At 44.1% G+C, this 288,358-nt stretch overlaps 4 protein-coding genes across 6 annotated transcripts; 2 read left to right on the top strand and 2 right to left on the bottom strand.

Annotated features, from left to right (window-relative positions):
- Positions 1-43,829: 43,829 nt before the first annotated feature.
- On the top strand, positions 43,830-44,445 carry LOC125366288 (dihydrofolate reductase-like). The gene has a single exon (XM_048366876.1). The coding sequence runs from the start codon at positions 43,830-43,832 to the stop codon at positions 44,379-44,381; it is 552 nt and encodes a 183-aa protein (XP_048222833.1). The 3' UTR covers positions 44,382-44,445.
- Positions 44,446-46,693: 2,248 nt separating this feature from the next.
- LOC125366524 (ADP-ribosylation factor 2) lies at positions 46,694-81,942 on the bottom strand. Of its 3 annotated transcripts, XR_007213854.1 has the most exons (6): positions 80,336-81,783; positions 79,628-79,787; positions 74,669-74,779; positions 66,156-66,280; positions 62,889-64,069; positions 46,694-46,704 (listed from the first exon to the last, which is right to left on the bottom strand). XR_007213854.1 is itself a non-coding variant. In XM_048367291.1 (5 exons), the coding sequence occupies exons 2-5, from the start codon at positions 79,773-79,775 to the stop codon at positions 63,908-63,910; spliced, it is 546 nt and encodes a 181-aa protein (XP_048223248.1). In that variant the 5' UTR covers positions 79,776-79,787; positions 81,847-81,942; the 3' UTR covers positions 62,410-63,907. The 3 variants fall into 3 exon arrangements, 2 of the variants coding, with proteins under 2 accessions (XP_048223248.1, XP_048223247.1); XM_048367291.1 differs by lacking the exons at positions 46,694-46,704; positions 80,336-81,783 and adding an exon at positions 81,847-81,942 and having other exon boundaries at positions 62,410-64,069; XM_048367290.1 differs by lacking the exon at positions 46,694-46,704 and having other exon boundaries at positions 62,410-64,069.
- A 10,159-nt stretch (positions 81,943-92,101) lies between these two features.
- Nsf (N-ethylmaleimide sensitive factor, vesicle fusing ATPase) lies at positions 92,102-225,581 on the top strand. Its single transcript, XM_048367274.1, has 21 exons — positions 92,102-92,205; positions 107,416-107,501; positions 109,484-109,583; positions 112,772-112,811; positions 121,941-122,107; positions 126,239-126,346; positions 126,977-127,052; positions 129,322-129,477; positions 159,469-159,668; positions 163,820-163,985; positions 165,557-165,631; positions 165,827-166,014; positions 175,679-175,774; positions 178,407-178,563; positions 181,237-181,370; positions 195,647-195,713; positions 198,965-199,044; positions 217,991-218,125; positions 219,179-219,292; positions 223,524-223,579; positions 224,020-225,581. Exons 1-21 carry the CDS (start codon positions 92,194-92,196, stop codon positions 224,039-224,041), a joined length of 2,235 nt encoding a protein of 744 aa, XP_048223231.1. The 5' UTR covers positions 92,102-92,193; the 3' UTR covers positions 224,042-225,581.
- Positions 225,582-234,825: 9,244 nt separating this feature from the next.
- On the bottom strand, positions 234,826-274,577 carry Wnt3 (Wnt family member 3). Its single transcript, XM_048367285.1, has 4 exons — positions 274,403-274,577; positions 240,224-240,465; positions 236,711-236,976; positions 234,826-235,315 (listed from the first exon to the last, which is right to left on the bottom strand). Exons 1-4 carry the CDS (start codon positions 274,480-274,482, stop codon positions 234,836-234,838), a joined length of 1,068 nt encoding a protein of 355 aa, XP_048223242.1. The 5' UTR covers positions 274,483-274,577; the 3' UTR covers positions 234,826-234,835.
- Positions 274,578-288,358: the final 13,781 nt, after the last annotated feature.

Here is a 288,358-nt window from a genome sequence, read left to right as displayed (position 1 = left end):
GCTGGCCACAGGCCAGCCACACAGGCTGATGGATGGCAGCTCTCTGGGGGGCCCCTGCTTGAGCCAGATTCTTCTGATTGTGCCCAGAACACATCCTCTGCCAGGCTCAGTGGCTTTGGACTCAGAAACTCAGGAGAGCCATCCAAAACTATCCTGGTCTCGTCAGCCAACCTCTGGCTCACCTCAACAGATTGGCGTGCCTTCCGGCTCGTAAAACATTCATTTCCTCCAATTCAAATATTTTCACCCTTTAGAAGACTTGGTAATATTGGATTTGAAGAAGCATTAAAAAATATCACGCTCTGCTCCAGCTGGATCGGTAGTCCATAAATTATTGATTTCTGCTAGCACAGGAGAATTCTCTTCTCTCTTGGAAGAGAAGAAACAGCCTAGGCTGGGATGTCATGACATGAGGTGGTACCAAAAGAGCGTCTTTAGTCACTCTAGGCATGAGAGGAAGAAACACAGGCCCTTTTGTCCACTGGCAAATGGGGCTCTGTCTCCTGGTTTTTCTTTCCCTGGCTCGGGCCCCTGATGTGTTGAGGTAGGCATCCTTCTCTGCCTTCCAGCTGTGTGACCCTGGGCCTGCTGCTTGGCCTCGCTGAGTTGCAGTCTCTGTGCCTGTACAGACATCCATGCTGCCTGCACAGCTGGGGAAAACATGAATGCAAGGATCCCTGGAGAAGATGCTGTCCATCAGACCCTCACAAACCATCATTTTCTACAGTTCCACTGGACCAGTACACCTCCTATGACAGCTGTCATGAGCCAAGGGCAAGAAGAAGTCCCAGCCTGGGCCACCAAGGTGGCCTCTGTAATGCCCAGAGGACTGGCAAGGCAATCCTGCAGGCCCCCGCCACAGGAGGTGTCAATGGCCTTGCTTAAGGTGTCAACCGAGTGGCGTTGGAGCCATAGGCTGCCATGCTCTGGGCTGCGGTGGGAGCTGCCAGCTCAGGCTGCCTTCCCTTGCCAGTTCTCACCCCAGCCTGCCTGCCCCGGGGGATCTATTAGCACCTCAAGACATTGCCAGGCTTGGTAAATCAGGTTCCCTGTGTGGCAGTATTCACTGGAGGGTAAGGGACACAAAAAGCCAGCTCAGCGCCCCAGGGAGCCGGGCTGAGGAGGGCTCAGAGTAACAGGTGCCTGGGCCCAGTGAAGGAAGGGAGGTGGGCACTGGGCCCCTCTTGGTGGGGAGGGGGAGGCAGAGAGAGGGATCACAGCATTGTGCTGATCTAAGAGGGACATGGAGACTGGATGCCAGGCTTGCCCACTCTGCAGATGACACTTTGGGGGTCACACCCAGGAGCCCAGACTCGAGTCCTAAAGCAGAGGGACCCAGTAAGGCTGAAGTCCATCCAGGCTGTCGCCTAGTCGCTCCACAGAGCCAGCGCATGGAGTCTGCACATTTTGACTTTTGCTACATAGACTCCAAGTGGGCAGCACTCCCTTGGCAGCCAGAGTTCTGATGGGTGGGGGTAGGGATAGACCCTGCATGGTCCTAGAAGTGGCCTGAACCCGAGAAGGGACAAACATGTGCCTGTCACCCAGAGAAATAATAGACTATAGGTCCCTAAGGTGAGCCAACTGATACATCTGGATGAGGACTCAATCCCATAGCTGGTTAGAGGGTAGCCTAGGCAGGACCAAATCCCAATCCAGTTTTTGTTTTGTTTTTTTGCCAGTCCTGGGGCTTGAACTCAGGGCCTGAGCACTGTCCTTGGCTTTTTGCTCAAGGTTAGCACTCTACCACTTGAGCCACAGCGCCACTTTTGGCTTTTTCTATCTATGTGATGCTGAGGAATTGAACCCAGGATTCCATGTGTGGGAGGCAAGCACTCTACCGCTAAGCCACATTCCCAATCCCAATCCAGTTCTTTTTCTGCTTCTTCATTCTGCCTGCACCCACTTAGTCCCCATGGGTCTCCCTCTTCCCATCTGCAAACTGGGAGCAAATGAATCTCTCTCCCACCTCAAGTCCTCCCAGGGAACTCTCCAAGATCATATGCACAGTGCTCCAAAGAGCTAGGTTTCCATCCCTGCTAACATTGTGCTAATATGGTGTGCATAATTGTAGACTCGACAAGGCTCTTCACTGGAAAAGGCTAGCCAGAAAGGAGACTGCCTTACCAAGTCCGCTCAGGACAAAAGTGGCAAATTGGTAAGGTGGCACACACATAAAGCCACAACTTTAATCCCTTGTTAATGTGCTCTGTGTCTGAGCTTTATTCAGAGTTCTGCAAGCTTTCTGCAGAAATAAACCAAAAATCCACAGGGCAGAGGATTTACAAGATGACAGAGTATGTCACAAGAGTGTTAAAACCAGAGTGAGAGGACAAGAGGGACAGGGGCAGCTTATTTTCGCTGCTTGTATGTGGCTTCTACTGAGCCTGACCTTAACTATTGCCTAAAATCCTCTTGCTGGGTGTGATGGCTCCCACAGGAGAATTGTGGTTGGAGGCTAACCTTGACACACAGTCCACAAGAACAACCATCTCAACCAGTAGTTGGGCATATCATGTTGTTGGCCTGGTCATTCCAGCTACAGTGGGGAGCAAGAATAGGGGCATTATAGCCCAGGCTGTCAGGGCAAAAAGGGAGACACTGTCTCAAAAATAGTCACAGCAAAAAAGAAAGAAAGAAAGAGGAATGGTATGGAGGTAGAGTTCAAATGGTAAATGCTGGCCTCATAAACACAAAGCCCAGAATTTAAACCCTAGTAGTAAAATGAACAAACAATTAAGTAAATAAATGAACAGGCAGAAGGTGGATACAGCTAGGTTGGATCTCAAGCAGAGTGAGCAGATCTTATGCTCAGGAGAAGAGCTGGGGCTCTGCTGGTCCAGCGGCAGCCTCTGTACCAATCTCACAGCTTTGAGCCTTGCCTGCTCCCTTTGCCAATCAGCAACATAGCAGAGCTATGTAGCAGAGCTAGGTCTTGGCTCCTGCATGAGTGACAGGCCAGGACAACAAGCTGCTCCAGAGGAAGACTGCCTAGGGAGTGGGTCTGCACCAACCATGCAACCGCAGAAAGCACAAACGTGGAAGGATCCCATTGTTTCTGTAGGATTTTACTGCACAAAGGCAACTGTGACTTTCAAAGTAAGCTTTCCTGTTCTTACTGTTAATATTTAGGCTCACATTTTCATTTTGATTACTAATTAGATTCTAGCTTACGTTTATTTTTTGTTGTCATGGAGCTTGAACTCAGGGCCTGTGCGATGCCCCTGAGCTTTTTTGCTCAAGGCTTCCACTCTACCACGTCGAGCCACAGCACCGCTTCCATTTTTTCTGGTGGTTAATTAAAGACAGAAGTCTCACAGGCTTTCTTGCCTGAGTTGGCTTCAAACCTTGAAGCTCAGCCTCCTGAGTAGCTAGGATTATAGGCATGAGCCACCAGCGCCTGGCTAACTAAAGTTTATTTCATACTCAGCGGATGTAACATAGCATTTAACAATTTTCCATAAAATTGTATGATCCCCTCCAGATGGATTACTTGAATCTTGACGCTGGCCTATCATTACAGCATCTCCACTTTTCCTTTCTTCAGGTCTTTCCTCCACTCTCCTCTCTTCCTTTCCCCTGTCCTTCCTTTCCCTCCCCCATCTCATCTTCAAGAGGTTGTGCCTCCCTGCCTTGTTCCTCTGAGCCTTTGCTAGTGCTGTTCCCTTTCAACTGCTGGTCTCCTTTCTGCTACCTGGCCCAAGTTTCACTTCAGCCTGGGAAAACACCACCCTGTCTGTCTCTCCACCCTGCTGCTGCTGGTGAGGGGTTGGGCTGGGCCTTGAACTCAGCTCTGCTCAACCCCCGTTAGAGCCTTTGGCACTGTCCTCTGCAGTGGATAGCCCAGCTATAGTCTTTGTTGACTAACTCCACTAAGATGTATCAAGCACTTCCTTTGTGCCTAGCACTCCTCTAAGTACTGGGAAATCTGAAGTGAGTGGATAGAAGAGACAGGACTCCTACCCTGCATCCTACCCTACCTGGAGGAGAAAAACAACCAGAGGAAAAAAGGAAGGACACCATATTTTAGATGGGATTAGGAACATGGAAATGGGAAAAAAGAAGGAAAGGGGGATGGAGGGTTCTTCCCTGTGAACACAATTGCCAAACATGGGAACTACAAAGGAGGACAGTGGCTACCCAGATATATTCATGTGATGAGACTGGCATGTGCAAAGGCCCCGAGGAAGGTGATTGACAGGGCTGAGTGGCTTGTGGCTGCATCCCTCTGCTCTTCACTGTAGAGTTTGGCCTCCCAGGCCACTGTGCCTCCTGTTCTCATCAGGTGCTGGCCACAGAAAGAAGGCAGCAGCTATGGCCGCCTCTTCCTGGATTCCACAAAGACAGGCCACATAGAGCACAGCCAGTGATTAAGAACAGACATTTAAAAGCATGCTCCCATGGCAGGCTCTGCTCTCCAACTCAGACCGGGACACTAGCCATCAGCTCCACCCCTCTAATGACTCAGTAGTCCAGGAGGCCATTGGCTGAGGGTTCCCTGAGGCTTCTGTCCACCAACCTCAATGACCAAGAAGAGCCAAAGAAACCAAGACAAAACACACAGGGGGCACAAAGAATGCAGCTGGGACAAGATCAGAAGAGCATACCATACACACACAGAGGCCCAGAGGGACCTGACCTGAGACTGGAGCGACCATGGCACGTGCCATGGTGGCATCAGGGGGCAATGGTGTTGGCTCCCAGCGCCAAGTCTGTCCATTTCCCTTGGACTTGCAGGTGGAGAAGTGCAAACCCCTGTTCTTCGCCCACACGGTGCTCCCTTCCTGAGTCATTTTCTCCCCGTCATTGGCTCCCACTCACACTGACTCACTCATGCCACCAGGCCCAACCTGCTCCTCCACTCTTCCTGCAGATCCAAGGATGTCCCTGATGCTGGGGGACGGGGCTGGCATGGATGGGGGTGTCAATGGGGCAGCAAGCTGCAGCTGGAAAGGAAACAAGTGGGAGCCCCTGGAAGGGAAGACTTTACTCAGGGAAGACTTTACTCCACGCAACATGGTGAAAGGAAGCTGGAGGCCACAGGTGAGGAGCAGCCAGAGCCACAGGGCTGGCACTGTCCACTGCCCACTGCCCACGCCAACATGGCTGAGCCTCCCTCTGAAGAGTGCCCAGGCTCTCCTGGGCAACCTCCACCATCTTCTCTCCTGTCCCCTATCATGCCAGATGTGACAGAATTTTCACAGATGTAGCATCCACTGGGACAGCAAGAGAGAATAACAAAATTGATGGACTGAAGAGGGGGATATAAACTCCATTTCTCTTCCCAACCCAGCATTTCCCTAATATGTAAGTTCCATTTGTCTTTCTCTTTGCGGAAAGCAATTACCCAGACTGACAGCCAGTCCCGGGAGACTAGGCTTGAGTTGGAACTCATTACCAGTGACTACTAAACATTGAATACTCTTAACCAAATTAAAATTAATTCATACCAAATCAGAATGACTCCAATGAAACTCTATCCCCCCATTGTAGCCCCCATCTGTGTTCATACGCTCACACCAGCTTCCATTTACACTCTTAAGTTCTCCCCCAATTATAGGGGTTCCAGGTCCAGTCCATCCTATTCAGTCCCTCCTTGTGGCAAACAGCTCTCCTGCTCCTATGGCAAGTAGATAGACTTAGGCATTCAGGGTTACATCACCATTCACTCCACAGTACTGCTTCACCCAAATGCATCTCACACCCCTTCCATCTGGTCCCCTGGAGCCCACGGGGGCCTCAGCTACCCAGACACAGTCGAGTTTCCAATCACTTCTCTGCATTTACAGTATGTGATTCTCCTGTATCTCTGAACATCCCCATTCAATGCTTCTAAAAGCTGCTCCGAGACTCCCACGCTCTCTGTGCCAACCGCCTCCTTCCTGAAATTGCAGAGGTGACAGTTTGAAAGGGGGGAAATCTCTATCCCGTCTTCCCTCTAGTCTTCTCTCAAAGTAATGAGGCTTTGGGGCTGGCCATGCCCCTGCTCCCACCTCCCCGATCTCTTCTCTCCAAGATTCGTAGAAACTAAAGGAGGAGCTCATGAGTGAGCCGACTGTAGCTAAAGCCCATTGGGAAAGGATAAGGGCTCCTTTAGGGCCCATGTTATACAGCTCAGCTCTGCGGATAGGAAATCAAACAGAATGGAAAACGCTAGCCTCCAGATGGAGAAGAGGATGCCAGAGAACTCTCTGGGTATTTGCTAGTTCTCAGAGAGATGAGTCTGCAGACCGTAGGGTGGTGAGGTGAGTATTTGCAAGGTAAGTAAGGACCTAGTCAACATCTTCTGGCTCAACACTGCTTGAATTAACCCACAACAACCTCTTACGGTGTGAAGCCAGGCCTCACCCATGCTAGGCAAACACTCTACCACTTGAGCCATGCTGCTAGCCCTTTTGTTTTTATTTGTGTTCCTGAGATTGGATCTTGCTAACTTTGTCCAGGCTGGGCTTTCCATCTTCTTGCCTCTGCTTCCTGAGTAGCTGTGGTGACAAGTGAGCACCACTATGCCCAGCTCAGCTCTTGTTGTTTGTAAGAAGAGACTGAAGCTAACAGATGTACAACCTGCCCATCATCCTGCCAGGTGGTTGGGGAATCAGTCAGAGCACTGATCTGATGAATATTGCTTTTTCCATTGCCAAAGACTAAGCTGCAAGAGTTCTCTGTGAGTGAGTGGAGCCTCATAACGATACTGAGTCTGGATGAAATCCTTACCAGCCACTTCCTCCTGAGGCCCAATAAGGAAGGAGCAAGAGTCTCTCTAGTTGGGAAGACAACAGTGCAATCTCTCTCCTCATTCAAGTTCTCCAAATGCTAAGGCCAGAAGGCCTGAAGAGGAAACACCCTCCCACCTGCAGTGGGCATGGTGAAAACATGGCTTTACACATGTGCTAGGGCCTTGGGCTCCCACTTATACAGTTATTTGGGTGTGAGGACAAGCAAGGGTTGAGAGATTATGGTGGTCATTATGGTCAGAGAATGGGACAAAAACTCACCAGTGCTTTTTGTTTTAATGGTACTGGAGATTGAACTCAGCTTTGTACTTGCTAGGCTGGTGTTGCACTGCTGGGCCACACCCACAACCCTTGTTTTTTTTGAGACAGGGCATCACTCCCTGTTAGGCATGAACCTGTGCCATGGATCTACATATTTGAAGCTTCCAGTTGTTGCTAGAAGGACAAATGCCACCATTATGCCCAGCTTCCGTCCGTTGAGATGGATTCTCATTGGGCTTTTCTGCTCAGGCTGACCTTAAAGCCCAAGCCTCCCATTCTCAGACTCCCAAGTAGGTAGGATTACATGAGCACCTAGCTTTTCCAACGGGTTATTTTTTATTTTTAAAGACATAACTAAAAGCCAGTCTCATGCTCACATTTCAAACATAGCCTTAGCTCCTAAATTGAAACTACTTAGCAGCTGTGTTTAGATCAACTCATTTTATAGCTAAGACCTTTAGGCTTCAAATCCTGTAGGGAATAGGAGGAGAAGAAATTACATCTCATTGTAAACTCATTTTGTCTTCAAATGTGGCTTGCTTGCTCTGGGAACTTCTTTTTCAAGATGGCCTGAACTCTCCCCTATGCCTGTCTCTGAGATCCATCATTTGGACTGCTCAGGATAACTCCTGTGTGTTCTCATGTAGATAGCTTACCCAACTTGCCTGAAACACCCTTTCTGGCAGGAAGTGAGGGCGGTCCGAATGCTCAGCCAAGCGTTGGGTCTCCAGAAAGAGGCTCAGCCACTTGCTGCTGAGACTCCTTCAGCACCATGGACAGGACCTTTCCTCCTCTTCCTGCGTCTACCAAACCATTTCCTGTTTCCTGTCTTTTTTTTTTTTTTAGCTCAGGAATGAAGCTTCCAGCTGCTTCACTGAGGACTCTACTCCCTGCCCCTCTCCTGTGGAGACAGGAAAGCAAGCCAAAGGCCAACCAGATGGGTTTAGAGACACAGAACTCTGGAAAGGAAGGGACCGAGGGGTGCTTGTGCCTCCTGCTACGCTTTAGGATGAAGGTCCCTCTAAGCCTGTGGACCAGCCAGAACCACATCCCTAATTAATTAAGAAAGTGCTGCATGGGGCTCCGGTGGTCCATGCTTAAATCCTAGCTACTCAGAAAGCTGAGATGTGAGGATTGAGGCTCTTAAGCCAGCCTGGGCAGGAAAGACTGTGACTCTTATCTATGATAAACTACTCAGAAAGAGCCAGAAGTGGTGCTGTAGCTCAGGTGGTAAAGCACTAGCCTTGAGCATAAAGAGGCTTAGGAACAGCACCCAGGCCATGAGTTCAAGCCCCAGCACCAGCAAAAAAAAAAAAAAAAAAGGAAAAGAAAAGAAAAGGAAGTCCCCTTCTCAACACTACTGCATTTTGTCTATGGCCAGACAGCTCAAAGGCTGGCAGAGTGCTTGACCCTCTAGACAGAGTTAGGGCCAGGAGGGCTGATCTGACAAGGCCTCTGGCATAGCAAGGCACATGTGGACAAAATGAGCTGTCTGAGTTATAGAGGAGGAAGGAGTAGAAAGTTTCGAGTTGGAAGGGCAACATTAGTCACAGGGGTCAATGAAAGTATGCCAAGGCCTGGTCAGTGGGGGCAGAGCAAGAGGCCAACAGCAGAGGCCTCTGGGAACAATGCAGACAATCCAAACTGGGGCTCAGAACAAGGCTTCAAATACTAATATGGGATTGGGTCTTAGCCATGCTTGCTGTGGGCTATGGAATGGTGGCAGACTTTCATGGTGGCACAGTAGTAGGAGAGTACCAATGGGATACAAAGATAGCATTTTTCAATAAGCAATAATCTAGCACCCATGAAAGGTGATGCTAAACCAGAAAGCTGGAATTAGTAAACTTGGCTCTCCAGGATGGTTTCAAATCCTTGTCAGTTGCTTTGTCTCTCCCATGATGGCCGCTTCACACATTAAGATAAAGCAACATTCCACATCAGAGCACACAGCATTTCCATGAAACTCATAGCCTCTCCTCCCACTTCCACATTCTTCCTCATCCAGGAAGCCTTCCAGGGCCAGAGTCTCCATCGATGCCAAACACCTGTTGGCTGAATGGGTGGATACAGCTCATGGCCATTGGAATCTGGTGATCCTCATTTTTTTTTGTACAGCCTTAGGTCAGGTTGCCTGGGAAACAGTCTGAAATGGAGATGTGCATGTGGGAAATTTGTGGAAGATGCTTTTGGCACCAGCCCTTGAGGGCGGTGCCTGAGAAGGAGAGTGAAAGAAGTGGGATACGGCAGAGAAAGAACTTGAATGCAGAAAAGTTGTGGCTGCTCCTGCAGAGAGCTCTGGAGCTGCAAGGACCCTCCAACTGTCCTGCCTCAGATCCATAACTGGGTGCAGGCCATGCCTGGGGTGGTGGTGTGGCCTTGGGTAAGATGGCTCTCTTTAGCTAAGACAATTCCTAGGGAAGGACTCACCATTTGCCAGCAATCCCAGCAGTAGCCGGAGAAGTGAGGACCCTGGTCCTGAAATAGGAGACCAGGGGATGATGTCCAAGGACATCTGGGTGGAGGATACACATCGGAAAAAGGCCCACTGGGAGCTATCCAGGATAGTCCTGCTACAATTCACCCTCAGATCCATACACTACCACCACTGGGAATTGCTGGTTGAATTTAACCTGCTCCAAGGTAGAAGAGGTAGCTATTCCCAGGACTCAGATCCAACGAGTAGCCAGTGGGAATGGAAACCATTGTGGGTTCCTTTATTTCCTGAGGGAAGATCAGAAAGCACCATCCATGTCTCAACTGTCTTTTGTCCCTGTAACAAAGAGCCTGGCACACACCTGGTCCAAAGACACTGTGGACACATCGGAGTGAAGTGTGTGTGTGTGTGTGTGTGTGTGTGTGTGTGTGTGTATGTGTGTGTGTATAAATGCATGTGGAATTGAACTGGTGTTTTTAAATGTAGTTATCATGTATGGCTGTGGCCTTTGCATTATGTACACACGGCTTAACCTGATAAGCAGATCCCCTGATCCTTAATTAACCTTTTCATTTGAACCTCTTGACCAAGCAGCAAATGGGAGGCCAGTGAATTGGAAATGACAGCCTTGCCTCCCCTGTGTTCTGTCCAACCTGGCTAGCCACCTAGGCTGGTAATTACCTGGGTCAAGGCTTGGAACTTTCTACAGGCCAATGAGCTAATAATCTCCTACTAATAGCTACAATAGCCCAGAGCTGGTTCTCCCTCATCTCTTTCCTGATTACCTTCTGTGAAGCCAGGGGGCAGGTTGCAATAATATGGCTAATATTTCTTTCTCTGTCTCTGTCTCTCTCTCTCTCTCTCTGCACTTTTAATAAAAAAGGGAGGCCATGTGGACTGAGACCCAGAGAAGCAGCAACAAGGAGGGAAAGACATTTGCTACAGTAGCTTCTCTCCCCAACCCCCAGCCCTAAGAAAAGCCAGATGCTCCGATCACATCTTTGAGCAGAGCTAGGGAGCCACTGATATTTCTGGAACATGCCCCTCTGTAGATGTCAAAGTAATTTGGAGGCCTGGTTGTTGGTCCGTAGTCACATGGAGGAAGTGAGGGGGTGTCAGCTCTTTCTGTCCACCAGGGCTCTCTACACAACTGAGCAGCAAGGAAGAAAGAAAGAAAAAACAAACAGAAAAGAATAATGGAGCAGAGAGGGAGATGGAGAGGAGAACAGAAGAAGGGGATAACGGATTGGACATCAGCAATGTAAGGGGTGGGGGGTGGGCCACTTCCTCTACGATGGCTCACTGCTCCTGCCTATGGTGTCCTCCCTGTCCCATGCCCCTCAACATCGAATGGGAATGCTAGCCACCCACAGGATGCCCACTTTGGGCCCACTTCGGGCTAGGCCCACGCTCGCACTCCTGGGAGCCTTATGTAACCCCAAGAGGCAGACGCTGTCTTCAGGCCGGAGCCAAAGCACAGAGAGGTTGAGAAACTCACACAAGTTGGGTGCTGGTGACGCACACCTGTGATCCTAGCTACTTAGGAGGCTGAGATCTGAGGATTGCAGTTTGAAGCCTTCCCGAGAAAAGTCCATGAAATGCTTGTCTCCAATTAACCATCAAAACACTGGAGGTAGAGCTGTGACTCAAGTGGTAGGGTGCTAGCCTTGAGGAAGAAAGCTAAGGGTCAGCAACCAGGACCTTAGTTTAAGCCCTAGTGCTGGCACAAAGGGGGGGGGAGCGAGGGGAGGGAAGGGGTCACATGGCTTAATGAAGCCAGACTTTGAGTCAGGCATCACTCCAACATCAGAACCCAGCCCTAATCCATTCTGCCCAATTCCATCCCCTCCTGAGCTGTTTCTGGTCCTTTTTCTGCATGGGCTAAAAACAGCCAAAAGAGCACTGGATTCAAATTCTACTTCTGCCTCATCATAGCTATATGTATCACCCCAAGCAAGGTAACCTGCCTGTGCCTCAATCCTCTTGTCTGTGAAATGGGTGTGAGAATCTCTGGCTAACTTATTGGATGGAATAGGTGCAGAGATAGAGAATGGTAATGTTAGTGAAGGCCTGTGGCTAGTGCCAAAGCACTCTGTAAAACATCAGGTGGCACTGAACTCCCTCTCTCCTCCCTTGTTATGGTCCCTCCTTCTTCTCCTCCTCCCATTCTACTGACATCAAAGGAGTCACATTCCAATGGGCAGACACCCGCCCCTCTTTCCAATATACTGCACTCTGCATCGAGATCAGACTTTTCCCATATACCACGGAGACCCCATTACAATGCTCCCAGAATCCTTCTGTGACTCCTGTGCCCACAGGACAGGGCCGGTGCTGTTCAGCCCAGAGCTCAGGCAGCTCTATGCTGACTCCACCCATGTTTCTTGGTCTTGCTTCTCATCACCACTTTTTCCCCTTGAAATCTCAGATTGAGGCATTCATAGGTGAAAAAGTCCACAGGTTCTGAAGGGAGGCACCACCAGACTCCCCCGGTAAGACTTGGAGAGCCTGTCCTTGCTGGCTCTGCCTTCCTGCCCCATAGTACTTGGACTTACAGGCCAGAGAAGGCTACAAGGGGGGTGAAGGGGATGGGATGGGCTGGGGTAATCCCAGACTTGGTTTTCTTCACCCCCAAAATCAGAACAAAGGGTCCTATAGTTGGATGCCCCCATGAAGCTGGAATTAAAGAACGTAGGAGCATTTGACCTATTGGGAGAACACAGAGTTTGGGACCCACCTGACTCTAGAAAAAAAAAAAACAAAAAACCAAAGTTAGAGCAACTGTAGCAGCCTTGTCAGCAGCAACACAAAGAGAGAGAGCATCAAACAGGAACAACACACCAACAGAGCTAAAGGGCAAAGGTGCCAAGGTTCTCCTAGGACGGGTAGATGCAGGAGAAAGTGGGCAGGAATGAGCTGAGCTGAAGCCCCCCACCCCACCCCAAACATGGGATGTGGTGACCTGACAGGGGGAGGCTGTGGGGCCGACATGCTGGAGGAAAGGAGGGAGAGGGAAAGGAACTTCTAGGGGAGCCAATGTGTCAGGGATGGGGCATTGCCCACGTGGTGGGGTCCCCAACTAATGACTGTCTTTCTAGGAGCAAGTTCAATTCCCAAACCTCCTCTAGGGGGCGTGCTTCCTCCCTCCATTTGATTGCCTCCTGCTCTGCTCAGACCTTCTGCCTGAAGGGCTTCTCTGACCACTGCCACCACCACCGGGTAAAACACAACCCAGGCTGGCGGCCACTCCCTCCACAAGACCTTCCCTCCACCTGCCATCTGAGTACCCGTCCTTTGCACATTGGTACCCTCTAGTAGCCCTAAGTAATTGCCCATTCCATCATTCAACCTCTCTCCTTTGTAAAAGAGAACCTCACCGTCCCCAAGAATGAACACTGGATTTCCACACCTTCTTGTTGCCAAGGATGTCAAATTTGGTCTGGAGAGCAATCACTGAAGTCTGCTTCCGGTAAGACTGAAGTCAGCTTCCAGGAAATGTCCTTGAAAGACCCCTTACACATGTCCTTCAGCCTCCTTTTCCCTTCCTTTCTCCTTTCACATGTCTGGAAATGCATTTTGGATCATGGAATGACTATGAAGACAATATATTGAATTTTTGTGGGTGTGACTAGGGGGCTAGTACTAGGGCCTGAACTCAGGGCCTCATTCTCTCCCTTAGCTTTCTCCTTCAAGGCTGGCCCTCTGAACCACATCTCCCCCTAGCCAATGGAAGACTCTCATATTTGTCTGCCCAGGCTGACTTTGAACCTTGATCCTCAGATCTCAGCTTTCCGAGTAGCATGACCCACCAGCACCCAGAAGTATATTGGATTCTTGACATGGGAGGGTTATCACTATGAACACTGGAGCAACACCCTAAGAGTAGAGGAGACAGATTTATATCTTGGTTAGGCTACCAGCTTGGATTTCCTGTAGGAAGCCGCCAAACCCAATTGGAATTGACATAGTACCTAAATCACTCACAAGCGAACACAGCTGACACCACCTAGCACCATGAAGCCTACATGACAGCATGTCAGTCAACTTTCTCTTCCAACCTGTGACACGTCTGGCATCCCAGCTTTATAGAGAGTCTTTTTATTGTCAGCCAATGTTTCATGGCTGTGTACCCTGAACGCTAAATATAGCACTCATCATAGAGTGCTTTTTAAAAGCCTTCTTCTCCCAAGCTTCTTTCATCCCATGAAGAATGTTTCATTGACCCATTTGGCCACTGTGGTTCTGCAGGCACTTTGGGGACTGGAGGGGCCTGGCCACCCAGATCTCCCCATTCTGGGTTTCCTACCACTGGCCTCCCACATCATACCACAGCCACTAGAGCTGAGCTGCGTTTGTCAAAGTCCCTTCCTTTGCCTCTGGCATGGAGCTCTGCATCCAACAGATGTTGTATGAGTATGGAGCCTGAAGCTCAGTCACTCAAGCTAGCTGTCAAGAGACACCCAATCCAGCCAGGCACGGGTGGCTCACTCCTGTAATCCTAGCTACTTAGAAAGCTGAGGTATGAGGATCGTGGTTCAAAGCCAGCCCAAGCAGGAAAGTTGGTGTCATTCTGACCTCCAAGAAGCCAGGAGTGGAGATGTGGCTCAAGTGGTAGAGTGCCAGCCTTTAGTGGGAAAAAGCTAAGGGACAGCACCTGGGCCCTACATCCAAGCCCCAGTACCAACACACACACACACACACACACACACACACACACACACACACACACACACAATTCAAGGAGGTTGAACTAGGAGCCCTAGGTAAGTCTTGTAAGCTAAGAATGGTTTCTGCATTTTAAATGGTTCTGGAAGGAGAAGAGGAAGAGGAATAAGCAGGGGACATGATCAAAGGAACACAGCTGACAACGTTCCTTTGCAGGAAGTGTTTACTGCCCCTGGTCTAGCCATCCTCCCACGCTCCATTCCACATTCTACCCAGTCACAGAGACTTCACCAGCTGCCATCCCCAGAGAATGCAATTCCCCAGAGACCCTGGAGGTCTTGCCACAAAACTGGTGGGATCTGGGCAGGGGCCATAAGGCAAATGAGACCTGTGTATCATTGCACCCCTGCCAACTCCCTTGACTCAGAAAACTTTGATTCACTGGTCAAATACTCAAGCTCAACTTGATTAAAAATTCATTGACTTCTCTTTTCCTGTAATGAAGAATAAATAAGTGCACATCATCACTGACTGAGACTGTAAACCTAAGTGTGAATACCCCAGAGAGGCTGGAATGGTGACAGGAAAAGCTGCCATCATCTTCAAAGCCTTTTATTCCCACAATACTAGCTTCCTGGGTAGGATCACTGAGTCGAGTCTCACCTCTCACACACCTGCTCTGTCCTGCATAGTATTCCCTAGCTATTCACTCAGTGGCTGCACAAGGGGCTCAGACAAGGGGCTTTAAAGTTAGGTGGAGTTTCACTAGATGTCTGCCCTTGGCCTTGGAGGTGCTTCACCACCATCACCCCGCCTGAGTTTCCTTGTCTATAAAATGAAAATGGCAGCCCAGGCTTGGGGTGGGATATGCACAGCACGTGACACGGAACCTGTTCATTGACAGTGCTCTCTCATGGAAGGTGTGCATTTGGAATAATTGCACTGGCCAGCCCTCCTCCTTCTGGCTTGTGTTTTAATTTTGGGGGGGTGGGGTTGAGGTGGAAGTCTCCGAGCCAGGCATCAGCAAGCATTGGCAGCAGCCTGGCTGGGAGAGTAAGCCACAGCCAGGTGGGCAACTTCGGGTGGGTGAGCCACAGCCTCTGTGTCGTGTTCCTGCAACCCCTGTGAACCCAGAGATGTGCCAGGCACCATCAAAATCTGTCAGATGGAGTGCTGCCTGCTGTCAATAAGCAACAGAAAAATGGACTTGAAATTGAGAGAGGCCTGGTTGGGACCTGGGCTTCACTTCTGGCTATGTGGGTACTTGGGCAAGTTGTGTGATCTCTCAGAGCCTTAATTTCCTCATCTACGAAGTAGGAAAAGTCAGGCTGTAATGAGACTCTAATTCATACCCATTGGCTACCAGGACAGGGAGCATGCCAAGGACATGGAACAGAGAAACTTTGTGCCCTTCTGACCCAGATAAGACACTCCCTCATCTACACTCAAGACAACCGAAAGCATAGGTTCCCCCATAAAAACATGTGCCTAAGTGATCATAGCAGCATTATTCCGAATTGCTAAACGCGACAGGAAACCTAAATGTCTGCCAATGGATGACTGGATAAATGAAATGCTGTATATAGTTATACAATGAAATATTACTTGGGCATAGAGAGGATTAAAGTATCTGGATGAACCTTGAAAACATTATGCTCACACACAAAGACCATATAATGGAAAGAATTCATTTATATTAAATGTCTAGAATAAGCAAATTCATACATAGAGCTGATTAGGGGTTTCAGAGGCTGGGAAGGAAGGAGAATTGGAAATGATCAAAGTGTAACTTTTGGAGATGAAAATGATCAAAGTGTAACTTTTGGAGATGATGAAATATTCCGAAGTTTGTTAGTGGTGGTAGTTATATAGCTCTGTAAAACTATACGTCTTTAAATTGCACACTTCAAAAGGACAAATTGGGCTGGCCATACAGCTTTGTAGTAAAGTGCTTGCCTGGCTAGCAAGGATAAGGCCATAGGCTCTATTTCAATATGAGATTTTACAAAGGGGGTGGGTATGGTAAGAGGCAGAATTATATGGTATGTAAATTTTCTCAACAAAGCTATCATTTTAGAATAACAGACTAGCTAGAACCATAGGTATGTGTCCTCATACACACCTATTCTGTTATTCTAAAATGATAGCTTTGTTGAGAAAATTTACAGGTCTGGAGGCAGAGAGGAGAAGGCCACAAGTTTGATGTAAGCACAAGACTCCATCTCACAACAAAACTAAAAAGCCAAGAGGTGGGGAGCATGGATCAAGTGGTAGAGCACCTGCCTAGCAAGCATGAAGGCCTGAGTTCAAACCCTAGTACCACAAAAAAAATAAAATAAAGAGTAAACATGGGCTGGGAGAAAGGCCACCCTGTTTACGGCCCAGGGTGCTCATGAGACTCAAAGAGTAGTGACCCTGCTGTCACAAGCCAGGCAGGCATCATGGCCCTCGATGCCAACAGGACAATTTGCTGCTCTCCCCTCCTGCCTGGCTCCAGCCTCCCTGGGGGACAGAGCTCCTAAGGAGGGACATGGCCATCTGGCAATGACAAGGGGAGGTGGCTGGCCTCCAATATGTCCACCCCAGGCTGGGAGGTGAGAAATGTCTCCTTTCTGAGCCAAAGAGTAGGAGGGGCTGACTCTGTGGGCAAAGTGGCCTCCTTGGCCCAGATGCTGCCCCTGCAGTCAGCCAGAGAGTGGTCAGGAAGGGAGAAGAAAAGGACATGGGGAAACAGACCACATTATAAAGAAAGAGGATTTTAACTCTTTCAACCCCTCAGAAAGCATCAGTCCTTACCTTAATAATAGGACCTTCAGTGTGTACTTGGGTCTGCTTCAAGCACGGTGTATACACTGCCTTAATTATCTCCAGAATATTAGGAAGGAGGGTGGGGAATATGTGCCTGTCATCCTAGCTACAAGGAAAAGCTTAAAAATAGGCAGAGCTAAGTTTCAATGTGCACTGAGGCAGGAATTGAGAGCCTCCTTCAAAATCGAAAAGCCCAAAACAGGGCTAGGAGAGTGACACAGCAGGAGAGTGCCTGCCTAGCAAGTATAAGACCTTGAGTTCAAATCCCAGAACTACTAAAAAACAAATTCTGAAGTTAAAAGTAGTAATTCTGGTCATGGTTCTCTCAAAATAAATGATCTGACCTAAACATGGCAGTGTGTATCTTCAGTACACAGAAGGTGAAGATGAGCTGATCTTGAGCTTGAGGCCACACTGGGCTACGCGTTGAGTAGCATGGGCTACACTGAGAGACTATCTCTAACTCACCCAACCCTGGATGACTACTCTCTTCAAAGAGCACAGGCACCAGCTGAGCTGGCTCTTCGCTGGTCTCTGTGTGAGTCTCTGACTCTGGCCTGTCATTTCCATCTCCCTTCATATCCAGTGTCTGACCGAGTGTTGTATGTGCATACTTCTTTCTCCCCCACCCCCATGTTTTTGTCTTTCTGTGAATTCCAATCTGTCAACCCTGTGCTGTTTCTGTGCCATAATTTGTCCTTATTTTCTCTCCCTTGACCCTGCTGTCCCATCCCCCAACTCCTTAAGCCCCTCCCTCCTCCCCCTCCTCTTCCTCCTCCTCCTCCCTTCTTCAGTTTCTCTTCCATAACTGGCCCCAGCAAATAACCTGGCTGTTATTTACTGAGTGTCACCAGTTCCCCCAGCCTGATTTTCTAAAGCAAATGACTGAAACATTTTCTGTTTCTTACTCCCTGAATAAAGCTGCATTTTACTTTCATCTTCCTTCCTCCATTGATTTGGCTTTTCATTCTGTGGGTCATGCTGTTGACAGGAAAAAAAATACAGTCTCCATTCCTATTTTACGGTATTTGGAGGACTCGCTGGCCGGGTGTATGGGAAGGCTTTGGCAGACCCTGCCACCATCATCAGCACTCAGGGCCTTTCCTGGTGAATCGGGTTTCAGTGGGGCCCAAAGCACCTTTGGGTTTGCTGTAGGCAGCTCTGGAGGAGAACTGTCAATTTCTAGTCTATCCCTCGCCTTCTGTGCAGCCTGTAGTGACTGGAGAGGGATAGAAAATGATTGAAGACGAATCCCCAGGAGCAAATCGTTTACATCTTTACAGAAAGAGAGTGCGAGCAAAAGAGTGATTTTTTTCAACCCTGCAGGAACATTCAAGTAGATGCCAGAGCTCTGGAAAGCTTTGCACTTTTCGTCTTTTGTAGGCAGGAGGCTTTGTGGCCTGGTGAGCAGGTCCACTTTGCTGACCGCTTGATCAGGTTGATGTTCAATCTCCCCTTCCCCCTCTGTTCAGCCACTCCTGGCCCCTGTCAGGGGTCATTATCAAGAAAGTCATGGGACACAGAACATTGAGGCTCACGGGGCCCAAATTGCCTCATTTGATCTTGGAGAAGCTGAGTTTTTGGTTTTTCATTACTCTTGTGAAAAGTAATGCCGCCTGCCTGGGGGTCTCCAGGTCAGGAGCCCTAGACCACGCTCACCACCCCTACATCCCTGCAGACAGCTCAAGACAGCCCACACAGCCTACCCGACAGCATTAGTGAGTTCCTATCTCCTTCTCACTTCAAAGCACACATGACAGCCAATGTCGTCCCCCCCCCCCACCCTCAAAACCAGGAGGATCTCAAATGACCCTCTGGGGGAAAGAGAGGGTGCTGAAGTCAAAATACCTATCATTTGTGTTATTATTAATCTCATCCAATTCGATGTCACTTACTGAGCCACCAGTAGAAGCCAGGCCTTTGCTAGGACTTAGGGTACAGTGAAGAGATTTGAGTCTTAGAGAATAATATTGAGGTATGGGTAGAATGAAAGGGGCAGAAACCAGTCCTTGCTACTGGCCCAGCTTAGGGAGTGATCCAGGAAAGCTTCCTGGAAACGGCACAAAAACTGCCCTGACGTTCCACTGGCCCTTCTGGGGAACAATATCGAAAGAGGAGATTGATAGCACTTAGGATCCAGACTAAGCACTTAGTGTTGCCAGCTCAGCCTCAGGGTCACCCACCACTTCAGTGACCACGGGCGCCACCTGCTATGGGCTGCTAAGCCTTGACTCTGCTTCTGGGCTGACCCCCTCCAGGGCAAAGGGGGTCCTGCTACATTCATAGGAGAACCGAAGTGCTGTAAGTGAGCTCCATCTTCCATAAAAGAGGGAACGGAGGGGAACAAATCTCTGCCATCTTCCTCCAATAAAAACAGAGGCAGATGGTTAGGAGGGTTTCCATGGTTCATTAAATATGCTTTAGTTGCTAAGTTAATTATGGGATGAATCCTGTGGGGGAGCTCTGCTTTGCATGCAGCGGGTTGGGGTAACTGGTTGGGACCAGCCTGGGAGGCCAGGGGCCCCCTGCGCACCTCAAGATTCTCTGCCTCAGGACTCTAAGAGACCTCTCCTCTCTCGTCGCCACCAACAAGGCCCACCCCTGCTCTCAAAACAGCTGGCCAGATGTGAGGTGCACAGACAGATTCCATCATTTCTCTTCTCAGAATCTCTTCTGAGGAAATAGTGAGAAACTCAGATAACGATTTCCCAGACACGAATATTCACCATGGCATTGTTTAAAATGCTGGGGAAAAAATACCCCCAAACACACACAAAACCAGGAACCACTCAGATGCCTACAAATAAGAGATTCGGAACTGACTAAATCCTGGTACAGCCAGACAACGAAGTATTAGATGGACATTAAAATGGTGCTTTTGACAATGGAATAATGAGATGGGGATATGCTCTGGCTGTATAAAGCAAGGAAAGAAAGATGCACAATTGTAATTTTATAAATGGCTGTGCACAGAAAGAAGATGTCATATTAAATGCTAATAATATTTCTGGTAACTATGTACTCTTTGTATGTGTTCTTAATTCTTTGCACAGATCCTATATTACACTCATAATCAGCAAAATAGTATATTTTTTTAATGCCAGCATTCCTTATAATGGATTTCTAGTGGGTCTAGATAACTTTATTGTACCCTCTTTGAAGTAGATGAACCTTACAAAGTCTGGGATTCCAGGATTAACAAGGGAGATAATGCTTGATTTTCTAGAATGCTCCACTTACAGGGCTTCCAGAGGGAAGCATCGCACACGCTGACTGTCCATTGTCACCATGGACTCTGTCAGCTCTGACAACCATGCAGGAAGCAAGGAGTGAAAGGTTCCATGAGGTCCTAAAACTGCCTCTCCTCCTGGAGCCACAGCTCCATTTCAGACTTCTTTCTGGTTAATGGGAGATAAGAGACTTGGATTTGTCTGCCTGGGCTGGCTCCAAACAGCGATCCTCAGATCTCAGCCTCCTCAGTAGCTAGGATGACAGGCGGGCCACCGGTACCTGCCTAATCTGAGAACTAGGTGAGCCCTGAGGTTTAGGAGCCCTGGTGGCATAGAGAGACACAGCCATGACAATGTCAATGGCACACTCCAGAGCTGGCCAGTACCACAGCACTGACCTCTTCTGGCTCTCCTGTAGAGACAGCAGCAGTCAGGCTGACCTGGGGCAAAACATTGTTGATCCTGCCTGCCCACTGAGTGACAAGAGTAAGGGATGGAAATAAAGGAACATTCGTCAATATCCCTATGATCCACATGCCAGCTGAACAGCATAACACTCCCCATTCCTACTCACTTCAGCACACCTTTGTCTTCCAGGACCAGGAAGGGCAGGCAGGCAGGTGCCAGTGGCTCACCCCTGTAATACTAGCTGAGATCTGACTAGCATGGTTTGAAGCCAGCCTGGACAGGAAAGTGCATGTGGCTCTTATTTCCAATTAATCACCAAAAAGTAGAGTGGTAGAGCCATCAGCCTTGAGAAAAAAAATAAATAAAAGCTAAAAGAGAGCATAGAGCTATGAGTTCAAGCCCCAGTACTGCACACACCCACACACAAAAAAAGCAAAAAAGAGGGGAAAGAAGAAGTTCCATGCTTGTTTGTTTATAGAGATGGTCTCTCTGTCAGTGGGGCCTCTTGCTGCTTCTGGCTGAGGACAGGGCTACCCTGCCCACGGGTATGTAATTCTGGAAGGACAAGGCCTCTCTTGGGATGCTAGTATCAGACATATTTTGAGACACTCACATCCTCCCTGGCTCTAAGAAGGCTGAAGAATTCCAAATTCACATAAACCCTGGGTGTACAGAAAGTGGAGCCCTCCTGCTCTGGCTCACTAAATCTCAGTCACCAAGAAAGACAAGGAACTGGGGAGAGAGGGGGAGACATTAATGGGCTAACATCCTTAATGGAAGACATTCTCTGGGAGCACAAGAGGAGAAGGGTCTAGGCCACACGGAGAAGGCAGCTTTAAGTGTCTGTGGGTAACTTTTTTAGAAAAGCACCCTGTAGAACTCCCCAGAATTCCATTGAAGTCCCCTCCTTTTAAGCTGCAAGAAGAAACCGCAATTACTTAAAGTGCTTTCGAATCTTTCTCACCACAACCCCAGCATAACACAAGCTTGGCCCTAGATATCTCAACTTTTCAAACCATCCATTTTCTTGTAGAAGACCTTTTCTTAATTTGATAATGGCAAGAAAAACACCCCAAAACCATGACTCAGGTATTGATCAATTGCTTTATGTCCAGCTCTCTTCGAACAGGTCAGTTATTAGAGTGAAAATGGTTTCTACTTCATGGTAACAAAAATTGTTCTTTCAAGAAGCAGATAGATCATTGACACATCTCTAGAAATATATCCCAGACCCCGAATTTCATGGCTTTCAAACCATTGCCACTCTCATAGGTGGAGCATTGACATTCTTAAGTTGATTTTTCTTCATAAAACTTGGACTTTTTCCACTGGAAGAGTGAAGGAATGTTATAAGGTGACTCACACCTCTGGTCAGCCATCAGGCCCATTTTTTATTTTTTGTGCTAGTACTAGGACTTGAATGTGAGACCTGAGATTTGTCCCTTAGCTTTTTTTTTTTTTTTTTCAACAAGTCTGATGCTGCCTAATTGGGGAGAAGAGTCTCGTGGACTTGACTGCCTGGGATGGCTTTGAACCAAGATTCGCAGATCTAAGTTTCCTGAGTAGCTAAGATTACCAGTATCATGCCCCAGTTTTGAAGAGTGCCATTCCATTTAGCCTGGATCACATAGTAAGTTGGTGTAATTAAATATGCTGCTGTGTTTATGGATGGAAAACTAAAAATGAAGGAAAGTAGGAAAATAAAAGTGTAGGCACTAGTAACAAGAAACAAAGATTTTGCCATTGCCGGTGGCTCACCCCTACAATCCTGTATTAACATCCTTTGCTCCTTCAATGCCCTCCTTCCCCCCACCCACTCCCACTGATTCTCTCCTAGCAAATGAATTGGGACAGTTCTCAGAAGAAATACAAAGAGCTAATGAATACATGCAGAAATATGCAACATCCTTAGCCATAATAAAGCCAGGTTTATTGGGAGTACACATACAGGTGGACCTAGCTCATGCATTTGCACGAACTTCAACCCTTTTATGGGTCACACTCCCCCTTTGAGAAACTGTAGCTGCTTGTGGACCAAACTATATGCATGCTACAGAGCCATAGATTGCACGCACAGGCTGAGTGCCAGTAGCCACCCCTGCAGGTAAATCCATGCCCTTCCCAAGGTAAGAGTCCCTGCAGAGGTGAGGTTTGGGGAGGGGGGAGGTGAGCCATTAGCAAGAAAGGCTAGAAGGGCAGAGCACGATCACGTGATTTGTCCTCTGGTTGGAGGCCAGGTCCGGAAGGGGACAAAAGGCCTCTGCACCAGGCAGGACGGTGTCAGAGCAAGCTGTTCCCATTCACACTCGCAGCATCCCTGCAAGAGGCATGGAGTGACGACCTCATTCCTCCCCTGGCCATCCAGGAAAAGGAGGAGGGCAGTGCTTGTCCATCTGTCCAGCCTGAAGCCTCACAGTTTCCTCAGGCTCTGAAGACACCACACTCTGCATGCCTCTCCTTTTCTTCGGGTGTGGATGGTAGATGGGTGAAAGGGCTCCACCTGAGAAGCCTGGGGCCCCCTACTCTTACCCCTTGGAAGGAGGTGGCCCAGGGAAGAGGATGGGAGACCTTGCATGGCAGGGTGGGGAGCCAGAGCTCTCATCAAGAAGCTTAGGGAAGCCAGGCGCTGGTGGCTCACACCTGTAATCCTAACTACTCAAGAGGCTGAGATTTGAGGATCTTGGTTTGAGGCTAGCTCAGGCAGGAAGTCCATGAGCCTCTTATCTCCAACGAACCACCAGACAACCAGAAGTGGAACTGTGGCTCAAAGTGGTAGAGCACTAGCCTTGAGCAGAAAAGCTCAAGGACAGCACTCGGGCCCTGAGTTCAAGCCACACTGTTGACAAAAAAAAGAAGAAGCTTAGAGGTTCTTCTGGAAGAGGGAGCAGGCTGAGAGGGCAGCTGCAAAGAGCTCCTCTACTTGGTAGCAGGTCAAGGTCACTGTGAAGGAGACAGAGCTGGAGGATCCTAGCTTGCGATAGGAAAGCCCATGTAGCACAGGAGTGCTGCACTGAAGGCTGGAGTAGAGCAGGGGAGGCAGCGGATCTCTGAGCAGGCCTGGCCTGGCCTATTGGGGAAGTGTAGACGAGACTGTCAGTGTCAAGAGGGAAGCCTCAGCCAAAGGAACAGGGACTCTGTGCAGCTCCTTAGCAGCCAGTTTCCCAAAAGGACTGCAAAACCTTGTTCCCAGTCCTGTGTTTCTGAGCTACCTGTCTCCCAAGTGGTAGGGAGCTAGCCTTGAGCAAAAAGAGGCTCAGGGACAGTGCCCAAGCCCTGAGTTCAAGTCCCAGGACTGACAAAAAAAAAAAAAACTCAAGAGGAAGGATTTATTCTGACCCCCCGTTTTCCAGTTTTGAAGGTTTTGGCTTATGGTCACTTGGCCCCGTGGTCTCTAGGCCTGTAGTGTGGTAGTCAAACAGGGAAGATGGGATTGGCAGGACAAAACTGTTTACATCAGGGCACCTGGGAAGCGAAGAAAAGAAGGCCAGGAAAGGGCCATGACCAGGGGGCTCAAAGTTTATTTGGGCAATCAACTAACACCAGGACACTTGGCCAAAATAAGAACTGGTTAGAAAAACAATTGTTATGCATGCTCTATCACCTAAGCCATGCTGCCAGCCCCTAGTAAAACAATTCTTATAATACAAATGGCAGTGCTTAGCTGGGTGCTAGTGACTCATGCCTGTAATATTTTGCTACTCAGGACACTGAGATTTGAGGATTGTGGTTCAAAGCCAGCCTGGGCAGGAAAGTCTATGAGATTCTTTATCTCTAATTAACTACCAGGAAACCAGAAGTGGAGCTGTGGCTTAAAGGTTTGCTAGCCTTGAGCAAAAGCAGCCCAGGGACAGTCCCCAGACCCTGAGTTCAAGCCCAGGACTGGCAATAAATGAATGAATGAATGAATGAATGCCAAGCAACCACCTTGATGGAAAAGATTCTAACTCCTACAAGTTGAAATGGGGACCAATCTCTCTCAGCCAGTCTCTTCAGGATGGGGATTTTGCAGAGTACTCATTAAAGGGGAGGCTCCTGGTCCCAGTTCTAACCTACTGCTCCAGATTTTTCAGGGCAGTTAACAAGTACCCAAATGATCATTGAGACATCTGGGAAATATTAAGGCTAAAATGGTGGGGCAGGGAGGGAGACAAGACACACCAGGCTTCTGTTACTGAACTGAAAGATAAAAAGCACCAAGGTCATCTCAATTGCCTACAGGCACACCTGACACAGCTTTCCTGGAGCTCTTTTCGGCTCTTGACTATACCAGAGAAAGCAGAAAGATTTTAGCAGCTACAATGTAAGTCTAGGAAGCTCCCACAGGAAACTTTCACTGGGGTTATAGAACCAGCATACTCCCTCAGGGAAAGACTATCGTTCCGGACAGATGAAGCCGGCAGGCTGGTCTTTCCCTTGAGCAGTGAGATGTATCTGAGGAGCTGGTGTCGTGGGGCCCCTTGGGTCCCCCGGGGGCTGCCCACGCACTCAGCAGCTTCGGCAGGGGGTGAGCAAGCTCCCCCAGCACCAACCCAAGATGGCTCTGAACAGAAATAAAATCTGCCTTTTCACTCTGGAGGGAGGGCTCCCTGCTCCCCTGTGAGTCAGTCCTACATATGCAAACCTCAGAATATGCTAGGCAGACAGATGGAGGGGAAAAGGAAGAGACCCAAAAATCAAGTTGGGGGCAAATGGGCAATTCCAAAAGCTTTGTAGGCAGAAAGACTTGACTAACAAAAGGAAGCAAGACAACGGAAGGAAGAAGCTGGAATCCGACCCCCACCACCTCCCAGCACGGTGATCTTGAGCCAGTTGAATAGCCTCAGTCTCTTCATCTGTAAAATGGGGCATGGCCATTAAGGCTGTCATGAAGGCAGCTGTGCTGTGCCTAGTGGCCAGTAGCTCAACTCTGAAGCCAGACGTCCTGAATTGCATCAATTGAACCCTGGCTCTGCTACTTACTACCTGTGTGACCTAATACAGGTCACTTGACCTCTGAAAGCCTTGGTTTCTTCCTGTATGAAATGAGGATCCTAAAAGTCCTAGCCCAGAGCATTTCCTGCAAATTTCATATGTTGACATATACAAAGCATTTAGAAGGCTGCTAGCTGCCCAGCAAATGCTCAAAGACTGGGGCAACCCCGCTGTGGAAGGACCACTGGAGAGGACCTAGGGATGTCTCCTGTTACCCTACAGCATTCAGTGGCCTGTGGAAGGCTGCATACCTGCCAGAGTTCCTAGCAACCTGGGGGTGGAAGGAGCTGTAGAGAAAGTAGGAAGGACAGTCTTGTACCTTTCATGGTACAGGCCACCACACTGAGCACTTCCCCCAAGTCCTCCTCTGCTGTCACCTTTCTCCTCCATGTCCTGCTTCACGGCCATTCTATACCCTTTCACCTCCACAAGGTCATCCCCTCTCAGGCCTCACTCCTACCAGGATTGATTCATTAGGCAAACTTAAACTGAGCACCTTCTAAATGGTGAAGTCCTAGAGACTTCTTCAGGAAGGCTGGGGCTTGGGGAGGCAGAAGAAACAAAGAAGCTAAAAACACCTAAAGCCCAGGGAGCATAGTCTCCCCTCCTTAGAGAATCAGGTGTGATCTAACCAGAGTCAGTTTTGTTTTTTTTTTGGGGGGGGGGGTGCATCCCAGTGCTAGTGCTAGCTGTTGCTCAGAGTCAAGAAGCTTTGAAAGTGCCCAGGCCTAGGCTTAACCCCAATCCAAAGGAACACCTGGAATGTGGCCTCAAAGTTGAAAACTTTTCAAGCCCCCACCCACCTACTGCAACTTCCCAGTAACTCTCATTTGCAACCCCAGCTGAAAGACAGGATTGAGTTTCATATGCACAAGAATTAGGCTGGAAGAGCTTGTTGCAGCACAGATTACTGGGCCCAATCCTAATCTTCTAATTCATTAAGTCTGCATTTCTAACAAGTTTCCCATTGATGCTAGCACTACACTCTGAGAACCAGCACTGCGGTGGGGCAGGAGTCAAATCTTGCCTGTGACTATAAATAAAGTTTAATGGAAACTCAGCCATGTTCACTCTTTTACATGATGTCTAAATCTATCGTCAGGATGGAACAAGAATGGAGAAGACAGAGGCCATGTGACTTGCATAGCCTAAAATACTTACTGCCTGCCTCTTTATAGAAGCCTGCTGAGCCCAGTACTAGAGACCTGTGAAGGCTTTCTAAAGAAAAGCACCCTGGATCCTTGAACAACTGCACAGAGCAGAGCTATCCTACTGGTCTGGGATGTTAGATGAGGAAAGAAATAGCAGTTGTTTGAACCACTGTGCTTTGAGGACTCTGCTTCTGCTATATTCTAAATCCTGGCTCCAGTCCATCCTTGCTCTCCTCATGGCTCAACTCCCTCACCATTGTCCCTTTGGGTGTCCTTAGTTTTGTTGGAAATCTCGGGATGTCACGGTATCATATAAGGAACTTGGCAAGACAAAGATAGCTTTGTACAAGAGGGCATGCCACTGACAGAAAGCCAAGTAAGCAAGCACACTGGGCCAGCAGGCATCCAGCTTTTACCCCAAATACTAAACTGCCTTTCATTCCAATTGGTCAGCACTTAGATTCACAATTTTGTGTGATTGGCTAGTTTGAAAGGGGTTAAAAGTTTATCTGAGCGGTCAACCCAAACCGGAACACCTGGCCAAAACACAAAATTTGTCAGAAAAATAATGCTTACCTGGCTGGGAATGTGGCTTAATGGTAGAGTGCTGGCCTAGCATGCATGAAGCCCTGGGTTTGATTCCTCAGTTCAACATACACAGACAAAGCCCAAAGCGGCGCTACGGCTCAAGTGGTAGAGCACTAGCCTTGAACAAAAGAAGCTCAGGGATAGTGCCCAGGCCCTGAGTTCAAGCCCCAGGACCAGAAAAAAAAAATAAAGCTTTCTTAGATGGCACTATAACACTTGAGCCATGCCTCCAGCCCCTAGAAAAACAATTCCTATAACAGGCTGTGGCTTAACTAAAATAGCTTCTTGTAAGATGACGGCTACCCTTAAAATAACAGTGCTTTTAAATGCTTTTGTATAGTTAATGTACACTAACAGAAATGCAGAAGCAGAAATTACAGTCCACAAAGAAAAACAGGAAATAGACATTATTTTAGTAACTATTATTTAAACATTTTTTAAATGGCAGTGCTTATGTCAAGTAACCAGTTGGACAGAAAAGACTCTAATTCCTATAGTTTGAGGGGGAAATCATTTTTTGCCCCCCCCCCCCCGTTCCTGAGTTCCAAGTCTGCTCAGGTCACAATATGGCATGGCAAGGAAAGTTGTTTAAACACACACACACACACACACACACACACACACACACACACACACACACCCTCTAGATACTTGTTTTGCTCTTAAACCAAAATACCCTCCAGGGCCACCCCCATCCCTGCTGCAAATAGTTTTCTTTTATTTGGGGGCTGCCACCAGCTGTTCACTTGCACAAGTATCCTCCTCAACTCCAATGAGCCAATCTTGAAGCAGCTTTACAATCACAGTCTCTCTCCAGGTGGGGAACCCTCTGGAAGGGCTAGAGAGTGTGGAAAGCAGCTTAAGTGGCTGCCCACAGCTGGGGTGCTGCCCAAGAGCACTTCATACCAAGGTCAGTAATTATATGGTGTCTACTTGACTCCACTTAGTACCAGCTGTGGAGTGAGACTGCCTCTCCCTCACCCGTCTCCCCACATACACACACTGGTGGAGGACAGGGGGCTTGCTTTAAAAGCATACCTTGATCATCCACAGAATGTCAAATACTATGTGAAGAAGCTGAGAAGACAGGAGGGAAGAGCGGGGACACAGGAGAAACAGACCTTGAAATAGTATCATCAGTAGCACCTTGCAGGCCCCAGCCTGGGAAAAAGGCAATAAGCAGCTGAGTCCCAAGTCTCAGAAGGCCCAGAGACACAGCCACTGAGCCTTAGTTAAGTCAAATACTTAACAGTTGGCCCAGATACCTATCACACCTTGAACTTGGACTTCATGAAATGACAAAGAATGACTGTGTTAAAGGATTGAGCTCTCCATGCTCAGAATGAGTGCTTAAAACAAAATTAAGCTATGCAGAAAACATGATCATCATTGACCAATGCTTATATAGTAGCCACTGTGTGTTAGGCTCTCTTCCAAGAGCTATTTCAACATCACACATGCTGGGGGACATGGCTAGAGAATACCTACCTAGAAAGTGCAAAACCCCAAGTTCAAACCTTCATGATACCAAAAGAAAAAAAAAAAGAAAAGAAAAGCAATAAAGCTGCCAGGTGCCAATAGCTCATGCCTGTTATCCTAGCTACTTAAAAGGCTGAGGCCTGGCCAGGCACCAGTGACTCCTGCCTGTAATCCTAGCTACTCAGGAGGCTAAGATCTGAGGATCATGGTTCAAAGCCAGACTGAGCAGGAAAGTTCATGAGACTCTTATTTCCAATTGACCTCCAGAAAACTGAAAGTGGTAGAGTACTAGCCTTGAGCTGAAGAGCTTAACAACAGTGCCCAGGCCCAGAGTTTAAGCCCCATGACCAACCCCACCCCCCCAAAAAAGGCTGTGGCCTGGAGGAGCACAGTTCAAAGGCAGCCAGAGAAGAAAAGTCTTCAAGACTACATCTCCAAAATAACCAGAAAAAATTCAGGCTGGAGGCATGACCCAAAGGGTAGAACATCAGCTGAAGGAATACGAGGCCCTGAGCGCAAACCTCAACAGGGGCACACAGGTGCAATGATTATCTCATTAGTCCCTCACAGCCCTCATCTCCAAAAACCTGAATTTTTTTCCAACTTAGGTATAATAAATGCAGGTAGCAAGAAACCTGTAGTCAGGATTGGAAGAGGATACTCCAGATCTTCCCCTAATTAAACTAGAATTTAATGTTTATTTTGCAAGGCCTTAGTCCTCCTCCGGGCTCCAAGCTGTTTTCAGCTGACAGGAGACCTGATGTTTGGCATCATCCCTGCCTTTTGCTTCTCTTGGTGTATATCTTACTTTCTGACCATTGCTTAAAGTTCACCTGAGCATTGCATCTCTGGAGCCTCATCCCTGAGGAGACGGATGCTCTCTGACTTACTAGGGTCTGCTGAATGCCAGTCCAGCCATCACTGACTTACTGTGCCAGCTCTGCTCTCTGTTCTGGGTGTTCTAGGATTATGCCACCCACACCATGTCCAGAATCTGCCCTCCCTGCTGGCACACAGTAAGTTGTGGTGGGGGAATAACCCATTTCTTTGGGGAGCAGGAGAAACTTCCTGATTGAAACAGATCTTCTACTGGACAAAAATGCAAATGTCTCAACCTTTCCAAGTAGCCTCATTCATCATCCTCAGTATCAACCAACCAGGAGTATGTTCCTATTTGGCCTTCTTTCTGAGCCATGACTAAGAAAGGCTCCACACCTGGGGAGGAGGCTATCAGAAGGGCGGGGAGAGACTGGTGACTCAGAAGAACTTCTGCTGCCTTCAGAATCACAGGAGCAGCTGCCACCTGCAAGCTGTCAAAAGGGGCTGGCCAGGTGGGAAGGACTGATGGAGAGGAATTTAGATCCACCAACTCCCAGAAACTTCTCTTAGTCTGGCACCATGAAATACAGGGAAGGAAGAGGAGCTAGAACCGCCCCCCCCCAAACCAAAGCAGTAGCCACTAGCTCACCCACCAAAGGGGTCAGAATATGTTTGGCGATGTCTCTACAGTTATAGGACACCTACTCTGCCTGTATCTATTTTCCAACCTAGAACAGCCTGGCTGGGAGGCAGGAAATGCCTTTATGGGAAAAGTTGAAGACCCAGAGCAAGGCATCTGGAAGGACTGCAGGGAAGAAGAACTACAAAGGAAACGACCCACTTTAATTGTCAAGAGGAAGGAGAACATAATCAGGGCAGAGAAAAATCCATTTGTTTACTCACACGTTAATTCATTCATTCGAGAAGTGTTTCCTTGTTTTTCTGCTAAGGCTGGGCACTCCCACAGGCCCAAGGGACACAAAAAATGAATAAGTCATTTGATCAAGACTGGGGGGAAGGAGGGGCAGAGGAAAGCACCTAGGACAGAAAATAAGGAGGTGGTCAGTGTCAGGTGCCAACTGTGTCCTCTGAGTGTACGGCTCTGAAAGTGGGTACCCTAATAAATTTTGTACCCTATAAACCTTGTTTGCTTTACCCTTGGCTCTGGGGCTCATGGTTTGTGATGAGTAAAAGCTTAGAAGAGAAGAAGCCATGACCTCCTTAGTGTGGAATCCAAGGCTGTCCTCAGGCTTGGACCCCAATTACCATTTGAGAACCACCTCTTTACCCTTCCTCCCTCCATCCCTGCCTGGTCCAACTATGCATATTATTCTGAAGGTGGTACGCATTTTCACATGTCCATCTTCTCTCTGGATGCCAGCCCATCTCCCTCACCCACACCTCCCTGTTCTTTGTGCATCTTCTGCCAACACCATGCGAGCTGCACTGGAGCCTATGCCCTGTCCTGTAAGATAACAACATGCATTATTACATAGTCTGAAACCCGCCCCCCCCGCCCCAAAGAGCATAGCCTCTACGTACATGTGGCTGCTCTGGGGCAAAACTCCCATTGTCTGAGTTCCCTCTGACAACGACAGCCCCCAAAGCCCCCAAGAGCTGGGGCTCCTCCTCCCCAAGCCTCCGTGGGTACCACTGTCAGCACCAGCATCTTATGCTGCACCTGTGCCTCCTTCCTGTCCAGGCAGCCAGCTTCCCCCATTGCAGGGGTGTTTCTGGTCTTTCCTGGAGCTCTAGCATTTGTCACAGGCTATGGGAGAAAGTCAGAATGGTGGCTGAGTTAAGAGACTATGCCAGAGATCAGAGTTAGCCATAGAGGAGTCTACCTGGCTCAAAGCACATGGAAGGAGAAGTGACCAAGAAGTAGGATAAAGAGGATTTTAGGGGCTGGGGATATGGCCTAGTGGCAAGAGTGCTTGCCTTGTATACATGAGGCCCTGGGTTCGATTCCCAGCACCACATATATAGAAAACGGCCAGAAGCGGCGCTGTGGCTCAAGTGGCAGAGTGCTAGCCTTGAGCAAAAGGAAGCCAGGGACAGTGCTCAGGCCCTGAGTCCAAGGCCCAGGACTGGCAAAAAAAAAAAAAAAAAAAAGAGGATTTTAGGTCCTGTGTGAGTCAGCCAAAGAGGGAAGGGGAAAGGAAGCCAGGCCTTTATATGACTCCTCTGATTCACAGCTGAGCCAAGTGCCTCTGGGAGGCGGAAGTGGCAAGGGGGACCTGTCACTCTCATGAAGCCTGCTCCAGAGAGGCGCCCTGTGTGCTCAGATGAGAATCTCCTCACCACACGCCAACAAATGCCTGGTGGGGAAGAGGAACTGCAAAGAAATTACAACCCCTTGTTGTGAGTTCTCCCACAGAACTAAAAAGCAGTCCATCAATCCCACGCACTCTATATCCAGATGGGTCTGTAGCTTCTCCACACCAAGAGGGACTAAGAATGGAAGGGACACCAGTGGGGAGAGGGAGGAGCCTTGGTAGACGGAGTTTGCAGCTTGGAAGGAAAAGCACACAATGGCTTTTCATGTGCTCTCCCCATGATATCCCATCCCAAGGGGAGAGGAGGAAGGGCCTGTGCTCTTCTGCCCTCTTGATCTTGATGGGATCTGTCAGACCAGGGCAGGTTGGAGCACATCAGCACTAGCTGATTGCCAGCACTTCCACAGGCAGCTCCCCTTCCCCCAAGCCCAAGAAGCAGACGTTAATAGCATGGCTTGAGGAGCCTGGTGAAGCAAGCCCCAGGAATACACCACATGGTCATTAGCATGGCAGCTGAGTAGGCTATTGGTGCACCCCCAGCCAGCTGCAACCAGTCTCTCTCCAGGCTCATTGGCTTGCTGTCTCCACAGACTAAACAGGTTATCCAGGATTGTCAGGGACAACAGCCACCAAGGGTTCAGACACCACCGGCCCTGTTTGGCAGTGAGGGAGGGGGATGAGGCAAGCTCTGGGGAGGGGCTGGTGTCACCACTGCTCATAGGAGGATGTGGTAGTGATGGGCAGGGGAGTCCTCCAATCCTGGCCTGAGAACAGTCAGCTCTAATGCCCTGACAGGCTTGCGGGCACAGCAGCAAAGCTCTCAGGAAATTCTAGGAAATTCCTGGTTTCAAGGCCCAGCTTGGTCAACTTGGCTTCTCCTTTCTTGTTGCTTCTTGGCCTTCCTGTCTTGTCTCTCTTGCCTCCATGCTTATTAGAAGAGCCTCTCTTTTCCTTTGGACTGAGTGAATCTATGGTGTCATATTCAAGTGCTGGGCCTCTTGGAGGTAAAAGACCTGCCCTCCCACAAAGGCCATTTTCCCCAAGCTAGTGGGATGTATCGAGACCACAGTGCAACACAGCTCAGGACCTGGGGCAGAGCTGATGACATCTGCATGGATTACTCACAGCTGGATCTCATCACAGCCCAATTATTCATACCTCCAGACTTCCTTGGACTGCCCCTTGAGCCTGGATCTCCTCTACTTCCATTGGCTTCCTGCCTCTCACTATGCTAAATATACCACACAGAAGACTCTGGAAGGCACAGAAGTGGGTCTAATACCAAGATGAAATCAAAATACTGTACTTATAATAGCTAGTGTTCATTAGCACTGGTTCTGTGCCAGAAAAGATGCCAAGCATTTTACATGCCTAAGCTCTTCTAATCCTTACAACTCTCCTGCGGGGCATGTATTATCACCCCTTTCTACAGTCTCCTAAGGGCCCAGTATGCTTTCCCATGTCACAAAGGCTAAAGGGCGTGGAGGGTTATTTGTTGGGTTGTTGTTTTCTTTTACCTGCTCTCTCAGTGGGGTAGGACTCAGTTCAAACCTCTGTTCCCCAGGGCCCCTTTCTCCAGGTTCGCCATCACGTCTTCAACTTTTTTTTCAGCCACAGGGCTTGAACTCAAAGTGTGGGCACTGTCTCTGAGCTGGTTTTGCCCAAGCCTAGCATTCTACCACTTGGAGCCACAGTTCCGCTTCCAGTTTTCTGGTGGTTTAATTGGAGATAAAAGTCTCACAGATTTTCCTGCCCTGGGGAGTGGCTTTGAAACTGGATCCTCAGTTCTCAGCATCCTAAGTAAAATTACAGGTATGAGTCACCAGTGCCTGGCACCAACTTAGTTCTCAATTCTCAGTTTTAATCATGGAACTCCACCTGTCAGGGAGAGAGTAGCTTGAAGGAGAGGGCCATCTGAAGAGGCAGCTCAAGGCACACACAGGACTAGTGGGAGTGGAAACAGCAGATCTAATGTGTGTTGTCCTCTTGGATGAATCCCTACTTCAGTCTGACTGTATGAACTTGGATAACCTCTCTATTCTCCAGCCTCTGGCTCCCTGGACTAATAAATGATACAGAGGGCACAGAATGAAGGGAAGAAACGTGAGCAAATGCAGTCATAATATTCAATGCACATTATGTCCAAAAATTGAACTACATAACTTTAGGGTAGGGAGGAGGAAAAAAATGGGGAAGGACAAATGAAGGGGTGACATTCACCAAGAAGTGTTATAACCTGACTTATGGAAATGTAACTCTTTGTACAATTACTTAATAATAATAAAGGGGGAAATGATACAGAGGGGAACAGGTTCATGACAAGAAGAGGATGTGGGGTTGTACAGCCATTACTTCCACTTTTGCCTTCCATCTCTGCACTTTCACAGAGCTTCCAATGGCACAATGATGAGGCCGTACCGTGTTGAGGCAGTGCTAGGGAGGCTCAAGGCCTCTGTGGGGTGTAGGAGGGACCCTGAGGGGCCCAGGCTTGAGTCTGCATTGCCAATGGGAAACAAGTGACAGTTGCGAATCATGATGACTTTGCATTCTGGTTTTTGATGTGCAGAAGCTTTCTTTGCAGTAAGACTCAAGAAATAAGAATTTTTTTAATTCATCCAATAAGCAGACATGAAAAATGTTTTAAGATGTTCAGTCTCTGAGAAGTGAATCAACCTTTTGAACTCACATAGCCTAGGTATGTTGGTAAATAAACTAATGGCATAAAGATGATACATTGTATCTGTGATTCTCAACTCCAAACTGAACTCCATCCCATAACTACCCAGAGAACATGAATTAAAGTCCATGCTCAGGTCCTGCTCTATGATTAAGGATATCTGTACATTGGAAAACTTCCCAGATGACTTTCATATGTAGTCATGGTGGAAAAAAACAAAAACAAAAACTAGTTTCTGGTGCCACTCTCAAATCTTTACTTTGTTAGTTGTCTACATCCCACCTGGCCTGTTTTTGTAAATAAAGTTTTATTAGAACACAGTGAGGCCTGTGTTGTAATACACATACTGCCTTCAGGCCACCATGGCAGAGTGGTTATCATAGAGATCTTAGGTCCTGCAAATCTAAAATATTTACAATCAGCCCTTCTACAACTGTAATAGCAATGTTATGCTTTGCTCTCAGTAGGGACAAGAAGGAGCAAGAGGGCCAGGGTCTGCTTCCCATAAAAGCCAAGACATGATTGGTTCTATTAACAGCTGCTTTCTCAAAGTGCCTGGCACACAGCAGACTCACAAAGTATCTCATGGGTGGATGGATGGACGGACATAAGGATAGAAGGATGGATGGATAGATGGATGGCTAGGTTGATAAATTGGATAGTTGTATCTATGGATATATAGGCAGATACATGGATGGATGGATGGATGGATGGATGGATGGATGGATGGATGGACACATAGGTGAATACATGGGTAGACACATGGATAGATGGATACATGGATGATGGATTGGTAAATTGGATAGATGGATGGATGACACATTGGTGGATACATGTGTGGATGGATACATGGATAAACAAATGAATTCAGTGTAATCTTTCCTGGAACATAATACCTGTGCTATGTAGCAATAACAAGGGTAAAGCAACACTAGCTTGCCTTTATCTTTGTCCTTACCCAGTTCCTAACCCTAATTCATTTCACCTTCATGCTCCTCCCTTCCCTTGTCCTGCACGCCCCTGATTCCGCAGGTTCACAGCAAAGCAAAAGGCCCTCCTGGATGTTCATGCCTCTCATACAGTGTCTCTGAAAAGCCTCATTTTCCCCTCCTGCATGGAAACCTCCATCACCCTCATGAAAGCCTCCACCCGCAGATAGCGAATTGCTACCAACAGGTTTTCTTTTCCTCCCAGCACCCATCACAAAACCAGTAGTTATTTACAAAGGTGAAGTAAACCTGGTTAAAAAAAAAAGGTGTGTGTGTGTGTGTGTGTGTGTGTGTGTGTGTGTGTGTGTGTATGTGCTCGTGCACCAGAACTAGGGCTTGAGTTCAGGGCCTGGGTGCTGTCCCTGAGCTTTTTCACTCATGGCTAGCACTCTACCACTTGAACCACACCTCTACTTCTGGCTTTTTTTTTTTTTTTTTTTTTTGGCCAGTCCTGGGCCTTGGACTCAGGGCCTGAGCACTGTCCCTGGCTTCTTCCCGCTCAAGGCTAGCACTCTGCCACTTGAGCCACAGCGCCGCTTCTGGCCGTTTTCTGTATATGTGGTGCTGGGGAATCGAACCTAGGGCCTCGTGTATCCGAGGCAGGCACTCTTGCCACTAGGCTCTATCCCCAGCCCTACTTCTGGCTTTTTGGTGGTTCCTTGGAGATAAGGGCCTCAGGGACTTCCCTACCAGGCTGGCTTCAAACCACAATCCTCAGATCTCAGCTTCCTGAGTAATTGGGATTACAGGTATGAGTCACCAGCATCTAGTCAAATTGGTTTTTGAATGCCACTGCTGGTGAGGCTCTGGCTCACCACTACACAGTGATTCACCTCTCCTTAAGCTGGAATCATTTTTCTCTCTTTCTTGTATATTGAACTGTAATTCACATGCCATAAAATTCCTTCCTTCACTGCTGTCTTATTCAATGACCTTTACTCACCATGCATTACCCCTTTATGATGCAAGCTGACAGCACCTCCTACTGGCTGGCTGTGGAAATGTTGACTGTGGTATGCCACAAGGGGTTTGGTGGCTCTTTGTTACACAGCAACATTGTGCCAACAAATAATGATTTCGTTCATTCTTTAGCACAGACTGGTGAGGCTGGTAGAATGGGGTAGGGGGGATGGATCTAAATTTAGGAGATAAAACTTTCCTAGTATGATGGTGCCCCCTGTAATCCCAGCACTCAGGAAGCTGAGGTAGGAGGATCATGAGGTCTAGGCCAGCCTGGGCTACACAGTGAGACTCTATCTCAAAAAATAATAATAATAATAATATGGAAATGGAGGTGTGTCTCAAGTAGTAGAGCTCCAGTCTTGAGCAAAATCACCAAGTAAGAACACAAGGCCCTGAGTTCAAGCCCCAATTCTGACACACACAAAAATAAATTGATGATGATGATGACGACAATGATGATACAAGTAGATGGCTGGGGCTCAGTTCCCATCCTCCTTCTTCCCTTTGGATATTTCCAGTGTTTCTGCAGTGGCCACAGGACCACAGTTGATGGAATGACTGTTTATGGTACCACAATTTACAGCAAGTGAGTAAAGGAGCTCCCAACCCATAATCCATTTCAGTCCTATTAGCCCCAGTCAGAGCCTTGGAGCATAAAATGATTTAAAGTCCTACCTTGGCTGCATCATAAATCTAGAAGCCCATGTATCACATTTCCCAGAATAAGGAGGCGCTTTCCTGAGCTGATGAATGGAGTCCTAGCTACCCACTAAACCCCGCCTGCTCCTCTCAAGAGAAATGGACTTTGGCTCTTCTAATTCTGCATGTTTTCTCTATACTTACCATCTCTTGGCTGCCAGAGGAGCACCCCAGAGCTTCCTCTCTTCTGTGCTGATCTGGTAGGCCAGCATGTTTGGGTCATCCACCATGTTTGCTGGTTGTACTGGGCCAACTTCAGGCATAGGAAGAGATCTGAAATCCTCCTGGATGTCATTTCACCTCCATCTTGGCCCTCAGCAAGGCCTGGAGTCCACTGGACTTTCACAGGAGACTCTCATGGGGATGGCAGAGGCTTCTCCTAGTGCAAAATACACAGAAACACCCCCCTCCCCCAAGGCTCAGAGTGATCACGTTTCCTGCCCTGGCCTCTCTGCCTACTTGCTGGATATGCCTTTCTAGAAAGGCAATTTTACTGGAAAGGTAGTTAGGCTGTCCCACTTCTGACCTAGAAGAAGGATGAGCTTTTGATCATGGAGTTTCAGAAGTTCTAGGGAACACTTGAAGCTGAGGTCACAAGCAGGTTGGGACTGGAAAAGACATGGAAGGTCAAAGAGTGATAAAATACAAAAGATAAGCCAAGGGAACAAAGAGCTTCCAGCTCACCTAGGCTCATAATTCTCAAAATGTGTGCGTGGTGTGGTGGTGGTGGTAGTGGTGTGTGTGTGTGTGTGTGTGTTTCTGGGAATTAAATCAGGGTCTTGAACATGCTTGGCAAGTACTCTATCACTGAGCTACCTCTCTAGTCCCTCAAATTACTTTCTAGCAGATATTACCCTCCAAAGGACCTGCCTGCCTCACCATCAAAAATAAAGAGAGAGATCACTCTAAGTGAACAGGGGCCCTCACTATGATTCTGAGTTTTTAACTGAGTTTCTGATCAGGGAAGTGATTTGTTCAGCAAAACTATAGTTGAGATGCTGAAAACCTACAAAACCAGAGTCGGGGCATTAATTGGCATGTCTCTAAAACTAGAGGTGGGGAGTGGGGGGTGAAGCAAAATAGGGCTAGGGACAGAGTTACTAGATATAAAACAGAGTACCACCCTTGCTTGTGGCTGCTACTTTGAATGGAGATCAATAGAAGATTCTGGGGGCCCCAGTGAAAGGCTCACTGAGGGGAGGCCAGACCTTCAACAATCTTTCCTGGCTTTTCTCCACCTCGGGCCTTGGGAGATATTTTCAGGGCAATCCCTTACCACATTCAATTCCTGTCAGGCAGTTAACACTCTGAATAAAATATCAATTCCTCACCTAGAAAAGCTCCAAGCAGAAAGTCAATTGAAGCTGACCCAAGTCTAAACTGGGTCTTAATTCTTGTGACACTGCTGGCCCCAGCAAATGCCTGACTCATTTTCAGAAGCTGAACAAGTGCTGGATACTCATTTTCTGGCTGGGGGATTTCAGATGGCTAAGAGCTGGGGACTGAGGAAAGGAAAAATGCTTGCCTTCTCTTCCCCTGCCTTTCCCAGTCTAACTTCCTCTTAAGCTGCTGTACCATTATTGTTGTATGTAAATGTAGAAGGGAAAGAACAAATGGGACTTCCTAGGGCAAATGTCACAGGAGATGCCCCTGTCCCCTTTCTGCTAAACCAGGACCTCTGGAGGAGCCCAGCAATCCTTGATCTCAAGTTTGAGTGAAATACTCTTAGCACCAGAGAATGTGAATAGGGCCACTAGAGATCAGGTCCTAAGAGAATGGAGCCTGGGAACTAGGATTAGAATGAAAAAGGAATCCCACTCTGAAAAATAATAAATGTTGGTCAGGAGATAGACAAGTTGGAACTCATATGCATCTCTGGTAGGAATGTAAAATGGTACCACCTTTGTGGGAATGAGTTCCAATGGTTCTTCAAAAAGCTAACCATGGAATTCCTACTTGATCCAGCAATTCCACTCCTGGGTATATACCCAAAAGGAAATGACAGCAAGGAACTCAAACAAATGCTCATACACCAACATTCAATGCGGCATTACTTGCAATAGTCAAACCATGGAACCAATCCATGTTCAACCTGTGAATGGATAAACAAAATGTATGCATGCAATGGAATAGCGTTCTGCCACAAAAAAAAAAAAGAAGAAATCCTGACTCATGCTACAACATGGGTGAGACACTATGTTAAGTGAGATAAAACTTGGTACCAAAGACAAATATTGTGTGAATCTCCTTCTAGGAGGGGCAAATTCATTGGAAGAAACTAGAAGTTACAAGGGATAGTGGAGACATGGAAACCTTGCTTCAAGGTCCAAGTCTCTGTGGTAGAAACATTTTAGAGACAGTGATGCTGATTGTACAACCTGCACAATATACCGTTAACTTATACCCCCCCCAAAAAAATGGTTAAAATGCTTATGAAGTCTAGCACTTGGGAGGTGGAAGCAGAAAGATTAGCTTGGGATAGATCAAGACTTTATTTTAAAAAGTGAAAAGTTAAAATAGTAAACTTTGGATTATGTATGTTTTAACACACATGCACATCCTTTGCTTTGGACGGAAAAGTCAACTTCCAGGTGAGCTCAGCTCAGGGAGAAGGATCCTGACTCCTACCCTACACCCTCATTATCTTGTGAAGTGCCAAAGCTCAACCTGACAGGGGACAGGGTAGCAATAGGGCCAGTGGGCATGAAGTCTGGTGGGCTAGACAGAGATAGAGAAGGGGAAAGTGAGAGTTCAGTACAGTCACACAAAGTTAGAGCCTTTAGAGCCACCTTAGAGCTCATGGGCATGTGGTCAGGTGATCAGCAAAGGCTAACAGATCCAAAATGGACCTGGATTCAGAGGACTGTGGGGACCAGATAAGGGTCCCAGCTAAGTGAGCCTCAAAGCACACAGTAGCCTCTGTTCCCTGAGGCTGGCCACAGAAGATCACACACAAGATCATTATGCGGTCAATGTACAGCTCTAGGAATATAATTGATGACATTAAATTATACAGGGCTTACATCTTACAGGACCTGTCCAGTAATCTAGGCTAGACTTATTGAGCACCCACTTGGGTATTCAGAGCCCTTTTCTAGTCTACAAAAGCAACTCCCTCCTATGTATGAACTTTAGTTTTCTCTGCCAAGAAACATGAAGCTGTACTGGGGTGAGGGTGGGGGAGCCCAAGTCCCTTCTGGCTGTGACCTTCCTGGCATTTAAGAAGGAGCACAAGGAGAGAGGCCCGAGTGAGAATCAGAGAGGGAAGGAATTCACTGGAACTCAGGGCAACAGGTAGTCACATGGACAGTGGGTTGTATGAGGTCTCCTCCATTGGCATGACCTAACCAACCAGTGAGCCAATCTACAAACACTGTATGGGCTTTGGTATGCAATAAGGGAATATGGAGTATTACAAGTTTTTAAGCAATGACTGCTGCTGTGATTGGCAGCTCTGATTTATAAACACTCCACTTGCCTAATCATCTGTACCTACAATCCTTCAAATCGCAACAGCATCGAATCGAGCATTGCTGTGTCACAGAATGTGAGCAGTGCTGGAACAGTCTAGAGTCTTCTCCAGTAGAAGTACAGAAGTCTTGGCTGAGTCAGCACAAAACACCACTCCTGAGTCATCCCTCCACCTATGTTGCCCTTGATGCATGCCTTCAGTGCCCTTCTAGTTCTTTCCAAAAGCAACATCTCACTTTAAGGTTTACTCCCTAGGTGTAGTGGGTGATCAAAATTTCAGTTGACTCTCAACAACAGTGAATAGTTATTTAGTTGTTGTTGGTGGTGGTCATGGGGCTTGAGGTTGGCCTGGGCGCTGTCCCTGAGCTTGTCAGCTCAAGGCTAGCACTCTACCACTTGAGCCACAGCACCACTTCTGGTTTTTTTGGTGGTTCATTGGAGATAGGGTCTCACAGCCTTTCCTGCCTGGTCTGGCTTTGAACCACAATCCTCCTGAGAAGCTAGGATTACAGGCATGAGCCACTGGTGCATTGTGGCTTAGTGACTTGTATATATGGTTCTGGTAAATACTGAAGTCCGCAGAAGACACATGACTTGTTTTGCATTCTGGTTTTTTCAGCTTCAGGTCTAAGCTAGCCCTTCTCTCTTTGGGCTGCCCAGTCCTCCTTTATCTTGTGTGTTGTGATTTTGTTTTCTAGGCAACTGTCTGCTCCCCTAGCTGTGTAGACAGCCGCACAGGCAGGGAAGAACCATATCTGATCTTCCTCATGTCCCCCAGACCCTGCTCAGTACCAGGCCTCCCAGGGGTGCCTGCTCTATGATGACTCTCTTTCCAGAATTCTAACCCTGGATACCTAAAGGATTGCCATACATCTAAAATGTCATATAAATGTCTACAGGTTTTGAAGCCTGGGAATAAAACCCCTTGAAGACATTGAACCCCAAATTAGGAGGGAGTCCAGGATATTTAGGAAGCCACTAGTGCAAATAAAAAAAAAAGAGATTCTTTTTTCCCCTTTATTGTCTTATATTGGGGCTCCTGGGTGGAAGCAGGATCACCATGAACCCTGCAGGGGAGCCCATGTACCCCTTCCCAAACCTGTCTTGGGCCATCCTTGTGTCTCCCTGCCTCTTGCCCAGCCCCCTCTCTAGCTGAGCTAGCCTCTGCTCTCCAGATACCACCCTGCCAAGAGGCTTGTCTGGTAGGAATTGTTTTGCATCTGCTTCATTCGCCAACCTTTTTAAATGCATGTGCAGGTTTGTGTTTGGTACACTGTGTCTCTAATTCTATGTCTAAAATTCTGTGAGAATTTTCAGGCAGGTCACCTTAAGAGAATGGTTTTTATTTTTTATTTTTTTATTTCTTCCTTCCAGCCTTGTCAGGCTGTAGCTCAATGCAAATGGGAGAACAGAATCATAAAGCAAGCCTGGGACTTCCAAAGGCCCTGGCCTGGCTAATTATCTCCACTATGCCTAATGGGTTGAGAGCCATGCCACTGGACTGGAAGATAAACTGAGATGCCTATTGCCTCTCTACCCCCACAGTCCAGGCCAACCCAGACAACAAAATGGAAACAGCATTTTGTGGGGTCAACTCTTTCAGGCTTACAGATGAGAAAAAAAGAGGTTCTGGAAGAAGAATTCCTCAAGGTCACTCTGTCAGGGTCTGGTCACCTCTCTAAACAGATGAGGAAGACTTCAGAAATCATAGTAGATTTGTTTGTTTGTTGTTGCTGCTGGTGGTTAAAAATTCTAAGGGAAAGCAAAGTGCTGGTGGCTCACAGCTATAATCCTAGCAACTCAGGAGGCTGAGATCTGAGGATCACAGTACAAAGCCAGACCAGGTAAGACAGTCCATGAGACTCTTATCTCCAATTAGCCATCAAAAAGCCAGAAGTGGAGATGTGGCTCAAGTGGGAGAGTACCAGCTTTTGGGGGATGGGGGGAAGCTAAGGGACAGAACTCAGGCCTTAAGTTTAAGCCTCAGTACAGGCACAATTAATAGAGATAGATGATAGATAGATAGATAGATAGATAGATAGATAGATAGATAGATAGATAGATAGATAGATAGATAAAATAATAAATGTAAGAAAAAAAGAAACCACTTAGAGGTTGTCTTCAGTCTGGAGTTTTCCAGACATTTGTAGTCCAATCAGCTCAGAAAGGCCCAGACAGTGCTAGAGACAACTGTGGGGACAGGGCTGGCAGCTTGGCTCCAGACCAAGTGTCCAAATGTGGAGCTGCCAACTCTGTGTGATGACATTTGACTCCAGCCCCACGAGAGGGCCCTGTGTCTGACAGAGGGCCGCAGGAAGCAGCTGAGCCTTCTCTTCCAGCTCAGGCTGCAGAGGTCACTGTGCATCCTTTCAGACATTTCCTTTCAGAGGCAAGACAGAGCAGCATGAATGGCTCCTCCGCACCCAGGGGCCTGACACGGGCAGGGGACCACCTGCATCCTAACTCACCTGGGGCTCTGCTCTCCCAGCCAGCTTTCCGCGCCCGCCCCACCTCCCACCTTGATGCCACCTGCGTAGATCACAGAGCTCCCAGAGTTCTGAGTGGATCAGATGCAGAGACAGAAACTGAAAAGGGCTCAGACCAGTGCCTTGCAAATGGTAGGCATTTAGCAAGTATTTGCTGAGACAAAGATTTAGAAAACAAAATGCATTATCTCGAAGCTAGAGGAGCAAGAGTGTTGGAGGAAGATGCTTGGTAGGATACCTGCTCCCCACGATTCATGGGCCTGGCCAGAGGACAATTTATGGAGAGCTAGAAAGTTCATGCTTGAGGCCCTCTACTTGCAAAGGTCCCTTCCCCAAGCCCTGTACCCAATTTTGTATCTATAAATTTTGTGGTGTTCTTCTTAGAAAAAGTACTCAAATTTAAGTAAGCTTCGGGCTTCAAAAAACCTAAATCCATTTCTAGTCTCATTTTATAAACTCTGAGCCCTACAATGGAGGAAACAATCCTAGCATTAGGTGGACGAATGCAGCAATGGTACTCACTGGACACTAGGTTGAAAATGAACTATACAACATGGTGGTGGGAATGGGAGGGAAAAACTGGGAGCAAGCCATATATATACATATATATATATATATATATATATATCTTATGTAGCTGTAACCCCCTTTGCACATCACCTTTATAAAAACAATTTTTTTTAAATTTCAAAATGGAAGTTGGTCGCTGCTGCTGGCATGGGTCGCATCGCCGCCGTGTCCCAGAACATGGGCATCAGCAAAAATGGGGACCTCCCTTGGCCCCCGCTCAGGAATGAATACAAGTATTTCCAGAGAATGACCACAGCCTCTACAGTAGACGGTAAACAGAATCTGGTGATTCTGGGTAGGAAAACCTGGTTCTCCATTCCTGAGAAGAATCGGCCTTTAAAGGACAGAATTAATATAGTTCTTAGTAGAGAGCTCAAGGAACCTCCACAAGGAGCTCATTTTCTGGCCAAAAGTTTAGATGAAGCCTTAAAACTTATTGAGCAACCAGAATTAGACAATAAAGTAGACATGGTTTGGATAGTAGGAGGCAGTTCTGTTTATAAGGAAGCCATGAATCGGCCAGGCCATCTTAAACTATTTGTGACATGGATCATGCAGGAATTTGAAAGTGACACATTTTTTCCAGAAATTGATTTGGAAAAATACAAACTGCTTCCAGAGTACCCTGGCGTGCTCTCTGAGGTCCAGGAGGAAAAGGGCATTAAGTACAAATCTGAAGTATACGAAAAGAATGATTAATGTAAAGATGTTTTCTACTTTATTTCAAGTTATGCCCAAATCCCCCCCACCTTGAAATTAATGTATTTTTGCATTGGAGAAAGAGACTTACATTTCCATCTATAAAAAAAAAAAAGATTCAAAATGATGTCCTGTGCCAGGTGCCACAGGGTCACACCTGCAAGCCCAGCTACTCAGGAGGCTGAGATCTGAGGATGGCAGTTCAAAGCCAGCAAAGACAGGAAATTTTGTGAAACTCTTATCTCCAATTTAACCAGCAAAAAATCAGAAGCAGAGCTGTGGCTCAAATAGTTAGTAGAGGGCTAGCTTTGGACAGTGCCCAGGCCCTGAGTTCAAGCCCCATGACCAAAAAAAAAGAAAGAAAGAAAGAAAGAAAGAAAAGAAAATACAGTATACACACATACACACACACACACACACACACACACACACACACACACACACTCACTTTCATTTTCAAGGATATGGAAAGCCCTGGAGATCATCTTGTTAAGGGAAAAAGCGAGACCCAGAAAGACAAATGCCACATGATCTCTCTCCTGCGTGGAATCTAAAGAGTTAATTGCATGGAAATTAAGAGTGGAATGGTAATTGTCAGACTTAGGGGCAGAGGAGAGTGGGAGAATGGGGGGAGATTGATCAATAGGAACTAAGTTACAGAGGATAGGAGTAAGAAGTTCTGGGGTAACTGTAGATAATGATAATGTAGTACATATTTCAAAGAGCTGGAGAAAAGATTGTGAATGTTTCTACTAAAGAAATGTTTAGCCATGTTCTGGTGGCTTATGCCTGTAATCCTAGCTACTCAGGAAGCTGAGATCTGAGGATCGAGGTTCAAAGCCAGCCCAGGCATAAAAGTCCCTGTGAGACTCTTATCTCCAATTAACCACCAGAAGTGGCGCTGTGGCTCAAAGTGGTTGAGCACTAGCCTTAAGCAAAAAAAGCTCAAGGAGAGTGCCCAGGCCCTGAGTTAAAGCCCCACAACCAACCAACAAAAAAATGTTTGATCAGATTGATATGTTTAGCACATTATACAACATATGCATGTTTTGAAACCTCACAGAGTACTCCATAAATATGTATAAACTTTATGTGAGTGTATGTCAGTTTAAAAAGTATGTTTAAGGGCTAGGAATATGGCCTAGTGATAAAGTACTTGCCTTGTATACATGAAGCCCTGGGTTCATTTCCTCAGCACCACATATATACAAAAAGCCAGGAGTGGATCTGTGGCTCAAGTGGTAGAGTGTTAGCCTTGAGCACAAAGAAGCCAGGGACAGTGCTCAGGCCCTGAGTTCAAGCCCCAGGACTGGCAAAACAAAACAAAAAGTATGTTTAATTGAATTTTTTAAAATGTTTTAAACTCTTTAATTTCACCTCGCAAACTTGGCAAATTGAAGACATCAATTTATTGTTGCTTTTATTTTTTCTGAAACAGCACTAAAATTGGAGTTAAGAAATAGAAAAGGGATAAGCCCACAAGAACAAAAAGAACAAGAGAAAAAAAAAAGCCAGCAGAAGAGAAAAGCTGTCAACAGATTTGGGGAAGCTGGAAAGCAGGTGGAGGCGTCATGAGCACTGAGGCATGGGAAGACCATGTGCCCACACAGGGGGAGCTGGTGTGAGCGGAGCCAATGCAAGCTGAGGAATCTTGGCAGGGCCCAGCATTTCAGGGGCAGGGACTGCAAGCGAGGAGGACTTGTGGGATGGGAAAAACAGGCAATTCAGCTGAAAGTTAGCCTAAGGGTTGAGGGCATGCCTCAAGTGGTAGAGCACTTGTCCAGCAAGAGCCAGGTCCTAGGTTCAACTCCCAGTACAGGAAAGAAAGAGGGAAGGAGAAGGGAAGGAGGGAAGGGGGAAGGGAGGAAGGAAGAAAAAAAAAGAAGGGGTTAGGCTAACAAGGGGAATTAAATGAGGATGAATATGGCCAAAATAGACTGCATCTATGAAAACAAAACAATAAAATCTGTTGAAATTCTTTTGGGAAGAAGGAAATGAGAGCAATGAGGAGTGAGTTTAGTTGGAATAAACATGTATAGACATGTGTAAACATGTGTAGAAATGTTGCAATGAAATCCTGTTCTATAAAACTAATGTAAGCTAATAAAAAAGGAATAAGGTTGCATAGCACTAGCTTACACATGTAATCCTAGACACTCAAGAAGCTGAGATCCGAAGATTATAGTTCAAAGCCAACCTGGGCAGGAAAGTCCTTGAGACTTTTTTTTTTGCCAGTCCTGGGGCTTGGGACTCAAGGCCTGGGCACTGTCCCTGGCTTCTTTTTACTCAAGGTTAGCACTCTACCACTTGAGCCACAGTGCCCCTTCTGGATTTTTCTGTATGTGTAGTGCTGAGGAATCGAACCCAGGGCTTCATGTATGTGAGGCAAGCACTCCACCACCAGGCCATATTCCCAGAAAAAAAGCTGAGAGACAGTGTCCAAGCCCTGAGTTCAAGCCCAAGCTACACACACACACACACACACACACACACACACACACACACACACACACACACACACACTGCCTAAGAAGCAGCTGGATACCCCAAGTACACACTCTCAATTCAGTTTAGCCAACTGACCAGTTTTTAACCCACCAGAAGGGTTATTCTGTGAAGAAAGTGAGGGTCTAATATTCACATCAACAGGACAAGGAGAAGGGAGAGGTGTCACAGTGAAAATGGGGATTAACTGGAAGTCGGTGGGATGCTCATACCTCCAGCCTCTGCTACCATCCCTTTCTGAGAATGTCAACAATCAGAACTGCACCACCCATATAGGGTATTGCTGGAGGTTCTTTCTTGCCCACTCCCCACGGTAGGCCTTATACAAAGTGCTTTACATGTTTTAATTGACACATAATAATTGTACCTATTTATAGGGTATAATGTGATATTTTAATACATCCATGCAGTGTATAATGGTCAAATCATGGCAATTAGTATATCCATCACCTCAAATATTTATTATTCCTTTATGTAGGGAACTATTAAAACCCTTTCTTCTGGCTACTTTGTAACACACAATAAGTTACTGCTGACTCTGGTTACTGCATGTTGTTATTGTAGAACATCAAAATTTATTCCTTTTATCCTAGTTTTCTGCCCAATAGCCTCCGGAGATAATTAATGACCCCAGAATTACTACTCCTGACATCTGGGAATCTCCAAAGAAATGGACAGGATCACTGGTTCCTACAGAAAAGGCCACACATAGCATCCCACTGGCTTTTTAATGTTACTCTTAAATATTAATGGCATACAAAGGATAAGAAAGAACTTGAGGAATATTGTCATCATGAAAGACAAAAACTAAAACCAGCAGACTAACAAGCACAGAGAGGAACTTGGAAGGGAAAAAAATGTCACTGAGCTAGTCATTAATAGCTTCAGAAATAAGAGGATCAGAATAGAAGACTATATAAAAAGGAGCCATTTGAAGCTGGGTGCTGGTGGCTCCTGCCTGTAAGCCTAGCAACTCAGGAGTCTGAGATCTGAAGACCACTGTGCAAAACCTGGCAGGATGGGGCTGGGAATGTGGCTTAGCAGTACAGTGCTTGCCTAGCACGCACAAAGTCCTGGGTTCGATTCCTCAGCACCACATAAACAGAAAAAGCTAGAAGTGGAGCTGTGGCTCAAGAGGTAGAGTGCCATGCCTTGGACAAAAAGAAGCCAGAGACAGTGCTCAGGCCCTGAGTTCAAGCTCCAGGACTAGCAAAAAAAAAAAAAAAACAGGCAGAAAAGTCTATGAGATAATTTGGGCTGGGGATATGGCCTAGTGGCAAGAGTGTTTGCCTTGTATACATGAGGCCCTGGGTTCGATTCCCCAGCACCACATATACAGAAAACGGCCAGAAGTGGCGCTGTGGCTCAAGTGGCAGAGTGCTAGCCTTGAGCAAGAAGAAGCCAGGGACAGTGCTCAGGCCCTGAGTCCAAGGCCCAGGACTGGCCAAAAAAAAAAAAAAAAAAAAAAAGAAAGAAAGAAAGAAAAGAAAAAGAAAAGTCTATGAGATAATTAGCCACCAAAACAAACCCTGAAGTGGAGATATGGTTCAAGTGGTTGAGTTAACTAGCCTTGAGCGAAAAAGCGCAGTGACACAGCAAAACCCTGAGTTCAAGCCTTGTATTGGCCAGAAAAAAGAAAAGAATAATTTGAATCGGATTGTGGTGACAGCTATATACTCCATATATGTACTAAACATCAGTGAATTATATGCCTAAAATGGGTGGATTTGTGGTGATAGTGATATTCAAACCACAGTAAAGCCATTTTTTTCTAAATAAGAATAATAAGCCCTTGAGTACTGAAAGCATGATGGCATAAATAAAAAGTCAATGCAAGAGTTAGGAAAATATGTTCAAAAAAAACCTTCTAAAGTGAAAATAAAAAACATGAAAGAGAAAAAAAAATAGTGGGGGCGAGAGAAGAGGAAATCTACCTAGGAGACCTACCAAAAGAAACAGAGAGACTTGAAAGGCCTCCATTATCAAATAAACATTATATAAAAAAATGATTTCCCAGGGCTGAACAACTTGCATTTGCAGAACTTAAAAGCTCATTGAAGGTTTAGCTCAGTGGTAGAACACGTGCTTAACATGTCTGGAAGCCTGGGTTTAATCTCTATCAGCAAAAAGAAAACAGGGAAAAAGCAGCACATTTAAAAGTCTGTGGATACTCAACTGCACAACAAATGAAGACAGCTCTACACTAACTTCGTGGTGTTACACATGAAGATAAAAGCTCAAACAATCAGTGAGGGGAAGCAAAAGTCAGTACTGAGAAAGGCGTTAGTCTTCCCTGGCAAAGTCTCAAATCATGATTGATTGATTGATTGGCTGTTCTGAGGTTCGAACTCAGGACCTTGGGCTCCTTAGGCAGGTGCTCTACCACTTGAGCCACAGTAGAGTCCATCCTCCCTCCTCTTCCTTCTCATTTTAGAATTCAGAAAGCAGCACAGCAATGTGTTAAAAAAAAAATCACTCTTACCATACAAAACAACACATTAATATGAAACAGCAAGTCTTTAATAAGGTCAAAACGCATATGAGAGAGAGAGTCTGTGCACATACACGTGATCCATGCATGTATGAGTTTCTGGGTCCATTTCGTCTGGCGTTCTCAGTACCCCACACCATCCTCACCTCTGCACACTGCTCTGCTTCCTTCCTCACCCTTTCCATTCTCCCTCTTCCCTGCTGCTCCTTCCTTAACTGGCTACCCCATAAAATGGAAGGATTTGTTTTTCTAATTTATTTCCTTCATTTGGAAATCTTATGTTTTCTGCTCACCATTTTTAAAGCAAACAAGTGGAACACTTTCTGTTTCTGCCTAAGAAAATAAAAATAATAAATAAACTGCTTTAGGGTTTGTCCCCTTGTGGCCTCTCAGGCATCTCCCTGGGTTTCTGCCTGGGATGTTCAGAGTCACTTCTCCTCCAAGGGAAGCAGTTCAAGATCTGTAAGTTGCCTCATGTGGGAGGGAGGGGCTCAGTTATTTCCAAACTCACCGCATACATGGAGAAACAGTTCCAAACTGGACTCCTACAGAAAAAAAAGAGCTGAAATCTTTGACCCCCCCCAATAAGAAAACTCCTCTTTCTCTGAATCCTTCTATTTAGTTGAAGCACATGTGGGACATTGGCAGATGGAGAGGGCCTAAGATAGGGGAGAATAGGTTTGGCAAAGATACAGCATGAACAAGGGCACTGAGGTGTGTAAGACACTGAGGGCTGTGACATGATTAGAGATGTCCCCAGAGCATCCCAAGATCCAGTGGCATCTGTCACCCTAAGTATCTGGTCCTGAATCATCAGCAGGGCCATTAGCATGATGGAGTTCCCTATACAAAGAGCTTTGGGATATGACAACTATACCATCAGCCACCAGCCACATTCACAGCCAGCCACACTCTCATCTCTATTGCCCCAGGAAAGAAGATAGACTGAGGGCAATGGCAGCCCTATCTATTCTGTGAGGATGTGAACTGGCCCAGACTTCTCCAGACTGGCTCCATCATAGTGATGGTGAGGACCATGCAGGGTGCTGTAGCCAGGCATGCAAGGCTCTGATGGGCCCATGCCTGTATCTCCAGTACCCCTTTCCCTACCCCCAGAGCCTGGCATATGGCAAGTATGTACCTGCTGAAAGAAGACTGCTATGGAAGGAGGTGGAAAACAAGAGAGAAACAGACAAAGAGAGAGACTGATTTTGTTTAAGGGGAAAGGTACTAGGCTAGGTGATACAGGCCTATAATCCCAGCACTTAGGAGACAGAGGCAGGAGGATCCCGAGGTCAAGGCCAACCTGGGCTACAAATGGAGACAGACCCAAGAAAAGAAAGAAAAGAAAAGAAAGAAAGAGAGAAAGAGAGAGGGAGGGAGGGAAGGGAAGGACAGAGCTTAGCTATAGAGGATTGCCTAAAACAGGTAATTCCCAGCTCTGCAAGTTAATTGATTTAAAAGGAAAGAAAATGACATGCTGAGGCACCCAAGGCACCAGACACACAGAGATAACCTCAAGGTCTAGGCCCAGTGGACTCCCAGTTAATCACATGGTCACATGATCGCAACAGCACTAGATAGCACCTGTGGAGCTTGCTAAAGCTGAGCATAGAAGCCAGCTGGTGACCAGCACCCCTTTCGGGCAGGAGCCCTCCCAGAGATGCTCTGCAGTCCAGGACCCTCAGGCACAATGGGGCTAAGCTGCTGACCCACAGAACTGATGCATGCAGGATGGATCTCAGAGCCGCAATCTCTAACCGTCCCATATGACCTGCGGTTGTGGTAGAAGTCACTGTCTCAGGACACAGAGGAGACAGTGCCCTGGGGAGCAGTGACAGCCCCAGCTCCCTTGGGATCACTCAGGAGCCCTGCCATTTGCTGGCTGAAAAGAACTGATAGAGAGAGGTGGAGGTCCTCACTTCCCACCGTGGGCCAAGAGAGCCTGGCTTCCAAAACCTCTGACATCATCTATTTCCCATGCAGAAACAGCTGGCCAGATGGTCAGCTCCCTGCCCAGTATCCAGATCTCTGCCAGTGCAGCTACATACACACACACACACACACACACACACACACACACACACACACACACACACCCCTCAGCTAAAGGTGGCTTCCCAGATCAGCTTTGGAGGATCATCAAGAAATCAAGAAATGTCCCCTTCAGTAATCTATCATCTCCTTCCAACACATCCCTCCCTCACAGTCACCCCGATCTCCTTCCTCGTCTGACTCCTCCCACGCTATTTTATCTACTCCAGTTCAATAGTCGGGCCTTTGGCCTTGGCTTTCTGAGCCACACTTAGAACTAGGGCCTTCAACTTGGCACTGACTCAGATCCTGTGTCAGATGACTAGCTTTATTGTGGTTGGGAAACAAAGATCAAGGATGTTTCTAAGGGTGGAATAGGTGGTCTCCCTGATGAATGAGAGCCCTAAGGAGTCATCTAAATGCTAAGGTGGTCCCTGGGAATTAAAGAGACCACAAACAAACTATGTACTGCAGTGGTTCCCACCGGCCAGATGGAAACCACTTACTGGTTTAGTTTGGGAAGATAGGTCCAACCTTCTACAAGTGGGCATGGCTAGGCAGGAGGTTGCCTATGTAGCACCCATGGTTCCATCCAGTAGTGAGGGTAGAAAAGGAGAACTGGCTTAGAAGTAACTGGTCCTAGAAGAAACCAAACAGCTGGGGACTGAATGAGGGATACATCCAGGACTTACAGGTAGAGAAAACCCAGGCTGGACCTACTTAGATGGCCCACCCTTGGATCTAGTTACAGTTGCCCTGATTTACCACTGACAGCATTTACTGGGCCACAGCGCCACCTACAGGAAGGCCCTGCCTCAACTCAGGGTCAACTGGGCCCCATCCTAAGAGCCAGAGACCATCAGCTTCAGGTAAGAGGATGTACTCACTACCTTACACATGTAACTAAAACTCCTCTGTACATTACCTTGACAATTAAATTAAATTTAAAAAATTTTAAAATAAGATCATAGACAACAGGAACCAAGAGGCAGTCAGTCCTGTATAGCCGAGGACCATGATACAGGGACCAGCCCTTTGCTATCACCTCCTGACATGTTTTAGTCAGTTATTAACCATTCCCATTTTATAGATGCAGAAATTGGGCCTCAGAAAGCTAGTCACCCAACTAGCTGGCAGCAGAGCCCTGCAGGATGCCAGCTCGAGGTCCATTGCCAAAAATTTCTGTACTCTACAGCTGTCTCTCATGATGCAGGGGGGAAAAAAGGAAGTATGAAAGATGGAAGATGAAGCAAAAATCTGCTAATTGGAAGGATCCAAAAAGGAGAATTTGCCTCTGCCTGAGAAGCCCCACCCACTCCAGTCTGCCAGAGCAAACATCATAGAGCTGCCTCCTCAAGCCTGCCAGGCAATTAAAACACACTGAACATTGAGCCACTTAAAGATGACTGTCAAGGTAGGGTGGGGTGGATTTTTTAAATGTCTCAATAGCTGGCAACATAATTGCGGACATTATTTTTTTAATTCCTTCCAATGCCAGTTTCAGTAGCAAGCCCTTGTCAGACAGAACTCAGAGGCCAATACTATCTCCCTAATTTGAAGGAGACACTCAAGTTGTCTAAATTCACCAATGTTCCTGAAATTTGAAACCTATAATTTCCTGTTCTGTTACTTGGCCATCCTTATTCTGGAGCTCAGATATAAGTGTGGTCTCTGTAAACTGTCACAACACAATCAGGCTGATGTTGGTGGTTAATACTCAATTAGCCATATGTAAAATATCCACTCAGAAATGGTTCACGGTACCCAGTGCTAGCGGCTCACTCCTGTAATCCTGTCTACTAGAAGCTCGAGCTTTGAGGTCAGCCCAGGCACAAAAGTCCATAAGACTCCATCTCCAATCAACCAGCAAAAAAGCCAGTGCAGGTATCTCTGAGACAACATTTACCACCCAACACACACACACACACACACACACACACACACACACACACACACACATCTCCTACGTGTCTGTTCTGAGAATAGAAGCTGGCTGCTATAATACCCAAGCTAATTGCAATATTATCCTGATGGAAGCCTAATTGCAAGCCAACACTCTTCCTGTACACAGAGCCTGGAAAGGTAGATTCTCCTGTCTCCTGGCAACTTTATTATTTGATTATCTATACTGCAGCTTTTCTTTTTGCTGATTTATCAACTGTCCATATGTATAAATGCTTCGAATTAACCAACAGTATTTAGTAGTTGCCTACTGCATACACATCCCTAGGATGGTTGCCTCAAGTTGCCAAAAGAAATGCATACTCAACTGGATGGGGTGCGAACACCTATAATCCCAGAATCTGGCAGGCTGAGGCAGGGGAATTATGAGTTTGAGGTTATCTTAGGCTACATGACAAAACCCTGTCAAGGAAGGAAGGAAGGAAGGACGGACGGAGGGAGGGAGGGAGGGAGGGAGGGAGGGAGGGAGGGAGGGAGGGAGGGAGGGAGGGAAGAAGGCTTTGGAGCCTTGGTCTCCTCTGGGGCCTTCAGTCAGATATATGAACAGTCTTTGTGTACAAAACCTTACTTGGAAATTCACATATCTGATGGGAATGGAGAATTTCTAGTTCAAAAGAGAAAGAAACCCAGTACTATTGTTCTAGAACTCTGCTTGACATCTCTCAGCCACAGTTGCATAAAGAGAGTACTTTAATTTTGAAGCAGCACAGAGAATTTTACCCCCAAATGTGACAGTTTGCTGTGCTGATTATTTTAAATGAAAGGCCCATGGAGACTAGCAGGGCTGAGAGAGGTTTTTCCCACATGTTCCCTGTGTGCCTAAAGACCCACCAAAGAGAAAAACAACAGCCTCCAGCCCCTCCTTTAGGTCTCACAATGAGCTAAACTCATCGGGGGAAGGGTGACTGAGGATTGTCACCACACTTGGACAGACTCTGTCACCAGCCATTGTTCATCTACCAGGTCCCTTCATTCTTCCAAAGAAAATCATTTATGAACTTTGTCCAGCTTCTCAGCACATTCACTCTCCCTAAAAATCATTTACTACCCGGCAAAATGACCTGTATACACACACACACACACACACACACACACACACACACACACACACACACACACACACACACTGCCCTCTGAAGAAATGTAAACACCCAAACCACATCCAGTGATGGCTAATGATTCTCTCACCATCCCCTGTGCATGTTAATTTGTACATCTTTTCTCCCAACTCCTGTCAGCTCATTCCAGTGAGCTTGCCTCGGGCCAAGGTTCTCTTTACCCCTACAATTTCATTAATTAACTCACCAAATATTTGTTGAACAACTCACCCGTATTTGGCCCTGGGAGAGAATTTTGCAACAATAGTCTCTTATCTCAAAATTGACAGCACAGTAGGGAGGCTACATCCAATGTGTTTTATTTTTCTTTAAAAATATAAATCACAGAGTGGAACAGAGGTAAGACCAAGAATGATGAGGAAATTTGGCACTTGGGAAATCATCAGAAAGGCTCCTTTTGCTAAAAGTGGAGAATCTCATCAAGTCTTACCTGCCTGCCACCAGCTTTGGTCCTTGGCAGCGGAGCAAGGGCAGGACACAGCCACCCTGGACCCAGTGTCTGACCATTAAAGATGAAAAATGAACTCCCTGCCCTGTATCCAGTGCCCCAACACCTTCCCATCCTGTGCAGCTGTCCACGGTTATGCGTGGCTTCTCCCTTCCCTTACATAGCCGTCAGTTACACTGTGTCCAAGGCCTTACCTCATCCAGACAGCAAACCCCCATTTGAGTAGGTCTGTGAAGGTGAACTTTGGGTACCCAGTTGGTCCTGACCTCAGAGGTGGGTCCCACCTCCTAGAAGGAAATTTGAAGAGTTCCAGCTTCTAAAGAAACACAAGTGGCTGCCATACTAAGATCAGAATTTTTGTGTGTGTGCCAGTATCAGGGCTTGAACTCAAAGTCTCACACCTTGCTTAGCTTTTTTCACTCAAGACTAGCATGCTACCATTTGGGCCACACCTCCACTTCCAGCTTCTTGCTGGTTAATTGGAGGTAAGTATCGCATGGACTTTTCTGCCTGGGCTGACTTAATCTTCAGATCCCAGCCTGCTAGGGTTACAACTTCAAAGAATGGATAGTTTCACCAGTGTTTACTAATGAAAGGAATATGTCAAAGACATTGAACATAGTCCCTGAAACAGGAGAAGTATCCAATAAATATCAGGTGGTAGTAATACTATTATTATTGAATCCCAGAATGATGGAGCCTTATAATAAGATGCAAATATAACAAAAAGCAGTCTTTAAAGCTTATTTTTTTAGAGCAATAACAAGAGAGAAATTCATTGTTTAACATACAGGATGCAATGCTCATAAAAGAGTGGAAAAATTAATTTATCTTCTACAAGCTTCCATTTTCCTTATTAAAGAGAATAATGGGCAACTTGGAAAAGGGTAACAAACACAGTTGTTGGGAAATTGGACCTCAAAAGCTGACACAAGAAGTGAAAGGGAATATCCAAATCAAGAGACAAAGGATAAAAAGACAAATGACTCCAAAAGCAATACTTGCAAAACCATTTGGTGTAAACCAACTGAACAACTCATGGGGGGAGAGGAAAAGGGGGAGAGGGAGGGAGGAATGAGGGAGGAGGTAATAAACAGTACAAGAAATGTACCCAAGGCCTAATGTATGAAACTGTAACCTCTCTATACATCACTTTGACAATAAATGAGAAAAAAAAAAGCTGACACAATACTCAAGAGAGACTTTGGCTTTCCCTGAGTTCAAGCTTTGTTTTGTTGTTGTTTTGTGTTGTTTATGTCAGTACTGGGGCTTAAATTATGGGCCTCAGATTTTTCTACAGAGACTGATGCTCCAGGACTTAAGCCACTTCTGGGTTTGGGTGGGTGTGTGCGTGCATGTGTGTGTGTGTGTGCGTGCGTGTGTGTGTGTGTGTGTGTGATAACTGGAGTTAAAAACCCCCTGGATTGGGGGCTGGGAATATGGCCTAGTGGCAAGAGTGCTTGCTTCATATACATGAAGCCCTGGGTTCAATTCCCCAGCACCACATATATAGAAAATGGCCACAGGGGGCGCTGTGGCTCAAGTGGCAGAGTGCTAGCCTTGAGCAAGAAGAGGCCAGGGACAGTGCTCAGGCCCTGAGTCCAAGGCCCAGGACTGGCAAAAAAAAAAAAATCTCTTGGATTTGTCTGCATAGGCTGCTCCACAGCTCTTAGACCTCAGCCTCCTGAGTAGCTAAGATTATCAAGATTTTTTTTATTCAAACTAAATATAACTATTTTACAGATTATAGGATACTACTAAGAAAGGATACTGAGAAACCAAGAAGCTGAGAGGGAAAATGAGAGTGGGCAAATGATGCTTAGGCTTGAAAAAGACAGAGATGGATTCTGGGCAGTATAGATTGGTCATTCAGTGCTGGGAATCGACCACTAGAGCTATACTCCCTGGCCCCCAGGTATATCTTATGTTGCTCTATAATCAAACAGGTTTTAAGCCCTTATAAAAGATGGCAGGTGTTACTAATGGCCCATGTGGCTCACTGAAGGTAATTAGTAAAATTAACCTCATTTCCATTGTTGATAGGCCAGTGCAAGGAGGTGTTACTATGCATATTATATACATAATTTTAGCAAAGCAACTGGTGGAAGATTTTCAGGATTCCTAGTGGGCAGGATGAAGAAATAAGGGTGAGATTTAAAGAATAATTAGCCAAATTGTACACGGCTGAGAATCTGCATGCCAGCAATAGAGCAGTATTCACCACAAAGCATATTGTGGGTGCTGGGTAAATACTTGTTCCATTAATAAATCAAGCAGAAGGGAGGTTTCTGATGGAACGCCCTTGTCGCATTCAATATTATCATTCATTCAGATGGTGACTTATGGGGTCATAGTATCAAACCGGCTGAAAGCAGAAACTTGGAGGAAGATGTGATCCAATGAGAAAAATTTAAGATTCAAAATGAAGCCAAAAGGTTAGTAGGAAGATAGGCTGAGGCCTCAGTGAAACGAAGAGACAAACGCCAAGCTGTTTACTGGGCTTCTAGAAGCAAATGCACTGGTGGGAGAGGGAGGTCTGGCCTCATTTCATACAACAGAGATCCATAGGCCTGAAATGATCACAGGCTCCATGAGTTTCCTTAGTGGCTGAAACACGGAGGCAACTGTATGCCACACAGAAGGATAGAGGATGGAGAATGCAGGAAGGAGAGAAGAGTCCCCATTTGTACTGCCCTGGTCACTAAGAGCTGGTTTTGTTTGTATTTGTTTGGGAGTACTGGGGATTGGACCTAAGGCCTTGCGCATGGTAGGCAAGCACTATATCATCTGAAGAGACCATGTTTAGTGAATGGTATATGTTGGTACTTGTTTATATGAATGATCTCATACTTCCGGTACAGTTTGGGTTTGGGAGGGGGGCGTGTTTTTGAACAGGGAAGAAGGTGCCGGTACTGGGCCTTGAGGTCTTGCCTATTTTATTTGTTCAAGACTGGCACTTGAACCACACCTCTACTTCTGGCTTTTGCTGTTTAACAGGAGATAAGAGTCTTATACATATCAAAACAAATTCCAGAAATGGAAACATGGGGTTTTGTTGGTGGTGGTGCTGTTTTTGCTTTGGGGTATTACACTATGTGGAAAATGAACTATGCAACTTGTGGGCAAGGACAGGAGGAAAGTGAAGGAAGGGGTGACAATGTCAAAAAGAATTGTTCTTATTACTTGACTTATAAAATGGTAACCCATTCAATACTTTAATACTAATACTACTAATAAATAATAATAATAATAAAGCATATATATTTTTTAAGTTTTAGAGTTTGCGTGTCAGTCGTGAGGCTTGAACTCAGGTGCTGTCCCTGAGCTTTTGTGATCAAGGCTAGTGCTCTACCACTTTGAGCCACAGCTCCACTTTCAGTTTTCAGGTGGTTGATTGAGATAAGAGTCTCACAGACTTTCCTGCCTCAGCTGGCTTCAAACCATGATCCTCAGATCTCAGCCTCCTGAGTAGTTAGGATTACAAGGACAAGCCACCATTATGTTTTTAATAAGTAAAAAACAAACACAAACTAAAGGATTCTATTGCAAAGAGGAAAGATCTGTTTTGCATATAAGATTAATTTGGTAGAAATAGAATGTTCAAAACCAGAGGATTTAAGGACATTGTCATCTCAGAAGAGATAAACGGTGGTGGGGAAAGCTGGGCATTGGTGGTTCACACCTGTAATCCTTCCTACTCAGGAAGGAGAGATCTGAGGATGGCAGTTCAAAGCCAACCAGGGAAGGAAAGTCTATGAGACTCTTATCTCCAATTAACCACCAAAAAGTTGGAAGTGGAGCTGTGGCTCAACACACAAATGCTGATGGAAGGGGCTGCTGGGTTTAATAGAAAATCAAGTTCAATTCCAATTTGCTGAAACTACAGATGTGGCTAAGTTGGTCCCGAGCAGATTCATCCTAGGTCACCCCCATTTGTGAGCTCCTTTCTCTAGTGAATGGATTTCAATCACTAAAGCCTAGATGATGGCAGTTAAGGGGTAGAGGAATATGCAGTTTGGCAGGCTCCAGTTTAGGGCTGGTTTTGGCTTGAGAATGATGCTGGAAAAAAGTAATAGGAAGCACTTCAAAGAAAACAACTAAGTGTAACAGGCAATATGTGATTGGAACCTGGTTTGGGGAAGCATATATAAATATGTATATATATACATATACATATATATACACACACACATATATATATAAACAGCAAAGGCAATTGTGGAAATTTGAGTGTGGACTGGAAGTTAGATGACAGGAAATTATTGCCAATTTCCTTATTATGAAAATGATCTTGTTTTCTGAAGAAAAAAAAAATCTTCCCAGTTAGGAGGCCCATGATGACATCTCAAGTGAAGTCTGCACATTAATTTCACAATTACAAAAATGGAGATCTACTCAGCCAGTGTGGACAGATGTACTTTCTCAATACTACTTTCAGCATCTATTTGAAGTCTTTCTACTAATCATGCTGGTGAGAGGGAGGGATGGGAAGGAATAAGTTAGTAAGGACTTGCCTGGGTATCCAAGTGAGCTACATCAGCAGGTGTTAATGTTCCACGGGGCCTTAATCCCTCTTTTAGACACCAGCAATCCATGGCAGGAAAGCCCAGAAAGCAGAGAAAGCAGTGTGGTAACTTGCAGTCTAGATTGCTTTCCCATGCCTAGCCATCACCAACTCAGGCTGAACCTACCTGCTAGGGTTGGACAGGGAAAAAGTGAGGGCCAATAGAATCCTCAGAATAACTCTCATGAAGACATCGGGGCTCAGAGAAGTATGTGTTTTCAACCATGGACACACAGCTGGCCTGCAGACTTGAATCCAATGAATGGGTCCTAACTCTAGGATTTGAATTGTCCATTAACACAACCTGTTCCAGAACATTCATGGTCGTATCAGGGAAACCGTGACAGGTTCTCAGAGCCTATGTTGGCCAGCATCTTTTGAGGCCAGCATCTCTGGGGGCATCTCTGGGGATTACAGTCTTGGTGTTCAGCAGACTCAGCAGTGTGTGCTCATAAGGGCAGGTGCTGGTATCCTCTGCCTGTATTTGACCCTTACTCAGATGGCCTTCCGTGACTCACTCTAGCTTCCTGAAACTCAGGTTACCCCTTTATAATGGGACACAATTCCCGTATGCCTCACTGAGGAAGAAAATGTTTGCAGTGTGGAGCCGATACCCACTGCTGTTCCTGCTGCTGCCAACTTATCATTATGGGCACTCAAATGCCCACTGCTCCAGGCACAAAATCTCTTCCAGGCATACCCTGAGCTGTTCTCTTGTTTTCTGGGCCACTCTCTCCCTGGTGTCCATCTCTTACTACAGGAAGGAGATTGATTTCCCTATGTTGGAAGCCCCAAGCCAGGGATACATGCAGGGCAGCTAGGGTGGAGTAACAGCACCATCTAGTGGCAAGCAAGCTACACACTGCTAAAGCAGTTGGTCTAATGATATCTTTGTGTAAGTCACCTGGTCAAACTGTTTACCAGTGCTTGAGGGTGGCCACAGCATCTTCCTAGAGAGGAATTCCCATGCCAGACATTTGAGAAAAAAATCATAAAACAAGAGAGAAGTCCTCACTGTGTTGCTTTTCAGGACCACAGGGTGGTTAAAAACAAAAAGCAAATAAACAAGAAACCAAAACAAAACAAAACTTCCCAAGTTTACTAGTCCTGGGGCTTGAACTCAGGGCCTGAGCACTGTCCCTGGCTTTTTTTGCTCAAGGCTAGCATTCTGCCAACTTAAGCCACAGCGCCAGTTCTGGCCTTTTCTATATATGTGGTACTGAAGAATCGAACCCAGGGCTTCATGTATATGAGGCAAGCGCTCTTGCCACTAGGCCATATTCCCAGCAAAACTTCCAAACTTTAAAAAGCATTCCCATCAAATTCAGAGACAGTATACTGGTGGACTTCACAGGGGAACCTACTTACAACTACATGCTCTTCCTCTCCTGAGCAATACATAGGCGTTTCCTCTGCCCTGTTGGGGCATCTGGTGCAATAAACCAAACTGCATGCTCTGCAAAATACAGAACTAACTCAGAGCCCCACCTTCACCCCACCCCCATCCCTTATTCTAGCTATTCTCAAAGATCTGGGCCTCAGATAAACCTGGAGACTTGTTCTAGGCTGGGAAGTGGAGAGTCATAGGCTGAGCAGCTCGGCAGAATCTGGACAAAGCTGGGGGCTGGATCCCATGTACCTCTTACACTTGCTATCACTAAGGCTAGTAGTGCCACCCCTTTCCCTCTCCAGGGGACAAAGCTTATGGCCACCAACAGTGAAACAGTATTTCCTCAGGCAAAGCTCACTAGTCACAGGACTGATGCTATGGTCTAGCCTGCAGCACGTGAGCACTTTTTCTAAATCCCAGAGTGGAATTTTAATTTGGCACCTAATGCTTTCGCTCATTGGCTAGCACTCTACCAACTGAGCCATACCTCCAACCACTTATGAGGACTCATAAAGCACTTTGGCTCCTCTCCTGTGCAGAGCAGACAGTTCCACATAAAAAGAAGGCAAAGCAGTGATCACCAGAAGCTTAGGGGGAGTATGACTGAGAAAAGATGCCAAGGGATTTTTTGGTAGGAATGGAAATTGTCTGAAATCAGTGGTGGTGGTGGCATACTCATACTATACTAAAATCCATAGGATTAAAAAAAAAAAAAAAAAGGAAGCTAGATGCCAGGCTCATGTGCATAATCCCTAACTACTCAGGAGGCTGAGATCTGAGGATCATAGTTCAAAGCCAACTGGGGCTGCAAAGCCCATGAAACTTTTATCTCCAATTAACCACAGGGAAAAACAACAACAAACCAGAAGTGGAGCTATGGCTCAAGTGGTAGAGTGCTAACCCTGAGCAAAAAAAGCTAAAGGACAGTGCCCAGGCCCTGAGTTCAAGCTCCAGGACCAGAACAACAACAACAACAAAAGTAGCACCCAGCAATATGCTTTTTCCACAAGCATCCCAGCTGGCCTTACAGCACTTTGAATGATTAGAAAGGACAGAACTTTTAGTAGCACTGGGTGAACATACTTGTATTATAATGTTGGCTGGCTGACACTGGGACTCTGTGATACCCCCAGGAAAACAGCAATGCAACGTATGCAAAGGCACTTGGCATTTAACCCTAGCAACAGTATGAAGCAGGTTTTGGTATCCCTGATGACCAGCTAAGTACACTGAGGCTCAGGCAGAGAGTGGGCAATAGGGGGCTAAACATGCCTTTCAGGGATCCCTGTCCCTGAACTGTCCCTACTTCCACTCTTCCTGATTCCCCCACTCCAACGTCACAGAGAGAGATGGGAGTAAAATGCCAGTGAAGAGCATTGCTAGGTCCTAAGGGTGGGCCCAGCACATCCCTGGTGTCCCTGGGCTGAGCCTAAGGAGTATTCAAGAGCAAGTCCAAGTTAGAGAAGGAAGAGAAATGAAAGCAGTTCAAGACATTCAAAAGCACATGACTGTCTTCTCCTTCCAAAGCAATTCTTTATTGTGCAATCAGTCAGCAAGTGTTAATGAAGCCCAGTGCTACGCCAGGTGCACTGTACTAAGCATCAATACACGAGTGTAAGAGACAGATGATGGCAGCTGGAGACACACAGGCTAAACAGTTCTCAGGAAGTGCTCTGTGGGTAAAACTCAAACCTCTGCTTAGCTGCCAGGACTGCCATGAACATTCTTTCAAGTTAACATCTTCAAAGAAAAACATCACAGCCCTCATTTGTCATGGCCTGAGACTGTTTCCTAGGATTATCCACTGGAATTACTAAACAAGGTTTACTTTCACTGGAATTCACCTCATGTTCCCCTCTACTAGAGTTGGAATCAAGTTATTGTTTTTTAACAAAAGGAATTTTAAAAGGTTAAGCAGGAAGTGCTTAACAAGTGGCTAGTAGTTGTCTAGGCTGAGACACTAGCTCAGCTCCAGCACATGCTAGTAGTACTTACAGGACAATGTTCCTGCCTCTGAGGGAGGAGTTGGTACCACAGAGAGTGGTCTAGACAAGAGATGATTTTCATAGCAACATTTAGCACCAACGATACCAGGCAATATCAGGGGGTTACCAAGAACTTCAGCCCCCAAATTAACCAGTTGAATCTCTCAAACTCAGTTATGTGGTTCTGAGACCAGAAACTAGCCAAAAACATAAGGTAGACTTAAGACAGCTGTACACCACTACAACTCCACCCAGGAGCCAGGAGCTACAGCGAGCTTCCTGCTTCAACATTCAGCACAGAGGAGGGAAGTGGAGGCAGCAGTCTCAGGGGGCCTAAGGCCTGAGATGGTGATGTCAGAACACAAAAGCAACCTCACCTTGCTTCCTCTACCCAACCCCACTTCCACTGAATCTCCATGTGGCAAGTATGGGCAGGGCAGGAAAGGCCTAGTGTTACAGTCTTGATACTCTAGTGAAAAAGATCACAGATTTCTTTGACAAACGAAAGCATGTTAAGCCAGGAGGCCTGGACTGGAGCAGACCTTAGGGGAAAGGTTCCAGAGTGAACCTCTGCCACCTGGAGCGAGCAAGTACCTTTTCTCCTGGAGCCTGCTTTAAAGCGCTAAAAGGTGTGAGCAGCTGGCTTTGGCATAATAGGAAAGAACTGATGATCCATTGCTCTGTTTTTACAAATAGACACCAAAGTCTAATGGGATTCCAGGTATGCAAAGCACTAGGCTCAGGATCTCATGCTCCTGCTCTCTTCCTTTCAACCCTGAAGGCCCTCTGGTTGTCACACACCAGGGAGCCCTCTGCGAAAATGGTCATTGAAGCTACTGAAATGGAGGGTGGTGTTTAAAATGTAACACTGGTTGGCTGAAAATACTGGTTTTTCTTATAAAGTATGTATAAGGCACGGTGTGAGAAAGCTGCCCCCACGCCCAGCCCCACGGCTCTTCCCACGCACACACGCACACAGAAGAGGCCAGCTGGTTTTGCCACAATGCACAAGGAATGGATTGCTTCCCATCACTTCTGGTTTTTGAGCTGGTTGGAGAGCCAGTCCAGGCCTTCGTAAAGCCCATCTCCACTGGTGGCACAGGTGGCCTGAATGTACCAGTTTCTCTGGCGAAGGGAATGTAAGCCGAGCTTGTCCGTTATCTCTGCTGCGTTCATTGCATTGGGAAGATCCTTGAAAAAGAATGTGCACAGTCAGTTTATCATGCTGTGTCCACACAATGAAATAGGCTCTTCTTCCTAAACATGCCCTACCCCACAGCCTTCTCTTCACAGACTCCAAACCTTCAAACCATCCTTCACTTCCTCTCAAGTCCATAGCAGATCTGGAAGTTCCAGTGGCTCTAGTGCCAGAATACCTGCAGAATCTGACCACTTCCCACTGCCTCCACACCTACCACCACCCATCCAGCCCTAACAAGCTTTCTCACCTGGATTAACAAAAATAATTCCCAATTGGTCTCTGCTCTGGCTCCTGAAAGCTTGTTCTCAACCCAAGAGTCAGAGAAAATCAGATTAAATCATTCTCCTACCGAAAGTGGGCCACAGCTCCTTTCCCCAGGAAAAGCCTAAGCCCCTTTCAATGGCCTGCAAGGTCCTCCAGGCCCCAAGGCCCTGCTGCTTCTCCTCCTGCCCACTCCGCCTTTTTAATATAGGACCCATATGTGAACACTCTTATAAAGTTGTCTGATGTAACCCAAGTGCCTGGCACCCAGTGAGCTCAAACTAAATCTAAATACACGAGGACTGAAGAACAAGGCGATCTAGATGTACTGATATGGAAGGATGTCAAAGACAAGGCTAAGTAATAGAACAGGCTGCAAGACCAAATGTATAATAGGCTCAGTGACGAAGCACTTGCCTAGCAAATGCAATGTCCTGGGTTCGATGCCCAGTATCAAAAGGAAAAAACTAAAACAAAACAACAACAACAACAAAAAAGTGAATGTATAATTTGATCTCTGGAATTTAAATGTAAATACAGCCATAATTTTCTGTAGTTATCGAAAACAGAATCTCTTTCCTTAAAGAAATTTCAGTGTTTTGCTGGGCGCTGTTGGCTAGCTACTCAGGAAGCTAAGATCTGAAGATTGCAGTTCAAAGCCAGCTTGGGCAGGAAAGTCTGTGAGACTCTTATCTCCAATTAATTACCAGAAAACCATAAGTGGTACAGTGGCTCAAGTAGTAGAGCACTAGCCTTGAGCTGAAGAGTTCAGGGAGAGCACCCAGGCCTTGAGTTCAAGCCCCACAATGACCCTCCCCCCCAAAAAAAATTAGAAAAATAAAGAAATGTCAGTAGAATATTCCAATTGATATTCTAAATCATTTCTCAGATTTACACCTTGAACCTGTTCCATTTTTTTTTTTTTTTTGGCCAGTCGTGGGCCTTGGACTCAGGGCCTGAGCACTGTCCCTGGCTTCTTCCCGCTCAAGGCTAGCACTCTGCCACTTGAGCCACAGCGCCGCTTCTGGCCGTTTTCTGTATATGTGGTGCTGGGGAATCGAACCTAGGGCCTCGTGTATCCGAGGCAGGCACTCTTGCCACTAGGCTATATCCCCAGCCCCGAACCTGTTCCATTTTTACCATTAAAACCAAACTCATTCTTTTCTTTTTAAAAATCCATTATGCTTGCTGGTAAAACTGCCTGACATCCATCATGAATAACAGGTAACAGCTGTGTGCATCCTGGAAAATCATGGTTACCATGAGTGGGATGACACGAGAACACGCGTTTAATAAATTTGAAGTGACAAAACAGGCCACAACTGTGTCATAACAAAGTGATCTCAATTATGTAACAAATGCATTCTTGGAGAAGGAAGCACAACACCGCGGCGTCGGTCACCTCTGGCTGGCATGCTTCTACCTTCTCTTTTGAACTCAGTTCAGATAAGAACCTGAGGCTGGGCAACTCTGTCACTGCTTTACAACAGGCCCATTGCTCCCACTGAGACCGTCCCTAGAACTCAGGTATCATCTGAGCCACTTTACTCTGCAGTCCCCCTCACTCTCCACCTGATCCCATGACACCTCATTCGACCCCATGTAAGCGCCTCAAACACAGGACCTTCTGTCTGTCTCCCTCACTTCTGTGCACCTAACACCTGAATCAAAGTCTTGAACCTAGTGTCTACTCAGTATTTACTGAATGAATGACATCCTAAAAAAGGACATAGGATTGGGGGTTTGGGGGAAGACATCTAACTTAACTAATTATTGATCTAAGGGAGACACATATGTCTCAGCATTCAGACATACCTGTTTATTTACGAACACCAATAAAACTGCATCTCGGAGCTCATCTTCTGCCAACATTCTGGTTAGTTCTTCCCGGGCCTCATTGACCCGTTCTCTGTCATTACTGTCAACCACAAAAATCAGACCTGCAAAGAAACCCCCAGCATGTGAGTGACATCCACAGGGAAGCACAGCTGTTTATCTGCCCTGCGCATATGTGCGCAATCAATAGTCACGCCACATCACACCCTGACTTAGGAAACATGGTGTGTGCCACTCCATTCCTTTCCAGGCACAGCCCTTCACCAGCCTGACAACACTATATAGCGAGACCAGACTTCAGGCTCAAGTCTTAGTCACCTAATTTCCACAGCAGGGGAAAAAAAGGATTTCATTTCAGGACTGGTCCCCTAAAGCAAAGCTTGACACACAGGAAGGCCTGAGGCAGCTATTTTATCTGGGAAGGGAACCCTGGGAGGAGGATGGGAGGGAGACAGGGGAAGGAGTAAAGTGAGGAAAGAGGGACAGCCAACCATGAAAGTGAACATGGCCACTCCTGTATGAGCAGTGTTTGCAGTTGCTGGATATTCTAAGAAGCCATATGAAAAGCCTCAGAACTGTCTACCAGGTTCAAGAGGGGCAATGTTTAAGATTCCATTCTGATTTCCACGGGCTAAGAGGAATTCAACAGGCCTTAGGCCACCCATATATCCAGTCACATCTACAGGAATGTCTAGATTGCCATATGCATCTCTATAGTAAAGAAAATGGGGGCCCAGAGTGGTGGTATACATCTGTAATCCCAGCTAGTTGGGGCACAAGAGTGCTTGTGGCCATCCTGGGCAAAGTTAACAAAACCCTATTTCAAAAACAAAATGCAGGGCTGGGGATATGGCCTAGTGGCAAGAGTGCTTGCCTCCTATACATGAGGCCCTGGGTTCAATTCCCCAGCACCACATATACAGAAAATGGCCAGAAGTGGCGCTATGGCTCAAGTGGCAGAGTGCTAGCCTTGAGCAAAAAGAAGCCAGGGACAGTGCTCAGGCCCTGAGTCCAAGCCCCAGGACTGGCCAAAAAAAAAAAAAAAATGCAGGGCTAGGAGCCTGGTCCACATGAAGGAGTAGAGTTCTTCCCTGGCCTGCATGAGGCCCTGGGTTCAATCCATAGTACAGAAAAAGGGTGAGGGGAGGGGGAGTGATAAGAGAAAGAAAAAAGTAGAAAAGAGAAAACAATTATTTGTCCCCAGAATTTTCAGAGTGAGAGGAATGTCTCTGGGATCAGGGGGGGCCCCACACCTGGTGGTGGGTTTATGCTAACAGGGACACATGGTAGGCCCCTAGCTAGTCAGTGCTACCAAAATCGCCTTTGGAGGGGCAGGGGACTGGTGTTTGACTTGCATGACCAATGACTGAACCTATCTTGTGTCTGTAAACAAGCCCCCAATAAAAACCATGCACAGTAAACTTCAGGCACACTCCCCTGGCCAGCAGTACTGCAGCAACTCAATGTGCTAGAAAGGTAACAACAACCTGATTCCTCAGGTTGGTGTTCGGTACCCACCTAGGTCTATGTACCTCTCCTTTTTTTTTTTGGCTGGTCCTGGGGCTTAAACTCAGGGCCTGGGCACTGTCCCTGAGCTTCATTGGCTCAAAGCTAGCACTCTACCACTTGAGTCACAGTGCCACTTATTGGAGACAAGAGTCTCATGGACTTTTCCTGGTTTCAAACCGCGATCCTCAGATTTCAGTCTCCTGAGTAGCTAGGATTACAACAGGCGTAAGACACTAGCACCTGGTGCACACCTCTCCTTGTGACTGGTTCTTCTTGCCCTAATAAAACTCTTAAGTATAAGCATTTTCCTGAGCTCAATGCCATTCTAACAAAACCACCCCTCTGCCTGCAAAAATATGGAAGACCACCAAATCTACAGCCAGCTAGTCAGAAGGTGGCTTGGGGACCCTCAACTTGCTACAGTTGGTGACTGAACTGAGAGATTTGTGTAAGAATGTGTCTTCAGCCTGTGAGGTGTGACCCACCTCCAGACAGTGGGGTCAAAGTCTTTGTAGCTCACAGAGAGAATTCCCAGGGGGTGCGACAACTAGGAAGGCTGAAGAAGGTACCACCAGCATTGCACCTGAGTGAAGGGACCAAAACCTACACGAGCCATTGATACTTTGGTTGGAGGAAGAAGCAGGGCCAGAAGACCACCCCGAGCCCAGATTCAACACACTACCAGGAGAGCAGAATGGGAAGAACGCTTTGCAGTGGTCCACATGACAAGAACTATTATAACTTGCTGTTAAAACCCAACATCTCCAATTAACCACCAGAGAACCAGAATGATGCTGTAGCTCAAAGTGGTAGAGCACTAGCCTTGAGCCAAAAAAAGCTCAGGCCAGCACTCCGGCCCTGAGTTTAAGCCCCACAACCAGGGGGGGAAAAAAAAAGGAAAATCACATAAATGGTTCCAATTCAACCTGTGCAGATGAAACCTACAGTTTAATGTCTTGACAAAGGGCTAAAAGCAGCCACTAAGGGCTATCATACTCAATACACCCATGAAAAATACACATAAAAGACAGTCTGACCTTTGTGAAGCTGGCATCAAAAAGCCAGGATGATACCTTGACCAGCTCTGACAAGTCTACTTTTCAAGCATTTCCCTTTGCTATTTCATAACAAGCCCAAATTACCTACCCCAAAATCTTAGAATACAGACAGCCAGCTCCTAACCATTAAAGCAATAGCAACTGAAATTCAGTAAAATTAGACTTGTTTCAACAGAAGACTGAAGAAAAAAGGTACTTCAACTTGGAATCTGGACAGGGTAGAAAAAGAAATCCTGCTAGAGGATAACAAAGTCAAACTTTAAGTTGAAGCTAAGGCCTCCCAAGCACAGAACTAAGCATTTCACAAATGTTCTCTCATCTCAGCCTCCTGATGCAGGCAGAAAGCATTCATCTCCATTGTGAGATGAGGAAATGGAGACAGAAGCGATATGACCTAACTCCCCTGAGAGTTCACAGCAGAGCTCTGGTTCAGACCCACACAATCCAGTTTCACTATAGATGAGCAAGTGCAAGGGTTTGGCCAAGTCAGCAAGTACCACTTCAAATAAATAGACTTGCTAAGCATCAAAACCTAAAAACATGAAATTGAAAAACCTAGTCATCACCACAGAGGGCAATAGGCAATCAAGTGGTGTCTCTGAAAATCAACAATGACTGTGGTATAACAACCACAGTATAATGACTGCGGTACTTTTCCTGACTTCCCTATTACAAACTATCTCAGAGAAAGCAACTACTGGATGAAAAAAATCCTATAGCTAGTCAGTCCAGAAGGACTTACAAGATCTAGAGATGGGCTGGGAAGGTAGTTTAGTGGTAGAGTGCTTGCACAGCATGCATGAAGCCCTGGGTTCGATTCCTCAGTACCACATACACAGAAAAAGCCAGAAGTGGTTCTGTGGCTCAAGTAGTAGAGTGCTAGCCTTGAGCACAAGAAGCTCAGGGGCAATGCCCCAGGCCCTGAGGATAAGCCCTAGGACTGGCAAAAAAAAAAAAAAAAAAAAAAAAAAGAAAAGAAAAGAAAAAAAAACCCCACAACTACAGAAATCACTGTGGTAATCCCAAGGATGTAATAGATGTAGGTAACAGTCCTTTCATAGATACTAAAATCATGAGGTGAGAGTGATGGGGAACTTCACCTAGGGAGGCTGGGTTTATACCATCTGAAGCTAGTCAGTTCCACTAAAAATGTACCAATCTGGTCATTACCAGGGGTCAGGTAAGGGAAGATGGGGAGTCATTGTTTAGAGGGTACAGGATTTCAGTTTTACAAGACAAAAGAGTTACAAAGATAAGCCAAGAGCCAGAGGCTCACACTGGTAATCCCAGCTACTCAGGAGGCTGAGATCTAAGGATCACAATTTGAAGCTAGACCAGGCAAGAAAGTCCATGTGACTCTTACCTCCAATTGACCACCAGAAAACCAGAAGTGGCACTGTGCTCAGTGGTAGAACACTAGCTTTGAGTGAAAAAACTCAGAGATAAGTGTTCAGGCCCTCAGTTCCAGCCTTACGACCACTATCAACAAAAAAGTAATATTAAGATAGACTTTGGCAGCCATGATGTACCACGTTGTGAACACTTTAATACCACTACACATTTAGAAGTGGTTATGATGTAAACTATATGTTACTCAGTAATTCTACTCCTAGAATACACCCAACAGGGATGAAAACAAAGACTCAGATACTAAACATGAATATGCACAGCAACATTTCAGAAGCCAAAAGACTGAGTGCCCACCAACTGATAAACAAAATGGGGTGTCTCCAGACAATGGAGTATTACTCAAACAGCTATAAAAAGGATGAAGTTCTGATACATGGTACAACATGAATGAATCCTGTAAACATCACACTAAGTGAAAGGATTCAGAGGCCCCCTGCCAAGCACAGAAGGACAAATATAAAATGACTCTGCTTGTATGAAATATCCAGAAAAGGCCAATTTGTAGACAGAAAGTAGTAGAGTGGTTCCTAGGGGAAAGGGTGGGAGGTGTACAGCTACTGCTCAATGGGTGCAGAGTTCCCACTGAGGGTAATGACGAAGTGGCTAGTAGTGATGGTTGCAAAACACTGTGAATATATTGAACACCACTGAATTGTTGCTTTTTAAATTTTCTTGACATGTTTTCATTTTCATAGTTCTTTTTCAAACAAAGAGGTTTTAATGCAACATGTCAAATTAAAAGTACAATGCGGGGCTGGGGATATAGCCTAGTGGCAAGAGTGCCTGCCTCGGATACACGAGGCCCTAGGTTCGATTCCCCAGCACCACATATACAGAAAACGGCCAGAAGCGGCGCTGTGGCTCAAGTGGCAGAGTGCTAGCCTTGAGCGGGAAGAAGCCAGGGACAGTACTTAGGCCCTGAGTCCAAGGCCCAGGACTGGCCAAAAAAAACAAACAAACAAACAAACAAAAGTACAATGCATCTTGATCCATGTCACCCCTTCCATTATTTCGGTCCCATGTATCCCACCACCACCCATCCCCTTAAGTTACACATAGGTACACTGAATGCTATGGCTGTGTTCACTCACCCTTCCTCCCTCCATTTGTCTACACCCTCTCCCCTTGTGCCCCACCTCCCTCAAATAAAACATGTTTCCACTTCCTGCATTCATTTTGTCAAACAGTTTGTTGTTCAAAGGAGTTACACCATTGGAATTCACCCCTAACACCACTGAGTTGTACACTTAACAATGGACAGAATGGTAAATTTATATTGTGTGTACTTTAACACAATAAAACATTTTCAAGTAAAGAAAAACTAAGCTTGATAACCAAAGACTGTGTTAGGATATGCTATAACAGAATGAACACCTATGGAATATTTTTGCCCTCAAGTGAGCCTGAATCTAATCAAGCCTTTATATAACATATCAGCTCACAGGAAATGTACACATAAATAATTAAATGATATCACAACAAAATAATCAGTCAGATCCAGAATATGGAATAAACACCTAATAAAAAAAATCATGGCAGTAAAGAAGAGAGTGGGGAAAGGTGCCCACTGGTGGTTCATACCTCTAGCTACTCAGAAAGCTGAGATCTGAGGTTTGTGGTTTGAAGTCAAGCCAGGCAGAAAAGTCTGTGAGACCCTTATCTCCAAGTAACTACCTAAAAACTGGAAATGGAGCTGTGGCTCAAGTGGTACAGCAAGAGAGTGAGAGAAAGAGAGACAGAGAGAGAGAGAAACAAACAGACAGACAGACAGACTAGGGAACGGTTATAGAGACTAAAGTGCAGAATGGAATGCAATATGTGAGCTGTGATCCTGATGCAAACAAGTCAAACACAAAAAGACTATATTCCACACAAACAGGGGAATTTGAATAAGGATCGTGGATTAGCATAAAAGAATTATTGCTGGGCGCTGGTGGCTCACAGCTGTAATCATAGCTAGTCAAGAGGCTGAGATCTGAGAATAGAGGTTCAAACTCAACCCAGGCAGGTAAGTCCATGAGACTTTTTTTTTGATCGGTCATGGGGCTTGAAGTACTGGGCCTGGGCACTGTCTCTGAGCTCTTCAGCTCAAGGCTAGCTCTCTACCACTTCAGCCACAGCACCACTTCTGGTTTTCTGGTGGTTACTTGGAGATAAAAGTCTCACAGACTTTTCTGTCTGGGCTCGCTTTCAACCACGATCCTCAGATCTCAGCCTTCTGAGTAGCTAGGATTACAGGCATGAGGCAGGGCCTGCCCCCGCTCCATGAGACTAAGGATGCAGCTCATTGGTAGAATGCTTGTCTAATATGAGTGAGGTTCTGGGTTTAAACCCTGACACCACAAAAATAAATAAATGAAAACAACAATAAGGAACGACTTCATCAATTAGAAATGAACACTGAATGATGAATGGGCAAAAGATACCACATCTAAGCAGATAAAATGCTGGTAAATGTGGGTATATCATATCCTCTGTATTTGTCTTAAATTTCCATGAAGAAAAGCTTTTAAAACTACACTTTTTTAAAGATAGGCACTCTAATACCTATAGGTTGAGAAGATGACTATAAATAGAGTTAAATGCCTAAAGAGCTAAAACAATGACATAAGAAATAAAGGGATGCTTGCTTTGGGTATTTGGTCTGGGAAGACCAGCAGATGTGTAAGTCCTTACCATTAATACATGAAACAAAATGTACACAGGTCAGCTCTAATGAGTAATTTTAGATGATAATGTGAAGATTCTACACAGGCATCAAGGTGTGAACAGTTGATTATCTTAGTAGGCAACATTCAGAAAGGTATCATTTACCTCAAAGCCAACAAGAAGATTCAATTCATTAATGGGCGAATGCATTAAGACTCATCCTTTTAAGAAACTAATGAGCTGAACACTGAGTACTTGGGAGGCAGAAAAAAGATGCAGTTCAAGACTAACCAAGGCAAAAAAATTTTTTTAAAAGTTAGCAAAAAGCAAATCAAGCATAGTGAATGCCTATAACCCCAACTATATGGGAGGTACAGAGGATGAAAGTCCAACACTAGCCTTGACAAAATGCACATGGCCCTATCTGAAAACTAACTAAAAGAATAACAACAAAAAAAATAACAGAAGGGCTGGGTATATGGCCTAGTGGTAGAGTGCTTGCCTCATATACATGAAGCCATGTATGATTCCTCAGCACCATATTTATAGAAAAAGCCAGAAGAGGCGCTGTGGCTCAAGTGGCAGAGTGCTAGCCTTGAGCAAAAAGAAGCCAGGGACAGTGCTCAGGCCCTGAGTTCAAGCCCCAGGACTGACCAAAAAATAATAATAATAAATAACAGGAATAAGAGAATAAGGTAGTGGGGCTGGGTATATGGCCTAGTGGCAAGAGTGCTTGTCTCGTATACATGAGGCCCTGGGTTCAATTCCCCAGCACCACATATACAGAAAACGGCCAGAAGTGGCGCTGTGGCTCAAGTGGCAGAGTGCTAGCCTTGAGCAAAAAGAAGCCAGGGACAGTGCTCAGGCCCTGAGTCCAAGCCCCAGGACTGGCCAAAAAAAAAAAAAAAAGAATAAGGTAGTGATCTGGGATACTTAACAAATAATTAACTGAAGAAACAATAACAACAAATCACAGTAATAAGGGAATAAGGGAACAAGATGCCAGAACTGGATTCTAGGCTGAGACCTTTCTCTCCTAAAGGTGTGAGTTTTAGATATTCTCAACAGGTTTAAAAGAATTGACTAAATTTGAATTCTTCAAAAATTGGTATTTTGCCAGGCACTGGTGGCTCATGCCTGTAATCCTAGCTACTCCGGACTTTATTGTTGTCGTTACGTTTAATGTTCTAAGTGAATTTTCTTTGGCATACCCCACATGGATACTGTATATGATTTTGGTACACTGGATATTGCATATATGTTTACCTGAACTAGGGAAGGGAAAGAAAAATGAGGGAGGGTATAGCGAATATGACAAGAAATGAACTCACTATCTTATTATGTAATTGTACCCACTCTGTACATCACCTTGTCAATAAAATTTAATTTTAAAAAATCCTAGCCACTCCCAAGACTGAGATCTGAGGACTGAAGTTCAAATCCAGCCTTGGGTAGGAAAGTCCACAAGACTCTAATCTCCAATTAACCACCAGAAACCTGGAAGTAGAGCTGTGGCTCAAAGTGGTAGCACTAGCCTTGAGCAAAAGACCTCAGGGACAGTGCCTAGTCTCATAGTTCAAGCCCCACAACTACCACCACCAACAACAAAAAATGGCACTTTATCTAAAGCATGTGTTATCTCTCAATGAAGTGACACATGAAATTGATCAAGATAACCATTCCAGATTAAGGAGTTAATTAAAGCTTTTCCCCCACTACGGCCACATCTCCAAGACACCTCCCCAGCAAGAGAGGGGGCCAGCAGACAGAAGGAATGACTGACAGTTCCCATAAAGCAGCTGCAGCAGGCATCACTAGGCACATCCACCTGGGGACCAATTTGACATGCACCATTCCTGTCCTTACCTTGAGTATTCTGGAAATAATGTCGCCACAGAGGCCTGATCTTGTCCTGGCCACCAACATCCCAGACTGTAAAGCTGATGTTTTTATATTCTACAGTCTCCACATTGAAACCTAAATTAGAAAGATGAAAAAAAGTTGTTTTTGTTGGTTGAGCAATTTAAAATAATTTCAACTACCATTTCTTAAGCACTTTGATAAAGCAGAGCACTCATCAAAGATTTCTACCTTATAAAGACAACATGTTGCCCTTCCTTGTGCCTGGTATCTAAAACCCTTCCTACTCTTGGATTCCCTCAGCAAAGAGAAGACATCCATGGAACTGACTGCCACATCCCACTGCACAATGAAACAATCTACCTACAAATAGCTCTTTCTCCCTCCATCTTGGAACAACGAAGGGGCAGCTATCGAATGCCAATTCCCTACCCAGACTGTCTGGAACTCTTTTCATTGCTGCCCTCTCCCCCATCCAGATAGCTAGACAACCTGCTAAATTGAAAACACGAAGTGTGGCTGAGCATAGTGGCTCACACTCGAAATCCCAACTACTTGGGAGTCAGAGATTGGGAGAATTCCAATTTGAGGCAGTCTGGGTCAAAAAATTAACAAGGTCCTATCTCACCTACAGAGGAGATATAGATGGGAGGACCACAACCCAAGGATGGACCCAGGCAAAATGATAAGATCCTGATAGAAAAATAAGTATAAAAGGGCCAGGAGTATTGCTCAAGTTGTAGAATATCAGCCTTGCAAGCACAAGGCTCCAAGTTCAATCCTTAGTACCACCCACATACAAAAAAAATGTTTTATATGCATCACTTCTTTAGATATTCATATTTGATGAAAATATTTTAAATTTTATAAATGGACATATCAAACTGTAACCCTCCTCGGGCAACCACTTGAAGTACAATTAAAATAATAAATACCAAAAAAAGAGATAAGCATGGTGGCTTACACCTGTAACCTCAGCTCCTGGGAGGGTGAAGGCAGAAGGACTACACATTTATGGCTGGTCTGGGCTACTTGGTGAGACCACTGCCATCTCAGAAAAAAAAAAAAAAAAAAAAGGAAGAAAAAGAGGTTGGAAGGGGAAGAGAGAGGGAAATCTTTCCTTGGGTTTTCTAAGTCCTGAGTATGACTGCTAAGGCTCACAGTTACCCTTCAAAAATGTCAATTCTTGTTATGCCTTGTTTTGGTAAGAGATACTCATTGCACTGTAAAAAGCTAAACTTGCTAAACAAGTAAACAAAACAAGTAAACAAATTCAGTGTCATTCCAATTCCATAGCAAGGGTGGTGAAAGAGAACCTAGCAAAAATTACAAATCTGGAGAAATAAACAAGTCAGCCTAACCAGGAAATTTCTGAAAATGAGTAATGAATTACTTTTAAAGCTATAACCTAGCCCTAGTGACACTTGAATAGAGTGCTGATGACTGTAACAGGAAGAGGTCCATCAGGCAGTGGGAACTTATATATTTCAAATCAGCACAGAAAGTCATCCAATCAATGGCACTGAGTCACTGTCTACCCCTGGAACAATGTAAGAGCAACAAGTAAGAAGGACAATGGACATGTGACTACATCCACTCACAAGAAAGGGAATTCTAACTCAAATCAGCCCCCCCATCCCCCCCCCACCGTCAGACTGTAGATTTATAGAGGAAATGGGTACTTTTTCTCAGTAGTAGCACAACCTTTTGGAGAACAGTCTGGCAATGTGGATTCACATCTGAGATACACATTGGTTGGTTTGGTTGTTTTGTTGTTGTTTTTGCTGGTCCTGGGCTTGAACTCAGGATCTGGGCACTGTCCCTTAGCTTTTTTTACTCAAGGTTTAGCGTTCTACCACTTGAGCCAAACCTCCACTTCTAGCTTTTTGGTAGTCAACTGAAGTTAAGTCTCATGAACTTTTCTGCCCAGGATAGCTTCAAACCAAGATCCTGATTATAGGTTTAAGCTACCAGTGTCCAGAGGTATGCGTTTGTTTTAACGCAGCAAGCCTCCTTCAGGAATTACTGCAAACAATACAGTATATATTTGCAAAAAATGTGAAAAATGGCTGGGATTGTGGCTTAGTGGTAGAGTGTTTGCCTAGCATGCATGAAGCCCTGGATCGATTCCTCGGTATCACATAAACAGAAAAGGCCAGAAGTGGCTGCAGCTCAAGTGGTAGAGTGCTAGCCTTGAGCAAAAGAAGATCAGGGACAGTGCCCAGGCCCTGAGTTCAAGCCCCAGGACTGACAAAAAAAAAAAAGTGGAAGATGTTTGGGTATTATTTAAAAACAATTACAAATAATATATTCATTCAAGAAAATTACTTTAAAATATAGCCATATATAGCTGGGTGCTGCTGTCTCATGTCTGTAATCCTGGCTACTCAGGAGGCCAATATCTGAGGATCACAGCTTGAAGAAAGCCAGAGAAGAAAAGTCCATGAAAAATAAAAGAAATAAAAACAAAAAAAAAGGCCATGAGACTCTTATCTCCAACTAATCACCAAAAAGCTGGAAAGTAGAGCTGTGGTTCAAGTGGTAGAACGCCAGCTCTGAGTGAAAAAGCTCAGAGATAGCACCCAGGTCCTGAGTTCAAGCCCCAGGCCCAGTGTGTGTACATATGAGCATGTGCATGCACACACACACGCACACACACGCACACACACACACACACACACATATCCATTTAATGGATAGTACCATTATTAAAATTTGATGTTAGCTGGGAACTGGTGGCTTGGATCACAGGTTGTAGCCAGCCCAGCAGGAATGGTCTTGTGAGACTCTCATCTCCAATTAACCACCAGAAATCCAGAAGTGGAGCCCAAAGTGGAAGAGCACTAGCCTAGAGCAAAAAGAGCTCAGGGCCAGTACCCAGGCCCTGAATTCAAGCCCTATGACTGACCATTAAAAAAAGCTGATGTTGGGCTGGGAATATGGCCTAGTGGCAAGAGTGCTTGCCTCATATACATGAAGCCCTGGGTTCGATTCCTCAGCACCACATATATAGAAAAAGCCAGAAGTGACACTGTAGCTCAAGTGGCAGAGTGCTAGCCTTGAGCAAAGAGAAGCCAGGGACAGTGCTCAGGACTGGCAAAAAAAAAAATTTTTTTTTTTAAAAGCGGATGTTGATGTTTATGAGCCTCTTCCCCAAATCATCATGGCTTTATCTAGGCCAGCTCATTCACTGGGTCTCCACTGAAGCATAGTTTCTCAGGAACATCACTCCTGTGGGCTGCCTTGTGATCAGGAAGATGTAGGTGGGGGCCCTCTCGCCAGGTAGTCTGTTTCCTCAAGGGGCACTGATGTCAATGGCTGGAAGTCCCACAGCATAGGCACTTGCCAAGTCTCTGCTGAGTCCCATTTACTGATGCCTCACTACACAACTGGTAGTGCTCAAGGACATGGAGTGACAGGCATGACTCAAGCTTCCTCAGTATCAGATTCAGTTCACCTAGCATGGGCCAGGCATTTTACTAGACAGATGGGAAAACCTGATTCCTGCTCTTATTTACCTCGTTGAGAAAAAGAGAGAGAGCGAACAAGAAATTACAAACATGCTGGGAGTTACTAAGAATACCCAGGTTGCTGTGGAAACCTAGGAGGGGGGAGACTGGTTCAAGGAAAGGCAAAGGCAGCCCCAAGAAATAATGAATAAACTTAGATTAAAAGAACATGCTAGTGGGGACTGTGAATGTAGTTTAGTGGTAAAGTGCTTGCCTAGCACGCATGAAACCCTGGGTTTGATTCCTCAGCACCACATACACAGAAAAAGCTGGAAGTGGGCACTGTTGCTTAAGTGGTAGAGTGCTAACCTTGAGCAAAAAAGAAGCCATATACAGTGCTCAGGCCCCGAGTCCAAGCCCCAGGACTGGCAAAAAAAAAAAGCAAAAGAAAAAAAAGAACATGCAAGCATTCACTAAGCAAAGGCAAAAAGGCAAAGGAAGAAGGCAGGAAAGCATTTCATAGCGGAAATGACCTAGAAAGTGGACTGAGCCTATTGTCTAATGTGAAGCTGGAAAACAGCCCACAAATGATTTTACAAACATATCTTAAGAGTAGAATGTTTCTTAAATCTATTTGTTTTTCTGCATGCACGAAGCTACAGGTAGTATGTATTATTTATGCCATTAGAAAAAGCCAAGCAATCATGCTGGTTTTTTATGTTGAAGGAATACAGTTCTTAAATTATGTATGTAACTATTCTCATCTGCTCTTGTCTTCCTCAATGTTGCCATTTCTGAAGTTGTGCTAAGGTGACAGGTGGTCCTTTTGATCATGTGTGGGTCCATTTGAAACTCAGACAAGGCTGACGTTTGCATGCCATCCTGTGGAGTACACCCACACTCAGGAGTTTGGGTTACCAGGCAATTCACAAAGCATGGATTAAGTTCTGTCAAAACTGCCTTTGCAAAGCCCTTCAGGAGCCTACAAAACACAGTGCTGTTCCCAATAAGACAAATGCTGCCAGCTTGTCGAGTTTCTTCATTTGGACACCATCACATGTAGCTGACTGAAGCCAGAGTGAAGAGAACTCACTATCTTTAAACATTAGAGCACAGTTGGTGGAGAGAGACACATAAACGAAGGCCAGCTGGAATGGAGGCTGACAGAGAGGCAGCACCAACTCCCACCTCAGGCTGGGACACAGGCTGACAGAGGCAGGGAAGGCAGAGCCCTCCCCACTTTTTTAACCATTACTATCTTTTCCTTCTTTGCCAAGCAAACAGGACTAAATCTGCTAGCCTAGCCTGTGTTCATATAACTCCCTGTAAACTGAGGAATATGCCAGATGCAGAGGGGACAATTAAGAAAATATGTAGAACCTGACTGGGGATCCCCAAATGTTTCTGCTCTTGGTGCAAACAGATTTTTGAAAAGCAGTGCTCAGTGATATGAGAAGCACAGCAAATTGTGGCATACTACACTGCAATGTGGTGGTGCCCAGGGCTGTTCACATACCTATGGTAGGGATGGTGGTCACGACCTCTCCCAACTTCAGTTTATACAAGATGGTGGTCTTGCCTGCTGCGTCCAAACCCACCATGAGAATCCGCATCTCTTTTTTCCCAAAGAGACTTTTAAACAGCTTTTCAAAAACGTTCCCCATTGTAATGGAATTCTGCAACTCAAAGGAACAGAAAAGCAAGTGACACAATTTTTTTTTTACTATGATATAAAAACATCATACATGAAATGTGTTACAATTAGAAATGGCTCCAAGTTAAAAAAAAAAAGTTAATCAATGTTATTTACAGCTTGGCCAATAAGGAAAGAGTGTGCATTGGTTTCGAAGGGAAACAACCAAGCCTTTTGATGCTCTGCCAGGAAATTCTGTTTCCCACTATAACATCCAGGAGGGCAGTGGAACATCCCCAAGGCCATGATACAGTGATGGCCTTCAGTCAGCCTAAGTACAGAAACAATGCCACAATACACACACAGTATCATACATACACACACACCTCCTTATAAACTCTCTGAAATGAAGAGTCATAAAGCTTATTTTATACTCTATGAACCAAAGTCCTTAAGACAGGTAACATTCATCATGTCTTCTGCTAGCAGACAATACCAAATCCAGAAAAGAACCAAAGAAATTTGCAGAGTTGGGGCTACAATTAAAATGACAATAGTTCAACATTATGAATTATGGTTATTTTGGCTCATCTGGACTGTGATCCTTCCATCTGTGTTTCTCTTTGTGCCTGGCAATAACAAGTGTGTACCATGAGCCCAGCCACTGAATTTCACTCATAGCTTGGGATAACGGTGGGTGACTCTACACCTAGCCACTAATGGAGATAGAGTCTCTTGATCTATCTTCTACCATGGTTGGCAGGCCTCAGAATGAGATTCCCCACCCTGTCCCAAGTAGCTAGGATTACAGGCCTGAGCCACTGTACCTGGCTTTAAAAAAAAAATTTTAAGAAGAACTTGCACTCAGGGTCTAGTACTTGGTAGCTAAATGTTCTACCATGTAGCAATGACATCCATAAGTTTCACTTTAGTCATTTTGGGGTTTCCTGCTTTTTGCTCAGGCCATCAGCTGACTGCACTCTGCCTCCCTCCTAGTTGGAAGGCCACTCACTACACCCAGTCTGTTCTTTGAGATAATGTATAACTTTTTTCCTGGGCTCAAATATTGATACTCTGCCTCTCAAGTAGCTATTATAGAGCTGAGAAATCTTTTTCCTTTTAACAGATGAATCTATTTGAATTGTGTGCTTGGCATTGGAGTAAAAGACTTCAAAACAGTAACAGATTTACATTGCTAACAAATTCCTGGAAGTCTATAAAGTTTGTTCAAAAGGAAAAACAATGGTTGTTCCTTTCAAATTGCTAACCAAGAAAAAGACTTAACAAGGACAGCCAAGCTCCCATTCAACCAGGTCCCAGTGATCTCAGAAGGGAGGTCCCCCCTCCTCCCTGCCCCATTCCAGAAGCCTTAACAGTATTTCTGCACATAAAAGATCCGATGATTAAAGAATAATGACTTCATTATTTATTCGTAGAGGACTGGTAGGTCTAAACCAACCCAGTGCATTGAAGCATTCAAAAGCTTGTCAGGTGACAACACTTGGCATTCCTTTGTTGGGGTGAGAGGGGTGTGTGGGAACAAGTGTCACAGTGGAGGAAACCAGTCCTAGGGGGGTGGGAAGGTATTTTCTGCTTCCAGGCCCCTAGAAGCAGGTGGCTCTGGGTTCCTCCGGCCTCTCTCGCTTCCCTTTCCGCGTCTTCCTCTCTCTTCCTGTGAGCCAAGTCCCAGACCTAGATCTCCTGGGGACCCCGTGGACTAAGACGCAGCCAATTTAGGGCCTGCTTGCCACGCTGACCCTCCCCTGCCCCAGGTCACCCAATGTCCACGGGGGAGAAACCAAAGCGAGTCCTTAAAGCCACCGACCTAGTAAAGACCGTGCGCGGCGGACGGGTCGCTGAGGGTGCTTTCCGTCCGGGCCGCCGGGCCGCTCCCTCTCAGCCTGCCGAGGGTCAAGGGGCGAGGCCGGACCGGCCCCTCGGGTTTCCCGGCGGCCGAGTCCTACAGAGGGCGGGGAGGCGACCGCGGGGCCCAACCCCTTTCCACAGGCCACCATTGCTCTCCAGTTCTCCGTCCACTGACCGGTCGGAAATTCAGCCAGGCCTAGAATGCCGCCGTTCCTTCCCTCCAGTCCGCTACTCACCTGTCACCACTCGGAACGCTGAGACACGCGCCGCTCAGACCACCCGTGCGGACTCGGCGGCCTTTAGAATTTAGGCTCCTCTCGGTAAAATGGCGACTTGCAGGGGGCGGGAACAGCAACCAGCCAATCGCTCGCTGGCCCTAGGAGCCTTTGCACCAATGATCTCAGAGTTCCCTGAGTGACGACACATCTAGCCAATGCGATAGACAATAAGGACTGGAGAGGAGAGGGCCCGCCCTCCGCGACCTAGGCGACGGCACCAAGCTCTGGAAATACCGGGTTCATCTTCCAATGAGAGCTCACCGCGCCCCTCGTGAGCCCTGCCCACGTGCTCCAGCCCGGTGCCACGTGCGACCAATCAGCAAAGCTAAAAGATTTCCGATTTGCGCAACCAATCAACTGGGGAAAATCTCAAGGATTGCACGAACCCCGGGAGCAGTTAGACCAATCGGGTACGGGTATGGGGGCGGGGCCAAATTCATAGTAATATTTAAGGAAATTTGCCCCGGTTGAGCTAAAAGTAGAAACAAGTTTCAGGCAATGTTCCTGTTAGGAAGTAGCCAGACACCAGCACCAAAACTAGGCATGAGCAAGATTTCCTGTTTAGTCAGAAACTCTAGACTGCTGCCATTCTCGGAATCAAATTTTTAAACTGTTGGGGGAAATTCAGCCACCAGCACCTTTGAGGCTTTGCCTAGAGCCCAGAGTCTTCACTTCTTGAAAAATGCTTTCAATGACGCAGCCCCATAAATGCCAACTTGTTTATAGTTTTTTTTTTATTTTTTGCCAGTCCTGGGCCTTAAACTCAGGGCCTGAGCACTGTCCCTGTCTTCTCTTTGCTCAAGACTAGCACTCTACCACTTGAGCCACAGAGCCACTTCTGGCCGTTTTCTATATATGTGGTGCTGAGGAATCGAACCCAGGGCTTCATGTATTCAAGGCAAGCTCTCTTGCCACTAGGCCATATTCCCAGCCCCTTGTTTATAGTTTAAAAGGTTAAATAGTCTTATGCTACCTGTGGCTGATGCCTTCAATCCCAGCTACTAAGGAGGCTGAAATATGAGGAAAGCCAGCCTGGGCAGGAATCCTAGCCTCTGAGACTCTTATCTCCAATTAACCACCAAAAAGCCAGAAGTGGAGCTGTGGCTCAAGTGGTAGAGTGTCAGCCTGTAGCATGAAAAGAGCTGAACAACAACACCCAGGCCCTGAGTTCAAGTCCCAGAACCGACAGCACGCACGCACGGCAATGCCACACACACACACACACACACACACCCCATATACATACATATGTGTATGTATGTATATATATTCTCATTGGTTACAGTGCAAGAAAGAAAGACCACCAGCATACCCTTAAGTAGGGAGTGGGGAGAGGGAAAGATGGGGGGAGGAGGAGGTGGGGGAGGAGGAGGAGGAGGGGGGGGAGGAGGGGGAGGGGGAGGGGGAAGGGGGGAGGGGAGGGGAGGGGGAGGGGGAAGGGGGGAAGGGGGAGGAGAAAGGGAGAAGGGAGAGGAGGAGAAAATAATCAGTTATCCTACCATCTGAGGGTAGTGCACCATTATCTTGACTTATTTCTCTGTGACCATATTACTATGCAAATTTTACATAGTTCAGATTGTGAATATACACAATTTTGTCTTTTTCTGGTTAATAAGCATTTTCCACATTGCTTAACATTTTCTTAAACATAATTTTGATAACTAGGGCTTATGTTAGGCAGGCACTCTACCACTGAGCTATGTTTTATATATATAATACACATGCATATATATGTGTGTGTATGTATATATACATATATAGATAGATAGATGGTGTGTGTGTATGTTAGTCCACTTTCTATTACTATAACAAAATATCTAAGATAACCAACTTCAGAAGAGTAGTCTTGGGGCTGGGAATATAGCCTAGTGGTAAAGTGCTCACCTAGTATACATGAAGCCATGGGTTCGTTTCCTCAGCACCACATATATAGAAAAAGCTGGAAGTCACACTGTGGCTCAAGTGGTAGAGTGCTAGCCTTGAGCAAAAATAAACTTGAGACAGTGCTCATGCCCTGAGTTCAAGCCCTAGGACTGGAACAAAACAAAACAAAACAAAAAGAGTAGTCTTGGAGGTTTCAGTGTGGGGTTGATTAGCACCTGCACCTGTCCATGTACATCATGGTGGGAATATATGATGGAGGAAATCCATTCACTTCATGGCTGGGAGAAAACACACACACACACACACACACACACACACACACACACACATTCCCACAATCTCCTTTAAGAGCATGACCCCAATGACTTTAACTTCCCATAGTCCCTATGTCTTAAGGGATGGACCAGCTCTCAAGAGCACCTCGGGCTGGGGTCCATGCCTTTAACTCCTGGGCCATTCGAGAAATATTCTAGATCCAAAGTCTAGAAATATTGTATATAGTTTAGTAATAATAATATGCATGAAGGATGAAGCGTAGGAAAAAATAGAGCTTATTTATGAGTGCATATATTCAAAAAGAAAGATTGTAATTTTTAAAAAGTGATTGAGGCTGTGAAAAAAAAGAAAAAGATATATTCTAATAATTCAAAATATTGCCTTGATCTATTGGTTTCAGACTGAAATAATATACAAAATATATCTCCAGTGTAATGTCTAACATACTAGAAGTGTTTAAATAGAAATTATAACTTTAATTATATACTTGTGTTAGGCAGAAATTTGACATACTTCTAATTATAGTACCTGATACTTAATACTTTGATTTTTTGTTACTCTGGATGATATTATGCAATATTTATTTATTTGGCAGTACTAAGTTTTGAACTCATGGCTTCATACTTGCTAGGCAGATGCTCTATCACTTTGAGTCACTTTGCCAGCCATGAAATATATCACAAAATAAAGATGAGATTTTTCTGTTCTGGCTGAAAAAAAAAAAGTGACGCCAGGTGCCAGTGACTCACATCTATAACTAATCAGAAGGCTGAGATAGGTCTGGGGATATGGCCTAGTGGCAAGAGAGCTTGCCTCGTATACATGAGGCCCTGGGTTCGATTCCCCAGCACCACATATACAGAAAACGGCCAGAAGTGGCGCTGTGGCTCAAGTGGCAGAGTGCTAGCCTTGAGCAGCCAGTGCTCAGGCCCTGAGTCCAAGGCCCAGGACTGGCCAAAAAAAAAAGAAGGCTGAGATAAAGGGATTGATGTGCAAAACCAGCCTGGTAGAAAAAAAAAATCCCTGAGATCTTATCTCCAATTAACCAGGGGAAAAAAAAAAAGTCAGAAATGAAGTTGTGGCTCAAGTGATATAGTGCCAGCCTTGAATGAAAAGTTAAGCAAGAGTTTGAGCCAGGTGTTGGTGGCTTGAATCCTAGCTTCTCAGGAGACTAAGATTTGAGGACTGCAGTCTGAAGCCAGCCCAGACAGGGAAGTCCGTGAGATTTGTATCTCCAATTAACTTAACCCCCCCAAAATAATAATAATAAATAAATCAGAAGCGGGGCTGTGGCTCTAATGGTAGAGCACTAGGCTTGAATGAAAAAGCTAAGGGACATTACACAGGCCCTGAGTTCAAGCCCCAGTACTGGCACACTCATACAAAAACAATTTGTAGCCTGGGAATGTGGCTTAGTAGTATAGTGCTTGCCTAGCTATCATGCATGAAGCCCTGGGTTTGATTCCTCACCATCACGTAAACCGAAAAAGCAGAAGTGGTGCTGTAGCTCAAGTGGTAGGGTGCTAGCCTAGAGCAAAAGGAATCCAAGGACAGTGCTCAGGCCCTGAGTTCAAGCCCAGGACTGGCAAAAAAACAAAAACCAAAACAAAAATGTTATTATGGGGTTACTAAGATTAGGTAGAGTACTAATGATTGTATAGAAGTCAGGATCTGCTATGATCTGCTACAGATCTGTAGGTGGCCTGTGAAAATTATCTGCTTCTTTCGTGAAACATTAGTCAAAAAGCTGGGATATGTGGTTCAATGGTAGAGCCCTTTCCTAACCTGCCTGGGGTTGTGGATTTGGTCCCCAGCAAGGCAAGAGGTGGGGGAAGTCAGGTGTACAAGTCCACCTTTCTGGGAGCATAAGCAACTAGTTCATTCCTCTATTCTGGTCACACTTTTGCTCAATGACTGTCCTCTGCTTTTTGGGGGATCCACTCTGCATATGGTCTCTGCCCTGGAAACAGGCCTGCAGAAAACACACACTTAAGAGAAACTGTAATGATTGGAAGAGATGAGGCTGATTTATGGCCCCACAATGCGGGGTTAGGCAGCCTGGTAATAACACTGGCACTTGCGCTGAAGGATCATTTGGTTTCCATAGCAACATTCTTTCCCTTCCACAGAGGACCCCGTCTTCCCTCCTTCCCATTCCCACTCTGCAAAATGAATTGATTTTCAGGGCTGTAGGTGTTTTTACCTTTGATCCTTTCAAGAGAAGAAACAGCTTGATTAACAACAAATGGAAAGACCATGACTGCAGCTGGAATGCCGCATTGCAGCAGCTGGGCTGCCTCTTCTCCCAACTCCTCATTCTGTCTCCATTTTCTTCCTCTCTGGCCATTATTTTGGAAAAATCAGTTTCTCTGACAGCCAACAGATGGCAATTCCATCATCCTGAACCTAGCTGTGATGACAGGGCTGTAAAATTAAGTGTTCCCAACATAGGCTGAGCTGGCCTGGGTAGGTGACTCATGGCTGAGGATGAGAGGGGCAAGAATAATGCTTTCCACCTACAGATGCCTCCCCAAACAGTGTCACAGACTCTGCCATTGTTCCATGAGAGATTTGTTTCTTTAGTGTCTCCATTGCTTTCCTGACATTGCAACCACTCCTGGGAGGGGTTCTACATTATGTAACCTATGCAGAAGAAAGCTGGACAAGACTGGAGGTACAGAGGGAAAGGTATAAAGGGAGCTCTGGAGACAGAGAACGAACAAATGCAACAGTGATACTTACTAGACACTATGTTGAAAATGAACTATACAATTTGTGTGTTAGGACAGGAGAGAAAAAAACAGGGAACGAGTGAGAGAAGGGGTGACATTGTTCCAAAAGACATGTGCTCTTTACATGACTTACGTAACTGTAACCCTCTATGTATCACCTTTATAGTAACAATGAAAAAACTTAAAAGGGGGAGGGGTATGAAGCCAAGCACCAGGGGCTCACACCTGTAATCCCAGCTACTCAAGAGGCTGAGACTTGAAGGACTGATATTTGTAATTAGCCTGGGAGACCCCCATCTCCAATTAAACAACAAAAAGCCAAGCTGGACCTGTGGTTCAAGTGGTAGAGCACCAACCATGATTGATAAAGTCACTCAAGAGTGGGAAGCTCTGAGCTCAAGTTCTGGAATTTGCACCTTTGCCTAACAATGCCATCTTCTGCAAAACTTTAGAGCCTAGTGTCTGTCTGTCTCATGTATACTTACACATGCACACATACACACACACACACAAACACACTGCAGATGCCTTTGGACAATTACTATACAGTAGTGAACCCACTAGATAGGAAACTTTGTTGAAACTCCTACCCACAATCCTGCTGGAAGACCTTTGAAATGCAAGCCCTGAAGTGAGTACAACTCTTACCTCTGTCCCTAGGGCCACTTGCTTAGTTAACCCTATCTATAGTTTCCATAGGCTAAGCTTAAGTTTTGCTTGGTTAATGAGAAAAGCACTAACATGTAGCAGTGCTTTGTTAAACTGAGTGTAGCCTGGTGGATCAGCTTGCTTCTGTGTTGTTTACTATTACCTTCCTTCTTCAGACACAAGGGAAATACAGTTACCACATTATTGGAAACAAAATGTCCATGTAACCCACATGCTCCTCAGCCCTGCTCCAGTGGAACACCTAGCCAGGTGATGGGTTGGGACATTTGAATCTCAAATTCTACCAGTACATTCTGGTCTTTAGGTATCCGTGACTCATTCAGCAGCAATAGGATATACTAAGTTTCCATGCCACTTACTGACAGGAGACTGAGTATAAATGTCAGGGTAGTCCAGGGAGAAACAGAGCCAAAAGGATGTATATTTGAAGGATATCAGCAGACTGGTTCAGCTTGGCACAATCCCCATCCCCCTCCACACACACCAGTGGCTGTCACCCAGGGGAGGGCCTTGGGTTTTACCCTGGGTCAGGTCAAACCCACCTTTCTGGGACCAACACCCAGGCAAGGGTCTGGCCTGTTTCAAACAAACTAGTCATGAGCCCAGGTCAAGCTAATATCCTGTGGCCACCACCCAGGAGAAAATCTAGCCTGATTTAAACATGCCAACCATAATCTGACAGATTGCCTGAAGGGAGGAGAGAAAAGGGGAAGGGTAGAGGCAATGAAAAGCAACAGCCCAGGACCATGCCAGGGACAACAGGTTTCTGGGTCCTGCTGCTCATTTTGAGTGGCTTTTACTTTCTCTTTGCTAAATAAACTCTATGAAACTGTGCTCATCATTCCTAGTATATTATTTTGGTACTACTGGAAAACAAGAACCCACCATGCTCATGTCTTGCGTATTATATTCATATAGAAAGAATTTAAGGAATTGGCTTATGTGGTTGTGGAGGCTTGGTAAGTCCTAAAATCTGATAGGGAAGGCTCTTATCTCTCCTTCCATGTTGGAGACTAACAGAGTTACAGATCTAGTCTAAAGGTAATGTGCTCAAGATTTCTCCTTTTTTTTTTTTTTGTCACTTGTGGGCTTGAATGCTGGGCCTGGGTACTGTCCCTGAGCTCTTCAGCTCAAGGCTAGTACTCTACACTTGAGACACAGCTCCACTTTCCTGCCTGGACTGGCTTTGAACCGCAATCCTCAGATCTCAGCCTGCTGAGCAGCTAAGATTACAGGTGTGAGCCGCCAGGGCCCAGCAAGAATTCTCTCTCCATCTGGATGAAGTGGGCCTTTTGTTTGATGCAGGCCTTCAATGAATTGGACAAGGCCCACCAGCATCGTAGAGAGCAAATTTCTTTACTGAAAAGTCCACAGATTTAAACAGCCCCCTCCTTCCCCGAAAAGACACCCTCATGTATGTTCAAGTATCTGGACACAACAAAGCTGACATAAAATTAGCCATGGCACTGAGTTTTACATAAAGGGCTGGTTCAGCAAGAGGTCGGTCAAAAGCTGTTTCTCCTTTGGTGCCTCACTGTTCTTTATCTGGTCCTACTGGTTCTACTTACTGTGTTATTATCTTCTTTCTTCACCTTTCAGGCCTTTTTCCTCTCTGACACTAACGCTCTTCCCAGTCTCACAAGAAGCCCTACAGCTTGTAGAAAACCATGCCAGCATTTACAATTTAGGATAAATTTAAAGCATTCTATTAGGTACCTTATCTTCTCTTGATAAAAGGAAAGCACACTGAAGATTTCAGAGAAGAGCTGAAGAGCTAAGTGAATTTCTTATTTTAATTTTACATGTGAGGAAGAGACATCAAGACAAAGGGACAATCAGATTTTGTAGAAGACAGAAATGAAATCAACACTGAGGGGTTTAGAAAAGTAGCAGGTGTCTCTTCACAGTGTCATCACTACAGCAAATGAGCTCTGATTACTTCTGTCTTTATTTCTCAGGACAGTGAGACTGCAGTGAGTTCTCTGGGAGAGAGTGGGTCTGATTGATTGAACCTGGGTTCTGCACTCACTATTCGGCCAAGGTTGCACATACTGGGTGGGGGTGGGGGGTAGGGTAGGGAAGCTATTATCAGAGTGAGCTGGAGGCAGCAAAACTATTTGTTGCCTATGAGCAATCATTGTAAGGGCTGCAAAGGAGATGATGCAGATTGAGCTTCTGTGTGTTTCTAAGATGACCTTGAGTATCAGAACACAGCACAGATGGGCCACAGATACAGAGGGCAATGTGGAACAAGGTCTGTCCTTTCCCTCTTGCTGGATGCTAAGCTCCTTATAAGAGCTGTGTCTGCCTGCAATGTGGCTGGGAGATCCTGAAAGGCTGTGCACATTCTATTTCATTTTCACTGCTTGTGGAGGGGATACAAAGAGGTCCTTCGTCTGGGTAGAAATGTATGTAAGCTGGCACACTGGACCTTTTCCACCAGGCCAACCATTGCTTCCAAGATGATAAACATTCCATCTTTTTGGGAGATTCCATTGACAAGTTACCTACCTAGTAGAACAAAGCAAACAGACTTGTGATACAGTCAATACTTGTTCATTAGTCTCTAATCAATGATCAGCAATATCTGATCATTACACAGGGAGCCAGTGTTATATTCTAGATCTTGTCATTTAGGCAAAATCTCTTTGATTTATATGCTGAAATGAAAAGAACAACGAAGAAGTAAGTTATGACCATTAACTTTATCTAATTGTATCTCTCACTACAAATAGGGACACAGAGGCTCAGAAACGGGGTGGGGGGCACACTATAGGGGAGTGACAGAAACAGACCAAGACAAGAAGCTGAACTCTGGACTCTCGGTTAGTTGTTATTATAGCTTTTGCAAGTGAACAAACCAGCATTCAACTGGGTTTCAATCTTTCCTGATCCTTCTGACTCATCTTATGTCCAATGAAGCAGTGGGATTCTCAGGTTCAGTGTGAGAGCTTATGAACCTGATAGGATTTCTTCTGTTCCCTCCATCTTCAACTCTTGCTTCTCAATTTTCTCCCTCATATTGGAAAAAAAATCTTCCTCTCCTCTGCAACTAGATATGAGAAATGAAAAGATAAACCTACAATTTCCTATTATCCTTGGAAAATACAAAGAATGGGAGCTTTTCTGATGCCTATCAGAAAACCTAATTAGTAGAATTTTTCCTTGTGCAGGGTGCTTGAAGTTAATTCTGTGACTCCATGGGAGAAATGGTATGCTGGGAACTACAGATGTAGACGTGGTAGAGGACTTGCCTAGAAAGCCTGAGGTCCTGAGTCCAAACCCCAGTAACCTCTACCCTCACCCCTCCTCTAAATAAATGAGTGAATGAATCCTAGGTACTCAGGAGGCTGAGATGCAGAGGATCACAGTTCAAAGCCAGCCCAGCCATAATTCCATCAAAATCCATCTTCAAAAATAACCAGCAAGCCCATGCCTGTAATGCTAGCTACTCAGAAGGCTGAGATATAAGGATCTTGGTTTGAAGGCAGACTGGGGAAGAAAAGTCACCATGAGACTCTCCAATTAATCATAAAAAAAACAAAAACAAACCAAACAGAAGTGGAGCTGAGGCTCAATTAGTAGAGCACTAGCCTTGAGCACAAAAAGGCTCAGGGACAGCACCCAGGCTGAGTTCAAGCCCCACAACCGACCAAAAAGAAAAAAAAAACACAGCAAAAAAGTTGGGCTAGAGGCATGACTCAAGCCTGAAAAGTGGAGGCCCTGGTGTTATGCCCTTCCTCAGGGGGGGAAAAGTATGGAGGGAAGGCAACATTGAAGTAAAAAAAAAAAGGCAACAAATGGCATATGTTTTTCCTTAAATACTCTAACATAAAATAACAGAGAAAAGAAAAAGATTAAAGATATAAATTGCCTTTATAAACCAAGAAAAAAAAAACCTTGCCAAATTAAAAAAATCACAAAAATAACCCACATGGGAAAGAAAACATTAACCTGGGTTTCCCAGGCAGTCTACAAGTTAAATAAAAACGGTATCAACACTGACAATTTCCAGGAATTAGGAAGACAGGTGGGCCTACAAAGGAAAGCCTGGCTTCATGCAGAATTGGAATTCAGAACCAGCCAATTGCTGACTCTTCCTGGGAGAGTGGAGGCTGGGACATTCACACACACATGACTGATGAAAGGCATTGAAGGGAGAATTGCTTGGTGGTGGTGGGCGGGGGGGGGGGGTACAAGCATCAAAGATGCCAGGTGCCTTTGTCTCATGCCTGTAATCCTAACTACTCAGGAGATTAAGATTTGATGATCCAGGTTCGAAGCCAGCCTGAGCAGTAAAATGAAAAAGAAAAAAAAAAAAAAAGCTCAAGGGCAGTGCCCAGGCCCTGAGTTCAAGCCCCAGGCCAGCACCAAACCAAAAACAAAGCTTCCAAGGCCTAGCTACGAATTCCACAACAGAAGCTCCGGAGCGTGCACCAGGCGAACGCGCGAAGCCTAGGAAGGCAGACACGGTGCGGCCGCTCGCGCAGCCTCCACCCAACATGGCGGCGCTGCCGCCGCCGCGGGCGCACGCACGCGCGCACGCGCACGCGCATGGCTGGAGGGGAGGCGGGGACGCGGCCGGGAGCGCGCGCGTCCTCACGGTGGCGGCTACGTGCCTGCGCCGGGGCGGCGGGAGGCCTCGAGCGGGTGCGCGCGCGCGCGCGCGGTGGGGGTGGGGGTGGGGAGGCGGGCTCTGCCGAGCGCTGGAGCTGCTGCAGGCGAGCCGGACGTGTCCGCGAAGATGGCGGGCCGGGTGAGTGCCGGCCCGAGAGGGAAAGCCCTGGCTCGAGGAGCCGGACGCCGGGCTCGCGTCCCAGCTCTGCGAGGTCCAGGCAGCCCCAGAGGAGGGGGCGTGAGGAAGGGCGAAGTGGGGCTGGAGGCTGACGGAGGGGGATCGCTGGCTGGGGATTAGCTCTCCTCAGGAACTCCGTCCCCCTCGAGGCTGACCCCGGGGCACCAGAGTCGCCGCCCCCCAGTCGCCCCTTGCGGTTCCACCCCCGGGGGGGGGCTTGTTTCCTGGGTCCCCCCTCCCCCGGCCGCTGCAGGGTCGTGAGCCGCCCACCCCGCGCCTCTAGCCGGGGGCTCGGGGGGTTTCTCCGCACCCCCGGGGGTGGGGGGGGAACCGATGAGGTGGCGCGGGCGGAGAAGCGGCGGGGATCCGGGCAGCCATCGGGGTGAGCGGTGAAGGACCACCCCAAGTCCATTTCTAGTTCTTCATAAATGAAAGGTCTTGTGAAAGGGGGGGGGGGGGTGGTTTGCAGGCGATTTTTTTTTTTTTTTTTAAAGACTAACCCCAGATCTGTCAGCTGTCGAGTCTCTGCGGAAACGGTTTTCATTTGGAAGGCAGATGGATTTGGGGAGTCGTGTTTTTTTTTTTTTTTAATAAATAAAAAAAAAGTGCCAGTCGCTTTGAATGCAGCCAGAACATGCTATAGTTTCAGGGGCTTTAAATTTTACTTCCTCCTTTAGCTTGTGGGATCGCGGTGTAGAATGGGTTTGGCAAGGAGCAATGGGGCTGGTTGAGGGCTGTATTGCAGTAGGCATTGAGCTGAAAGCTCCCAGGGATGCACCCTGCCCGGGGATCACACCGATCGTAAAACTGGGGACATTAACTGCGTCATTAGAGACTAAAGATGTGCTTGACTCACCAATACCAGAATAATGGAATACATTTGTATAAACTCATGTATGTATGCAAATGACCTGCCGATAGGCAATTGTAGATCGCAGGATTCTAGAGTCAAAAGAGACCTTAAAGGTCATCTGTCTAGTTTGTCTGCTTTCTCTTCCTTTTCCCCCATAGCCTCCCCTTTTAAGCTGAGGCTGGCTCATCTGTACTTCTAAGTTTTTTCCCCTCTCCTGAATATCACCTGCTTCACTTTATAACTAGAAATTCTGAGGTAGTCATCTATATTGGCTCCTATGTGTTTCCCATACTTAGTCCACTGCAGTCTGATTCAGAAGGGCTCTTACCATCCCAGGGAAATGGATCCCTAAACTTTATTACCCCTGCCTCACTCCCACCTTGTCTGCTTAATGTTTGACAGTGTCAGCCCCTTGATTGCCTCCTTAGTGAAGGACACTTCCCATGGCTTCTGGATGCCTTGCTTTTGTTTGGACTCCCGGCTTGGCTTTTGCAGACTCACTCTCTTCTACCCTATCATTCAATGCTGCTATTCTGCCAAGGCCTTCTTCTCACTCTATTTTCTCCTTAGGCAATTCCTTTCAGCCTATAGCTACAGAACTATGAGTATGCCAGTAAATTCTCATTATTTTATCCCTCACCTCTGTCCAGACCTGTCATTTCAGTTCCACATTAATACACTAAACTGCCTATTCAACACCAAGATCCCTCAAGCTCAGCTGGTTCAGATATGAACCCATATACCACCTAACTGGTGCTTTTCCTGTTTATTTTTTCTTCACTGAATGGCACCGTCACCCATCCAGTTACATAGGCTGGAAACCTTGGGTGGGGGAGCTGGGTTACACTTTACATCTCTTACCACATCTTCTGCTCCCTAGTAAAATTCACCACTGAATTCTGTCCCATACACACACAAAAAAAGGGCTCCCCCCCAAAAAAAAATCAGGATGGGAGCATTGTTGCTTTAAACCATACCTAAATGCTAAAATCATCTGACTTGGTCACTTGTTATTTTGACCTCCTAAAATACTTGCCCATAGTTCTACCTTTCATTCCTTTTTGTTTGCTTGTTAGTGGAGTCTGGAAACCACAGCCTTGTGCCTGCTAGGCCAGCACTGGGCCTCTGAGTTACCTCCCCAGTCCACCTCTCTACATCTTCATTTTCACCTTCTTTTCCCTTCCTGGTCTAGACTACTGCAGGAAGCCTCCAAATGGTCGCCTTTTGACACCTGGCTCACTTCCATCCACTCTCCATGCTGGTGTTCTTTCCCATGCCTCTTGGCAAGTAAACCCCTCCTCAGCAGCATCCCATTACTTTGGGCAAGTGATCACATACTTAACAAGGCTTCCAAGGCTCTTGTGGTTTTGTCCTGATTCTCTTCACTCATTCCTTTACCATCTGCACTCAGATTATATAAGCCTTTCCATTCTTGAACCTACAAGGTCTTTGAACTGTTTCCTTTCATTATTATGTCCTCAACCATTTACCTCCTATTTAGAGATCCCTCAGAGAAGCCTCTTCTGATCTTACACTATAGATCAGGATTTTTTGTTATATATTTGAAAAACTATATTCCCACCTTAGAAATTTGTCCTCTTTTTTTCATTTTAGATGTATTAGTGTTACTTGCCTTGACCCAGTAGACTTTGCCCTACATGAAAGCCAAGCCCAATCTAGTTATTAACAAATTATTATCTGGGATCTAGAAACACCTTCTTTCCTTCCCTTCCTCCCTCCCTCTCTTCCTCCCTTTTTTGTTTTTTTGAGCTCTTGAACTCAAAGCCTGGGTGCTGCCCTTGAACTTTTTGCTCAAAGCTAGTGCTTACTACTTGAGCCACAGCTCCATTTCTGGCTTTCTGGTGATTAATTGGAAATAAGAGTCTCTTTAGCCACAATCCTCTGATCTCAGCAGTAAATCACAATCATATGGAGTTTGTAGACAAAACCTTCATAGTCTCTTTTGTTTGTGGTGTTGGTCCTGAGGCTTGTACACAGAGTCTAGGTGCTGTCCCTGATCTTTTTTGCTCAAGGCTAGCACTCTACCACTTGAGCCACAGATCCACATCTGGCGTTTAGTTGTTAATTGGAGTTAAGAATCTTATGGACCTTCCTGCCCAGCCTGCATAGATTTTAAAAATCATCTTCTCCATATCTTATCTAGGTGTTGGACAATTTTTTTATTGAACACAAGTGTATAATGTACCCCTTAACAATTCATTCTTTTTTTTGTTTGTTTGTTTAGGCTAGGGCATGTCTGCTACTTGTTGAGAGTCTTCTCTTACGTTGGGAAATGTAGCTCTCCCAGTTTTTTTTATCCATAATTTTAATAATCCTGATATCTGTTTCTACATGAAGTCATTGATTATGGGTTGAATATCAACTGGGTTAGAAATAGCCCTGAGCATGCTTTTAGCAGACTCTTTCCTCCCCTTGACCAGTACTTATCAATAAACTCTGAGTACCATTGCTTGAATACAAATGTATCTCATTTAATCCTGATTGAACAACCCTGCAAGATAGGTAGTGTTATCTTTGTTGTATATACGAATTTAGTAACTGGCCAAGTTCACATAGCCAGCAAAAAACACAACTCAAGTTACTTTTACAATGTTACCTAGGTCACCAATTTAGTTGCAAAATATGAGGAAGACTATGTTTACTTTCCCTAGAACTTTTTGGACTTTGCTATCAAAAGTTTTAACTTTCAAGAAACTGCCTCCTACCATTTCCTCCCTCCCTCCCTCCCTCCCTCCCTCCCTTCCTCCCTTCCTCCCTCCCTCCCTTCCTCTCCCTTCTTTCCTCCCTCCCTCCCTCCTTGCCAGTCCTGGGGCTTGAACTCAGGGCCTGGGCATTGTCCCCAAGCCTCTCTGTACTCAAGGCTAGCACTCTACCACTTGAGCCACACAGCACCACTTTTGACTTTTTCTGTTTATGTGGTACCGAGGAATCAAACCTAGGGCTTCATGCATGCTAGGCGAGCACACTACCACTAAGCCACATTCCCAGTCCCCTACCATTTTCAACTTTATTCCATCTCTGATTGCCTATCAATTCTTCTGAAAGCCTTTATTTTGTAGCAACCACTTATTGATGTTTAACAAGTAGAGTTCACCCTCATACAGCTCTAAAAGTGGATTTTGTATATTTTGGGGTGGGAATTACTTTTAATTTTTGTTATTTTCAGTTACTGTTGTCATTCTGACATATTGTAAATGACATTTATATTCTCTATTTAACTCATATATCTTGTCTTTTTTTTTTTTCTGATCAGCAATCCCAAATTTAATGTGGGAAATTACTGGTGAATAAAATGTGTGATGTTTTCCAGCATCAATATTGGCATGTTGGCCATCAGAATTTTTTTTTTTTTTTTTGGCCAGTCCTGGGCCTTGGACTCAGGGCCTGAGCACTGTCCCTGGCTTCTTCCCGCTCAAGGCTAGCACTCTGCCACTTAAGCCACAGCGCCGCTTCTGGCCATTTTCTGTATATGTGGTGCTGGGGAATCGAACCTAGGGCCTTGTGTATCCGAGACAGGCACTCTTGCCACTAGGTTATATCCCCAGCCCTGGCCATCAGAATTTGATTAATCCCTAAAATATACTGCAGTTCTAATCTGAGAAGTAAAGAACTTTCAAAAAGCAAGAATTTTGTTGATATTGTTTTAGTGTATTTGCTACATGACAAAGAATATAGGATGGTTAAATTGGATATGTTTTATAATAAAATGATCAGTTGATTTAAACTTACCTAGTTCCTGCTGGCTTTTCAAAAATATTCAAGATTCATTTATACAATGAGATCTTGACTCAGTAAAATAAAAGTAAAAAAGTCAAGTGTAATCCCAGTTACTCAGAAAATAAAGGCAGGAAGACTAAGGTTTAAGGCCACGCTGGGCAAAAATTAGTGAGACCTTATCTTAGTATCAAGTCAGGTTGAACTCCAGTGGTTTATGCCTGTAATCCTAGCTACCCAGGAAGGTGAGGTCTAGAGGGTCGAGTTTCAAAGCCTTTTCTTTGTTTATTATTATTATTTTTTATTTTTGCGAGTCTTGGAGCTTGTGTTCATGGCCTGGACACTGTCCCTGAGTTTCTTTTGCTCAAAGCGAGCACTCTACCACTTAAGCCACAGTGCCACTTCTGGCTTTTTCTGTTTATGTGGTACCGAGGAATCAAACCCAGGGCTTCATGCATGCTAGGCAAGCACTCTACCACTAGGCCACATTCTAAGCCAACCTGTATTTTTTAAATGGCTGTGTAAGTAGTCTGTATTTTGTGACTAGACCATAGTTACATTTTTTTAAAAAAGAAAACTTGGGTGATTTCCAATTTTATTGTTCCTGAAGTGTGCAGTCTTTTATTTGTCCTCTTGCATACATATGTAAAAGTTTCTTTAGCTAGAATTGCTAACAAATTATACTAATTTTTACAAGTTATATTAGTTTATACTCTCACTAGCAACATATCAATACCCAATACTCATATCTTCCCCAATACTTAATATTGTAGAAATTTTAACCACTGCAGTATAGTAGGTGTAAAATGATAATCATTTTGTTCTCTTGCTAACTTGTAAAATATGCCCAGCATTGGTGGCTCACACCTGTAATCCTAGCTACTCAGGAAGCTGAGATCTGAGGATTGTGCTTTGAAGCCAGCCGGGGCAGAAAAGTCCTGGTAAGACTCTTACCAATTAACCACTCAAAAACCAGAAGTGGTGCCGTGGCTCAAATGGTAGAGCACTAGCCTTGAGCACAAAAAGGCTCAGGGGCAGCGCCCAGGACATTTGTTTAAGCCCTACAACTAACATTCCACACACAAAAGATTACTAGTGAAACTGACAATTTTCATACCTGTCACTAGATATTTCTTAATAAAGTACCATTGTATATTTTTTGCCCATTTTGTTTGGGATGTTTGTATTTTTTATTGTGTAGTTTCTTTCTTTTTTTTTTGCCAGTCTTGGGCCTTGGACTCAGGGCCTGAGCACTGTCCCTGGCTTCTTTTTGCTCAAAGGTTAGCACTCTGCCACTTGAGCCATAGAGCCACTTCTGGCCATTTTCTATATATGTGGTGCTGGGAATTGAACCCAGGACTTCATGTATACAAGTCAAGCACTCTTGCCACTAGGCCATATTCCCAGCACCATGTGTAATTTCTTTTTGTGGGTGGTGGAGTAAGGGATTCTAATCCTTTTTTTAATTGTGAGTAGCTTCTTCCAGATGATGATTTTTTTAAATGTTTATTGTCTTAGAATAGGTTTCATTATAGTTATTTGAGTTTTATTATAGTTATAATATGTTTTTCAAGAAATCTTTCCTTACTCTGAAGTCATAAAGATTTTTTTCTAAACTTTTAAATTTTGCTTTGCACATTTCAGTGATTAATTCATCTGAAATTTATTTTTGTGTTTGGTGTGAATTATGAAGTTAATTTTATCTTTTCCATATGTATAACCAGTTGTCTCAATATGATTTATCTTTCTTGTCCTGATTTGTAATGCTACCTCTGTATTATTTCTGAATCCAGTTCTCATGCATGTGACTCTGAGTCTGGATATAATTTGTTCCATTGTTCTATTGTATGAGTAATAAAATAAGTAGATTTTTAAAACAATAGCACTATTCTATCACAGCTTTAAAATTCTTAATATTTTGTAGGACAAGTCTCGTTACTTTTCTTCTCTTAGCCCTTTTCTAATGAGTTTTAAGATCAACTTAATCTCTCCTTTTAAGAAAATGTACACTCTGGGCTGGGGATATGGCCTAGTGGCAAGAGTGCCTGCCTCATATACATGAGGCCCTGGGTTCGATTCCCCAGCACCACATATACAGAAAATGGCCAGAAGTGGCGCTGTGGCTCAAGTGGCAGAGTGCTAGTCTTGAGCAAAAAGAAGCCAGGGACAGTGCTCAGGCCCAGAGTCCAAGCTCCAGGACTGGCCAAAAAAAAAAAAGAAAATGTACACTCTGTCTTGCTATTGATTTTGAACTACATTTTTCTTTATTTTACAATGGCAGGCAAAACTCCAACAAAATTCAGCTAAATGACTATAAAATTGATTTTTTTCCTTTATTTGACTTTAAGCCAAAAGTGCTAACAACTTATCACATCTTGTGTGCTACAGTTTTGAATCTAATGAATTAGCATTAGCTTTTAATGGGTAATGCAAGGAAGTAGGGTTTGGGGATATGGCTCAAGTGGTAGAACATCTGTCTAGTAAATAAGAGTCTTAAGTTCCACCCCAATACCATCTTCTATGAAAAGAAATATAAATACAGACATTGTTGTGAGTAATCCCAACACTTGAGAAGATGAGGCAGAAGAATTGGAAGTATTATACCAATCTAGGCTACATAGAAAAATCCTTCTCAAAATAAAAGACATTCTTGGCATTTGGAGGTATTATTACTATTCTGTGTTACACAGAATAACATGTCATTTTTGGATTTCTTTTCTTTCCTTTCCCTCCCTCTTTCCCTCCCTCCCTCCCTCCCTCCCTCCCTCCCTTCCTCCCCTCCTTCCCTTTGCAGGGCTTCCACGCAGGGCCTAGGTGCTGTCCCTGAGCCTCTTTGTACTCAGGGCTAGCAGTCTACCACTTGAGCCATACATAGCACCACTTCTGGCATTTGAGTGGTTAATTGGAGAGAAGTGTCTCACAGGGACTTTTCTGTTCAGGCTGGCTTCAAACCGCAGTCCTCAGGTCTCAGCCTCCTGAATAGCTAGCTACGATTACAGGAGTGAGCCACTGGTGCCTGGCCGTTTTGGATTTTTAAAGCATATCAAAACAACCAAAAGAATCTAGCCATAGTTTGTTTTGTTTTGTTTTTGCTGGTCCTGGGGCTTGAACTCAGGGTCTGGGCATTGTCCTTGAGCTCTTTTTGCTCAAGGCTAGCACTCTACCAGTTGAGCCATAGCACCATTTCCAGCTTTTCCTGTGTATGTGGTACAGAGGAATCGAACCCAGGGCTTCAAGCATGCAAGAAACACTACCACTAGGCCAAACTCCTGACCTCGCCATAGTTTGTAAGATAAACAATAAAAACATAATATAGAAAAGTAGGAAGCAGAAGATGAAAAAAAATCAGGCAAATTCTTACCAAAAATAAAGTAAAGTAATATCAGACAATATGAATTTTACAACACACAAGCTAATTAGAGATAGGTCCCTTAACAATGATAACATGTTTAGTTATCCATAAAGGTAAAAACAATTCTAAACCTGTATAAGCTTAATAATTGCTTTAATACACAAAGGCTAAAATAATGGACCATAAAATAAAATAGATCTGCTATAGCAGAGAATTTCAAATCTCTCTTTGTAACTTTTTTCGAGTAAGACAAGTTATTGCTATGAACTAATGAAATTAATAAAAAAGTTAAACAGTTTCTCAGATTCACTAGACTCATTTGTAGTGCTTTCTAGCAAAATGTGACTTATGGCTGTTGTGTTAGCACAGAAAATACTTTTGCCTGCACTAATTTAAAAGATTTAGTACTGTTGATATGTCATTGGTGGTTGGTGAGGAATCAAGGAGATATCCTAGAGGGAGGCCAGGCCCTTGTGGTCCTTGTCTCCAATGCAGAAAGACTGAGACATGAGATAAGAGACTTACAGACTTTTATTTAGCAAGCAGGGTAGAAAGCAGAGCACAGAACAGAGCACACAGAAGGTAGAGTGTAGGCGTTGAGAGGAACACAATGGAACTTCTAACATCAGGGACACACACACACTAAAGTAGGGCAGGGGGCTTAACTTATAAGCATTTCTTTAGATAAGTGCGCTTGTTCTCTGAGCACCTGTTATACTTGATCATTTTGTTGCTATGGTGTTTTGACATCAGTCTGGCTCAGAAACAATATAAAATGTGATGTTGCTTAATTCTCAGGGCATATTAATCATCTGGGCAAAGTCAAAGATTTTTATTTTCTTACTATATGCTACAGCTCAGTGGTGTGAGACTAAAGAAAAAGCATGTGTGCTCCCAATCAAGTTATTTATTAATATATTTATTCTTATTTCCTGGCTTTTGATCCCCATGACTGTTTTGCATAATCTATGCAGCCTCAGCCAACATGTTCAATTGATAAGTTTTGAGCAGCACACCCAAGGTGCAGATTGCTGTGTAATCTTAATCTTAATGTAACTAAATTAGAAATCAGTGACCATAACGTGGCTACAAACTGAGTATCAGCTTATCCCTGTAATCTACTCAGAAGGCAGATGTTTGGAAGATCTTGATTTTAGTGTGTTCTTCACTTGCTTTCTTCCTTCCTTTTTTTCTTTTTCTCCTTTTTTTTTTTTTAGTCCCAATCCTGAGTCTTGAACTCAAGACCTGGGCACTGGCCCTGAGTCTCTCCCCCGCCCCCACCACCAAGGGTAGTGCTCTACCTCAACTTTTTTTTTGTGCTCAATTGGAGATAAGAGTCCTCGTGGCTTTTTCTGCCAGGCTGGCTTTGAACAGTGATCATTAGATCTCAGCTTCCTGAATAGCTAGGATTACAGGTGTAAGCCATTGATATACAGCATTTACTTGGCTTTTTGTCAAGGCTAGTAGTACTCTGCTACTTGAGCCACAGTTCCACTTTCAGCTTTTTACTGGTTAACTGGAGATAAGAGTCTTGAGGACTTTCCTGCCAGACTTGGAATTTTGATCCTCATATCTCAGCCCCCTGAGGAGTGAGGATTGCATGCATGAGCCACTAGCACCCAGCAAATGTTTCATTCTTTAGAGTAGCAAGCAGTTTATAATTTTTGAAAATTTAAGGTGTTATAATATAGGTACTTCTGCATCCTAATGACAGTTAAACATTCTGGAAACTAAGACAACTAGACATGTATAAAACTATATATATATATATATATATTTTTTTTTTTTTTTTTTTTTTGTGGTACAGGCCCCTACATTTGGTAAGCAGGTTCTCTATTGTTTGAGCTACTCCTGTAGTCTTTTTTAGTATTTGCTGTTTTTGAGATAGTGCTGGGTTGGCTTGGACTGTGGTCTATTGTGCTTCCCCATGTGGCAGGGAGCACAGGAGTGTACCATTGTACCCAGCCATTGGATGAGATGGTTCTTGAGAAATTTTATGCCTGGGCTGGTCTCAGACTGTGATCCCCTGATCTCTACCTCCCAAATAGCTAGTAATACAAGCTTGAACTGCTGTGGCTTCCTTATTTTCATTTTTAAAATAGCTATATAGCTGTAATGGTTGGCTTTTATTACTGTTTCCTTGAGGCAAGGTCAGTGTTAGAAAAGTTGTGGAATTTTTCTTGGCATTACTTTGGTAAGTAGACAGCTCCTATTTATAGGGACTTAAATTTTGTTGAAAAAAATGAGGTACCCTGCTTGGCTTACCATAAACACACAGATGCTTCTGGATTCCAGTAGGGAGGCCTTTTGATCACAGCATCTGTTTTAGTTGGCTAGCCAGATGATAGCTACAGAATCTTTTTTCCATTTTTTAAAAAAAGACACTAACAAATGGATGGATTTACAAATGGAAAGGTTAGGTTGGTATTTGTAAGTTTTTTTTGTTTACTTTGGTTGTATAGTTCTGCATGATGTTGAACTATTAAGTCATTTTACTTAATTGTATCACTTTCTAAATAGCCTTGAAATGATTAGTGCTTTGTATACCGTACTTTGAGTTGTTTATTCTACAGTTGTGACAGTTATGTATTACTATATAAATTTTAGGATTTCAACAAATGTTTAATGAATACTCACTATGTGCCAGGCCTAGGACTTGCCCTGAGAACTGTAGATGTGCATGAAATATTGTCTTAGATCTTTAGAAGCCTTGTGTTGGCTGGAGATGGAGATGTGGTTCAAGTGGTAGAGTAGTATGTCAGGTGTCAGCTGACTTTAAATTGTAGTACTGGAAAAAATCAACTTTTTGTCTTATGTGCAAAACAAACATATAGACAAAAATGTAATGAAGAGCTTCCATTTTAAGTTTATCAGTTAGTTGGAAAGGCAGACATCTAGAAAGTTTTCTTACAAAAAGTAATGTGTAGGGTGAGATTGAAAAGTGAGTAGGAATCAGCTAAACAAGGCACATGAGATTAGAGGGGAAAGAAGAGAAAAAGCAGGGTGGTGCTGGTGGCTCACACCTATATTCTTAGCTACTCAAGATGCTGAGATCTGAGACTCGAGGTTCAAAGCCAGCCAAGGCAGGAAAGTACGAATAACCACCAGAAAACTGGAGAGAAAGAGAGAGAGAGAGAGAGAGAGAGAGAGAGAGAGAGAGAGAGAGAGAGAGAGAGAGAGAGAGAGAGAGAGAGAGCAAAAGCAGGAAGTTGGAATTGACAGAAACTCTAGGAAAATGGGAAAACTTATAAAAGATTAAGACTTAAGGGCTGGGAATGTGGCTTAGTGGTTGAATGCTTCCCTAGCATGCATGAAGCCCTGGGTTGATTCCTCAGTACCACATAAACAGAAAAAGCCAGAAGTGGCACTATGGATCCAAGTGGTAGAGTGCTAGCCTCGAGCAAAAGAAGCTCAGGGACAGTGCCCAGGCTCTGAGTTCAAGCCCTAGGACTGGCAAAGAAAAAAAAAATGTTTAAGACTTTTTTGTCCATAGGGCTGAGCCACATGACCTTAGGCGGAATGCCATCTCATCCAGAAAGCAAACCTGTGACCTTGGCTCTGTTCATCTTGTGCTATTAGTGAGTTCCAAACATACGAATCCTGGGGCTGGGGATATGGCCTAGTGGCAAGAGTGCCTGCCTTATATACATGAGGCCCTGGGTTCCATTCCCCAGCACCACATATACAGAAAATGGCCAGAAGTGGCGCTGTGGCTCAAGTGGCAGAGTGCTAGCCTTGAGCAAAAAAGAAGCCAGGGACAGTGCTCAGGCCCAGAGTCCAAGCCCCAGGACTGGCAAAAAAAAACACAAAAAAAAAACCAAACATACGAATCCTACAAGTAAAAACATTTATGTATCCCAGTAATCCATGTTATTTATAAATTGTTAAACTGAAAATTTATACAAATAGTAATAATAGGAAGTGATACAATTAAGTAAAATGACTTAATAGTTCAACATTATGCAGAACTATACAGAGTAATACACAAAAAGAATGCTGAAGATCAAATGTATATATTTTTTTAATAGTACATAAAGCAAAATGAGGTACTATTATTTTTTAGGTCTTGGCTTTACTGTAATCTCTTGAACGCTTTTTCTAAAATCAGTTTTATTTGGATACTTGATTTTAGTGGCAGTCAAAGCTGGATCAAAATGGGAGAATTTGGCTGTATTTTCAAGATCATGATACTATTTAAAAAATAATAACCGTTTGTGGAAATGTTTTATTGAAATGTGACAAGTACATTTTCTTGCAAGTTAACAACAATAGATTAAAATTTTTATAGTGCTAATAAATGTATTCAAAAATCACAGTCATCATTTGGATGAGTTTTTAAAAACAGAATATTCTGTTTCTTTTTAAAGCATATAGAGATTATTTTTTAATGTTGATTTGGGTTATATATATTATTTTCAATAGCAGAATTACTTAGTGATAGAAATGAAAATTCTGTAACTCATCTATATTTAACAAATCCTTTAAGCACTTACTTTGTAGTAGCTAATGAATCCCTATATGATTTTTTTAAGAAGGAAAAGAAGTTTGATAGCTATTTCCTATCTTTTTATGGAGTACAGGAAAGATTGTATGTTGTAGAGATCTTGTTTGGATAGAATTCACCTTTGTGTCACTCTGAGGCCTTCAGGCTCGTCCTGTGGGAATCATTGGTAGCTATAGTTTAGTGAAGACTTCACTGCTTCATATAAGGTGCTCCCTTGGTAATTTTATTTGTTAAATTTTAGTCTAAGCAATAGTTCTATTAGTGGTTACATTTCTCCAATTGTTTCACTTAGAGTTGAGAGTGTGTCCTTTCACAGTATCTCAAAACATTGCTCCAAGATAAAATAAACATCTATATTTTGATCCAATTATATCACACACATACACACCCCAAGCCTTGTACTTTATCCTGATATCTTCAATTCTAGGACTTGTTAGAGCTTTAAGCTGTGTTTACTACTGAAAGAATAGTTTGATACCATTTTGTTTTGTTTTCCATGTCCTTTCAGCCATCTTCACTCTGCTTCATGACTTTGTACCTTTTCTCCTAGGGATACCTTAGCAGCTGTGGCACTAACTTTAATACAAATAGTGAAGTGTTAAATTAAGATGGCCTGTGACTTTACACATGGGTGGAGAAATTAAAGACGCTTATCTTATGATATGAATACTAAAAGGCCTGGAAAGCTTTGAGACAATAACTAATCTTGAATAAAAATTGGTATGCAATAAATAAAATAACTGATGTTTTATTTTTATATTCCAAAAGATTGTCTTGTAAACTCTCCAAGAACTCATAGCCTACCATAGAGACTATTGCTCTAAAGAACTGGGATAGCTATACTGAAACTAGCCTTTTTAAATGAAAGCAAAACATGGGTATGGAGTGCATGCCTCTGTTCCAACACTTTGAAGGTTGAGGCAAGAGGATTGTGAGTTTGAGACTATCCTGGGCTACAAAAAGAGACTGTGTCTAAAAAAATGAAATAAAAACAAAACAAAAGCAAAAAGTCATTCAAAATTCTATTGATCAAAGGGGTGACATTGATGAAGATTCTTTGTACTCATAAACTGATATTGAACTGCATTTTTACAACTTTGTGTGTGTGTGTTGGTTCTGAGGCTTAAACTCAGGACTTGTGTGCTATCTCTTTGCTTTTTTGTTCATGGCCAGCACTCTACCACTTGAGCCACGGCTCCACTTCTGACTTTTTTTTTTTTTTGTAGTTAATTGGAGATAAGAGTATCATGGGCTTTCCTACTCAGTCTGGCTTTTTGAACTGTGATCCTTAGATCTTAGCCTCCTGAGTAGCTTGAATTACAGGTGTGAGCCACCAATACTTTGCTTGGGGCTTGATCTTGGGGCCTGGGGGCTATCCTTGAGCTCTTTTTGCTCAGTGCCAGTGTTCTAGCTCTTTGAGCCACCGCACCACTTCTGTTTTTCTGGTGGTTAAATGGAGTTAAGAGTCTCACAGGCTTTCCTGCCCAGGCTGGCTTTGAACCATGATTCTCAGATCTCAGCCTCCCGAGTAGCTAGGATTATAGGCATGAGCTACCAGTGCCTGCAACTTGGCACCTTTTTACAACTTTTTAAAGATAAGAAAATGTAAATGATTTATGTAAATTTGGTTTAAGGTTTGAAGAATGAATACTATACTCATAAATTGACTATTACTATATATATCATAGCTTACTAGGAAACTCCAGAGAATGATGGAAGTGTTATTGACTAAAAATATTGTTTGACTATTCAAGAGACTGAGATCTGAGGATCATGGTTTGAGGCCAGCCGGGCAGACAAATTCTTGAGACTCTTATCTCCAAATAACTAGCAAAAACCTTGAAATGGAATTGTGGCTCAAATGATAGAGCATTAGCCATGAGTAGAAAAACCAAGTAAGAGCAAGAGGCCCAGGTTCAAATCCCAGTACTAGCACACCTTCACACATTAAAAAAACACACAAAAAACCCAAAACCACCACCATCACCACCAAAACAACCTCCCCCCCCCCCCCCAAAAGCATTCATTATTTGATAGAACATGTTGCTAGTAACTGTAGACCAAAAGAGACGTGGAGTGCTGTTTTCTTTTTAGGTATATCTTATAATTATTAATATAATTATTTATTTATAATTATTTGTGTTGAGAAATTTTAGGTAGATTTTTTTCTTAATCTATATGTAGTTCATGGAGCTTCATGGGGAATCTTACAAAAAAGATACTTTTTCATAATATAGTTTATGAAATTATTAAATTTAGTTCATTGTATTTTTATCAGCCAAGATTATTTTCTTTGGAAAATCAATTCAAATAAGCTTGAGCACAAAATAATTTATTGGCTCATAAACTGTTTCAGGTCTGGTCTCAAAGACTATACCATGTTTCTGTTTGTGTCTGTCACTTTTACTGTGTTTTAGCATGGATGTCTTACTCCATGGCAAGGAAGAGTGTTTCTTGTGCTTGTTTATTTTAAATCCTGTGGGTAGTTTAGGAGTATATGGGATGTGTGTGTGCTGTGATCTACAGCGTCACAAACCCATGGGAAATGAGGGAAGCCAGTTTCCCAAAGGGAGGGGTTGCTGTTACCACAGAAGAAGGGATGCTGGGAGACATTGCCCAAAGATCCTTAACATGTGTGATGAAATGAACAGGAAGGAAGACACAATATATTCTTTAAGATAACAAGGCCTGACTTCATTTTATTTTCTTCATCATTGATTCTTATAGAGTATGCAAGCTGCACGATGTCCTACAGATGAATTATCCTTAACCAACTGTGCAGTTGTAAATGAAAAGGATTTCCAGTCTGGCCAGTGAGTATCTTTATAACTGTGTATTCATATGAGTATCTATATGTTTTACATACGTATATGTTTTAACCTGTTCAATAGTATTTTAGAAACTTCCCAAAGTCTTTTTTTTTTTTTTTTTGCCAGTCTTTTTTGCCTTGGATTCAGGGCCTGAGCACTGTCCCTGGCTTCTTTTGCTCAAGGCTAGCACTCTGCCACTTGAGCCACAGCGCCACTTCTGGCCTTTTCTATATATGTGGTGCTGGGGAATTGAACCCAGGGCTTCATGTATATGAGGCAAGCACTCTTGCCACTAGGCCATATTCCCAGCCCCCAAAAGTCATTTCTGAGAAACTTTTGAGACTTTTGTTTTTTATTGGTCTTAATGAGCTGGAAAAAAATGGATTAAATGAGAAAGAATGTTATTCAGTTATAGCAAACTGTCAAACTTAGGTAAACTAAAAAAAGCATACATAGGTCTTAATCTATAACTTTTTTTAGGGACAGTACTAGAGTTTAGACTCAGGGCCATGTGCTTGCTAGGCCCAACCTTTTTTGCTTTTACTATTTTTCAAATAGAGTGTCACTTTTTGCCTGTTCCAGCCTGGACTATGATCTTCCCATTTATGTTTTCTATTTAGTTGGAATGCTAGGCATGTATCACTGCGCTAGCTTTTTATTTTTAGTTAAAGTCTCATGAACTTTTTGCCTGGGCTGGCTTTGAACAGTGTTCCTTGCATTCTCTGCCTCTAAAGTAGTTAGAATTATAGCAGTGAGTCAACATACTTGGGCACACACACATATTTAGCGGGGAGAGTTGATTTTCCCTCCTCCCATACTAGATATGCATCTATCACATGCATTTTTTGTTATGTGGATTGTGGGTGTTTGTGAGTGTGTGTGTCAGGGTGTGAGTATGTGTTGTGGTACTAGAGTTTAAACATAAGGCCTTGCACTTGCTCAGTTGCTCTTTATCACTTGAACCACATCTCCAGCCCAACATTCTCTGGTTATTTTTAGAGATAGAGACATAGACTTTTCTGCCTAGGTTGGTTTCAAACTTTCAGCTTCCTGAAGAGCTAGAATTAGAGGCATGAGCCCCTGGCATCTGGCTTCTTGTTAGATTTTTGGAATAGGAGATTTGTCATGAGATGATTTCAGCTTATTTATCTATGGTTAACTTCTGAGTATGGAACTGGTACACAATTTGTTGGAAAAGCAAATATTGTTGACATCTATATGAAAGCTGATAGAGTTGGGTAAGTTTTTCATTTCTACCATCTTTTTTTTTTTTTTTTTTTTTTTGGCCAGTCCTGGGCCTTGGACTCAGGGCCTGAGCACTGTCCCTGGCTTCTTCCCGCTCAAGGCTAGCACTCTGCCACTTGAGCCACAGCGCCACTTCTGGCCGTTTTCTGTATATGTGGTGCTGGGGAATCGAACCTACTAGGGCCTCGTGTATCCGAGGCAGGCACTCTTGCCACTAGGCTATATCCCCAGCCCATCTTTTTTTTTTTTTTTTAATAGGCTGTTACTGTTTCAGCCTTTGAGAGTGTCTTCCAAAGAATTTAATGGGTAGTCTTAGAAAATAACTTTATTGTTTGGCTGATAAATCCTAGGTCTTCTGTCTTGATTCTTCTACCTTTATTTTGTTGGAATGTGTGAAATAATTCTCAAGGGAGGAAAGTCATTAAGTTTCTATTCAACATTAAGGACTCTAAATCACTGGCTTTGGTTTATGTACACTGAAATGTAATGAAGGTGATGTTTTGGATTGGATGCACTCTATTGAATTTAGCTGGCTTTTGATTGGTATATGTCTGGCCTATGGTGGTCTTATGTCTCAAAAACATTTTGAATTGCTGACAGTTTTTGGAACTTAACTTTGAGCTTCTGTTCCTTCAGGATTCTTATATGATGTCATTTTTTTTCTGTCTTGTCCTTACCATTTAGAATTGTGTTCTTCATTTCCTTCAGTATGGAGTACTGACTGTGCTTCTGTCTTTTAGGCATGTGATTGTGAGGACCTCTCCCAGTCACAGGTACACATTTACACTGAGGACTCATCCATCAGTGGTTCCGGGGAGCATTGCATTCAGCTTACCTCAGGTAACTCATATGCTACTGTACTCTTTTCCATGCATTTTAAGCAAGTAGCACCTTATAGCTTCAATAAGGAGTATTAGTATGTTATTTTAATTTTTTGCTGATACTGAGCTTGAATTTAGGGCCTCAAGCTCTTCCTTGGCCTTTCTACTCAAGGCTAGCACTCTATCAGTTGAGCTATACCTCTAATTTGGGCTTTGTGTGGGCTAATTGAAGGTAAGAGTCTCATGGATTTGTTTGCCCAGGCTGGCTTCAAACCACAGTTCTCAGATTTCAGCCTCCTGAGTAGCCTAGATTACAGGTGTGAGTCCCTGGTACCCAGCCAAAGATGTATTCTTAATTGCCCATTATTTGCTATGGCTGCCTTTTATTGCTCTGATTTTTTAATTGCTTTGGTTTTTTTTTTAATTTTAAAAAGTTTGCAATGGTATCATTTGGCTGTCTGATATTTTAATGGTAACTCCCAGGGTAACATAAGAGTCATGAGATTATATTTTATTTATAAAATTGATATTTAATAATAGAGGCTTTGTAGTGCAGTAGCATCAGACTAAAGAAAATTAAAAAGAACATTTTTGGGCAGTAGTACTGAGGTTTGAACTCGGCTTCATACTTGCTCAGTTGGTACTTTATCACTTGAGCCACATATTCAGCCTGTTTTTTGTTTGTTTTGCTGGTTATTTAGGAGATGGAGACTCATGGACTTTTCTGCCTGGGATGGCCTCAAACCATAATACTCCAAATCTCAGTTTCATGAGTTGCTAGGATTATAGGTGTGAGCCACTGACTCCTGGCTAAAAGTTTTTTTGTTTTGTTATGTTTTTAAATTCAAACTACAGACCAATTTGTGGAGCTCTTTTATGGTTGGCAGACTTGTGACTACAGTATAGCTACTGGTGGATTCTGTGAACTCACACAATCCCTAACAGGGTGCCAGTGCACAGTATACAATATGGGAGCACCCCAAATACCAGCCCATGTCATTTTCTTTCTTACTATCTTACTCAGGCTGCTCCTTTTCTTCTGTGCCAGTGAGTACTGATTTATTTCCTTGGAGGGAGAGAGAAAGAGAGCTGACACTCATTTGGGAGTGGGAAATCCTCACTCATTATTTCTCCTTTCTCCTCTATTATCAGGACTACTTCTCACATTTCTTTCTTTTTTTTTGGCCAGTCCTGGGGCTTGAACTCAGGGCCTGAGCACTGTCCCTGGCTTCTTTTTGCTCAAGGCTAGCACTCTACCACTTGAGCCACAGTGCCATTTCTGGCCATTTTCTGTATATGTGGTGCTGGGGAATTGAACCCAGGGCCTCATGTATACGAGGCAAGCACTCTTGCCACTAGGCCATATCCCCAGCCCCTCACATTTATTTCTACAGGTTAAAAATTTGGAATATTCCACAGCTTGCCAGTTCTCCCAAAGCTTCAGTTTGGTTTCCTGTAGTAAGAAGTAGATTGAAGTGGCTATTTCTCCTTGTTTCGTTGTTTTATGAAAAATAAATAAAAGAAAAACATTTCCCCTGACCTCAGTTGATAACTATTCTAAGTACTTTCAAATGTGTTAACTCATGTAGTTCTTAAAATGAGTTAATTTTATTATGATCATCCTTTGCTACTACTGTCTTTGGGAATTAAGTGTGGAGCTTAAATATGGCTGCTTTAGGATCCAAAATCTGGGTTTAGTCAGCATGCTGCTAAATATCAGTTTGGCTAGCTGTAGGGTGGGATTTTATAGAAGGGGTCATTCAGAGACCATAGGGCAGAGAAGAGGGAGTAAGCTGGAAGGGGAGTGCCTGTTCTTAAATGCATTCCAAACCATCCTCCACCAAATCTACCATGTTCGGATGAGTAGTCAAACTATGGATTCCCAGCTAGGAATTATTTCTCTCAGTATTCTTTGTAGTATTAGCAACAATTGCTAAATTACTAATTTTGAATCTATATCAAAGCAGCTTTGAACTCTTGCCTAAACATTATCTGTCCTGCCTCTCTGTACATTCTTGCTACCATAAACAGTCATGGGGCTGGGGATATAGCCTAGTGGCAAGAGTGCCTGCCTCGGATACACGAGGCCCTAGGTTCGATTCCCCAGCACCACATATACAGAAAACGGCCAGAAGCGGCGCTGTGGCTCAAGAGGCAGAGTGCTAGCCTTGAGCGGGAAGAAGCCAGGGACAGTGCTCAGGCCCTGAGTCCAAGGCCCAGGACTGGCCAAAAAAAAAAACAAAAAAACATAAACAGTCAGGATTGAGGAGAGGTTCATGTATAGCTATGAATTTCTGAGAAAGGAGTAAAAAAAAATGCCAGTGTGTGAAGGCAGTTTATGACATCCTAATAACTTTAATCCCTGCTGGACTGGTCATATAGATTATATGACTAGCTGTAGTTAGTTTTCATGAATTACATTTCTGTATTGTAATAAACTGTAAAACCAACTGCAGCTGTGGATTTAAAGTGCTGACATATTTGATACAGTGGAGACCTTGCAGAGCACTAGATTATGTACAGAGGCATCCTACCCAGGGGGCTGGCTTTAAAGGCTTAATATGTTTTGGGGCAAGTGCTCAAATTGAAATTGTAGAAGCCGCCTTATTTCCTAGGGCTGTTGTAACAAAGATGTGCAACCTGGGTAGCTTAAAATGACAGAAATTTTAGACATCTACCATAGCAACAGGTAAATTTAAAAAGAAATAGAAATAAATAAAAATATTCAGAAACCAGAAAACCCATGGTTTTGGAAGCAAAAGTGTGAAACCAGTGTGTCAGCAGGGCTGTGTTCTGTGGAAGACCTAAGGGAAGAGTCTGTGCTATACTTAGCTCTGGAGTTGCTGGCAATCCTGATGTTCCTTGGCCTGTAGAAGTTAATCTGCTTCTGTTATCACATGGCCTTTTCTTTGTGCCTTTGTGTCTCTTGTTATAAAGATAGGAATCATGTTGGCTTAGAGCGCTTTTTATTTCAGCACAATATCATGTTAGTGTGATCATCTCTGCAAAAATCCTATTGGTATATGTAGTTATATACACAGATTCCAAGGGCCAATGATGTCAACATATTTTTTGGAGGAATACAATTCAGCACATAAAGTAAATATATGTCTTGGTCTTAGGTTGTCCTCCTGAAATTCCTGTTTTGTTTATTTTCCTAATTTTTGATTGGCTTGATTTAAGTGTCTTTTTTTTCCTCTTTTATAGCGAAAATGGGCTGGACTTTCTATTGGGCAAGATATAGAAGGTAGGTATTTTTCTTTAGGCATCTACTAAAGTAGATTTTCTTAATAAGATATATATATATATATATAATTTTCTGTTATTGTTTATCAGGCCTTAAACATTGATTCTACTCAGAGTATAGGTCTATGAGGACAGAAAGGAAATAGCTGTGCTACCTGTATCTTTACCTCTTTTCAAGTATATCTGTGTTATCAGTTCATCTTAGTTCATTAGGTTAGGTCAAGGAGAACAATTTATTACTTTGGGGGTTGGGAAGAATTTAAGCAGCTTATAAATAGTAAGCCTTGCATTGAGCTGTATCACTAGCCCTCCCTGTGCTTTGTTTTGGTTTGCTTTGCTGTTCATTACCTGGCTTTTTGGATTGGGAATTTTATTTAATTTTACTATGTGAGGAGGTGGGGGGTATAGTGTGTGCTGGTCCTGGGAATTGAACTTTGGGCCTAGGCACTGCCCCTGGGCTTTTTTGCTCAGGACTGGCTCTCTACCACTTGAGCCATAGCTCCATTTGTGGCTTTTTGGTAGAATCTTATGGACTTTCCTGCCCAGATTGGCTTTAACTCACAATCCTCAGATCTAAGCCTCCTGAGTAGCTAGTATAACAGGCACAAGCCACTGGCACCCAACTTTTAATTTCATTTTTATTGATGCAGTTAGTGCTCTGACTTTTTCTCTGATCATTGCATTAAATGTTTATAATAGACTTTGTTATAAGTATTTTTATTTTCATATTTTTCAGAATTCTGTTTTTTTTTGTTTCACTTAAGTATTGTTTAGAAAGCTTTACATTTTTTTAGTTAGAAAAACACTTTGCTGTAAAAAATTTTTGTTTTAATTGGCAGTACCAGGACTTGAATATAGGGCTTCATGCTTACACATGTGCTCTACCACTGAGCCACATCCCCAGCCCTTTTGGCTTTTGTTATTTTTGGAATAGGATCTTATATGTATGCCCAAGCTGACCTGGACTGTGATCTTCCTATCTATGTTTCCTGAGTAGGTGGTATGACAGATGTGAGCCACTGCATCAGCTTAGGTTTACTTTAAATACCAATTTTTATTGCATTGTGATTAGAGAGTTGTTGTTGGTAAGATTTATCTTTTATGAAACTTATTAATATTTTAGAACATAATACTTTAGAATTAATATGCTAAGACCTACTCCTATTTTAGTTATGATGGGCTTTTGTGAATGATTGATGTACACTGAGAACTTGTACTTTCTGTTTTCAGGGTGCTGTGTTTGTTATATATCTATCTGATCAATTTTATATTTTGTTTAGATCTTTCATATCTCACTGATTTTAGTTGGCTTAACCTATCTTGCACTGAGTGTCATGTTAAAATTTCCTATTATTTATGCCCACTTTTCCTTGTATTTCCTGTACTTCTTGCTTCATGTGGATGGTTTTTGTGTTATTTGATACACAGATATTTATGTGTTATAGCTTTATTGTGAATTGCGGCCTATAGCATTATAAAGTTTTATTTATATACTTTAATATGTATTGAATTCTATTTTTATGTAAGAATTACAATACTGTTACCATTTTTACCTACTTAGTTTATCTTTATCCCTTTATTTTTAGCCTTTTTTAATCACCGAGTTTTAGATTTGTTGCATACAACATAGGCTTTGCTTTATGAGCTAATTTGAAAATCATCTACTAGATTAATTAAACCATTCAGTTATTGAAATAACTGATATTTAATTGAAATTCGGGCATTTTTGGTTGTAATTTTCTGTGTGGAGTGTCTAAGTAATTTTATTTTGGAAACTAGGCACTGTTGACTCATGCCTGTAATCCTAGTTACTCAGGAAGCTGAGGACTGAGGATTGAGATTGAGGGTCAAAGCCATCCCAGGTAGACAAATCTGAGAGACTCTTATCTTCAATTAAAATGCCAGGTTGTGGCTCAAGTGTCAGCATGTCAGCCTTGTAATTACTTTGTATTTGTATCTTTCTTAGAGCTCTGGTCTTCTTTTTTGGTGCAAGTTCTGGGGCTTGAACTCAAGGCATGGGCTCTGTCCTTGAGCTTGAGCCACAGCTCTACTTCTAGTTTTTTTTTTTTTTTGTTGTTGTTGTTGTTGTTTGTTTTTTTGCTGGTTAATTGGACATAAGAGTATCACAGATTTTCCTGTCCAGGCTGGTTTAGAATTACGATCTTCAGGGGCTGGGGATATGGCCTAGTGGCAAGAGTGCTTGCCTCGTATACATGAGGCCCTGGGTTCAATTCCCCAGCACCACATATACAAAAAATGGCCAGAAGGGGCGCTGTGGCTCAAGTGGCAGAGTGCTAGCCTTGAGCAAAAAGAAGCCAGGGACAGTGCTCAGGCCCTGAGCCCAGGTCCCAGGACTGGCCAAAAAAAAAAAAAAAAAAGAATTACGATCTTCAGATTTCAGTCTCCTGAGAAGCTAGGATTACAAGTGTGAGTCACTGGCTCTTTTTGCTTTTTTTTTTTTAAACATAAGATATTTACATGTTATTTTACCACACATGATCTCCCACAAATCTTAATACTTATATAATAACAAGAGTCTGTTATATACATGATCAGTCCTTTTGCCTGTTTTCACTTGGTTGGATGAAGCCTATCCTCTAGTTGTTTTTTCCAGGAAGTAGGTATATTCAGTATTCTTGGGTTCCTACATTAAACTTTTTCTCTATCTTTGATATTTGAAGGATAGCTTGGCTTGATATAAAATTCTTGACTTTTTTCTTTTCTTTGAACTTCTCAAAAAATATGGCATCACAATTGGATGCACATGTATGATTCTCTTAAGAAGTCTGGTTCCTATAAACCTTTGTTACCTTTGTAATTGATTAGACTTTTTTTGTATGAAAGTTTTGAGGACTATCCTGTCTTTAACATCAAATGTCTTTCTAGGGTCCCCATTATTCTTTTGAAGATATTCAAAGATATAGTAGCTTTAAACTGGTCAATGTATGATGAATAACTAAGAGAAAGTTGCTAACATTATACATATGATCTTAGCATAGCAAGTTATGAGTTTTTTCTGAGTTAGAGGGACTATAAACATTGCAGTGATCTTGAGTTGGCTCTCCTTTTTTTGTTTCAGAAATTCAGAAATTTTTGACTAGAGAGAAAAATAAAGGAGATTAATTTAGACATGGGAAGTTGATGGAGAGGGTTACATCGTTGATGCTTTCCAAACTTGCCTAAAAGAATTACCTGAAGAGTTTATTAAAAAAAAAAAAAAAAAGACTCACAGGCTCATCCCTTGGGGAATCTGATTCATAGGTCCGTGTTTTTAACAGTTACCTTTAAGTGGTTCTTTGGTGTCACATTTTGGGAAACACTGACATAAGTGATCCCCTTAAGTATCACTTCCTCACCTGAAATATAGTGAGAAGCTGAGAATGTGGAAAGTTTAGCACCAAATGAAGTAGGTCAGTGCAGGAAGCTAGGGTTCCCTATCTGTAAACATTCATTGGTAGAGCTGAAAATGAACCCATGGCAGAACATCTGATGAGAAAATTGGGTGTATCCAGCTTATGTTTCTAATATTATTTGTTCTGTTTTGGTTTGTTGTTGTTTAAGGTTTCTCTATGTAGCCTAGTCTGATCTGGAACTCACTGTATAGGCCAGAGTAGCCTCAAACTCATCATCCTCCCTTCCTCAGTCTCCTGAATACTGAGATTATTAGTTGTATGCCCCCATGCCTAGAAGATTTATAATTTATTAACTTGAATCATCTATTAGAGTAAGGATGTGCATAAATTTAATTTTTAATGTAGCTATTTTCTTTTTTATTGAGATTAATAAGTAACTACATATATTTCACATTATACTTTTTAACCTTCACTTTGATGAAAATCCTCATTCTAATTTATGAACTCTATGAACTTTAAAATAAAACCATTTCTTCCAGATCAGGTAATATGTACATTTTGTTCCTTTTGTTTAGTATTGTCTGTTCGTTCTTTTTCTCTCATTATCTCCCTCCTATCACCACCTTTGAGTTGCTTTGTTCACTTTCATCCGTGTCCATTGTAGCTGATGGTCCCCTCTCTTGTATTTTTTCACCCCCTTTCCACTCATTCTGTGCCCTCCTCCCAACTTCCCTCAGATGTGCACGTGCACACCCCATATATGAGATAAAGAATATAGAGTCATCTAAAAATGATAAGACAATTTCAACATCCTGGGTTTCTTTGTCTTTGGGGTTCTTTTCAGTCTGTAATTTATTTTATGTAAATGTGAAGAGGTGCTTGGGCTTTACTGTTTGGTGCTTTTGTCCCTAGACTATTTTTGGTCTCACTGTATATTGGTATCTTGAGTCCTGTTTACCTTGTTATATCTCATTGCATTTTAAATCTAACACCCACATATCATACAGATCATGTGCTGTTTATCTCTCTGTTCTTGGGTTATCTCGCTCAACATGATTTGTTCTAGTTTCATCCATTTCCCTGTGAATGCCATTATTTTATCGCTTCTAATGGCTGTGTAAAATTCCACTGTATAAAGATACCACTTTTTTTTTTTATCCATTCATCTGTAGTGGGGCATCTGGGTTGTTTCCATATCTTGGCTATTTTGAACAGTGCAGAAATGAACTGGTTCTCAGCATATCCTGGTTGCTCAGGGTAGATGCCTAGGAGAGGTATGGCTAGCTCATAGGGTGTGTCTGTGTATAGTTTTTTAGGAACCTCCAGACTGCTTTCCAGAGTGGTTGTACTAGTTTACATCCCCATCAGTAGTGCAGTAGGGTTCCTCTTTCTCCACATCCTCTCCAGCATTTGTTGTTGTCTGAATTCAGAATGTAGGCCATTCTGACTTGGGTAAGGTGGTATCTCAGGGTTGTTTTTATTTGTATATCCTTTATGGCCAGGGATGGTGAGCATTTCCTCATGTGTTCCTTGGCCATTTTTACTTCTTCTTCTGAGAAGTCTCTCTTTAGCTCCCTTGCCCATTTAGTGATTGGTTTATTAGTTTTGGGAGGGATTAGTTTCTTTAGATCCCTGTATATGATGGATATTAGGCTTTTATCTGTTGCATTTAGTAACAGTTTTGATGGGTTGAGAATTGTGTTTTGTGGTTTGCCTTATGTTATAAAAGCCTTTTCTTGCTACTGGAAGTGGTTTTCTAGAGCTTAGAATCAGATTTTTAAGAGACCAATTTCACTTTGGGGGCAAAATTGCAAAACCAAGTGGCCAAGTTGGAGTAATCTTGAGGCAAGGAAGTGTTCCGGGCCTGAATGATGTGGCTAATGTCTTAAAGGTAGAAAACTGGTTTATGTGTAAGTAGAGATGTAGAAAAGGTAGAATAGGAGGTGTGGTTTGAAGGAAATGTGTCTAAGGATTACAAAATAGGAGTTCTGCCTGTAATTAATTTTTAGTTACGTCAGTGATTTTACTCAGAATTTTCTAGAGGTATCATTTAAAGTACATCTTCTCTCCATCTGGAAATGCTATTCTTTATGTATTACAGATTGATGTGATATAATAGATATTAGCTAATATATAACACACAATTACATAATATTTTATAGTATACATAAATATATAATATAAATTTAATATATATTATATTCCACTATACCTATCAATAAAATGTCTGTTTATCAAAAGCATTGATATTAACTTAGTTTTTGCTTATAAAATATTTTTTATCATGCTTTGATATTAAATTGCTATTAGACATAAAATAAGAAAACATTCTCCACCTTTCCGCATTGTTCCTGGATGCAGCCTTATTAAGAATTCCTGTCTCTGGGCCTGGCCATGGTGCTGAGTGAGGTTCTGCCTGTGGTGCTGTCCGTGGTGCTGTCCGTGGTACTGACCGTAGCATTTGAAATTGTAGCACTGTGGTCTTCTATTAAGCCACACTGACATTAAATTAAAATGCATTTGGAAGCTAGTCAGTAATGATCATATTTTAGTACGTTTATTCAAGTGTGTCAGTTAATATGAGTAAATATGTCCATGTAGGCATATATGTGTATTATGATACTGTTTTGGAATCCTTTTGTATAAGTATTTCTGAAATATACTTTTTCATTCTTTTTTTAATATGCACTTACCTTTATTAAATATAGATTGGGTTTTTTAATATTATTGTACAGTATTCTACATTATAGCTATGCCACATTTTATTTATTGTTCACCTATTTTCATCAGGTTTTTTTTCGTGTTTGACTGTTGCAAATGCTGCTGCAGTTAATCTCCAAATAGATGATGTGTTAGGCAAATGTTCAAAACTTTCTGCAACAGACATCAGGAAATGAAATTGCTGAATCAATTTACCAATTTTTAACCCTAATATTTCAATCCACAAATATTTTCAACTATGTGAGAGACAACTATTCTCTGTTGCCTAGAAAAGTTACCTAGCATATAACCTGGGATTCCTATGATATGTGAGGAAAAAAAAAACACCAGAAGCCTCTGGGGATTGGAGGCAGGAGAGTATTCTGAAACTTTTACCCAAGATTTGAACTTATTGTTTCATCTTTAGTACATTTTCCATCCTTTACACTGGTCTTGCTTTCCTTTTGAAACATTTAACATATTCCCTCTTTAAGAGGACAAGCCAAAATTTTTTAAAAAAGTAACAACACAAGAAATATCAGAACTTACAAAAGTCTTTGTACATAACTCGAGTGCCTAAATATAAGAAATGAATTTCAAATAAAATGTAGAGTCTGAATAATCTTAAGACTTATCTGGTCTTGATTACAGATGTAGCAAATCAAGACACAGAACTTAAATAATTTACCCCTAGGTTCTAATAGGCTTTGTTAAAAACGAACAGACTCAGATTTCCTTTGAAAAGACAGTTTTGTTTGCAAACCACTAGGATCTTTGCAGCAGGCACTGAATAGTGGTAGGTCAGCTGGAAGCTACAGTGTGCTGGCTTATTTTGCTGTGTGACTACAGTAACTTACAGAAGCATCATACTTCTTTTTTTTTTTTTTGGCCAGTCCTGGGCTTGAACTCAGGGCCTGAGCACTGTCCCTGGCTTCTTTTTGCTCAAGGCTAGCACTCTGCCACTTGAGCCACAGCGCCACTTCTGGCCATTTTCTGTATATGTGGTGCTGGGGAATTGAACCCAGGGCCTCATGTATACGAGGCAAGCACTCTTGCCACTAGGCCATATCCCCAGCCCAGCATCATACTTCTTGTCCAAAAACTAGCCCTGAGCAAAAAAAGCTCTGAGGGACAATGCCCAGAACTGCCACACACACACACCCCCTCCACAAACACACACCAGAAAAGAAAGAAAGGAAAAGGAAAAACAGACCTATTGTGCCATTAAGAGGTATAGTTAGAGCTGGGAATGTATTGGCTTAGTGCTAGTTCTGGGTTTGGTTCCTCAGTACTACATACATAGAAAAAACTGCAAGTGGTGCTGTGGTTCCAGTGACGGAATGCTAGCCTTCAGCAAAAGAAGCTCAAGGACTGTGCCTAGGCCCCAAGTTCAAGCCCCAGGACCCTCCCCCCCAAAAAAGAGGTGTAGTTAGTTAATCTTTGCAGTGCTAGGAATGGAATCCAGGATCTTAGGCATGCTAGGTAGGCACTCCATCACTAAGCTATGTTTCAAGTCCCTACTGGCAGTGATCTTGAGGGAACATAAAGGAAAGTGAAGTACATATACATTAAGCCCTATTGAGCCATCGTAAACTTTTTACTAGACATAATCACATTCAAGTACAAAAATGCCCTCTAACTTTTCTGAATAGTGTATTCTACTCTTTCCTCATGATTCCAGCACAGTATTCTACAATGTAACATTCTTTTCCTTAACAGTTTATACTTTTCAGGATGATTGAAGAATCAAGACTATTTCCTATGGAAAGTTTCTTGTCATAGGAAATTTCCTTGATTTTTCTTCAAGTATATCATCTGGTTGCCAGTGGCTCATACCTCTAGTCCCAGTTGCTCAGGAGGCTGAGACCTGAAGGATCATGGCTTGAAGCCAGCCTGGGCAGGAAAGACTATGAGACTCTTATCTCCAATTAACCACAGAAAAATGGAAATGGAGGTGTGGCTCAAAGTTGTAGAACATGAGCCTTAGAGCACAAAAGCTCAGGGACAGCATGATATATATGTATATGTATATGTATGCATATATGTACATATATATTTCAACTGTGTTGTACAATTAAAATGTTTGGTTCAGCATGGGATGTGGTACACAGTCTTGTAAGCGCAGTACTGGGAGACTGGGTCAGGAGAATTGTAAGTTCAAGGCCATCCTAAGCTATATATGGATACCTTCTTCTCAAAGCAAAGCAACAAAAATGAGTTTTGGTTGTATACTTACTTTAGGATGCTAAATTATGTGTAATGTTTTAATACTTAAAATTTTAGCACTATAACCTAAAAGCTTATTTTAGAACTTTTCATGACTTGATTACAAATTTTCTTCTCCAAAGCTTTGTGTGTATGCTTGTCTTGCCTCCTTTGTTTTTAATCATAGATGCAATGGGAGTGCCTGTTGTTTCAATTAAGTCATTTACCTAGAAGACACTGTTAGAAGCTATTAATACAGGATAAGTTTAAAAAAAAAAACAAAAATATGGCTCTTGCTATGCAGAATTTACTGTGGTTCCCTAATATAGTAGATGCTGTGTGTGTGTGTGTGTGTATATGTATGTATGTGTGTATATAGGTATATGTATGTATTATTTAAAAATAGATACCACGCTCTAGCTTGCTCCAGAAGAAATGTCCTTAGTAAACTTTGTTTCTCAAGTCTTTGTCACCTATCTCCTATGTGGTTAGGGAAAAAGAATCTTCTCAGTGGTCACTTTTCTTCAGAAATCACATGCAATGCCAGTTCATCTGGGAAGCTCTCATACTGCCACTTTGTCCTATTCAATGAGTAGAAGGAAAGTTCAGAATTTTTGTGGGGCAGACTATGATCTTGCCATAGATAAGATGAGGGATAAACTTGAAAGAGTCCTACTCAATATTTTCTACCTAATGCAGATGAAGAAAATCTCTAGCTGTTATTACTGTTTTTAAAGTCTGTACATGTTAAGGCTATGTTAAGCCCTCTTTGGTCAAGTACTGTTATGATTCACTTATGTGAAACTTTTAGCTGCTAGAAAATAGCAGGTATTCGGTGATTTCTAAAAGTGTTTTCTTTTTCCCCCTTTTAGTTTCCTTATATACATTTGACAAAGCCAAACAGTGTATTGGCACAATGACCATCGAGATTGATTTCCTGCAGAAAAAAAACATCGATTCTAATCCTTATGACACTGACAAGATGGCAGCCGAGTTTATCCAGCAATTCAACAACCAGGCCTTCTCCGTGGGACAACAGGTCAGTTTACTTCATTCCTTTTCACTGCAAGTGGGGCGAAGGGCATGGCTCAAGTGGTAGAACCACTGCCTAGCAGAGAGGTACTGAGTTCAAACTGAGTGGCTGGAAATGGAGCTGTGGCTCAGGAAGAGCACCAGCCTTGTATGAAAAGCCAAGTGAGAGCACAAGCCCCAATCCTGGCACCAAAAAGAAAAAGCACCTGAAGAGCCTAGAAGAGCTACACATATAAACAGTTATATATATCCAAGATGAGTGATAAAAAGTGAAGGACAGCTGTACACTGGTGGCTCATGCCTGTAATCTTTGCTACTCAAGAGGCTGTGATCTAAGGATCATGGTTTGAAGCCAGCCCTGGTAGAAAAGTCCATGAGACTCTTATCTCCAATTAACTACCCCAAAACTGGAAGTAGAACTGTGGCTCAAAGTGGTAGAGTGCTAGGAGCACAAAAGCTCAGGGACAGCGCTCAAGCCCTGAGTTCAAGCCCCATGACTGACCAAAAAATAAAGTAAGCCGGGGCTGGGAATGTGGCTTAGTGGTAGAGTGCTTGCCTAGCATGCATGAAGCACTGGGTTTGATTCCTCAGCACCACATAAACAGAAAAAGCTGAAAGTGGTGCTGTGGTCCGAGTGGTAGAGTGCTAACCTTGAGCAAAAAGAAGCCAGGGACAGTGCTCAGGCCCTGAGTCCCAAGCCCCAGGACTGACAAAAACAAAAAAAAGTTTTGCTGAACTTCTAGGGGACTGTTCAGAAAACTTCTGAAGCAGCTTTTAGTTTTAAGATATCATATATCTTAAAAGCTTTTCCCTCTGCAAATTTCAGACCTATGCATCTGAAATTTCTTCTTTTATTTTTGTTTTGTCTTTGGTTTGTCTGTTTCACTAATATATTGCTGTAGAAAAGTAGTTCTTAACATCTTTACTTATGGAGTTGAGACTCTTAAGAAAATTAAGTTCATGTATATCAAATTTTTTAATGTTGCCTTACCTCTGAAGCATAAGCTTTTTTTAATTGAAAACATTGCCAATGCTGCTTTAAAAAGAACTTCAGTTAAATCACGTTATTAAACTTCATAGAAAGAAATTTTTTCTTTTAAAAATTTACCTAAGGTTAACTACATGAATTGTTTGCATATGTAAATAATCATTGCTTTTTTTTTTTAAACTCTACCATTACATAACATTTTGTCTTCTACTTATGACTTTTTCTGTGGGGAGCAATGTTTGTGACTGGATCTCAGTATATAACTTATACTGGCCTTGAACTTGAAATCCTTTCCCTCAGCTTCCTGAAGCTGGAATTAGAGATGTGAGCCACCATAGTTTGACCTTTGATATTTTAAAATTACTCTGGTTCCTTCCTTGTACCACAGTACCATACTAGCAATTTTCAAAATTTAGTCAAGAGCCCCTGGGAGATCCCTTGAAACCTTCTCAGAAGTACTTGATTTTCATAATAATATCAAGATGCTATCTGTCATCTTTCTCTTAACATGTCACAAGTGAGTAGTAGAGTTTTGCAGAGACTACTTGACATGTGCTAACACAGCACACTGACTGCTGAAGCAAACGTGAGGACTCAGCTGTATTTCCTTAAGCCAGACACTGAAGTGATTTGAGGATTCTTTTGGAGCTCCTCTCTCTTTGGCAAATCTAGCTACTTTTTCTTTTTTTCACTTTCAAAAATCCTTGTTCTACCAGGCTCAGGATCTGAGTATCTGAGGATCGCTGTTTGAAGCCAGCATGGGCAGGAAAGGTCGTGAGACTCTTACCCCAATTAACCACCTAAAGACTGAAAGTAGAGCTGCGGCTCAAACTGGTAGAGTGCTAGCTAGCCTTGAGCAAAAAAAGCTCAGAGACAAGTGCCGAGGTCCTGAATTCAAGCCTCATGAATGACAAAAAACAAACAAACAAAAAAACCACAAAACTTTCTCTGTCTTGCTTTAAAGAGAAAGAGTGAACTGGGTGTCAGTGGCTCATGTCTGTAATTTTAGCTACTCAGGAGGCTGAAATCTAAGGATCCAGGTTCAAAGCCAGCCTGGGCATGAAAGTCACTGAGACTCTTATCTCCAGTTATCCACCAGAAAACAAGAAGAGGTGCTGTGGTACACAAAAGCTCAGGGACAGTGCCCAGGCCTGACTGACAAACAATCAAAGTGAATATGAATAGATCTAATCCATATAAATAAAACTTCTTCAGGGGTCCTCGAAACTTTTAAGAATATAGAATGGAATCCTGATACCCAAGTGTTCTCCAGGATTCGGATTGCTAAGGATCTGCCTAACTGCCCCTGTAGCCACTCATGGGTAGGCAGTGAAGGTGGGCAGTAAGAGCAGTGGTAAAGGTCAGGCAATAGGAGTGGAAGGACTGTTGTTTTTCTTTATTCCTCTAACTAATAAATCTGGAACAATAAGAATCTAATGACCTAGGTAATCTGTACATTATAATTTCCAATTTTTGCCGCTAGGAACTTAACCAGAATTGGAATGAACCTAGAGGATATCTTGTTCAACCTGCTTACTACACACAAGTGAGAAATTTAGGTCCAGAGAAAGCAAATTATGTACCCATGGATACAGTCAAGGACATAACTTAGACAAGAGTTACTTAAACAACAAAAATTAATTAGGCAAATACTTAATAGCACGAAGGATGGACCATCTTCTCTTCTAGGCACTGCAGCTCAGCAGTGAACCAAATTTACACAACCCCTAGTCTTCATAGACCTTACATTATAGTTGAGGAAGACAGAAAATTTAAAAGAAATGCCATGTGCTATAATGTTCTCTGATGTAGGTAAAGAGCTGCAGCAGTGTCATTTTGTACCAGGTGTTGTAGAACGCTCCCCAAGTGTCATTTAGCCTAGCTGATGGTTTGTTGATTCCTGACTGTTGTTTTTTGAGCTATTGCTATGCTACTTCTTTATTCTTGCATTTTTTGATGCAAGAATCAGATTACTCAGATTGCTTTTACATTTGTCCTTAGCTTTAGTATCTTAATAGAAAGTGCTTAAAGGAGCTGGGTGCTGGTGGCTTATGCCTGTAATCCTAGCTACTTAGGAGGCTGAGATCTCAGCATCATGGTTTGAAGTCATCCTGGGCAGGACAATTTAATTAAAGACTCTTCTCTAAACAAAATAAAACAGCCAACCAAAAACACCACCCCCCCCCCCCCCGATGACATACACAAACCAAACTAGAAGTGGAGCTGTAGTTCAAATGGTAGAGGACAGTGCCCTATCCCTGAGTATAAGCTCCAGGACCAACACACAAGAAAAGAAAGAAAGTGCTTAAAGGAATGTTAGGGATTGGAGTGGCAGGCTCCATTGGCAGATGGCTATAATGAGTATAAGCGTCTGGTACCCAGTTTGAGTCCTGGTCTTGGACAAAGGAAAGAAAAAAGAAAAGAAAAGTTTAGATGTAAATGCCTTGGTATTTGTAATAATTTAACTTAAATTTAATAATTTATAATAATTTAAATAATTTAATGTTTACATTGAAATGTTTAAATGTTTTGGTATGTGTAATAATTTAAATTTAAAGAATTTGTAATTATTTAACTTAAATTTGTAAAACTTTAAAACACAATAACATGCATATGATAGACACATGAAATAAAATACTCCAGAATACAGAGAAGCATCTTACCCAAACCACTGTTTTTAGTCTCTTCTCTCTTTTATGGTGGTTGGTGGTGGCAGAATTGGTACTTTGCATTCTGTCTCAACACCTGAAAGAGGGCCTTGCTTTTGAAGGTATAGGGAATGAATGAGCATTTGAGCCATCTCTGCACTTGTAGTACAGGTATTTTGTGCAATAGAGAAGCCTTAATTTTGGAGTTAGAGATCCAGGCTTGATTCCTGTCATATCATTCACTGCTTCTCCCTGGATCTCAGCTTCCATTTCCTAGAGTGTTTGTGAGGATTAATTAAGTAACATCCTGTAGTTTTCAGCACCTAGCAGATAATGCATGTTATTTCCCTCTTCCATGTGAGAGTTGTGCTTTATGGAGGAGCTTGAGAGGGATATACAGGAAAAAACTGGTTTTCTATGTTTGAAAATGTTGGTGATGAGGTAAGAATCAAGCCATTTAAATCATGAAGTAATTTTTCTCCCTTACCTGTTTTCTATATAGCTTGTATTTAGCTTCAACGAAAAGCTTTTTGGCTTACTGGTGAAGGATATTGAAGCCATGGATCCCAGCATTCTGAAGGGAGAGCCTGCAACGGGTAAAAGACAGAAGGTACAGTATGCTTTATTTCTAATTTCAGTAATATGAATTATACAAGTTAATATCTTCTAACTGTTCTCTTGCTGAGTGTTTTTTCATATTGTGTACTTTTTTAATTTATTTTATTTTTTGCCAGTCCTGGGCCTTGGACTCAGGGCCTGAGCACTGTCCCTGGCTTCTTCTTGCTCAAGGCTAGCACTCTGACACTTGAGTCACAGCGCCACTTCTGGCCATTTTCTGTATATGTGGTGCTGGGGAATCAAACCCAGGGCTTCAAGTATACGAAGCAAGCGCTTTTGCCACTAGGCCATATCCCCAACCCCTATTGTGTACTTTTTTAAGATAGAAAAAATATTCTTATAGCTAACATAGTTATTAAAATGTAACTTTTTATAGATCTAATAATTTGGAATCACTTAGTGTTGATATTTTAATAAACAAGTCAGTAGAACATTGGAAAGGTATAGGCTTTGAAATAAAGCACATAAGACTTATGTAATGTAGTTATAAGGAAAGAAAGTATAGCATAGGGGACTGATGGGAAGATTTCCTTTGCACAGAGACTTCATTTTCCCTTCATTTTTAGCCTTGCCTTGAGAAGTCCAGAAATATTAGCCTACTAATAATTATCTTTCTGTGCAGATTGAAGTAGGGCTGGTTGTTGGAAACAGTCAAGTTGCATTTGAAAAAGCAGAAAATTCATCACTCAATCTTATTGGTAAGATTTACAGTTTTTAGAAGATCCTAAATGGGTTGGAATTCTCTGTTGTTATATTTTACTCAAAGTGATTCTGAAGTGCAAAAGGAAATGGGCACCTCCTGTGAGAGGGCTTATCACAGAATCCTGGGGGCATTTCCTGTTTGTCAGATATAAAAAGTTTTATAACCTTCATCTGAATCAGTATTGACCAGTGGAAAGAGAAAATGAAGCACAGATAGTTTAAAATTTCCTAATAACCACACTAAACAAAGAGAAACAGTGAAATTAATTTTTTAACTTTAAAATTTGAGATAATTTTAGGCCTCTAGAAATTTACAAAAATAGGTCAGTGAATTCCTGTAAATGCTTAACTTGCTTCCCTTGATGTGAAGATCGTATTGGACTATACTACCATTCTTGAAGCTAAGATACCACCATGATGTCATTGTACCTAACCAAACTACAAACTTTATCTGGATTTCAGCAGTTTTTCCATTATGTTCTTTTTTCTGCTCTGGAATCTTACCTGGGATCATCCCATGTTGCTTTTAGCTGTTCGGCCTGAGTGTTCCCTACTATTTGATAGTTCCTCAGAATTCATTATCTTGTGACCTTGAGAATGATCATTTATTTTACAAAATGTTTGTTGCTGGTTGTTGAATTAAATGAGATTATCACCATTCTACAAGTGATCAACTGATAAATGCGCAGGTAAAATCATCTAAAAGATTCAGTTCAGCTCTAATCATGTACCTTAGCCCTATTTTCATCATGTTAAAATAATCATATTAAAATAAAATAAAATAATAAAATAGTGGTCAGGAATAGTAACCCTCCAAAATAATGATACCAGTAACTAGGTAACAATTCTATTTATAGTTGATTTAACTATGCTCACATCTACTCCCATAGAAATTAGAGGCTTATATCTGAGTTACTTAGCTTGGTTTAAATGTGTGGCCTTTTGTCTTATTCCATAAATTTCCACTCTCTCTTATTGTTTTTTGTTTATTTATTTGTCTTATGTAACCTAGTCTAGCCTGAAGCTCCCAATCCTATCTTCCACCCCAAGGCTGGATTACAGTGAGAGCTACCACACTCAGCACTTCCCCCCTCATTTAAAAAATATGGATAGATATTCACTAAAAATCACAGCCTATTCTAAAATTTGATTTTAGTTTTATACTGTCTTACAATTTCCTTTTTTTACAACCTGCTTGAGACATCTTAAACATACCTCTGTAATATTATTAATACCTGTAAATGTAATTTACAAGGATACTGGACATATCTAATCTCTTGTTTACCCAGTATATTTATGAATTGATACGTTTTGTTAAGATACTTTATCCCAAAGAATGTGCATAACTTTCATATAGCATAGGTATTTTTAAGTAATCCATGCAAAGATGTCATTTTGGATTACAATTGTATGGTAGTTAGGCATGTGGTAAGTTTAGCCACAAGAGGGCAGTGGAGTGTAAGCAAAATATTTTTGATTGCTTTCTGAAGGAAATCTTAAATCCACAAACCTCTAACCATAAAATCACCATCTAATTTTCTTTAATGTGATATTTTTCTTCCCTGACTTTATAAAACTATATATTCACTGTTTTGGTTCAGAGTAGTATATTTTCTTCTTTGTGTGAATTACTAGATGTGGTTCTCTTGAGTGACTTTAGGTGGCACTCTGACATTTAAATTGGGTCATTTTTTTAATCCTTGTGATGAATTTTAAATATCAGTTTTGAAATAACTAAAGCCTTTTATGTTCATGTGAAGAAAAGGCAAATAAGACATCAAATTAAGCACATCTTCTTAGGCTGAGGGCTTTCTATGCCCAATTCTAAGCTTACTCCAGATAAATATATGTTTGTTTGTTTTTTTTAATTACTTTTGCTGGAGTTTTGAGAGACTGCTAGATCTCAGGTACATGTCTGACAACTGAGTGTAATTTTATCACATGCATATAGAGTTTTCTTCTAATTACCTAAGCTGATTAATTTGGTTAGATTAAATTTTATGAAACTAAATTCTATGGCTTGATTACAAATAGAGTACAGCGTAAGTTTAGTTCATCAGCTTGTAGGTTTATTACTGACCATAATTGGAGAAAGTAGGTAAGAGAGTCTTACCCTTCTTATTTGAACATCAGTCAGGAATATATTATTTATCTTTGTATAATGGTAACTTGTCTTTATTCATTTAGGATGCTAGGGAATATCTGTCTTTTTACACTGAATAATGAAGTTCTTGTTTCATATTTTATTATATTTCTTTAACTTAGGCAAAGCTAAAACTAAGGAAAATCGCCAGTCTATCATTAATCCTGACTGGAACTTTGAAAAAATGGGAATAGGAGGTCTGGACAAAGAATTTTCAGATATTTTTCGACGAGCATTTGCTTCTCGTGTATTTCCTCCAGAGATTGTGGAGCAGATGGGTAAGTTTAAAAAAAGAAATTTTAACAAAAGCTTATATTGCTTAAAACAATTAATAGATGAATCTCTTTAGTAGCTTTGAAGGTTTTTTTTCAAGCTTGCCAAAGTATTTTTTGGTTTTTAAGTTCTTTTTAAAAAACAGGAGTTTTCTGAAAAAAAAACCTTCAAAATATTTAGCTTCTATAGGGAAACAATACAATAGTATTTGTAGTTTCTCTAGTCTGTTTATTAGCTGATTTAGAACATTTTTCTATGGAGCATATTTAGAAATTTTACCTGACTATAAAGGTTTGTTCTATGGCTCAGATTAACCTGCTGAGTAGTCTGTAGGCTCAGTTCTAATATTTGGTGCTCTTGTTGCTTTTTGTTGTATTATTGCATTCCACAATTTGTACATCCTCATACGCAGTATGAAGTGGATACCTGGCAAACTTTTAAGTTAGATGTCTGATCCTAAAAGACAAATACAGGATATATATGGGAGTTCCCATATTGCAGACAAATGCTGTATCCATTTATCACTTTCTTCTGGAAGACTTATTTATCTGTGCAAAGTGACCTTATTTGCTCAGTGGAAATGCTATCGTGACTGTTTTCATATCCTTATCATTTGTTAGCTTGGAAAGTGAGCAACCAAATATCTGAGAAAGGAATTTAGAACCTAACCGTTCTGGCCAACTACTACAGAATCCAAGAAGCTAAAGAAATATGAATGTATTATTCCTCTTACCCTCATCAATCCTTCTTTTAAACTTTCTGTGGAAAGATAAAAGTATATTCATCATGGTGGGGATAAAAACTGCTTTTCAGGCATGAAGTATTTGGATCATACTAGTCTCCTATTGTTGGTAGCTTTTCTGCCTGGTCGCTCACACTGATAAATTACAGTCACGGCACACACCTGTTCACTGGGTAAAGGTCGAGTTTAGAATTGGATTAAGAGAAAATGACAGAGACCCTCATCACCTGACTTCATACACCTGAAAATAGCAATAACATACTTTTTATCTAAAAGATACAAAAGGCCACGCACATAAAAAACAGAAATTGAATTTGGAAAATAGTAAAAAAAAAAAAAAAGTGGTGGTTCAGTCTTGATAATGTGTATTTTGAGGCACAATATGTTTATAAAGCTTTTTAATTTAGATATGGAGATACGGTTTAAATATATTTTGGGTAAAAGAACAAAGTTAAAAGAAAGATTCCAAATATTCTAAGTTATTCTGGTGAAAAAGTTTTACTGGTTTTCAGGACTGAGACCTGGGAGAGTCTAATGTTTCTTTGAACAGTTATACTGCCACCTAAAAAGCAGAAAAATAACTATCTGTAGTATGCTGTATTTTTAAATTTTATAATAGTTGTCTTCTCACTGGAAGGTACTGTGGACTTGGTTATTGAGATACTGGTTTCATGTTTTACAGTTTCCAGCTCTTGTGCATGAGGGCACTGTCTGAGGTTGGGCAGTTAATGCATAAAGGAATAAACCTCATTTCAGTGTATTTGTGACTTTGATAGCTATCAGAAAGTTAAATCAAACATATTTGGACTTAGTGAGTTTTATCTGTGTCTGATACCTATATTTATATGAATTGAATTATAGTCATATACTTCATGAGTTTTTTTGAGTAAAGGCTGTAGATTTAAATTTTGTTTTTAAGTGGCATTGGCCAGAGTCAGCCAGCCAGCCTGCCTGCCCAACACCTACCTGCCCTGCTCTGCCACCACCCCTTCTGCCTTACAGTACTGGGGTTTAGAATTCAGAGCCTCACACTTGTTAGAAAAGGCTCTACCACTTAAGCCATGCCCACAGCCCCAGAGCCTTTCTTATAGATTTGGTTTTGTCTCATGTGTTTACCCTGATTTAATTAGATAATTAATTTTGTTCTTTGTAGGAAGTCATTTCTCTCTCTCTTTCTTGAGAGAACATATGTTGCCAAGTTGATTTTAAAAACAACTAGCTAACTTTGGCTTTTGAGCCAAACTGAAAAAAAAACATATTATTTTCTTTATTCTGAATTAGTATCTAAAAAAAAAATGTAAAGCAACTTTTTATGGTTTTTGGCTAAGAAATAAGTATCTTGCTCTCCCTAAGTCATTCCCTATTATCAATAGAGGCTTCTTTTCTTTTGAATTATACGGGAGGAATTAGATAGTAAAATACTTCATTGTGCTCCAAGAACATTGTGCTTATCAATTTTTCAATGGGCTTATTAATAAAGGTGTATAAAAGATAAGAATATCATATAAATCAAACTGTGCAAGTTCTATGTTTAACTTGTATTCCTTTACTAGGTAGGAACGAAATTGATTTTTTTTCCTCCCCTTTACTCTTTGGTATCTTAATTGAACGGTATGGTTTGGGGTTTTGATAACACAGTGGGGTTATGATCATGTTAAAGCAACTCAAATGAGAAAAATGACTAGAAGAGAATATGTAGGTTACAGGGTTTTTTTAAACAGGGAATTCTATTTTGGGGTTGAAAGCAAATTACTGTCAGGAGTTCAGTCTACTTTGTAAACAGGAATCTTAACTACGTGGATTTTTTTTGCTTACATTTATCATTTTTTAAATTAGCAAACAATAATTTTCTAAGTTTCTCCTGCCATTTGTGTTTATGAGCCTGGTAATTATGCTTCAGGTAATATAGTTCTTTCCTTTTGCTTGTACAACTTCATGTTTTTATTTCAAAATTGAAAATATAGTTTAGATACATACAGAAGAATATGGTGATGATATTTGAGAGGACAAAATGACAATCAGAGGAATACAATTATGCTGCATAATTAAGGATTAGAGGAAGTAATACATTTGAAAATAACTAAGTTTCCAGTCACCTAGCCTCTTTTGAAGTACTTTCAGTAACTAGTTCATATCTTCCTGCTTTTGTTGTATTTTAACAGATTTAAAAATCAAAGGAATCTAAGGAAAAAGAAAGAACTCTATAAAGCTTGATAAGAATAAAAGTTTTGTAGAAATAGGCAAAGGGATTTCTTAAGTGGAATATCAGTTTAGACTTTTGTTTTTGTTGTTGTTTAATCAGCATAACTATTTGCTTGTTTCTTGTCATCTCAGAGTGATGTAGCACTTCCTTGAAGCATGTGAAAATATTGGCAAAGAATTTATACATATAAATGGACATATTAAGTTGAAACCCTTTTGTATAACTATTTGATGATAATTATAAAAGGAAGGGAAAGTAGCAAAGAAAACGAGACCTGTACTTAGCATTTAATGCACTGAGTAGAGGATGTTCAGGATAAATGACAAACTACCTCATTTTTCTTGCAGTTCTTTTGTTGACAGAGATGGAGTTTTTGCAAAAGTGCTTCATTTTTTAGCATCTCTAACAGTAATCTCTAAACTGTAAATGTCAAAGCAAACAAAAGCTTTTCAATGAACACTGGAATAATTGCAGAAGAATTAGTCAGCATCTCTCAATATAATCTTGGGAATGGGTTAGCTTCTACCTAAGGAAAGGAACTTCCACAGATGAGTTATGAGGGAAAGAATGTAGGGGCTGAAGGCCTCACCCTCACTCTTGTGGGCTCAGGATGTCCAGGCCACCTAGCAGGAAGGAAAGCCCCTTGTTATGGTCTTGTGTCCCCATTCTTTGAAATTGATGCTATGGGTTTTTTTTTTGGTTCCTGTTTCCCTGTGCCTCCCTTTTTAAGTCCATTTTCAATCTGTATTTTAAAGATTTCTTTTGAAATTCAAGAGGAAAGCAAGTCTTTTCTGATATCATAAGTGAAACTGCAATTCCTCTATGAAGCAGAGCTGCTGAGAAGATAAGGAGCCTTTCAATCACATGCAGACATCTTTCACATGCTAAGAATAGTGCAAATCAAACATAGTGGAAGAAAGGGCACCAAGGTTTTGTGCAGGCCATATTTGGGAGAAAGGGAGTTCTTGCTAAGATTAACATAAACACTCACACTCTTAAAATGCATTTTCACACCCCCAGTCATGAGGAGAGATTGCAATTTAAATGGAGGTTAAGACATCTAGCAGAACTCCAGGGCTCTGTAAAAGGAACCCTAAGGCTAAAGAGCTTATCTGAAATTTGAAAAAAAAAATGGGGGGGGGGGTGATGAGGCTCTTTGACAGTCATCTTTTTTCCTTGTATTAGTCATAACTTGCTTTTCAGCTATATTTTAGGTTTTGAATGCCAACCTGACATCTGTTCAGGTCTGCCTGTAATTTATTAGCAGAGGAAAAGAAACACAGTTGCTCACTAGTTAGAGATGTAAAACTTCCCCCTTCTGATCTTGCACTGAGTATTTTTTGGTGATACCTGGATATAAAGAGTATGATCATTTACTAATTCTAACTTCAGATCGAGAAAGTTGGAGGGTCTTTTTTTGCGGGGGGGAGGTAGAATGGGAAACAGATCATAATCCTGTGATCTCTATAGTGGGAGTTTAGATACAAAGCATATACCCTTAAAACTATAAGGAACTTTTTAGAAATGGAATTTTGCTTTTACCTTGGATTAATTTTTCCCTTGGTTTAATTTTTTTCATTAAATTTAAATAGAAATAACATAGTTGTTCCTATATGTCAAAGTCAAACTAGATGTAACTTCAGCTGACATTTTAAATTTATAGACAGGCTTTTAAAAAAAATTAGTCTTTTGTAGAGGTAATTGGGCCTACAGAATCGCCAATGGATTGGATTTCCTAGTAACTACAGTTGAGTTACTTAAATCAACAATTGACTTGCTACACAGTTGAAGTCATCATTATTAATCTGAGTGTTCCTTCCACCAATAAGGAAATGATTAAAGTATGATATATCTGCATTATAGAACAGAGCAGAGCAAGACTTAAAATTAATATAGTTCTAAATGTGCGGCATACTTATGTTAATAAAAATATATAAAACAAGGTAAATGTAGTACAAAAATCTCTTTGAGTATACATTAAATTGGAAAAAGTGTATACTTCTGTGAACAAATGTTAGAAGAATAAAAGGAGATTTTTTGTTTTCCTACTCTATTATCCCTCTGTCTGCATAGTTCACTGTGATCTTCTATCTCTAATGTACAATTTACAAAGCAAACAAACAGAAAGATAATATCACAGATTGTTTCTCAGAGTAGCTGTCAACATAGACAGGGAACAGAGCCAAGTATGTCCCATGGCTTTCATGAAATTTTCATGGCGGGAACAAGCACAGGGTATAGAGGACTTCGATGGCAACCCCTGATAGAAGTAGGGAGGAATGCCTATCTACTTCACTCAAAAGGGACAAACAATCTTGCTCCTTGAAAAGTACTTCCATGTTGTAGTAATGGATATAAGTAATTTGTCTTCTATCCAAATGTGAGAGTACTTGTAACAATGCCCTCTGAGGGCTGAGGAAACATCTGAGATAAAACAGAAGAAGAAAGGTGACTTACAAGGAGGAAAGAATTTCCGACATTTGAAAAACTGTTCAAATTTGTTTTCAGTGTTACATTCAGCTCCTTTGACTCATGACGTGAAATGGTGTTTCTTTTTTCACTGTTAGGTTTAGGTCAGTGATGGTTGGCAGCTAATACATAGTAGAAGACACTGTTCTAAGTGCCTTATGTAATTTCTTATTTCATAGGTTAGCTTATTTAATTCTTACAACTATGATGGGAAGTAGATACTGTATTGTATCCATTTTATAGTCTTAAGCTCAGTAGCTGATTCAAGACCTGTTTTTAATAAGTGATAGAATCAGATTTGAACCTAGGCAATCTGACTTCAAAGTCTATTCCCTTAACCTTGCTTTTTTTTACTGTTCTCTCCTGAAACTATCACATGAAACCATGACAGTGAGTCTCAGCTCTGTTTCTTTGAATTCTTAGAGGAGGTCTTGAGGTAGCCACCTTTGATCTAGTTATAGGTTTTTCAGCATTACACCATTGATACTTAAGACCAGATAATTCTTGTTTTCTTGTCCATCTTGAACTCAGGGTCTGGGTGCTATCCCTGAGCTTTTCTGTTCAAGGCTAGCACTCCACCATGTTGAGCCACAGCTCCACTTTCAGTTTTCTGGTAGTTAATTGGAGATAAGAATTTCATGGACTTTCTGCCCAGGCTAGCTTTGAACCTTGATCTTCAGATCTTCAAATCTCAGTCTCCTGAGTAAACTAGGGTTATGGATGTGAGACAGAATTATCTGCTGGAGCCAATAATTCTTTGGCACAGAGGCTGACTGCTTTGTGTAATGTAAATAAACTCCTTTTCTTATAATTGAATATGTTCAGATTGTCATGGGCTCCAGATGAGAAATGTTGGTGGTATTCTGTAATGCTTAATGTGTAATTCCACGTTTTTTCATCTGTTCTTTAACATTGTAGCATCATGTGGGAAGGAAGTAGTTAATCATAGCATGTTTGAGAAATTCTGTTTTAAGTGAACTGTCAATGAAGAGACAAAACATAAATGTTAAAGTAAAATAATGATTTAAAAGTTAAACAATATAACCTAGCCAGTGATATCTAAAGCCAGTATGTGATTAAGTACCAACTGAGTGGTATATATGATAAGTCATCTAGGAATTTAAAGATATTTACCCAGAAGTTCATGGAGAAAAGGCTTGGTGAGACCTTAAATGAGTGGTTTGGGGTAGAAGGAGAGAAATGGTTTGTTGTTCATATCCTGGGAAGAGTGACAGAATACGCAAGATATAAGTACAATTCACAGTTTAGATTAGCAGCCTTGATGTTGGGAAGAAGTAGATTAAAAGTCAGGTTGAGGCTGGGTTATGGAAAACTATGAACCAGGGAATGAAGACATTTATTCCTGTCTACCCTCCCAGACTATCTTGGATACTTCTATTTCTTCTGTGTTCTCTCTCTCTCTCTCTCTTTCTTTTTCTGATTTAGTTGTTCTGTACTTCTTAATGTATTATAATTATTAATTTACATTATATTCCAAAGGCCAGGTTTCTCAACCTTGGCGCTACAGATATTTTAGGCTGGATAATTCTTGTTGCAGGAGCCTGTGTCCACTCCACACTGGGAGTTTCACCGTCCTCCACCATATGTGACAATCAAAGAAATGTCTTCTAGGTAGCAAAATCATCTTACATGGAAAGTTACTGCTCAAAAGCCTTTGAAAGTAGAATTATGTTGCTTCTTCCTAAGGTGTTATAAACATCAGGGCTGTTTACAATATGGTCTAAAGACCACATTAGACACCTGTTGAACACCAGGGAGCATTGTTACAAGTTCATAAATATCAAAGATTGAGAGCAAGCAATTAGAAACACAGCAATTTGACATTGCCATAGACTATACTTTACAAAAAACAAATTGCAATAGGTAGAAAATGTAAAAGGAAACAAAACAATTGGACTTTAACACAGATAGTTGGAGAAACATTACCATATATAAACATCTACTAAATGAATGGAATTTTTAAATGATTATAGTGGGAAGTGACCAGAGATTTTAGGATAATTGGTGTGGCTATTCTGTGTGAAACAGTACTGCCCTGGGGAGGAAGCAAATGATAGTGGAGAGCAGTACAGTAGGCTCTACTTATCTAGCTTTGTGGTATGTTGAACCTGGGTGTAGGGTAGTGGTAACACAGTAGGAAAGAAAGAGAGATAGGAAAAAGATTACAAAAATGAAATTTTTGGAAGAATTTGATGATTAGTTATTATGAGTGACAGATTTGGAAGTGACTCTCAGGTCTTTTGACAAAATATAAGCAGTAATAGAAGAGTAGGGAATGCCATTACACATATTTCAATACCACAAAGAGAATCTGGCAGCCGAATTGAAGAAAGGAGAATTACTAACAATTTAGTGAAGGCGAGCTTCAATCAGTCTACACACATTTAAGAAACACACCACTGGCTATCCTTTCTTGAAATAGCCTCTTCTTTGGTTTCTCTTGCTCCAGGCTTTTCTGGGTTTTGTTTTATCGCTGTTATCCCTTTCACTTTAAATCCCTTAAAATGTAGAAGTTTCTTGGGAATCCATTGTAGATCTATTCTTTTTTCTATGGCTGCTTCCATAGGTTCTATGGCATCTTTATGCCATTAATTTTCAGATAAAGACTTCTTCCTCCATCTCAGTTTCCATAGAGCTCAGGATTTTCACTGCATCAACCTGTTGGCTATTTTCCATGATGATACAATGAACTTAAACTTAAATTCATTCAATTACTCTCACCTTTCTTCCCAGGGGAATGCTTCTCCTAGTTTTAAAAATTAAGGCTTTAAAATTTTTTGTTATATTATTATAAGGGTGATTTACGCAGGTGTTACAGTTACATAAGTCAGGTAACAAATACATTTTTTTTTGGACAATGTAACTCCTTCCCTTGATCTTTACTTAAATACACACACACACACACACACACACACACACTCACACTCTTACCCTTCACTTTTTTTTAATGTGTGCTAATTGTTCAAAGGGGTTTTTACTGTTCTTTCCCTATCCCTACTACCCTCTGTTATTCAACAGCTATTGCATTTTGCTATCATCATTCACAGATGCAATGTATTTTGGTATTGCTTACCCTCTAATATTTTCTCCCTACTTCAGTTCTAGTTCCCTCAAACAATACTTTGTGTTTTACAGGCAGGCTCCCACTGGGAGCTCTTACCCTCCACTCCACCCCCATGCAACCCCTCCTCATTTCTGTTTCTTTCTGTATCTATGTTCCTCAATATGCAATCCCCAAACCCCCACCTCTTCTTCAGTTCTTTCTCTCTCCCTCAGCTCCATTTCCAGAAAGTCACAGGATAAACTGTGGATTCTGCCATGTCCCCATTGCATCTTAAATCCGCCCAGTTTTCTCTACCTCGCCTTGCAGTCTTCCTTCAGGACACCATTATCTCTTGCCTGAATTGCTCCATAAGCCTTCAGCCTTGCCCTTCTCTAATCCATTCTCCACACTGTAACCAGAGTGATTTTTATAAAAAGGCAAGTCTGATCCTGTCACTCCACAAGTTCAAACTCTTTAGCAGCTCCCTTTAACTCCTTACGTGGTTTACAAGCCCTGTGTGATCTGGCGTCTGCCAAACTTTCTTGCCTCATCTTAGCCTGTGCCCCTCCCCCATGCTCTGGGTTCCAGCCAGCATGTGCTATTTTCAGTTCCTCTAATTTGCCATGCTACTGTCTCTTACCCTGGAATCCGAGAGTACGTTTTCACCATCTTTTTAGTCAGTTCCTCTTTATTCTCTAGGCCTCAGCTTTGACCTGACTTTTTCCAGAATGATTTGGCCTTAGTGGTCTTCCGATGTGCCCTAACAATTCCATATGTTGTTTTATGTATTGCTGCTTCGTATTCTAGTTGTTTATTACATGCCTCTGTTCCAGGCCCTATGCCCCAACCCTCTGTCCCTACCTCTGCAAACATAATATGAATTCAGTAAGGAAGAGACTTTGTTCATGTTGGTCACTCCTGCCATTGTGCCTGGCTCAAAGTAAGTTTTCTGAAACTACATAAATGCCAAGAACTGTTTTTGTTTGTTTGTTTGTTTTTGCCAGTCCTGGGCCTTGAACTCAGGGCCTGAGTACTGTCCCTGGCTTCCTTTTGCTCAAGGCTAGCACTCTGCCACTTGAGCCACAACGCCACTTCTGGCCATTTTCTATATATGTGGTGCTGAGGAATCGAACCCAGGGCTTACTAGGCCGTATTCCCAGCCCTGCCAAGAACTTTTGATTAAGTAAATCATTGAACAGACCCAATCCCTTCCATCAGATGCTTACAGTCTATATGAAAATAAAAATATTTGTACATCCCAGAGCAGTACTAAATAAAGCATAGAGCACATAAATTAACAAAGTAAGCCATAGATGGAGGAAGTAGATGCATAGAACAAAAAACTATGAGCCATGCCTTTCAGAAGTCAGAGTAGATATGATGTTTATAGCTAAGTCTTTGTCGATCCTCTTAGATTCTTAATCCAAGAAAGACTTCTTGAATTGATCCTAAACAGAACTGGACTCCAGATAATAAGAAAGAGAAAAAATATTTTGCTTTAGCACTTGTTAGCTACAAATCATTTCATTTGGAACTTGCTGTTTTACAGAGGCTTGCTTTAACAATAGTATTCAAGTTTAAGGGCATCAAGTCAGCAGTGGGGGAGCACATTTTCTTGCATATACACATGCATTTTCTGAAACAGTACTATAAAAAGCAAGATCTTCTTTTACCCACTCCAGTTTCTCCATCTCAGAAGTCACTGCCCTGAAATTGGTGTGGAACTTTTCAGACACTTTCCTAAGCATTTACACATCATGTGGATTTCACTGTATTTATCATGTATACTTAACTTAAAAACAATTAAATAGAATCATATGGTCACTATTCTATGGCTTTCTTAACAGTACTTTATCTTGGGTGTTTTAAAAATGATAAAACACATACATGTCATTTTTGTTTTTAAAAATAAATACTATTAGCCAAATTTTATCCAGCAGTAAGAAGGCACTTGGGCACACCAAAAGGAGGTTGGCTGGAAGTCTTCCTTTACTGCTTGTCTCTTGTGTGGCCCTGGGCCTGGAAATGCTTCAGGGAACTGGGCCCAAAGCTCGCTGAATCTTAGTGCCCTTACCTGCAGAGTTATTTATTGGTAGGCTTATTGTCAAGGCAGCATTAATGTGTGTAAATTTTCTAACAAGGTACCTGGCATATACTCCATAGATGATAGTTAACATTACTGTATTGCCAAAAGGTACATCTATAACTCTATAAAAGGCAAAAATCTATAACCCAACCTCTTTAATCAAATGTTATGTTTCCTTTTTATCTTAAACTTTTGCTGCTGTTGAAAAAAGTTAACACCTGGGATTATCTTCTTACTCTGTTTTATAATTACCCATTTTGAACAGTGTTTGTTGATAGGTAGTCAAGGGGACACTTAGAGATATTTTTCTTTATTTGTGAACTCATACTTTGGCTGATTTATATTTACTTTTTATCACATTCCATCAGAGAGGAGCTGATAAATGCACCACTACTTCTATAAATCTTGTCAGTGTTTTATATGTGACATGCTGACTTGGAAAAACAACAACCGTGTTGATAGGTACAATAGAAAACAGGATATTGGAGGAAGGGAAGTAGAAGAAAGTAGTAATCATGTTAGCAAAAAGCTGCCTGGAACCTAAACAGTATTAGCTAGGAGAGGACTTCTACCCTAATTCTAACAAGACTTTCCTTGTTACCTAGAAGAGTCTGCCTTTAATGTGCTTAATATATTCATGTTTTAAAAACTTGTAGTGTAATAAGTAAAGTAGGCTTTATTTTTTGCTCTCTTACCATGGGCTAAGGATGTAACCTAGTGGCAGAATTCTTGCCTAGCATACACAGGGCTCTGATTCCAATCCCCAGTACTGCCCAAAATAGTAATATTGTGTTCTTTGTTCTTAGAAGTTTTTAGAGAAGTTAAAGTAAGTGGGAATAAATCTCTTCCATCACCGTTTTACTAATATTGAAAAATTGGACTTTGTAGGCAGTTGTACATAATTTATATATTCAAAGATTTGTGACTTTGAGTTCTTCAGCCTGACTTTAATACGGTATTTTTCCTCCAAGAAAGTCATAGTTTGAGTCCTATCCTTATTCCAGAGTAACTGAAAACTGTTATGTCAAGATGTACTCATCTGTAGCCTGAACTTCTGTGTTCATTACACATGTATTTACTCAAGTGTGTCCACAAATTGTATGATTTTTAAAGTGCTTTGATTTTAAAATCTATGTAGAATCCTGTCATTAGAGAGAAATCTTAACAAGACGAAGAGCTTTTTGATAGTGTATAGATACTATAGGATAAACTTCTAATTAGTACGCTACTAATCTATACATTATATAGATTCAGTCAAATTTTAAATATACACTGGAGAATTATTTACATTGTAGATTATTAGTGCATTCCAGGGACATTTCTTTCCTGATCGACAACTACTCATGCCTGACAGCCTTCCTATGTTATTGTACTTCTGTTTCTGCAAAACTTTTTATTGCTACTTCTCATTTTTCTGTCTGCTACCAGATTACTTTGGCTTGCTTTGTGGCTCTGATTTAGGTATCCAGTTGTGGCTGTTATTTTAGGCAAAGGGAGATAGGACAGATTGAGTTACAGATTTACTGCAGACCGTTCTCCCTTTATTTGGCTATATCAAGCTGACCACAGGTGAATTCGGCTGTTTCAGTTGCTGCTGTCAAAGTATGGAACTTTCTTTTTCTTTTTTTTTTTTTTTCGCCACTTCTGGGGCTTGAACTCAGATCCTGTGCACTGTCTCTGGCTTCTTTTTGCTCAAAGCTAGCTTTCTACCACTTGAGCCACAGCACCACTTCTGGGTTTTTCTATATATGTAGTGCTGAGGAATTGAACCCAGGGCTTCATGCATATGAGGCAATCATTCTACCATTAAGCCATATCCCCCAGCCCAGAGTATGAAGTTTTCTAGGCAGTATTGTTACCTGTTTTTTAATATTTAATATCTATCCATTTCTATGAGAAAATCAAAAGTAGCTTGTATGGCTGGGCACCAGTGGCTCACACCTGTAACTTTAGTCAGGAGGCTGAAGTCTGAGGATCGTGGTTTGAAACCAGCCTAGGCAGGAATGTCCATGAGATTCTTATCCCCAGTTAAACCACCAAAAGCCAGAAGTGGAGCTGTGACTCAAGTGGTAGAGTGCTAGTCTTGAGCACAAAGCTGAGAGACAGGACCCCACACATACAAAGTAGCTAGTGTATCTATAGATATAGAGTTCAACACATGGAGGTAGTTAGGTGTTTGAATCTAGAAGTAGAACATATTAGGGTAGAAAACCCAGATGTTACTTAGTCTAGCATTCCCTGAATTTACCCAAACTCAATAATGTTAACTCAGTAATATTACAAGGAATGCCAGTCTTAGAGGTTCTGTCTTTCCATGCCAGTTTTTACATTAAGGATAGTGGGCCCCAGAAGAACCAGCAACTTACATAGGCTGAGGTCATAGCAGGGGCTGGATTCCAGGCTACCTTGCTTCTACTGTGGTACCCTTTAGGCTTCATGACTCAGCCACATGAGTGATTTGATTTATTGTTGGGTCTGGGAGGGTGTTTGGTAATTCCAATTTGAATGCTGTAGTATCGGCACATTCTTGAGAACAAGCTTTCCTGTTTTCTGGAGTCAATTTGATTCACAAAACCCCTTAGTTCCTCCGTTTAGATCACTACAAACTCCTCGGTGGGCCCCAGAAGCCTGGGGAAAAAATATTTTAACCTAGTCTTCCTCTCTCCAGCTTTTAAAGGACCTCTTAGATCTCTCTGTGAAAATACTTTAAATACTTTTATTACTTTTCTTTTTTTAACTTCAGTTATTTTTCACAGAGGGTCTTACATTTTTGCCCCGGGGTAGCCTCAGATGATGATCCTACCACCTACGATTTCTCAAATAGTGTGGATGACAGACTCACACCACCACACCTGGCTTATTTGTTGAGATTGGGATTTGCTAATATTTTGCCCAGACTGGTCTCATATCACAATCCTTCCTATCTTTGCCCTGAGAAACCAATATTATACATGTAAACTACCACCCTACTAGTTCTTTCAGTTCTAATAATATGTGTTCACTGTAGAATATTTCAGAAATACAGATGACCAAAGAAATATAAGAGCTCGATGTAAGAAAACTGAAAAACTACTGTTAATATTCTTCAGTACATTATTCTGCTAGTTTTCACTGTATGCATGTATTTATGCATATACACAAAGTGGTTTTGTTGTATATTTTCCTCCCCACATATCAAGTTAACAGTTTTTTTCTTAAAATATACTTCTATGACACTGGTATGATAATGCTATAGTTTATTTGAAAAGACTTGGATAGTTAAACATGCAAATTGTATTGAATGTTAACTCTTATACACTGTCCAAGTACGCTTGGAAATACATTTCTGCACATTAGTAGTTCTTTAGGATAAATTCCTAAAAATGGAATTGCTGAATCAAAGAATATTCTTAAGTGTGAACATTTTTGTTGTAGTTAGACTTTCTTTAACAAAGTCAAAATGTTGCATAGATTAAAAAAAAAAAAAGCAGTCCCTAAAGAGATACTTTGGAAGGTAAGTATGGAATATAAAATGGATGGGAAACTGATAGATAAATCATGACAATTACTTTACTTTTAGATTTGCCCTTGACTGTATGACTTAAGGGTCTATTTCCTCCTTTAAAAAAGAGAATAGAGCCAGGTGCTAGATTACGGACTCTCGTGTATAATCCTAGCTATTCAGAAGGCTGAGATCTGAGGATTGTGATTTGAAGCCAGCTTGGGCAGGAAAGACCATAGGACTCCCATCTCCAATTAAGCACCAAAAAATAAACAGAAGTAGAGCTGTGGCTCAAGTGGTAAAGCAGTAGCCTTGAGCACAAAAGCTGAGGGACAGTGCCCAGGCCCTGAGTTCAAGCACTGGCACAAAGAGAGGGAAAAGGAGAAAGAGAGGGGGGGAAGGGGAAGAGGGGCAAAGGGGAAGGGGGACAGAGAGAGGGAGAGAGAGAGAATATAAATAGAGCAGATATAGGCACTTAACTGTGGTCAGTGCTGAGGCTCTGGGAGGGAAGAGGTGTGTGTTTGGGCTACAAATGATGGTATTTGGAAGGTGTATCATATATATATCCTCCCAACATAAGCTTTAAAATTTGGTTTCTATATAATTATATGTTTTATTTTTATTTATTTATTTATTTATTTATTTTTGGCCAGTCCTGGGCCTTGGACTCAGGGCCTGAGCACTGTCCCTGGCTTCTTCCCGCTCAAGGCTAGCACTCTGCCACTTGAGCCACAGCGCCGCTTCTGGCCGTTTTCTGTATATGTGGTGCTGGGGAAGCGAACCTAGGGCCTCATGTATCCGAGGCAGGCATTCTTGCCACTAGGCTATATCCCCAGCCCTATATGTTTTATTTTTAACATTGGGCCATGTGTAACAGAAGTTATGTATCCTGAAAGAACTTCACTTAGCACAGTTCATGAATTTATAATAGAGACTAAGTATGAAAGTTGAGAGTAATGTCTTGACCTCATAACCTCAGGATGCAAAAGCAGAAAGCCTAGCTTTCTCCTGTTGAGCAGTATTTTTCTACTCTAAGGAGCTTGCATCTTCATATCTTAGCCTAGTTTCTGTTGCTATAACAGAAGGTTAGAGATTGCATACTCTATAAAGGAAAGTTTTGTTTGCTCACAGATACGAGAGCTGAAAGTCCAAGGTCAGATAGCCACATCTGGCAAGGGCTTCACACTACCCTAATTTAAGTGTTACCTCCATGTATTGAGCACTGCATGACATCCCATTAATATGTACAACTTTTAAGCTTTTATCAATTCAATTTTTTAAAGTGAAACAGCAACAACAAAAAGAGAACCTCATATTAATAGCTGAAAATGATCCTTTCCATATCTATAATTCTTGTCTTGATTTCTAACTTCTTGGGTCCTTTTCCATTTATTGCTTATTTTAATTTTTATCTTTAAGTAGTTGTACAACACCTGCTTATTTTAAAAATAACACATTTTCAATTTTTAGAGATTAATATGATTGTGGTTATAGAAAACAAAAGAACATAAAAAGCAAAGCACTAAAAAAAAAAAAAAAAGTGGCCATTGCAGGGCATCAGTGGCTCATGCCTGTAATTCTATAATTCTAGCTACTCAGGAGACTGAAATCTCAGGGTCATGCTTTAAAAGTCCCCCCCCCCCCCCTTTTTTTTTGCCAGTCATGGGGCTTGGACTCAGGGCCTGAGCACTGTCCCTGGCTTCTTTTTGCTTGAGGTTAACACTCTACCACTTGAGCCACAGCGCCACTTCTAGCCTCTTCTGTATGTGATGCTGAGGAATCAAACCCAGGGCTTCATGCACGCTAGGCAAGCACTCTACCGCTAAGCCACATTCCCAGCCCCCCATGTGAGACTTTTATCTCCACTTAACCACTCAAAACCCAGAAGAGGTGCTGTGGCTCAAGTGGCAGAGCGCTAGCTTTGAGCACAAAGAGCCTCAGGGACAGTGCCCAGACCCTGAGTTCATGCCCTACAACCTACCCCCCAAAAAGCAGCTGTAATTAAAATTTACATTTTGTTGTATCTGTCTAGTTCTTACGTGTATATCTGTACACATGAGCATACATTTTTTTCACATAGCTGAACTCATATAGTATGTATCATGCTTTCTCACATATGAATCATATGGATATTTACCAACATCTAATCTCAAACTCCTGAGGATTTCAATAACCAGACATATACTACCAATAAAATCAGACACATATCCTTACCTTTCAAGGAAACAAAAATGCACAAAGCAAATGTAAAGTAGGTAAATGCTTTTCAGAAGTTTTATATTATATCCTCACCACTAAAGTATTAACAGAAGTATTGTTCTCACTTAATTGTTTTACATTGTATTCAGTGTTGCCAAAAGAGAAATGTGCACATTTATCATGTTGTGATCATGTTGTAAATGTGAGCTTATCAAAATGCATCTCTTATTTTTCCTCTTTTACCCCTCCTATAGCAACTGAGGAAGTACTGGTACACATTGTTCAGAGGTGGTTAAGGAGGCCTTTTCCAAAATGCCTCTTTTCTATTCATTCTAGCAAAAAGAATTTACTAATTGTTTAATTCACTAGCTCTACGCTTATCATACATTGTCATCTCAGAGCATCTAGAAGCTTAGTATTGTGAAATAAGGGCTGCAAAACACAGGCACATTACCAAAAAAAATTATATCTATACAAGTTTGGTTACAATTGGAAGTATTTCTAGATATGAAGATAGCAACAAAGAACCTTCTCTTTGCCTCTCTTTTCCCTTCACCATCCACTCAATGCATAAGTACTAAAACGTATATAGCTTCAAGAGTTAATAAAGTTTACACTCCAAAGACCAGACTTCCTAGAAAGTAACAAAGGAAAGGCTATTTTTTTTTTTTTTTGGCCAGTCCTGGGCCTTGGACTCAGGGCCTGAGCACTGTCCCTGGCTTCTTCCTGCTCAAGGCTAGCACTCTGCCACTTGAGCCACAGCGCCGCTTCTGGCCATTTTCTGTATATGTGGTGCTGGGGAATCGAACCTAGGGCCTCATGTATCCGAGGCAGGCACTCTTGCCACTAGGCTATATCCCCAGCCCAAGGAAAGGCTATTTTATAATAGATTATATTATAATCCTCAAATGGGTAATTTTGCTACTATTTTCAATATTATTCATGTAATTCTGAGAATTAGTTGTGCTTTACATAGACAAATGTACTTATAGAACAATGAGTTGATAATCTGAATTTATCCAATGAAAAACACACCAAACTCTTAATGTTTGTATTTCTCCCTACTTCCTTCCTACCTGGGGGCCAACACTAGATGGTCAAAGAGATAAAGTTGATCAGTTTCATTTTAGAAAGTCATTCCTATGAGTTAACATAAAAGTACTTAAAATGTGTAATTTTCAAAGACTAGCCTGTTGCAAATGACTATAGTCTCAAAAGCACTGAGTAAATTATATACATATAACTAAGGCTGTATAATTTGAAAGCATTTTGTAAACATGTTTATATTCATTGTGAGAGCCTATCTCCCTCTCACTTTCTCTTCAGTGTGGTCCTAGTGAACAGGATCAACATTCTACAAGCTCTTTTTAGAAAACAATCTTTCCTTCTTTTCTTTTCTCCAGGCTAGCACTCTGCCACTTGAGCCACAGCGCCACTTCTGGCCGTTTTCTGTATATGTGGTGCTGGGGAATTGAACCCAGGGCTTCATGTATACGAGGCAAGCACTCTTGCCACTAGGCCATATCCCCAGCCTTTCCTGTGAATTTCTTAAGGGTATTGATAATTACGTAGTTGTTTTATTTTACTCTCCCAATTCTAGCAACTTCCTCATCATGAACACTAGAAGATACCACATTAGGACTGATCTGTCCATTGTCTATACCATGTATATAGCTTGGTGAGTGCACAGAGCATCTTGCCTTCTACAAACACTGGCAGGGAATTTTTCTTCTTTTACCTTCTTCTCCTTCCTCCCACATTGACCCTCAAGCTCCAGATCTATTTCACTGGAGGAGAGGATTTAGTAACTACTTCCAAATTCATATAAATTTGATTCCTTTTATCTAAGCATTTAGCAATTCATTTTACTTTGCCTCCTCTGTACATCTCCAGGTGCTTCCACCATATCCCATGAAATTCTTGCTGAAATGAATTCCTCCATCCACTCCCAGTACCAGGATTTGACCTCAGGGCCTCCCATTTTCTCAGCTTGCTTGGCTGGTGCTCTATTTGAGCCATCCCTCTAGCCTGTTTTTGGCTGATTATTTTGGTGATGAAGTCTCTTAGACGCTTCTGCCCCAACTGTAACCTTCTGGATTTCTGCCTCTTGAGTAACTAGAATTACAAGTGTGAGCCAGTGCTCAGTTTTGAAATAAATTCTTTAAACGTTCAAGACTTTTATATAGTTATTAAACATTTAGCCCCTGTTTCATGCATACTTTTCTCTTTCCAGTTCCCAAGTTACCTAGTTTGTTGGAGTCATATTTTTTCCTTTTTATCTTTGTTTTGTATACATTTGTCAAACTCATAACTGAATATTCCTAATTTTTTGGATCACTTTTTCCCCCTTCATAGCTTCCCTTAACTACGTTTGAGTAAAGCAGTATTTATTATCTTCTTATTCTTCAATGTCTTCACTCCTTCTCATCCTAGAATACTTATTTCAAATCTCACTCTGCCAAACTATCTGGTTCCATCAAAGTATGTCAAAAGAATTGTATAATCTCAGCATTGCAAGGGATCTTAAGAATGATCTCGTTCACACACCTGCCTTTTGTTTGACTCTTCTTTCCCTTTCTGTTGAGTGACTTCTGCCAAGTTCCTTAGGCTAAACTTGCATTCCTCTAATGACAGAAAACTCACTTTCTCCTAAGGCTGCATTCCAGTTTTGGACAAGTCAAATCTTCCTTTGTTAGGTGATATACATATCCTTATCATTTATATTACATTCTCCAATTCTTTCTTTCTCTGAAATTTCATAGAACAAGAATGATCCTACTCCTGTATGAAGAAGGAAGTTCTGTCCAGATCTCAATTATCTTCAGATTCATCCTTTCTATTGGCTGCATTTCCCAGTCTGGTTGATTCTTCTAGCCATTGCTTTTGAGGCTTGTTCCTCAGACCTTCACCATCCTATTTATTTCCCTGAGCTTTTGTATCTATTTATAGTCAACTGATAAAGTTGTGAAATCCAAGGCTCAGTGGAACAAGTAAGTTAATTGTTGTAATGACCAGCACTCACCGTCCTAGTCTTCTTTTAATGCCGGCTGAAATTGCATTAACATATTTGACATCCTCATTTCACTTTGACTCGCTGAGTTTACTATGAAGTAAAACTTCAACTTATCTCTCCTTATTTAATTGAGGCCTATAGATCATAATACATAGAACATAATATATATACATATATATAATATATACATATATACATATACGTATATAGAACATAATACATATACACTAAATAAAATAGCAACCAAGTGAACATAGTATCAGTTTATCAGTTTTAACTGCACTTATAATGTCTCAGTTTCCTCTTAGACCCAAGTACTTGTGAAACAGCCAGCTTCCTCAGCTCTCATAACAGATGGGGTTTTTTTTGTTTGTTTTTGGCTGAGGATTTAACCCAGAGCCTAGTACATCGTGTGCTTTACCACTTCAGCCACGTCTCCAGCCCTTTTTGTTTATATTTTGTGTTTGAGATAGGGTCTCACTACTTTTGCCCAGGCTGGGCTCAAACTCACAATCTTTCTGCCTTTGATTCCAGAGTAAATGGAATACAGGCATATGCTTGGTTCATTCCAGAATTAATGAATTCAAATGTCTTGGAGTGATGTCTAGAAATCTGCATTTTAACAAGTTGTTTTAGACATTGGTATACATTAATGTTTGATAACAGCTCTGTAAGTCTTAAAGAATGGAGACTAAAGAGGTGATCAGAGTTAGATAGTATTAAGGAGATGATTTGTTTGTTTGTGTGAGACTGGCTTTCACTATGTCACCCAGACTAGCCTGGAACTCTCTGTCTTCCTGACTCTGCCTCCCAAGTGCTAGGATTACAGGTGTGAGCTACCACACCCGGATTAAGGAGGTGATTTCTGGGGAACAGAAAAACATGAACTATTAGAGTGAGCAGAATCTCCAGCTAAAGGAAAAGAAAGCATAAGTTATCTGCTAGAGAAGACAGAGGTCCTATAGAACAGCAAGTAAAGAATTTAGAGCTAAGGGATAGGGAACAAAGAAGAAAGGAAAAACTGCCAAAACTTCTGAAATCAATAAGTAAGAAAGGAAAAACTTTATACCTCTGAAATCAATAAGAATTCATGCTGCCAGAAGGCACAAGGTAGGACCTGCTAAGGAGCAGCATGATCTTTGTCATCAAGAATTCATGAAATACCAGGCAACACCCTATGAGGGAGTGTAAGAGAGAGGGGGGTGGTGGTGGTGTCAGATTAGTTAGGAGAGTTGCTCCACATATCCCATCCTTAGTTCTAGGCTATCTAATGAGAAGATCTATTTAAATCTTGGCTGACTAATTTTGATATAGACTAGTCATGTGGTAGACATCTTGCACAGCTGCTTGGCGCTCACAGCATAGATCTTTTTCACTTTTTATCATAGCAGAATTCAAAATGCTCTTGGCGTTTTAAAGTTGGTGAGGCAGCAGCAAGTCTAGACAAAATGATGTCCAGAGAATGATGATCAAAGACCTGACTGTCTAGATGGGCTCAGTAGTAGTGGTCTTATCTTAAATGCTACCTTTTCTGCTGGTACGCGGGTTTGAACTCAGAGCTTTGCACTCTTAACTTGGCTTGCTTGTTCATGGCTGTAACTCTGCCATTTACACTATGCTTCTACCTCTGCCTTGTTGCTGATTAATTGGAGATGGAGTCTTGAGGACTTTTCTGCCCAGGCTACCTTTAAACCACAACCCTCCAGTTCCTGAGCTTCCTCAGTAGCTAGTATCATGGGGATGAGCTACTAATACCCCCTTCTTTTTTTTTTTTTTTCCTCCAGTCCTGGGGCTTGAACTCGGGGCCTGAGCACTGTCCCTGGCTTCTTTTTGCTCAGGGATAGCACCTCTACCACTTGAACCACAGCCCCACTTCCGGCTTTTTCTACATGTTATGTGGTGCTGAGGAATCGAACCCAGGGCTTCATGTATACAAGGCGAGCACTTTACGACTAGGCCATATTCCCAGCCCCTAATACCCCCTTCTTAAAGATGTAAAAAGTGCATTATTGCTGGGAATATGGCCTAATGATAGAGCACTTGCCTCGCATACATGAAACCCTGGGTTCCATTCCTCAGCACCACATATATTGAAAAAGCCAGAAGTGGTGGTGTGGCTCAAGTGGTAGAGTGCTAGCCTTGAGCAAAAAGAAGCCAGGAACAGTGCTCAGACCTTGAGTTCAAGGCCCAGGACTGGCAAAAAAAAAAGTGCATTATTAAGCAAATGTAGAGGACAACACCTATTTTATTTTTGTTGTTATTTAGTTAGTTTGCTTTTTCACAGAATCTCATTATGTAGCTCATTAAATCTCAAGCTTACTATGTAGCCTAGTTTACTATGTAGCCTTACTATGTGGCCTCTTGCAATCATTTTGCCTCAGCCTTAGTACTGGGATTGTGGACATGCACCACCATACCTGGCTGAGGGTTAACCTGTTTTAAATGCTGATCAATACAAGCAAAAGTCTGTCTTATATAATAAGTTGATAGAAGTCCTCAATGCATGTCTGAAAAAGACAAAACCGTTTCTTATAGTAAATAATCATACTCTACTACTAAATTGGCAAGTCAAGCAGAACTAAAAAAATACTATTGATTTTTGTTTCAGTTAATTTTTTAAGAACGAGAGAGAAGTTGACATTATAAAAACCTTGAATCAAAAGATCAAATATTAATTATGATTATATTGTCTCCAAGCGCACATACCTTTAAGTGAAGAATTCAAATCGGATTTGCACAACTGCATAGAGAAGCTCACAAAATTTGTGACTGTGTCCTAACTTGCCACTAGTTCTTTAATAGCCTCCCCTCTGGCAAACTGAATCTGTCTGCATTTGAGTTGGAAGCCATTTGGGTTTCCCTTTTAACACTAATCATTTAAAAAGCACGTTACCCCCTCCCCTTCTGTGTGTGTGTGTGTGTGTGTGTGTGTGTGTGTGTGTGTGTATATGTGTGTGTGTATTTATATGTGTGTGGATCATGTTGAAATGAATTAAGCACTACTATCTTAACATTATTCTGGCACTTCTAATAATCATACTATGCTACTGTCATTCTGTTTACTCTGGTGTATGATTAGTGTTTGTTATCGCTCTTCCTCTTTTGAATACCTACAGGCTGACTGACAGTTTTTCCTTACTGTAGCTGGTTTCTGATGACAGCTAGGGAAAACAAAAGAAATTCATTTCTTTAGCAGAGTGGCAGTGACTCATGCCTGTAATCCTAGCTACTCAGGAGGATCACAGTTCAAAGTCAACCTGGGTAGGAAAATCTGTGAGACTTTTATCTCCAGTTAACCTGGTAGGAAACTGGAAGTAGCACTGTGGCTCAAAGTGGTAGAGTGCTAGGCTTGAGCAAAAAGAGCTCAGCAACATCGCCCAGGCCTTGAGTTCAAGCCCCACAATCAACCAAAAAAAAAAACCAGAAAGAAAACAAAAGAAATTCATTGCTTTGTAAAATGAGTTTAGAAAATACAAATATATCATATTTTATAATTATATGTTAAGATTATGAAGAGTAAACATTACTGTTTATTCTTTGTGTTGCAAAAGTAAGGCTATATGATTTTTTAAACTAAACCATTCAAGAAAAGCAATTGTAATTTATTAGATTACATATTTTTTGTTGTTCCAGTACTAGGGACTTGAACTCATTGTCTCCAGCACTTGGTTAGCTTTCTCATTCAAGGCTGGTGCTCTGTCACTTGCATCACACCTCTACTTCTAGCTTCCAGTTAATTTGAGATGAGTCTCTCAAATTTGTCTACCCAGGCTGGCTTTGAACTGTGATCCTTAGATCTCAGCCTAAGTAGCTAGGATTATAGGCATGTGCCATAGATGCCTGGCTCATAGATATTTTTGTGTATCACTTTCATCAGTGGGGCTGGAAATGCCTGTCATTGTGAGCAAGGCTCTATGCTAAAGAGAATCAGCAATCACTTCAAGGTGTCTCAAGCACATACTGAACAGTTAATAAAACAAGCAGTTAAGTACTTGGATACTGGAAATGAAAACCAATGCTTTGGGACTATATTCAGTTATACACAGCAGCCCACAACAGTTTTTACATGGGTAAGTTATAGAGAAAGGGGGAAAGATACAAGTAACTTGGGCACAAAAATTAAAGCTTAAGCAGGGCACAAGTTACAGGCTCACACCTGTAAAAAGTCTGTGAGCGCTTATTTCCAATTTACTAGCAAAAAGCTGGAAGTGGAGCTGTGGCTCAGGAGATAGCGCACCAGTTTTGAGTGAAAAAGCCAAGAGACAGTGCCTAGGCCCTGAGTACAGGTTTGAGCACATGTACACACACACACACACACACACACACACACACACACACACACACACACACACAGAGCAAAGCTTTAATCTTGTACAAGATTAAAAAACCAAATGTCGGGGCTGGGGATATAGCCTAGTGGCAAGAGTGCCTGCCTCGGATACACGAGGCCCTAGGTTCAATTCCCCAGCACCACATATACAGAAAACGGCCAGAAGCGGCGCTGTGACTCAAGTGGCAGAGTGCTAGCCTTGAGCGGGAATAAGCCAGGGACAGTGCTCGGGCCCTGAGTCCAAGGCCCAGGACTGGCCAAAAAAAAAAAAAAAAACCCAAATGTCTAGAACAGATATGTGAAAGGTGATTGGTTTTTTTTTTGTCAGTTATGGGGCTTGAATTCAAGGGCTGGGCACTATCACTGAGCTCTTTTGCTCAAGACAGGCACTCTACCACTTGAGCTACAGCACCACTTCTGGTTTTCTGGTGGTTAATTGGCAATAAGAGTCTCATGGACTTTCCTGCCTGGGCTAACTTCAAACTGTGATTCTCAGATCTCAGCCTCCTGACTAGTTAGGACTACAGGCATGAGCCACTGGTGCCCAACTCTGTGGTAGTTTTTTTTTTTTTTTACCTTAACTTTGATTGAAAGGTTAGTTAACAGTATTGTGTCTAAATAGGTTGACTTCAAATTATATTAATTAAGTCCAATTATTGACTTCATGTTGCTAATCTGTAAGACTCAGTTTTGAAGCAATAGTTAAAAGAAGTCAATATGTTTTCTTAGCATAGGTGGAATTTGTATTTATGGAATTGAATAAGAATCTACTCTTGGGCTGGGGATATGGCCTAGTGGCAAGAGTGCTTGCCTCGTATACATGAGGCCCTAGGTTCGATTCCCCAGCACCACATATACAGAAAATGGCCAGAAGTGGCTCTGTGGCTCAAGTGTCAGAGTGCTAGCCTTGAGCAAGAAGAAGCCAGGGACAGTGCTCAGGCCCTGAGTCCAAGCCCCAGGACTGGCCCAAAAAAAATAATCTACTCTTATCTATACCATTGTGACTTGCTTATATAATATATCAGAGACTGATCCCTCTCTGACCTGAATCTCATATGTCCAGTTCCTTTACATAAGGGAATGACATCCATCTGCTCAGGCTTATCTCCCTGATGCTGTGTGCTCTTTCTAAACCACTACCATGTAGCTCAATATCCCCTCTTCATCCCTTATTTTGTACAAGACTTGCTAGCTCCTGCTTCCTACAATCACCAAAAGCTAAGGAGCCTAATCTCAGCTTTCTTCTTCCTCTATGCGTAACAAGTCTCAGAAAGAGAGGCCTCCTGACAAGCTGTCTTCCTGAGTCACCCTTCTGTATTGCCAGTTTCTGAAAGTGTGATCCTGAACCTGTTTGTAGCACTTAGCTTCCTTCTAAGTAGCAGGAAGGTACCTCCTCAAAATATTTGAATCCTGGTTCAAGACCTATTACCTAGGTCAGCATGAACTTCCAAATTTTTAAGTCAGACTTCCCAGGCCTCAATCTTTTGTACCTTCAGCCTGTGTTTCTGTTGTCTGCTTAAACATTTTGTGTGTTGGGTGCAGTGACGCACAGCTATAGTCACAGCTACTTGTGAAGCTAAGATGGAAGGATCACACGAGCCTATGAGTTTGAGACCAGCCTGGGCAACATAGTGAAACTCTTGTCAAATAAATAAATCTTCTTTTGTGTTGTTGTTTTTGGTGTGTGTGTGTGTGTGTGCGTGCACGTGCATGCATGCGTGTGTGTGCGTGTGTATGTGTGTGTGTCTGTAGAATAAGTAGTTTTGATCTTTTCCTTTTCTCTAAATTGGCTCTTTTTCCTTTTCCACGTTTTTGGTGTCTCTGTGGTCATCATTATTTTATTCATGTATCAGGTTATATATGTTTATATCATCTTTGGATCTTTCTTCCTTCTCATTTCCATTTATTCTCTAAGTTCTGGTGAATATCTTGCACATTTGTGACTCTTGCGCCTTTCTATTCCCAGTGTCTTACCTGGATTATTTAGTATCCTGTTTAGATTCCATGGATTGACCTCAAGGAGTTTAAGAATCAAGTCAGGCTGGGCACTTGTGGCTCATGCCTGTAATCCTAGCTACTCAGGAGGCAGAGATCTGAGGATTGCAGTTTGAAGCCAGCCTAGGCAAGAAAGTTTATGAGACGTTCATCTCCAATTAACCACCAAAAGAGCAGGAAGTGGAGCTATGGCTCAAGTGGTAAAAGCTAGTCATGAGCACAAAAGTTCAGAGACCACTCCTACTCCCAGACCTTCAACCCAGAACTGGCATGCACACACACACACACACACACACACACACACACACACACACACACATACACACACACACAGAATCCCCTTAGAACTGTGTGCAAATTTTTACATTTGTATACCTCCCTGGCTCCTTAGACTATTCCTTGTGAAAGAAAATGAGAAACAGCAATGCAATTGTTCACAGCTAAAATCCCAGCTACATGGAAGGTAAAGATAGGAAAATTGTTTTCTGAAGCTAGCCTGGGCAAAAGTGCAGGACTTCACAAGAAGATAACTAAAGCAAAGAAGTCCAAAGGCATGGCCCAAGTGGTAGGGCACTTGGCTAACAAGCATGGGGCCCTGATTTCAAGCCCCGTTATGAGCAAAAGAAAGTGAGAGTAAGAGAAAGCACAGAGAATACATTTCAATAAATTCCAAAAGTTTCTTTCATGCCTTCCCTTTGCTAACCTAGGATACTGATGTTCCCTTAGTGAGGAGGCCTATAAGACATCAAGGGGAAAAAAGGAATAGCAGTCAGATGTCCAATAGCCAGGGATCAGAGTCTCCCCAGAGCCAAGCTTAATATCCTAGAGAAGCTGGGGAGCAAGCTGGGCATGTGGGCATGTGGAGGAGGGTGTCCTCTGGATGCCTCTGAATTCATTGTTTCCTATCCTCCCAGAGGACTGGAGGGATATGAAAGCTCAATTGGCAAAAATCCAGCCAGTCAGTGTCTTCAGAAAAGATTAAGAATAGTCCTGTAGGTAGCCTTCCATCCTCTGCCTCTTTGTTAACCAATCCTTCCACTGCATTACCAGAAATGTTAGCATATTATACATATATCTCACCACCTGTAAAACAATTTAAAAACTTGTAGGGGTTGGAGTTGTGGCTCAGTTTGTAGAGCAAAAGCTTCAGGTACTAAGTTTGAGTCCTGGACTTGGCAAAAAGAGAAAAACTTGTGAGCACAGTGTCAAAGCCAGCCAGTTAGGAACTTGCCACAGCTGTCACTCATGACAACTGGGAGAAAAAAGTGTCTATGTCCATACTGTTTGCCTTTGAGCATGGTAGTTTCTCTGTTTGTGGTGCCATTTCTTCAGTGCCCAACCCTAAAACTTGACTCATTCTTCCAGGACCTATCAATGTCATCTCTTCCCCTGTGTCCATCCCTAATTTTCTGCCATCATCTGGGTAGAATCAGTCTGTCTTGGCTAGAATTCAAAAACATTTCATACATATCTCTAATATGTCATATTACATTACAGATAACACTTTTCTTTCTGTCTTTCCTAAGCCAGGAATTCCCTGCAGGTAAAGACTGTCCTTTTCATGTTTGTATCCCTAACACCTACTTTAGTACCTAGTCCAAACAGGAGCTCAATACACTTTTGTTGAATGGAATTAGTTTTTATGACTCATTTAAAATTAGAGACCAGTGCTTATTTAATAAGTCAGAAAAGACTATAATAATAGTAATAACGAGGTCCTATTTCTACTGCTTATTCAAGGAACTGATTTCTTTGTGGAAGTGGATTTCAAAAATCTTTACATGTCAGTGTATTTTTGATGTGCTTACTTGAGATCCTGGAAGAATTAGACTACTAATGCAGACTGAAGCTTCTAAGACTTCCCTATTGGTGTGAGATTGAATATGTTCCGTCATCTCAGAGAGACATGTGAGAAGTTCCATATCATGCATATATATCTGTTTTGGCAATATTTTCTGATTTATTTACTTCACATCACATCAAACTAAGTTTTTCCATTTATGAAACCAGAGATACAAAGTTTAGGTTTCTAATATTTATACTATATAGTTTGTTTTGCTAAATTCACAGTCTCAGTAATTGCAGATGCTTTTTAGGTATTAAAATTAGTTCAGCAATGGACAAAAGCACTATCCAATAAATTAAGAATTTCAACTAATTTTGCAATTTGAGTTTTGGAAAAAAAAAGGAATCAACATTTTGATTTTTTGGCCCTTAACTTTGCACATTTTACATGCTAGGCTTTATTTATCTAATTATGCCTGGTGCAGTACTACTTCTGACTTTACTTCTAGTTAATTGGAGATAAGAGTCACAGACTTCTGTCTGAACTGGCTTTGATCCACAATCCTCAGATTTCAGCCTCCTGAGTAGCAGTGATTATAGATATGAGCCATAAGCACCCAATATTTTTGTTTTTTTTATTAAGTAGGTGTATGAAGAACTTACAATTCCATAAGTCAGGTTGAAAATACAATGCATTTTGATCAATGTTACCTCTTCCATCAATCTCCTCTGTTTCCCCCATCTCATTCCTATCCTCAAGTACATGGCTCAGTTTTTATGTAATGTCTATTTAATATAAGAACTGCATTTGCTCACCCTTCCTCTCTCCTTTATTCATTTGTTTATTTATTGTTTGGTGCTGGTACTGGGTTTGAACTCAGGGTGTAGAGGCTGTTGTTTAGCTTTTTGTTCAAGGCTGGCACTCTATCACTTGAGCTACAGCTCTGTTTGCAGCTTTCTGCTAGTTAATTGGAGATAAGAGTCTCATGTACTTTTCTGCCTGAGTTGGCTTGAACCATGATCCTCATATCTCAGCATCCTGAATAGGATTACAGGTGTGAGCCACTGGTGTCTGGCTGAGATGCAGTTTTTAAGGCTTTCATTCCAAATAAGAACAAACTATTTTCTATGGGGACATACTGTATATATTGCATTTTCGGAGACCTTTTTCATCCATAGTTATGAGTGTGACACTGAAATCTAATATTCCATTATTTCAAAGAATGCTTTTTCAGTGTAATATAAAGAAGAAACTCATCAAAAAGGAGCCATGCACCTTAATTGAAGCTGCTAGAAAGATGAAGGTCTCCAGAGGAGCAAACAGAAGTCATGTATCATCTTCATCTTAGTGAATGGTGTAGATACTCATGTAGCATTGACTAGAAAAGCCCTGGGGAGTCTCAGTCATCAGTCTTACTATCTTGGATTGTTAGTGGCATTTTTAAGGCATTTAGCATTGCTTGTCTAGAAAATAAAATACTGCTTTTGAAACTTCATTTTCATCCAGGTTGCTCTAAAGAGGTAAACGTGTACCTCACTTGACATTAGTCCTTTGAAGTAGATAAGGCATTCAGTTTTGTCCACAGAGCTGCCATCCATCTGGACCCTGAGCTGTACTCATCCAGCTCGGGCATGTTTGCCTCTTTTTCAAGTGCCTGAAGTGGCTGTTAGACCTGTTTTCTAAGATGAAGATATAATTTCTGTAGCCTACTGTATTATAATAAATTTGTTTTCAATCAGATTTGCTTCAAAACAGATTTCCTTTGACCTTATAGATACTGAAAATAAGTAATATGTAAAAGATATTTAAGAGCACAGAGACATTTTTGGAGTTAAAAGTTATTTCTTTTAAACTGGGTGCTGTGGTGACTCATGCCTGTAAATCTTTGCTACTCAGAAAGCTGAGATCTGAGGATCACAGTTCAAAGATAGCCTAAGCATGCAAGTCCATTGACTTTTATCTTTAACCACAAAAAGGCTGAAAGTAAAGCTGTGGCTCACGTGGTAGAGTGCCAGCCTTGAACAAAAAAGCTAAATGACAGAACCTGGTTCCTGAGTTTAAGCCCCAGGACTGATACATATACACACACAAAGCATTTCTTTTAATTGATAGTGAAAATATATTCTTCTAAAGATTTGTTAACTAGCAACTCTTTTTTTTTTTTTTTTTTTTGTCAGTCATAGGGCTTGAACTCAGCCTGGGTGCTGTTCCTGAGCTCTGTTGCTCAAAGCTGTGCTCTGCTACTTTGAGCCACTGTGCCACTTCTGGCATTTGAGTGGTTAATTGGAGGTAAGAGTTTCATGGGGAATTTTCTATCTGGACTGGCTTTGAACCATGATCCCCAGATCTCAGCTTCCTGAGTAGCTATGATTATAGGTGTGAGCCACCAGCACCTGGCACCAGCAACTTTTTTATTTGACATTAGTTAGGAATTGTTTTGGGTGTGTTTTTTTTTTAAACAAGTCATGATGACTCATTCTTGCTTTATGTATAAGCACATGGATATTAATGTATGAAAAGGGGCATCACTGCATTTTTCCTAAAGTGCATATGAAGAAGACAAAAACTTCCTTTGATATCTTACTTGCATTTTAGCTAGTTATAAGTATGTTTTCCTTTCCCTTTCAGGTTGTAAACATGTTAAGGGCATCCTGTTGTATGGACCCCCAGGTTGTGGTAAGACTCTCTTGGCTCGGCAGATTGGCAAGATGTTAAATGCAAGAGAGCCCAAAGTGGTCAATGGGCCAGAAATCCTTAACAAATACGTGGGAGAATCAGAGGCTAACATTCGTAAACTTTTTGCTGATGCTGAAGAGGAGCAAAGGAGGGTAATGTGTATATATGAATAACAGTAAATTCTTTTTTTATCACTTGTATGATATTTCACATGCAGAAAGCTACCTTACTTACACTGAAGCAGCCTGTTTTACAGTGAATGGAATTATTTGAAGTAGAATAGTAAGTCTTGGCCTTAGAAAAGAGTAAAATAGGCACAAGTGCCAACCTAGCAAGCAAGCAGCTGAGCCATCTTGAGGCCTTGAATTCAAGTCCCAATACAGGCAAAAACACCCAAACAAACAAACTTAAAAAATTAGACCAGAGTTACTATGATGGTTAGTTTTTTGTGTCAACTTGCCTTGGCCATAGGGCACATAAACATTTGTACCAACATTTAGTCAGACATTCTGAGTATGTGTGAATGTTTCTGGATGAAAGTTAACTTTTTTTTTTTTTTGGCCAGTCCTGGGCCTTGGACTCAGGGCCTGAGCACTGTCCCTGGCTTCTTCCCGCTCAAGGCTAGCACTCTGCCACTTGAGCCACAGCGCCGCTTCTGGCCGTTTTCTGTATATGTGGTGCTGGGGAAGCGAACCTAGGGCCTCGTGTATCCGAGGCAGGCACTCTTGCCACTAGGCTATATCCCCAGCCCCAACTTTAACTTTTGAAGTGGTAAACTGTATAAAGCAGATTGCCCTCTCTAATGTTAGCAGATCCCATTTAGTCAGCTTAAGGTTAGCCACTGTCTTCTCAACAGAAATCATGGGAATGAGCCATTGAATGCTATTTCTGAGGGGCCAAAAGAAAATCACTTGATTAAAAAAAATGATGTTTCTGTGTTCTACTTATATTTTTCAATAAATCTATTGGTCTTTTTAGTATTTGTGTGATATTCTATTTCCTATTTAGAAAGTCAATATAGTTCTTTATTCATCTTTTCCTCCTGCATTCTGGCCAGGAATGGTGGCATAATGATACTCACTTCAGTGTTTCATTGTTTTTCTCAGTTAATTATATTGTCTTTCCTTTACTTTTTTGCCAGTCCTGAGGCTTGCACTCAGGGCCTAGGCACTGTCCCTGAGCTTCTTTTGGCTCAAGGCTAGCACTCTGCCACTTGAGCCACAGAGCAGTTTCTGGCTTTTCCTACTTATGTGGTACTGAAGAATCAAACCCAGGGCTTCATGCATGCTTGGCACTCTACCCCTAAGCCACATTCCCAGCCTTTACTAATTGCTTTTATTTATTTATTTATTTATTTATTTTTGCCAGTCCTGGGCCTTGGACTCAGGGCCTGAGCACTGTCCCTGGCTTCTTTTTGCTCAAGGCTAGCACTCTGCCACTTGAGCCACAGCACCACCTCTGGCCATTTTCTATATATGTGGTGCTGGGGAATCAAACCCAGGGCTTCATGTATATGAGGCAAGCACTCTTGCCACTAGGCCATGGTCCCAGCCCTATTAATTGCTTTTAAACATAGTTAAAATAATTGATAGTGACATAATTTCAAGGATGATGAACTAAATGTATCCTATATTTTATTTTTTAAAAAGACCCAATGGACTCTGATGGTTGCTGGAAGATAAATTGCATTGTATTCTATTTTAAAAATCAATTTTCCTTTTTGTTCTTTGTAAAATTTATTTTCTTTAATATCATGAGATATCGCCAAGTACCAGTGACTCATATCTGTCATTCTAGCTTCTCAGAGGCCGATAGCTGAGGATCAAGGTTCAAAGTCAGCGTAGGCAGGAAAGAGACTCTTATCTCCAATTAACCATCAAAAGGTTGGAAGTGGTAGAGCTAGCTGTGAGCAAAAAATAAATAAAGCTCAGAGACAGCACCCAAGACCCGAGTTTAAGTCCCAGGACTAGCACAAAAATTAAAAATAGTGAGATATTAATCTTTATTAATAAATAGTTGGAACTGCTCATAATGAAACTTAAAATTGACTCTAATGATCCTGGATGCTTATTTTATAAAGCTTGTCTCTATTAGGTAGTTTTTACATGGCTGCATAGGTAACTTTAATACTGTTTTTAAACTTGCAGGCAGTTTAAATATGACACTACTAATGATTAAACTGAGATGGCAAAGAATTTCTAGATAGAAATTAATCATAGACAGTCTTTTTTAGTTATGCCTTTCTCAGTCTTAATATCTAGAAATGGCTTGATATACCTAGCTAACGACCCCATGCAGAGTAAATGCGTGTTATATAATAAAGAAGTGCATCCCTTCTGTGATTCTGGACAGTTTAGGCTGACAGAGATGAGCACTTCCATATAGGTCAAACTAGTTAAATATAGAACAGCCACTTTTGAAGGCTGTTGCCAGGGGCTCAACAGCATCAGCTCTGTTTCTATGGGGAAAGACTGCAGATGGTTTTTTTTAAAAAAAAAAAAAAAAAAAAAAAAAAAAAAGCTAGAAGCCAGTGAATTCAAGAGGATTGCATTGTGGAAATGTAAATCCTTTAGTAAATGGTTTATTGATGCCTCACCTATATTAATCTGTGAACATTAATCTTGACATCCTTCCTTCCTTGTTCCTAATTTATTGCAGTAAGAATTTGTCTTTATTTAACTAATACACCTGTAAAAATTAATGTTATTATACTGACGCAGTTGCAGGGAGGGGAACTGATGACAGGTCACAAGATTAGTAAGGCTCTGAAAAGGTCAGGATTGCACTGAATTATGTTTAGGACAGATTGACCTGTAATAATTAAACACAGTGTTCTTATTGTCCTTGGAATCTCTGTCCATATAGGCTGTTTTTGAGGTTGGACTGAGAAGGGAGTTGTGATTCTAGCAACATCAACATTTTTTCAGTCACAAGAATATTCTAGTTTTTCATTAAAAATGGCAAATTATAGCTTTGGTAAAACTAAGCTTGCAGTTACAATTTTTCACTACCAATCTTCTCTTAAGAGGGGAAGGTGAATGGTTTTTGGTGTGGGATTTTTTTAAGCAATAAGCCTTCATGTGTCATTCATTAGATGTCTGTCCAGTAGACATAATAATAACAAGAGATTTGATAAATTAAATTGATTTTTTTTCAGGGTTGAATTTAACTTTTAAAATATTTGTTGAAGAAGCTGGGTGCTGGTTGCTCACGTCTGTAAATCCTGGTTAAAGCAGGCGGCTGAGGTCTGAGGATCCCTGTTCAAAGCCAGCTGGGGCTAGAAAGTACTTGAGATTCTTTTTTTTTGGGGGGGGGGGCGTTGGCCAGTCCTGGGGCTTGGACTCAGGGCCTGGGCACTGTCCCTGGCCTCCTTTTGGTCAAGGCTAGCACTCTACCACTTGAGCCACAGCACCACATCCAGCTTTTTGTGTGTATGTGCTGCTGAGGAATCGAACCTAGGGCTTCATGCATGCTAGGCAAGCACTCTACCGCTAAGCCACATTCCCAGCCCCTCCTTGAGATTCTTATCTCCAGTTAACAACCAAAAGCAGAAGTGGTGCTGTGGCTTAAGTGATAGAATGCTAGCTTTGAGTGATAAAGCTAAGAGACAGCCCTCAGGTCAAAGTTCAAGCCCCAGTACCAGCAAAATAAATAGATAAAATAAATGAACTAATTTTGTTTAAGAGTGAATATTTTCAGTATTAAAACAGAAAAAAAGACACACCCGTGCCTCTTCTAAGCTTTGTCTCTGTTCTCTGTTTTACTTTATGGAGAACTCATCTGTTTCTATAAGTGAATATGAATCATATTCCATTTCTTTACCCAATTTCCCTATTCCCAGCCACCTTCTGGGTGGAGGTAATCTTTTAACTATTTAAAATGACAAAGAAAACATCAAATCTACTGCTTCTGGGACAACTTTTCACCAAAACTCAAAAAATAAGAGGAAGTTGACCCATGCTGATCTGCTAAATATGAATTGTTTCAATTAGTGAGATAGGTACATAAATTCACAGCTAATTTAGAATAATTAATTACTTTCTACTTATATAGTTACTTAGCATATAGCAGCATATATTTTTGTTTTATGGCTATCCAGTATGAGGTTCTGGAATGTAATTTTAGTTTGCAGAATTCTGAGAATACAGTTCTCTGAGAAAGCAACAATCATGATTAAATTATACTTGCTGTATTTACTAGTCAAAATGGACTGAATTTAACCTGTTGAAAGCTTTTTAAAATAAGTTTGTTTCATTATACACTCAAATTATATGACCTTTAACATAATTTCTTCCCTTAATAGCTTGGTGCTAACAGTGGTTTGCACATCATCATCTTTGATGAAATCGATGCCATCTGCAAGCAGAGAGGGAGCATGGCTGGTAGCACAGGAGTTCATGACACTGTTGTCAACCAGTTGCTGTCCAAAATTGATGGTGTTGAGCAGCTGAACAACATCCTCGTCATTGGTATGTTTTCTTTTGTTTAATGATGTTGTATTCTTGGACTGGGATGCAGCTCAATGGTAAAGTGCTTGCCTAGCAAGTGCAGTGCCCTAGGTTCAATCTCCAGTATCAACCAACAAGAAAAGACAAAAAAAAATACAGTTAAAAATAAATCCAAACAAAGGAAGTTCTATTCTTCAGAAATATTAGACACGTTAAGATCTGTATTGCTTATAATTACATTGTTTTGCTGGTGTCTCCAAATTAGAATCAATTGAAGTATTTAATTGTTTTAATGTGTAGTCTTAAAGAAAATAAAAGAGAGGGACAAGGCAACAAACAGTACAAGAAATGTATCCAATGCCCAACGTATGATACTGTAACCTCTCTGTACATCAGTTTGATAATAAAAATTTGAGAGAAAAAAAAAAAAAGAAAAGAAAAGATGGGTTTTAGTGAGTTGTAGGTTAAGCTTGTAGCTTATCCACAGATAAAAATGGCAATATAATGTGATGTAGTAGGTTTTAGTTTCTGCTACAGGTCTGCCAGGATCCTTAGAGAGGCTCAGGGTGTAAGCTTAGATTCTGCATTGTCATTATAACCTCTTGTCCTAACTTTTTTTCCCTCCAGTCCTGGGGCTTGAACTCAGGGCCTGAGCACTGTCCCTGGCTTCTTTCTGCTCAAGACTAGCACTCTACCACTTGAGCCACAGCACCACTTGTGGCTTTTCTATTTATGTGGTGCTGAGGAGTAGAACCCAGGGCTTCATGTATGCAAGGCAAGCACTCTACCACTAGGCCATATTCCCAGCCCCTATCCTAACTTTTATGTAGTGAGTTTCTTCTTATGATGACTTTGGGCAGTGGGAAAGGGTGGGGGGGGGGGATTGCTACTATTTTATGAAAGTTGAAAATACTATCCTATAAAGAAAGGACGGGACTTTGGAGTTAGAGAGATCAAGTTCACTTTGCTTACCTCTCCCTTTCATAGGTTACTTATGCTCTCTGAATCTTAAATGTTCTTTTTAAATATTGGAAATTTCATTAAAAAGTCTCTTGGTATTTTCATTTAAAGCAGATTGTGAACAAATACTTGTTTGGTTCTGTTTCATGCTTACGAATTGTCATCTTATGGGCTGGAAATATAGCCTAGTGGTAAAGTGCTTGCGTTGTATACATGAAGCCCTCCGTTCAATTCCTCAGCACCACATATGTAGAAAAAAGCAGGAAGTGGTGCTGTGGCTCAAGTGGTAGAGTGCTAGCCTTGAGCAAAAAGAAGCCTGGGACAGTGCTCAGGCCTTGAGTTCAAGCCCTAGGACTGGCAAAAAACAAGACAAACAAAAATAAACAAAGAAATGTCATCTTATCTTGTTAAGTAAATGACTATTTTTTTCCTGGTTTTTGTTTTGTTGGTCATGGGGCTTAAACTCAGGGTCTGGGTACTGTCCCTGAGTTCTTTTTGCTCAAGGCTAGTGCTCTACTGCTTTGAGCCACAGTGCCAGTAAATGACTAGTTTTACATATGCTGAAGGAACTTTTTTTTCCTTTTTGAACTATTATCATTTGTTTGTTGTGTTGTATTGATGTCTACATTCAGGAATGACCAACAGACCAGATCTGATAGATGAGGCTCTCCTTCGACCTGGAAGACTGGAAGTTAAAATGGAGATAGGTAAGCAAATCTATTGCTGATGGGTATGTGTGTGGGTGTGTGAGAGAGAGAGAGAAAGAGAGAGAGAGACAGAGACATAGAGTACACATGTACTATCTGTATATCATTCAAGAAAGAAAGCATTAGGGTTATAATAATTTCCTCTGATGGGCTCATAGGTTAGCAAACTGTCTACTTTGTTTTTAATTTAATCAGGCTTACCAGATGAAAAAGGTCGACTACAGATCCTTCACATCCACACAGCAAGGATGAGAGGGCACCAGTTACTCTCGGCAGATGTGGACATTAAAGAACTGGCTGTGGAAACCAAGAATTTCAGTGGTGCTGAACTGGAAGGTCTTGTTCGAGCAGCACAGTCTACTGCTATGAACAGACACATAAAGGTCAGGAAAATCGATTAAATACATTGGCATTTGCAGCCCTCTAATACCATGCTGTCATACATCCTTTTTCCTTTCAAGTATGCCAATACTAGGGTAATATTGACTTTTGATTGGGAAGGGAGATGGAATAAGAATTAATTGCTGGGGCTGGGAATATGGCCTAGTGGCAAGAGTGCTTACCTCCTATACATGAAACCCTGGGTTCGATTCCCAAGCACCACATATGTAGAAAATGGCCAGAAGTGGCGCTGTGGCTCAAGTGGCAGAGTGCTAGCCTTGAGCAAAAAGAAGCCAAGGACAGTGCTCAGGCCCTGAGTCCAAGGCCCAGGATTGACAAAAAAAAAAAAAAAAAAAAGTCTCATAGACTGCTCAGCCTGGCTTTGAACTGTGATCCTCAGATCTCTGCTTCCTGAGTAGCTAGGATTACAGGCGTGAGAAAAAAAATTTTTTTAATTGCTGTTGGCTCAGTGTTGTAATCCTAGCTACTCAGGAAGTAAGGATTAGGAAGATTAGGATTCTAGACCAGTCGAGGCAAAAAGTTTGTGAGACCTTCATCTCAACTAATAGCTTGGGCACATTGGTGTGTACCTGTCACCCCAGCTCCACTGTAGGCTGAGATTGGGCAGATAATGGTTCCATATAGCCAGGGCAAAAAAAGCTAGCAATACTTCCAGCAGAAAAAAAAAAAAAATTGGACATGGTGGCATACCAGCTATGGCAGGAGCACTGTATGTAGTCCAGGTTGGCCCAGGCAAAAAACTAGATAGACCCTATCTCAAAAATAACTACAGGGCTGGGAATACGTCCTAGTGGTAAAGTGCTCACCTCTTATACACGAAGCCCTGGGTTCGATTCCTCAGCACCACATAAACAGAAAAAGCCAGAATGGCACCATGGCTCAAATGGTAGAGTGCTAGCCTTGAGCAAAAAGAAGCCAGGGATAGTGCTCAGGCCCTGAGTTCAAGCCCCAGGACTGGCAAAAAACAAAACAAAGCAAAAAAATAACTACAGCAAAAAGAGCTGGAGACATGGCTCAGATTGTAGAGTGCCTACCTAGCAAGAGTGAAGCTCAGAATTTAAATACTAGTAGTACTACTTTAAAAATAAAGGCAAGGGGAGGGAGAGAGGAAGAGAGGAAAAAAGGAGGGAGAGAAGGAAGGAAAGATTCACTCTAAATACTCCTACTGGGATATTTTCTTAGGTCTCAAATTGAATACTCTAAAACCAAATTCACTGTCTCCTTTTTTTTCTACTTTACTTTCAACTTGTTTCCCTGTTTATCCCAATTTCCCAGGCTTAACAGGTCACAATTATCCCTGATTCCTGTTGCTCTGCATCTGACATGAAGTCTTCACCAGTCTTGTGGGTTCAGTCTTGGAGCAGTGTCTTTCAGCTCACTGTCACCATCCACTTTCTGTTTGACAAATATTTCCATGTAAATTCATTCTGCATTCATGCCAGCCCATTGTCTGCACAGCAAAGTACAGACTTCTTAGCCTGGACTTTACAGTCATCTAGATCTGACCATCTGACCTTTCCCGATGTTTTCCTGCTCTTCTCCATATACTTCAGCCAAACTGAAGTACTCACCAGTTATCAGACATTAATTTACTTTTTCAACTGCTCTGCTCTTTACCCTTTTTCTTTTTACCTGACTCATGATACACTTTCCTTAAACCTTTCTCATTCTTTCTTTCTTCCTATTCTTCAAAGAAGAAGAGTACCATTTGTGATTCCTCCAGTTGACTGTGATTCAGAATAGGTTGGTTTGGTTTCTACGTATGCCGTGTACTATGTAAGGAGTTAAGGCTACAACTGCAAATAAGTGAATTGCCTTCTCTTGAGTAGCTCTAAATTTAACCCTCTACATGTAGGACTATAAAGCGTATGCTAGGTAAGGGAGTGAAAAGGAATCAGGAGTAGTCGAGTGAAAAGGAATCAGGAGTAGTCAGCTTCAGTTGGTCATTCCTCCTGAGGAGCTTTCTGAGTGCATATGAGTGGCTCTTGTTGGGCCAGAGGGAAGAAGGGCATAAATAGCATGATATGTTAGAGTAAGTTAGTTTTGCTTTAGTATAGAGGTTAGGGGAGGGATGCTGGATGCTGGAGAGAGACATTGTTTGGGATGAGTTAGGAGAGTAAAGCAAGGATAGAGCACAAAAAGCCTTTTATACTCCTAAGAATTAGGTCTTTCTTCCAGGAGGAGTGCTAAGCCATTGAAGAGTTTTAAGAACAGCAGTGACATAGTGTTAAGACATAAGATTCCTCTGGCAGCTAGGTCGAGTGGAGTATTTAGGGGAGTGGAGTTGGTAACACAAGACTAGAGAGAACTTTTATAACAGATCAGGCAGGAAATAACAGAAGCCTGAAGAGTTAGGCTAAGTTTGTTGTAATTGTTTGAGTATATCCTGTCATTGGGTCTAGAATCAGCAAACTATGACCCATATCTAGTCAACCACCAATGTTTATGAATAAAGTATTTTTTAAATGCAACCATGCCTATTAATTTGGGTATTTTGAGGGCTGCATTTATGCTATAACGGCAGAGCTGAGAATCTGCAACTGAAACTACTTGACCTACAAAGCCTGAAATATTTACTGTCTACCCTTCATAGAAGAGGTTTACTGAGCCTTATTCTAGTCTTTAGATTTATATCTCATTTATCTTTGAATTTTCCACAGTACCTCAAATAGACATAAATACTAAGCATATTGTAGGTGTTGAGTAACATTTTTCAATGAGCAAATCTATGTATGTATTCTTAATTAGCCAGTATCTATAAGTCATAATTTCCCTACATAGATAGAAATGACTTTATTTTGGCCCATGTGTTTGGGTGATAGAGGAAGAGTATCTTCATGACAGAGTGGAGCCATTTATCCATGCAGGGCTGATGTTTTTCATTCTTCCTCTTTGCCATAGAAATGTCTTAATAAAAAGTAATGATGAGTTGGGTGCTGGTGGCTCATGCCTGTAATCCTAGCTACTCAGAAGGCTGAGATCTGAGGATTGCAATTCAAAGCCCGGTTAGGCAGGAAAGTCTGTGAAACTCTTTATCTCCAGTTGACCACCAAAAAAGCCAGAAGAGTTAGCTGTAGCTTCAGCGGTGGAGCACTAGCCTTGACCACAAAAGCTTAAAGATCAGTGCCTAGGCCTTGAGTTTAAGCATCAGGACCAGCACAAAGAGAGATAGAGGGGAGAGGTGACTTCAAGAAAAATTAATATTATGAAAATTATTCTGTACTATTTCTTTATCTCAAATAATAAGGGTAAGTTTAGATATAATCAGTAGTAACTATTTACTAGTTAATCTGCTTTTCAAATGCATAGTCCACTAGATTTGTCTTTGATTTAGTCATTTATCATGTACAATACATTATCTTTCAGAGTTGGAGGTAAGAAGTAGTAAAAATAATTGTCATTATTTCCCTTACTGTTTTCATGTGATTGAACTCCCCATAAGCTTCAAGGGATACATACTGATTTGTGATCAATACCTGTTATACCACACAAAACAGCCTCTAATTTTCTATAGTATCTATAGAATAGCCATGCAGGGCACCTGAAAGAAGAAAAGGATAAGAGACTAATCTCGCCCCCCAAAAAGAAATACTATTACATTTATTTCTTTTATCTACATTTTAAAAAAAATCCCAGTTGTCAAAAGGTCTCTGCACACTATTTTCCCATAAGACTTCTCCTCAGCTGAACAGAAAACACCCAGTCCTATATTTCCCGTGGCTCTAGTCAATGTTACTCATAGTGATTGATGAATAAATGTTTAAGTTGAAATTTATGACTAAAAGTCAGCTAGAACTAGGACTGGAGATGTTATATCCTTTCTTCATAGAATAAAATACATTGTGGTTATAAGTTTTAGTTTGCTTCCTTTGGAAAAGTTCTAGGCTTAAAGATTTTGTCAGGTGGACAAAATTAATATGACATTTGGTTGTTTTTATCTTGAAAAGAATTTCTACTTCATGTAGAGAAGAATCATAACCTTAAATTTCTTCTGTAATCTGTTGAAAGAAATAAATTGAGAATACGCACACACCACACACACATACACACACACCCCAGTTTATTGCTGAACCAGAATTCTTAAGTTATGTTTGCAGAACTTTAATAAAATTATTCCTTATTATTGGCAGACTTTTTGATTGATTAAGGTCATTCTACCCTTAATTTAAGAGGAATGATAAGAACTTTGAAAGGTCAAATTTAAAAGGTTATGAAATTTAAGGGTGACCACTCAATATTTGCTAGTGTTGAAATACAAGTTTATGAGTTTCTGCAGGTAAAAGCTGAAAGATGCTGCCTTCTCTGCATTGATTAGCTAGCCAACCTAAATAAAATGCAGAACATACCATAGTACTTGGCAACAAATGCAAAAAGGTTTCTGAATGAGAAAAAAAAAAACAGGATTGTTGACCTATTAAAAATAAAACTACTAATTTTGATACACTAGTAAATTGGCTAAGAAAACCCTTAGAATATTTATTTTAATGAGTGAGTACGAATAGTTTACCACTTAAGTGTTAGTTATTGACAGGTAACTTCTGAAATTTCTGGAGTACTTGAAAATAGCTTGTTCTGTAGTAAATGTTTCCTCTAGCCATCTTAATTTTTTAATTGACAGTAATTAGATAGATAGATAGGCTACAATGTGATTGTTAAATCCATGTATACTCTGGATTATGTGAATTACCCTAATTTGATCATTAGGGTAATTTGGATTACCCTATGAATTATGCCAATTACCCTAATTTGGTCATTAGGATAATTGGCATAATTCATTTCTTCAAACTTCTTCATTTTGGGAACATTTAAGATCCTTTCTACTAGCTGTTTTGAAATGTATAACTAACTGTTGTCAGCCACACCTACCCTACTGTGTTGTAGAACATTAGAAGTTATTCCTTCTGTCTAACTATACCTCTGTGCCTTATTAATCATCCTCTCATAACCAAGCATCTGATAACCATTGTTCTTTTAAATAATTAATTTAGGGTGTGTGTGTGTGTGTGTGTGTGTGTGTGTGTGTGTGTGTGTGGTTCTGGGTGCTCTCCTTGATAAGCTTCTTTTGCTCAAAGTTATCTCTCTTACCACTCAAGCCGTATCTCTACTGGCTTTCATTGTTGTTGTTGTTTTCCTCCTCCTCTCCTTCTCTTCCTCCTTCTTATTTTTAGTAGTTTATAGGAGTTGAAAGTCTCATGGACTTACCTGCTTTGGCTGGCTTTTAACCATAATCCTCAGATTTCAGCCTTCAGTGTAGCTAGGATTATAGGCATGAGCCACCAGCACCTGGCTCTAATTTAGTTTTTTAATGAGACAATGTATTACTATATACCCTTGACTGGCCTCTAACTCACAATCCTCCTATCTTAGCCTCCCAAGTGCTGATTATAGGAATGGACTCTTGTCAACTATTCTGTTCTCTTTTTTCAGGACCCACATGTGAAAATATGTAGTGTTTGTCTTCCTGTTTCTTGCCTTAATAATTAGTAAAAAAGGGGGCTTAGAATGTAGCTTAGTGGTAGAGTGCTTTCCTGTCATGCAGGAGGCCCTGGGTTTTATTCCTCAGTACCACATAAACAGAAAAAAAAAGATAAATAAAATTAATTAAAAATAAATGGTAAAAAGACAAACTTCACATTAATTGCAGTCATAAAATCTATCAAAACTTTTAATAAATGTTGAAAAGTAGACAATATTTTTTCTCATGTTGCTATTTATGTTTCTATTATTTGAAACCAGTTTTACTATAAACAAAGTATAAAATATAGTAAAAGCTTAGGGCTAGCTGGGCATAGTGGTACATGCTTATAATTCCACCACTCACGAAGTAGAGACAGGAGAATCAATTTGAGGCCAGCTTGTACAAAATAGCTAAACCCTACCTCAAGAAAAAGAACGTCCTGAGAACTGGGGATATAGTGTGCTTGAACCTACAGCTAGCGTTTGTGAAACCCTAGGTTGAATCCTCAGCATCCTTCCAAAATACCTGAGGGATATAGAGGGAGTGGACATTGAAAATGAGGCTGGTAGCTGTGTGTGTGTGTGTGTGTGTGTGTGTGTGTGTGTGTGTGTGTGTGTGTGTGTTTTGGGACTTGAATGTATAGTATTGTCTATGAGCTTCTTGGATCAAGCTAGTACTCTACCACTTGAGCCATACCTCCATATGCAGCTTTTTAGCAGTTAATTGGAGGTTAAAGTGTCATGGACTTTCCTGTCAAGGTTGGCTAGGAACCTCAGTCCTCAGACTTGAACCTCCAGAGTAGCTAGTATTACAGGCATGAGCCACTGGTACCTGGCTTCTATTTTAAAAAGATTCTGTCCAAAATCATGTCTCTACTTTGACCTAAAAATATGGACTTTGTAGTCACTTTTTAGATGTATCAAACCTTTTTTTTTTTAATTAGGTAAAACTTTTATAAAGGGGACTAGGAATGTGGCCTAGTGGTAGAGTGCTTGCCTTGCATGCATGAAGCCCTGGGTTGGATTCCTCGGTACCACATAAACAGAAAAAGCCTAAAGTAGTGCTGTGGCTCAAGTGATAGAGCACTAGCCTTGAGCACAGAGAGGTTCAGGAACAGAGCCCAGGGCCTGAGTTCAAGTCCCATGACTAACAAAAATGAGGGAGGGAGGGAGGGAGGGAGGAAGGAAGGAAGGAAATACTGTTGGGAAAATGTTCACCTACATCCTCTGTATGTAATAAAAATGTCATTTTTTAGAATGAGCATCAAAATGTAATCTTTTTTTTTTTTTTTTTTTGCCAGTCCTTGGCCTTGGACTCAGGGCCTGAGCACTGTCCCTGGCTTCTCTTTGCTCAAGGCTAGCACTCTGCCACTTGAACCACAATGCCACTTCTGGCCATTTTCTATATATGTGGTGCTGGGGAATCGAACCCAGGGCTTCATGTATACGAGTCAAGCACTCTTGCCACTAGGCCATATTCCCAGCCCCAAAATGTAATCTTAATACATGAGTTCATAGTCTTCAAATGTTCAGTACTGCTAGTAAGAATGATCATACCGATCTTTGTTTCTAAGAAAGTTTCTGGGACCTTCTCTTCATCTTTTGAAACATATTTATTTGTTTGTTTGTTTGTTTTTGTGCCAGTCCTGGAGCTTGCACTCAAGTCCTGGGCACTGTCCCTGAGTTTCTTTTGCTCAAGGCTAGCATTCTACCACTTGAGCCAGAACTCCACTTCCAGCTCTTGGAGGGTAGTTTTTTGGAGATAAAAGTCTCATGAACTTTCCTGCCCAGGCTGACTTTGAATTGGAATCCTCAGTTTTCAGTCTCTTGAGTAGAGAAGATTAGAGGCATGAGCCACCAGCACCCGCTCCTCTCTTCATCTTTAATGCACAGAGAGTTTTCCCCAGTGTGCTAGACTTGATAGGGATTTCTTTCCATTTGTCCTGATCAGCACTTATTGAACCCTCAGACTGCAGTGAAAAACCAAAATTATGAAAAATCAAAATGTGTCTTCTTTTATTGCTGTTTCTTGGTTTCATTTCTCACTGTTTCTGAGGCCATTAGGTCAGTTAAAACTGATATATGTTCTATACATTTTTATCTTTCTCTCTCACTGCTGTCATTTCTTGGGATTTGGAGCAGAAAAGGAAAGGAATAATATGGGTTCCCTTTGCCATCTTGATCCACTTTCCTGACATAGTTTTTATCCCTCAAGGCTGGCTTTTTTATTTTAATGTCTGTCTTTTTTTTTTTTTTTGTCTCAGCAGTCTGTTCCTAAAGGAACATGACTCATATTTCATAACATTGATGGAAGGTTGATATTTGCCTAATATACTTTTATTTTATACTGAGGTCGTTTTTTTGGAAGATGCCTTTAAACAACAACAACAACCAAAAAAGCTATTATGCCAGTTTAAAAATGAGATTCTTGCTTTGTGCTATTGGTAATGAGCCCAGACACTTTAACGAATGTGTTGGTATCTTAATCACTCATCAGGTCCAGGCAGCTCCAAGTGCTGATAAAGGCCTTGATGCTTCTCCAGATGTCTTTTAAGTGTTAGCTCCAGGTGCAGTAAGCAGAATATTTGGAACTGGCATGGAGATTGTAAAGTAGAATCTATGTGGAAGTTTCAGGTCCTTGGTCTCCTAATGATTCTTAAGTCTGAGTCAGATCATGTATGATTCTCTCCAAAACAATAAATGCCTGGACCCTCCACCATATCTGCTAGCTCAGAATCCTGAGGAGTTGAGGCTGGAATCTCTCTCTCTCTCTCTCTCTCTCTTTCCCTCTCTCTGTCTGTCTCTGTCTCTCTGGGCTCTAGAGGTTATTTTCATGTCCAGCTAGGGTTGTGAGCCATTTTTATCACCTGTATGTATCTTCTCCCTTTTTTTTGGGGGGGGGGGGCGTTCATGGGGCTTGAACTCAGGACCTGGGTGCAGTCCCTGAGTTCTTTCACTTAAGGCTACTACTCTACCACTTTGAGCCACAGGGCCACTGTCTGTGGTTAATTGGAGATAAGAATCTCTCAGACTTCCCTAACTGGGTTGGCTTTGAACCTCATTCTTAACATCTGAGCCTCCTGAGTAGTTAGGATTACAGGCATGAGCCACCAATACCTGGCTGTATCTTCTTGTATGAATGATTCCATGTAGGAGCTATTGGAATAACGTTCTTTGTGAACATTAAAATATCTCTTACAGACCCAGTTTTCAGATCTTTGGCTATGGAGGCCAGACTATTTTACATCCCCATCAATAGAATATAGACAACCCGTTTCCTTCCTTCCTTCCTTCCTTCCTTCCTTCCTTCCTTCCTTCCTTCCTTCCTTCCTTCCTTCCTTCCTTCCTTCCTTCCTTCGTTCCTTCCTTCCTTCCTTCCTTCCTTCCTTCCTTCCTTCCCTCCCTCCCTCCCTCCCTCCCTCCCTCCCTCCCTCCCTTCCTCCCTCCCTCCCTTCCTCCCTCCCTCTCTCTTTCCTTCCTTTCTTTTTTTCTGTGCTGGGTCTGGGCACTGTCCCTGAGCCCCTGAACTCCTTTTTCTCAAGGCTAGAATTCTACCACTTGAGCCTTAGCTCCACTTCTGCTTTTTTTGGTAGTTTAGTGTAAATAAGAGTCTCACATATTTTCCTGCCCAGGCTGGCTTTGAACTGTGATCCTCAGATCTCAGACTCCTGCCATGAACCACTGGCACCCAGCTCAGTTTCTCTATCTCTTGTCAATGCTTGTTTTCTAGGGTTTGAGGGGCTATTAACCACCTTAATGGCTATGAGGCAAAATCTCATTGTAATTTTGTTTTTTGAAACCAAGTACTCCTGTGTAGCCTAGGCTGGCCTTGAATTTAGGATCCTCTTGCCTCAGCCTTCCATGTGCTGGGATTATAAACTTGCACTACCATACTGTGCTCATTGTAGTTTTGATTTGCATTTCCCTAATGACTAGTGATATTAAGCATCTTTTTGTGTGATTTTGAACATTGTATGTCTTTTTTAGAGAAGCATCTAATTCCTTGGTTTTTCTCATTGACTCAGGAGTTCTTTATATATTATGGACATTAAATCCTTTTTAATGCATATGATTTACAAATGTTTTGAGTTTTTTAGTATTTATTTTAATCTTCAAATATTTCATGGTTAGGCTGAAAATATTTCTGAGTCTTGAAAGTCCTTCTGTTTTGTTTTCATTTCCTTCTAGGCTAGTACTAAAGTGGAAGTAGACATGGAGAAGGCAGAGAGCCTGCAGGTGACAAGAGGAGACTTCCTTGCTTCTTTGGAGAATGATATCAAACCAGTGAGTATGCATACTGAGCAACATATAAACCAAAATAATAATGACAATTATTATCATTCAGGAGAAAAATAAATTCCATTTCACCTAATATTAATATTAACACTGTCCCAATCTAAAAACCTCTGTTAGTAACTCTTGACTGCGGGTGATTAACTGGTACCTACCTAAATATTTCTTATAATAAGGAGCTCACCTTATATATAAGGCAGTCCATTCAGTGTTGAGACTTGCTTATTACTGGTAGTTTTCTCATTGGTTTAAACTATAGAAACCTAAATTCAATCTATCCTTCTTATGCTATTTATTATTTTTAAAAATTAGCTCTCTTGTCCTCTATTCTTACTTTTTCTTCCCTCCTCTAAGGCATCCAGGTATTTTTGCCCATTATGTTCAGTTCCTTTGAATACTATAGTTTCTAAGCTTTTACCATCTTAGATACCCTTTTAAAAAGTGTCAGTTTTTGCCAAGCACAGTGGCTCATTCCTGAAACCCCAGCTATTTGGGAGGTAGAGATAGGAGGATCATGGTTTGAGATCAGTTTTACCCCCCTCCCCCCCAAAAAAATAGGATCCTATCTCAAAGAACTAGTTTGGTTCACATGAGTAATGCTATTAGGGGGTAGAGCATCTCAAAGCTCATGACCCCATTAATGCAAGGCCCTGAGTTCAAACTCTAGTACAGCCAAAGAAACATTCACTTTTCTTAGTACTAAATCAGTCACAGAGCTTTAGAATATAGTATCAGATGATTAGCCCATTTTTATGTGTGTGTGTGCCAGTACTGGAGCTTGAACTCAGGGCCTTATGCTTTTGCTTGGCTTTTTTACTCAAGGCTAGAGCTATGCCCTTTGAGCCACACCTCTACTTCCAGCTTTTTGACGATTAATTGTAGATAAGGGTCTCGGGAATTTTTCTGCTTCAGCTGCCTTCAAACTGTGTTTCTCAGATCTCAGCCTTGTTAACAGCAAGGATTACAGGAGTAAGAGCCCTATTACCAGGCTCTGGAAAATTATCTTGTAGCAAAGTAATAAAGACATGAGAACTGAATACTATTTCAGAGATGACTTTCTGTAAAATGCAGGTTCTAGAGAACAGCTGAAATTAATCCATACTTCCACATCAGGTATTCAAAAATGGACTTTTTGAGGCATATAATGATCTTTTAAAAGCTGAAATTCTCAAGCTATATGGCGTTTACATGTACAATGGGCTATTTTTCCTACTAATTCATTTTCCTTCTAACTATGAAAATCTGATTCAACTCTAAGTACTAAAATTGTTGACTACTTTTGGAAGTTATAATCTTTAAGATTAGAAGTTGACTGTGAAGTGGGATGTGATTTCCTCCTCAATATGTAGTAAGCACAAATAAAAATATGGATTATTGTTTGATTTCCTTTTTCTAACCCTTCAGCCTTTCATTATAGCTTTTTTTTGGTCTCAGTTTAAGTCTTCTAGTTACATGTGTACGTACCACAGTACTATCTAACATTATATACCCTACCATAGAGTTCATGTGGATGCTACCCACAATTGTTAACATTTTGTATTTGTGTTTTTTGTGTGTGCGAACCTTGGAGTTTGAACTCAGGGTCTTGGCACTGTCCCTAAGCTTCTTTTTGCTCAAGATGAGAACTCTACCACTTGAGCCACAGGGCCACTTCCAGCTTTTTCTGAATAGTTTATTGGAGATGACGGTCTCACGGACTTTCCTGCACAGGCTGGCTTCAAACTGTGATCCTCAGATCTCAGCCTCCTGAGTAGCTAGGACTATAGGCATGAGCCTCTGGCACCTGGCTAGGATTTTCACTTTAATATGGGTAATGTTCAGTATTTCTGTTATATAGACATAATTACTGATCTTTTATACCTTCCAATATTTTTTCTAAAGGTTTCAATGTACTAGTGCAGAACATAGAAACAAAGAGAAAAATCACATTCCTAATAAAACATGTCCAGTTGTCCAGACATTTTCAGCTCAGTATGGTAGATAATAGATCAGATAGCTCATGTCTATAATCTTAGCTACTGGAACGTGAGATCAGAAGGATCAGTTCAAAATATTTATGAAACTCCATCTTAACCAATAAAAACCGAGTACAGTGGCACATACCTGTTATCCTGGCTATGCAGGAATCAAAAATAGAAAGATTGCAGTCCAAGTCAGACTCAGGAATAAACACAAGACCCTACTTGAGAAATAATGAAAATAAAAAGGGCTCTGGTATGGCTTAAGTGGTAGAGCACTCTCCTAGTTAGTACAACACCCTAAGTTCAAACCCTAGTACCTCACAAAAATAAGAAAAGAAAAAAGATGATAGTGACCATGATATAGCATAAATATGTATGTTATATTTTCGTGCAATTCCTTATAGCTCCATCTTAGTTCTCCAATGCCTATTCTTGGAATCATATCTGATTTTTATTACCAATTTTCATCCGAATCTATTGAGGGGTTTGATGATTTTGATTTTGTTTCTTGCCCAGGAATCACTAAATCCAGAAAGTCTTGTGAGAAGACTTGGTAAGGAATCAAGTACACAAAACACGAATGACAGTGGAAAGGAGGGGTTAAATAGTTTACTTTTAATACTAATACTTAAAATGCCTTAAACTATTCTTTTCCTAAATAGGCATTTGGCACAAACCAAGAGGATTATGCAAGTTACATTATGAATGGAATCATCAAATGGGGTGACCCAGTTACCCGAGTTCTGGATGATGGGGAGCTATTGGTTCAGCAGACTAAAAACAGTGACCGTACACCATTGGTGAGCGTCCTTCTTGAAGGTGAGAAAATGATGATGTAGTTTTAAAAGTTTTCTAAGTACTAGTTTTAAAAACCTATTTGGCACATAACAGAAAAGTGAATGAGTTTTAGTTCTAAATCTTATGCATGATCTGAAGATCATAGCTCAGTTTATGTACCAATATTGTCAACAAATTAAAATTTTCTTGAAGTGGAATATTACTAATGAATGATAGCAACTGGTTTTCTTGTAGGAATGCATCTAATTTTTTTTGTACTTAGTAGGCAGAATGATACTACATAGTTTGATTCAAGTCAGTATTTACTGAATACTTGGTCAGTTTAGTCATTACTGGGAATATAAAGACATTGAAGTATTCAGTCTAGTAATGAAAAGAAACTTGTAAAGAAATTCTTAACTATATTGTATATATGTAAGGGTATGTTTGAATAAAAGTCATTTTGGCTAGGAGTAGTAAGGGAAAACAAAAGATGATGTTTAATTTTGATCTTGAAGATCAGTTAGGATTTCATTAAGTTTACAGAAGAAGGACATCCCCTTCATAAGTAATTAACTTGCAGGTATGATTAGTATGCCATCCAGGAAGTTCTGTGAGGTCAGATGACAGGGGTACCTAACCCCCTTGAAAATCCGGGGGTGAAGACTCCTGAGAGAAGTATGTTAAACGAAGGCTCCAATGATTGGAAGAAGCTGGCTGGACAAAGTAATTTGGGAAGATGTAAGGGACCAGCATGTGAAAGTCCCTGGTATCCGGAAACTGATTGGCTATACATGAACCAGTTTTCAAAGCCTTGTAAGCCTAAAGATTTAGAGTACACTGAGCTGGGAATGGGGCTCAGTGGTAGAGATTTGTCTAGCATGCCTGGGACTCTGGGTTCCAACTCCAGCACCAGGGGAAAAAAAGAAGAAGATTTAGACTGTATCTTAGGGGCAAGGGGAAGCCATTTGTAGGGTTTGTATTTTCAATCATCATGACTACTTTATGAAGGAGAATGGATTCAAAGGGCAATAAAGGTAAAAGACTAATGGTTAGAAGAATTGCATTGTCCTAGTGAGCTAATTGTGGTTTGAACTAGTAGGGTGGCAATGGAAATGGATAAAAATTAACCTTAGCAATATTTAGGACATAGAATAAAAAATTTAACAAAAATTATTGGTAGTTATCGTTAAGCTAACATTCTTTGAACCTTCCTATTGCCAGTCATATGATGTCATGTAAAGATCCTTTCAGTCCCGTGGGAGTCAGTGCTCTTCTTCACCCTGTCTTGTCCATGGGGAAGATGAAGTTTAGAAGTATTGGTTGAAGTAAATATAGACAAAGGTGTCAAACATGATCCCAGGTTTCTGGTAAATGGAACTATTTGCCAGAGAAGACAAATGGAAAAGCAGATTTCAAGAAAGTTCATGAATTGACCTTTGAATAGAGTCTGAGTTTCTATAATTATAGGATAATTAAATTCAAAACACTGGATAGTCAATACTTATGTGGGTCCATCACTCAGGAGAGCAGCCTGGCTGGCAGTTGATTCATGGTTTGTCAATGTTTAGAATGCCCATGAAGCCAATAGATAAAGTCACTTATGGAAAGGTTGTGTGTGGACTGAGATGAAAAGTGAGGTTGTAAATAATTAAAGACTAAAGAGAACAAGGGAGAATTGACAAAGGAAACTGAGTAAAATTAACCAAAGAAGAGAAAGACAGGAAGCAAGAGGAGCAGAAAGAATATGCTGTCACAGAAGCCAAGAATGGCATTTGAAGAAAGAGGGGAGTTTACAATTGTATCTAATGCTCCTAAAAGGCCAGGAGAGAAAAGTATTTTTGGGGAATTGGTGTCACAGATCATGGGTTTGGTAAAGATGCGTGGAAGGTGAGCATTCAGGCAGTCAGTAGAGATCATTATTTAGGGAACTTGCATTTTTGAAGATAGAAAAGGTTAGTATGAGTTATTAGGAATGGTCACTAATGTCAGGTCCTAAGGCTTTAAGGAAGAACTGGGATGTTTATGGTTAGAAGAAGACACATCCTCCTATACATAGGTGGGAAGTGGACGTTTGTCTTAAAGCAGGTAACTTTCTAGATTTTGTTGCCTTTATGAAAAGGACCTAGTGAATCTTTTGAGCTCTAACTTTTTTATGACAGATTTGCTTCTAAGACGGCAGTTTTGCTCTACCCCTGTCTATATCACCTAGCAAGACTGTATTTTTTGTTGTTGTTGTTGTTTCTGTTTTGTCTGTCTTGGGGCTTGAACTCTGGGCCTGGCCGCTGTCCTTGAGCTCTTCAGCTCAACACTAGTGCTCTACAACTTGAGCCATAGCACCACTAAGACTGTATTTTTTGATAACCAAATGATCTAATAGAACTAATAACACAAGTACTGTTATGTATTTGAATATATTCTCTTGTTTTTAAGGAGCAGAATCCTTGTACTTTATATATTTAGCCAGAAGTTTGAAAGATTAAGGCTGTGCGAGAAAGTAGGAAGGCATGTATTTCACCATACTTTTGAGAAATGCTAATCACTTCATTTAGTTGCTAATAAATAAAAGGAAACATGTCTACTGTGAAACTGTCAGGAAATGTTAATGAGCAACTAGTTGAGACCTCAGTACCTTGGATAAAGGTTGAAACTTGTTGGACTCTCCTGTGCTTGGGTTGGCTTTTTTTCCGCTGACTTGCTGATGTCTTCCTGCAGGCCCTCCTCATAGTGGGAAGACTGCTCTAGCTGCAAAGATTGCAGAGGAATCCAACTTCCCCTTCATCAAGATCTGCTCTCCTGATAAGATGATTGGCTTTTCTGAGACTGCCAAGTGCCAGGCCATGAAGAAGGTATCAAGATTTTTATTCTCATTTTAATTTTCTGTCTCTTTGATGCACATGATACGTGTGTATGAACACATGCATGTACAAATAGAATTACCTTTCTGTATAAAACCTGTAGCAACTCTTTATTTTTTGGAGCTAAATTATCTGCAGCATTTGGGAGACAGTAATGATTTAATTTTTTATTGTGTAATACATTTTTTTTTTTTGGTTTGGCCAGTCCTGGGCCTTGGACTCAGGGCCTGAGCACTGTCCCTGGCTTCCTTTTTGCTCAAGGCGAGCACTCTGCCACTTGAGCCACAGCGCCACTTCTGGTCGTTTTCTGTATATGTGGTGCTGGGGAATTGAACCCAGGGCCTCATGTATACGAGGCAAGCTCTCTCGCCACTAGGCCATATCCCCAGCCCCGTGTAATACATTTTTAAAAAAAATATGATTTTAGCCAGGTGCCAATGACTCAGGCCTGTAATCCTATCTACTCAGGAGGCTGAGATCTGAGAATCATGGTTCGAAGCCAGTCCAGGCAGAAAAGTCCCTGTGAGATTCTTATCTCCAATTAACCACTCAAAACCCTTAAGTGGCACTGTGGCTCAAGTGGTAGAGCACTACTAGCCTTGAGCACAAAGGGGCTCAGGGAAAGCTCCCAAGCCCTGAATTCAAGCCCCACAAACGACCAAAAAAAAAAAGATATAGATACATACATATATATGTATGTGTATATTATATATATATGTTTTATTGTTATGAAGGTGTTGTACAGAGGGGGGTTTACCATTTCATAAATCAAATAATGAGTACATTTCTCTTTGGGCAGTATCACACCTTCCTTCACTTCCCCCCAGTTTCTCCTTCCAGTCCCTGCCCACACGTTGCATAGTTCATTTTGTGCATTTCATTTTGTGTGTATGTGCTGGTCCTAGGGCTTAAACCTAGGGCTTGGGCTCTTGTCCCTGAGCTTTTCTTGCTCAAGACTTGTGCTCTACCACTTCAGCCATAGCTCTGCTTCTTTTTTTTTTTTTTTTTTGCCTTCCTGAGCTTGAACTCAGGGCCTGAGCACTGTCCTTGGCTTCCTTTTACTCAAGGCACTCTACCACTTGAGCCACAGCATCACTTCCAACTTTTTCTGTTTATTGGGCATCACTTCCAACTTTTTCTGTTTATTGGGCATCACTTCCAACTTTTTCTGTTTATTGGTGCTGAGGAATTGAACCCAGGGTGTCATTCATGCTAGGCAAGCACTCTACAGCTAAGCCACATTCCCAGCCCCACAGCTCTACTTCTGTCTTTTTGGGTTTTTCTGGTAGTTTGGTGGAGATAAGCGTCTCAGACTTTTCTACCTGGACTGGCTTTGAGCCATGATCCTCAGCTCTTACCCTCCTGAGTAGCTAGGATTGTAGGCATGAGTCACCAGTGCCCTGCTTACAGTGCATCTTTATTGAGAGGGTCTTTACCTGCCAAATTATGCTTTCTTTAATACATTTCTTTTAAAAAATATTGTCAAATAATTGTACAAAAGGGTTTCAATGCTACCCATCTCCTCCAGTTTTCTTCTGATTGTATTTGCCCTATTTCTGTTTCCATTTGTCTTCCCTCTCCCTGGCTAGTACATTTCTTGAGTTAAAAGAAGGATCATAGTTAAGAATGTTCCAGGAAAGTAGAACAAATTCATCTAGGATTTTTTTTATAAGTTCTTTTATTAATGTACAGAGTCAAACTGTTCAAGTTCAACTAATGACTATGTAGTTTGGGATGATATTTCCAAGAATCCTACAAAAGGATGCTTATATTTTAGGTACTAATCAGAGTCAGATGACAACTTAATGCAACCCTTATTCTTCCTCTTTTCCTTGAGTGCCATTTGTCACCTTTTAAAGTAACCACTCAGTAAAGCGAACAAAATAGAATCAAGATCATCTGCTCTATCCCTTACCTTTATTTAAGGAGAGCATCTAGAAGTAGGTGGCTTCTCTTAAAGAAATAAGAACCAGGGAATATGGCCTAGTGATAAAGTGCTCGCCTCATATACATGAAGCCCTGCGTTTGATTCCTCAGCACCACGTAGATAGAAAAAGCCAGAAGTGGCACTGTGGCTCAAGTGGTAGAGTACTAGCCTTGAACAAAAAGAAGCCAGGGACAGTGTTCAGGCCCTGAGTTCAAGCCCCAGGACTGGCAAAAAATAAAAATAAAAACAAGAAATAAGAACCAATGATGAAATGCTTAATGGCTGGTTTTCTCACTTGGTAGCCAGTGTTGCTGCTGATACTCTCTAATTTTGTATACTCCCAGGGAGTTGAGGAAATTATTTTTATATCCAGGTGAAGTAGTTCTTTTACTTAAATCTTTCTTTTTTTGTTCATCTTTTATACATATGAAGTGATTATATGTCAAAGAGATATAAGAAAATCAGCATCAAGGAAGAAATCTCCAGAACTGAAGTTCTGTCTTATAAAAACCACTCAGAATGTTCTTTGACCTTACTTCTAGGCCCTTACTCTATAGAGTTGTAGGTAGAATTACTCTAGTTTTTCTTTGGAAAAGGGACTGAACTGGAAAAATATATTTAAAAAGAAGCATCAGCTCCAAAAATATAAGTTTGAGAAAGATTAAAACTCTGTATAAGAATTTTTGAAATTGAATTTAGAATATCATAGCTTACTCTGCTTCTAAGGTAAAGCCAGTAATACTTATCCTTTGCACAAATGTCTGGATAGAATAACTGCTAGAGTAGATAGAGGGTGTTTTTCTGGTTGTTTGTGCAATGCTGGGGAATCAAACCCTGGTGCTGGGACATTTGAAGCAAGGGCTCCCCTACAGTTCTTCACAGCCTTCTTTTTCTGATTTTTGTTTTCCCTGATACCATGTCTGGTGGAAATTTAAATAATAGCTCTTAGAACCTGTGGCCATTGGACTTCCCCATTAATTGAGAAGCTAATTCTGTTTGCATTTTTCTCCTGTACTTGTTTCAAACCAGTAGACTTCTGTGCAGATGGTAAGGTACTTCACTGCTTTTTGCCAGCTGCCAGCTTTGACTTCAGATGTACTCTGACATGTGGGTGGATGGTCCTAGCTTTTCTATAAAGTTTTTAAAAAGTACTTTAGGCTTCTGCAGATCAAAGCTACTTTGTGAGTGTGAGATATTATCATTTTTATTATTTTAATCTCTTGCAAATTGACTTGAGGGGGGAAGGTAATATATGCTGATTTTAGAGGATTAAATGGTTAAATTAATGGCTTAATAACTTATGATTTAATCTTTAAATTGGTGAGGCCTTTCAAGGTAGAGTTTTAGATGAGTGGAAGGCTAAGGAATATAAAAATGAGTGTCTATACAAGCTTATTCAAAATCATTTCAATCCATGATTCACTGTCTGGATCATTTATGCAATCTCTTAAAAATTACAAAAATTATTTATACTTCAGCAGTACAGGTAGTTCATATCACACTTTTTTATTTTCCTTTGGAGGAAGGATTATTTCCTGTAAGTAAAGTTCAGAACAGAGAAAAAGAGTGGAGCATAGATGTCTTAGAAATATATTAGAAATATTACAAACAAAATCTTTTGCTGCAAATAGTTTTTACATTGTTACCTAATGATAGGTTGACAAAAGCCTGAGGGCTCAAACCAGTCTAAAGATGCAGTCTTCTAGGTTGTTTTTTTAAAATGAAATATAAATGCTGTTCTTGTTCTACCTCCCACCAGTGTTCTCATTTCTACTTTCTTGTATGAAGACCAGAAGATGTTTGAACTTTTTTTTCAAAGCTCAAATAAATTATAATGATTTATTATTTTGAAGAAGTATTTCTTTCCTTCTAAGTGCCCCCAATGTACTTTTCCCTGTTAGAAAAATAATTCAAAAAAGATGGAAAAGAACATAGATGAAAGTAAAAATAAATCTGTATTTGTATTTGTCCTTCTGTTCTATTTTCTACCACTTGAGCCACAGCTCCATTTCTGGCTTCTTTGATAGTTTAGTGGATATAAGAGTCTCACAAACTTTCTTGCCTGAGCTGGCTTTGAACCATAACCCTAAAATCTCAACCTCCTAAGTAGCTAGGATTAATATTCTATATCCTAATATTCTAACAAATGAGGGAAATCACTGCCCCCATTTTCTTATCAGCTTTTTCTTAGATTAGCATCATATGCTTGAGTAGTTGGGTATAGGAATCAAATAGATCTGAATTTTAATTCCATCTCCATTGTAGGTACTGGCTATAAAATGAGGTAATAGAGCTGCATGTAGTGGTACAGACCTATAATTCTAGCTCTCAGAAGGCTGAGGTGAGAGGGTCACAAGTTCCAGGCCAACCTGGACAAAATAGCAAGTTCCTGTCTACAAAGTAAAATGAGGGCTGGGGTGTGGCTCAAGTAGTAGAGCCCTTCCTACCAAATGCAAGGCTGAGTTTAAGCCCCAGTACAACACACACACTAATAATCATAGCTGCTTCATAGGGCTATTATGAGAATTGAATGAGATGGCTAATTTATGTAAAGAAACATGGAATGCCTGGATATAATACGTACTTTCATGAAGTGTGGTAGCTCTGTTACTTATTGTATGTACTTATTGGGTGTACATTGGATTTTCTAAGCCATTAAGTCCCTACTACCTTTCTGCTTATTTCTTTAGTATAAACTCTCAAAATTAGGATTGCTAGGTAATAATATTTTACGTATTTTTATATATCTCGCTATTAAAACTCTTATAATTATGCTAATGGTTTATAAAGCCCACTTCAATTTTATACCTGTTACTCTATCATTTGAGAATATGAGTTTTTTGGCATTCTCATTCCAGCTTGATGTTATTAAAATGCTTTTTGCCAATTGTTAGACAAAAAGATGGCATTTAATTATTTCTTTAGCTAAAGTTTAATGACTAAGTGTTCAATTTTTGTTTTGTTTTGTTTTGTTTGCTAGTCCTGGGGCTTGAACTCAGGGCCTGAGCACTGTCCCTGGCTTCTTTTTGCTCAAGGCTAGCACTCTACCACTTGAGCCACAGCGCCACTTCTGGCTTTTTCTATATATGTGGTGCTGAGGAGTGGAACCCAGGGCTTCTTGTATGCAAGGCAAGCACTCCCACTAGGCCATATTCCCAGCCCAACTAAGTGTTCAGTTTTAAAGAAGTTTTTCAATGGGCTTGAGATTTAGCTCAGTGTTAGAGCACTTGCTTAACATGAGCACTGAAAAACATTTTTTTGTTTTAATATGTTATACAATTGACAGAAGTTTGTGAAGGGAAACCATATATTAATAAAGGGGTGTGGTCTGAGTTTGTTAATTCATAGAATATTTTATATATCATTTCATTACTTAAATAAAGGTAAGAGTTTTTGTTAGTTGAGAGGGTTACTTTAATGAGCATATGAGACATCATTGCAATTATAGTATGGATGTTTTTTCACAGATGAATGGTTCTAAAAATACATGAAAGTAGTTTATTCTCAACGTAAAACTATTATACTTCTTAATTTGTTATTAAGTCCTCCCTCCATAGATAAACTCAACACTGCTAAAGCAAGTATGAGGACTTATCTTCACATAAGGGGGAGCGGTATCGCATGTTCCATTAAGATATTTAACTTAGTTAGATATTCCTTTTTCCCTTTTTATGTTTACTTCTTGAACTTTGTTCTATTTAAAAAAAATATTTCTTTCTGTTATTTACATTTGTCTTTTTTAAAAAACCCATTTTTTTCTGATTTTATTAGTGACTTTAAATGCACAAAAGAACAAAGTAATAGAAGTGATTTTGACTAATTACCTAATCTTGATGCTTTCTCAGTACACACCCAATATAGAGATGAAATAGGACAATCAGAAACAAGTAAAGTGTTTGAACAAAATTAAGTAAAAATATCAGTGATTTACCAAAGGACACCTATAAATAACATGATATAGTCTTATTTTCAAAGGATTGAAAATTACTGGAAGAAATTTTCCTTCCCACTAGCTTTGCAAGAAAGAAATAATCTTCTGTGAATATCCTCCTGTAAATCCACTGCAAATTGTAGTCTGCACAGAACAGAATCGGGGTGCCTAATCCCCTCTTTTCATGGTTTAGTCTATACAAAGAGCAGAGCTGGAAATTGGATCTTTTGACAGCAGTTACTAAGCAACAGAATTTGGATTTTTTTTTTTTAGTTAACATCCTAATATATCATGTGGCTGATTTTTGAAGTTTGTGCATGTCTTAGCTGAGAGAAGTAGACACCCCGGAAGTGACTACTGGTCCCAGTATGGCTGGGGGTGGATATTGGTTGTTCTCTTTAACATGTTGTATCCTTTGACACTTGTATCTGTGTGCTGTGTAAAGGAGAATATATAGTGTGGAACTTTCAGGCCCTGTGACCTTCAGAATATTAAGCACACTCACTCTGTGGAAATGTAAGATATTTTCCTGAAAAGCAGGAAGAACAAATAAAGGATTTTAAGGTCAATCCAGGAAGCTTTAGTGCTTTGCCAAAAGTTTAGGTCCACTTCCTAAGGCAATTTCATTAGAAGACAGCTAATGTTTGCTTGGTCTACTCCCAAGTTATTTTTAGAAACTAGAGATTATTACTGATAGCACTAATTTAAATTTGCTCATTTACGTTTTTATATGCTACCAAATAAGATTAGAGTATGCTTTCAACTAATTGCTGACAGATTTACTACATTTTGGATTTTCTAAGCCATTGAGTTCCTACTGTCATTAGATTTCTGCTAACTGCATTTAGGTACTTCATGCCAACTACTTCAAAATTGAGTTGAACGTTTTCAGCCTCCAAAAGAACCAGAAAGCTTGGCTTTACTTACCTAAGAGCACTAAAGAAGTTATAGGAAATGGAGGCTAGAATCTGCTCAGAATGTGCTTTGCGGTGGCTTGTGATTCTGAAAGGCTGGGATTAGCATGGAGCTAATACACTGTGTTCCCATTGGCATTTATGGGGACTCAGGAGCTGCAGCAGTGGTCTCTCCCCTCTTCACAAATGACTGTTGTTTGTCTGGAGATTCCAGGACTAGCCTTCTGTGTCTCAAGGGGTCACAGTGCCTTGCAGTATATTCATACCTGCCTCAGACTCAGTGCCTTCAACGTAGCCCTACCTTGAGCCCAGGTGTGTCACATTCCAGGTAATTTTGATACCCCAAGTCTGGGTCATACTGACTGCCTTTACATGCTAGAGAGATGAGAGTTGAATGGAAACAGTTGCATTATGTACACATCTGGAAAGAGGCCTGGGGGTTCTTCGTTTTCTAGAGAGTGTGTTCATTCTTTAGAGTGGAACGTATTATTTCCATGTTCACAGATGCTACTCTTTCCTACTGTTCCTTCTTGGATTCTTTTTTCTTTAGACTTCTCTTTCACACTTTCCACATGGCTCACAAAGACCCTGTATATCTGCTCTACAGAAAAGGTACTGATTAAACTACGATAACTATATGTTCTTTATATTAATTTGGGGGGAAGGTACTGGAGCTTGAACTCAGGGCCCTGTGCTTAATAGACAGGTGCTCTACCATTTGAGCCATACCTCCATCTCTTTTTGACGTAGCAATACTTTAAATAGGGTCTCATGTTTATGTCTATGCTGGCCTGGACCTCAGTCCTCCTATTTATACATCTTGTGTAGCTGGGGTGATAGGCAATGTGCAGCTTTTACTGGTTGAGATGGGATCTTGCTAACTTTTTGCCAGAGCTGGCCTAGAACTGCAGTTTTCCTTCCTTCCTTCCTTCCTTCCTTCCTTCCTTCCTTCCTTCCTTCCTTCCTTCCTTCCTTCTTTCCTTCCCTTTCTTTTCTTCTTTCTTTCTTTTTTTTTTCTTGGTTTGCACTCAGGGCCTGGGCTCTGTCCCTGATCTTTTTTGCACAAGACTAGTGCTCTACCACTTTGAGCCACAGCACCACTTCTGGTTTTTGAGTGGTAATTAGAGAGAATAGTCTCATAGAGATTGTTCTGCCTGGGCTGGCTTTGTACCTTGATCCTCAGATCTCAGCTTCCTGAGTAGCTAGGATTATAGGCATGAGCCACCTGTGCCTAGCTGCAGTCTTTCTTTGAAACTAGGATTATAGGTGCCAGCTTAGATTTTTTTTAATTAGTAGATTATTTTTTTTAAACTACATTACATTGGGGAGGGGGTGCTAGTGGTGGTTCATTGTTGCCTTTCCACATATGTATTCCATCCGAATATATTTTTTTTTTTTGGCCAGTCCTGGGCCTTGGACTCAGGGCCTGAGCACTGTCCCTGGCTTCTTCCCGCTCAAGGCTAGCACTCTGCCACTTGAGCCACAGCGCCGCTTCTGGCCGTTTTCTGTATATGTGGTGCTGGGGAATCGAACCTAGGGCCTCGTGTATCCGAGGCAGGCACTCTTGCCACTAGGCTATATCCCCAGCCCCCGAATATATTTTTTAATTATAATGTATTCCAAAGATTTTTTTTTTTTGCCAGTCCTGGGGCTTGAACTCAGGGCCTGAGCACTGTCCCTGGCTTCTTTTTGCTCAAGGTTAGCCCTCAGCCAACTTGAGCCACAGCACCACTTCTGGCCTTTTCTATATATGTGGTGCTGAGGAATCGAAGCCAAGGCCTCATGTATGTGAGGGCAAGCACTCTACCACTAGGCCACATTCCCAACCCTCAAAGATTTTTTTTTTTTTTTAGGTCCATAAAATAGAACCTCTAGCTCCAGCTTTAGCTGAGCTGGCTGCCTTGGGTTATTGCATGTTTGATCTGGAGCTGACCCAGTGGCTCTACTTTGTGCTGTTATAGATGACAATTATTAAGACTGAGGACAATAGGCACTATTTTACATTTTTTGTATCTCCATTGAGTACTTCTCCCTTTCTAAGATTATCTACCTAAAGTTGTAGAACTTTCTGGCTCAGTATGAAAACAGCTCATATTTAGTCTGGCAGCTAATCTCGTGCTTGCTAGTCAAATCTGAGAATCTTTTTCCCAGAGCCTGGACCAGATGACAGAGAGTTTTTGAGACTAGACATAAATTGTGTGTCCAGGGGCTGGGAATGTGGCCTAGTGGTAGAGTGCTTGCCTAGCATACATGAAGCCCTGGCTTCAATTCCTCAGCACCACATATACAGGGGGAAAAAAAAAGCTGGAAGTGGTGCTGTATCTCAAGTGGTAGAGTGCTAGCTTTGAGCAAAAAGAAGCCAGGAAGAGCGCTCAGGCCACGAGTCCAACCCCCAGGACTGGAAAAAAAAAATTGTGTGTCCAGAGAAGAATGATGACCTAATATCACACAGTAATACATATGTAAGAAGTGAATGAGGGGCGTGTATGTACATTTAAATTAAAGCAGAGTAGCTAGCAGAGGAGTTTCACTTTACTAGTCAACTGAAACTAATCAAGTTATAACTGGCATTGCACAACCTTTGTCATAGTTAATATGCTATTAAGAGAGGCAGCTGTGAGTCCTCCTCTCTGTGATAGTAATTAGCGTGCCAGGAGCAATCTATTAAAAATAACAAACAAACAAAAACCCCCTTTACCTTAAGTGACTGTCACTGGTATTTTTCTGCTGGTCCTGAGGCTTGAGCTCAGGGCCTAGGTGCTGTCTGTGAGCTTTTGTTGTTACTGTTGTTAGTTGTGGGGCTTGAACTCAAGGCCTGGGTACTGGAGTCCCTAAGCTCTCTTTTGCTCAAAGCTAGTACTCTACCTCTTTGAGCCACAGTTCCACTTCCAATTTTCTGGTGGTAATTGGAGATGAGTCTCGTGACTTTTCTGCCCAGGCTGGCTTTGAACTGTGAGCCTCAGATCTCAGACTCCTGAGTAGCTAGGATTAGAGGCATGAGTCGCCAGCACCCAGCAACAAGTTACCTCTCTTACTAGCACTCTCCCACTTGAACCACAGCTTCACTTCCATCTTCTTTTGATATTTTACTGGAGATAAAGAGCCTCATGGACTTTCTTGCCCTGGCTGAGTTTGAACTGTAATCCTGAGTAGCTAGTATTATAGGCGTGAGCCATTGGTGCCCAGTGGTATTTTTCTTCTAAAATATTACAAGTAGTCTATGAAGTCAGCTGTGAAGTAATTTGTAATGTTTCATGTATTACAATATCTAAGATAAGTTGGTGAGACTGTATACCACAGGGCAATTTATCATCCGTTTAGACCCAGAAATGTCCTTAGTATGTCACTATAACTAAGTGAGCTATGCATTGTTTTAAGAATAGAGAAGAGATGATTCAGGGAAAGCATAGTGCCATTGCAGCCAGCCAGGCCCCAGTAGCTCTAATCTATGCTTCCACAGCCTGATGGGGAGAATTATATGCTGGCCTTAGATTATATAGTAGAATACTAAAAAACACTATGAAAAGAAAAGCAGCATTTCAGCGATTCCCTGAAGTCATTTGAACTCTTAAGATGCTACATCAGTTTCAGTATTAGTTCAGTCTTTTAAAAGTAGGGGAAAAGCCCACTGGGTACCAGTGGCTCACTTCTGTAATCCTAGCTACTCAGGAGGCTGTGATCTAAAGATCGTGGTATTGTGATTCTAAGCCAGCCTGGGCAGAAAAGTTCATAAGACTTTGTTGTTGTTGTTGTGGGGCTTGAACTCAGGGCCTGGGTAGTATCCCTGAGCTCTTTCACTCAAAGCTAGCACTCTGCCACTTTGAGCCATAGTGCCACTTCCTGTTGTCTGGTGGTTAATTGGAGATAAGAATCTCATGGGGACTTTCCTGTGAGCCACCAGTGCCTGGCAAAAGTCCATAAGGCTCTTATCTCCAATTAGATACACACACACACACTCACTCGCTCATTCATGCACACACGCACACATCAGAAGCGGAGTTATAGCTCAAGCAGTAAAGTGCTAGCCTGAGTTCAAGCCCCTGGACTAGCACTTTTTAAAAAAATTAAGAAAAAAACGTGGAGCTGCTTCTAAGCTTTTCCATGGTTTTAAAGTCACTAGCTAAAAGCCAGAAAAAGCCTTCATTACCAGAAGACTGAAATACCTTCTTCTTCTTATCACTGGGAGTGAGGGGGTAGCTAAAGGTTCTTGTCTTCCTATTGTTCTGATATACTCTTGATTCCCAAATCGGCTTCTCCATATTTGTTGTTTTATCTCACTTGCTAAACCAGGAATCTTGGCTCCTGCTTTTCCCTCTTTGCCACACTTGTTCATTTGCCAAGTCTTTCCATTCTACCCATTCTGTAGTACTGTCCACTTTTTTTCATATCCACTCCCAGACTACTACCATCTTTCTCACCTGGAATCTGAACTGCTAATCACCTGCTGTCCTATTTATCTGTCAGAAATTGTTTCTAAAACATAAATCTGACATCTAAACTTTTCAGTGATACTGGGTATGGTAGTATATATGCTTGTAATCTCAGCACTTGGAAGGCTGAGATAGGAAGATCACAGATTCAAAGTTAGCCTATGAAATACACATATGTGTGTGTACACACACACACACACACACACACACACACACACACACACACACAGCAAGGCACTGTCTCAAAACTATGGTAGCTGTTATTGCCCTTATCATAACATTTCACTTCATTCAAATGAGCCTCTATGTTCAGGCTCAGTCATCACTTTCTGTTCTGTCTTCACCCACCACTCTCCACACAACAGCATCACTTCCTTATTTTAATTCTTGTTGACAGTATATCAGCTCTTGCAGCATTCCTGAATTTTCTCCTGCTTGCATCTTTTAATATTCAGTACAGTCTGTTTAGGATACATTTTTATCTTTTTCTGTTGGCTGTTTTTATTTTATAGTACTAGCATTGAACACAGTGCTTCATGCTTGCCAGGCAAGCATTCTACCACATGAGCTATGCCCCAGCCCTTTTTGTTGTTGCAATCCTCATGCCTCCACATTCTGTCACTGGGATTATAGATATGTACCAACATACCTGGCTGCTAGCTACTTTTTTTTTTTTTTTTTGCAATACCAGGTTTTAAACTTAGGGCCTAGCACTTGCTGAACAGGTAGGCATTCTACCACTGAGCCATACCTCCAGACCTCTGTTGGTTAACTTACTCATCCTTTAAATCTCAAATGTCATTTTTAAAAAATTTGGAGACCATCACTGACCTCCTAAGTCCCTTTATGAATCAGAATAGGCTAACGTGCTGCAGCAATGAGCAACCCCAGTATCTTAGTGGCTTTACTAGAACAGTGATGTTTATTCATCATTCACAGTACATATCCATCATAGCTGAGCTCTGTTCATCAAAAGTCTCTCAGAGACTTAAGCTAATTGGCAGTAGGGGCTTCATCTCATATGTAAATCCATGAGATCCAAGATAGGAGAAGTAATATGATGAACTTAGGTTATTTCAACTATTGAATCAGTTAAGCAAACATCATTACTAGGTCCTGTTCTGTGCTGGAGATACCATGAACTGAGTGAAGATTTTATCCACCACTGAAAGGGAGAGTAGGCCGGGATAGACAGGTAGAGGTCAGAGCAGTTGTTCTGATTGCTTATCTGCAGGCCGAAATTGTTGATAGTATTTAAGCCAGGAAAGGTGTAATTAGGAACTGAGTTAGATGATGACAGCGGTTATGGTAACTTTTTTAAATTGTTGCAAATATCTTTTGTTTGGTAGGCTTCTTGGTGTGTTTGCCTTTGTGTTTGTCCTAGGACTTGAATCTCAGGACCTGAGCAATGCCCCTCAGCTTTTTTTTTTTTTGCCAGTCCTGGTGCTTGCCAGGGCCTGGGTGCTGTCTCTGGGCCTCTTTGTGCTTAAGGCTAGTGCCTTACCACTTGAGCCACAGCATTACTTCCAGCTTCTCTGAGTAGTTTATTAGAGATAAAGAGTCTCAGAGACTTTTCTGCCTGGACTGGCTTCAAACAGTGATCCTCAGGTCCTCATAGTAGCTAAGATTATAGGCGTGAGCCACAAGTGCCTGGCCCCCTCAGTGTTTTGCTCAATGTTAACTATCACTTGAGTCACAGCACCACTTCCAACATTTTTTTTTGTGCTTAATTAGAATTTTCTGCCCAATCTGGGTTCCAACCATGATCTTCAGATCTCAGCTCAGCCTCCTTAGCAATGATTACAAGCATGAGCCATCAGCACCCCACATTTTTTTAAACTAGCTTTTTAACACAATATGAAAAATATTAATGAGTTTGGTTTACTCTATTTTAAAACTTACTTTTAAATCTTTTCTAATTAAAAGATACCAAGGAATATTATGCCAGCTCAATAGGCAAGATACAAGTTGGATTCAGATTGGAATGAACTGAGCCCCTCTTTCAGTCTCTGGGGCAGATCCCCCATCATTTACAAAAGGGCTTGTCTCAAAGCCATAGACACTTAAATTTGTTTTATACATAAGCCTGTTTTCCTGTCTTGTAAGTGCTTGTAAGTGCTACATCTTTGTCAGAATCTTAGTGCTTCCTTCACTGCTTGTTTTTCTTTTTGGTTGGTGTTGGGGCTTGAACTCTGGGCCTGGCACTGTCCCTGAGCTTTTCAGCTCAAGGCTAGCACTTGAGCCACAGCACCACTGCGGTTTTCTGGTGGTTAATTGAAGATATGAGTCTTACAGACTTTCCTGTCTGGGCTAGCTTTGTACCAGGATCCTCAGAGCTCAGCCTCCTGAGTAGCTAGGCTCACAGGAGTGAGCCACCTCCATCTGCCACCACTGCTTTTTTAATCTGAATTTCTTTGGCTGTCTTAAGACAATGGGCTCTTCTTATCTTTTATCTGTTTCTTTTTCACATAGCTCCATCTGATCCTTCATCAGAACTTTATATTCTTTTGTAAACTCTTACTGTTACAATTTTATTTGAGTTGATGGGATTCTTGTCTTTTAATGTTATTGTTGCCTAACCAGAGTTTTTACAGATAATAAAATGACATCCAATTTCCTTCTGCATATCTCTTAATTTTTAAGTGCCCCATCTTGCACTTGAATTATAGCACTGAACTCAAGCATCTGACATAATTAAGAGATAAGACAGACCAGTATGATAAACATGATGAGCTTTGTCAGTTGGCCGATAATCAGTACTTTGTTGGCATGTTCAGTTGTGGCATCTGCAGCCCTTTAGTGCTGAAAACAGCTTTAGCCAGTTCTCTATTCATCCATGATCCAATTATGTTGTCATTTAACTGTTTTGGGCCTCACTTTCCTTACAAGGACCATTTCAGCCCTAAAATCCTGTGATCTCTTAAATTCTAATTTGTTATAGTTTGAAATATTGGTGTTTTGTCTGTTTTGTTTACGTACTGCTCAGTAATTAACCAAATATAATCTGTAAAAATTGTCATAATTATAGAGGGCAGTGAGATGATGAATGTTTTTCTTTCTTCCAGATCTTTGATGATGCATACAAATCACAGCTCAGTTGTGTGGTTGTGGATGACATTGAGAGATTGCTTGGTGAGTCATTTGGCCATTGAACTCTGTTTCTCACATGACAACTTATGTTAAGTATTACAAGAGCCAGGCACTGATGACTCACACCTGTAATCCTAGCTACTCAGGATGATGAGATCTAAGGATCTGGTTCAAAGTCAGTCAGTTAAGGCAAGAAAGCTCATGAGACTTTTATTTCTAATTAATCATAGAAAAAGCCAAAAGTAACGCTGTGGCTCAAAGGGTAGAGTGCTAGCCTTAAGCAAAAAGGAACTCAGGGGCCTGGGAATGTGGCTTATTGGTAGAGTGCCTTCATTAAGCCCTGGGTTTGATTCCTCAGTACCACATAAAAAGAAAGAGCCAGAAATGGTGCTGTGGCTCAAATGGTAGAGCGCTAGCCTTGAGCACAAAGAGGCTTAGGGACAGAGCCCAGGCACTGAGTTCAAGCCCCAGGACCGGCAAAAAAAAAGAGCTCAGTACAGTGCTCAGGCCCAGAGTGTGAGCCCCAGGACCGGCAAAAAAAAAAAAATTACAAGAGCCAGTCAACAGTGGTGGCTTACACCTGTAATCCTAGCTACTCAGGAGGAACTCTGAGGGTCACAATTTGAAGCCAATCCAGACAGGAAAGTCTGAGACTCTTATCTCCAATTAACCACCAGAAAACTGGAAGTGGGGCTGTGGCTCAAAGTGGTAGAGTGCTAGCTTTGAATGAAAAAGCTCAGGGACAGTGCCCACACCCTGAGTTCAAGCCCCATGACCAACAATAGCAACAAAAATTACAAGAGAGGCTCAGAGTGTAGCTCAGTAGAACATTTACCTAGCACGTACAAGGCCCTGGGTTCAATCCCAAGCACTGCAGGGTAAAGAAATAGTGGGAGTTTTATAAGGGCAATAGAACTCTTTGGTCTTTCATGGAAATATTATATCATATCTTACATCTGATACCAACAATAATATTTGTAGTTAGATGCTTTGAGACCATAATTCCACTATAATAATACTTTCTTGTAAGAGCTCTCATTATCTGCCACAGAGTCTCCTAGCCATACTAAAGGATTAATACTTCTTAATTCTGAATACATTTGCTTTTCAGTATGTCTGATATGCCTATAGCTCACAAGTCCATTTGTGAACCTCAACAGAACTAATGAAGATTTGAGGGTTAGATTTAGTAAAACACTTGGAGACAGAAGTAGTAAGCTCTCTATAACTCAATTTTCGCTCTTATAACACAGACTATAATTTATAATTGCTTCTTTGCTTAACCCAGAGAGTAATTGTGACAAAATGTGATATTAAATGTTGGAAACATTCTGAAAGTTAGAAATGTTCTCCAGTAATTTCTAAAATATTTGTTAAATCTCTCCTATGAAGTATAGCCCAACAAGATGCAAAGATGACTAAGTCAAGTCACTGCATTCCATTCAGAATATAGTAAATAATAAAATTCATCTTACTTTTATATTTTACTCATTGTGAATTGAACCAATTTGGCATACATCTTTGTAATAATTGGAATACTGGATTGGCATTGAGACAGAAGTCAACCGATGCCTTGAATATCTGAGAATGCTACCCAACACCCGATTAATCTTCCCTAGGCTGTTCAGCAGAGTGTAGTAATAATTTCAAATGAACGGCTCATTAACAGCATTTCCCCCATGATATTTAGAATTATGTTAGGTCCTCTGTTGCTTTTTCTTTTTCCTTTTCAGTTTTGGCAGTGTTTGTTAGAAAGCAAAACAGGTATATCTATTAAGCCTTCTTAAATTAATAGTTTTACCTAATGACCTGGGTTTTGGTGTGCTGTGTTTGATCCGTCTCAGCCCAGTTTATGGGATTATTTCTTTAAAAGGTTTTAGGCACATACTTATAGCTCTGTGTAGATTCCTTTATCTAAACACAATTGAGATGTGTGGTCATAGCAACACTGCTATGGCAGGAATGTGTGCCCTCACAGTGTATTCTCATGTGTATGAGTAGACATTTTCTGTCTTCATTCATTTAGTCTGTAAGCATTTACAGAGCCCTTATTCCTGTGCTGCAATTATTTGGATCTCCAAAAATTAAGATGCTATCCACTATAAAATTCATTAGCAAAGTAGAATATCTATGTGTTCAGGATATTCAGAAAACAGAAGGATCTCATTTTTTTATCCCCCCCGCCCCTTCTTCCCACTCCTGGGGCTTGAACTCAGGGCCTGGGCACTGTCCCTGTCCCTGAACTTCTTTTGCTCAAGGCTACAACTTTACCTCTCGAGCCACAGCACCATTTCGGCCTTTTCTTTGTATGTGGTACTGGGGAATGGAACCCAGGGCTTCATATATGCTAGGCAAGTATTCTACCACTAAGCCACATTCCCAGCCTGAGAGATCCCTTTTGACTTCAGGAATGCCTGCAGGTAATTGTAGGTACAGGGCTGCAATATACCATGAAAACTAAGGAAGTGGCATTTATGCTGACTCTTGAAGTACTGAAGTTTTTAACAGATTGGGAGTTAGTTCTTAATTACCTGTTCTTCAGCATCAGAGGATCAGTCTTAGTGATTCTACCATCATCAAAATGACATTACAATTTCTTGTATTCTTTTCCCTTCTGCCCAGTTTTCTAGCATCAAATTTTCTTATCAATGTACTATTGTCTTAGTTTAAAGCAATTTCTTAGAAATACTTGACAAGTATATCTGGGTATTTTTCCTTTTAGAAAGAAAAACTATCCAAAAACATAAAAGACGTCTATATGAACTCAGAATGAATATTTAGAAACTTTAACCAAAAATTTAGCTAAGAGTTCTTATGTAATAATTTAATCATTTAGTTCATTGGAGGTATTTTTTTCTTTGACTTATAAGAGATAATGTTTCCTTTTTTTTTCTCTTGCCAGTGCTGGGGATTGAACTCGGCCTTATTCTTACTAGACTGACACGGATACTACCACTTAAGCCATCCTGTTTGCTTTAGTTATTTTGGGGATGGGTCTTGTATTTATGCCCACTGGCCTGGATTGAATGCTTCCTATTTAAGTTTCTTGTGTAGCTGGGATGACAGGTATGAACCACCATGCCTCATTATTGATTTGACTGAGGTGGGGCCTCACTAACCTTTTTGCTCAGATTGATTTCCAATTTTAACCTACATGATGTCTTCCTCCCAAGTAGCTAGGGTTATAGGCCACCACACTCAGCTGATACTTACTCTTAATACCAAGAAAATCTGAATGCTTCAATATGTACCTTGTGTGTATTGAATCTCTAAATACAACATTTCTCTTCCAGATTATGTCCCTATTGGCCCCCGATTTTCTAATCTGGTCTTACAGGCTCTTCTTGTATTACTGAAAAAGGCACCTCCTCAGGTAAGAAAAATAATGATAAGAAAAATTCCACAGAGTTTTTTTTCAGTAAATTACATATAATGATGTGCTCTCAGAATATGCTGGTTATGATAAACATGAAATTCTGTTGTTGAAGGGATTCTGAATTATCATTTGGTCTGGTCATCTGTCTTAAAATATATTATTTTCCTGATTTTTAGCGCTTTCTACCTTCTTCCCTTTGTCATCCTCAGAGACCTTATGGTATTAATATAGAAAATATTTAATATGGGCTGGGAATATGGCTTAGTGGTAGAGTGCTCACCTAGTATGCATGAAGCCCTGGGTTCAATTCCTCAGTATCACATACACAGAAAAAGCCAGAAGTGGGTGCTGTGGCTCAAGTGGTAGAGTGCTAGCCTTGAGCAAAAGGAGGATAGGAACAGAGCCTAGGCCCAGAGTTCAAGGCCCTGATCTGGCAATCAATCAATTTGTTTATATACATATATATTTAAAGTTGCTGCAACAAAAATAATTTATTTCCAATATCTATATACATATCATACCCATAAAAATGTTTTTACATAGTTAACATTTAAAAATTGGGAGAAAATAAGGGAGGGGTAACACTGTTTTTTTTAAAAAATATACTCATGGGCTGGGAATATGGCCTAGCGGCAAGAGTCTTGCCTCATATACATGAAGCCCTGGGTTTGATTCCCCAGCACCACATATACAGAAAATGGCCATAAGTGGCGCTGTGGCTCAAGTGGCAGAGTGCTAGCCTTGAGCAAAAAGAAGCCAGGGACAGTGCTCAGGCCCTGAGTCCAAGGCCCAGGATTGGCAAAAAACAAAACAAAACAACAACAACAAAAAAAACAAACCATAAAAAATGTACTCATTACCTGACTTACATAACTGTAGCTCCTCTATACATCACCTTTACAATAAAATTTAAATAAAAAAGAAACAAAAAAATCATATTTAACATTGTTACAATGGAAGAAACTTCCAAACATTTAAATTTATCTCTTATAATATTCTGTTTTTTATTTAAAAATAATTTATGCTTAAAGACACTTCAGTGCTTTTAAGAGAGAATAAATTTTCATTGCTGTGTTAAACTTCTGAACTTTTTCCTGGTTAATACTGTACACAGTGATTAAAGAGATACACTTCTTGGGGCTGGGGATATGGCCTAGTGGCAAGAGTGCTTGCCTTGTATACATGAGGCCCTGGGTTCGATTCCCCAGCACCACATATACAGAAAACGGCCAGAAGTGGCTCTGTGGCTCAAGTGGCAGAGTGCTAGCCTTGAGCAAAAAGAAGCCAGGGACAGTGCTCAGGCCCTGAGTTCAAGGCCCAGGACTGGCCAAAAAAAAAAAAAGAGATACAATTCTTGACCAAGAGCTATTTATAATCCAAAACAGATACTAAAATTTTAAAAATTTAAGAATGACCTGTAACATGTTATTTATTTTACTCTGTGTGTGTGTGTGTGTGTGTGTGTGTGTGTGTGTGTGTGTGTGTATGTGTGTGTTTATTGCATATGCTGATACTGGAGCTTGAACTCAGAGCCTTGAGTTCTCACTTAACTTTTCCCCTCAAGCCTGGTCATCTACCACTTGAGCCACATCTACACTTTTGTTTCCTGCTGGTTAAATGGAGATGAGAGTTCCTCTAATTTGTTTGCTTGGGCTGGCTTCCAACCTGATTCCTCAGGTCTTAGCCTTCTTAGTAGCTAGAATTACAGGCATGAGCCAATCGCACCCTGCTATCTTATGTTTTTTAAATCTCACAGCATCTGGCATAGATATTTGTACATGCATCCTTCATGAATAGTTTGTTCACCTATATATATATATATACATATATATATATTGATGTAACTTTATAGATGTAGCATCTTTTCATTGGTAGGCTTATGTGTTTTAGTATTGCTCAGAGTTTATCTGTGAATATCCTAAAACCATTGAATTGTATACTTTGAATGGATGAACTGAATGCTAGATGAACGATACCCTGTTTCTTTGAATTTTAATTTTTTTCTAAGTAAATACACATTATAAAAGATGGCTCTGTAATCTGCTTAAATTATCAAAGGAAAATTCTATAGAGAGAAGTGAGGAATGAGCATCTGAGGTACATGGCCCAGCTTGGAAGGAATCTTAGGAACAGCAATTTAAATAATTAAAAACAAGAGGATGTAGAGTCAGTGGTTCTTGCCTGTAATCCTACCAACTCAAGAGGCCAAGGTCTTCAGGTCTCAGTTCAGAGTCAGCCTGGATAAGAAAGTCTGAAAGACTCTTCTATTTAGCCAGCAAAAAGCTGGGAGTGAAGATATGGTTCAAGCAGTAGAATGCCAACCTTGAGCAGAGAAAATCCAAATGAGACTGCCAGGCCTTGAATTAGGCCCCAATACCAACACAAAAAGAAAAAGGAAAAAAAAAAAAGATGTGAAATAAATTTCTCTAAAGACTAAAGAGAAAGGGTATAGATATATGTCAGCAGCAGATACGCCTGGTTGCCTTAGTGATTGCAAGGATTCTCTGTTTAGAGAAGACCAGCCTACCATTAATCAGAACTTGGCTACTCTGACCTGGTCAGCTCAACAACCTGCTGTGTAAGCAAAATCAGTGGCAAGAGAAAGTAATATTTGGAATGTTTCTGAATGGCACATATTTAACAAAATAATTTTTTAAAATATTCTTCATCTGTACCACTTTGCTTTTAAAAATTAGTTTGTATTATCTCAAGTTTTCCAGGCTGACTTGTGTCAGGAATATTTGTCATTCTAAAATGGAAGCATTCGCTTCACCAAACCACTGCCACATAGCTTTTTCAGATGTTTGCAATTAAATATTAAAAGTGTATGCATCTGAATATAAAATGCATAGAGTGGTAGAAAACTGTGGATTTTTTTCATCAGCAAGGAAACAAAGGTACGGCCATTTTTCTTTAAAAAGAACTATACATATACGCTGTGCAGCAATGATATCAGCCACAGAATCCTCAATTTTGCATTTATTGAAATTCCAGCTTTCACACACAAAAATTGTGTGAGCATGTGTGCACATGCTCAAATAAAAGAATCCCTCCAGGGGCACTATGTTGTTATGTATCAAGATATTCTCTTTCCCCTTCTGCCCCTCCCCCACCCCTCCCTTCTTGTAAATTGGCTTATTAAAACTGGTTCACAAGCCCTCCTTTTTTCCCTTTGTCATTGCCCTGCTCTTGGATTTTCAGTGTAGAACTAAAAATTCTAGTCAGATTTCAGTTACTAGGATAATTTTCTTTGAATTTTAATTTTTTTCTAAGTAAATGCATAGATTTTTAATGAACCTGGTATTCAGTGGATTTGCTTTAAATTTAGCTGGAGAGTTAATTTCATGATTGATTTATTAGCCCTTCAAAAGTATAAAAAAGTGGTATCTGTAGTTCATGAAGACTGAAAAACATCACATTTTGTTTAGCATCTTTTTAAAACCAATTAAAAGCTTTTCTAAAATGGATTGAACAGGAGAAAATAAAACATGTTCCCTAGGTCTTTATTTCAATCAAGTTTCCCTGTGTTGTGCAGGAGAAGAGATCGAGGGGGGATAGAAAAATTGAAAAGGGCTGTCCCAGCAGGGAGCCAAGCCGGAGAAAAGGGCTTCTCTGAGAACTCAGCAGCCGCAGCTCAGAAAGCTCCCAGCCTGCTTCATCTACATGCAGAGTCACACAAGGCATGGGGGCGCTCACCGGCACACAGAGGTTTCACATGTGCTTCCCTGCTGATTCCTGTGAAAAGCTAACAATTGGCTTGGAGGGTAAAAGACCACTGCAGTTCACCCTCCCTGAGCTGGAGGTACAATTTGTCCAGTGTTAGGAAATGTCCGGCTTAGCAGCCAGAGGCTTGAAGACACCCCTCCTTCCAGTGAGAGTCCTAAAGCCGGCTCTTTTACTTGATGACACTGGGGCTCTTTTCAAGTTTTGCAGATTTATGGAAGTTGAGGGGGATGTGCTTTTCCAGATCAAGAGGATGAAAGCCTTGGTCTTAATGTCAAGGAAGAAGCCATGGCAAGGTGGGAAGGCCAGGTGAATAAATCCTTCTGCATACAGCTCCGGTGGCCGTGTTATTTTCCTTCCAGGTCTCTTGTGCCACCATTTTCTTAAAGTATGTGTAGATGTTCCAAATCCTACAGGCCTAAACATGAGGATCCCTCCACATCTATCTGCTTAAAATTAACTCTGGCTAATGACTAATATATATGTATACACACACACGTATAATATATGTAGTGTTTTATAAATGTATACACACATATAATTTAGAGAGAAACGAAATCTGAAAAAGAACTCAGGTTGTAAAAATTACTGTTTCCTTGTCCACTCTTGGAAATACTAGACACATTGACCTGATCATTTAATTCTGGGTACACTTGACATTGGGCATCCAAACTAGAAGCGTGAATCAACAGAATTGCCTTGTAAATTACAGAGAACTAATACCTTTCACTGCTTCCCAACAACCTCTGTACATCTTGATCTATCATTGCATCTGATGATATACTTGGTAAGTGAATGAGGACATGAAAACTGCCAGGGGGTCTGAGGCCCAGGTACTCCCTGCCTTCCTCTCACCTAAGGGAGTTAGTATCCAAGTCTTCATATAACTCACATGGCAGCAAAGCAATGGAAAACCGAAAACTAATCACTCCAAATTCACAGCAATGTTATCACAAGCCTATTAGTTAGGAAAGAGTTTTAACTTAGTTATAAAGTTGTTGAAAAAAAAGAAATTTTTCAATGTTCCAGTGCCTAGGAATATTACCTAGGACTATAAGGAAGAAATAGCCAAGTTTAATGGGGATGCCTTTAATCCCAGCACTTGGAAAGCTGAGGCTGGAGCGGGGAGAATTCTAAACTAGCCTAGGCTACAGGCTTTTTTGAGGTCCTGTCTCAAAATAAAATTTAAAGATAGAGGAAGAGAAAGGAGAGAGGCAGAGTGGGAATTGAGGAAAGAAGAAAAGGACAAAACTTACAGCTGGGAGGATAGAACATATGATCCAATAGGAAACCACAGATTTCAGAATGAGCCATATATGGGACAGCAATATTTGTTTCTCCTTGGGTTGAATTTTAACATCACAAGTCTGTAAACAAATACTTCTTTTTAATCCTTATAAGCCATTTTTGTAGTCTTACTTGAGCTATGTTATTAGGAAGTCTTGGTATATTAAGCAACTCTTCAAGCTTTGGGTTGCTTTAGTGAAATAAGCAGATAATGGAAGACTAAATCCTGCAGGCCTAAACATGAGTATCTCTCCATCTATCTGTTTAAAATTAACTCTGGCTAATGACTACAATATGACTCAATAAAATATATAACCACTTTAGGAAAGAGGTTTAGTCATTTTGCCAGACACATTAATTGTAATCACTGATGTGGTGACTCTTGCATTGAACTTCATCTTTTTTGTTTTAGAAAAGAGTGGTGATTGGCAGTTTTGTGGCCCAATATTCCCGTTTATTAAGTCAGTGACATTTTAGATGGCTACTACAGTTTGTGAAGTTTCTTTAGCTGTACCTTGTTTAGTTTGTACTTTCTTAGAAAGTTTTATGTAAATTGTCTATGTCTATATAATATACAAATGTAGATTACATATTATGATTTGATTAATCCTTTTATAAAACATTACTACAAAGTGTCTTGTTTTATTTTTGGATGAGTATATCTATAATAGGCATTTATGGTATCAAAGTGAATTATAAGCTATATGTGTTTATACACACATATATCTATACATATATACACATCATTTTGAATTAACTCAGAATATCTAAATCTTAGTCATTGGGGAAGGGTCAGTAGTATTGAAACAAAGTAGTTTCTCACAGCCAGAATGGCATCTCCCATACCCACTGCCCTAGAGAAATTACTCTCATGTGATGTCAACTTTAAGATGTTGGTTACAGAAACGTACAGTATCATGGTCCACCCTCTGTGATAGCACCTTCTCTGTAGAACTCCTTGCAGCAGACTTGAGGTCAGAAAACCTGAGGTTAGGCTTAGTTCAGATGCCTTCTGCCTTCATTGCTTGCATAGTTCTTTAATTTCTTTGTGACAGTTCATCTCCAATTTCTTCTACCTAACTTATCCCTCTAAAGGGCCTTGGTAAACTTGTGGGCTACAGTGATAGTCCACAGAAAAGATGGAACATTTAAGGAATGTATTTGTTGTAGAAAGTTTCCAAAGGAGATGAGTTTTGAGTTCTAACTTAAAATGCTCGGTACCACTTCCCTCCTGTGCATTACCAGGGAAACAAATGAACATCTGCCTCCCAGGTCATATTCTGTGAGATTTAGAAGCTTTCTAGCTACTAAAGCAAACACACCGTTCTGCATGTTGGAGATGCCTGCTATGAAAGGAAGAGCTCACTAGGGTGCGGAAGGCCAAAGGGTGTGACCACTGAGACATCCCTGAGGACCACTTGTCCTCAGCCTTTAGGGACTGCCCTACCTGCTTCCCTTTCCCTACAGCCACCTGGAGTGTGTGACAGGAAGTGTGCCTGGAAGACATTTCACTTTCTTTTCTACCTTCCTGAGCCTGAAATAGGAACTGATTTTTGGAAAATCCCTTAGGGATTTTGTTAGATAGTGTATGTACATTACAGGCATTGAGTAAGAACCAAAGAGGAAACCAGGGCCAGGACACTGTCATCAATATTCCTGCTATTGGGATATAGATGAAACTGGAATTTGGTGTCTCTAAATTATAACTCAGTCTGTAACCACATCACTGAGACAGCCCTTCTTATACTGAGGAGTGGAAAGAGTGCTTTCTCATAGGGAAGTCTCCAGACTGCCATCTGCGTGGTTCTGCCTTTAAAATGTATTTAATCACAAATGCGAGGATTACAGGCATGTGCCACCATGCCTGGCTCTATAGATACTACTTGAATAGTGTTTTTTAAGATGGTAGATCTGAACTATACATGAAGCTGTCACTGTCAGTATAAATGAGAGGATAGGAGTTGAATCAGAAAGAATTCAAATCCAGTCATTTAACTTCCAAACTTCAATAGTCTCATTTGAGAAATGGGAGAAAATTTACAAATTGTTTGTTTCAGTTATAAAAATTAAATAAGAATCATACTTAGCTGGGAGCCAGTGATTCACACCTGTAATCCTAGCTACTCAGGAGGCTGGGATCTGAGAGTCACAGTTCAGAGCCAGCCTGGGCTGAAAAGTCTGTGAGAACTCTTATCTCCAATTAACAACCAGAAAATTGGAAGTGGCACTGTGGCTCAAAGTGGTAGAGTGCTAACCTTAAGTGAAAAAGCTCAGGGACAGAGCCCAGACTCATGTTCAAGCCTCACGACCACCACCACCACCAACAACAAAAGAATCATAATTAATTAGAATTCTTTTAGACTAAAAAGCACAACTCAATTATTAGTTTATTATTTGTTTCAAAGAAAACTGACTTGCTGCATCATCATCATCATCATCATCATCATCATCTGGGCACCAATGACCAATGCCTATAATCCTAGCTACTCAGGAGACTGAGATCTAAGGATCTTGCCAGCCCAGGCAGGAAAGTCCATAAGACTTATCCCCCAGTTAACTACTCAGAAAAAGCTTGATGTGGTGCTGTGGCTCAAGTGGTAGAGTGCCAGCCTTGAGCACAAAGGAGCTCAGGGGCAGCGCCCAGCCCAAGGACTGGCAAATAATAATAATAATAATAATGAGGAAGAGGAGGAAGGGAAGGGGGAGGGGGAGGAGGAGGAGGAACAACAAAGAAAGAGAGAGAGAGAGAGAGAGAGAAGAACTTGCAATAAATGTTAGCATTACAGGTGATTTTTCCCCCCTGCATCTAGGTTATTATTTTTTTGTTGTTGTTTTGGTTGGTTGTGAAGCTTGAACTCAGGTCCTGGGCACTGTCCCTGAGCTCTGGGGCTCAAGGCTGGCGATCTACCACGTTGAGCCACAGCACCACTTCCCTAGGTTATTTTTTGTTTTATTTTGTTTTTTGTTTTAAATTTTCCTAATTCACACAGAGGCTAACTGGTGTCCTGTCACAATCATGTGTGAGAGAAAGATATGAAAACATGATACCTGTCATTATGTTACCATTACAGTGCAACATAGGCAAATGTTCCATTTAACTTGAAAATATTTCCTGAAGACCAGTTCTTGATCCTGATCTTGAAAACTGAGTAAAAGAGAAATGTAGTCAGGGTCATTGAGCCATGCTCCAGCATCCTACCTCTGCAGCATTGGAGAAATGGTGAAGGAAGCCCCTACAGACTTCAAAGCCAGCCTTGAACTCACTGGTCTCCTGCCTCCACTTCCCAAGCACTGGCATTAGAAGCACGTGCCATCAATATACCAGGTTTACAGACCTGTGTTAGGCTTCATATGGCATATTCTGTTTCACTGCTGGGAAGAATAGCAATTCATGGGAAATCAGGGCCTTCATTTTTCCTAATAACTGAGCATAACCTGTGTAAATGTCAAATGTTATACTATAACCTTTTTTTAATTTTTTGTCACTTCTCGGGCTTGAACTCAGGGCCTGGGCTTTTTGCTCAAGGCTAGTTCTCTACCACTTTGAGCCACAGTGCTACTTCCAGTTTTCTGGTTGTTAATTGGAGATAAGAATCTCATAGACTTTCCTGCCAGGTTGGCTTTGAACTGAGATCCTCAGATCTCAACCTCCTGAGTAGCTAAGATTACAGGTGTGACTAGCCCCTGGCTTAGCTTTTTTATTTATTTGCTTATTTAGGGCTTTGGGGACGTGATCTCACTATATAACCCAGGCTAGCCTTGAATTCTTGTCCTCGTAACTTGGCCTCCTGAGTGTTGGGATTCCAGGCATGTGCCATCATGCCCAGTGTTTAGCCTTTTTTTTTTTTTTGCCAGTCGTGGGGCTTGGACTCAGGGCCTGAGCACTGTCCCTGGCTTCTTTGTGCTCAAGGCTAGCACTCTGCCACTTGACCCACAGCGCCACTTCTGGCCGTTTTCTGTATATGTGGTGCTGGGGAATCGAACCCAGGGCTTCATGTATGGGAGGCAAGCACTCTTGCCACTAGGCCATATCCCCAACCTGTTTAGCCTTTTTTTAAGAGGGAAAAATTGCTACACACATCTTTGGTGTCTGAAGCAAAGTATAATAAGCAGGGTGTTAGTTAATGTTAATGAATGAGGATTGGTGTTTGCAAAGCATGTGTTGGTGTCACGAGTGGCTCTTAGCAGGGGCTGTTGGGAAAGAATGACAGTTCTTAGGGCAGTTCTTAGGCAATTCTTAGTGTGTGCTGTGTATTGCGTTCTTGTGCCTTTGTTATGGTATTGCCATCAGCTGTTACTTGCGGAATCCAAATGAATTAGGTCAGTCTGCCTGCCTGTAACAATTTCCTCTTCACCCAGATGCTGTTTCTTCCATCTATGTTAACTAAGGAGAAGGGGCTTTACGCTGGAGTGGGTTTGGCTGCAGTGTACAAAATATTTTACATTTCTAACTGCTGGTACAAAGATGAATATGTTACTATAATATATATTTTAAGGTTTTTCAACCTAAAATGTTTCCCCTTCCTATTGTAAAAGAAATGGGAATGTTGTGTTTGTGTGTGTGTGAGTATCTCAAAGTATTATGGGCTCCAGACATTGTGCCTAATGACTAGGTCTCTAAGTAAAGCTACCCATTTTCGCGGTCCTAGAAGTTAGAGGCATTTGCTTATTTCTCGGTTCTTGTCTGTGTTTTGGGTGGATAAAGTTGTTTAACAAGTTCCTTCTTCCCCATAAGTGAGACATTATCAGGGGACACATTGAATGCGTATTTTGAAAGGTGAGGGTGTAAAGGAGTAAGGTGAGTTGTGTAGCATTAAATGAGGACCGAGTGTGGAATACAGGCAGTTTTGAATATCATGAACATGTGATAATTGCACACTGGCAGAAAACTATTGAAAGCATTGTAATAAAGAGAAATGAGGTAAGCCAGGCACTCGTAACTCATGCCTATAGTCCTAGCTACTCAGGAGGCTGAGATCTAAGAATCATGTTAGAAGCCAGCTGTGACAGTAAAGTCCGTGAGACTCTTTTGTCTCCAGTAAATTACTCATTAGGGCTGGGAATATGGCCTAGTGGCAAGAGTGCTTGCCTCGTGTACATGAAGTCCTGGATTCGATTCCCCAGCACCACATATATAGAAAACAGCCAGAAGTGGTGCTGTGGCTCAAGGGACAGAGTGCTAGCCTTGAGCAAAAAGAAGCCAGGGACAGTGCTCAGGCCCTGAGTCCAAGGCCCAGGACTGGCAAAAATAAATAAATAAATAAATAAATTACTCATTAAAAAAAATTTTTTTAAACCAGAATTGGAGCTGTGACTCAAGGGATAAAGCACTAGCCTTGAGAGGGGGGGGGGGGGGGAGCTTAGGGATAGCACTAAGGCCCAGAACTCAAGCCCCAGAACTGTCTCCCCCTTCCACCACCTTCCCCCCAAAAAAGAAAGGAAAGAAGGGAGACAAGTGATAAGAGCATAGCATATCAAGCTAGAAGTTGAGTGAGCTGGGAATCTGTGGAGGTAGGGCTGGGTGCTTGCACTTGCTAATCAGTTTGTGTCCACCTTAGTTAAGAATACTGGGCCAAGTGGTAGAGTGCTAACCTTGAGCAAAAAGGAAGCCAGGGACAGTGCTCAGGCCCTGAGTCCAAGCCCCAGGACTGCCCCCCCCCCCAAAAAAAAAGTCTACATTTTTGGGCCTGGGAATATGGCCTAGTGGCAAGAGTGCTTGCCTCGTATACATGAAGCCCTGGATTCAATTCCCCAGCACCATATATACAGAAAATGGCCAGAAGTGGCACTGTGGCTCAAGTGGCAGAGTGCTAGCCTTGAGCACAAAGAAGCCAGGGACAGTGCTCAGGCCTTAAGTCCAAGCCCCTGGACTGGGAAAAAAAAAAAAAATACTGGGGCACAGCTGGCACTGGTAGCTCACATTTGTAATCCTAGGTATTCAGATGGCTAAGATCTGAGGATCTCAGCTCAATACCAGCCTAGGCAAGAAATTCTATGAGTATCCTGTCCAGTTAATGAGAGAGAGAGAAAGAAACAGAGATGTGGCTCAAGTGTTAAAGTGCCTTAATAAGCAAAAATGCTCAGGGACAGAGCCCAGTCCCCCAGTTCAAGCCCCAGGACCACACCAAAAAAAAAGGAAGGGGGTAGCTGGAAAGGTGGCTTAGCGGTATAGTGCTTGCCTAGCATGCATGAAGCCCTGGGTTAGATTCCTCAGTACCACATAAACAGAAAAAGCCAGAAGTGGCGCTGTGGCTCAAGTGATAGAGTGCTAGCCTTGAACAAAAGAAGCAAGAAGCTCAGGAACAATGAGTTCAAGCTCCAGGACTAGAAAAAAAAATACTATGGCACAATACAATTTTCTTAATATTTTAACCTTTCTCAAAGAGCTCAGAGATCACCACAGATGATATGTCTCCAGAACTCATAATTAGGAGATCAACCATTGTGGATATGAATTTAAAATTACACTCATTAGAACACTTGCCTAGCATGTGTGAGGCCTTAGGTTCAGTCTCCTAGCATCACAAAAATAAATGAAATTTCACAGATGAAAACATGGATAGCAAAGACTAGTGAAAATATCAGTGAGCCTGAACTCCAGCTTCAACTCCCTCTTTGTACCCCGGATTCCACAGCCACAAACCCAGACAGGACAGAGAGGAGAGAAAGGAGAGAATCCTTAAGAGCTACTACAAAGTGTAAAGATCAAATAATTCCGTGTGTTTTTCATAAGTTGGTACCAAATATTCTTTCTGTCACAAAATTGTCTGCTTTTGCTTACTTCAAAACACTTGGAGCTAAGGTTCTCATTTGTGTCTTGTCTTTATCATGAACTCAACTCCTGTTTGTCTTTTGCCCAGCTCACAGCACTAGGAGGCTGGCTGCTTGCTGAGCTAGACTAAGAATTTGCTTCAGGGTAAAAATCTAACAGGGAGTTTAAGTGTAGTTGTCTGCCTAGTTATAGCATGATTTATTTGAAACATCCTTCCTTTGGTATTCAATTTAAACATTTAACTGAAAGGAAAGGTGGGGGGAAATGAGGAGGAGAGAGGAGGAGAAGCAGCAGCTAAAGAGAAATTCGCAATGCAGACAGAGAAGCCCAGCTCCAGGACGTTTATGATGGTAGTCATCTTTTTCCTTGGTTTAGGGAAGCAGGAGTTGAGGGAGGCTCTTTGAGATACTTATCTCCCTAACTTGATTTAATGGCGTCTTATGAATCTTATCTTTCCTGTGCTGGAGAAGCCTATATTATACAATCAGTAGCTAATTAATTGATCAACTAAAGAGATATAACAGCTTTTGGCTTCAACTTATATTGGAAAAGAAGCATGTGTGCTATTCATCCTAGAGTATATTTTGCCAGGGAAGGAGAAGAGGAGAAAAAGAGTCTCATTATGTAACTCAGGCTGGTCTTGAAAGGATAAGTCCCAGCCATCCCAGGGGACCATGCGGAGACCTAGGTGGTCCTCCGGGTGGGCTTAGGACAGCAGACTAGGTCCCGGGGGCAGCTTGGACCCCCCAGAAATGGGGGAGCAAATCCACTGGGGAACCTATCCCGGGTTTTGGCACCAATGAAAGGATATGTCCCAGCCATCCCAGGGGACCATGTGGAGATAGTCAAGAACAGAAGAAGGTTCATAAGGAGGTTTATTAGTGGGGCCGTATCTCCCACGGGAGAGGGAGCAACATGGTGTCTGCACCTTATCCAGATGGCAGCTTCTCTGGGGCTAAAGGGAAGTAGGTAGGTCTTAATGGTGAGTGGGAGTGGCCCATTATTCGAGGGCAGGGAGTTTAGGTATGAGTGGATCTGGGGGCTAATGGGAGGAGCTGAGGACCTAAGACAGGGGAAATGCTAACAGGTCTCAAACTGGAGGCTCTTCTGCCTCAGTCTCCTGAGTGGTGGGATTACAGGATGCACCACTTCACCCAGCCATACAATTTCTTTATTTTTTTTTAACATTTCTTTTATATTTTGTTGGTCGTGGGGCTTGAACTTGGGGCCTGGGCTCTGTCCCTGAGCATTTTTGCTCAAGGCTCTACCACTGTGAGCCATAGCACCACTTCTGGTTTTCTGGTGGTTAATTGAAGAGTCTTATGGACTTTCCTGCCCAGGCTGGCTTTGAACTGCAACCCTCAGATCTCAGCCTCCAGAGTAGCTAGGATTATAGGCAGGAGCCACCAGCACCTGACTATAATATTTTCTTTTAAATTTAATGCCATGGGTATCATTCAATACTTAATGGGGGCTTAGGGTCTCTGAAATGGAAGGTATTTTCCAATTGAGCATTTATTATGTGCATTTTTCTAGGACTGGAGAGGGAATATAAAATAATAAAGGAATGGTCTAGTCTATCCTTAAAGCCTAAAGTGAGATCATCAGTTATTCACTCAACACATATTTATTAACCTTCCATTCTGCACAAAGCACTATGTTAGCCCTGGACACAGGAGTAAAACCAAACAGACCTAAGTCCTGGCCTTACAAAGGAGAACCTGCTAGAAATACAGTAATAGGTAAATAGAGGTAATCACTCCAGTGGATAATGTTAGCATTTCCCTAGCCTCAGGTCCTCAGCTCCTCCCACTAGCCCCCAGATCTACCCATACCTAATGAGCCACTCCTACTCACTACCTGACTACTTCCCCTTTACCCCCTGAGAGAGAAGCTGCCACCTGGATAAGGTGCAGATGCCATGTAGCTCCCTCTCCTGTGGGAACTATGGCCCCACTAATAAACCTCCTAATGAACCTTCTCCTGCCTATGATTATCTCCTCATGGTCTTCTGGGATGGCCGATACCTATGCTTTCAGATAGAATGCTGAAAGGTGATTCTTACTGTGGAAAGAAAGCAGGATAAAGGGAAAGGAATTGTGTTAGAGGAATTGTGGGGAACCTGCAGTTTTAAGTGGAGGTTGGGAATCTGGGCAGGTCTTGGGAGGTAGAGATTTGTGGAGAAATGACATTATTGGTGTCACTGCTGCCAGTGCCCTGCCTTGCTAGGAGGAGAATCACCCCAGACCTAATAGTATGAATCCTAAATCCCAGGTGGGGACAACTTGGCAGGATCCTCTCAAGCTCATGCCTTCAGACTCTCACCTGTTCCAAAAGAGATGGCAGAAAGCCCCACCCCAGCACACTCTATCTCATGATCTGTCTCACAAGGAGCTAGGATTTTCAATCCATTTTTTATGGTTGAAGAGAAACAAGAGCTAAGAAGTGAAATAATCTATCCCAAAACACACAGCTGTGAGTGATGGAGCATGTGCTTTTTCTACTGCACCAAGCCCCCTGTCCCTCAGGGGACTTGCCTCCTCCTCTGCTTTCTGCGGCTGTCTCCTGCCCAGGGGGTGGTGTGTACTGATCTACCAAGCCAGTGGTTAGCAAGCGCGTCCTTCCTGGGGAGGCTCACTCTCAGACCTGGGATGGCATCAGCGTGACCACTTTCTCCCGGGCCACAAGAAAGGGCATCCTGCAGGCAGCTGCCCGGATCCTCTTTCTCTCCATCACGGTTTTTCCTCCTTAGGAACCTTCTTTGGTTTCCTGTTGCTTTTTATATTAAATCTCTTTCCTTAACTTAGCATTCTACGTCTCTTTCATTGGCTGCCCTCTCATATCTCCAGAGAGACTTCATTCTCACCCCTTAGTGCTCTGGCTCAGCTGCTTCTACCACCCACATGGGATTTAGTAGCTGGAGAGACCTGTCCTGCTGGTCAGGGGCCATGCCAGCACCTCCTCTTTACCAATGGCTCTCTGGTACTACAGGACTCTTCCTAGCTAAGAAACGCTGTCTGTTGTCATCTCACAGCCATTGTTACTTGGTATTTGCCAGCATCTTACTTACTTGTGGTCCCTAAATACTTATTTGTGAATTTTCCTAGCAAAAGTGTAAGGTAGGTCCAAACAGACTCTCACAATTCCCTAAGTATCTAAAAGAGTAAATTCTTATTAGTGCTTCATTTTGACTACCATCAATTTGATCTTTTACTTGCTGAGCTTACAAATTCTTAATATTCTGACTTTTTTTTCAGTAATTGACAAAAAGCATTAAGTTCTGATCATCAGAAATGAGGTTTTAGGACCAGAGCACAAAACAGTTTTGAATTGCACTCTTAAACCCACTTCTTAATCCATTTCAGAGTTTCCAATTGTTCCCAGTTAATTCTTCTTACTGAGTGTGTATTGCACTTGCTGGGCGTTGAATGATACAGAAAGAATGGCCTTTCTTTCCTGCATAACTGACTTTACTTTTGTTCATAGGTTGAAACCAGCCCTTCCATTTCACCACAGTATTAGATTGGTGGCATTTTTATTTAGGAGGGAAAGAAAGCTTTCTTCCACACGAACTTTTGTTACAAATCAGTTTATTGGAGCCAATCAATGGGCAAGACCTATGAAAGAGTGTGGATTATCTGGTTAGTCCTTTGTGTGGCAAAAGGCTTAGATGCTGCTTAGTACTTGGTTTATTCTTCATGGTGTAAAGAAGTGGTTTTTTGAAGGATCAACACCTTACTGGGCCCTGCCTTTTTCATGGTAATGTTTTCACCTGAGTTGCTTCTTATAGCACTAAGAATTAGTTAACTAATACTTATTTAACCTTGGAACAATGTTTATCATAATCCGATTGGCAGGTAGTCATTTTATTTAACTCTTTTCTTTATAGACTCAAGACTAGCAAAGCTCAGTGGAGTATGCTAGGAACTACCTCCCCTCCCCCAAATAGGTTATCACTCTGTGTGCTTGCTGGCTTGCCACCAAGGGTCATGTCTGGGCACTATGCACTTAGAACCAATAGCCACACATTGACAAGATGGATTTCCCTTCTCAGATTGAGTTTGACTCTTCTTTCTTAATGCTGCATGCATTCCCATTTCATGCTGCTGCAGGCTCTTCCTTTCAAATATTCCCCATTTGTTATATTAGTATTCAGAGGTGGTTTTTTTTTTTTTTTCAGGAGAAAGCTTCCATGTGAGTATTACCACTAATTAATAGACAAAGTGACCCAACACAGTTTAATTATTTTGGTAATGATTTTCAGTGTTTTTGTAAAGAAGATGCTGTACAAGTCAAGGCCGGAACCCGCCTGGGTCATGACCTCTTTGCAGTGTTTGCAGTCTTGTTAAACAAGAAGAAAAGCAAAACATAAATTAGCATCTCCATTATAAGTTGCTCCACATTTCCCAATCTTTCAACACTGAAGACTTGTAGTCACTTACTGTGAGAGAAAATTTCATGAGGAAAATGGCAGTGGTTTGAAAGTCCTACTTTCTGTAGTGAGCAAGAAGGGCCAACCTTGTCTCCTGTGAGAGAGGAACAAGATGGAGGAATTTGAGTTATGGGCTATGGGACATTAAAAACATAAGGAAAAGAGAAATAATTACTTTTGATTGTGAACCAAGAAACCATGACAGGAGGATCACTGAGATTAGGAGTTTGGGGTCAGCCTAGGGAACATAACAAAATGTGGTCTCGATGATGATGATGATGATGATGATGATGATGATGATGATGATGATGATGATGGTGATGATGATGATGATGATGATGATGATGATGTGCCAGCATGCGTGGCCTTTGGAATCTGTGAGCCTTAATGATATGTTCTCAAGTCTGCCATAAGAATTTAGTGTTAAAAAAAGACTTGAGTTTAAAAGTACCTCTTTTTCCACTATATGTGACTTTTCATACTTATAATTAGCTCAGCTCCTCAGCTTTGGTTTTGTTAGCTTGCCTTTGCACTTATTATATTTCTCTCCTTTTAGCTTAGAATGTCCTTCCCTTTCACCATCCCCATCAGTTCACTCATTCCTTATGACATAATTCAGGTAATCTCCTCCAGAGAAAGGAGCTTTCTTTGCCATGTTTCTTCTCTGCCTAACGCCTAACATCTAGTCTACCTTACCTTACCATGATATTCTTTGTTATCTGTCTCCCTATCTACACAAAGTCATTCCATATCTATGGAGGAACTTAGTAAATATCTGTTGATAAGCATTTGTTGATTCTTAGACAGTTGACTTATTAAATAGTAACCATGATTGCCCTTTAATCTGTATACTTCCCTAATATGCTTGCATTTCAGAATTTGACAGCCATCTATTAAGCACATAGGTAAAAAAAATGATGAACACAACTGAGAATGCAAACATGTCTTGTTAACAGTTGTATTCTTTATAAAACCAAAATTGAAATTATTTTTGCATTTTTAAATTTTTTTCCATGTTAGCATAGGGTTATTAACATCCTGTGTTTCTGAGATCCATGAATAGACTTAATGATTGTATCCAAGAGTTATACAGATTTATATGGGGTACAGTGGGTCATTCTGATAATCCTACCTACTCAAGAAGCAAAGATCAAAAAGATTAAGATTCAAGGCCAGCCTGGGTAAAAAATTCACAAGACTAGTTTAATCAATAAAAAGTTGGGTGTGGAGGTACACACCTATCATCCCAACTACACAGGAGGTATAAATAGGCTGCTGGCCCAGGTTGTCTTGGGCATAAACATGAGACCCTGTTCAGAAAATAACTGAAGGAAAAGGAACCTGGAACTGTAGTTGAAGTGGCAGACCACCTGCCTAGCAAGGACAGGGCTCTGAATTCAAAAGGAAGGGAAAACAAAATTTCTTATTACCTAAAGCATTTGAACATACCAAATAGAGATTCCTGGTTGTATGTATTTGAGGGTGAACTTGGTATAGCTGTCTGGCGAACCAAGCAAATGGAGAAAGACAATTGTCAACTCTAGGAAATGAAATGTTGCCTAAGAAAAGAAATTTAATAGTACTCTACATGGCTTACCTATAGATAAATATCAATGATAAAAGTAACCAAATAAGGGCTGGGAATATGGCCTAGTGGCAAGAGTGCTTGCCTCATATACATGAAGCCCTGGGTTCAATTCCCCAGCACCACATATATAGAAAATGGCCAGAAGTGGTGCTGTGGCTCAAGTGGCAGAGTGCTAGCCTTAAGCAAAAAGAAGCCAGGGACAGTGCTCAGGCCCTGAGTCCAAGCCCCAGGACTGGCCAATAAATAAATAAATAAATATCAAAGGACTCCAGTAGAAGGGGTATGTATATGGTGGTGGGGAAAGGGTAAAATTAATAGTAAACCTCCATCTTCCATAGGAAAGTTGACAAATACAATTAACAAAAATCTAAAACCATTACTGTAACCTTGTTACCTGAAGTGAGGAAGGAGATATAAGAAGCAGCTTTGAGACTTGAAAAGGATTGGTCCCAGAGGTGGAATCAGGAATGGTGGCATTTGCCTGGCATAATTTTTTAAGTGCTTTACATATACGTTTGATAAAAATGAAATACTAGCGTACTGCATTGAGACAGTTATATGAAATACTTAGCCTATACCATTCACAGGCTTTGCATGATTATTCCTTTCTCCTTTCTAGAGAGTATATGAAGCTGGTAAGACAGACTTTGTATTCATTCATTAAAAATTTTCCCAGTTCCCACCAAACACACTTCATTCTGCCTCTAAGGAAGTAATTATAGATACACACTTGGTGTCTTTGTTTGGTTAGCATATGCTTCTGACTTACTAACCCATTGTTTACTTCCTGAATCCTGTTGTCAGTTTGTATATATATGTGCCAGTACTGGGGCTTGGCTTTTTGGTGGTTAATTGGAAATAAAAGCCTTTCTGCTTGGACTTTCTTGCTCTGGCTCACTTTGAACCTTGATCCTCAGATCTTAGCCTACTAGGTAGCTAGGATTACAAGTGTGAACCACCTGCACCTAACTACCTTTTTAGATTTTTAGGAGGAACTTCCTGATCTTCTTCTTTTCTATTGTGCAATCATTTGTATTTATGCATTTAAATAAATGGATGTTGCACATTTTATGGAGGCTTTCTCTAATTCTCTAAGTCATTTTTTTCTGTGGGTTTTAACACCTTTTCTCCCTGTGCTCAGGGCCGCAAGCTTCTTATCATTGGGACCACTAGCCGTAAAGATGTCCTTCAGGAAATGGAAATGCTGAACGCTTTCAGCACCACCATCCACGTGCCCAACATTGCCACAGGAGAGCAACTGCTGGAAGCTTTAGAGGTGAGAACGAGTCAACAGATCACACACTGTTTATCAGAAAAGAATTGAGATGGAGATAATGCTGAAGGTGCCAGCTGTTGCCCCTAAACATGGGACCCTAGGACATTTGATCTCCAGTTGTTTTCAGGAATAAGAAGAAGATAAATACACGAGACAGTGAATTTGTTTCCCATTCCTGGATGTAGACAGTGCCACAAACTGCCAGAAAAGACTCAATCCAGGCCCAGCCTATGTGTGACAGTCATAATCTGCATGGGCTGGGAAGTTGGGTGGGTGGAGGAGCTAGTGGGAAGTAAGGTAATCAACATGGAGAAAATCCGTTATTTATAGTGGCTGTCAGCACATTTCCTTTTACTTAATAAACTGGAACAATGATTAAAGCCTTAGAAACTTCAAAAAAGCTACAAAAATTAAAGAAACCTTACTAACAAATCTGTAATGTGGAAATGCTTTTTTAATGTGTGAGGATGCAAAGTTATTAAAAAGCATATTCTTCAAACTTGATTAATACTAATGTGCACAAATGACAAATGAGATCTGTTGGAAAATATGATCTAATGAGGTGTTCAGCATGGTAGAGTCAGGCCTTTGAAAATCCTCATGCCCTATAAGTTGGTGTATCCTCCCAACAAAATAGAAATTGTCTAGATGATAAATGTTGCACGTTACCTGTTTGAACAGCTTTTGTAATGGGTTGGGCAAAAGAATTAAATTTAGTTTGCTTTGACACATACAGATTGTTTCCAGAAAGGAATGAGAAAATTTTTAACTTGTATTTATTTAGAAGTAGGGCTGTTTTTCCCCTAGAAAATATATTTATGAATTATAATGGAGACCCATAGGAAAATGGGTTAAAGTACCATAGTTCTCTTTTGTGATTAGACCTAAAGGCTTTAAGAAGGTCAGAGTGCATTTTAAATTAGGAGGATACTAGCTTGACCCAGATAGGTAGTCCTTAACAATGTTCTTTTAAGGGTGAATGAGAGAATTAACTAATGTGGTTGATGTACTTACTATAAAATGTGCTTTTATTGTTGTTTATTGTTTTTGTAGCTTTTGGGCAACTTCAAGGATAAGGAACGTACCACAATTGCACAGCATGTCAAAGGGAAGCAAGTCTGGATAGGAATCAAGAAGTTACTAATGTTGATTGAGATGTCCCTCCAGGTAAGGTGCTTCCTTTTCCACATGATCCAAAGAAAGATCCTACTTGCAGTACCAAGGATTTTAATGTTGTCTTTGCTAAGGTTTTAATTTGTTAACAAACAGCTTACTGATGATACTTTTCCACTTCTTAAAAGAAAAGATTATAACATTACTTTTAGGGGTTTGGGGTTTTTTTTTGTTTTGTTTTGTTTTTTGCCAGTCCTGGGCTTGAACTCAGGGCCTGAGCACTGCCCCTGGCTTCTTTTTGCTCAAGGTTAACACTCTACCACTTGAGCCATGGTACCACTTCTGGCTTTTTCTATATATGTGGTGCTGAGGAATCAAACCCAGGGCTTCACGTATGGAAGGCAAGCAAGCACTCTACTGCTAAGCCATATTCCCAGCTCCTACTTTTAGTTGTAATTTAGGAAGTTGCTTGATCTTGGAAGTAGAAAGGACTTCAAAGACCAATTTTTGTGCTATGCCCCGGTTTTAGAAATGTGTGCTGTGTCCCACAGGTTTTCAGTGAATGTGCCAAGATTACCTCATCAGTTAGTGATGCATTAGGGGTAGTGTTATCAGTGATTGCACATATATCAAACGTGATCTAGTAGACTGCTGTCCATTGAGTATTTTAGTATTGTATTTTTTCCTGACTCATCTCCTGTAGGTAGGAGTAAAATATCCAGGATCTTGTAGAAAACAGAGCTCCATTCTGCTTTTTGAGCAGAGCCATAAGAAACTTCTTTGTGACTTTCTCAAGTCTACTGAGAACTTCACTTGTCCCTTTATTTTTCTTGTTGGTCATGGGGCTTGAACTCAGCCTGGACACTGTCCCTGAGGTTTTTTGCTCAAGACTAGCACTGTACCTACCACTTTGAGCCATGGCTCCACTTCCAGTTTTCTAGTGGTTACTTAGAGATAAGAGTCTCATGAGCTTTTCTGCCCAGGCTGGCATTGAACCTTGATTCTCAGATCTGAGCTCCCTGAGTAGCTAGGATTCCAGATATGAGACACTGGCACCTGGCGTGCGCGTGTGTGTGTGTGTGTGTGTGTGTGTGTGTGTGTGTGTGTGTGTGTGTGTGTGTGTGCGTGCTGATATTAGGGTGTGAATGCAGGGGCCTGGGTGCTCTCACTTTGCTCTTTTGCTCAAGGCTATCACTTTGCTAATTGAACTCCACATCTGGCTTTGTGGTGATTAATTAGAGATAAGAGTGTCATGGACTTTCCTGCATAGTCTGGCTTTGAATCACAATCTTCAGATCTCAGCCTCCTGAGTAGCTAGGATTATAGGTGTGAACCACCAGCTCCTGGCCCCTCCCTCCTTTTGGATGGGCCTCCATGTACCTGTGCCATCTTGTGGTCTTCATCTAACATACCAGACAAGAACTGCATAGGTACCAAACAGAATGCAGAATTCTTGGCTCTCACCCAGTTTCCAGAACCCCTAGAGCAGAGCTAGACTCACATAATAGGCAGCTGAGTAGACTTTTATTTGTTTGTTTTTGTTGCCAGTCCTGGGGCTTGGACTCAGGGCCTGAGCACTGGCTTCTTTTTGCTCAATGCTAGCACTCTGCCACTTGAGCCACAGCGCCACTTTCAGCTTTTTCTATATATGTGGTGCCAAGGAATCAAACCCAGGGCTTCATGTATACGAGATGAGCACTTTACCACTAGGCCATATTCCCAGCCCAGTAGACTTTTATTGAATGAACAAACAAAGGGACGATCAAATCTATCCCCAGTTCCGGGCAGGTGGACTGGCCCTATTCTAAGCATTGTGTCTTCCTGGGCAGCCTTTCCCTTGGACCAGTGTGAACTGGGCGAGGTGAAGCTTCACAGTAACACCTGAATGAGGCTGCTGAACCAATAAATTAGAAACCGAGTAAATGCTTTTTAATCCATCCTGGCAAACTTAGTTTAACATTTTTGTGGTTTTTAGAAATCGAAAGTTTGATCTACTGAACTTTTCCAATGGACTGTTTTTAAGTCAATTTATTTATTTTCCATTATGAGCAATAAATTAGAGTCACAGACTAAGTACTTTGCTTAGGCTTATTCCTGGTAAAGGTGTGCATACAGGTGTATTGGCTCCTTTCTTGAAAAAAGATAAATCTGTCAGAAAGTCAGCTCCACTCTTCTTTTTTTAGCTTCAGCACATTTTTTAAAAAATAATTGCACAGAAGAAACTATGTGGGTTTTTCTCCCCAACCGCCTTCCCTTCCTCTTCTTTGATGCCTGCAGGTCAGTGATCAAGTTAATGCTTCTTACGCATGTGGGGTAGAAAGTGAGAGTGGGGTGCTTGGGCCTAATCTTCGGCGACTGACACTTCATAGGCCTCCGAGTTTGAACCCCTTCATGTCAAATAGATTCTGTGCAGCTGAGTGACTTCTCTTTAGATCTGCCTTAGGAGACTGCCCGAGTGGAGAGGCATGTAGGTGAGCAGAATGTAAGTCATGTTCCCTCTGCTCACCATACACGATTCTGTTAAAACTTGCACAGCGCTGAGGATCTGCTCTGACTGGATGTCACCTGAGGGAATAAAGTCATTTATCTAGATTACTTTTTTCCTCCCTTTCTCTTGACTTTTAATTCCATAGCTACAGGCAAGTCAGTAAGTCGTTGCTCACACATATTAAATATATTTAATGGGCAAAGACCTGCAAGTACTGACTACAACTGAGCTCCAGCCAGTTCCATTTTTTTTTCAAATAACTTGACAATTGATTCATATGTAATTCTATTCCCAAAGAGGAAAAATGTTTCTTTTGTTAACTATTCACACTTTTTCTTAGTCCTTTGTAGTCTGACCTCTTAACTTTGATACATTTGAAACTTCTGTTCTGTATTTTGCTGGGGCAGAAGGGAAGAAACCTTACCAAAAAAAAAAAAAAAAAAAAAAAAGAAAGAAAGAAAAGAAAACCAAGCCAGGGGCTAGAGGGGGATCTAGTTGCGCCCTGGCCCAGCTGCACAGAGCACTTGAAAGCCGCTCCTGAGGGCAGGGAGGTCCCTCTCCCCACAGACTTCTGCCCTGTAACATGTTTTCAAAGTGAGGTATGTTTCTTACAATAAAAACGCATCTAAAGCAATTAAAGATCTTTTCAATGATCATTTTCTAGATAACTTCACATCTCTAGTGGACCAATAAAAATAAAGTCTGTCTTAACAAATTAGTGGAAATAGAATATAAAATGAAAACCAGGAGAGGGAACGAATACTAATGACCTGGACAGAGGCAGAGGCTGTTCGGGCTCTGTGGCAGCAACTCTTCATTGTTCACTTTCCCATTTATTCCCAACAAGAAACTGTGGTGACAGAGGCTCAGCAAAATCAGGTCCATTGACTCTAGAGGTCATCGGCTACATTGGAATCATTTGGTCATTTTCCCCCTGGTCCTGGAACTTTAACTCAGGACCTGGGTGCTGTCTCTATGCATTTGTGCTCAAGGCTAGCCCTGTACCACTTGAGCCACAGCTCTACTTCTGGCTTTTTTGGTAAGTTATTGGAGATGAGTCTCACAGACTTTCTTGCCAGGGCTGGTTTTAAACTGTGATCCTTATAGCTCAGCCTCCTGAATAGGGTTATTGGTACGTGCCACTAACACCTGGCTGGCCTTACATTTTCACTTTCTTTTCTTTTTTTTCTCTTGGGGTGGGGAGGGGGGCAGGCAGGGGAGATAACACCATTCTAGGGTTTAACTGGGCCAGAAATCTCTTCCTTAGCTTTTTCACTCAAGGAGGACACTCTACCACTTGAGCCACAACTCCACTTCTAGCTTTTTGGTGGTTAATTGGAGATAAAGTATCATAGACTTTTCTGCCCGAGTTGGCTCCAAATTGATACTTACATTTCAGCCTCCTGAGTAGCTGGGATTACAGGAATGAGCCACCAACATCCAGCTGGACTCACTTTTATACCTTGAGTCTTATGAACTGGATGTGGTGTGAACTCCTGTGAGTGACATCCAGCCTGGTGTCCCTGTGCTGCCTCGCAGCTGAGGGATCTCTGGGCCCCGGCGGCTGTGAATGGCCACTGGGTCAGGTCACTTGAACCAAGTGCATTTGCCATGATGAGAAACCCCACTGGCCTCTCCTAAATGACATTGTGCTTTGCCCTGTGTCTGAGCACTGGTTGGGGATCAGGGATACCATCCTGTGATGCAGCAGAGTGCTGCCGGAAGCAAGAAACGGTGAGTGCAGAGTGGCAGAAATGACCATTAATCCCACTTCTTCATTTCTTCTGGCCTATGTAGATGGATCCCGAATACCGAGTGAGGAAATTCCTGGCCCTCCTAAGAGAAGAAGGAGCGTAAGTACACAGCACTCGCCAAGTAAGTGGACCCCCTCCTTACCCCAGTGCTGAAGCATTACATACACTGCCTATTAATTGAATGGTTTCTTTCTTAGATAACTTTGTTTCCATTTATTAGATTCTTCCCTGTGTTGTATGTAGGTCTGTCAGGCCAAGCAAGGAAGTTTGTTGTTCTGTTGGTTTGCTCTCCCTTTGCAATAAAAACCTTCCTTGTCAAAATACAGGACAAACTTGATGGTACATAGTTATTGGAACCTGCTTTTAATTGCATGGAGCTATGACCATTTTCCTTTGTCAAGTGCCCATTAGATAGTAAAAGCGTAGTGTGGAAAATGTAGAGACAGCATAAAAAACTTTTAGTGATTCCTGATGAATGGCTTTTTGCAGATGCTCATGTTTTTTTTTGTGTGTGTGTGTTTGGGCATTTTCTTTTGCAGTAGCCCCCTTGACTTTGATTGAAAATGGACTGTTTGCAATTCAATGACCAACAGGAAGTGACCAAGGTGAAGATGGCCTGGGATCTTCACTCATTCATCATACTGGACTACGCAAAATGTTTTCCACCTTCAGCGTGTGCTCGCTCTGCATGATTTAGTGCAATAAAATGTCCTTCCTCGTGCTACTTGAGATACCCTCATATTTTGTGGAAGGTGTGAACTTGCTTTAGAATGCTATGCTGTCCTCTCCATGCAAGCCGATTCCTTCTTCCTCGTCATTATATTGGAGATGCTGTACCTGTGCACTTGTTCCAGCCCCCAAAGCTCTCAGTAAATGGAAGGAATGCTGCGAAGCAACCCTCGTGTTACCTGTCAGAAAGTAGACTGCCTGTACAAGCTAAGAACAGAGTAAAGGCACAGACTCGAAGGGGCTCTTACAGCTTCCTGTGTGAACACTAAAGTAATCAGGTATTTGGTTAAAGATTCTGTCACACAACAGGTATTATCTCCGCCTGAAGAAATGGGCATTGGAATTTCTAAAACGCTGTTCTCAATCATTCTCAGAGACATTTCCAAGTTGCAATCAGGAAATCTTTCTTAAAAGAATGTCCTATTATTACTGTGTTAGCTGTGATGTCCCCTGAATGTAATTAATTTGCCTGTGGTAAGAGAGATGCTCATCATTACCACCTGATTGATGTTAAAAACATACGAAAGATGTGTATGGAAGTACGTGCACCTCTAAACAGAAAGGAACTATTAAACTAACATAATTTACAGAGCTCTTAGCACTAATTAGTGTCCAACTCTAAGTGGGTCAATTCCTTAGGATAATATTAAAGGCTTATTCATATCACTTTTCCTTCTTTGCTTAGCCTAATGACTTACTTAGAATTTATCTTTCCTGTATTTTCAATGCTCTGTACCATCTACTATATAAGTAAACACTATTCTCCAGAAACATGACCACTTCCTAGCTCTTCCCCCAGTCCTGAGTGTCCATTCCTACGTATTGCTCACAGTCCCCTGTCATCCAGACTTCTTCCAACATCAGAGAGAGAATCCATCATGTCCTTCTGAGGGGGATTTTTCTTCTTGCTGAGTTAGAAGGAATTAGGTCGTCACATGTGGTGGAGCATGCCACTCTCCCCTCTGCTGCTTAAACAGCCTTCAGAACCATCCTGGACACCCCCACCACCCACCACCCGAGGCCCTTGCCGGAGTGTCTTAGGTGTGACTGTGGCTGTCCCCGCGGTAGAAGGCAAATAAATCATCTCCAAATCCTGCTGTCTGTATACTTGTGTTGTGGGTTTTCCCCGGCTTATTTTGTGGCTTTTGAAACAGTGGCTTATATTGTGAAAATCTGTGATAGCTGGTGGCCAGTATCCTGGATCCCATTTCTGGTCCTGCCTTCCTCCCCTGAAGCAGCACACTTTGTATTAACTTATGTTCATTGAGGTTAATGTCTTTGTTTTTGTCCAAAACTTATATTGAACAAGATAAATATTATATTGTTTAATGCAAATTGAAGGAATGCAATAAAGAGCAAATACATCTGAAAATATTCTGTAGATGAGTATTTTGTACAAAACAACTTAGATCACTGATACGAACATATGACAAAGAAGGAGCCCAGAAGAAAAGGCTTGTTATAACCAGCTTAGAGAATGGATGGTTTTTATTTTAATTTATTTTTCTGTCAGTCCTGGGGCTTGAACTCAGGGCCTGGGCACTGTCCCTGAGCTTTCTTTGCTCAAGGCTAGCACTCTACCACTTTGAAACACAGCGCCACTTCTGGTTTTTGAGTGGTTAATTGGAGATTAGAGTCTCATGGGGACTTTTCTACCCCAGCTGGCTTCAAACCATGCTTCTTAGATCTCAGCCTCCTGAGTAGCTAGAATGACATGTGTGAGCCACCAACATCCAGCTTTATTTTAAAATCTCATTTAAAAGATGTGGTTACCTTAAGAGTAAATCAAAGCATTAGCATATCAAAAATGTGAATATAGAAGAATCTTTATATTTAGGTTTGATACTTATCTTAACTTTTTTTTATTTTAGCTCTTTTTTTGTTAAATTTTTATTACTTATCTTACCTTATTGAAAAAAACAGGGAAGCTATAAAACTAGGTTAGTAAACAGGAAATTGTTTCTGAGAATTACTCCTTATTGTGAAAAGTATAAACTCACAGCCTCCAACTCTCTCAGGTTTCTTCATATGGTTTATTTGGGGTCCTTCAGAATATCAGACCTCTGAGCCTGACTCCTACCCATGTCATTGATAGGAAAGAGACAGCCCAAAAACTCTAGCCATAGGCTTGGGCAGCCCATCTGGGAAAGAGGCCATCTTCAAAAGCTTCCCTATAGCAGAGTTGGCTCCCAAGGAGTGTGGGAGCCATTGCCTTGGAAAGGTGGGTTTGGGGGCCTCTTCACTGTGCTTCAGAGATGAGGTGGGTAGCAGAGCAGATAATCACAAGGCAAGGCTGGGTGCTAGAGTAGTGGGCACTGTAAAGTTTGTGAACCAGCTGTTGTTCTATCAGATGTCGTTAAAATCTCAAAATAAGGTTATTTTATCCTTACTAAATTTTATACTTTCATTGAGACACTTTTTTTTAATGTAACACAAAATTGGTCTAATTGTAGTAATATCTGAAATACATTTTGCTTTAAGGCTATCTTTTCATAGCCTAAAAATTACAGTGTGTTAACAGCTTTCCCTTTAAGTTCCAGCTCCACATCACAAAATTATGGAGTAGATTCAAATGTGTGTAATAATCAGGCCTTGATCAACGGACTTGCTGAGGCATTGAGTCAGTAAACAGCCACCAGCCCAGACACAGAAGGCAAAGGCGGGAGCTCGTTTTCCTTGCCTGGCAACAGCCTCTTCAAAAAAGTGACTGAGCAAGGTGTGTTTGAGAGTTCAAGAAAGCATGTCAATTTCAGAAGTTATTGCAAAATGATGTAAAGTTTCTCATCCGTTGGCAAGCTGAGCTGAGGCTGGATCCCGGAGCTGAGCCCACGAGGCCGGGGTGTGCCTTGTGGACACTGGTATGAAGATGCAGAGATAGCATTTGTGATTGACAAGCATCCCAAGGAGGCAATGGCAGAATTTGCGAGGACTCATGGCTGACATTTTCCCAGCACATAGATGCCACACAATGTATTGTCTATTTTGGAATAAGATTGCTAGTTTAAGATAACCATCTCCTTGGGGCTGGGGACATGGCCTAGTGGCAAGAGTGCTTGCCTCGTATACATGAGGCCATATACAGAAAATGGCCAGAAGTGGCGCTGTGGTTCAAGTGGCAGAGTGCTAGCCTTGAGCAAAAAGAAGCCAGGGACAGTGCTCAGGCACTGAGTCCAAGCCCCAGGACTGGCAAAAAAAAAAAAAAGATAACCATCTCCTAGAATGTTCTATTAAGCTAGGAGAAGTGATAGCAAAAATGGCAGCCATACTTTTGTGTAGACATATCCATACCCCCCTCACTTTTCTCTACTTTTTCCTTACCGTCTTTCCATGTGCCTGAAACTTCTTGAACTCACCACTTTCCTCTTTCTTCATAAAATTATATTGCTTTGACAGATGTCATTAAAGTGACATTTCTTGTGGATTTAAAAATGGCCTCTTGCTTTTAGCTATATATAATCCTATATATAATATACATATATATATATATATATATACCCATGCTTATAGGGTCAAGCACAGCGATGAACTATTCTCTAATCATAGGATATGATGACCAAAGGATTACAGATGGCCTTGGTAAATATGAATAAAAATTTAAATATTTGGTGATTTTGTATGCTAAAAACCAACAAGTATCTGGAATGCTGGGATAGTGTTTAGCTTTTATATAAAAATAAAAGATGACCAGTACCAAAAGATGTGAAGGTCTATTTCTACTGATCCTATTCCTCACAGAGCTGAAACATGTGCTTTTGTGGTTGGAGATTTTGAGGGGCTAAAGATACATCAAAAGAAAATTTATGAACTTTGATTGTACCTTCCTCATCTACAAGACTTAAAGTCAGAGGCAGCCCATCACCCCTCAAGGTAGGCTGCTTCATTTTCTTGTGTTTTTGTTTTTTTTGTGAAGTAACATTGGTCCCTAATAGAAGTAGGTCAGGAGAAAGAAAAAGGAAAGAAGGGAGAAAGAAGGGAAACGGAGAGAGAGAAAAGCAAGAAAGGATTTAGCTCTTGTCTGAAGTAATGTACCAAATAAATTGAAGGTGTCATTTTCCAGCAAGTCCAAGAACTATAGGACTGTGTTGTCATGTCATCATTGAGAAGGTGAAAGTGCGAGCTTCAGGTGAATCCTGCTGACACACAGTATCTAAGACATGCCCTGGGCACATCCACCTGCAGGGCCTGCCACCCAAACCAACCCACAGTTTCCAGAACCCAAGCCACAGCACTCCTCTCACTGAGCACCCTGCCTCGCTTCTGCAGCTCAGCTCTTACCTGAGCTGGCCGAGGGTGGCCATGTCTGGTCCAATTTCATCTGCATTCGAACAGATCCTCTTTTCCCAGCAAATGGAGTTGCAAGGTGGCAAGGAAGGAAATAAGGCAGTGGCCACCTCTGGGTTCCATTGCCTTAAACACATCTTTTAGGATTATCAGCAACGCTAATATTGAAAATGTTCCTGTCAATGACATGAATTATGTTTCAATTGGTTCTTTCTAAAGCTGGAAATTCCTTGTGAGAAGTTGACTTAGGACCAAGTAATCCTATAAGAAATTCCTACAGAAAACCAGACCTACTGTCACATGCATAACATCTGAGATGATCTTGTTTAGAGAATGGAGGAAATTGCTTTCATTTGGTCATTCAATTCTCGGAGGCCATCACATTCATAATCAGATATTCTTGACCTCCGAAGCATGTCTGCCAAGTCCACACATGGTACAATGTATCCATTTCAGGTTTACCTTCTCTTTAATGGCTTAACAGAAAGAAACTGCATGATGAAATATATTTTCTCCAAATATATATATATTTATATAATATATAATCTTAGTTAACTCAAAGGTATATACATTGTATAATAAATAATATTTATAAAAAGAGACTTTTTGAATATAAAATCAAAAAGATCAACAACTTCTACAACTTTTTACAAAACTTTGGATACAGCAGGTTGGTAGGAAATTTCTGTTGGTTACTATCACCTGACTACAGTGAGAATAATTACAATGCACTCATGTACTATTATTAAATAATTACTTGTCAGCTACTTGAATACGCCCCAGAAACATGACTTTAATATAGAATACATAGGTATGAAAAGACTTATAAAATTTGTATCCATTCTGTTGAAGTATTCTCACATAAAGCAAGCATTATCCAGTTGACGTGATTGAAAACCTTTCAGTCTAAGGTAAGATGCGGGGGGTGGGGGGGCACTTTGGACCCAGTGGTGGGGTTGGGTGTATGCCTTTCGCAGGGCTTCTGGCCAGAGGTTTCAGAGTGAAGGCAGGTTCCCAGATCACTGGCTTGCCAGCACAAGCTGGCAGATGACCAGCCTGGTATCTTAGATCAGGTTTAGGTAGATCCCCAAAACAGCAGGGGGCGGGGGAAGGACAAATCTTGGTTCCACTCTGTTCCTGTTGCATCTCCTCCAAGTCTCCTTAAGACAGAATGATTGGGCTGATCTGTGCCATCTACCCCACTTGTCCTCATCTGACTAGCTCCCTCAGGCTGCCGTACCACCCCCCCCCCGCCCCCGCAACAGGGCATCTCCAGAGCTGAGCACCTCCATGTGACTGCATGGCTACTTTGATCACTTAATCCAGTCCTTGAGAGCTGCAAGTATTGATGCGATCTCAAATGCAGGTGAGGGGGAAAGGAGCCATGTTTAAAAAAAAAAAAAAATTGTGCCTGTCTGTTTCTTCCCCCGGGCCACAGGGGAGAAAGGATGCAGGAAGACCAGTCCTCATTGGAGCAGAAACTAAACTAATTTTCACACAGACTCGCAGCAATGGGTTGCTACTCATTGGCTCACTTGCTCTAATTCATACTAAGGTGATCCAGCTAGAGTCCAACTGCTCTACCGGGCATTGTTTCTCTGGAGAATCTGCAGATTCGCAGGGCTGAGAAGGATACCGTCACCCTTTCCAAAGCCACGGCTTTGTTTTGTAGCAGCCATTGGAGTAAGAGAAGACTGGCCCCAAATCTAACCTATTTACAACACCCACTGCGCACACACACACACACACACACACACACACACACCACACACACACACACACGTACTGCAGTAATGGGGTAGAAAAAGATCTTGAGATCTGACTTGCCTCACGCAGAACAGGGTTATAAAGAAAATGAGACAGAGAACTCAGCTGCTCTTCAAACAGTTTCCCAAGCCACCTGGAGCTCCTCGTTCTTCAAAACCCCAACTCCTCCTCCACCTGGGACCTCCCCATTGCTTCACCCCAGCTATACCTATGGCTTTTGTCAGAATGGCAACCTGTATCCGATCTGGACTGGAGGTGATGAGGGAGAAAAGGAAACTTCAGGACTTAGTCCTACTTCACAGGCATCTTGGAATGTCACGGGCAGAAGTCGCTTGGAGACAGACTCTTGCCCATGCTTACATCTTTACAGCCAGGCTGCAGAGCTCACATTAGCCCGGCCTGTTCTGTTGGAGTAGAATTTTTTTGTGTGTTTTTTCATTTTTATTTTCTTTAACATGTGCAAACGTAAGCTTTAGGTCTGTTCCCACCAGACCCTGAAGAACTAAAAAGAAAACCCCTCTGTAAAAAGCCACACACCATCCAGAGCAGGGTGAGAAACAGAAGATTGAGAGGAGGAGCGCCGCCTGTCGGAGGACAGCAAGGTCCAGGTCATTTACCACGTGCAGCAGCTGGCAACAGTCCGAGCTCCTTGCTGGCCAGGGCCGAGGGCTGGCCTGGCTCTAGGTCCTGCTTCCCATGGGACTTCAGTGAATCTGCCCAGCTGCACACTTCACCCCTTCCCAGTGCCCTTGGGGAAAACAAACAGGAAAAGGAACATCAGAAATGGAATGCCTGTTGCAGGGGTAATCACCCATTTGGGGTACTAAGATCAGAGGTTGCAGCAGAGCTCATCCCTTTCTTTTGCACTTAGGAGCCATGGGGCCTGGCTGGCTTCACACTCGCTCCTAACTTCAGCGTGTGATCTATGGGAAGAAAGGGGCCTAGATCCACAGAAATCCCTCCTCCCTGCTTCCAGCCAAGGGCCTCAGACACAGGGAGATGCCTGCCAGCCAGCGCCTCCACAGCCCTGTGTGGGTTCCTGTGGAAGGGCAGCTTGGTAACTAATGAATCATTCCTTCCTCGGGGAGACCCGCTGGGTATGTTTTCTCACCTATTCAGTCCTGTCTCACTGGATTTCAGACACAAGGCCATCTCAAAGACATCCCTCGCTCTGACTGTTGACAGAACCAGTATAAAACCCTTAGACCAAAAAAGGCACAGTGAGATCACCAGATACACCCAAGGTCCCACCTCCTACACGGAAGTTAGTGAGACCCAGGATTTTGAGTCAGCCAGGCCATGTGACTTGTCCAGAGCCTTTCTAACACAGGGATGACAAGGAATAACTCTGGTACTTAGAAAATATGAGCATTCAGTGGTTAACTAAAGACAGGAGACAAAACCACAAGTGTTTGCCACAGAAGGACCTGGCAGAATACTGCTCCTCCTGGACAAAGCCCTTGTGATAGGATCTCCCCAGAGGGTATAGAGGGCACATGGCCTACTTGCAGCTCCTTTCTCTGCCTGCACTGGCAGAGACCCACAGGATAGCGGAGAGAAAAGCCAGAGGCCCTGTCTCCTGCGCCTCTGCCAGTTTTATCTCTCAGGTTCCCATCAGCAAAGTAGCCATGTGGGTGAAAGGACAGAACTGACTGGGTCTCAGCTAATCTTGGGTCTATGGCTCCAGACCAGGCCGCAGGCCCAGGAAAATGGATCTTAGTTCTACTGTCCCTGGAAATCTTGACTCATAGCCTATGAGCACAGGATCAGGGGTCAGGTTCTTGATGTGTGCTGTCTGGTCCCTGGGATGGCTCTGTGCAATCTGACATTATCCTTCAGTTCACAGGGGAGGAAACCAGGGCTTGGAGAGGCAAAGAGCTTGCCAGATTCACTCAGTAAGTTGAGTATTTATGGAAAAGGCAGAGCACTGGAAGAGGATTTTCTGGTTGCCACCGCGGAGTGTGGACTCCAGAGCTCCTACAGAGGAGGACTTAGGGCTCTGAACTTGAGACCACATCTGTGTAGCACGTTGCATAACACTGGAAAACCAGCAATGGTCTGCTTCAGAAATGCAGAGAAAAGAAGGTTGCTCCTTTTTTTCTTTTTCTTTCTGTAGTGCTGGGGGTTAAACCTAGGGGTTTGTACCTATGCTAGGCAAGTGCTCTCACTAAGTCATGCCCTTAACCCTCCCTGGCACAGAAAGCCAAGCCAGCATGTCCTTTACCACCAGGCATGGGGTAGGAACAGTCATAGAGTCTGGCTCTGTGCACAGCTGGCCCCTGGTACACTGATGGTTGTGGGCTGCTATTCCTGTGGTGTCTGGGAGGCTGAGTTGCCTCTACCACTAACCTAGTATGCCCATCTGCAAAGTGGGCGGGCTGACCAAATGGACTCTTTGGTTCCACCAATGGGAATTCTAAACTCTTCGCTCCCATAACCACTTCTCAGATTGGCCAGATCTATGTCTCCCTTGATGCTGGGGACATCCAGTTGCCTCTGGCCTTAGAGGAAGGTGGTCACTCCAGTTTTCAAACATTCTTCCATTTTGAGGTGCCATAGTTGGCCTGTGAGTTCTACTTGCTGACGTTTCTCCTGTCCTTTTGAAAATGAAATGAAGTGATGTCTCTTTGTAGTGACTGCCCTATGTCCTGACTCTGGGGGCCTATCACATTTCCTATTAGTGCTGTATTGGGAGAAATATTTGCCTGTATTTGCTCACTCAAGCCTCTGCTAACTCCAGCCTCAGTGGGAAAAAAAAATTACCATCCAGAAGGAAATGTAGTCTTTCCCTGACTTATGTAACTATAACCCCTCTGTACATCACCTTGATAATACTTTTTAAATTACATTTAAAAAAAATACTGCACAGCAAGGCACCAGTGGCTCACACTTGTAATCCTAGCTACTCAGGAGGCTGAGATCATGGTTCAAAGCCAGCCCAGGCAGTGACGTCATGAGACTCTTATCTCCAATAAACTACCAAAAATGCTGGAAGTGGCACAATGGCTCAAGTGATAGAGCACTAGCCTTGAGCAAAAGAAGCTCAGGGACAGCACCCAGGCCCTGAATTCAAGCCTCAGGACACATACACACACAAAGAAACAAAACAAAAATCTACACAGATGAGGAATCTAGGGATGGAAGTCTCACAGCTGGCAAGGGGTGGCTCTGTCCCTCCTCTTCCCGGCCCCACACTGCTTCATCCTGACATGGAGGAAGGTCATGGCTCCCTGCCAGGACATAGCGTGAGGTCGTCAGAGGCTCCCTAGACAGGCTGTGAAAGGGGTCAGCCCACAGCAAGAGCTGCTCCCAGCCTCACACAGTGGAGAACAGGGTGTTCTCCCCTAATTCTTCCCCAGTATTCCTTCATGGACTCCTCCTAGCACCCACCTCTGGTGACAGGAAGAGAAAGAGGTCTAGGAAGAGCAGCTTGTCTGGGTCCCACAGTTAGGACCAGGACTGGACCTAATTCCCAAACCCATGTTCATGCTTCTACCTACTGGATCCCTTTCTCGGGGGAGAGGAGAGAAAGGGCACCATGGCCTGAGGTTCCTGAAGCAATCTGTGTCTAGTCAACCTATCCTAGGGTCCTTTAGACTAGAACACAGTGCCTCCCACGCAGGCCACCTCCGGGAAGCTTGGGAGTGTAGTGATGCAGCCTTTGATCCCTTGCTTACTCATCACCATGACTCTGAACTTGAATCCTTCCTCCTCCCCATCACCATCCATAAACTCAATGAGAATGTCCCACTCCACCCGCACCTCAGATCTGTCAGGATACTGGCTTCCCCGCCTCCCCCCCACCCCCCCGCTCCCCCACCCACTTCCCTGAGCTCCAAGGATTGAGGTTTGTGCCTTCTGAGTTCAAGGTAGATACAAAATGACTCAGCCCCTGGGGTAAAAAAAGATGTTTCTGACCCCTAGAGCAGTTTTTTTTTTAACCCCCCTAATTGACTAAGAAAACTGAGGCCCCAGAAATGGAAGAATAAGAAGTTAGCCGGGTGCAGTGGCTCACACCTGTAATCCTAGCTATCCAGGAGGCTGATATCTGAGAATCATGGTTGGAAACCAGACTGGACAGGAAAGTCCATGGGATTATTGTCTCCAGTTAACCACCAAAAAGCCAGAAGTGAAGGTGTGACTCAAGTAGTAGGATGCTAGCCTTGAGCAAAAAGGAAGGAAGGAAGGAAGGAAAGAAGGAGGAAGAAGAGGAAAGAGAGAAAAAGGAGGAGGAGGTGAAGGAGAAGGAGGAGAGGTATCTCTTCAAATTCAACAGATTCACAATAGTGATGGCCAGGGGCCATGCAAAAATCCAATCTGGCTCATAATAGACTAGCAGGTTAAGAACGTTCATGAACTGCCATGGCTAATGTGCACTGAGTTGGTTATTACCCGTGCTTGGTACTATAATCCACCAAGCTGCTGCCTCAAGAACTAGTCCCATCAAAGCCTGGGAACCCTTGCTTCCTTTGGGCTGGAGCGACTTGTGTGGCTTGGATAGCTTAGAAAGAGGGTGGGTGGGTCCAGAAGAGATGAGCAGCGTGTTCCCTGCTCCCCACCCGGCCCTACCTGGCTTCCCTACTTGCAGGTGTGCACGTCATAGATGCGAATGCATTCCTGGCAGCTGACGTAGCAGCACCAGTGGAAGATGCAGTGGCACTTCTCCTTGCGCTTCTCCGTCCTCGTGTTGTGGCCTCGGCCACAGCAGAGCAGATCGCAGCCATCGATCCCATGGGAGGTGACATTGCAAGTCCGGTCCCTGGTGCCGAAGGAGCCCGTCTCTGGGTTGGGCTCACAGAAGTTGGGGGAATTCTCATAGTAGACCAAGTCCCGCTCAGTGGGCGGCTTGAAGAGAGCATACTTGGCCCGGAGAGTCTCCACCCAACCTCTAGACTCCCGGTGCTTCTCCACCACCATCTCGGAGGCACTGTCGTACTTGTCCTTGAGGAAGTCACCGATGGCACGGAAGTCAGGCTGTGCCCACCAGCAGGTCTTCACCTCACAGCTGCCCGACAGCCCGTGGCACTTACACTTCAGATGCATGTGGTCCAGGATGGTCTGGAGAGAGAAGTGGAAGCTGGCTGAGCCCAGCTGGGATCACCGCCCCTCCCCCGTGCCCACTCCCTCTCACCTCTCCAGCCTTTGCCACCCCAATTCTGCCTCGGGAAGAAAATGGATGGGGACTCAGAGAAGGATCTAAAGAATGGTGACTGGGGCTGGGAATATGGCCTAGTGGTAAAGTGCTTGCCTCGTATATGTGAAGCTCTGGGTTCGATTCCTCAGTACCACATATATAGAAAAAGCCGGAAATGGCGCTGTGGCTCAAGTGGTAGAGTGCTAGCCTTGAACAAAAAGAAGCCAGGGACAGTGCTCAGGCCCTGAGTTCAAGCCCCAGGACTGGGGAAAAAAAAGAAGAAGAAGAAAAGAATAGTGACCCTTAGCCAGACAGCTCATGCCGACAATCCTAGCTGCTCATGAGGCTGAGAGCTGAAGATCAAGTGAAAGGGAATATCAAAATCGAGAGACAAAGGATAAAAAGACAAATGACTCCAAAAGCAATACTTGCAAAACCATTTGGTGTAAAACAACTGAACAACTCATGGGGGGAGAGGGAAAGAGGGAGGGGGAGGAGGGAATGAGGGAGGAGGTAACAAACAGTACAAGAAATGTACCCAAGGCCTAACGTATGAAACTGTAACCCCTCTGTACCTCACTTTGACAATAAATATTTTTTAAAATGTACTCATTACCTTACATATATTACTGTAACCCCCTCCCTCGTTCATCACCTTTACAATAAATTTTTTAAAAAAAAGATAGGCGGGCAAGAAAGCTGAAGCGACACATCTCCAATTAATCACAGAAGAAGTGGGAAGTGGCCCTGTGGCTCAACTGGTAGAGAGTGCTAGCCTTGAGCAAAAGGAGCCCACAGATGGTGCCCTGGCCCAGAGTTTGTGCACCAGGACTTGCAAGGAAAAAGAAAAAGGTGACCTATTTCCCACCTCAAATTTCAAGCACTGGCAGTTATCATGTCCATTCTTCCAGGTGGTAGGAAATGAGGACTGTAATCCCCATTTCACAGGTGGGGGACACTGAGGCTGGGAGCTTAAGTAACTAGCTATGGTTCCACACTCGTCGGAAAGAGTGGAGGCTGAATTCAAAGCCTGGGGACTTCCCGGCTCTATATCTACACAGCCTAAATCCACACAAGGTGAGCTGAGGGTACCAGGCCGCCTCCCCCACCACACCCAGGCAGATTCATTCCCCTCGGGGACCAAGAATAATAGCCCCAAGACGGAACAGGTTGGACAGAGGAGGGCCTGTGGGGTGTGGGTGGGAGCCAAGCCAGACCCAGAGAAAAAGGAGCCCCAGATCCACAGGTCTTCCCAAAGCGGGCAGAGTAGGGTTCAGGATGGGCTCCTAACAGGGTTGGGAGAAAGAAGCCCAGCTCACCGTGCGGCCTGCCTCGTTGTTGTGCTTATTCATGGCGGAGCGTGCATCTGGTCTGTTTTCACGCGCATCTGCAAATTCCCGGGACACCAGCACCCCGAAGTCAGCGTCCTCGCTGCAGCCGCCCCACTTCCAGCCTTCACCTGGGGGCCCCTTGTGATGGGAGTCGCAGCCACAGATGGTGGAGGTCCCCTCTGCGCAGGAGCGGGTGACGGCGAAGGCCACGCCCGCCGAGGCAATGGCATGCACGAAAGCCGACTCTCGCGTGGCTGTGAGGAGGATGAAGGGAGGCAGCGCTCAGGCCAGGGCCTGAGCCCACCAGCCCGGGGAGGGGAGGGAGGAGACGGGCGCCCTCTCCACGCCTTCTGTCAGATCCAGATCCTAGCCCCACTTTAAAGATGAGCAAACTGAAGTCCCCTGTCCCCCCACAGGGCGCGCCTGGTATAAACAGGAGTAGGGGACACTGCTCTGGCAGGTTGCTGAAGAGCTAAGGCAGACACTTCCCAGGGGGAGGCAGGAACCTGCAGAGAGAAGCCTTCTTCTAACATCCATGCCACCCCTGGATATGCTTGGACAGACCCCTTCCTCCTCTAAGCGGCTGTTACCCTAGGAAAGAAGGGGCTGCGTGCCTGTCTCCGTGGCCTTCTTAATCCAAAAGTTCAGGCCTTGTACTGAGGCTCTCCCCACAGTCTAGAAGATGGGGGAGATTCTCCAACTTCACTAGGAAACCCAACTCTGAATGTGGGGTATGGCACTAAAGACCCCCAGATCTTGTGCTTTATTCCAAATGACCTTCAAGATCCTGGTATACACAAAGGCACCACGCCTATGTGCATCTGATCATATAAGATAATATTTATTGCAATGAACTCCAGGAAATGGAAACGAGAGGTTTGGATTTTCTTTTTGTTCACTGGTTCTGTCTGGTCTTTGGGAGGGTCAGGGAGGGCACAGACATGGAGGGACTAGGGTGAGCAAACGCAGCAGTGATAGGTGGCAGACACTATGTTAAAAATGAACTATCCAGTTTGTGGGTGGGGATGGGAAGGAAACACTGGGGGAGAGTGAAGGAATGGGGCGACATTGTCCAAAAAGGAATGTACTCATTACCTGACTTATGTAACTGTACCCCCTCTGTACACCACCTTTATAACAAAGGCGAAAGGCAACACACACACACACACACACACACACACACACACACACACACACACACACACACACACACACACACACCATCTCTCCTCACAGGACCCGGGAACCCAGAGCGGGAAGGGGACGTGCAACCCTGCACAGAGGAGACTCGGGGAGGAGCTGACAGCCAGGCCGGCCCAGCTTTTCCTGGGCTGTGGCTCGGGGTCAGGGCGCTAAGGGACAGAATGCAAGGCGGCTTGCATCGCCATCGCGGCTTCCCTTTGAGGTCACCTGCACAGCAGGAGCCTCCCCGGGCTGGCGGGGAGCAGGGCCTGCGCACCCTGGTGGCCCGGGGTGCCACGGTGGGGGTCCCGGCCTCAGCCCCGGGGGCCCGGGGAGGGAGGGAGCCCGAGCTCGCGGGCGGGCGCCTGGCTTCCGGCGGCCGCGCTCGCTCGGTTCCCAGCTCCGGGGCGGCGGGGGCGGCGGGGGCGGGGCGGGGATTAGCCTGGGAGCGGCGCTCCCAGCCCCGCTGTGCCGGTCCCCGTCCGGCGGGGCCCGCTGGGCCGCTCAATCCGCCTTTGTTCCCGCGGTGTCACACCGCATTACCCGCATAATGCGGCCGCCGGGCCCGGGCCGCCAGGCCGGCCGCCACCGCGTAGCAACGGGCGGCTCCCGCGGCCGGGCCGCGCCCCCAGCCCCGGCGCCGGGCCGCGCACCCCCACTGGGCCGCCGGCCCCCGCCCCGCGCCGCGCCGGGCGGCAGAGGGCGTGTGAATGGTGCGGGGCGCAGCGGGCGCGCGGCGGGGGGCGGCGCTCGCGTCCTGTGCCAGCCGTGGGGGACCAAAGGGGGACCCGGGGCTCGGCTCACCCCTGGCAGACACCGACCCACCCGCGCCCGGTCCCGGACGGCTCCTCCGTGCCCTTCGGGACGGTTCAGCCGGAGGGCGCTGTCCGGAGCCGGCTCTGCCTCGCTGCCACTCCCGCTGCCCAGCCGGGGCTCACGGCGGTGGGCGCCCACCGAGCCGGGACGCGCGGGCGGCCCCAGGCTCCCCGCCGGCCAGCGGCTGCCTTTCCCGGACCCTGACCCCCTGATCCCGGACCCACACTTTTCCGCCACCCACTAACAGAATCTTCCTGGTTGCCATTTAGGGGCGAAGGCCTGCGGCAGACCTCGGCGCCGGGGATTTCGGTAGCGGCCTTGGGGGCGGTGACCCGCGGCCGTCCGAGGGGATTCCTGGCGCTGGGGGAGCCGGTGCACACGCCAGGCCCTTGGGCTAAGCGCTACCTGGCCGGAGGTGGGGCTCCGGAAGGCGGTGAGACAGACTCTAGGCTGGGTCGGGTATGCACGCCGGCCTCTGCCACTGGGCCCCAGTTAGAGGCCAAACCTTCCATGTAAACAAGGAATAATTAGTTTGGGTAATGGAAGCGTAAACAGAATCATCCATTGATTTGCTAATTGTCCATTCCGCCCTCCACAATTGGCAGCAAAAGTGGGGCTAACGACCCTAGGCCCTCACAGGTACAGGAGGGTAGTCAGCTCTCTAAAGTGGGGGGGGGGGGCTCCCCACCCCCAACCCCTTGCTGCTTGACCCAACTGCTGCTTGGATCCTTTGCTTTCTGGCAGCAAAGGCCAACTCCAACCACTTGTGCTGGAAGGAGGGAAGGGTCAAGTCCCTCCAACGGTGGACGGATGGCAGAAACCTCGGTGGATACCCTCCTCACCAGGGCCACTAAATTCCTGGACACCAAATACCTATTCCTGGAAGAATTGCTCATCCTCTCCCAGAACCCATGACTTTCGAAATCTTTTGGGGAGCAACTGCCTTACTCATTCCTGCCCCCTCCACCCCTTGCTCCAAGTCAGAGCCTGTGCAAGATGGCTGGAAGTCACCCAGAGGCCACAGTGGCCCCCCCCCCCCCGACTGTGAGCATGACCGGCTTACCGGCACGAGACACACAGAAACTTAGAAATACTCTGAGTTTCCTTGGTGGGGAGGTGGGGGGGCAGAGCAATGCCACCAGCACCTGGCAGTGTCTAGAGCTCCAGGGGTACCCGTTCCCCACATTTGCATACCACTTAACACAAATATCCACCTCAGAAGGGAGAATCTCCCTAGTGCTTGGGCCCAAATCCCAGGACCCCAAAACACTGCTGGGCTGCCCAGCCCCCAGCAGCCCTGGGAAAGGGGTTACAGTCTTGTAAACCACCTGGTCTAACTCAAGAGGGACTGAAGGCCTGCTTCCCAGGAAGGCCACTAGTCATCGCCCTCCTGGGGTGCCCTGGGTTCAAAGGCTCTCAGGGTGAAACAGCAAAGCATCCCCAATGCCCTCCCATCACCCCCGCTCCTCAGCCCACTTGCACCCCATTCAGGGCCGGCAGTACCTTTGTCCAGGACGGGCCCAAAGATGGCCAGGCTGTCATCGATGGTGGTGCAGTTCCAGCGGCGTCCCCGGAACTGGTGCTGGCACTCCTGGATGCCCAGCTTCACCCCCTCCGCCACACTGGGCATGATCTCTATGTAATTGCGGCAGAAGCGAAGTTGCTTGGGGACCAGGCCTGGGATGGAGCCGCAGAGCAGGGGCTGTGAGCCCAGAGATGTGTACTGCTGGCCCAGGGCCAGGGACCTGCGGGCAGACAGAGGAAGATGGCACCAGGGCTCCACGCACAGAGCCCAGCACTTCCTCGTGAGCGGGTGAGGAATGGAGGAACGGCGGGTCTGATCCATGGCTCCCAGAAGCCTGTGTGGGTTACTTTGACTTCCAGGGGAACACAATGAGCTCTGCTGCCCCCTAACATGAACTCATTTAGCTTGCGAGGGAAAGAGACCAGCAGACTCCTGGTGGGACCTTCAGGGACAATGTGATACAGTGAAAAGGGCTTTGGACCACAGTGACAGAATCTGAGGCCCACATCAAGTCCTTTCCAGGCTCTGGGCCCAGTTTCCCTGGTGGGCATTGAAGACTGGTCAGCTTCCTAGAGAGACCAGGATTCAAGCCCCATCTGGAGAGTTCTGGCAAAATTCATGAGAAGGAACCAAAACCTAAATGTAAGAAGGCAGCAGAGGCTGCTTTGACCCCAGCTCCCTTGGAGAAAAAGCAGAGAAGCACCAATCCCAGCAAGGGACTTGGACACGTGTGGGTGTATGTCCATACACACAAATGACACACATGTGTTCACACATACAGACATGGCAGATGCCACCGGGGCACCGTCCCGTAGCCTCTTTCCCCAAACTACAAAAGCTTAATCAGAGGTTGTCCGAGTCTTTCTAAAGAGTTAATGGCGTCAGGGTGCCTCTAGGTACAGAACCTTCTAGAATTCCACCTCTCCTTTCACCAGAGATTAGAGCTCATCTTTAGCAACATTACCATCACATTTCATAGATGAGGAAAATGAGGCCAGGGAGCTAAGTAACCTGCCTGGATTTACAGGGCTGCAAATCACCAAAGTTGGCTCACCGTGTGCAGCCTCACCCTGCCAGCCACCCCCATAGCCCTGTGGTCCCCAGTGAATGTTCAGCAGAGAGCACTGGGAATGGTACCATCTAATAAATGCAAGGCCCTGAGTTACCATCTCCCTTCCCCGCCCCCCAAGCCCTGCCTCCTTCCCACTGCCCAGGTCCCATCACTTGTACACCCAGGAGCCAGGGCCCAAGTCCCAGCTCACACCTGCCGTTTCTAAGCCACGGAGCTGAACGCTTTCCTTAGCCTTGCCATGCCTCTGGTGGGGGAGGCATGAAGAGTAGAACCCTGTGGCTGGCACTTAGGAAGCTCTCAAGGAATGGTAGTCACTTCCAGTACCACGTGTTGAGGGGCTGTCTCCAGTATTCTGTCCTTGCCTTGTCACTGACCTTCAGTCCCCATTTTCACATCTCTGCCTCAGTAGGACAGAATTTCCACAGCCTCTCCCATGCAACACTGGGAAGCGTGCTCCAGCTAGAGTGCATGCCCCTTTCCTGAAAGCTTCGTCCCAACAGACAGGCTGAATGAAGCCATCTGTGACAGGGCTGGGTGTGTGAAATAACGGAAAGAGCAAGGGCACAAGGACATTTCCAGGATGCTCCACGCAAACATTTCCGCTCCCATCTGGACATGCTGCCAGTCATGAAAAGGGCTCTAGGGGATGAGGATGAGGGACTCGGTGCCGTGGGATGGCACTGGGGCTGATCTGCTGAAACGAACCCCACAGCCACAGATGCCCTCCCCAGACATGTCAGGTGGCCCTGACCGGAGCTCCACATTCAGCCACGCCTGACATCAATTGAACCCCCATCACTTGTCCCTGTTATTGAAGCTCTCCTTTCCTGGGACGGGCAGCACTAAAATGTGACTGGCCCTGTGATTAGATTGGCTTTGACCCAGCGGTTTCACACCTTGGTGCATTTGCGCATGCTGTGTTCTCCACCTCCATTTGTGCCCACACCTCCATTTGAGCACCCCACTCCCCTTCAGAGCCAGATTCCTGGGGTCCTTCCACCCTAAAGGCTTCCAGGAGCTCTAAACCTGAAGTCGCCTCTCCTCCCTCTGTGAGTCTCTGCATTGATTTGCCTCAGCTCCTCACGGAGTGCTCCACAGATTCTCTCCATTGCCACCTGGCTGATGGCTGATGTACAAAGGCCCCACAGGGAGGAGTGTGTGTTGTTCCCATGCTACACACAGACACACACACACACACACACACACACACACAAGCGCACTTGGCCTTCCACAGGGCCAGGAGCATGGCAGGTTCTTGTTCATGCTCCAGGTAAGGCACAAAGAAACATTCTTCCAAAGAGCCGGTCCAATGCCCCGTGCTCCTCGGGCTTCAGGCAGCCGGAGGTTCCACCTCCACACAGGACAAGACTCCTCAGTTCCGTGGAGGAAGTTCCTCTGGTGGGGATCTGAGACAAACCAGCCTCCCAAGGGAGGTAGGGGCTCGCCTGGCACTAGCAGCTGGTGAGGGGGAGGGCAGCAGGCCCTGCCAGGCCTTCCCAGCTGGACCAGGGGCTAATTATACTCAGTTCCTGCTCCTGCCTTGCCCTGCCCAAGTCCCTGCCATCTTCCCCTCTGGGGACAGCTCATCTTCAACCCCAACCGCCCACCACCTGGCTAGACCCAGGATAGAGCTGGGCAGTCAGGTGCTAGTAAGCCACAGGCTGCTCAGAGTTCTCCATGCTGAAGGGTGAAATACCCTTTTTTTCCAATGAAGCTGGACTGAAAGCATTACCATGGTTTCATAGCCGGACTCCTTCCCTGTTGGTTTCTCCTACTCCTGACAACACCAATGGCCAGAATGCCAGGGTAGAGCAAACACACATTTACTTGCCTATTTATTTTGCAGTTCGGGAGGCTATACCCCAGTTTTTGCATATGCCAGGGAAGTCAGTGTTCTACTACTGAGCTGCATCTCCAAGGCCTTGGATTTCGAGACAGTGTCTCCATAGGTAGCCTAGGCTGGCCTCCAACTTTTAATCCTCCTTCCTCAGCCATCAGAGCGCTGCTGGGATTATAGTCATGCGCCACGACACCCAGGCAAGTCTAGGTTCTGAATTGACTTTCTCAATTGACATTGAGTGACCCACACCTGCCTAGTTGGTCCACACCAACCCACTGTAGGAATGGGTTGGAGGCCCCATAGCAAGTCCCCACTCAGGGAAGGCTAGCCATGTGGCAAGGGTTCTGCCATACTTTACCCAGCCAGCCAGGGGCCAGGCACCCACACCTGGGGTGTTTTTGCTTTGTGTTTTTATCTTAGGACCTCCTAACATGGGATCTTAGAAACTGAAGGGGACTCATAAGTCATTTAGCTCAGAGTGTTGCTTGTTAGATTGTTTTTGAGTGCTGTTTTTTTTTTTTTGTTGTTGTTGTTGTTTTGTTTGTGCTGGTCCTAGGGCTTGAACTCAGGGCCCAGATGTTGTCCGTGAGCTTTTTTTTTTTTTGCTCCAGGCTAGCTTTCTAGCACTTGAGCTACTGTTTCTCTTCCTGTTTTTTGTTTTTTTTTTGTGATTAATTGGAAATAAGAATCTTATGAGCTTTCCTGTCCAGCTGGCTTTGAACCACAATTCTCAAATCTCAGCCTTCTGAGCTGCTGGGATTATAGGTGTGAGCCACTAGCACCCAGCTTCTTAGGTATATTTTCCAAATGGCCTCATTACAATCTCCTTCTCCTGAATATAAAACAGAGAAGGAGGAGGAGGAGGAGGAGGAGGAAGAGGAGGAGGAGGAGAAGGAGGAGATCGATTCCTCAAAAGGTTAAACACAGGGGTGGCAGTTTGGTTCAAGCAGTAGAATCCCCACCTAGCAAGAATGAAGCCCTGAGTTCAAACTCCAATACCATGAAACAAACAAAAGCTCAAACTCAGAATTACCACAGGATCCATGGTAAACCTGCTCATGGCAACACCATTCACTGTCACCAAAGCTAGAAACATCCCATGTTCATCAATAACAGATGTAAAGGTGGAATGTGCAGACAGTGGAATAGTCAACAACAATGAAAAGAAAACAAAATCCTCACACTTTACAATACAGATAAGCCTTGATAACACTATGCTATATAGAATAAGCCAGACATAAAAGTGAAATACGTGGTTTTATTAACATGAAATATCTAGAATAGGCAAATGCATAGAGACAGAAGTAGAGTAGAGGTGACTAGGGATTGTGGAGAGTGGAAGCATGTGCGGTTTTTGTTTGGATAATGGGAAAATTCAGGAAATAAATGGTCATGATTGCACGATGTTGGGGTATACTTATTAACACTGGACTGTTTGCTTAAAAATGGTTAGAATGAGCTAGGCATGGTGGTGCACATCTGTAATGTTAGCTACCCGGGAGGCAGGGACTGGAGGATCATGAGTTGGAGGCCAGTTAGGGGTGTGACTCAATGGATAAAACATCTGTATGGCATACTAAAGACCCTGAGTTCAATTCCCAGTACTAGCAAAACAGAAACAAAGATTGAAATTGCAAACAAACAAACAAACAGGGGGTGGGGGAGGTATCTACTTGGATCCCCAACCCTTGATTTTTCTCCTCAGCTCCCCCAAGCAGGCTGAAGCTGGTCTGGTCCAGTCTCTTTCTTCTCTGTATAGGGAGCTGGAGGCCTAGGCGGGGTTTGGTCATTTTCTTGGTGATATAGCTAGCTAGAAGAGGGGCGGGTGTCCCCTTCTATGACTCCTCACTGAGTGCTAGCTTGGGGGTGATGGAAGCAGGTTTTCCTGTAGGGCTGGACACAGAATGGATCTAAGGAGAACCTAGGGGTGCAGCCTAGCAAAGGGCTCCAGGCTCCTCTTTTCTTCCTCTGGTCTGGGCTGAGCTCATGGCTAAGCCTTCCTAAGGGATGCTTTTTCTGGGGATCATGTACCCCTTGTCTTGCTCATGGAAGAGGCCTAGCCATTCCTGCCGATCCCAAAGAATGGATGTTCTTTCTCATCCACGCAAGGACCTAGTATCTCTTCAAACAATGACTGTGGGTGCCGGGAGGGAGGCAGAACCCCACCTTTGTGGTCACTAGTCTTTCTCCTTGCCGTGACCTTGCTGCTTGCATAAACCCCACAGAAGCCTAGCACCGGGTGCTTCACTTACTGGCTTCTGGGCAGCAGTAGACAGAAGCCCAAACTGCCTCATGGTCCAGAGAATTGGCCCCTTGGGCCTGGGCAGGACAGAAACTTCCAGAAAGGGAAGGAAGGAAAGGCTTGACAAATGAGCAAGAAGTGAAGAGTCAGACCACCCCTTTCCCACTGCGATTAACAGGCCACGGAGAGCTGGCAGATATGAGGAAAACCCCTTAAGTTCTGGGGTACACATGCCCCATAGGCAGGGAAGGGACTGGGCCTGTTGGGCCTGGAGGCAGTCCAACTGCTGGAACTTCCAGGGAGCCACTCCTAACTCGGGTGAGCGCTTAATCACTGGGACCACTTGATCTGATGCTTGGCAGGAAGCTTGAGACAAAGGGAGAGGAGGGACCTCACTCAAGATTGACAAGGTGCCATCTTTCTTCCCTGGCACCCACCCGGGCCCCACGCATGCTGAACACATGCATATGCCTTCCCCAGCACGGCGGGGCAGAGCACAGGGCAGGGGACTGCTTCCCAGTGTGGTCTGGGGGGCCTGCAAAGGCCCACGAGACACCCATGGACACCTCGCCAAGAAATGGGAGATGCCTCAGCGGGGAGGTGCAAGTCTGCTTGTAAACACAGTCGTTCACCGCCTGTTCCCTCCCCGCACTTACTGAGTGATGACTTGGAATCTGGCCCAGTTCCAGGTGCTGGGAGCGTGGAGATGAATGAAGCCACACCTGAGGGGCACCCAGACCAGGAGGCAGCTGTCAACAGCGGCCCAACAAGCCTATTTGAAGCACCTGCCAGGTCAGGGCACCATGTGTGCGTAGGCCATGATCTGGGGGGCGCTGGGCACAGGGGTAGCGGCCCAAGGGAGCATGTGAGACAATCGGTCACCCCATCTCTGGGAGCAGGGTGAGTGATGGAGGGAGCAGCAGTGGAGCAGGTGGAGGTGGTTGGGGACTTCCTCAGATACCCCTGCCAGGGAAATAGGAGGGAACAACAGCTGGTCCGTTATCGCTGAAGTCCCAAACCTTACAGAGGAGCAAAGAAGGGACATGAAAGGGGCCTAGCTTTATTCTGGCCACCTGACAGCCCTTGAAGCTTCCGAAGTTGGACTTTGGACTATTGATCAGTTAGTCATCTGTCAAACAGGACAAGAGGTAGGCGCTGGGGATCAAAAGCTCGAAAACAGCTGTGAGGCTGTGTGACTCTTGATGCTGAGGATAGTCTCAGAGCTGGTAGCAAATTGGAACCACCAAAGGCCTCACTGCAGGAGTTGGGCTGATTAGGAAGCCAGACTGAGACACTCCTGGCTAGGTTAATGGGTGTGTGGACTTTACAAACATAGCAGAAGCCAGATGCTGGTGGCTCATGTCTATAATCCTAGCTACTCAGGAGGTTGAGATCTAAGGTTTGCGGTTCAAAGCCAGACCAGGCAGGAAAGTCCTTGAGACTTTTATCTCCAATTAAGCATCAAAAAGCCAGAAGTGGATCTATGGCTCAGGTGGTAGAGTACTAGCCTTGACCAAAAAAGCTCAGGAACAATGTCCAGGCCCTGAGTTCAAGCCCCAGGACAGATGTATGCACACACACACACACACACACACACACACACACACACACACACACACACACAAAGCTGTGGATAAGAGAGAGAGAGAGAAGAGAAAGGAAAAGTGTAAGGAAAGGTTTGAGCCAGGACCACCAGGAAGGTGGAGATGGTGTCAACCAAAACTCAGAACAAACAGAGCAAGGCATCTTGGGAACAAAGATGAAGGTAAGTTTGTGGGCTGTTGACACCTGCAGATACCACGAGCAGATAGAGGGCAGGTACAGTGCCAAAGGCGAGAGGAAGAAGAAGCAGGTGGCTAAGACATCCAGACTCAGATCTTAGTTCAGAAGGCAAAGCTGAAAAACACTTTAGGCCTGATCTTCCTTGAGGGAGACCTGGGGAGGGCTGAACCAGCTGGAAGCCATAGCAAGAAGGGTTCCAGGATGGGATGGGAGTGGAGAGGCTGGCCCAGCCTCTCACACAAGGGGGCTAGATGCATCTGGCCAAGAAGTAAAGATAAAGCCAAGGGGGTGGGGGGGGTGATGCCTGCCTGTAATCCCAACACTCAGGAGGCAGGGGCAGGAGGATGAATTCAAGGCCAGCCTGGGCTACACAGATCTATAAAATAATAAAGTAGGTGAAGAGAGCTGGTCCGAAACCCTTCCTAGGCAAGTTGGTCATGTCAGCTCTGTTCCTGGTGCTCGTGGAAGCACAGTCTGTGCTTGAGCAAACACTCACCACACTTCCTCTCCACTGCTTGTTCTCCTCTCTCTCTGCTCTTCGTGAGAGCCCCGGTACACCTTAAACCACCTCAGGCCCGTGCTCAGCCGTGTCCTCTCTGTCCATCTGGGCTCCACTTCCACCCTTCATCCCTTTCACCTTCATCCCTTTGGCCAGCAGGAGCTGCCCAAAGTAGCCATTCCTTCTGGCCTGGGGACTGATTTCTGGGTCTGCCCCTCGAGCTGGCTCAGTGGAACTCCAGGCCTCCAGATCTCAGCCGGTCCTTGTTGAGTCCCCAAGATCACTGTGAGCAAGGCAGAAGAGAAAGTGGCAGCGGCTCAGCTCAGGGAGAATCTGGGGTGGAGAATAACCCAGGCTGTGGGCCATGCCTGTAGTGGGAAACCCACACGCACAGGAAAAGAAAACCCCAGAATAAAGCCACTCCTAGCAAGGAGCTGGTGGCTCACGCCTGCAATCCTAGCTACTCAGGAGGCTGAGATCTGAGGATTGCCGTTCAAAGCCAGCCTAGGCAGAAAATCAGAAATGGAGCTGTGGCTCAGAGTAGTAGAGTGCTAGTCTTGACCACAAATCTCAGCAACAGTGAGTGCCCAAGCCCTGAGTTCAAGGCCCATGGCCGACAAACAAAACAAAACAAACAAACAAACAAAACCAGCCATTCCTTCCTATGGGAGCAGCCCCTAAATGCCCACAGGTCTCCGCCTCTCCTTCCTCTCCTTCTCTAAGGATTTTAGCTCTCTGCTCCTGACCCAAGCAGTCCTTCTGCAGTTTGCAAATGACTAGCAACTCCCTTCTGCCCACTCCCACCCCACTAAACTTCTAGAAATTTCCTTTCAGGGCCAAATGGAGCCCTCAGAGGAGAGGGTACACCTGCCACAGATCCTGGGAGCCCAGGATGGCCCCCGCCCTGGCTGCATGGGAGGCGGAAAAGCTGTGGGCAGAGGTACAGGAAGCCAATGGGGTCAGCCAAAGCCTGCGCCTCCATCAGGGGGAGGGGGGGCAGCTCTGCCTCCATCCAGAAAGCCCCAGTAGGCTCTATGGGGGGCAAAGGGAGGGCTGGGTGGGAGGACGGAGCCTGGGCAGGAATGTTCCAGCTTCTGCTATCCCCGGTGGCTCTTGGCCTGCCCTGAGGCTCATTGATCTGATAAAATGTGACAAGACAGCCTGAAAAATGTTGAAACTTGTGAAATGTTGAAACCTGTTTTTTTGTTGTGTTGTGAGCATAAGCCTCCCCCACCCCCAACCCCCACTTCACAGAAAAGTGGAGTTGATCAGGATGGGGAAAGGAGGAGGTGTCCCCTTTGGCCAAATTGAGAGGCCAGTGGGGAGCAGGCCTAGGGAAGGGAGAAGAGGGTGGGGAGTGGAGGGAAGGAGGGGGTTCTGCAGGGGCGAGGGCAGCCCTGGCCTCTTCCTTCTGGGCCTCTTAGGTCTGGGTACCCACAGAAAGTGTGTGTGTGCGTGTGCGCGCGTGCGCATGTGTGCCAGTACTAAGGTCTTGAACTTAGGGCCTGTGCTCTTGCCTAACTTTTTTTCCCCCCACAAGGCTGGTGCTCTACCACTGAGCCACACCTCCACTTCTGGCTTTTTGCTGCTTACTGGGAGATAAGAGTCTCTCTGATTGGTCTGCCTAGACTGTCTTGGAACTGTGATCCTCAGATCTCAGCATCCTGAGTAGTTAGGATTACAGAGCCCAGCTAGAAAATAACTTTAACCTTCAAAAACATTTGCCCAGAAAGACTCAGCAGGGCGGAGGAGGAAAAAGCTTGAATGCAGCATGTCCAGAGACATGTCCAGAGCAGGGCCGAGCAGCACCTCAGACCTGCTCAAGGTCTCCCTGAAAGGTGTCAGGACCACAACTTGACAGGCATTTGCAGAGGCAACAGCTCCCAAGGATATGGACCAAGAGCTGGCAGGGTTGTTACCTCCATTTCTCTTAAGTTCACCTCCAACTCAGCAGATGGAATAGGAGCTGCCCTCAGACATGCACAGTTATGCTCTGTCTCACACAAGACGCAATCCAGGCTATCAATGACCTGCTTGAGGTCACAACATCCACGCCCTCCAGCCTTTAGGACATTCTCCTAGCTGCCTTCAAATGGGTCCAATCCTGGTGGAGACATTCTGAGCACGGAGGAACTCAGCTGAGTCCAGTCTCTCTTGGGTGCTCACAAGGTAGCCTCTATAGAATAGAGGCTTCTGCCTTGCTGGCCTCTCGCTAGTTGGAGGAGGGAGGCAGGACACAGAAGGCACCAGGAAAGACACCAGAAGCCGTCTGAAACAGCCATACATGCCCAGTGCCAGGTCATAAGACATCAATGACTGGTGGAGCCTTAGACTTTAGCTAGTTTGGTTTCTGGTGGAAACTGAGGCTCAGAGAAGTTCTATGACTTGCACAGTGTTCCTCCCTGGGCTAAAGGTAGCGTAAGGAGCAGAGCCTAGGCCTTGTGATTCCCTTGTACCAGCCAGAACTCTGGCTCCCTCGTGACACAGAGATCCTTCTGGAAGCCTCCCAGAAGGCTAGGACTCCAGTTAGTGCCTGTGTGTTTCTGGTCTAGCTTGTACAAGGTGTGGCCCTTCCCCACAGCAGGAGAGATATTCTTGAAGTGACCACTGCCCATAGAAACTTCAAGAAGTTCCATATGGGGTGGGAGCCTGGAGGAATAAGAGTATGAGCAGGAAAGGACAGGAAAAGGAACTTCAAACATTAGCACTGAGCTTTGGAGTCCAGTGTGTGCACCCTCTCCACTCTCTGGACTTGCTTGTTGGCTCTTTCCATCCCTCTCTTAATCTAACCAATCAAAATTCTAGTTGAAACTTTTCCAAAACCCATCCTTAATTCACCTGACCCTCATGCCACTCCTCACCTAAGACAAACAGGAAAATGAGAGCCTTGCAGACAAAGTCAGTCAGGTTACTTGTTCTGCGAAGCCAAGTCAGGGATTTGCTGGGTTCCCATCCCATTCTCTCCTTCAAGTTCAGCCCACAAAAGATAAGACAGCTGGCCAAGCTGCCTTTGCACACTGGACTCCTGTTACTCCCTCAAGGCCTCTTGATGTGTCCAGTTTAAAGTATTCTCTATGGTCAGTTCCCTCTGATCTTTATAAACACTATATAAGAGCTGAAGGGCATTGTCCAGGCATTGTGTTTCTCCAGGAAGGAGGAGACTTGGAAAAGGAGAACTTCTTTCACTCATTTGTAGCTACTGAGCCAAGACATCTAGTTCACCAGTGGGCACAACACCCAGGGGCTTGCTTGCATATAGCTGTGTAAAAGCCCTCCCCGTGATTACCCAGCCATGCCTCTCCTTTCCCAGAACCTGCAGGCTGAAGCCAGTACAAACTGAGGGCAGGCACTGGTTGTGCTGATGCTCAGAGCCTTTGACACAGCTGTAGGCAAGGCCCATAGTCTGCAAAACCTTCCATCAGCCCAGCAAGGAGCTGACTCTTCTGCACTCCCTAAGAGTCATCGTCCTGATTTCTTATTCCATCAGCATTTCTACTGGGCCACTGGTAGCTTAGAGATCGATGGGAGGGGCACTTGTCTCCAAGAGCATTCTAGGAGCTACCTAGATGCCTCCTTCACTGCTTTATATCCAGATAGCAGTGACCATCAGGCTGGAACCTTGAGAAGCTTGTCTCTCTCCACTGTCCTCCCCACTCCCTTACACCCTACCCTTTGGAGGAGCAAGGATACTCATTGCCTGGCTGGCTGCTAGGGTCAGAAGCAAGCAGTGTACTGTAGCAATCAAAGCACTTTAGGTAGCTTTGCAGAATCCAGACACATGGGCTCCAACACAGACCTGCTGGACCAGACCATCTGGGGAGGAGCCCAGGAAATTGGCTCATTAAAAGAACTCCCCCAGAAGGGTGACAGTAGAATGGGAGATGAAGCAACAGGAGGTACCCAGCCTCCCCTATAAAGTGCACTGACCAAAGAGGTTTCATCTGAAGCTAGCATGCTTTAAGAGGTAACTTTGAGCTGGGGGTGTGGTTCACCCCCAGGTAGAGCACCTGCCTAGCAAGCACAAGGCCCCAAGTTCAAACTGCAGTGTACCATAAACCTACCAACAAAACCCCAAAACCCAACCAAGCCTAACTTAGAGGTCACCTTCAACCCTCAGGAAACAAAGGCTAGAGGAATAAGCCAAATGGCACTGTGGTGAAGCAACCAACCTCAGAACATAGGACAGTCTGAAAGATTACAGATCTGAACCCTTCAAAGACCCCATGTCATTTTTTTAAAGTGTGTTGGGCCCAGGGAGGGTTAGTTTAGAGTAAAAGAAATTTAAGGCTAGTCACAATGGTGCATACCTGTAATTGCAGCTATTCAGGAGGCAGAAATAGGAGGATCATAGTTCCAGGCCAGTCTGAGCAAAGCATAAGACTGTATCACAAAAGCTAAATGCAAAAGGACTAGAAGGCATGGCTCAAGTGTATTGTTGTGGGAAAGAGGAGGAGGAGGAGGAGGAGGAGGAGGAGGAGGAGGAGGAGGAGGAGGAGGAGGAAGAGGAGGAGGAAGAGGAGGAGGAGAAGGAAGAGGAGGAGGAAGAGGAGGGGGAGGAGGGGGAGGAGGGGGAAGAGGGGGAGGAGGGGGAGGAGGAGGAAGAGGAGGAGGAGGGGGAGGAGGAGGAGGAGGAGGAAGAGGAGGAGGAGGGGGAGGAGGAGGAGGGGGGAGGAGGGGGAGGAGGGGGAGGAGGGGGAGGAGGGGGAGGAGGGGAGGAAGAAGAAAAGAAGAAGGAGGAGGAGGAGGAGGAAGAGGAAGAAGGAGGAGGAGGAGGAGGAGGAGGAAGAAGAAGAAGAAGAAGAAGAAGAAGAAGAAGAAGAAGAAGAAGAAGAAGAAGAAGAAGAAGAAGAAGAAGAAGAAGAAGAAGAAGAAGAAGAAGAAGACAACTTAAGGAGCACAACAGTCCAATGATTAGAACCTGGTTTGAAAATGCTAGCCACAATGACATTTGCAGACAATTGAGGAAACCTGGAACATTAGGATTGTTTATGATTTTTCTCAAGGGTGGCAATGGTTTGTGGTCAGAGGTCGTCCTTACATTGTGGAAATGTAGTGTTTGTGATGACGATTTAACCTTGAAGTTGTTCAGCCAAAACAAACTCGTGTGTATGTGTGCGTGTGCACACTAATACCCTGGCTTGAACTCAGGATCTTGCCCTCTCGCTTGGCTTTCTTGCTCATGGCCGTTGCTCTACCACTTGGATCGTGGCTCCAGTCCAGCATTTTGGTGGCTAACTCGATTAGAGCTGCCATCCTCAGATCTCAGCCTCCTGAATAGCTGGGGTTACAGGGAGGTCCCCCCTCCCTCCCTGCCCAGGGGGAGGGGGCCTTTTCCTACTTTTCTGCTTCGCTCCTTTCCCGTGGGTGTTGAGAACGGCACCTAGGACAGGACCTGGAAGCTGGCTGGGCCCTGGTGAGCAACTTCCATCACAAAACTCCCAAAGACAGCACGAACTTCGGCTAAGGAGTAGGCAGCGGGGCCGGGGCCTCGGGTCTGGCGCAGCGGAGGCCCGGGACGGTGCTGCAGGCGGGCGCGGCGGGGCGCGGGCGCCACACCCGGCGGGCGCGGGGGAGGGGCGATGGCCTGGTCCCCGAGCCGCCTTTCACAGTGGTGTCTCCCCCTGCCCCCCCACACCCCGATCCCCAGCAGTCTTCCTCGCCCTCCCCACCCCCCCTCCAGGACGCAGGTGAGGGCGCACAGGTGAGGGGCGCGCGCGCAGGTGAGGACGCGCACGGGTGAAGGCAGCCGGCCTGGCACCTGGACTTCCCCGCCCTCCCGGGGAGGCTCCACGCAAGTTCAAAGCTCTGGCGGCCCCTCCCTCCCGGCCCCGCTCCCCAGAGCGAGCCCCGACACCTTCCTTCGCAACTCCAGTTCCTCGGCAGCACCTTCAGTCCTTTCTTCTTGTGGAGCCGAGCTGGGCGGGGGTGGAGGATGGGGGGGGGGGGATGGACGGGAGCCTTGTCACGGGAGCCAAGCTTGCCGGGATCGAATCCCGCCCCCGCAGACCACGTGGAACTGCATGGGGGGGCCTCGGGGCAGAGGGGCGCAGCGGGGGCGCCTTGGTCCTCGCCCCGGGCTGCATAGTGAATGGCCTCACCATTCAAAACACAGATGCTCCGCCTCCACAACCACAGGAAGGGATCCTAAGGGGACCTGGCCGCCTCTGTGTGTTTTTTTGTTTTGTTTTGTTTTTAGTGGGGGTCCTGGAGCTTGAACTCTGGGCCTGAGCACTGTCCCTTGGCCTTTCCTCTCAAGGCTGGCTGCTCTACCTGTTGAGCCACAGCTCCACTTTAGGTGTTTTGCTGGTTAATTGGAGATAAGAGTTTCCCAGACTTTTCCCACCTGAGCTAGCTTGGAGTAGAGATCCTCAAGTCTCCACCTCCTAAGAAACTAGGATTGGGGGGAGGGGCTCCCTCCTTCATCAGGAGCCAGGTTGAGGAGCCCAAGGCAAGGTTTGGGGGGTGGGGGGGGGGGGGTGGGGAAAGGCTGGGTCCTCAGCTGGGCCTCTTCTGCCCTCCCCAGCGGTTGCTCTGTTCCTAGTACCCAGGGTCAGCTCTCCCTTTCCAGCCCCTGGCATTTTAATCCTCTCCTGGCTTCTCCACAATCTCCATCTTTACAGCCATGGCAGCAAGACGTCTTGTCTTTGATCAGCAGCACAGGAGTGAAAAGTGTTTGGACATGTCCCTCATCTCCATACACGTAGGCATTACACGTAGGTATAAATCACAGGCCAAACTCCCTGCTACTATTTTATGTGCAGTGCTAAACGCACCCTAACATCCATTGGAAAAGGGCAAGATTAAAACAAAAAAGCATTGCAAACGAAGTCCTGTTTGAGGCCTTCCTTCTCGTTCCCTCCATCTCCTTCCCCCCTTATTTTTCCTTCTTCCTGCTTTCTCTGGCTAGTTTTCTGAGCCTTGCAGTGGGACAGATATGCTTGTGAGTACAGGAGCTCTGTTCAGAGCGGCAGGGTGCAAACGCTTGGAGTTCAAGACCTCAAGGCCTGCCTCCTGCCTGGGTTCCACATCTTTCAGGTTTTGCTCATAACCAGAGAAAACTAGGACCCCCCCATCAGCACCTCCCAGCCGGTAACACAGGTAGCTTCTCTCTACTATGTTGTCAGAATTATTCACATCATTTCAAAAGTGGGTAGTTTTCATTTTTTGTTGTTGTTTTTCTGGGAGAAACAGGGTTTGTGCAGAAATCTCCCTCGTCCACCACACACATTTTTATTTTATTTTTGTCAGTTATGGGGCTTGAATTCAGGGCCTGGACATTGTCCCTGAGCAATTTTTGCTCAAGGCTAGTACTCTGTCATTTTGAGCTCTGTCATTTGAGCGCCACTTCTGGTTTTCTGGTGGTTAATTGGAGATAAGAGTCTCCTGGACTTTCCTGCCGGGGCTCAGCTGCCTGAGTAGCTGGGATTACAGGTGTGAGCCACCAGTGCCTGGTTCACACAATTAAAAAAAAAAATTCTAGTTACTGATTTTTTTTTAAATGAGCTATGTGTGTTCAGCATCATAGATAAAATGTTGCAAGTAGAGATAGGTCTCAAGTGGTAGAGTGCCATCCTTGAGCAAAGAAACAAAGCAAGAGCATGGGACCCTGAGTTCAAGGCTCAGTAGTGGCACACATACACACACACATACACACAAAAGGTAGAATGTCAATGGAGATCAGCCAGCCCAGTTTCCCTCAAGAACCACCGTGGCCACAGACAGGGGGAGGCACCCACAAAACAAGGGAGATGAGGTAATGGGGCCCCTTTATGGAGACACGGAGCTATAAATGAAATAAAGGGGAACGCTTTTATGGGTGTATACTCAGTAGTGAATAAGATAATAGGGGGTGTATTTATTTGGGTAGACAATGGTTAACAAGGCCATGAGGAAATCATTTACTGAACTCCGCTGTAAGGGAGTGAGGGAACCTATTTTCCAGGACACTCACAGTGGTTATTATTACTAGTAATGATGGTTAACATTTACTGGGTCCTGACTAGGTGCCAGGTACCATTGTAACGCACTTTAATTTGCCAAAGAACCCAGTGACGTTATTATCCCTATTTGACAGATGATGACATGGGTTAGAGAAGCTAGGTACCACATCTGAGCGGGGGGTGGGGGGGCATGGAAGGGTCACACAGCTGGGAGATGGAGGCTCTGAGCTTGCCATTAAAGCAACAAGAAGAGGAAAGAGCCACATGCTGGTGGCTCATGCCTGTAATCCTAGCTACTCAAGTGGTTGACATCTGAGGATTGCAGCTCGAAGCCAGCCTGGGCAGGAAAGTCCACGAGACTCTTATCTCCAATCAGCCAGCAAAAAGCCAGAAGTGGAGCTGTAGCTCAAATGATAGAGTTCCAGCCTTGAGCAAAAAAGCTCAGGGATGGCACCTAGGCCCTGAGTTCAAGTGCTAGGACTGGCACACACAAAAAAAAAGGAGGGGGGGGAAGAGGAGAGATTTGGGAGAACCAAGTCTGCCCAGAGGATGTCATCATTGAGGACTGAGATACCTGGGTTTGCCTGCTGCTCAGGTTGCCTACTGCTTTAACAGCACTGTAAACCCAGGCCCAGGCCCCTGAGATCTTTTTTGCTTTTGAATGCTGGCCTGGACAGTCTCTATATCTCAGTCAGAACCAGACCCACATTCAGGCACCCTCAGGGAGTGACAGGGACCCCTAGCCCATGACTAGATATGTGCAACAGGATACCTAACTTGAGGTGACCACAGAGAATGCCAGTAGTTGGTGTTCATGAGATCTTCTCTAAGATGCCATGCCCAGAAAATACTGACAAAATGTGAGCAAAGGGTTCCCAAGAAGTGCTAATGGGGGTGACCATGGAATAGAACCTTCCAGATCACCAAGTACCTCCCTGCATTTCCCTATTCATCCTCTTCCAAGCCCTGAGAATGAATCTTCCCCTATGCTGTCTCTGCTTCACCAATGAGGAAACTGAGGCTTAGGAAGCAAGAAGTGGAGGTAGAGCTTGATTTCCTCTACACACACACACACACACACACACACACACACACACACACACACTATGGTGGTAACCAGTTCATTCCAGAACATTGCATTATTCAGTACCCGCTGCATGGCTCTGCATTGAGCTGGACACAGTGAGCAGATAACCATGGTTCTTAACCTGGAAGAGGGCAACGGGCTGGCCAGGCATGCAGAGACAGCAAGATGCCAGCATACACAGCCAGCTTCCAAGCTGTCTCCAGGTACTGCTGAGGAGGCCAAGAAAGGAGGACACAGGGCAGCCTGGGAGCAAAGGATGCGTTGAGTTGGTGCTCCTACATTCCCCTAAGGGAGAAGAAAGAGAAAGTATGTCTGTGAAACGCAGACATAATGCAAAGCATTGAAGCGCTGGGGACCGAGGAGGAAGTCCCATTGCTGGGTTTAGATCCCACAGGCAGAGCAGGGGCCATCTGAGGGTCTGGAAGAAGGAAGAACTTGCTGGGCTGGAAGGACCCCAGGGGTCCTCACACCCAGCTTGTACAAGGTGTGCAAGATTAAGGTTCCTAAGAAGGATTCTTCCAAGCTTCTGCTACAGAACACATTGTACCACCATAAAGATTTAAAAAAAAATTTTTTTTTAAGTCACAGATTTTTTTAAGTTAACAGATTCTCACATCAATCAAGCTTTCAACAGACCAGCCAGTTTGAATTCTGGGGAATTTCTTCTTTTTCTAGGCCAGAAAGATCTCCACCATCCCCCCTCCCCACTCCCCCAGATTCTCCATTTCCTTTGGTTTGGGGAATAGCTCTGCCTTTTGATGCCTACTGAGAAGTCTTCCTAGTTATTTCTGTTTCTCTGAGTCAGCATTTCATGTCCAGGCCTTGGGTGCTGAGGAAGTCTCTGCTCCTCTGAGATAGAGCCCCGATGCTCACTTTTGTGTCTGGCCAGACTCAGAGGGTGCTAGAGTGGCCCTGGCTCGTGTGGAGAGAAGAAGCCAGTTGCTGCCCCTTCTCAGCTTCCTCCTGATGGGCTAAGCATGGAGACGTCGGCCTATTGTGTCAGCTGGCACTAGAGTAGGGGAATTTTCATGTGTGCACCTCCAATGTCAGCAATAGCCCTAACTGCCAATCTTTAGGATAGCCCAGGGCAACTTGCCTGGTAAAAGTGACCCCAGAGGGCTGGGAATGTGGCTTAGTGGTAGAATGCTTGCATGCATGAAGCCCTGGGTTCAAGTTCTCAGCACCACATATACAGAAAAAGTCAGAAGTGGTGCTGTGGCTCAAGTGGTAGAGTGCTAGCCTTGAACAAAAGGAAGGCAGGGACAGTGATCAGACCCTGAGTTCAAGCCCCAGGACTGGCAAAAAAAAGTGACCCCAGGTATCCCGCAGGCACATTTCCAAGCCCACACTGTGCAAGGGGCTATGGCTCCACTCTGGGGACTCTGTGCCTGTGGTCTGGGGCCTGGCTTCAGCTGGGTCATTTCAAAGTGAACCCTGCCTCAGTGCCTGGGTAGCTCAGGGTCTGCCCTGAGGTGCTAGCCACTCGCCGGTCTCTCACATAACTTGTTCTTGCTTGTTGGTGCCCTAGGTCCTCTGTGACTCACGGTCTCTCCTCTCTGAGATCAGCTGGTCACCAATGGTGCTCTGAGTTAAGCCATTGCACAGAATGATTGAGAAAGAAGTTGAAAGTGGCTCAGCCTACCTCCTGAGGAAAACAAAATTCCACAGACAAACAATAAGGGGAAAGCGGTGGGAGAATTCTAGATTGTCTTTTTCAAGTAGGCAATAGTTGATACTAGAGCAATAAAAGATTCCTAGGTGGATTTCTTTGGGGAAACAGGTTAAACAAAAGTGCAAACGGGGGCTGGGGATATAGCCTAGTGGCAAGAGTGCCTGCCTCGGATACACGAGGCCCTAGGTTCGATTCCCCAGCACCACATATACAGAAAACGGCCAGAAGCGGCGCTGTGGCTCAAGTGGCAGAGTGCTAGCCTTGAGCGGGAAGAAGCCAAGGACAGTGCTCAGGCCCTGAGTCCAAGGCCCAGGACTGGCAAAAAAAAAAAAAAAAAGTGCAAACGGGCTGGGAATGTGGCCTAGTGGCAAGAGTGCTTGCCTCGTATACATGAGGCCCTGGGTTCAATTCCTCAGCACCACATATACAGAAAACGGCCAAAAGTGGCGCTGTGGCTCAAGTGGCAGAGTGCTAGCCTTGAGCAAAAAGAAGCCAGGGACAGTGCTCAGGCCCTGAGTCCAAGGCCCAGGACTGGCCAAAAAAAAAAAAAAAAAAGGTGCAAACAGGGGTCACCCCAGCAGACCCCCACAATGAGCACACAGCACCAAGAGGCTCCAGGGAGCAATTAGTGAGTTCTGAATTTCTGTGACCCCAGAAGTTCTCAGCAGGATCACATAGGACTAATGTGATATGAAGCACACATAGGAAGGTCGTTACCTGGCTTGAGGTGTACAGAAGATCTGGAAAGAAAGACCTAGAAGCTCTGAGCTCTGAACTGGGTTTGGAAAAGCCCAAGGAAGTTCAGGACCAAGTGGAGGATGGGGAGGAAGAGATTGGATAGCTGTTTGGAAAGCAGTTCGGTGTCAATTTGTGAAGTACATTTACATGCCCAACAACCCACATTTCCCCCCCTCCCCCCGGCAGGTACCTGCACAGACACCTCAACTTCACATGGAGAGAAGTCAGAATACACAGAGTGAGTTATATCTCAACAAAGGACTACTGCAGCTAAGAAAATGAAGGAACTGCAGGAAGATCCAACAGCAGTACAAAACTTAGAAACAATGCAGCAAGAGAAAAGCAAATCACAGAATATATAGGCTAATATTACTTTTTGTTATTGTTGTTGGTCATGGGACTTGAACTCAGGGCCTGGGTACTGTCCCTGAGCTCTTTTTGCTCAAGACTAGCTAGCACTCTATCACTATAAGCAACAGCTCCACTTCTGATTTTCTGGTAGTTAACTGGAGATAAGTCTTTCCTGGGCTGGCTTTGAACCACAATCTTCAGATCTCAGCTTCCTGAGTGACTCGAATTACAGGCATGAGCCACCAGTGACCCACTAACTCTGCTTTCAAGACTTTAAAAATAAGCAAGATTCTTATCTAGGGAAACTTCTTCTTTTTTTTTTTTTTTTTGTAGTACTGGAATCTGAACCCAGGGCCTCATGGTTCTAAGCATGTGCTCTACCACTGAGCTACACCTCCAGAGGAAACCTTTTATAAAGTAATGGAGTAAAAGTGCAAAATCCAGGATGTCGCACACATCTGGAGGCTGATGGGGAAGGGGAGAGTCTACGGCGGGATGAAGATACTCTGGTTCTTCAAGGAGACCCAGGTTTTCGCCTTCTGGTTATCCTCTATATATGGTGTGTTTGTGCTCATGTGTGAGTAAAGTATTATATAATAACAAATATTTTCCATCAGTTTGCAGGAGAGCAGCTGGCATGCGTGCATTTAACATCTCAGCCACACTGTCAACACACTGTCCCTTTTTCTCTGACACGCCTGGTGGGAAGTTGGCCCCTCTCCCCTAAAGGCTGGATGTAGACCCCCCCCCCACCCTGCCCGTCAGGAGCCGCAGCCCGTCTTACAATACTTAGCAGAGCTGACATGGCTGATGTCTCAGCCATTAACTGGAGCCATATTAAACCTGCACAGACCAGTCCCGCCTGGGAACCCCAGTTAAAAAAAAAAAAATTCCTGAAGCCACTCCATCTGATTTCCCTTCCCTTCCCAGGAACCAGAGGCCTTGTTAGTATTTCAGCTAAACAGGACACCACAGGTCAGGCTAGTCTCCCCTAGAGTCACAGACTCCTACCCTATACCCTTCTTCAGACAGGGCTGACCTTACACAATGCGCATGGCTTTCCCGGACTGGGGCTCTTTCAGTTTGGAAGGGATTTGGTTCTTTCTCTTCTAAAGAAGCTTGGCCTGAAGCTGGGTACTGGTGGCTCACGCCTGTAATCTGAGCTACTCAGGAGGCTAAGATCTGAGGAACGCGGTTCAAAGCCAGCCCAGGTGAGTTAATGAGACTCTTATCTTAAATAACAGAAAACCAGAAATAGAACTGTGAGTCAAGATGGTAGACCACTTGCTTTGGGCAAAAGAGCCTAGGGACACAGCATAGGCTCTGAGTTCAAGCCCCACAACTGACCAAAATAAAAAAGAAGCTTGGCCTGGGATGTATGTATCATCACATTATCTTTATTGGAATGACTTTCACATTGTCCTCAATTAGTCATCTTCCCTAGGTAGGATTTTATCTCACCTTCACAACCACCCTGGGGTTGTGTGGGGTTGTGTGTGTGTGTGTGTGTGTGTGTGTGTGTGTGTGTGTTAGTACTAGGGCTTGAATTCAGGACCTGGGTTCTGTCTCTTAACTTTTTCTGCTCAAGGCTGGCTCTCTACTACTTTAGCCACTTTAAGCACTTTTTGGTGCTTAACTGGAGATGAGAGTCTCACGGACTTTCCTACCAAGGCTGACTTTGAACTGTGATCCTCTCAGATCACAGCCTCCTGAGTAGCTAGGAAATACAGGTGTAAGCCAGCAGGACCTGATGACATTGCCGTCTTTAATCCCCATTTTGCAAAGAATTATTCCAGACCCACTAAGTGGCACGTGTAAGATCTTTGTCATGGTTGTTGTTGGCACCATCTCACCGCCCAGCACAGGCTAGAAGCTCAGGGTTGGGCCTGGTGAGGGATTGTGGGTGGAGGGAGATGCTGTCCCAGCCCTCAGGAGGCAGCGGAGCCGTGGAGTCATTGATGGACTGATAGATAGAATATGATGATGCTCTCACAACTGTGCTCCCACACTCCTCAGAGTGCTCTGTGGTGCTCCCTCGGGACATGAAGACACAAAGCAGAATCCCAGTCCCTGAAGGGTCCCTGAAACCCTTCGCTCCCATTGGGAAGACAGGGCAAATAGCCATGAGAAGTAAGTAGAAGCCTAAGAATGGAGCAGTGGCAAGATGGGCTGGGATGTAGCTCAGTGGCAAAGAGCTTGCCTAGCAAATGCCATGTCCTGGGTTCCATCTCCAGTACCAAAAAAGAAAAAAAAATCTGTGAAGTGTTAGTCTTTCTTGTTCAGGGGGTCACTAGCAGATGACACTCAGAGCATCCATTCCCGCCGGGCCCTGTCCTTGCGCATCCACCCTGCTTGGCATCGCGATCATGAAGCCTGGATCCTGCCTGTGGGGAGCTCCAGTCAGGTCAGTGCAGCAGACTGGGAGACTCTGGGAAGGGCACAGCTGGGGCTGGGCGCCTAGAGAAGACTCAGCAAGGAACAACAACGCAAACACCACGACACAATTAATGATAGCGAATGGGCGCATTACTCACTGTGTAGACGCCAGACCCTGTCTGTCTCCCTTGAGCTACATCCTTTAATCCTCACCTCAGTCCTTATGATACCCAGTTTACAGAGAGGAAAAACCAAGGCTCAAAGAGGTGACATTCACCTAGCTACAGACAGAAGCTGAGCCCAGGACTGCTGTCCCCCAGACTCCATGAAAGGAGGTCAGAGGAGGAAGCAAGGTCAGGTGGGAGGGAGTCAGGTGGAGTCAGGCAGGTACAGGATCAAGGCCAGCCAGTCACCTCGGCTGTCCAAATGCTCCAAATGATCAGATTGTCTCAGAACAACAAGACTGACCAAGTGAAAGAGAGATAGTTTGAAGCTGAGAACGGCAAGATAGGGTCCAAGCATAACAAAAAGAAGGAAACGTGAAGCAGGATGTCCCTGGCTCATGTCTGCAATCCTAACTACCCAAGAGACTGAGATCTGAGGACCGCAGTTCAAAGCCAGCCCAGGGTAGGAAAGTCCATCAGACTCTTTATTTCTAAGGGAGCAGCAAAAAGCTGGAAGTAGAGCTGTGCCTCAAGTGATAGAGTGCCAGTCTTGAGTGATAAAGCTAAGCAACAGTGCCCAGGCCCTGAGTTCAAATCCAAGTACCGGCACACACACACACACACACACACACACACACACACACACACTTAATTTAATTAATTAAAAAGTAAGCAAGATCAAGCACAAGCTGACAGGAGCTGGCAGTGCTGCTGGCAAGCCAGAAGTCTCCTGTTGGGAGGAGAGTTAAGCAGGTAGGAGGAGAAGAGATGCAGCCAGATAGAGCAATTTCTCTCCCAGATTCTGTGTGGATAGACCCTGGCCAAAAATCACTGTCCCATCCATCTCCAGGCCTGGCTAGAACATGCATAGGCCCTGGGCTGCAAATCCTAAATGAAGGCTTCTGCACCACGCTCCCAAGACCTTTATGAAGATTTCAGGCCAGCATGACCCCCACCCCCCCCAAAAAAAATCAACATATTCTATTCTCTCCATCTCCTTGACCTGCGGCTCTTCTGAGTTGTAAACATCCCTATATACATGCTACACTTCAGGTTTTTTTTTAAGTTTAAAAATCATTCCATGTTTCTAGGATTTGTGTGTGTGTGTGTGTGTGTGTGTGTGTGTGTGTGTGTGTATGTATGTGTGTGACAGTAGTCCTGGGGCTTGGACTCAGGGCCTGAGCACTGGCTTCTTTTTACTCAAGGCTAGCACTCTGTCACTTGAACTACAGAGCCACTTCTGGCCATTTTCCGCATATGTGGTGCTGGGGAATTGAACCCAGGGCTTCATGTATACGAGGCAAGCACTCTTGCCACTAGGCCATTTTCCAAGCCCCATTCCATGTTTCTAGTGTGGCAAAAATACCCTGAAAAGGCTAAGTTCTCTGCTTGCTCCTGCAAATGGCCTCCTTTGACCACTTCTCAGGGATGCCAGCAGCCAACAGGCCCAGATGGGATGAGCCCCAGGCAGAAGCCTGCAGATCTCAGAAGTAGGTGGACAGACCTCTCACGACCCTGAGTACCGTCAGTGCAGGCCCCAAGTTCTAATCCTCAGGCTTGTTGGTCTATAGGGAAGGGCATAGCCATCAGAAAACTGTACAAGCCTTGTAAATCCAAGGGCTGAGAAGCAGAACCCCTCTTGCCCTGGTCTAGTTCTGGGGGCCACAGGACTTGACAAACAAGGCTAAGAAAACTGGAGAGAGATGGGAAGAGGGAGGCTAAATGGTTCAGGGCACACAGTGGGAAAGGGCTTTCCCAGAGAAGGAAGACTCAGAGAGAGATGAGTTTGATTCTCAAGAACAAACACTCATGATTCAATGGAGGCATCTAAGCTTGGATTAAGTCAGGAAAGACTTCTGTCTCTGAACTAAGAGGGAACTTCCCTTCTGTCACGTAGAGCTGTGTTATCATGGAGAGATGGGAAAGCTAGAGGGCCTGGCTGCCTTGGGCAATTGGATTGCTATCTCTGGGCTCAGCTTGTTATCTGTAAAATGGGGAGAACAAGAGCATCTGCCTCCTGGGGCTGTTGGGAGGTGAGTAATTTGTTTACATCAAGCACACACACACACACACACACATACACACACACATATACACTGTGTGGAGGGGGTGGAACGATAGTACATCATAAACCATGAATTGTTCCATGGATGTTAAATCCTATCCTCCTTCCTGAATTTTCTTCCTAGCCCTCTGAGCTTCCATTTCCACAGCAAAAATCTGGGCTGGAGGCATGACTCAAGTGGTAAAGTGCCAGGCAAGTGGCAATGCTGAGGACTCTATCCTTGCAAGGTTATGGACTCTCTCCCCCTGCCAGAGCTTTGGCTAAGGCAGAGGATCAGCTTGTTTGGGTTAGATCTTGCTGAAATCAAGTTGTTGAGTGAATTGGTCTTCAGAGTGCTGTCCAGAGACAGAAGCAGGAAAGAGGTGAAATGCTTTGGTAGATGGGTATAGGCCAGCCTGGCCCCTCCCTACTGCCCTTCTGCTCGACCCCAAGGCTCTGAGCACCGAGGGGGTACAGCATGACCTCAGCCCTGGGAGGACTTTGCTGATGGGAAGAGTTTAGGCTAGCAGCAAGTTCTGGAACCATCATGTTCTCTCCCTCCTCCTCCCCGGCCTCCAGCCTTGCAGGAGAACCGTTCTCATGATGGTTGCTGGATGCCCAGCTATAGGAGTGGGCTTATCTGACCCAAGGGGAGATGTGATCCAAGGCAAGAATAGGGAAGATTCTCAAAGGTGCAAACTTTAGGTTTAGAGTGAAATAGATCAAGCTGGGTGCTAGAGACTCACATCTGTAATCCTACCTAACCAAGAGGCTGAGACCTGGAGGATCCATGTTCAAAGCCAGCCCAGGCAGAAAAGTCTACAAAGACTCCACCTCCAATTCACCAGCAAAAAAGCTGGGCTGGAGGTGTGACTCAAGTGGTAGAGTGCCAGCTAAGCGACAACGTGAAGCTCTGCTATGCATAGGCCAGACACAGAGAAGCCAGCAGTATACAAAGCATGGTGTCTGCCTCCTGGGTGCTTATAAAGGCAGTCCGCATTGGCGTAAATACACAAACGGAGGAAGAAAAAGCAGGATCCGGTAAAGGAGAAGAACTTATGGGCAGGAAGATCATTCCATGATTTCTGCCATGAGTGTGATAGAGACCAGATTCTAAGGAGCAAAAAGGACTTAAGTAGGTGATGCTCAGAGCTGGAAATAATCTTAGAGGTCACTTACTCCATCTCCCTCCTGCCCATGAGACCCAGATGCTGTGATCTGACCAACGGCCACAAAATACGCACAACCAGCACTGTGGCCACACGACTAGCAATGCTTGATTGTGAGGACAATACTTAAAGCTCGGGGACAGCCAGGCACTGTGTGGCTTGCCTTTGACTGGTGGACATCCCCAAATAAGAGATCTTTCAGAGGTTCATAAACAGCCTCCAAAACCCAAAAGAACTAGACTTCAAGTTGAAAGTCAAGGGTAATAGTCTTGCTTCAAAACCATCCTTTGTTTCCAAAGGTGCTCCATGAGTAAGCAAATAAGAAGTTCTTTCATTGTTGGGTGCTGATGTCTGTAATTTTACGTGCTCAGAGGGTTGAGATCTGAGAACTGAGGTTCAAACCAGCCTGGGTAATAAAAAAAATCTCTAAGACTCTTATCTACCAGAAGTGGAGCTGTGGCTCAAATGGGAAAGACCCAGACTTGAATGCAAAAAGCCAAGTGAGAATGTAAAGCCCCAAGTTCCAGCCCCAGTACTGTCATTTAAAAAAAAAAATCACTTGGGGTGCTGATGGCTCATGTCTGTAATCCTAGCGACTCAGGATGTTAAGATCTGAAGATCGCAATTCAGAGCCACCCAGGCAGGAAAGTCTGTGAGACTCTTATCTCCAATTAACCAACAGAAAACTGCAAGTGCAGCTGTAGCTCAAAGTGGTAGAGCACTAGCCTTGAGCAAAAGAGCTCAGGGACAGCGTCCAGGCCCTGAGTTCAATCCCTACGACCATCTAAAACAAATACAAGTTGCAAATGGATCTGGGGATAGAGGAAAGAAACCTAAATGAATTGAGATTATGGAGACATGCCAGCTTATGGGCCAGCAACAGCAGACTGCTCAGGTAAGGGTCCCATAGCCTTGAGAGACACACCTGAGAGCCCTCCTCAGTGCAAGGTGGACACACACAGGGCCCAAACTAAGCTGGGCCTGTGCTGAGCAGAGAGCACACTGCTCTCTAGGCACCCCAGGAACCAAGTTCAGTTACATCCCACAACTACTGAGCCAGGTACAGGCCAAATCACAGGGGACCTCAATGCTAGGCAGGAAGTGAGGAGCCAGGAGAGGTTTCAGAACAGGAGAGCGACACCCCCTGAAGTCCTCGTTATGAAGATCAGTGTGTTGGAGCTGGACAGGAGGGGAGACGCTGGTTCACTTGCCCTGTCACGGGCCCCTATTTGCATTCCTGGCGAGCCCTGTGAGATTGGTTTTCCTCGCTGGCCCAGCTGGCTCTGGCAGATAAGTGGGACTCTGTAACCCAGGGGCAGGTTTTGCAGAAAGGCCCAGGAAGACCTGGGCGCCGGGTCCTGTTGCTCCCATCCCCCCCTCACCCACATGAGATGCAGTCATTCCTGTCTCTCTAGCCCAGTTTGAAGGACTGGCCAGGGCTGCTCTGGGTTTGCTGGGCCTTTAGCTGGGCAATTAGGATTTCCTGCTGACCACAGGCCCTTTATGGCTGCCCACCTTTTGTCCTCCTCACCTCTACCCTTATCTCCTATTGCCTGGTCCCTAAAGCAAGCTCAGCCTGCAGACTCTGCTTTCGGCCAAGGGAACCCCCAGACTACAAGTCCTGAGCTGGAACCTGGTGTACCCCATGGCCTCATAACCTCAATCCTGAGTGGAGCCTCTACTTACTCCCCTGGGTCCTCCCCATGGAGTCTCATGAGTCCTTCAGGGAGAAGCAGGGACACCCACCCCCTTGCCCCATTCCTTATCTCTCTGCTGGCAAACCAACTCCACATGCTCTGAGGATGCCACTGGGGCTCTGTTAGATCCCCAGCTGGGCAGAGATGGCTCTTGATCCCCTTTTCTAGGACCCACAATAATGGTTAAGGAAGATCCTTTCCATCCAGAACTGCTTCCGGCCTGGCAGACAGAGAAAGGAGGTGTGTCCCTATTTCCATTTTGCCAAGGAGAACACTGAGGCCCAAGGGCAGGCAGGGAGAGGCTCAAGCCACAGTCCCACAACTGCTTGCAATGTAAAGTTTAGCACTCTGCATCCTGAACCCAATGGCTGGTGACCTGAACACACAGTGCAGCCGGGGGGGGGGGGGGCGGGGAGCGGGGCCAAATCAGATCCCCATAACATCCGTTTCACAACTAGAGGCAAAGCGAAACCTCAGGTCCCCAACTTCCCTGCCCTGAATCCTCCTCCACCCCTCACTCTGCCCCCTTCCTGTCTCTGAGCATACCTCTGGGTCTCCATCCTTCCTGTAGACATTATGGGTGTGCCTGACATTTCTGGAATTCACTCCATACACATAATGAGGCCATTTTGAGAAGGTCTGCCTCAGGGGGAGCTAGGGAACTGTCTAGTGTCCCCATCCTGACCCCTGCCAACTCCTCCTGGCGGTGCTAACCAAGCTGCAAACAGATAAATAGATGCTCTTCCCAGCCCCTCTACCCCCCCCCCCCCCGCCCCACACCTTCTCAGACCTGGAGACTGGAAATGCAGCATTCGCTGCAGACAGCAGGAGGAAAGGAGCGGACGTGATCTCTTTAGTGGGGTGTACTAACAGAGGAAAGGCCCTTGAGGGACTCCCCAGAAGGTGGGGGGAAGGGGGCCACTTGACAACAGGCAGCTATGACCTAACTTCAGCCAGTTGAATTGTCAGGTTCCCTAAGAAGTTAGTTAAACGTGGTATAGGAGAGCTCCTCCCCTCTGGTACCAAGCTGGCCCTGCCCTTGGGGAAACTTTGCAGAGGCCCAAGATTCAGCCTGATACTCAGTCCCCAGGGTCCCCCAAGAACCAAGTAACAGAAAAGGTGTCATGCTGAAGGTCCTCAGAGGCAACAGTGGGGACCCAGCACCAATGGGAAATGCACAACTGCCACGTAGAGAAGATTCTAGAAATCCTCTTCCCAGACGGGTTAGCTCTACACCTGCTCAGAAGCAGAACGTAGCTCCAGCGTCCCACTCTCCAGTCCCCACTCCAACCTGCCCTGGGGAGGGCTAGGTGCCACTCTGCCTCCTTCCTCTCTTCTGTTCTCTGTGATTGGACTGTCACCGAAAGCAGGGGCTCTCGCAGGCTCCCGTGGCTCACACCTGTAATCCTAGCTACTCAGGAGGCTGGGATCTGAGGATCACAGTTCAAAGCCAGCCTGGACAGGGAAGTCTGTGAGACTCTCATCTCCAAATAACTAGAAAAAAAAAGCTAGAAGTGTAGCTGTAGCTCAAGCAGTAGAATGCCAGACTTAAATGAAAAAGCTAAGGTACAGCCCCTAGGCCCTGAGTTCAAGCCCCGGCACCAGTACAAAAAGAAAGAGGAAGAGAGGGAGGAAGATTCCCTCTCCAACAGCAAGAGAGGATCGTGCCTGGAGTTGGTACAGCACAGGGACAGGCCTGGAGGGAAGAGGTGGAAGTTCTCCCCTGCTGTCGTCCCACACATACCTCCACCCCCCAAAGAATGTAATTAAGCAGCAGGCCTCTGCCAGGAGCCAAGCTTTCTGCCTTCCGTCTATAAATCACCTCTGAGTCATCCCTCAGCTCCTGGAGGAGCAACTTTGTGCCACTCCCCCAGGGGCTGCCTCCCACCCCTCCTGGCCCAGCTGGGGAGGGGGTACGGGAGGAGGGATCCTAGATCTCAACTGGAAACAACAGTGGTTACAAGAGTCTGGCATACTGTGGAGTGGGGAGAGGATTGTGGGAGCCTCAGTACCATTTGTACTCTGTCTTGCCCTTCCTAGGCAAGGAAGAGCTGAGGTTAAGCTTTAACCTGGCCTCATTTACTGCCTCTACTTACAAATAAAGCGTTGGATACCAGCACCAAGCATTATGGAGAAAGATGGTTCTGCAGAGAGGGAGAAAACAGCTGGGTGGGTCCAATCCAGGAAGGTTTCTTGGAAGAGTCAAGTTTGGATAGTGGACATAAATGAGCCAATGGTCTGGAGACAGAGGTAAAAATACTAACATGCACAGTGTTTCCCACATGCCAGGTACCACATTCATTTTACAGAGGGGGAAACTGAGGCTTGGAGAAATTACCTTGTTCTAGATTATCCAGGGAGAACATGGAAAGGGCAGAGGAGAATGCCCAGATGTGTAGAATGGGGATGTTTAGGGCAAGATGGGGAGAGACAGCAGGTAGCTTTGTAGTAGTGGGGTTGCCAGTTTGGGGGTTCAGAATAGGTGGGGCTGCAGAGATAAAGGGGGCACTGTCTAAGGCAGGCATGGAGCATCTGTTGTGGAGACTCAGGCTTCACAGCCATCAGCAGAGTCCCCTTCTCAGCCCTGTGAGACAGAGGGAAGCTCTCAATGTGGCCGAGGTAACGCAGCCCAGAGGGAGGCAAGGAGGGCACACAGAGAAGGACGGAGACTCAAGTCTAGGTAACACAGCCAACCACAGGAAAATCTTAGAGCTCAGGCACAGGCGCCTCATCTCCTGCCTAGATCAAGAAGACCCCTCTTCCTGGTATAGAGAAGACCCTGGGCTTACATCTCCCACCCTCGCCTCATGTTGACGGCAGCTCCTCAATTCTGCACCTGCCCAAGTACTCATGAACATGTGCTGGGACTTCGTTCTGTAGTGGGTGGAGTGGGAGTAGCCTGCTAGGTGGAGTCGATCCCTTGGGGCTTCCACCTTGGACCTTCTTTGTGCCTCTGTCTCCCCTTCTTTTGGCAGTGATGAAGCAGGTGCCCAGACACAAGAAAGTGTAGAGTGCAAGACAGAGGACGTCTGCAGAGAGCGTAGACAAGAGAGTGACTGGGTTTGCACTGGGGCAGCTGAGACAAGCACCTGCTAAGAGATTTGGCTTCTAAGTCCAGCTCCGGACTCTTTTGACCTCCCCATCAAAGGTCTTCCCAAGGGCAAAATTAATTGCAGGGCAGACATTCTAGACCAAGGCCTTCAAGATCCCTAGGATGTAGGTGGGGTGACACTCAGAGATGAGGGCTCAGATTGCACCTGGCTCTCATCTCTGCATCCTGAAGATGTTGGCCAAATGCTCTGACATTCAGCGAGAACTTTCCCTGACAACTGTCCCTGCCCCCATGGTTCCCTCACCCCCACCCCCATGAGGGCAAGTTGGCCAGAGGACACAGCTCTTGGTATGGTTGTAATACTTTAACTGTTTTCTTGCTTTTTATTTTTAAAGCAAAATATAGTCCCACCAGGAGAATATCAACAGACCAGCCATCAATTTTGCTCCTTTGCCCCCTCACAAAGGCTCACCATAATGGGGGTGGGGTGGGTAGAGGGATTATGAACTTACGTCCAAGATCTGTCCCCCTACCCCTCCCCTCACCCTCCAGGGCAAGGTCTGCCCTAGAAGGGAGACCACCCTGCTAAATGAAGCCTGGCCGTCCGATCTGGTATCTGCCCATCTGTCTGTCTGTCTGTCTGTCTGTAGGATCAACAGCCTCCAGCCAGCTTAGCTTCTTTACCAGCCCCAGCCCCAGCCAGCTGTAATTCCTGCCTGCTACAAGTGTTAACACCTGGCCCCAGGCCTTCCTCCCCCGCAGTCTCCAGGTGCCTCCCTGGGCCCAGCCTACTGACCCTCATGGGGTTTGACTGAACATGTTCACAAGCCTCTGAGAGGCAGGTGGGGGTGGGCGTGGGTGGGGGAGGCAGCAGGACATCTGACACAAGGGGAAACTGAGGCAGGGCTAGGGCAAGGCGCTGGCGTGGGGGATGGGCCCTAGGGTGGAGGAATGAGAACTCGGGTGGAAGAGTGGGTCATCGGTGGCCATCAGCTACACAACACCCTGTGAGCTGCCAACTCCCCCCACCTCCCCACCCCCAACCACTAAGCTCAGGCTTCTTCCATCAGAGTGTCTGCTCTGGAGCATGGAAGCTCAGGGTTAGGTCCCACGGAGCAATAGAAGGTTCATCTTCTCTCAAGAAGGCGAAGAAAGAGGAATTTCTCTACTGGGAGCTAACTAGGACTGACAAGGAGAGGTGCAGAAATCAGGGCTGCTGTCACAGAAGCCCTTCCTGCCCCGGTGCTACCACTCCCTGGCTGGGAGGCCCTGGAGCTCACCGCTTCCTTCCAGGAGTGTCTGCCTGAGCCTTGTGGTGCCCTCCCTTCTCCCAAGGCTGGGGCCTGAGCAGGACAGGCTGCTGGGGGTGAGGGTGGCTTTCCCAGGGTAACATGGACAGAAATCCCTGTAAACCCCTCGTGGGTGGGCCCAGGAGGGCAGGCAGTAATGGGCTCAGATGCTACAAAGGACTGGAATCTGCCTGCCTGGGGGCAAAATAGGATCAAGAATCTGAGACCCATCCACTCTCTGGTCCCAGCCAGGGAGAAGGTGACTCACCCTTCACCCCAGCTCCAAGACCAAAGAAGAGCAATGTCAGAGAGGAGGGAGGGCCAGGGACCACAGTCCTCAAGCAGGCAGGGCAAGCCTGTGCCAAGGAAGGCCCTGCCCCCAGCCCAGCTGTGGATCTCAGGTCAGCAAAGCCCTACAATTACCTTGGGAGACCTTCGCTTCTCTCTGGACCTTCCCTCTAGGGCCTCGCACAGCCTCCAATTCCCCCAGATCAGGTGTCACTCCCAGCGTACAGGTCAGGTGTCTGCAAACACGTCCACGGACCCACAGCCACAAACCCAGTCGTGACACTTGTACTTGGGGACAAGATCACCAGCACTCTCAGACCCAGTCCTCAGCCTGCCTCACTCATGAGGCTCATTCTCAAACTCACCAGCACAATCAGGTCAGGGCCCCGAGCACTGAGAGCTTGCACAAAGATGCCTGTGGGGCTTTCCCCTTGCCTTACCCTGTGGTGAAAGCATGCACACGTGCATGGATGCACACACACCAATGCCACACTCACAGGCCCTGTCACACGCAGCATCACATGTGGTGTCTCACACACATACACATCCTAGAGCCAGCCACTTGCTGACACTTGTTCTGCTTCAGAAGCACGGCACACCCTGCCTCGGGCCACCGTGGGCTCTTCATGGAAAACCTCGCATGATTTCATATGCAAGTTGTCCACACTCATACACTAGTGTGGACACACACTTCTCAGGGTCAAAGACCCACAACATACACAGAGGCGACCACTGTCACTGACAAGTACATGAGTATACTTGGACCTGCCCATCTTCCATCTCTCCTTCTCTCCCTCTCTTACACACACACACACACACACACACACACACACACACACACACACCTTTCCTATGCTCAGACAAAGCAGCATCCTTGTCCCCTCAAACCCCAAATAAGCCCATGTGCCTCTCTACCCTTATATTAAGGCTGATATCTTGGCCTCTCTTTTCCCAATCTTCCTTCCTATTAGCTGGGCCCTATCTAGATGCTTCTAGCCACCATTACACACAGATCCCACTGACGCGGCCACCTGCCCACTGGCCCTGCCCCCAGGAAGGGCCCTTCCCCAGAGCACAGGGCAATGGAGCTGTTTGTTCTTTCCTCAGTCCCTGCCACCTCTGGGGTTCCAAGCTATTTCTTCCTATCCTGCACACCACCTCCCCCCCCCCCCCCGCCCCACCGCAGATTCCTGAAAAGTCAAAAAATGGCATGGCCTTGACCTGGGAAGAGAATCAGGAAGAGAATCAGGAATGACCATCGTGGCAGCCTTCCTCTGACTGGCAGAACCCTGCCCTGGAAGCCCTGGCTATAGACTCAGGAGGCCTCAGGCCAGCCCAAGGCCACAGGAAGGACAGAAGAAAGATTGCCCCTTGGGTGTCACTCGCAGGAGCAACTCCCTTGGCCATGCCTTGCTTCTGTCCCTTCCTTTCTCATAGAGGACCCCAAATACCCAAATGCAAAGGCTGCTACCCCAAGCCACTGGAGGAAGACTCAGGGTGTGGCCCTCAAATCTCACCAGCTCTGATTCCCCCAATCTAGGATCCCGGAGGCAGTCCGGGAGAGCAGGGGCCTGCGGGCAGTACTGCACCCTGGTGGCTCTTCTTTCTCACTTTCACCCCAGGGGCCACAGTCTCCTTCTTACTCACAGGTCCTAGATTCCTCCTTCTCACCTCCCACCCCCAGGCCTAGGCTCTCCGAGGTCCAGGAGGGAAAGATTCTTTAATTAAAGTTTTCCGGAATGCAGGAGGCTAGAGGAGGGGAGAGGCGGGGTGTCATTTAGGGAACTGGTTTCGGTGTGTCTTCTCCGCCGGCCCCTGGAACCTGCAGAGGGGAAGCTGAGAAAGGGCCGGGTGGAAAACAAGGGGATTCCCTGGAGCTGGGGCTCCCAAAGGGCTGTTTATTCCCCAATCAGCCCCTTTGCACATGCAAGGCGCTCCCCACACCAACACCGCGCCTGGTTTCCCAGCCTTATTTACGAAAATGTCTTTTGTATGCTCGGTTCTCGGGGACAGAATTGTCCTTTCTCCTCAGTCCTCCGTTTTCCAAAAGCAACGAATGTGACATGGAAAATTGGGGTTTTGGTCAAAGAACAACAAGCCTACCCCCTCCCAAACAGCTACATTTTCAAAGAGACCCCTCCGATTTGCCAGAATGGACAAGCAAGGAATGAATTCCACCGAATTCAATGGCACCTCCGATCCATAAATTCCATATTTACTTGAGAGGCTCAAAATTAATCTAGAGCAGAAGAGGGGAGAATCTAATGAAATCCCCCCACACTTTCCTGCCCCAAGGATCCCTAAAACCTTTGGGGTCTGAAATAGGAAGGCGGACTGCAGGGGGTGGGGTGGATATTGTGGGGGAAATCTCTTGAGCAAAGCGAAGAAGGTGGGATGGAAATGAAGGACAAGGGTGATTTTTTTTTTTTTTTGCCCATGAAGACCCCAAAATGGAGAAGAGGAGTGGCCCAGCTTCAGACACAGCGTTGGTTTTCCAGGGACCCAACTACCAGCAAACCCGTAGGTCTTCCCGAACCCCCAGATTGCAATGGGTAGAAGGTGAGGATCAAGAATAGGAGACCTTTGGAGACGGTGGGGGGAAAGTCGTTCCTTCTCTGCGGCGGGTAGCCGGGGAAAATGGTGATTTATCAGAGAAGCCAGGAGTTGGGATTCTGAAGGCGACACCAACAGAAAATCCAGGAGTGGTGGGGGGCTGAGAGACTGGAGGTAAGCAAGGAGAAAGGAGCCCCCCGCGCTGCCGCAGCCCACCCCCCAAGCCAGCGCGCCCCCCGTCCCCACCTCCCCAAGGCGCGGCGGAGAGATCGGGCCTCGGGCAGGGGAGAGGCCAGCCTTACCACCAAATTGGGTAGCCGGCGAGGACCCTGGTGCCACCGAGCAGGAGGCCGACGAGCAACCCGAGCAGGTGGGGCTCCATTAGAAGCAGCGCCGAGGAGGAAGTTTGCCCGCGATCATGAAGAGGGGGAGCGACGCCCCCAATAGTTGGAACAAAGTCCACTTGAGGTTGGAAATGACTTTCGGGCTTGTCAGAAGCGCACCTCCACCCGCGGCCGCCCCCCTCCCGAGCCCGGCGCGGAGCAGCCGGGTTTGAGGATGTCAGCGAGCAGCCAATCAGCGCCCGCGGCCTAAGGTAAGAGATGAGTCCGTAGTTCGGCCTGTCAATCACGCGCCCCTCCCGCCCGGCCCACAACTCGCGCTCGGGGAAGGGCATCGCCCAGCAAACTTGGGCAAAGCCCGTACCCCGGAATCCACCGCGGGGGGCCGGTGGGGGGGGGGAGAAGGGGGAGCCGGGGCGAGGAAGAGGAGGACCGGGCGTGCTGGACCGTCGGCTGGCCCCAGACGGCTGCGCCCCCTCCTCCCTCCCCAACCAGCCAAGGTTTAGGGAGCTGGGCTCCGACCTGGCGTTCACGTGGGCATTCCCGGGTGGCTTTCTACCAGGGGAGGCCGTGTGATCTTCTTGGGACCTGGGATCGGGGAGGGGTGGGGTAGGGGTATATCGAGACTAGAAAGCACAAGGGATGTTTCTAGAGCCCCCTCCCCCTCCGCTGTGGCGGTCGGGGCTTTGGGCAATGCCATCATCTCCCATGGAGCCGGGCCCGGGAGCTGGAGATCGCTCCTCGGAGGATGCCAGGGGCCCGCGGGAGAGAAGGCCGGGACTCGAAGGTCTAGCTGCGGGGCGGCGCCTGGGGACGCAGCCCGGTGTCATTGGAGTCTTTTGTCAAGGATCAGATTGGTATCGGGACCTCCTGCTGCCTGTGCATTTCCTGCAACTGACACCAGCGGCCAGTTGCATTTCCTGCTGGCCGACTCGGGTCACTTTCTCCTCCTCCAGGCGTTCAGGCCCTGCTAGCTCAGAAGCACTACCCGAAGCGATTCGGGGAGGTGGGATCATCTGGGGACAAGAAAAAAGTAGCAGGTCCAGGAGGGATGGAGGCCTCCAGCATCACCTGAGCGCCCACCTCTCTCCTGCCTTGAACAGCTGGGCTCTTCTGATGGGGAGCCAGAACCCGGGGGGTTCTTTATCCCGGGTGGATGCCACATCCATTCAATGCTCACCCTCTCCGCAGGAAAACGAAAACAAAAAACCTTCCAGGAACCAGAGGACTGAGGTGTCTCTCTCCCTCCCTCCTTACGTCTCAACCTTCAGTGGCATTGAGACCATGGCCGGATTTGGGCAACTCACGTCCTGTCCTCTGGTGTCTGCCCTAAACCCTTGTCCTGGGCCACCCCAAGCACCTGGGCATGGCCACGGTACAGAAAGAAGAGAAGGTACATAGTGGAAAGAGGCAAAGACCTGTTCTGGGAACTGCTGTGGACGGGCTGAGAAGGACCCACCGGAATTCTGCCCCCCAACCCCCCCCACCCCCCCCTGCCACCGCGGGCTCTTCACTTAGCAATCCTGGGGCTCCGAGGAGGAAGTCCCACACCAGGGGGCCAGACATTCCTGGCCTTTGATCCAGGCTGCTGGTGCCCACAGCTCAGATCGCTGCCCCTGCCGTTTCTCTCCCAACACGGGCTGCTGCTGGGGGGGGGGGGGGGAGGGAACTGGCCCCTTGGGGCACCAAGGGTCGGGGGAGCCGCCTGGGCTTGTCACTGCTGCGTTCCTAGCCCAATGCTAAACTGGAGGGGGTGGGGTGGGGGAGAGATGAAAGAGGGGGAGAGAGAGATAGAGTGGAGAGGGAGACAGTGAAAGGCAGAGAGAGGGCTGGAGACAGGAGTGGAGGGAACTGAGCTAAAGCTGCTAGGGGAGAGGAGACTGGGACCTAAAGGGGAAGGGGAGGGCCTGAGAGCAGCCAGGAGACGTGGTGGAGGCTGCGGTGTGGGCATCCTCTGAGATGCCCCCAGGGGCTGGGCTTGTTCTGAGACACCTCGGGAATGCAGAGGCCTGACTGGACCAACCCAGGCTGCAGGGCTAGAACGCTTCCACACCTGCTTTTTGAGTTCAAGCCCTGCCAGATCTACCTTGGAGGAGTGTGTGTGTGGGGGGGGGGGTATCTCCTGGCAGTCCCCAGGTGGGTTTCTGGGGGAACACAGCAGGAGTTGCCTGCTGGAAGTCAAATCCTGCACCAGTGTGTTGAGATCCAGACCTCCCCACACCTCCACACCAGGAAGATGTCTTTTCAGATCACCGAGACACCCTGTGGATTCAGTGGGGTGGGGGGGGCAACAACAGGACTAAGTGAGCTCTTGGGGTCTTTTAAGGCTGTAAGATTCGACAGGTGCCAGCCCTAGGAAGTATGTATGGAGGGGGGCGGTGTTGCAGTGGCTTTGGGTGGGATGTGGGTTGGCTGAGACATGTCTAGCAAGGGTTCCTGGCTGCTATAGGCAAAACTGATCATGTATGGGGTGTAGCTGGTTGCCTCCTCTAGGTAGCCTGGAGCCTGGGGAAGCCCCGGGCAGTGTTGGGGAGGAGGGGGGGCGCAGGAAACAAGCGGAGGGAAGGTGGAATCCCTACAAACCTGAGGAAGTCAAAGAGGAGGGGAGGGAACCTAGCAGAGGCCCCTTGGGGCAGAATGGGGCATGGGAGAATGGATTGGTGGGGATTTCCCCCCACTTGAAAGCTCCCCAGAGGAGGGGATTCCTGAGCCGGTTTTCTCTCCAGCCAGGTGTCCTTCCTTCAACACAAGTTTAATTTCCTTCCTTCTGCTCATCTTGTGCTGAGAACAGTCAGTCAGACACTACTTGGGCAGGGAGGGTACCCCTGCACCCCCAGTCACCAAAGGAAATAACCTCTGCTTAATAGGTATCCTGAGCCTCAGGGTAGGCTGTGCTTGGCGGCGAAAGGGTTAAACCCGCTCTGTAATCAGCTAGGATGAGGTGGGTGATGGAGACTCAGCCTAGGACTAAAGTCCTTCTTTTTCCTTCACTCTAATTGGGAGGATGGCCACTAGAACCAGGTGCAGAGAAGGCAGCCAGGGCGAGGGGCCAACGGCAAGCAAAAGGGAAACCTCAGACTTAGGTCAGACACCCATCTAATGCCTAGAAGTTCCTTTTGATGTGCACACCCCAGGAGCAGTCAGCCCCAGTGTTTTCTGTGTGGCTCCCCTGGGCCCCCTACCCAGGCACCTCTGAGACAAAGAATACCCCAGCCAGGCCCTCTCATGAGCTACCTGTCTGTCCTCCTGATTCAGAAACTGACTGTGAAATTCATTTTTGCTTGGACTATCCCCCAGGGGCTGCAGGAGGCTGGAACCAGGAGTCAGAATCAGCCTAGGGAAGATGAAAGGGAAGGGGAAAGCCACAGCAGGTGGGAGAGGAGACAGCAAGTGCCAAGGTCCAGAGGCCCAAAGCCAAGATTTACAAGGGAGCAACACTAAGCAAAGCACAGGGGGAGCTCCGAGGCCTTGGAGAGAAAGAGGAGCTTTGAACTTTCTCCCCAGAGCTATAGGGGGCCCAGACAGTTTTTCAGCCATCTCCCTGGTGGCTGCAAGGCTGGGTAACAGAAGGCAGTCTTGCTGCAGAGGCGATCTGCATAGAAATTAATTGCACAAGCCAGGTGAGCTGGTGGCTCACATCTGTAATCCTAGCTACTCAGGAGGCTGAGATCTGAGGATCAAGGTTCAAAGCCAGTCCAGCCAGGAAATCCTGTGAGATTCCTATCTCCAAATAACCACCAAAAAAGCTAGAAGTGGCGCTGTGACTCAAGTGGTAGACTACGAGCCTTGAGCAAAAAATCTTACAGACAGCACCCAGGCCTTGAATTCAATTTCTTGGACCAACACACACACACACACACACACACACACACACACACACACACACACACACCCCAAGAAACTAATTGCATCAGATTTCATTCATGCTCAGCTCTGTTGGCTAGCATAGATAGAGGCACAGTCTTATAGTGCCAGAAGTTCCAGACCTGCACCAATGAAGCACCAAGTTGATGATCAGCAAATGTCAATGGAACACACATAGGAGCTCTGGTATCTGCTATGGAGCATGCTGCTTTTCCCTTGCTCGACTTTGGGCGCCCCCCAGTGGTGGTGCTGATAACAAGGCAACAGTAGCCAATGAGGAAGGTCACAGGCCACCTTTGGAAGTGGGCAAAGTAGGCATCCTCATGAATGAATGCCCTCCAGTGACCCTGGAGTTTATCTGGAGGTAATGTATGCAGGACTTCAGGCTCCCCTCTTCTTCTCCTCCCCTTCCTCCTCCCCCAAGTGGTCCCTCAGGGAGGGCCTAAGGCCCTTGAGGCAGAATGAAGGTGAGGTCCTGGCCTTACTGGCACCACCAGAAAGGGATCTTTCAGATCCTTCTAGAAGCCAGTGTGGTCCTCAGGCTTTCCTGATCCGGTCCACGAGGATCCAGGGATTCCAGATGCTGCCTGTGGGGGGAAAAGGGTTTTTAATTTTCTTCTCATTATCACAGCATTTCTCCTGTCTTAGCCTCAGGGCCCCAGAGCTTTTCAGAGTCCTTTGAAAGAGGGTGAGCAACTGAAGAAAATGGGGACACCATTGGTGGCTGCCGGTCCCCCAGGAGCCTGCTCTCCTGAGTTCACAGGGACTCATCAGCATTCAGTGAGAACGGAGGTGGGGGGGAGGGCGTGGCGAATGATAATGTCACCTGCTATGGTGAATAAGAAATACTGGAGTTTTTCTTTCTTCTCTTCCATATTAAAGAACACACTTGTCTCTCCTGCTCTTCTGCCCCAGTCACTGTGGGCTAAGTAGGCCCGCCTCAAGAGGCAAGAACCTTCTCCTGCAGGATTGTGCCAGCGCCCTGACCCAGAGAGCCCCTATTATAGCCACTGCTGCTCTAGGCCCCTTACCTGGCTTTGTTTTCTCATACAGCCCTTCTCGGTGACAGGATATTTGCATATACTGCGCACCAAGTATATCTCCTCTAGGTTGCCCATTTTCCGCTCTGAAATCCAAACTCTGAGATTTTGGACCAGCCCAGCACCTAGAGCAAACTTGGCCCCTACAGGGTCCAACAGAAGCATTGTTCATATTTATGTGGCTCAGGTCTCAGAAGGCAGGACCAGGGGCTCATACTCCTGGTCCTCCAAGGTCCTCAAGATCTTGGTCCTTAGATCTCCTGCCCACCCCAGCTGCCCTGCCATGGGGTAGGGAAAGATCAGGTTTCCCTCCATGATGATGCCTAAGGAGATGATGAGATCAGGTGTTAGGAGCCTATCAGGAAGTGGAGGCCACAGGCTGGCATCTGGGGCTTGATGGAGCCCCGCCAACCATGTTGTCCTGTCATATGTCATCGGAGGGAACAGAGGTCCCTGATGGTCGTGAGAATGTGATTCTAAACCCAGACCAACAGTCCCCTACTCCGGGAAGACTTCCCTGACAGACTATATCCCACTCACTCTTTCCACCTTCCTCCTTCCTGCCTTTCCTGCCTTTACCTCAGAGCCCTGAGGATCCCCACTTCTGCCCCCATGGCTGGCTGGCTGTCAGAGACCTTGGAGACCTAAACCAAGACCCTGTCTTAGAGGTGAACCTGTCTGAGAAGGTGTAATCAGACCTCCATGCTGCTGTCTGGATGGCTTTCATGGTTTCTCTTGGCCAGGACTTAGGCAGTGAAAAAGAAGGGTGTTCCACTTGCAATCCAAAAGGGGCTAGAACCATCTGTGGTCTCATGGGTTTCCAGCTTCTGCCAAACCATGTCCCTGTGCCTCTGTGCACAGCAAAGGAGATCTGTTTTCCTGCTACTGCAAATAGCAACCGCAGGGGTAAGGAAGCTCCAGAGAGGAATAGTGGACCCATCTTCCAGAAGCCCATCACCTCCTTGATGCCCCACCTTCACTGGCACCCCCAGGAGGCGCCTTGTGTGTGGAGGGATGGCCCATGCATCCAACACATCTTCCTTGAGGAAGTTCAGGGGCAATCCCTTTGCCAGGCGTACAGTCTTGAACACAGTGCAGCCCGCTTGCCAACTGCTGGGAGAGCCTTGGATCAGAGGATCGAGTAAATGTTCCTAGACACCATGAGAAGAGCCACCAAGGTTCTTTCCTGGGGAAGATGTTGGTAGGGGTCTTTTATAGTGATGGGAGAGAACAAGGCCAATATCCTAGGAGGTGGTCTAGGCCATTTCCCATCATGCCCTCGTATGCACAGTGCTCTCTCTGCCCAAGGACCATCTCCTTACAGAGTTGGTATGGGCCGCAGCAGGCTCCCCCTGGGACTCAGGCTGGATCAGTAGTTGGCCCTGAGTCCTAGGAGCCTGGACACAAGAATGGGGCCCAATGGGTGGGCAATGAGGCAAAAGCTGCCTGACCAGCAGAGACCCAGGAATGGAAAGCACAGATGTGGGCAGGCCCTTGGGCTGTTCAGTGAGGTAGAGGGCAGGCAGTGCCTGCCATGTCTGAGGTGGTGTTTGAGATGAGCCGAGTGACCAAAGCTTCCGTTCTGTTCCTTTGTGGCAGGTGGCTGTTCTACATGAGCCTCAAGGAGCCTCCAAGGTTTTAGTTCACATAGTTGGTGGCTCCTTCCTCCAGGCTGGCAGTGCCCCCTACTGTGGTCCAGTGTCTATCCCCACCCGGCTTTACTCAGATAAATCCTACTAGTGTAGGCCAATCAGGAGGACTCACGCCCCTTGCCAGGGCTTGGCCTCACCTGGGTCCTAGGAGACGTGAAGGAAGTTAGCAGGAGGATTTGAAAAGATTTCTCATACATTATTTGGGCTCTTAAAATGAGATACATGGGCTGGGAATATAGCCTAGTGGTAGAGTGCCTGCCTTGTATACATGAAGCCCTGGGTTCGATTCCTCAGTACCACATATCTATAGAAAAAGCCAGAAGTGGCGCTGTGGCTCAAGTGGTAGAGTGCTAGCCTTGAGCAACAAGAAGCCAGGGACAGTGCTCAGGCCCTGAGTTCAAGCCCCAGGACTGGCGGAGAGAGAGAGAGAAAGAGAGAAAGAGAGAGAGAGAGAGAGAGAGAGAGAGAGAGAGAGAAAGAGAGAGATGCAGTAGCCAGTTGTAGGTGTCTGGCACCTGTAATCCTAGCTACTCAGGAATCTGAGATCTGAGGATCTCGATTTAAAGCCAAGCCAGGCAGGAAAGTCTATGAGACTCTTATCTCCAACGTACCCCCCTAGAAAACCAGAAGTGATATTGTGGCTCAAAGTAGTAGAGTGCTAGCCTTGAGTGAAAGAGTTCAGGGACAGCACTCAGGCCCTGAGTTCAAGCTCCAAGACCAACACCAACAAAAACACATATCTCTTTTTCCTCCTTTTGGATATTATTGCATCTAGATAGGATGCTTGGAGCTCCAGAAGCCACACTGTGGAAACGATCTGAGAAGGAAGCAAAGGAGGACAGAGAGACAAGGAAACTGGGCCTCTGACTCCGTTCCTGGCCTCAGAATCTTGTCTTAGAACTTACGATGTGAAATAATACATTTTCCTTGTTTAGGCCACATGAAGCTTCTTATTGTTGCTTAAAACCTCCTTATTGGCGTGTGTGTTTGTCTGGTACAGGGCAGTGAGATTAAATATTTCTGACAGATTTAAAGCTGAGGGCTGGGTGCCAGTGGCTCAGGCCTGCAATCCTAGCTACTCCGGAGGCTGAGACAACCTGAGGATCACGGTTCAAAGCCAGCCCAGGCAGAAAAGGCCATGAGACTATTGTCTCCAATGAAACACCCACAAATTGGAAGTGGTGCTGTGGCTCCAAGAGGTAGAGTGCTGGCCTTGAGCAAAAAGAGCTCAGGGACAGTGCCCAGGCCCAGAGTTGAAGCCTCACAACCAACAGCAACAACGAAAAGCTGAGGTGCTTTAATTTAAAGGCTGGTGAAGATTAAGGCTTCTTTTGAGGGGTTGGACTGGGTCTTCATTCTGAGAATGACTTGTGACTTCTGAAGGACTTCCATTTAATGCAGAAACTATGCCGCCTTTTTTTTTTTTTCTGCAAGAGGCTGCAGCCTGGCCCTTGATGGGTTGAGGTAAAGGTCTCTCCTGGGGTGATGAACACTTGTAGCAGTTATAGTGGGGAGGGCTGAATATCTTCTTAAATATCCTGACTACCTCTGAGTTGTCTGACTCTACAGCTCACAGCACTGAACCACTGTGAGAAGAGCTCAGAGCATTCAGGAAGCAACTGTGAACAACACCCCCGCCATGGCAAACTTTGACCAGAACGTCTTAGGGACTGGGTGCCAATGTTAATGCTGGCAGCAATCATCTTCACAGTTCTTCCCATGGCTTCTTCCTCTTCCTCACCCAGCCCCAGCTGATTTTTGCTCAGCACAGCAAGTATGGATGGGTGGAAAAATGGGAATTTTTTTTTCTGGTGCCAATACTGGGGTTTGAACTCAGAGCTGGGGCACTGTCCTCTAGCTTTATCATTCAAGACTGATGCTATTACCACTTGAGCCACAGTTCCACTTCTGACTTCTTGCTAGTTAATTGGAGATAAGAGTCTCTCAGACTTACCTTCCTGGACTGGCTTTGAACCACCATCCTCAGATATCAGCCTCCCGAGTGACTAGGATTACAGGTGTGAGCCACTGGCACCCAACTCAAAATTCCAACCTTTGAAGCCAGTCATCAGTAGCTCACACCTATAATCCTAGCTACTTAGCAGGTTAAAATAAGGATGATCAAGCTTCCAGGACAGCCCAGGAAAAAATGTTCTTAAGACCCCATCTCAACAGAGGAAGCTAGGTGCACCTGTCACCTGCTTACAGTATGAAGCATACACAGGAGAGTAGAGGCCCAGGCTGACCCAGCAAAAACATGAGACATGATTTCCAGAATAATGACATCAAAAAGAGGCTAGAAATGGGGTTCAAGAGGTAAGAGCATCTACCTAGCACATATGAAGCCCTGAATTCAAATTCTAGTACTGAAGGAAAACACATAAAAGACACTGTTCAGCCGAACTATATTTTAGACATTCTTAAATTCTGGAGAAAAAAAAAAAGAGTAAAAGAAAAAAAATAGTTTGGTTATGCTGTCTACTGATTTCCCCGCTGGGGGCTCCCCCTCACCCCCCCGTAATTCTAACTACTCTGGAGGCTAAGATCTAAAAATTGTGGTTTGAAGCCGGCTCCGGCAGGAAAGTCTATGAGACCCAAGTGGGAAGTTCTTTGGGACTGGATGCTTGGCCGGAGCTGGTGGCCAGCCTCTGGGGCTGCCCCCGCCTTCAGCCAAGGCTGGTGCTTCTTTGTGAAGGTTGTCCTGTGTCCAGCCCTTGGAGGCACGCACGGGGTTGGGCAGTGCCAGTGGCCCTCTTGGCAGGCTCCGAGTTCTCAGAAGACAGAAAGGTGTGTGGAAGGGAGGGGGGGGGGCTCCTGGTGGCTGCCCCTCTGGCTGTGTTGAAGGTTGCAGACTTAAGTTTAAGACTTGATTCCAGAGCACAAAGCCTCTCTGGGGACTTGACCTCTGGGGTCCTGTGTCCCTGGGGCTGGCTGAGCTGCCCAGAGGGAACTGGCCCCCGAAGGTTGTTGGCAGCCAAGTGGCTGGGAGGGAAGTTTTAATGATACACAACACAAGACACAGGGGGTAGAGAAAGAGGGGGGTGGTGGAGGAGAGGAGGGAGGTTGGGGTGGGGGGAGAAAGAAAGACCTCCTGCTAGGCCTGTTGCCAGGAGACGGCCATGCAGCCAGAATCAGCCCTGCTCTTTTCACAGTTGCCTTTAAGCACCGAGAGAAAGCCTGGGCCATAAAGGGAGACATGTGCTGCTGGGTGTGTAAGGCTAGCCTCTGCAGTTAGGGAACCCCCGGCCCCTGCCCCCCACCGCTGCCTCCAGAGAGCCCCTGGCGCCCCTGGCCTTGCCCCAACGCCTGGTAGTTATGAATGAACAGATTGGGCTAGAGAGCAGTCCAGAGAGACTCAGGAAGGTTGGGGCACTGGCCACCACAATGTCACAGCTACCTCTGAGGTGACATGCACTAGCCAGGGCCCCCGGAGAGCTAGCAGGGGCAAGAGGCCAAGGAAATTCAACTTGGACTGTCATTGGAGAAGTATTTCTGTTGACCTCAGGTGGCACACGAGGTTCAGGGGAGTGTCAGGAGTCCTAGGAATCTGCAACAAGGGTGTTGGAAGGGAAGTGCTTGGGAGCTAAGTCCTCCAACCCACACTCTAGCTTCCGGGTCCTTGTCACAGACCCAATGGAGGAAATAAGCCAGTCTAGGCACTGTGCTGGCAGTTCAGTCAGTGGCTGTGTCTGTTTCCACCCAAAGTCCACCACCACAGCTAGGACTCTTGACAAGATGAGGACTAAAGTATCCTAGGCCCTGGATGTCAATTCAGAGCCGGGGCTGTGGTTCTGTTCGCCCCCCTCCCCCCCCCCAGCAACCCGGAAGTAATACCTGTTTATATTGAACCCTTCTGGGTCTTCTGACTTCTCTTTGACCATAGGAGGCCCTGAGCTCACGTCCTGTGTACTGACAGAAGGCAGGTGGAAAAGAACTATGGAGAGGGACCGTGCTAGATGAAATCATACTTTGGTGGTTTTGTTTATTTGTTTGTTGTGTATGTCCATCATAGTATTTACACTCAGAGACTGGGTGCTGTTTCTGAGCTTTTTTGTTCAAGGCTAGCACTCTACCACTTTGAGCCACACTACTACTTGTCATTTTGTGGTGGTTAATTGGAGATGAGAGTCTCATAGACTTTCCTGCCTGGGTTGGCTTTGAACAGTGATCTTCAGGTCTCAGCCTCATAAGTAGCTAGGATTACAGGTGAGAGCCACCAGCATCCAGCTCCCTTCCCTTCCCTTCCCTTCCCTTCCCTTCCCTTCCCTTCCTTCCCTCCTTTCCCTCCCCTCCCCTCCCTCCCCTTCTTTTCCTTTCACTTCCCCTCCCCTTCCCTTCCCCTCCTCTCCCTCCTCCTTCCCTCTCCCCTCTTCCTCCCTCTTTCTTCCTCCTCCCTCCCTCTCTCCTTTCCTCCCTCCATTCCCTTCTCTTTCTTTTCTCTTTCTCATTTTCCTTCCCTTCCCTCCATCTCTCTCTTCCTTTTTTCCTTCCAAGTTTTATCTTCCAAGTTCTCTCTCTCTCTCTCTCTCTCTCTCTCTCATTCCCCACATCCTGGCCCTAGAGATTGAACCCAGGGTCCCAGGCATGCTAGGCTAGTTAGACACCTGTTCCTTGAGGTCCTGCCCACATGAGGGGTTAATCAGAAATGCAAGGAAGAAGGTGCAGAGTCATAGTGCCTAGAAACTTGTGGGGGGTCCTCGCAGGACAACTTCCTTTGTCTCTTTTCTCTGCCAATGCACATGGTTCCCTTGGTTTGGAAGTCTTTCCAGGCTCCATTTTGGGTCCACCCCCATTTTAGATAGGAAGAATTCCTTCCAGAAGGGTCAAATCTCCAAATAACCAGTGGGCAGGTTTGCCAGCTCAGTGATGATGGTAGTGGTGGTGGAGAAAGGGGGTGCGCGTTGGGCAGTGGGTGGGGCAGGTGAGGCCTGGCAGAGGTCTCCAGGGAGGTCAGGCTGCAGGGCGTGGGGGGTGGGCCCGCTAGTCTGCCAGGTCTGGTTGGGCTCTCCATCAGGAGGCCAGCCCGGCTAGTTTACCTAGCCTGTCCTTCCCTTCTCCTCTCAAGGAAAGCAAGGGATCAGGGGTGTGAGGCCAGCTGGTGGGCCCCTCTGCAGGGAGCTCTCAGGTCCTGGGGGCTGGGCTGACATTGAGTTCTTCCATCAACACCCTCCCTTCCTTTCCTGCAAGTTCACCTCCCTTCCTGGCTCCACTCTTCTATTCCTTCAGAGCCATGAACCGCCCCAATCATCTCCCCACAGGTCCCCAGCTCCCATGTGCTCCTCCAGTCCAGGGCTCCTGCTTGTGAAAACAGTCTAGAAGCTCATTCTGCTCCAGAAGGGGCCTTCAAAATGGCCACTGGTAAACTCACCTGTCAGCATTCTTCATCTGACTCTCCAGATCTACTCCAGGTCTTCCCTCCCCTTCCCCTCCCCTCCTCTTTCCCTCCCTTTCCCTCCCCTCCCCTTCCCTCCCCTCCCTTCCCTTCCCTTCCCTTTCCTCCCCTCCCCTTCCTCTCCCCCTCCTCTCCCTCCTCCTTTCTCCTCCCCTCTTCCTCCCTCTTTCTTCCTCCTCCCTCCCTCTCTCCTTTCCTCCCTCCATTCCCTTCTCTTTCTTTTCTCTTTTTCTCATTTTCCTTCCCTTCCTTCCATCTCTCTCTCCCTTTTTCCCTCCCTCCTCCCTCCTCCTCCCTCCCTCCCTCCCTCCCTCCCTCCCTCCCTCCCTCCCTCCCTCCCTTCCTTCCTTCCTTCCTTCCTTCCTTCCTTCCTTCCTTCCTTCCTTCCTTCCTTCCTTCCTTCCTTCCTTCCTTCTCCTTCTCCTCCCTCCTCCCCTTCCTATTTTTCTTTTTCTTCTGTGCTGAAGATGGAACCCAGGATTTCCCCTGCTAAGCAGGTGTTCTACCAATGAGCTATTACCCCCCTCCCAAATGTATTACACACACACACATACACACACACACACACACACACACGCCTTCTCTTGTTCTTATGGGAGGTAGAACCACTTGAGGCTGCAGTCTCCTCCTCTAGGCAGTCTCCTTAACTTCCAGCCCTCATTGTGCCCCTGGCTTCTCATCAGTGGAGTGATGGCCTCTCATTAGTCACCAAAGATTTGTCCCCAAAGCTCAGGGTTGGGAGTAGTGGTGGGCAGGTGAGTGGGGGTAGTTGTGACAGGAGAATCTCTTCTCATATCAGATGGAAAGACTCATCTGGATTGGAGGGAAGGCAGAGGGTCTCTGGCCATACTGTCTACTTCACTCTCCAGACTCTACCCCTGCTAGTCCCTTAATGGAGGTTGAACCACCTTCCCTGAGCCATAATCCTTCCCAGAAATGATCCCAGGAGAGCAAAAGAGGGACAAAAATCCTCCTCTACGGTACAGGACCCTCTCATTGGGGTTCCTCAGCGGTAAGGCTCCATCTCCAGGGCCATTGGGAGCCCCAAAGGTACTGGGCCTAGAGATGGGGTCAGTGTGGCCTGGATGGATGGTCAGGGTCACAGTGACACCTGCTGGAGGTGCTAGGAACAGCAGCCAGAGAGACTGTGTGTGTGTGTGTGTGTGTGTGTGTGTGTGTGTGTGTGTGTGTGTGTGTGTGTGTGTGCTGGCTGTTAATATCTCCTTACTACAGATCTTCAAATTCACCTCAGATCTCAAGCCCTTGGGTGGGAGAGAGAAATACAAAGGTGCAGAATGAGATTGGAGGGCATCAAAATGTTAACTGGGGCTCCCAGGGAAGTCGGGGTCCTGGGATGAGTTGCCTTCCTTGGAATTGGTACACATTTTTTAATTTCATTCATGAAGTATGGTTTCTAAGGATAGGTTTCTCTTTTCCTCTGTCAGCACTGTCCCTTGTGTTTCTATATGAAATAGATTTCAAGGGTAAAGAGCAAATATGCCCTTTGTAGACCTTCGTGTTTTATGGCTCTGGTAAGAGGTGGCAAAGTGTATAAGTCACACTGCAAACATCAATGGAGAAATCAGGAGGAATAAACAAGATAATGAGATTTATTTAGCACAGTGCCTGCCATCTGACGCATGTTCCTGTAGGTTGGGAGCACTTCCTTGATAAAAATGAAATCCTTACCCGGTGCTGGTGACTCATGCCTGTAATCCTTGCTACTCACAAGGCTGAGATCTGAAGCTCATGGTTCAAAGCTAGCTTGGGCAGGAAAGTCTATGAGATTCTTATCTCCCAAAACCAAAAGTGGCACTGTGGTTCAAAGTGGTAGAATGTTAGCCCTGAGCAAAAGAGCTCAGAGATAGCACTCAGGCTTCGAATTCAAGTCCCCAACCGAAGTGGGGGCGGGGGGAGGCATCCAGGAGCCATGGGCTTTCCTGGTGAGCCAGGTTGCAAGTTAGATGAT

This window comes from Perognathus longimembris, chromosome 17 (genome assembly GCF_023159225.1).
Source record: "Perognathus longimembris pacificus isolate PPM17 chromosome 17, ASM2315922v1, whole genome shotgun sequence".
NCBI lineage: Eukaryota > Metazoa > Chordata > Mammalia > Rodentia > Heteromyidae > Perognathus > Perognathus longimembris.
Note: the sequence above shows the minus strand (reverse complement) of the source record. Positions and strands in the feature narration are given on the sequence as shown.

Coding starts and splice junctions, on each gene's coding strand:
- LOC125366524 (XM_048367291.1), bottom strand. CDS start 79,775: ATGGGGAACGTTTTTGAAAAGCTGTTTAAAAGTCTCTTTGGGAAAAAA. Junction 66,281..74,668: donor TTATTTCCAGAATACTCAAG/GTAAGGACAGGA, acceptor GTTTCTTTGCAG/GTCTGATTTTTGTGGTTGAC. Junction 64,070..66,155: donor TGGTGTTCGTAAATAAACAG/GTATGTCTGAAT, acceptor TTCTTTTTCAAG/GATCTTCCCAATGCAATGAA.
- LOC125366288 (XM_048366876.1), top strand. CDS start 43,830: ATGGGTCGCATCGCCGCCGTGTCCCAGAACATGGGCATCAGCAAAAAT.
- Wnt3 (XM_048367285.1), bottom strand. CDS start 274,482: ATGGAGCCCCACCTGCTCGGGTTGCTCGTCGGCCTCCTGCTCGGTGGC. Junction 236,977..240,223: donor TGGGCCCGTCCTGGACAAAG/GTACTGCCGGCC, acceptor TCCTCCTCACAG/CCACGCGAGAGTCGGCTTTC. Junction 235,316..236,710: donor ACAACGAGGCAGGCCGCACG/GTGAGCTGGGCT, acceptor TTCTCTCTCCAG/ACCATCCTGGACCACATGCA.
- Nsf (XM_048367274.1), top strand. Junction 166,015..175,678: donor CTATGAACAGACACATAAAG/GTCAGGAAAATC, acceptor ATTTCCTTCTAG/GCTAGTACTAAAGTGGAAGT. Junction 195,714..198,964: donor TGACATTGAGAGATTGCTTG/GTGAGTCATTTG, acceptor TTTCTCTTCCAG/ATTATGTCCCTATTGGCCCC.